At 45.4% G+C, this 288,358-nt stretch overlaps 3 protein-coding genes and 4 long non-coding RNA genes across 23 annotated transcripts in view; 3 read left to right on the plus strand and 4 right to left on the minus strand.

Annotated features, from left to right (window-relative positions):
- The first annotated feature begins 1,124 nt into the window (after positions 1-1,124).
- On the plus strand, positions 1,125-18,466 carry LOC102552530 (uncharacterized). Its single transcript, XR_354949.5, has 2 exons — positions 1,125-4,570; positions 17,493-18,466. It is a non-coding gene; the product is annotated as an uncharacterized LOC102552530 (long non-coding RNA).
- On the minus strand, positions 8,344-26,473 carry LOC134479223 (uncharacterized). Its single transcript, XR_010052275.1, has 2 exons — positions 22,545-26,473; positions 8,344-8,540 (listed from the first exon to the last, which is right to left on the minus strand). It is a non-coding gene; the product is annotated as an uncharacterized LOC134479223 (long non-coding RNA).
- A 10,917-nt stretch (positions 26,474-37,390) lies between these two features.
- Map3k9 (mitogen-activated protein kinase kinase kinase 9) lies at positions 37,391-102,687 on the minus strand. 5 transcript variants are annotated; one of them, XM_039112736.2, is made up of 12 exons: positions 102,026-102,687; positions 93,392-93,805; positions 63,427-63,607; positions 57,478-57,626; positions 56,530-56,705; positions 54,402-54,642; positions 52,961-53,083; positions 51,749-51,902; positions 48,388-48,516; positions 47,908-48,020; positions 46,193-47,005; positions 37,391-44,771 (listed from the first exon to the last, which is right to left on the minus strand). In XM_039112736.2, exons 1-12 carry the CDS (start codon positions 102,408-102,410, stop codon positions 44,287-44,289), a joined length of 3,363 nt encoding a protein of 1,120 aa, XP_038968664.1. In that variant the 5' UTR covers positions 102,411-102,687; the 3' UTR covers positions 37,391-44,286. The 5 variants fall into 5 exon arrangements, with proteins under 5 accessions (XP_038968664.1, XP_006240365.1, XP_038968663.1 ...); XM_006240303.5 differs by lacking the exon at positions 48,388-48,516 and adding an exon at positions 49,304-49,372; XM_039112735.2 differs by lacking the exon at positions 48,388-48,516 and adding an exon at positions 49,304-49,372 and having other exon boundaries at positions 93,332-93,805.
- Positions 102,688-115,907: 13,220 nt separating this feature from the next.
- Positions 115,908-164,614, minus strand: LOC102552601 (uncharacterized). Of its 2 annotated transcripts, none has more exons than XR_010052739.1 (2): positions 163,977-164,614; positions 115,908-117,289 (listed from the first exon to the last, which is right to left on the minus strand). It is a non-coding gene; the product is annotated as an uncharacterized LOC102552601 (long non-coding RNA). The 2 variants fall into 2 exon arrangements; XR_010052738.1 differs by lacking the exon at positions 163,977-164,614 and adding an exon at positions 123,630-130,335.
- On the plus strand, positions 140,884-143,489 carry LOC120103572 (60S ribosomal protein L21-like). The gene has a single exon (XM_039113301.2). It carries the CDS (start codon positions 140,899-140,901, stop codon positions 141,379-141,381), a length of 483 nt encoding a protein of 160 aa, XP_038969229.1. The 5' UTR covers positions 140,884-140,898; the 3' UTR covers positions 141,382-143,489.
- An 8,752-nt stretch (positions 164,615-173,366) lies between the features above and the next one.
- LOC102552673 (uncharacterized) lies at positions 173,367-179,975 on the minus strand. Its single transcript, XR_010052740.1, has 2 exons — positions 179,649-179,975; positions 173,367-174,020 (listed from the first exon to the last, which is right to left on the minus strand). It is a non-coding gene; the product is annotated as an uncharacterized LOC102552673 (long non-coding RNA).
- The window catches only part of Pcnx1 (pecanex 1), a 136,873-nt gene continuing 27,601 nt past the window's right edge, over positions 179,087-288,358 (plus strand). Inside the window, exons 1-20 of one of the 12 annotated variants that reach the window (XM_039112295.2) lie at positions 179,087-179,365; positions 210,655-210,863; positions 220,497-220,602; positions 226,464-226,509; positions 227,364-227,453; positions 233,310-235,022; positions 245,443-245,575; positions 250,743-250,927; positions 263,355-263,445; positions 264,725-264,782; positions 266,482-266,699; positions 268,984-269,137; positions 272,207-272,239; positions 274,976-275,147; positions 275,624-275,734; positions 278,289-278,380; positions 279,967-280,076; positions 280,360-280,465; positions 282,958-283,050; positions 286,703-286,853. In XM_039112295.2, the coding sequence (XP_038968223.1) occupies positions 179,213-179,365; positions 210,655-210,863; positions 220,497-220,602; positions 226,464-226,509; positions 227,364-227,453; positions 233,310-235,022; positions 245,443-245,575; positions 250,743-250,927; positions 263,355-263,445; positions 264,725-264,782; positions 266,482-266,699; positions 268,984-269,137; positions 272,207-272,239; positions 274,976-275,147; positions 275,624-275,734; positions 278,289-278,380; positions 279,967-280,076; positions 280,360-280,465; positions 282,958-283,050; positions 286,703-286,853 (4,024 nt within the window). In that variant the 5' untranslated portion in view covers positions 179,087-179,212. The other 11 variants (XM_006240299.5, XM_039112294.1, XM_063261934.1 and 8 more) reach the window with 11 other exon arrangements.

The raw sequence follows: 288,358 nt of genomic DNA on the forward strand, positions 1-288,358 counted from the left end.
TTTAATTAGGCACAAAAATCCCACAAAAATATGAGACTCTAGGAGAGCCAGATTGGAGTTTATATGGCATCCTGGGCCACAGAAAGGGATGGAAATTGGAGTTGTGGGGGCTTTAGAGACTTAGAGGATGCAGGGAAGAAAATTGCCTAACGTTGCCTTGTTAGGTAAATAAGAGTCTCTTGGGTGACTAATGTTATCTAGGGCTATCACCTTCATAATTCATAAATTTTTTTCTTTTTGAGGCAGTCTCTCTATGTTGAGCAGGCTGAGCTCAAACTCAGAATTCCACCTGCCTTTATTTCCCAAGTGCTGGGACTAAAGGCTTGTGACACCTCACACACACACACGTGTGTGTGTGTGTGTGTGTGTGTGTGTGTGTGTGTGTGTGTGTGTGTGTGTTTGTACACATGAGTACAGTGCCCATGGAGACCAGAAGAGAGCATCAGATCCCTTGGAGTTGAAGTTACAGACAGTCATGAGCTGCCGATTGTGGGCGCTGGGAACTGCACTCAGGTTCTCTAGAAGAGTAGCAAATGCTCTTGACCACTGCACCATCTCTCCACTCCCAACACACAGCTCTAACTATGGTAAAGTTAGATGCAAAAGTCTACTGTTTTTCTTTAGAAAAATTTATTTCATTGTGTGTGTCAGGGTAAGGAGCGAGGAGATGTTGGTCAGAAAACAACGTTTGGAAGTTAAGTTTTTCCTTCTGTCATATGGGTTTAGGGTCTAGGTGCTAAACCTTTTGGCAAAAGCTTTTACCTGCTGAGCTATCTTGCGAGCCCCAGAGGCAAAAATCTTTGAAGACAGCTTCTCGGAGATACTTGGGTCTTGTGGTTTCTCGGAATCACCATCTAATAACCACTTTGGCAGAGGTGTGTGTTCTGGGGTGACATAGCCTGCCTGCTCACTTACTTCAGGGTGCTCTCTCCCAAGAGGTGGCATATTGGAAGACGGAAGGAGGGACAAGACCCAGGCAGTGGGGTGTGTGCTGGGAGGGAACAGGGCTCAGGAGAAGGTCTGAGAGTCACAGCAATGAGAGACAGCTTTCTGTAGAAGATGGGAAAAGGTCCTGAGGGAGAGAAGCAGCAGGCCTGTCACCCACAGGGGAAGCCCCCCCACACACACACACACAGGTTCCGGAAGTTCCCTCCCTGAGGAATGCAAAGCTAAAGTTATTGTTTGGGTTTAATGTTACACTTTGTTTCATTTTGTTTGTTTTGCTAAGTCCTAAATCCAGTCTGGCAGCTTGTAAGGAAAAAGAATTTAGAAGCTGCTGGGACCATGAAATCTTGTAAAATACCTTGTTCCTTCCTGGTTCCACAGCAAAGCACTGAGGCTTAAGGTATGTGGGGGGCGGGGGGGAAGCTGCCTTATGGAAATGCTCCTTAAATGGTTAGTTTTTTTCGTTACGTGTATCCACAATACAGAAACGATTTCTTTGAAATGCAGACAGACCCAGGAAATGTAAACCTGGATCTGCTGTATTTGGCTTGAACTTTAAGCTTGTAGCAGGCTTCCTTTGTTTTTATTTCCTCTGAAGATGGGTAAAAAGTATCAATCTATGTATCAGAATTATCTAGTGAGCATTTAAAATCAAAATCCAGGCGAGGGGTGTTCTATTAAGTTTGGGTGGTACCTGGAACGGAAACAGGGTCCTCATATCTGCTAAGAAAGTGCTTTACCCTTAGTTAAATCCTCAACCCCAATATCTTCTGTAAAACTCAAAGTTTATACACAATTGCATGGACCTGCAGTATTTGTTCTTAGGGAGCTTACGTGGAAAAAGCTTGGACTATATAGTCCAGCAGTTCAAGACCAGCCTGGGCAACATTGCAAGCCCGTAGGCTCCCCTCCTAAGAGAAAAAGTTATGACTGGTTTGTGGGGTTACTGAAGGACTATAAGACATACATGGTGTTGCCATCTATCAATTCATAGTACAGTTTACCCACTAGGCACAGTTAGTCATTCCCAGGCTGTATGTCTATTTGCATTAATTAATATGCATAAGGACATTGGTTTGGTTCAAAGGTAAGAATAGAGTTTTCTTTCTTGGCAGAGAGATTTGGAGACCATGAAGGGATACTGATGAAGACAGTGGTGATGGACAGAGAATCTGAGGGTCAGGCGCAGTAACTTATATACTAAGGATGCAAAGAGACTCTAACCAGGATGCCAGTGACACGGAGCATGAGATAACGCTGGTCACTACAGTCCCCTCAGACTTGCTCTGACCGTGCAGAAGGACAGACTGACTGGGTTCTCTGGCTTCCTTCATCCTCCTTTACTCTTGGCAACCACATCAACCTTTCAAACCACTAAACCTGACTGTTCTAGACTTGGGCCAAGCCCTACCTCACGCAAGGACTCAAGCTTCAAAAGTAAGTAACCAAAGACTCTTTTGAAAGAAGAAGGGTAATTATGGAGGTGCAGCTCATTTACATAAGTGTACTGGGCCCTGGGTTCCTTCCCCAGCAGCATAGGAAAAGGAGGAGGGGGGAAGAAAAGGAAGAATAAAAACAGAAAGGAAGGGGATCCAAGCTCTTATGAGCTAAGACTCTACCTACTACCCACACTGCTCACTTTGCTGTGGAGAATCTGAGGCACAAAGTGGACTAAGGAAGAAACACTGGCCACAGACACAGCACGGTTTTCGCTCCCAGAGCTTCGAGGTTCACTGTACAGAAGCCTTAGGTCTCAGTCCAGAGATGCTGTGGGGTTGACTGAACTGGTTTACTGCATTCCTGGCAGATGGCTATAGAGACGTTTTTAATAAGACTATTAATAGAAGTTATGCATTAGGGAATGTCTAATGAATCAACTGATAGAGACATTGTCTGGTGATCACAACTTATGCTGACTATAGCTGATCTCTTCTCTCTCTCTTTCTCTCTCTCTCTCTCTCTCCCCACCCCCACACTGTGTGTGTGTGTGTATGTGTGTGTGTGTGTGTATGCCAACAGCGTTCGTTATGTTATGTTGGTGATATATCTTTCCGCAGCATCGTTCTGTAGTCAGAGTTTATTTGAAGATAAGCTCCTACAGTCATAGCCCTATCACCCCAGCACTCCAGAGTCCAGCCTGGGGTTCACATTGAGACTATGTCTCTAAACCTAAGGGGAGGATGGGAGAAAATAATAAGAGATAATAAGCCCACTGAAGTATAAACTTCATTTAAAATTATAATGCAATCAGATTTTGTTTTGTCTGAGACAGGGTATCATGCAACCCAGGACGGCCTGGGACTCACTGTCTAGTGAAGGACAACCTTGAACTCCTGATCCTCCTGCCTCTACCTTCCAAGTTCTGGAATGACAGGCATGTGCTGCCATGCCTGCCTCATAATCGGACTCTTAAGTTTGTTCATTTATTTTCCTCTCAATCTCTCTCAGTCTCTCTTACTGTGTGTGTGTATGTGTGTGTATGTGTGTATGTGTGTGTATGTGTGTATGTGTGTGTTTGTGTGTATGTGTGTGTATGTTTGTGTGTATGTGTGTGTTTGTGTATATGTGTGTGTATGTGTGTGTATGTGTGTGTATGTGTGTGTGTATGTGTGTGTATGTGTGTGTATGTGTGTGTTTGTGTGTATGTGTGTATGTTTGTGTGTATGTGTGTATATGTGTATGTGTGTATGTGTGTGTGTATGTGTGTATGTGTGTGTATGTGTGTGTGTGTGTGTGTGTGTGTGTGTGTGTGTGTGTGTGTGTGTGACGAGACAGCTAGCAGAGTTGGTTTGCCCACTCCTCCTGTCATGTGAGTCTGAGGAATTAGGAGGCAGGCCAGCAGGCTAGACAGTCAGTGTCTATGCCTCCAGCCCAGCGATCATATTCTTAGCAGCCCCTGATGGTGTTCTTTCCTGCTGGGAAGTGGTAACACTCCCGAAGCTCCCTGCCCACTCATCTCAACTTCTTTGTGCCATGAATCATTGGTAATGTTGTTAAAATGCAGACTTTGATTCAGTCAGTCTGGAGCGTGGCCCAGGGTTTCGCCTAACATAATCCCATCCCAGGTGATGCTTGGCGGCTGCTCTGCGGCCAGCACTGTAACGAGGCTGCCACCTGAACACAGGCAAACCCTGCAGTCAGCGAGTGTCCAGCCACACACCTAATCACTCCTTTGACAGAAGTATCCTTATCTGTCCCCCAGCCCTAAATAACCTATAGGATTCTTAGATGGCATGGAGACTTTGGGGTTTCCACCATTCTAAACCTCAACCCTCCTGATAGGTAGGTCCTTCCTTGTATAACCCCAACCCACCTCTTAAAATCCATACCCCCCAACCTATCATTTAGTTCTTCCTTTTCCTCCCTCCAGTGTAATCCAGTCCTAGCATAGGAAACAGCAGCAGCTGTCATGTGCCAGTCTGCGGTTTCCTCTTCTCAGTAGGCTTGTAAATGCCAGTTCGTGAAGTAGTTATTATTCTAACCTCCATGTTACTGACAAGGAATTGAGACCTGGTGGGGTAAATGCATTGCCCGAAGCCATGTGATTAAGTAAAGGAAGCCAAGAGCTGAAGGCCGGCTGTCCTACTCCAATGTCCAAGGTCCTGGCCTGCCCTGATACAAGAAGGTGAGTTCTGAAACGACCTTTTTATTTTCTCCGGGATAACAAGGACTCTCCCATGTTCTCCTTAACCTAAATTACAGCTGCTCCTGGCTCACTTTTGCCGCTTTCCCGTCTCCCTGGTGAGGACGAAAACTGCTTTAAGTCTCAGACATCCACAGAGAACGCATGGCTTTCACTTCAGTATCTTCAGCTCTTGAGGAAATGGCCAACCTGGTCTCTGAGATTCCCAGTCTCTCTTTCCCAAACTGACAGAACCTGTGTGCCAGCCTGAACCTCGTGTGACTGACTGCCTCGCCGCTGTCTCCCATCCACTGTCTTCCTTTGCTCTTTAAAACCCTCCCCTTCTGCATCAAAAGCCATTTTCAGAGAAAGCTATGAAATCATTTATTAGTGTCCTCACGTGTACAAAGGTTTTTAGGAAGCTGGCACTGTAAGCCTTATCTCAGGGAGCTGCAGTCTGAGAGATAAACGATTAAGGAAAGAAAGCAGGGATAAGGAGCAGGGCGGGGGGGGGGGGATTCCAGACAGGAAGAATATCAGAGTTACTCAGTAAATGCTGATGTGCCAATGAAGAGAAAGATACATACGTCCACTGGGGACCCAAGGAAGAGATCCCTGTGGAAGTTGAGCCTCTCTTACTGTCTTTTATGCAACTCTGAGAAATGACAGTCAATTTTTTAAAAAAATAAATGATTAACTTAGAGTGACTTCCTTCTTCTCTTAACCCAATGGGATTGATTTTTACCTTTGGTTAGATAGTCTTAAAGCCAAACACTCATTCAACTAGATGGCACTTAAAGGAGAAATCTGTGGGGTAGTGTTGGCTCGCATCTTTAATCCCAACACTCAGGAGGCAGAGGGAGATGGATCTTTGAGTTCAAGGCCAGCCTGGTCTACAAAGTGAGCTTCAGGATGGTCGGAGCTACACAAACAAAACCCTGTCTCAAAGGAGGAGGAGGAGAGGAGGAGGAAGAGGGAGAGGAAGAGGGAGAGGAGGAGGAAGAGGGAAAGGAGGAGGAAGAGGGAGAGAAGGAGGAGGAAGTCTATAATTTTGGCAGTGACAGGGCTAACTTCACAGAACTCATTCTCGGCAATGTTATCTCGTCCCCGAGGTCCAGACTCTGGTCCCTGGTGTGCAAACAGGAATGGGAACTAGGACCCAGATGATTTATTTTATTAGAGACAAAATCTCTCTGTTTATCCCTGGCTGTCCTCAGATGCTGGGATGGCAGGCATAAGCCACCATGCTCAGAAAGAAAACTAGAATAGAATAACTTTGTGTGTGCAGTAATACATCCATCACTGTCTGTGCAGCTCATTTTCCTGTCCCCACTCTCCTGACCTTTACTGGTCTGAGTTATGGGAACTATGGCTTGCTCTTCCAATAGTTAGCAAGCAAGACAATGGCAAAAGAGCTTTGGACTGAAGTTTATACCCCAGGGAAGCCTAAACATATCTAATGATTTTGCCATGAGGATGGCATAGCATAGTATAGCGTAGCATAGCGTAGCGTAGGATAGGATAGGATAGCATAGGATAGGATAGGATAGGATAGGATAGGATAGCATAGCATAGCATAGCATAGCATAGCATAGCATAGCATAGCATAGGATAGCATAGCATAGGATAGGATAGCATAGCATAGCATAGCATAGCATAGGATAGCATAGGATAGGATAGCATAGGATAGCATAGCATAGGATAGGATAGCATAGGATAGCATAGAATAGGATAGCATAGCATAGCATAGCATGGCATAGGATAGCATAGGATAGCATAGGATAGGATAGCATAGCATAGGATAGCATAGGATAGGATAGGATAGCATAGCATAGCACAGAATAATAGAGTATAGGAGAAGAAGTGTAGAGAGGGAGATGTCTCTGCAAGGCCAATGAGTAGGAGCCAAGTAGCTAATCCTTTCTCATTCACTTGAAACATCCCAGTAGCTCTTGGAGTCGGAACCAGAGCTCCTTGGCTGTATGAACTGATTACACACAGAAAGAGCAAGATAGAAGAGGCTAGCATAGTTGTCGAGCAATAAAATTTTAAGCTTTCAGACAGGAAAATATGGAATAAGAGTATGGTAAGTGTTTGAGCCAAGTCATTTAATAGCCACATCATTATAGCATCATGGGCTGGAGATGAGGCCTAGTTAGTATAGTCCCAGTATTGGGAGATAGAGGCAAGAGTACCAGGAGTTCAGGATCATCTGTGGCTTCATAGTGAGTCTGAGGTCAACCTGGGGCCTTTGCCTCAAACAAAAATAAACACATAAACAACAACAGTATAATATCCTGCTAGGAGTGAGAAACATGTTTTTATCCACAGAACATTCATTTAAAAAGTGACCTGGATAAAATCTAGGATTCTTAATGTTCTCCCCAGCTAGTCAATGACATGTGAGGTGTGCAGTGGTTAGCACATGATCTTATCCCCTCAAAGGCAAAGGGTACATGGGTCTTCCTTACTCTTGCACCGTCGATCAAAAGCCAGTAAAAATCCAATAGGGATGTCATCAGTTAGGAAAAAGCATTCAGTTTTTAGAGATTCATTTATGTTTAGGTGTATGGATGCTTCGATCGCATGTATGTCTGTGCACCATGTGTCTGTGGTACCCACAGAGGCCAGAAGAAGGTGCCCGAGTCCCTAAGACTGGAGTTACTGACAGTTGTGAGCTGCCATGAGAGTGTCGGGACTCGAACCTAGATCCTTTGGACAAGCAACCAGTGCTCGTAACTGCCGAGCCATCCCTCCAGCCCCAGCCATAAGCATTTGTAATAAAGATGAAGTGCAAGAGGAAGTTGAATAGCTAAAACTGTTCCTACAAATCCCCTGCCTGAAGCTTAAGCAGATGGTCTTGTGCAGTGTGGCCCTAATGAAAGCTCAGCCTTCACGGCCCCGCCGCTCTCTCTGCCTGTGTATTTTATCCATCTAATACTGTCTGAGCATTGTCGCTTTTGTACCCAAAAGCAAAAGTCCCCAAGCGTGTGCTAATCCTGGAGCTGTAAATCTGACATGGTTCGTTCCCTGAGTCTCAGTTGAGGAAAAGTAAAACAAAAACAGTGTAAAATATATGCTGCTTCCTTTGAAGAGCCCAGGAAGAGTAGCCAGAATATAATCGTCTGCCCGCCTGGCTCACTCAGAACCTCAAGAGCCATCCCTGGTTTCCATGGGAGCTGTCCTGTCTTTGACTTGCAGAGAGCATCCTGGTCTCTGTGTCTCCACAGAAAAGAGTCCACAGCTCAGAGAGCTCAAATTGTTTCTCAGCAGACCCTTCCTTCCACCTGGTTAATATCCCAAAATGTGCAAGTGAGGGGACCTGCCAATACCCCAAAACGGGCATGTTCCTTTGTTCCAAAAGTGTCGCCTTTCCCTCTGCCACACGTAGAGCCCTCCAGATGACAGAGAGTAAAGATGGTGGGAGAGACATAGGACTCAGCAGGTGTCGGCTCTTCAGCCTTCACTGCTGCTGACTCGCCCCACCCTGCTTCTGGAACAGTCTCTTTGCTCAAGCCCAGAAGGTAGGCCTGGGGACAGGAGAGAGATGGATTCTCAAGCCTTGTCTAGGAGTCTGTCAGCACACCATCTCGGTGAAATGCAAGTCACCTACCTCTCTGGACATCTAGGAGACTTGAGGAACCTGCGGAGGACTCTGGAGCCCAGACGAGCAGAGATCCCGGATAATAAAACCTGGACATGGGAAGGTTTCGAGGTGCTCATGAGCTGTGGAGACTGAACCACTGAGAGGAACCCAGACCTAGACTCAGTTCAAATTTAGATTACATGAATTAATTTTTTACTGTTGGCAGAAGGACAGCAGCCGTAGAGTCAGACAGCATGCCATGCAGAAGGGAGCAGGGTAAAAGGTGGGACAGGCGAATATTGAAAGGTGTGCATCACAGCAGTCCGTGGAGTCCACAGCTGGGCAGGGATATTGTTTGGCTTCATCCAGCTGTTTCTCTCTTTCCCGCTATAGAGTAAGAAAACGATGGATTCACTCTTTCCCCCAGAGACAGAGTTTTACAGAAGCAAAGGTGGCTGTCACACCTCACGGCCTATTTCTGTCCTGCTCTCAGCTCACCTGCAGGCCACTAGGATCTCCCAGGCAATCCAGAGCAAACGGTCAACAGCCCTGAAGGAATCCCTGGCTCCATGGAAAGTTTCTTTAGTCACCCCGTGATTCAGAGTATCACGTTCTGTGAACTCTAATGACTGGGATACGGCAGTTCGTTTCTGGGCAGGCAAAACCACAGTGATCTCAGGTTAGGGCTGGCTGTCACATCACCCACTGAGACCCCTGAGGGTAGGGCTGGGAATCCAAATTCAGTGCCTACCATGGGTCAGAACCTTACTTCTCAGCCTGGCAGCTCTATCCTGGGACCCCCGCGTTGGCCTCTGTCTTAGGATAGACACCATGACCAAGGTAGCGCTTATAAGGACAACAGTTACTTGGGGCTGCCTTACAGGTTCAAAAGTTCAGTCTAGTATCATCGAGGCGGGAACATGGCAGCATCCAGGCAGGCATGGTGCAGTAGGAGCTGAGAGTTCTACATTTTCATCTGAAGGCTGCTAGGAGAAGACTGGCTTCTGGATGAGTGACACACCTACTCCAAGGCCACGCCTCCTCCAATAAGGCCATACCTTCTAATAGTGCCACTCCTTGGGCCAAATATATACAAACCACCATAGCCTCTAAAGTAAGGATGGAAAGAGAGACTGGCTTTACTGTGTGAGCTCTGCCAGGGGACCTCGTACACGAACCTATAATGCTCTGACCTCATCAGCTATCCTGTCCATTTGCTCCAGAGAGTGCCAGACAGACTTCCACCCCAGGACCTTTGCACTGGCTGTTTCATTTACCTCCTCCTCATCCCTTCCCCTCCCACAGACAATGTGGCTAGCTCCATCATTTTGCTTGCAAGGCCCTGAATCAAACGTTCTCTTTTCAGTGACACGCTCCCTGGCTACTCTGGTTTAAATGTTTAAATTCACCCCCCCCCTCCTGCTGACATTTTGCATGCTTCCTATCTGCTTTATTTCTTCTCCTCACCATTTTCTGGAAACATATGTTTTACTTATTAATTTGCTCTCTTATTCTTCGTCTTTCCTACAAGAACACCAGCATTTCCATGTTTCTAGTGCTAGGACAGCATGTGGCCAGCAGATAGATATTCAGTGAACACATGTTCAAAGAAAGAATAAAAGAAAGACGGTTTAGGTCTCTAAGCTTGTAACACAGTAGCCCTGGCTTGCTCCTAGCTGGGAATTGGGGTTCAAGCCTCCTTGCCCCAGTCATTGACATCTGTCACCCCATATGGGCATTCCTGAACAGAGACATCCCTGGTACCCTTATCTTAGCCCCAGTGTCTGGCTGCAAGGTACCCCAGGCCAATGGTAAGAACCTCTCCAATTGCTATGATGACCAGAAGCATCACTTCATGATGCCAGAGAAGGTGACACAGTTGTGGTTCACAACAGCACCCTCACCCCAGAGCTTCTCCCTTAAGGCCCAAGAAGGGGTTTGATGTGGCCACCTCTGGTTCTTCCAGTGAGAGGCTCACTTCTGACTCTGATTCTCTTTTGCATACCTGGGATCAACCCCAAACCTTGTACCTGCTCCGTGTGAGCTTTTACCACTGAGCTACATCCCCAGCCCTCAACACTCCGTTTTGAATAAGATAAATCAAGTAGCTTTCCAATACTTATAACCAGGGGAGCTTGGTTCAGGGAAACAGACACTGACCTAAGACTCTGCATGAGAAGCATGAAGCTGGGGCTGGTTCATCCTGCTAGGATGTTTGTCCCTCGAGGCTGGTGGGGATGTGTGGGGATTCCCCCATCAGATCCTTTGCCCTACTTCCATTTTTTCCCACACAGGTCATTTTCTTAGAGAAAATGAGGTCGGGCTAACATTTAAAGCAGCTCGACAGTTAAGGCTAAGGATAGGAGGCACGAAGTGGGGTGTGCAGAGAGAGGTTAGCCCTGCTGGGACTGTCCAAATGAGGCACCATGGGGTGAGCGTAAATCTTTACTGAATGGAGGTTGGGGGCCGGGGAGGGGGAAGCTATCTCCATAGTGCCAAGGTAGACAGACAAATAAGGGGAAGGGGCCGGGGTAGAGGAATAGCTTAGCCTTTTAAATGGGAGCTTTATCCATAAGATTCCTGGATCCAAATCAAGACCCTCATCAAGATCACTGTACCTCTCGGGCTTGGCCCAACAATGCAATCCAGGCAGATGAGGCTAAAAGAAAAGTGGGTCGAAGGTTTCCCTGGGTAGATTCATCGGCAGCAGCTGCTCCCTGGGAAGCACTCACAGGCTGCAGTTCCTGAAGCTCTGTCTATTGACTCTGTTTATTTCTCCGATTTGTCAAGGACTGTCTGATACTCCAGCCTGGCCCCCTAAGTGCCTGGCTTCTGTTTCACCTCATTGGCTTCACCAATTCAATTAGCAGTCTCTCGACTCCACCTCTGCAGTCATTAACGAAAGTACTGCTGAACGCCCTGAGTGCCGGGCATAAGTCAGGTCCCTGGGGCCTCCCTCCACCCCTGCGTCCTCCAGCCTAGCTATCGGAACTCATTTCTGATCATCTTCGCCCACTGCTCAAGGACTCCCCCCCCCACTTCCCATTCACCCATTAATTCATTCATTCTAGTACATTTGTTCATGTGCTAGAATAGAGACTTCACTCGGGATAGAACACGGAAAAGGTTTAGCTGCAGCCAGCTATGACTATGGAGGGGTGTGGGGGAGCAAAGAAGTGCTAGACAGACTCCAGTGGCGCACAGCAATAAAAATGGAAGTAAGAATAGCTGCTGTTGCTTACAGAGTGCTCTCTGGGCACTCAGCTCACGCTGTACAGAGAGTACATGTCGAGCATGCTGGGCAGAAGTTGGTCAGCATCGCCCTCAATTCTGAAGCCAAACGTCTTCCTCTTCTGGATCTCTCACTCACTGGCTTCTTGGCCCTAAGCGGCCTTTGTAAAGTAAGGGTTCTCTTACCTCATCGCACTGTTGTGGGGGTTTAAATTATTCAATAAGATAATGGAGGAAAGATATCTGAAGTACTGCCCAGCACAAAATACGCATTCGATAAACGATGGTGATGATTATTTAATGTGGTACAGCCGTCCCGTGTTGGGCATTGCAATCTGCGTTTGGCCAGCAGGAAGGTTGATTCTCAGGCCGATCTCCCCAAAGTTCTACGGATGATGATGAAATAGTGGAGCCACTATACTGACTAAGACTGTTTGAGTCCACATCCCATTTTTTTATTATCGCAGCCCAGAAAACATTACTGTGCAAACATAAAACAATATTATGCAAGGAAACGTGCATACATAATGCTCTCAGGAGCTACAAAAGCAAAGGAGATTGTAAAGCCCAGGGTATTCTCATGGTAGAGCAGATGTTCAGGAGGTACCAGGAGGTGGTGATGATGAAAAGGAGGAGGAGGAGGACGGAACAGTCATGATGATGATGGGGGATGATGATGGTGGTGGTGGTGGTGATGATGATGAAGATGAAGAAAGCCTGTTATATTATAATTTAACAGCAGATCTTAGATGTTAGTGGCAGTGATGGAGGTGGCACACACCTTTAATCCCAGCACCTGGAGGAGGCAGAGCCAGGGAGATCTCTGTGAGTTCGAGACCAGCCTGGTCTGTAGAGTAAGCTCCAGGACAGCCAGGGCTCCACAGAGAAGCTCTGCCTGGAAAAAGCAAACAGGAAACAACAAAAGAGAAAAAGGAAAAGCCAGGATGCCGGAAGACAGAGGAATCACAAATTCATTTTGTGCATAGACAGGGGCTTAGTCTCCTGCTCTGGCTTTCGTAATTTCATATCAGACATGCTGGGGTTGCAGGTCTGTGCTAGAGGGACCTCATTTCTGAGCAGAGGGATAGGCGGGGACTTCCAGGGAGACAGCAGCATTTGGATAGACTCTAAAGAACAGACGGAGTTAGAGACAGCAAGAAAAGAGAGACACCCTATGGAGAGAAAAGAAATTTCACAGGCAGAGGTATGAGGATAGGGATGTTTGGGGTGTGTTTAGAAATTTCATTTTGGATCCAAGAAGATGGATGAGAGTAAATAACTGGGCCTGGGCTAGTAAAGGAGTCATTGCTCTATTAATAGATGAAGCCTCGGAAAAGACACTGGTCACGGCACAGGTATTTCTCCCAGTTAGTATCTCTTGCAACTTTCACCTTGGGAAGAACCACAGCAGGGAGAGGAAGAAAAGAGAATTCATCAGGCGAGGGCAAGGCCCAGAGTTCTGATGCAACTGGGTACTGACAATGGAGACTGAGCAAGACTATCACATATCCCTCTCCTGTATAAATGCAGATGGCGAAGATTACTGAAGGGTTCTCTTCCAAGCCTGTAAAGAGTGCTTCTTTGAGCCACCTGAGGCCTCTTAGTCTGGACTGCAGGACCTCCTTGACAGCCTGCTGTGAAATGACTAATGGTTGGCCGTGTTGACCAAAAGTATCTTTTGGCTAGGAACTGGATGGTACTTTTGCTACTATTTGACTCAAGATTGAAAAATGAATGAGGGTCAGGGAGGGGAGGGCAGATAGGGCCTCCCTGATAGAGTGTGGAAAAGTAAGCAGTGACCCAGTCAGCCGGTCCACCCCAGCCTTGCCTGTAGCTTGGCCAAGCTCCTTGCCAAGAACTCTCTTCCTGCTGGGTCACTGCAGTCCGCTTGACCACGTGACTGGCCTGTTGTGTGGGAGTCCGTGTCCTTTCGGAGCCAGTAGAGGAAACGAGCCCGTAGAGAAAGGGTCTTTCCCGGGACATGGACATTGCCACTACTTTAGGTAAACATCTGAGTGTTCTTTTGAGTTCCTAGTTTTTCTGTGGCTTCTAGCATCTGGTTGACCTGGAATTGTCATTTGACTGGTAACGATGTAGGAGGTGCCAAAACTCAATCCGTAAGAGTTACTACTGGGCAGCTTTTGCTCAGGAATACCTCTGGTGCCTCCTCTCTCGGACGAAGTGAGGGAGAGGAAGCTCTGTGCTTGGTTTAGCCTCAGCTCTAGGTGTCGTTTCCTGTTCCAAGCAACAGCCTCGATCACCCCTGCAGTTCAGTTTGATTGCTCCCGTTTCTGGGCGTTACCTCCTCTAGTTCACACTTCACAAAAGAGAGCCTAGAGGGTCCCCAAGGCAGAGCAGAGTCTCTGCGGAGAGCGGGATCCACAGCAGGTCCATACCTGTGTGAGTCTTGGGACCACAGACACAACTGACGCTCCGGGATGAACGGCGTTCACCAAACCTCAGGTCTACCTGGGTACCCTAGAGTATTCTCCCGATGGAGAGATGGCCCTGCTGTTGAGACAGGAACCCAGGAAGAAAGTCCTGGATCTGCAAATTGGCTTGCTTGCTGGGTGAAGATATTATTTCTCTTTCAAATTAGGTTTATTCATTTTACCTGATGCATGAGTGTTTTACCTGCGTGTATGACTGTGCACCATGCGTGTGCTTGGCACTCCGAAAGGCCAGATGAAGACATTGCATCCTCTCATATAGGTTCCAATTCCACCTACCCACCCAACACATTCCCAAGGGAACACATTTTCCCTTTCCCCTCTGGTCCTCTGACAGCAGCACAGGCCCAGCGCTGTCCTAGCCTGGTCTCCTCCTGCAGCTCGGCAGCAGTTCTACCCAGTAAGGACTCCCTTCCTCCCTCAACTGCACTGCTTTGCTGACAGTGCCCCTGAGTCCCAGCCACGTGCTAACTAGGTCATCTGGTTCAGCCTTTCCTGGTCACCACTTATCACAGTACAGTGGCTGTTGACTCAGTATGCCGCTACAGCCTTTTCTTCCCCAGAAAGGGTAGGTAGTCACTGTGGTGTCATGGAGAGTTCTGCCACCCTTCTGATTCAGGTATTCCCCTTCTTTTCTGCCTCTCTCAGTAGAACCCCTTCTAGAACTACAGCAGAACAACTCCTTTTCACGGAGGTAACAATTCCCACAACTCCTCAAGGGCTAGGCCTTGTCCAAACTATTTACCTCACTCCCATAATCTTCTCGGTGGCACTTAAGTGTTCAACCTTGTGAGGTAAGCGCTCCTCTTAGTGCCAATGAATAGGCTGAGGAAACTTGAGCATAAAGGAATTTAACAATGTAGCTAGAGCTTCGAGTAGGGAGGAAGGCCGGATTCCAACGCAGGCTGTTGAAGTCTGGAGTACTTTATCTCCCAGAACACTACATCACTAAGCTGCCCCGGCACACTGATGTCCAATCCTTTCCCAAGAACAGATTATATGACAGTTTGAAACTACCACGAATGTGCGTGCGTGCGTGCGTGTGTGTGCTTGTAAAACCAGATGCCTGAAAAGGGAAGAGAAGGCACACATGGGGCAGGGGTGGAAGGCAAGGAAGAGGCTGGCTTTTCTACATGCTCCCAGTTGGGGGGGGGGGCAGACTAGGAGAAATAAAAAGGGAGGCGGCAAGTTGTGGTAGCTGGAGGAAAGAAACATGGGAAGGATGAATGGAGAGAACATGAGGAGTAGCCTATGGGAGACATGGATGAGAAGGGCTGCAGAGCACACAGGGGGTTCAGGTGCACACCTCCCTCTGGATGGGTGTTCAGAGCCACCGTGACAGCTGCAGGCTAAACTGTTAATGACAATAGCAACTGGCCTGTGTTTATAACTTATTTTTTTTCCATAAGGGTCTCATGGATCCCAGACTGGCCTCAAACCCACTTTGTCGCCAAAAAAGACTTTGAACTGTGGGTCTTCCTGCCTTGGCCTCTGGAAGGCTGGAAGTACTGTTGTGTGCACCTGAATTCTGTGGTACTAGAGATTAGCCCAAGGCTTCACCTTCTTGCACACCAGGCAAGCACTGTACTAACTGAGCTACATCTGTAATCCCACAGACTTCTTACTGACCAAATTTTCCCAAAGGCTTAAGAGGCCACAAAGCTTGAGACGCCGGTGGCCTCTCAACAAGGCTATCAGGGACTAGAATTTGCAAAGAGACTGGAAAGCCAAGCTGGAGACCAAACACATGTTCCTATCAATGGGATTCAGGCACAACTAGAGAGCTGGTTCTCTGGCAGATGCCTGGACTGGCGCCCCCGAAGGGCCAGGAAAGAGGAGGGCCATCCACAAGGTCCCGAAGGCAATGTCCTTTGGAAACCACTCCAGAGAAAACAGACAAAGGGTTTCCTTCCTCCTCCCTCAGGTTAGAAATTCCCCTGAGGTTCTCTCAGGAGCCATGTGTCTGTCTTTAGAACGATCCTAGGCACTGGCTGAAGTTTTTAAACGACCCTATAAACAGGAAATGTAGAGGGAAGCAAGATTCAAAAGATGTGTGAACTCCCGTTGCTGCTGGGTGTGTGTGTGTGCACGCGCACAGGGGGAGCTGCTGGTTCTTGACACTGGGAACAAAACAAAGGAAACACAGATTTTTCCTCGTTACATTTGATGGATGTGGGAGCTTGGACCGAAAGCCTGAATGTGGAGCCCAGAGGGAGACAGGGTGAGTGGGAAGGGAAGGGAGGAGGAGGAGCTCGGAAAAATGGAGTCATCCTGACTTGTCCACTTCCTCTGCCTCTCCCTTCCTCAGCATGTTTGTAGTCATCAAGTTCTTCCCTTTGCTTTTATAGTCGCTGCTTCCTGAATCCCTGCCACCCATAGACTGAATGCTTCCTGCCTCTCCCCTGGACCGTGACTCAGGGTTAGAGTCGGGGTAAGGGTTAGAGAGTTAGGGGTAGGGTTAAGGTTAGGGTTAGAGAGTCATGGTTAGTGTTAGAGGGTCAGGGCAGGGTTAGGGTTAGAGCATTAGGGTTAGGGTTACAGAGTGAGGGTTAGGGTCAGGGTCAGAGTTAGGGATGAGGTTAGGGTCAAGGTCAAGGTCAGGTTTAGAGTTAAGGCTAGGATCAGGGTCAGGGTTAGGATCAGGGTTGGGTTGTCTACATAACTCCAGTCTCTCCTCCCACCTTTCTCACCACTTGTACTTTCCCTCCTAGAATACCTTCACAGCATTCTCATACTTCGTTACTTTTTCGTGACCCACTGCTCCAAACTATTGCTATTGATATCCCAGGAGGTTGTTCTCTACACTGTAAACCCTGTCTAGAATAACACACAGATTCCTTAGCATTGCCTCTATTCCTCAGGAACACGTCCCCTCCCCCGCCTTTCCCACTATCACAACCCCAAATGTCTCCAAACATTGTCAAACATCTCCTGGGGGCCCACATCGCCTCTGACTAAGGTCCACTGACCTAGATACAGATCGCAACTCTGTCACTTACTGGGGTCCTTTCGGTACATGATACAACATCTCTGAACTGCAACTTCCTTAATATTAACACAGAGTTAAATAACACCTACCTTAGGAGCCACTGTGAGAAGTAGATAAAGAATTCCCAGCCTATGGTAAATCATCAAACATGGAAAAAAAAAAGAATCTGTGTTCCTTCAGCCTGAGTACAGTGACTTAGTGCTGGCCAGTCTAGCACATACATGTTGCATGGATGGTGAACAAGCAAATGGATAGAAGAAATAACCCAATACCAAACCCAAGGGGAAAAAATGTCACATCTTGGTTCATTTTTATTCCTGACAAGGTCTTGTTCTATAGCCCAGGCTAGCCTTGAGCTCCCGATTTTGCCTCAGCCTCCTGAGTGCTGGGATCTCCGGCAGCACCTACCCCACCCAGAACTGTGCTTACAGCTCTTCTTGACCTGTTCTTTCATCCTGAGGGCCCTGGTTATTGTTACTCTGTCCAGTTCAAACCAGTCTGCACCGCAATTGAACCCCCGCCCCCGACGTATTCCTAAGAGCAACCACCTACCTGTTAGTATAGGAGATAAAAGATTTGAAAAACTAGGGTTTGCCAAAAGGAAACAGAGACATCCAGACAGAGGAAACTGGCCTGTACTCAATATTTTTCTTTTCTTGTTTTAATCAGGAACTCACTAACCACAGGAATGACCTGAATCTGTTGTGGAGGCTGGGACACTCCCTACCTTTGTCACCTGTCAACAGCTTACCTTGTAATCACAAGGACAATTAAACTTCAGCAGACACCTTGGAGTGGGACATTTAAACTGTAGAGGGCTCCACATGAGCTTCTGGATGTAAATGGGGCCTCCATAAAACACACTGTGGGGATGCTCAGAAAACAGGTCTTATGTAAGGACTAAAAGACACCTGAGAGAGCTAGACCAGCCACACTGAGCATCCTGCTGTCCGTGGGACCTCTCGGGAACACTTGACATGAAACTTCTCCTGCCCTTTTGAAGGCCCTTTGGCTTCTATGCCAGTTACTTTTCTGTCACTGCGATAAAATTCCACGACCAGAAGCAACTTCAGGAAGAAAGAGTTTCCGGATCCAGAGGGGCATATCCACCATGGCTGGAGAAGGCACAGAGAGGTGACAGGAGCAAGGAAGGTGGCTGAGCTTCAATCCTAAGGTTGAGTGAGAGACTACACACTCTCAAAGCCTGTTTCCATTGAACTTCCTCCAGCAAGACTTCCCCTTTTTCTACACTGCCCCAGTCCTGGAGAACAGTCTCTTAAATTAACACACGTCACTAATAAGCGTGCTTTTCCCTGACCGTGCCCTTCCTTCCCCAGCAGTCACCATGCAAGCTCTTTGAAGTCTTCCCACCTTTCCGAGTCTGCGTCTTCCTTTCTGTTTCTCTCCGATGCTAGCCAGAGCCTAATCACCCTTCCTCTGGGTTCCTGGGGCTTTTTCACCTCTCAGAAACACCTCCCAGTTGCCATGTGGCTGCTTGTTCATGCCCCTTTCTCTTTTCTCCATGTCCCTCCTCCAGGCAGCTGCCAAGATTTACAGTTTGCCGGCCCTACGGTGTGACTTTTCTTTTTAAATCCAGATATAAAATGTTCCTGAGCTTTAAAAATAAATACACTTCCCCTTGAGTTGTCAATTGCCAATTTAAATTGTCAACACCTAGCTAATTATGGTTGAGTCTGGCCAGACTGGTTGAACAGATGGATGGATGGATGGATGGATGGATGGATGGATGGATGGATGGATGGATGGAAGAAAATTATCCAAGCCTCTGGGTAGTTTGGTTTATCCAAGGAGGAACAAGATTTTCCAATTTAGAACTTGTAACTCTTACCTAGGAAGCGCAAGGCCCTGGGTTCGATCCCCAGCTCCGAAAAAAAGAACCAAAAAAAAAAAAAAAAAAAAAAAAAGAACTTGTAACTGAAGTGACATGACTTCAGGACCAACAAATCAGTGCATCTTTAGGTCCCTTGGCAGGAGGCTCATCTCAGGAACTGGAAGGGGGCTGGTGAGCACAGGCCCTTCTCACAGACTCCTGAGGTGTTTCTGGGGAGTACTAGGCCCCTCCTGGAAGGGTGGGAGGGGCTCTATACCATTTCACTCTCTGGGTGTCACCTTAGAGAAGGGATAAGACTCCCCTCCGTCATCCTCCCACTCAACTCCCCAGCCTGGAATTCAAGCTGCAGAGGTGTGGGAGGGGAAAGCCCACACCTGTCAAGGTCTGCCCCACTGGCATAGCTGCAGCCATTTTGTTCCATGCCCACCAGCTATTTCATATTGTTGCTGTAATGTGCCTGTCAGTCACTGACACAGAGAAATAACTTGACTCAGAGCAGGGTCATGCTGACTACCTACCCTGTTATGTTCTGTGTGTTCTGAAGTTTGTTAATTTTGAAATTTGACAACCATAGGCTCCACTTTGGACCAACGAGAATAAAGGTCAGTTAGAACTGTCTAGCTAGCTAGCCAGAGCCAACCACTAGGCAGCACTTCCTGCACCTGCATATGGACTCATTGTGGTTTTTGCCTGTATAAACCGGCCCTGAGAAATGTTCGGGGTCATAGCCTCAGCCCCCGAATTCTGACCTACAGCTCTATCAATCAGTCTTAGGGTGTGCAATCAATAAACCACCCCTGTATTACAAGATCAGTGTTTGTGTGGTTTGTGAATGACTCTGGGACCCCAACACTTCTGTCAGGGTAGACTGCATTGTAGAGCAGAGTGGTCCAAGCCACAACCTAGGTCCAGGGTCCTCTGTGAGGTGAGGCGTCCTGTGGCAGGGTATTGGAGCTTAGAGACAGGTCGGTTTTCAGTAGCACAGCAGACTGCAGGAGGGAGAACTGTTGTCCAGATAACAAGTAAATTAGGGGTAAGGAAAGCTTTTCTAACAATCTTCCTATCTCATTGCCACCACATCCTGCCTCTCCTGGTGAGGGACACTGCCAAGATGTTCTCAATGGAGGGTGGGCTCCCAGAAGAGGAGAGAAGGCAGACCCTGCAGATCTGTCACACGAGATGACTTAGGACAATTACTGAGGGTTAAACTGCAAGTTTTGAGAAGGAAATGTCCTGGATCTAGCCAGGTAGTGAAAGTCTTTAATCCCAGAACTAGGGAGGAGAGGAAGGTGATCTCTGTGAGTTTGAGGCCAGCCTGGGTCTACAGAGTGAGTTCCGGGACAGTCAGGGCTACACAGAGAAACCCTGTCTCAAAAACAAAAAACAAACAAAAGAGTCTGGATCTGAGCTTAGACCAAAATGGACCTGACTCCTTCCTGACCCTGAAAGGTGACTCCGTCTGGTTTTTTAAGCCTCAACTTCCTTGTTTGTGGAATGAAGATAAAAAGCTATTAAATAAGGAAATCCAAGCAAAGTGCCCGCTCTATTTCAAAGCAGACACTGAATAAGCCCTGGGCTTGTGTTAGTGATTGCTTTCATCCACAGCACCTTTCCTGTGTGATTTTCATCCCTCTCTTTAGAAGCAAGAGACAATGCAAACTAAGTTCTTTGCTCAAACCTAAGTCCATTCACATTTGATCATCTCCTTCCAAGGATCCCATCTCTGTTCTGAACTCCGGGATACCACGGCCAGTAAAACCACAAAGACCTCTGCTCTTAGGCCTGCAGAAATGGTTCAGAGGTTAACAGCATGTGCTGTTCCCATACAGGACCCGAGTTTATCTCCTAGCACCCATGTCTGGCAGCTCAGGATGTCTGCGCAGCTCCTGAGGATCTGGTGTCCTTCTCTAGACCCTGTGGATGCCACATGCACACATGACTAGAAGTAAAAATAAAAACTCAAGCAAAACAAAGCCCTTACACAGAATTTGGAGATGCCAGGCAACGAAAAGGAAGTATAAATGATTGTGAAATGCGAGAGAAAGAGTCAGGAGTGAGCCCTGAGTGAAGAAGATGCTTGACGGAAGATGGCTGCAGTCTTTTAAAAAGGTCAGGAAAAGACTGAGCCAAGGCCCAGGAAGGCTATGGTGCCAGCACACAAAACCATCCTTTCTCCAAAGAAAGAACATTCCAGAGAAAGAGACTTCCGAGTGCCAAGGCCATGCACCAGTGAGTCGCCATGTTGGTGGGCTCTACACTTTCCATCATGGATCCCAACAAGCTCAGATCAAGAACACATGAGGGGAACAACGTGACTGTACTGAACTTGAACAGAATTGTTTTCTCATGCAGCACAGGGCAAGTTACCCACACAGCATTTCCCCTGGGCTAAGTACTATAAAAAAAAAAAGGTGATTTGATATAAAAGACATTATAGGTTGTGTCCGAACACTACCCCGTTGTATGATGGGACTTGAGCATCTGTATATTTGGGAGTCTTCAAGACAGTCTCTTGACTACCTTGACAGAGGGACAATGGTACCGGGACAATTAGAGGTCACCACTGCTAGATGAAGAGTACAGGAAGGGGCCAAGGCAGTAAAGTCATACTGTACATCGTGGTGCTAAAAGCTGTCATCTAACTCCAGTTCTGCCTCATCACAGGCACAAAGCCCACAGGTGTCCATGACTGGGTAGATCATCCAGGAAAGGCTTCAAGTGATGCAAAGTTAGATACCAGGAGAGAAGCAAGAGTCCCACTTGTAAGTAATAGTGATGTAACTTTTTTCAGGCCTCAGATGAGAGTATAAGTTTGGAAAGTATGTGATAGATGATTTAGTGAGTGAAGGTGCCTGCCGCCATGCCTGACAACTTGAGTTCAAGCCACATGGTGGAAGGAGAGAGCAACACCTGCAAGCTATCTTCTGACCTACACACACACACACACACACACACACACACACACACACACACACATACACACACACACAGAGACACATACACACAGTACACTGCACACACACACACATACACACAGTACACTGCACACACACACATACACACAGTACACTGCACACACACACACACATACACACAGTACACTGCACACACACACATACACACACACACATACACACACACATACACACAGTACACTGCACACACACACACACATACACACAGTACACTGCACACACACACACATACACACAGTACACTGCACACACACACACACACATACACACAGTACACTGCACACACAGACATACACACAGTACACTGCACACACACACATACACACAGTACACTGCACACACACACAGACACACAGTACACTGCACACACACAGACAGACATACACACAGTACACTGCACACACACACATACACACACATACACACAGTACACTGCACACACACACACAGTACACTGCACACACACATGCATACACACACACACAGACACACACAGACATACACACAGTATACTGCACACACACACACAGACATACACACAGTACACTGCACACACAGACATACACACAGTACACTGCACACACACACATACACACACACGCGCGCGCGCACACACGCACATATAAGTAAGATGTAATTTATTTTAAATGTCAGTGCGTGATCAAATGAAGCCCACTGAGGCCAGATGTGGTAGTACGTGTGTATAATCACAGAACTGAGAAGGTGGAAGCTGGAGGACTGTTAAATTCTAGGCCAGCCTGGATTACATAACAAGATTAATTTCATACAAAAAAGAGAGGCGGTGTATTTGAGTACTGGAGTATTTGAATCCAAGGCGCCTGAGGTATCCAGGGTAAATACTTCTTGATTTCCCAAGCCAGAAAATATCTTTACCTGAGTCTGGCAAATCCCTTCGCTGGCCTTCATGTAAACTTCCCAACCTGCTAGGGCAGCAGCACAGCCCAAATTGACAGAACTCAGGGTCAGGAGATGGCCAGAAGGCTGCAGACACTTGATCTTCATTTTAGGTCAGTTTTGCCACCTGCTGTGTACCCCAAGGCTGTCTACCTTGGTTCCTGTACTCTGGGAAGAGGGCATCCATCTGTCCACCCACCTTTGAGAGTGTTCTAGGACTGGACCAAAGAACCTCTTGAAAGGGCTGGCTGCCACTCCAGGTAATTACAGATAAACGCACAGGGTCGTTATGACGTCATGGGCCTGTGAAGGCAGAGCTGAAGGAGGAAATTGCTCACTTTGGGGGAGAGGCAGAACCCTTCCAGGCCATTATAGTCCACTAAGTATATTTGCCAAGTTAAAATGCTTTCTCTATGACTCGAACAGTGAACAGTCACCTGCCCTTTCACAGAGCAGTTGGTTACCTGGGCTACAGGGCCCTCCTCCCAATCCATGAAACATGCATGGCCGAGTCACACGCCTGACAGAAAGGAAGTCCTGTTGAACTCTGTGTGTGTGTGGCAGGGGGTGGGGAGGGTAATACGTGTGGAGACAAGAAGCTGGGCTAGAGCCAAGTAAGAAGCCTAGGGGTTATTCCAGAAAGGACTATGGGCCTGGCACCTAGGGTTTCTTGTTTCCTAACACTACCCAGACGCTGAGTCTCCCGATCTTGTGTTTTCTTGTTTTAGTCAGGGTCTTGCTATGCAGGCCAGGCTGATCTCAAACCCACTGTGTAGCTCGAGCTGGCCTTGAGTTCTCTGTCCTGTCTCAGTTTCCTCAGTGCTGAGGTTACAAGTCTAAACCACCATTCCCAGGTTGTCCTCAGGCCTTTTACAGAGTGAAGAACACAGTTACTACATTCACACCTCCATCTACAGAAGAGACTTACAGGACGGATGGGGGTGGCTCCTGATGGAGCTGAGATGAAGGACCTGTGTTTGGCATCAAGAAAATGTCCTACCGAACCTCTCAGTTTCGAGCACCATCAAGCCTCAGACAGGGCTTTTCACACGGACAGCAGAAAAAGTACTCTGCGGGGGCTGGTTATTTATATTTGGGACTTAGAGGGCTAGCTAGAGGTAAAACATACAAATAGAGTGAGTGACGCAGATAGCTCAGAACCTGAATTTTAATATCAGAAGACCGTTCTCACAAGCTCCATCAACAACCTGGTGTCCCAGTCGGTCCAACTGGGCCTCTCACTTAATTACACCCTCACAGACCTACAATTTAAAATCCTGGCAGCCATGTTCTGTGCAATTAAAAACCAACAAACGGGCTTTACTCGTGCCTCTAATACTTGGTTAGAGGTTTTCATGGCTGTTCACACAGTTTCCTCTAACACTTAAGGCCCTTGCTACACCACGTCAGTCCCTGTCCCCAATGCCTGTTAGTTACTGTCAAACTTTGGTCACAGTCAGGATTCACTGGTCACCATGACCATGACCAGATGCTATTCAACTCAATAAGCCATCTTGTTCCTTTCCTGAGGTTGTAACTGTCCTTCCACCCCGCAATCTCTCCAGGGGCTGTGACTAGACTTTTTAGCTTCACTTTATGCTGTGTATGTATGTCTGGGCACCACGTGCTTGCAGTACCAGTGAAGGCCAAAGGAGGGCGTTGGATCCCCTAAGTCTAGAGTTATGGGAGTTAGGGACAGCTATAAACTGTCATTTGGGGGGTGGGGGAGAATTGAACCAGGATCCTCTGCAAGAGCAATTGGTGCAGTTGGAGCAATCCCGCCCAGAAATGTCCACGGGCCAATCCAATGTAGATAATTCCTTGTTGGGACTCTCTTCCCAGGTAATTCAAAGTTGTGTCAAGCTGACAATTGACATTAGTGACCACAACACCCCTAACCACGATGAGCGTGGACATTACTCCAGCCATGGCTCTGCAATCTGAATGATCTTTTCAAAACGCAAAGTAGATAATGTCACCCCTGCTTGAAAATATTTGACATCTACCTAAAGTGAAAACAAGTTACTGCGACCTACACAACTCGGTACGCTCTACTTGATGGGCTCCCCAGTGGTTTTCAGTTGGAAGTAACTTTGCCTTCCGAGGGATAGTTGGTAGCATCTGGAGCCAACCTTGATTGTCACAGCAGGTGTAGGGCTATTGCATTAGTGGGCAGAAGGCAGTGGCGCAGCTAAGGGTCCTTAGTGACCAGGATGGTCCCCAGCAACAAAGAATCATGTGTCCCAAAACATCCATCCTGCCGAGATTAAACATCCACAGTCTGAACTCACTTCCTGCAAATGCCCCTGTTGACCACTGTCTTAATCAGGGTTCTCTAGAGTCACAGAACGTGTGGATTATCTAATATATTGAGGGAATTTATTGTGATGACTTACAGCCCGCAGTTCAACTCACCCAACGATGGGCAGCTGTGAATGGGAAGTCCAAGAATCTAGCAGTTGCTCAGTCCCACGAGGCTGGTTGTTTCCGCTGGTCTTCCGTAGACGCTGGAATCCTGAAGGAGTAGGTTCCGGCAGGTTCCGGCAGGTTCCGGTAGGTTCCGGCTGGCAAGTGAGTGCAAGCAAAGTGAAGAATAAACACTTCCTTCTTCCATTGTCCTTTTGTAGCTTCCAGCAGAAGGTACGGATTAAAGGGGTGTTACACCATGTTTAGATGTGGAACTTTGCTCTGTCCCAGACCAGCCTTGAATTCGGAGATCTGCTTGCCTCTGTCTCCTGGGATCAGAGGCCCTTGCCTGGGCCTAAGTTTTTCATGTCCACTCTGCCTCAAGATCTGGTTCACAGATGTGCCCTCCACTTCTGGATTGTAGTTCATTCCAGATGCTGTCAGGTTGACAACCAGGAATAGCCATCACAACCATCTTGATCTAAAGTTGGTTCCCATCCTCTGCTGTCCTTCCCAGTGACAATTACAACCTGCTCTTCACGCAGGTATAGTCAGCTCAAGTCTTGTTACCCCAGCGCCTCTCACTTCACAGACGCCTAGTAAGCAGCAGGGGAGAGAAGACGGAGCAGAGGGGAAACAGAAAGAGCAACCATGGCTAAACAGCATCCCCGTCACTCTGTTCAGCTTTGCAAAGCCATAATTCCCACCGCTATTTCATGCCAAAGATCCAATCATGACATCTTAGAGAATGAACTGAGTGCAGTTTGCAAACGTTCAAAGCTGGGGTGGAGGCTTGGCATGAGATTGTCTATCAGGGCTGGCTTTTGTTTCTGCCAAACGAGGACTCAAGGCCGGGGAAAATGCCCGCTGCAATCACCTGCATCCTCGGCATGTTGCCTAGCAAGAGCGTCTATGAACGAGTGGATAAATATCAGAGAACACAACTAAAGCCCAGCCCTTGGGGGCAGGGGCACATGATGCCCACTTCTCTCAAACTCATTTATTGAGCCAACCCCCAGTTCCAGCTCTTGTTCATTACCCATGATCCCACTTGAAGTTCCTCACACAAACTTGAAGGTATTTACACTATTCCGTCACCTGGAGACCTAGTCAGCTCTCTCAAAGTAACCCAGTAGCTTCCACCCCGCTGACTTCCTAGTCCAGTTCCCAGCTGGCTTCCTGGGAGCTTTGAGCAGGAGATGCAGCTGCAAGGAGATGACTCTCTCATGTACTCCTTCCAACCAAGATGCCTCAGAGCTTTACCTTTAACCCCAGAGGTCCCTCAGCACACAGAGTGGAGAAGACTGGGCTCTTTCTAGAACCTTCTGCTTAATCCCCTTAGTGACTTAGCTTCTCTGTGGAATATGCATAGCTTCTGTCAGGAGGAATTACAGAGAGAGCCCAAAGGGCATACGCTATCCTCTTTAGGTTATGAAAACTCTATTGAGTAAGGCGTGGGTCAATCACTTTTCTTACTATAGTGTCTTCAAATACCATCGCTATTAAGAAATCTCATACTATAAATGTATCAGTCAAATCCCACCTCTCCCTCACTCCAGCCCCCACCCTCCTTCTCCCCCCAACACACACACACACACACACACACACACACACACACACACACACACACACACACACACACACAATCTGTTCTTTGCTCTCATCAGCCCCACCTAGTGGTACTTCACATATTTTAATTTTCCTAAACATTTTTGGAGTCCCCCTAAATGTAACCATTTATACTACTCATTTTTATCTAGCCTACTCTAAAATAAAACAGAAATGTTTTTAAATATTTGCCAGTTCGTTTCAATATGATAACAAGTCCATTAAATGTTTAACATATTTTAATTTAAAAAAAAAACCAGTATTTTCCCAAACAAAACAATTCAAAGCCTTATGAAGAGTTGCATCGTTAAACTTTGCCTTGTCTCTGAGGACTTGGCTTCACAAGACAATGCCTAAATCTTCATGCCTATTTCTATAATCAGTCTGTTTCAATGTCTCATTCTGGTTGAAACTTCTATTTGACCTCATGCAGATATGAAGTTGGAAAAGGCAGAAACGTTTTGTGCCTTCTCAGATAATTGTGTGCATTTTCTCTGTGGTGCTATAAACAGACTCATGAAGGTATGTTTTCACAGAGTTTAGCTGAAGTGCAGAATTTGAAACCAGATCTATGAACTTTTCATACTATGCTAAAAGCCACTAGACTATCTTAAACTGTGAGGGAATGCCCTCCCCATTCTCATGTGTGTGTATATGGGTGTGTATATGGGTTTTGCACATATGCCGTACCAGGATAAAGCTGTAAAAGGTACCTTGGCGGGCTGGAGTCAAGCAATGCCACAAAGTCACACCATGCAGAAGATCAAGCACAAGAGGTTTATTGAGGGAAGACAGAACAAAAGTCCATCTTGGACTGGGGGAGAGAGAGAGAGAGAGAGAGAGAGAGAGAGAGAGAGAGAGAGAGAGAGAGAGAGAGCAGGAAACAGAAAGAATGAGACAAAGACAGAGATGTTGGGTGGCCAAGGGGGTGCCTGTCACTATGCAACTCAAAACTACAGCAGAAATGAGCCTCAACTTGGGGGAGGGGATGTAAGTGGCTGCTGCCCAGTTGTTGAAACACAGGCTGTTTACAACACATGGGAGCACACAGCATCTGTGTGGACATCCACGTGAAGGTTGATGTTGGAACTCATCCTTGATTGGTCTTCGTCTTACTCACTGAGTCAGGGTCTCTCAATCAAACCCAGAGATTGCTGATATGGCTAGCCTAACTAGCTTTTTAAAATCTAATTTTCAATGAGAGTAGACCTGCTTTGAAAGGTTCTTCGGAGCAACTCCTGTCTGTCTGGAAATCAACAGTTAAGTTCACAGGTTAGCAGGTAGCAGCAGCTCAATCTGCTCACAAACACCTCACAGATGCACCAACAGTCCAGTTCGGTAGAGTCAAGTTAGCAACAGCAGTGACATGACCTAGCAGAGGCAGCCAGGCCTCAGCCTCTACTTGGGTCAAGAAGATAGACCAACAGGAACACCAGAAGTTCTCAGCTGTGCTTCTCTCAGGGAGGCAAAGATCAGCAAAGATGCAAGACCAACAAGCATTGCACAACAAGTTGTACCAGCAAGCCAAGCTCTGTCTCTGTCACTCCGTGGAGTCCTACTTAAACTCTCCAAACATCTTGTGCCCTCCATGTGTCTTGCCTCAGCACATGCATCCAGTCAGGCCAAGTCCGATGAATTGGCAACAGATTGCAGAAGTTGCTTTGGTGCCTTTCTCTATGGAGTCCCGACAAGTGCAGTGCAGAATGCACTGTAGGGCAGGCCAATATATATGTGTCCTTAGCAAAGAATCTTCCCTCACGTGTCCTTTCACATGCTTGCCTTAGCAGAACATCCTCTCTCCTGTGTCTGCTTCAGCAAAACGCCCCTTCATGAGTCTGCCTGAGCCTTACACCTGTGTCCTCTTTAATGAAATGTTCCTTCACGAGTTGACCCAGCAAAACACCATCCAATTGACGTTTCAAAGAACCCTTAAGTTTCCACTTCAGGCTAGTCTTATTAACTTGCTCTGTGGGGCCCCATGTTTCTGAGACAGGAATTATAGCCACATCCACTCAGCCTTTGTGTAGGTTTCTGGAGATCCAAACCCAGGTTTCTCACACTTGTGTGTGGCAAGCACCATTTCTGCCAAGAGACCTTTCCAGGTCCTTCTGTAAGGGAAGATTTAGGAGATGATTTTGTAACTTTATTTGCTGTCACTTGGACAATATTGGATCATTTAATCAGACAAATAAATAGCCTAATATTAAAACAGTTCATAACCTGACATCAAAAACTCATATACGCTGATGTGGCTATCAGTCTCATCCAAAAAAAAAAAAAAAAAGAAAAGAAAAACAAAACAAAACAAAGAGAAAAAAACAAACAAACCAAAACCTCATAAGGATTAAGAAACCTTAACTGTCAAGCTCATGACATTTTCCAAAATTCTTACTGTTATGTAAAATCCTAACTTCTTTTTTTTTCTTTTCTTTTTTTCAGAGCTGGGGACTGAACCCAGGGCCTTGCGCTTGCTAGGCAATCGCTCTACCACTGAGCTAAATCCCCAACCCCAAAATCCTAACTTCTATAGCTGTCAGTAAGTAGCTGGTTGACTAGAATTGGCAACCTTACTCCATTTTTTTTGTTTTGTTTTAAAAAATAGTTGTCAAATAATGGAGCCTGAAACCCCGCACTTTGATTGACAACCGTTCTTCTAAGTAAAAAGAGCGTCCCATAAAGGCAGCCTCCAGCTCCGTTTACAAGCCTGCTGGTATAAGAGCACACCTCATACTTCGCCGCACAGCTTGAGCGCTGACGTGAGCTTTCATTACACAGAACGTTTAAAAGATGTCCTTGGGGGTCTCGGGGTAACTTGGTAGTTTAAGACTCGATTCCTGCTTTGTCAAGGACATTGTCAGCTGGAGCTGACCCTCCTTTCCTGGTGAGCCTGTGGTGACGCCACAGGACTGCTGCCCAGTTTAGAGCTGTACCGTGTGCTAAGACCTCACCTACCATGCCAGCACATTGAAGAGGGTGACTGGCAAAATAGTTTTATGGGAAGAAGGGTGTCTAATACAGACAATTAGTCTAGTTATTCAGTCTAGGCTGGCTTGGAAATCAGTGTAGCCTAAGATAGTTATAAGTTATAAGGTAGCCCCAGAGTTATAGCAATCCCATCTCAGCCTCCTAAAGGCTATGCTTGCAAGCATGCACTGGTACACAAGGCTATGAACACAGTGTGAGCCCTATGAATCCCAGAGATTAGTAGTCCAGACTTGGAAAGTATCATTGTAAGGCAAAGGCCTAAGATGGCTTGTGGGAGTGATGGGGCAGAAGTGGGAGTTACGTTATGACTTCAAAATAACTTATGGTTATGATCAGGTAAAAGATCAATAAAACATCCACCGAGTCTGAGTTTGATTTCCTAAGTCCCTCACTGAGCACATTTTCCCATGATTCTCTCGTGGTAAAGGGAAGAAAGAACCTCGCTACACAAGGAATTCAAGATACCAGGAAGGCAGAGGTTTCTGCTGTTGGAGATTTTATTTATGTGTGTGGGCATGCCCTGTGGGTGTGCCCATGGGGTCCAGAAGAGGGTACTGGAGCCTCTGGAGCTGTAGTTACAGGAGTTGTGAACCACTCAGTGCTGGGAACCATACCCGGGTCTTCTATAAGAACAGTGCTTGTTCTTCAATGCTGAGCTCTCTCTCTCCCCAGCACCGCAGGCAGAGGAATCAAAACCAGTTTACAGCGCAAGACTGTCCCTAGTGCTTAGAGCCATCTTTGTCACCAGCATCTAGGGACTTAAATAGTCTTATTTATCTTTCAGGTATTAAATTAAAACCACTCTCCACCTGCTTATGACTCCTTCAATTTCTCCCTCTTCAGAGAAAAGGTAGAGACACAGACATAAATTTAAATATATGCAAATGTGGATATTTAGATTCAGATTCTCACTGTACCGTCATTTGCCTTACCTTACTTCCCCACTCGATGATGAGCTTATTTTCTGCCTACTTTATTCTCATGACTCTCCACAGTCTTTGAGCAGAGATGGCCTGTCTACAAACAGAGTTTTCAGGCAAATGCTTTTAGATGAGGGTATGCCTCTCCACTCAGCACTGACTTCACAGCATCTGTTTATCCTGTATGTCACGTTGCTAACCTACTTTATGTTTGGATATGGAATGCTCCCCACTCCTTGCAACGGACTTGTATATCAAATGCTTGGTTTTTAGACAGTGGTGCTATTTTGGCTTTGTGGTAGGAATGTCAGGAGATGAGGATTGGCTGAAGGAAATGGGTCACTAAGAGCCTGTGTACCTTTGAAAATGATGCTTGGTTCCTGGTCCATTTCCTTCTCTCTTCTTGCCTGCCTTGAGGTAAAGAGGATCCTGCACCACATCCTCCCACTGCCAACTGTGTGATCAAGAAGCCATAGAACAGACTCTCTGAAACTGTGAGCCAAAATAAATGTTTCCCCCTTAGACAGTTCAGTTAGGTGTTCACAGCGACAACAGCTGACAGAAAAAGGACAGAGAAGTGCAGTTGGTGTTGTGGCTCTACCCTTGGCCATGGGTTTGGATTTGGGGGATTTTGAAGAAAGAACGAGAGATAACAGAGTGCTATAAGCAAAGCCTAATGAGTGGTTCTGGTGGGCATTCCAAGAGTCCACAGTACAAACAGAAACGTGGACAGAGACCAAGCTCATGAGCTCTCAGGTGGGAACTGAATTCTATCAGAATTAGGGGCCAGGTATGTTACATTCTGACAAAATAATTAATCTGTGTTTTGCTTGTGCTCTGAGACTCTGAGTGAGGCTGAATTTTAGAACAATGCACCATTTAATGTGGCAGAGAGATGGTTAAGACAGGACAGCAATCAGGATTTGGCATGGTTATTGCTGGCTGCTTTTAGCCAGGTTTACAGTAAGAACTGGGATTGGATTGCAAGTATAAAAACTTGAAAATGTACAGTACAGCCAGAAAAGGAGCGTGTGTTTAAAGTTGCAGGCGAGAGCCTGGTTTTTAGATTAATATCTCCAAGAGGAAGTCAAGTACTTTAAATTGGAACACTAGTGGGGAAATGCCTTAATGGCATCTCAGAAATTGGCTAGGCTCAACCCATTAAAAGGTCAGGTAGGGCAGCACAGTAGAGCTGGCCTTGCTGATGTGGGTGTAGGTGAGCTGGCTCTTAGGGCATGAGAGCTGGAGAACTGTCCCTGCCCCTGGTCAACGACATCATTGGGTAAGCTAGTCAGGCCAGTGCTGAAGAGCTCACCGTGGTGAGGGTACAGGAGACTTGGCAGGCTACTGCCCAGGCCCAGATATAGGGCTTTGAGTTGGCCAACCCCCACATCTACTCTATCTATGAACTGCTTAAGCACATGAAGGGACTGGTCCTGCAGGTACACTGCTGCAGGATCTCCATGACACAGGGCAACAACAGGACAGCTGAGAGGAGTTCTGGTGAGGATCCAGTATCAAGAGTGTAGCAGAAGCCAGAGGCCTCTAACTACAGTGACTCATTGCAATGAACATTTGCAAGTAAAGATGTGTAGGCAAAAGGGTACACTGTGGGATCCACTGTGACACACTACAGCTTCCACAACAAGATTTTGTTGTGGTGGTGGTGGTGGTTTGGTTTCATTTGTTTTCGTGGGGGAGGTTGCAAGAGCAGGAGGTTGATATGAGGGGTGGGGAGATGAGTGGGATTGGAGTACATGATGTAAAATCTATAAAGAATTGATAAAAAGTTTTTAAAAAGAAAAAAGAAAGAGAAAAAAGGTCCAGGTAAAGTGTTAAGTCTCCTGAAGGACTTAACTTTGAGGAACAAGAACCAGGGTTCCCTGCTTGCACGAGGTCACCTGGGTAAGAGCTTCCCCAGATTCAGCCTCTCTGGTCCAAGTGGGCACAGCTGCCATCTGATCTGGTGATATTGGTTTTGGCAGACATAAAGGATTTAAGAGTTATGGGATCGTGACTGCTTCCACCAAGACTCCAAAGAAAATCCCGGCAGGGAGAACAATGTATATGGAAAGGTCAGGACCCTTGTGGGCAGCACCGAGAGAGGGTAAAGCCAGAATCTGTGATGGTGAAACCAAAGCTACAGTGAGGGATGCAGAGTATTGGAGATCCCAAACATGTGCAGGTCTATGGAATGGTGGTATCTTCCAGATTGAAACATTTCTCTCCTGGAGAGAGGAGTTAAGACACTGGAAGTTCCAAATTAAACATTCCACCCTGAAAGAAGTTTTAGAAAACGAACAACTTACAAGTCTCAGAATTATAAGACTCACAAAGCACCTTCCTTTCCAGTACACAAACTGTAAAGATGGCCGTTGAGCTGTCTGCAAAGATATAACATTTGTACCCACAAGTGCGCTCAGCCATTGGCTTTTCAGTGATGCAGCAGTGTTTGGGCCTTCCACGCTCTTGTACGTAACTGCAAGAAATTCACAGATTCACCAACATGGCCTTTGGAAGACTCATTTCTCTGGTCTGTCCTTGGCTTCCTATCTGTAATGAAAACTTTGTTCATATCTCTCCCAGAAAAGTCACAGAGCAAGAAACTCCAAGCAAAGCATAGAGCCAGCTCAAGAATGGACTACAATGAAAACCATAGAGCAGAGCTGCCTGATCCTTTTGGGGTTCCTATCATGATGCTATATACCCCGGATGCTGGAAATGGAGCTGTAGAATGTAATGTTTATGCCCTTGGTCTTTGGTCTTTCTCTGACTGGATGCTTTCATGTTTTCCTCCTATTCTCTTTGGGATGGAAATGTTGCTCTGTTCCACCATGTCTTAGAAATACGTAATTCCTTGAGTCTCAGAAGAGACCTTCACTTAGGACACTTGAACAGTGTTGGAATCGTCAAGACTGAGCACTCTTAGACACGGGCTACATTTATTTATTCCGCATCATGAGATAGGCATCACCCTGGGGGCAAACAGCAGAATGTGGTGGTTTGTGTAGGAAGGGTCCTCTAAAGGCTTAGGTTTCAGATGCTCTTCAGATAACGCCAGTGTTTTTGGAGATGGTGGAGACTTCGGGAGGCAGTAGAAGCAGAAGTAACTGTCACCATGGCATGTTGTTGGAGGTGAGCCTGCACCCCAGGCCCTTGCCCTCTCTTTCTTCTTGTACACCCCGAGGTGCAGCAGATCCTCAACGATATGCTCCTACCATATTCTACTCAAGTATACGGCAACACACAACTAAGGACTGAACCCATGAAACCATGAGTCACGATGACCCCTCCAGTTGTTTCGTCAGACAGTCTGTCACAGCATAAAGCAACCGATACAACCTATAGCAGAGTTCAGAGTTGGGACTTCCACACACGTGACATCCCAAACTGCAGTGAGTGTCAGTTCTTATTTATGAGAGGATCAGAGACTGAGTCTTTTCTTGGATAAGTGACATAGGATGAAATTACGAGTTTCTTATCTGTCCACCTGTCTCTAATCATGACCTGCAGGACCGTCCTCTGCTGTTTGGTAAACATCTTCATTGCACCTTGGGGAGACTCATCATCTGAAGAGCAGAGTTGTCTCTTTTCCATTCTTTCCCTTGTCTGTTGTACAACAATTCCTTGCCTCCTCTTCTACAAAAAAGGTCCCACTTAATTTCAGGACAGTTTAATTGGGCTGCCGTCTGCTCAGACGCCTGGGCAGATAGTAGGAAGTGGGAAGATGATACTCTTGGGTGTTGGGGAGCTGTATAAGTGAAGCTCATGCCTTGTAAGCATGAGGGCTGGAGTTTAACTCCCCACACTTCTGTACAAAATTGTCAAGCATGTGCAAAAGTAGAACATGCTTTGCAGTCCCAGTGTTGGGGAAATGGAGACAGGAGGCTTGTTGGTCAGTCAGTCTATCCTAATCGGTGACTCTAGGTTCACTGAGAGACACTGTCTCAAAGGAGGTAGACTGTAGGGTGTGAGAAATATGTATTGTGTATTGTTGACATGGCCATGACCATGACAAGGTTCCAATGCCTCAGACCTACAGGAATAGACAAACTTTACTCCCAGGGGAGGCTCAGAGGGACCAAAAAAATCTTTCTCTGGTCTGAGTGCAAATGTTGACAGTGTATGAAGAAAATGCCCACTATCCACCCCCACCCCCATGTTCATGACCTGAAGACTGATCCTCTAGAGACTAGATAAACCCTCCTCCTCCTTCTCCTCCTCCTCCTCTAGCTGTACACAGTAACCCCGCCTCCTGGTTTATCTATGTAATAGCCCTATTCCCTCTTAGCTATGTTTCCAGGGTGCTGGGGCTTCTCCATCTCAGGGCCCAGACCACCTAATCCTAGATTCCCTGTGCACATGGCTGTCCTTTCTTTCTTCTCGACCACCTCTAATCGGGGGTTTTCAGTATGGGTTGGTGCGAGGATGAGGCAGTAGATCTTCAAGGATGACGCCTGAACAAGGGACCCTGGATCCACACGCACCCAAACACACAAACGCACATCAGATATTCTCAAGCAAGAAAATCAAGTTATAAGGAACATAAGTAAGTTTTAGACATGGAGAAAGGACAAGGGACAGAGAGGTTGTGGTGGGAACTGAGGAAAGTGGGTTGGGAAAGCCCCACAGGTCATGAATACGCATCTACTCCTACAGACTTTGGGTGTTATGTCAGGAGATGTGACCTGTCCCATATTTCCTAGGGCTGATCTTACGGCCCACTCCTCTCTTCCAAAGGAGTGCCCAGTGCCTCCTACAACAGGTTGTCCTGATTGGGTGGCAGAGGAGGACTTGGGCAGAACCAATGACACCTACCCTGCATACCACCTCACGCCCCTGTGCGAAAACATGCTCCTAACTTCACTTCCCTGTGCCCAAAACGTGTTCTCCAACCTCAGCTGGTTGGACTAGATCGGGTGGGGACTGAGGGCTCATCGGATTAGGCATCACTCTTGAATGAAATACATTCCATAGTCAGGTAAACAGGTGTGGTAGAGGTGGGCCCAGCCAGCTGTGCTCTGGAGGGCTGTATGCCTAGGTCTGTTGTAAGAGCTCGATGCCAGCCCATCCAGGCCCTGACATTCCTACCCAGCTGAGGTCTCTAGATTCGCCCAGTACCTCCCCTCCCCTCCTAGAACTTTCTCTGCTCACATCTTCCCTAGTTTTTGCTTACAGTTTGCTGGTGACTTACGGTCTAGCCACCACTACTTTGGGAGGAAGAACGAAAGAAGGGCAGGAGGGACTTCCATCAGGCTGGGGGCACCCCTTGCCTCCCATGAGCTGGGCTTTTTCAGTAGTAGCTTACTACTCAGGACAAGACAAAGCCTTAAAGCAAGTGGCAGGGTTCTCTGGAATATCTGGGAAATTATCAGGAAAATTATCTCTGAGCTATTTTCTTTGTTATTGCTCTGTTGAATATAAAAATAGCCTATATTTATTGTAAAACAAAAAGTCTAGAAAATTCTAACAGCATTCTAAAATTATCCATGTTACCTTTCCACAAATACCATAATTGGTTCTCTCCAAATCTCTCTGGTATGCCTATAATAGTGTATTCTAAAAAGATCTGAATGGATATATTTACATGTATATAATTTTTTTAATGTTTTTGTTTCACTTGTTTGAGACAGAGTTTTGTCATGTAGCACAGATTGGCCTCCAACTAGCGCCCCTCCTGTCTAAGCCTCTCCACCTCATTTGCTGGGATTATAAACGTGCATTACTACACCTGGCTTATGCCTTGCCCTCTAACCTCTCACGAATATCCCCTATTTCCTCGATTAGTCTTGACTAATCTTAGTGGTGATAGCACAATCCAATCAATGGTAGCACTAGGCTTATGAGCCCGGATGAAGCAGAGCTTACTTTCAGAACAAAGGGGGTACAAGCATGGTACTTGTAATCTCATCACTTAAGAGGCTGGGGCAGGAGTCTGAGGCAGCCGTCGGCTACACAGGAGACTCAGTGTCAAAAACAAACAAACGAACAAACAAAAAAGAAAACAGATTAATATGAAAGGGGGCCACTTCATCATTCTCTCCCTCACTCCTTTCCCCCATCCTCACCTCCCACCCTTGTGTGTGCACATGCCTGTATGCATGTATGTGTGTGCCTGTTTATGCATGTATGCACACTCGCGTGCGTGTGTGTGACTGTGTGTCTGTATGTGTATTTGTGTGTATGTGTGTGTATATCTCTGTATGTGTGTGTGTATTTGTGTGTGTATATCTCTGTGTGTGTGTGTGTGTGTGTGTGTGTGTGTGTGTGCATGTGTGTGTGTGTATGTGTGTGGAGGCCAGAGGAGCCTGGGTATTATTTTTCAGGTGCCTGTGCCATTGCCCTTCCACCTTGTTTGGACAGGATCTCTCACTGACTTGGATCTGACTAACCTGACTGGCCACTGAGTCCTGCCTTTCCCTGCCTCCCCAGCACTGGTATTATAACAGACACCACCATGTTCACCTTTTCTTATGAGCTCCAGGGATCAAACTAAGGCCCTAGTGTTTACAAGGTACCAACTAAGCTTTTGTCAGCTTCCCTCCCATCCTTAAGTAAACAGATTTTTTGGGTTGGTGACTGCTTAGATAGTAAGAGTACTTACTGCCATGCCTGATGATCTAAGTTTGATTCCTCAGAACCTACCTGGCGCAAGGAGTGGAGACTGCAGGTTCCTGCGTCGCAACCTCTGCCCCTGCACACACAGAGCAAATGCCATTCCTCTACATCGTCCACCCTCAGAGGCCACTCAACCTTGGCTTTTTTTCTACAGAATCTTATCTCTCCATACTCTTTTCCTACAGGTAACACTTCCCTGGGTACAGCCTGGCTACTGGGATGACTGGTCTAGTTAACATGAGAATAGGTTAGAACAAGTTACACAGGACCACCACATAGAACCAGGAGTGACCATTATGACAGTTTTATTCAAGTCTCTGAGAGCTCTGGTGTTGGGATCAGGCTGAGATCAACATCACACCATAATACAGTGCGGGGCTTAGCCACTGAACCAAGCCCGCTTGGCATCCCATCAACGATATACAGTACCTTGAAACAAATGAAGAGAAAAGGCCAAAGAAAAGAACCTGATAATAAGCTTCCTTCAGGACTCTTCTATCTTTAAATACTTCTGACAACACACAATAATTTAAATTCCAAAGCAAACAGGGGCTCAAGGAGGGACTCACAAAGAAGACACTGGCGCAGAAAAGGAAGCTTGTAGTTAAATACTGAACGACAAAACAAACAACTTTCACCTTACCTTGTAGACTCGAGGGCCCTTACAGGAGAAAGCCCCAAAGACAGCTTTTCAGAAAAGTAGGGCCTATTCAATGCCTCTCCTTGAGACCTTGAACAGAGCCTCAGACCGCTCTCTGTGGCGGCCTTGCTGTGGACAAACGTGAGGAACAGGGGCCGGGGGAAGCAGAACATTAGTGAGTTCAACACTTCCCTGCTTTGCTAGCTGGGTACCAAGGCTCAAGGCGACAAAAGGACAACATCCTCAACTCCCTAGAAGACAGGAGCTGAAACAAGCTCCCAAGCTCCAAGAACTGGGAAGGAAGCAAGGTGGAGGAGCACTATGAGGAAGCTCCAAGTGGGACAGCAGAGACCCAGGAACTTCTTGGTGCTGGGAGGGAGGGGATCTACAGGGCAGACAGTCATCCCAGGGAGATCAAAATCCCTGCAGAACTGAGAAAGGTGAAGGAGAAAGCTACCACAGCAATAATGAGGCTTGCTGGGCTCGGGGAGATCACAGTTCAGTCAGAGAACACAACTCCTTGGGAAGGGTGATTTCAGAACCTACGTGGACCCAGGATGGGTTAATTTCACCTCAAATGCTCTTCAACCATGGTCTAGAAATGCGTTCACAGGCTAGAGCAGAGAGATCAGCAACTTGCTTTCCAGATCTGTGACTGTAGGTACGCAGTACAAACACCCCAAGTCTGTCCACACATTCTTGGATGCAGGTGATACCCACCAACTCTGGGGAGTGCTGTAAGGAGTCACAAAATACACACACATACAGTTCCGGACAGAAGCTCCTTAGGTGGAAGACTTAGTAGTCGTTTCTTAAAGTTTGTTGTTCAGTTCCCCCCCTGGGCCAGGATAAGCCCTCATCTCATTCTTAGAGTAATAAGGAAAGCTGTGTTATACACCTGTAATCTTAGCCTCTGGCAAGTGGAGGCAGGAGGACCCATGGTACAAGGTCATCCTTAGCTATATAGCAAGTTTGAGGCCTGTCTGGGTTACATGAGACCCCGTCCATAGTATTGATGATCATAAAAGAAATAATAAGCCACAGCAGACGTGGCCTTGGAGCTGGAGGTAGAAAAAGACGGCATGAGCAACAAGATCGTTAAGGTGGGAAATAATGGCAGTGAGCCTAACCTTAGTGCACGGTGTGAAGGTTTGCTCTGTGTGTGTGGCGGGGGGGCGGTCACAAGGCTTAACATACAGGAAGCAGGAGAGCTTCCATTCTTCCATTGACTCATTCCTCAGACCCAGGACAGATGAATGAGGTCTATTTACTTCTAGAATTCCCAGAGAAGTTTAAGTTGAGAACCTCTAGGCTTCTCTCTGCAGGACTCCTTTCCTTCTCCAGGAATGCTTCTGAGAGCCTAAAAGGCAGCCGGAGGACATGGAGGACACGAAGAAAGGAAGGACAAGTTACCCTGCCTACAGGGCCAATGATAGGAACAGTGCGTTTCCCCCTTGTGTTTGAATGCAAGGTCTCCCAGGGATGACAAGCAGCACTGAGAACTTGTGGTACGAGGTGGTAGTGAGAATAAAACACAAAGCCACAACTCCATCTGGAGCCCCAGCAGACAGGCAGGTAGGGCCTGTCTCATACCAGGGTGAGGCGAGTGAGGCACTTGCATTGGATACAAATTTCAAAGGGAGGTTAAAAAAAAAAAAAAGCAACCAAAGGCTAAACCATTCTTCAATGTAACGTTCTAAAATGCCAGATAAAAACATCCATGACATGTTGGTGCTCAGCCTTAAGGTTGTCTGTGCAGGTATGGAGGTGTGAAGAATCTGAAACGTGATCTTGAGTGAGTGCAAAGGACGCCATTTCACTTCCAAGGGGTCTCCACAGGTCAGGGTTTCCCTTACAGCCATTCTGACCAGAGGACTTGCTCCCCTCCTTCCCAGCAAGAAAGGCTGGCCTTTGAAATCTAGATGTGTTCTCATTCCCTATCCTGAGACACCATCTTGCTGCCACAATCACATCTGACAATCCAAGGGCTGGGCAGAGCAGTTAGAGGGTCAGTCAGGGCACGGCAAGGCAGGCCTGTTTCCAAAGGAGCTAACAGCTCAGGTTAGCGCCCACCATCCCCAGGATCTTCTCTTTTCCAACATGAGACTTAGAGAGGATGCAGGGACAAAGGCAGTAAGAAATCGAGGACCAGTCAGTGCCAGGGCAGAGCCGAGTACTCTGAAAAGTCAGTCCAGTGCCTCCCCGCAGCTTAGGGAGGCCCAGGTGCCTCCAGAAATGGACAAAGGCGGTGAATGGAAATACCTAGAAGTTCATGAAAAAAAATCTGGCTTGCAAACCTAACCATGAACCCAGCTCTGGGTGAGACTAGTTAGATGTGTATTAATTACCCATCCCAGCTCCTGATTCCTGCCCTCCAACTAGGCACCAGAGATGGTGAGCCTCCAGGCAGCTATGCCAGAGTCTGAGGTGAAGGGCCTTTTTCCTTCCATGTGTGGATTTTATTACAATTTTTGAACTAGGAAAATATTGTTTTGCCATCTGGAAATGAGTCTCCAACAACTAAATCATGACAGGAAGTCATTCTCAGGCCAAGCCAAGGACAATGAATGACAGGTGATATATGACTGAGCCATATAGAGTGGCCAACTGTAGCCTTTGACCTCCAGTCACACAGACATTCTCACTTTCTCCACCAAGGGAAGCAATGTTGCTGTGCTGGAGCCGGGGTTCTGGCATCACACGTTTAAGAAATAGGACTTTGCTGTGTTGCTCCAGACTGACATCACACCTGGGGCTGAATCAATTGCCCTGCCTCAGTCTCCTGAGGGGTTGGGCTTCCAGGAATGGATCCCTGAACCTAGCTAAGATGTAGGTTTTGAAGTTAGAAGGGCTTTAAGCAGAGGAGTATCATCTCCAGCTCACAGCCAGGCTTCTGAGGACCAGATTATTGGCAAACTTTGACTTGAAAATGGACAGCTTAAGTTGCCAGGTTCTAGCCACCCACAACTCCTTGGGAGCCACTCTTACCTCTACCCTAATTCCAGTCTATTAAGTCCTTAGAGGAAGTTCAGTACTTCGCCAACAGTAGGACCTGCCTCTTTCCCAGGCTTCTAGAGATGTGTGCTTCTGACCTATCGGAATGCACAACTCCTCACACACCCATCCAAAGGCACACGATCAAATAAACATGATAAAAGTCGGGGCTTCCATGGCGGAGCACCACTGGACACTTGCAGCCGCCCACCCAGCCTTCAGGGCCCACTGCTCTTTACTCTGTTAGGAGCTTGATCTTGGTGGGCCCTTGCTCATCAAATGGGAGATCCAGCTATGGGGGTGGGTGGGGTAGCAGAGGAAAGAAGATGAGCAGAAGACATGAGTTAAGAATGGCCCTTCTCATGGGGCAAAAGCGTGGAGCAAGGGTCGGGTCTAAACACCCCACAATGTCTGTGTTCCTGAGCAACAGCCTGAGGTGAAGGGAGGCGCATCATCATCCGACACATGATGTCCCATTGCTAGGGACCCTTTTCCCAAAGATTATTCCAGAACTGGCCTGATTTCAAATTCTTACCAAATACACTCTAGGGATGATCCTCAAAAAGCAAAGACAGCAAACTGCCATCCAGATGCTGCCACCCAGCTCCCGGCCCTCAGCAAGACACAAATGGTGAGCACACCCAGCTGGACAGATTAAGTAGGGAGAAGATTAGAAAATGATTACGTAGTCACCTGGGCTACATGATGTGGTGGAAGAGCATGTGCCTGGCCTGGGTGCCCATTCATCGTGTCAAACCAACTCCAAACCACTCACCTTCTAGAAGCCAAAGGACAAAACTAAGGCAAGATGCCCAGAGGCAAAGATGGTGAGAACAACGCTGCCAGCTCCAACATATTCATCCTGCAGGGGAAGAGACTGGCCCTCAAGCTGGCAGGGCGCTACAGTGTCTCAATGCCCTTGCAAGGGAAGTATATGATAAAGGCTTTTAGAAGGAAACCTGAGAGAGTTCAAGACACAGGACCAGAGTCATGCAAGAAAAGCAGAACAGAGGAGGCGGGCCAACTTGTACGGTGTCAGAGCCTGGTGGCCAGACCCAACCATCCAAACAGTGTCTGTCTGTCTTCCTGTTGAGACAAGTGTATCATATATGAAGAAAATAATGTCACTTTAAAAGGTCAGAAGGAAAAACATCCCCATTCTGAGTTGTCCAAATGTAGGCTATCCTAATGATGATGTCTACGAGGTCACAGAAATGTCAGAGAATACCAGGAGCATCCACAACAGCTTCCTAGAACTTGCTTCACTTGCCAGCGCTTATCCTTGTAGATCCAGGCTATCACCAGGAACTGAGGAGACTCACAGGAAAGAACAGTATCCAATCCTGTTAGCATCTTGAAGGTAGGGACATGCGTTCCAAGAAGACAGTCAAGTCTTTGAGGAAAGGGAAGTGAAAGGGAGAACCACTGCCACGTAAGTGGGTTTATTCACACCCACCAAGCCTGGTCCTAACCATGACCACAGACAAGGGAACCTATGTCACACAAATGGTAACGGCTTAGCATTCATCCCATCTCCAGGCTTGCACGGCAGTGTGGCAGGCAGCGGGCCAGCACTGCATAGGTTTGGAAGAGCTAAAGGAGACACACATCCCCCATGGTAACTCATGCTCCCAGCAGCAGATTATATAGTCCTGTGTTCACTTCTCCCGGGTACAATCATCTCCTCAGCAAAGCCTTCCCCTGTCTGAATGATGGGTGGAGAGGAACTAGATTCCACCTGTCACTCAATGGCATATAGTTGCCACTCAGTGTATACTGCATCTTTAACAATGTCTCTCCTGGAGATGGCTACAGGAAAAAGCTCTGCTTGGGGCTGGTGTACAGATGATTGTGGCTTGGAACAGGGGAGCATCATCGCTGGGTTGGCTGGGACTGAGGGGGCTCACGAGCTCCCCTCGCCTATCTGAGTATGGGGCAAAGCTAATCTCTTCATTCTCATTTCACAGAACCAAGAGGGAAGATCAGATATTATAGCAAAACTCTGGCTGACAGACACCATCAGTACTGATCCCCTGTCTGTAACTGGGGGTGCAGGGTTGAGACAAAGGGCGAAAGAGCTCATAAAGAACTTGTGGGAGCCAACATCATCGCATATGTGCTTCCCAGAGAAACAGCAACGATGAAATCTGTCACCTGCGCTATGTGTGCCGCTCTAACCCTCTGGGCATCCAGACGGCAGCAGAGAGAACTGCAGACAGACTCCAACACTACTGGGGGCTGTAACCTCAACCAAGCTGTCACTGCCACATAAGGGCCATGGTGCACATACAACACAAGGGGCTCGGGGGGAGTGGACAGTGACGAAAATAAGTGAAAACACTTTGAAGCTCAATATTCACATTTAAGAAACAAATACTAAACACATCAGCACTAGCCTTTCTTGTCTCTACTACCCAGCTCATGGTATAGGGCCCAGCACAAAAGCTCTCTGTGTAGAGACAGAGATGGCGTCAGCAGCCCACTGGGTGCCTTGGGAACTGTACCACACTGCTGCCTCCCTGCATCCAAACATTATTACCAAGTTTCCATTGACTTCAAGGACATCACAAAATGGACAGTCGGATGAAGGAATCCTCATAGTTCCATACCTCATGGTCCAGGACACTACCTCATATGATGTTGACATACTTCAGGTGTATCTGCGAATCGCACATGACCTAAAGCACACTGACTCCAGGAACTGGAGGAAAGAAGGGAAGCCCAACATGACAAACAAATGCAGGCATTGTTCCTGGCTTCAGGAACCCGGGGTCAGTGAGTGTGCCTCCCAAACGCCATTCCTGAGATGAATATGCTGACATTCAAACCTGGTGCAACCGTGATCTGAAGCAGGGGTGGATGGAGCCCTGCGGTGGGTGCTGATGTCTGCCTTTGTTTCCAAAACCCAAACCTAAACCAAACCAAAGCAAACCAAGGCATGGTTCTTCTATCAGCCTCCCCACCCAGCCTGACTGGATTGTTCCCGACTGCCTCCTCTCCTCCATCTCTGAATCCTCAGTCCTCACTGAGATTCGTGCAGGTGGTAGTACCAGGTCTGTCAACCCTTTGGCCTTCATAAGGCCAACCTAAACCCATCAGCTGGCACAAAAGGACTTGGAACACAAGACACTCGTCAAATACCAAAGGTGACACTGAGTCGTGGGAAGAAAGGACGATAAGTCAGATCAATCACAGAACATCAGTAGCGCTGTGTGAACAGGTAGGACTCAGGGCTGACAAAGGGAACCCGGGACAACTCTAGTTGGCTGAGAAGAGGCAGTTGTGTCACCCTAAAGGCGAGGAAGACCAGAGGGTGGGGACATATGCACACAGCTAGAGCTGACACAGCCCCTCTAGTGAACATGGAGGAAAGATACTGCAGGCCAGGAGACTCTCCGGTGGCCCTGCTGCTATCCCTTCCGTCTTCAAAGTGCATTTTCAGTGCAAGGAGGAGGTCTGGATCCCAGGGGGCCTAACTGAGACCGGGCTGTGCCAGCCAGCTCCCTCTGCCTCCTCCGACTTCTCCCTTGCCCACCCTGACCCTTTTTCACTAAGACCAGAACTCCTGTTGGATCTCATATGGAGAAGGCCCATGTGCATTCAGTTCAGCTCTGCACAGGGGCACAGTGCTATCCTGGCTCTGCCCCTCAGCGTCCAGGTCCAGAAGTGTCCGCTCAGCAGGGGGCAGTGGCCCTGCCTGTAAGGGGAGCAGGGCTGGGAGTCCAGGCCGCTCTTCCACAGTGCTGCTGCTGCTGGCAAAGCAGGAGTCCAGGTTGCTGGGTGTCTCTGTGCTGGAGCTATTAGCTGGGGAGGCGCTGCGGGCATGGCTGGGGGACACAAACCACCAAGGGTCCAGCCGCTGCCGGTTGGCAGAAGGACGTGGCCGAGGCAGAAACTCCAGCGTCTTGGGTCTCTCTAAGGTAGAGTCTCGCTGTGTGTTCCAGCGCCTCGGAGTTGGGGGAAAGACCACGTTGGGGTCAGGGAGACGGGGAAATTCGCCTGGGTCTCGGCTGGGACTGGGGGTTTTCAACATGCCTGGTCAGAGAGACAAAAGGAAAGACATCAGATGACAGTGCCATTATCTCCAGCTGAGGTACGGACCTTCCCCACACTTCCACACGCTTAGGCGCTGGGACAGGAATGAAACAAATGTTCACAGAACACACCATGTCAGGTCGAGTGCTGGGAGCTGCTGAAGGTTCAGAGGTGAAACAAAGTGGCCTTGGGTCAAGTAATGGTTAACATATTGGGGGGTCACATGCATAATAAACTAATTTAAGGCAGATGTTGGGAAAGGACCCACAAGGTGGTCCCTTATGTTTGTAAATAAAGTTTTACTGAGACGCATTTTTGATACACTCTGTAGTTGCTTTGTATCTTCAGCAGTACAGCTGACTAGTTACAAAAAGAAAAAATGAGAAAAAGAAGAAAGAAAAAGGAAAAGAAAAGAAAGAAAGAAAAAGAAAAAAGAAAAAGAAAAGGTTACTTAACTCACAAAACCCAAAACATTTACCATTCTGTCCTTTCCCAAAACAGTTTGCTGACCGATTTAAGGGAATGACTATGTTCAATGTCATCTACCTCACAGCCACATGGCAGGAAATGAGCTAGGCAGCAAAACGTAAAGATGATTCACGTGCCTCTACTCCATTAAAGGTCACACACCATGTAACAGAGAAACCTACAGGAGGCTCACACAAAGGCGTGACACACACACACACACACACACATGCACACACGCACGCACACGACAATATCATTCAAAGGGTGAGAGAACCTTTGCTCTCTCGATGGACTAAGTAGGGGGTGTTTCTTAGCCAGACTTGGGTCTTTTGGGGAGCAAGAATGGGGGCAGGGAAGTCCTAAGGTGAAAGTGCCCATTCACAAGAGTTTCTAAGGTCAACTGCTAAAGACAAGTTCATACATGTGGACAGCCACCTACCAGACATGTCTCCAGCTGTGAAGGGGCAGGAGTGACTCAGGAACTAGTGACAGGGATTGTGATGGATGGGTGGCAGCTGACCTTAGGTGTGTGTCTGAACTAATGCTATAATGGCAGGAGCCCAAGTATGTGGCAGAAAACACCCTTCCTAGGTGTGTGAAGACTCCTCCATTGTGGCTACAGCATCTATAGGGAACAAGAACCTCCGCCCTGCCCCAGAGCAGGGTTTCAGCACACCATTGAAGCCCTTGTCTGCCTCCTCTGTCTCTTCCTAAGCAGCCTGTCTCCTTTCAAGTCAGGAGAAGATGCCCATGGCACAGGGCAGAGAGAAGTCAGCCAGCTCTGAGCACCCTGACAATTCCATAGCACATTCCTTGCATGGTTGAGCAAGAGAAGAAGCAATGGGGCTTACTCGAATCCGGAAGTAAAAGGAGAGAAAATGAGCCACCTACAAACATCTTTACTCTGGGGCCACATAAGGAGCGAGGACAGAGGGGAAGTGACCAGAACTCACCTGCTCCAGGACCAGGGCTCACTCCATTGCTGGAGGGGCTTCTGCTGCCCAGGGCTGGGGGCACTGATGCTGGTTTAAGTGCCCCATCAGAAGGAGTCCGCCTGTGACCACTAGGCTGTGTGGGGGCTGTGAGGGTGACGTGGGTGGGAGTCAGGGACTGGTTGGGGTCTCTCTTGAAGCGCTCCACTCGGACATTAACCAGGGGGTTCTGGGTGCACTGGGTTAGGGGTGGAGCTTCAACTGGGCTGACTGGCATTTCATACACCACGATCTCATCACTGTCAGAGCGCAGTAGGGAGCGAGTAGAGTTGCATTCAGAGATGGAGGAGAGAGACAGCAGTGTCAAGGAGGCAGAGGGGTCTCCTAGCAACGTCATCGGCTCTTCCTTCTTAAAGAGCTTTCGGGAGGGCGGGCTGGTACTCCGACGAGGGCGACTGGCCCTTTGGAAAAGACCCTCTCGCCTCTTCTTTTCCTCCCGGGCTGGTGGCTCAGGTTCCTCTGGGGGAAGCAACTGGCACTTGCCAGCTTCCAGCAAGTCAAACCCCAGGCCTGTGGCTGCCAGAACAGCTCCACATCCGAGCAGAGCGACCTCGCAGCGCCGGTGGTGGGTCCCGCTGCGCTTGAGGCTGTTAGTTGGCGTCAGCTGAGGGGTACTGGTAGCTGAGTTGACTGGGGTGGGTTCCTCATGAATTCCATCACTGGAGGGGCCATCCCCATCCTCCCCACGAGGAAATGGGATACAGAGGTAGGACTGGTTGGGTGAATGCTGTAGATGATTCTCTCCGCTTCCTGGGCCTTCACTATCCTCATCCTCTGTGGAAAACAAGAGAAATGGCAGAGAAAAGGAGTGAAGGGGCTGGTCCTTCCCCAGCTCAGTGTCAGAGAAGCAGGACTTAAAGTGGACACTGAGCCAATGCGGACTGTTCTGTTACACGCAACTGAGACCAACATGGGAAATCCACCTGCATTCCAGAGCCCAGTTCTCTACTTGCAAAAAAAGAGTATCAGCTAATTCACAGCCTCCTTTAGGGACTCTGCCGAGTGTGTGTATAATGCTGTGCCGACCTCATGGCCGCTAGGCAAGTATGCTGCCACTGGGCAATACCTTTCGCCCACTCGGGATACTTACAAGAACATGCAGAATGAGTTCCTAGAACTAGAACTAGAACAAAAACATTTCTAATATTTTTGTAGTTTTATTTATTTTTTTCTTATAAAACTAGAAAGGCTTTGGATTTCTAGCATGATTCTTAGCAAAACGTCTGAAGGTTGGTCTTCACAAGAAATCAGAAAACTCCACATGTTTGGAGGCCAATCTGTTCTATTGATAGGCCTATTATGACTTGGAAATCTACAAAGAAAATCTTCTCGAGTGCTCGGCCACCATTCAGTAGCCATAGTAACATTTGAAGGACTAGGAAAGGGGAAATATGTCCGGTTCAAGTCCTCATCCTTGTACACTGCCCCAGGAGATTATTGCTGGAATCTCGAGGCCGAGGCAAAAGACAGATTCCACGGCCACAATACACAGTGACTGGGGTTTAGGGAAACCTGATAAAATGGAGAGGACAAAGGAGAGGACCACAGTTGAGAACAAAAATGAGACACACCCTATGGATAATAGTATTAGGAGTCCTTAAACAATTCTGGAAGTCTGGCCAAGAATTAACTGTCTAAGGAAAGCGGGAGAAGACCAAGATAAATGCTATACTTACCTATCTCCATAAGGCTGGTGAACCCGGGCAGGGCAGGGCTACTCCTCGGGCCCTTCCCCAGGTTGGGGGCACTGGATGACCACTGCTTGTATCCGTCTACCAGGGACTTGAGGCTGAAGGAAGGGGGAGGAGACTCGTCAGCACTGGCCATTTCCCGTACAGCCTCCGTAGGCATTCAGAAAGTGTTCATCGACTTAATCACACTGAAATCCTTGGGGGTCAGACAACTCTTCCTGAGCCCTTCTAGTTCACAGACAAGTGCACATGCTCTAGGAGATGAAAAGCGGTGGTTTAACCCAGCCCTCACATGCTATGGAATCATGGAAAGAGCGAGTGAGCGGGCGGGCGGGCAAGCAGACAGAAAGTAAGGACTGAGCCTGTGGAAGGTCTGGTCTGAGCCATTCTTAAGGGAAAGGCAATCGCCCCATAGGAACCAAACACAACACACTCGGAACATCACAAGTATTTCAATGCAGACACCTGCAGTGCAAGGCAAGCATGGGGCAGATGAACCAGCAGAAATGGCCCCGGCCACTCCACTCATAATGTCTCTCAGCTTCTCCTTCCAAGCTTCTATCTCGCATGCTTAAGCTTCCAAAGCCATTCACTCTTCAAAAGGAAAAAAATAAAAAAATCAAGCAAGAAAGCTGCACCCACAATTCACGTGGGGTAGCCCTCTATGGGAAACACTACACGGTGCTCAAGCCTCCGTTTGTCTGGACATGGAGACAAAGGACGGAGGCTTGATTTCAAATCCCCGCCATCAGCTCACTTGGCAGGCCTGATAGTAACTCTTCAGAGACAGAACAGGCCCCTTCGGCTCCCTTACAAGGGTCTGGACGCTCTGGTCTTTCCCCTAGAGGGCAGTAGAGGGAGCGCTGAAGAATCTGCATGATATGGTGGCATTGAAAACCTAGCACATCAGCCAGAGAGGACTCTTGATTTTTAATGCTAAAGACACATACACCTAAAGCCTACTCTCTCGAGGTCTGAAGCCACCAGAGGGAGAGAGAAGGCTCAAGTTTCTCCTAAGCCTCAGAACTGTGCGACAGAAACACTGGTGAACTGAAGCACAGGACACAGAGCTAGAGAGAAGTGGTCACCACCACAGCCTGGGGCTCCCCACTGCACTGTTCCCCGAGAGTACTGGGCCTGAGGAAGCCGAGATTAGCAAATCAAAGCCAGTGCTCGAGGATGAACAACACAGGGCCTTCTCTAGACACAATGTGCAAGGAGCAGCCCAGCAACTGGGGTGGGTCGACAGGGCAATTTTCCCAAGGTGCACTGCTCTTAAAAAAAATAACCAGCTCTCACTTGCAGCGATGAGGAATGAGGACAGGGAATGGAAGGGCAGTTGCTATCAGTACAGCTGTGGATGTGTGGAGAACAGACTCACCCCAAGTGGAAGTGTGGAGACTCTGATGGGGTACTTAAGCCATTAGCTTTTTCCCGTCTCTGAGGGGATCTTCAATGGATAAAGAGAATCAGCAATATGCAGCAGAGACCACAGCCAGCTCACCCTCTCCCATACTCAAACTGCCCAGGCTAGACCAGCGAGGTGGCCAGCTGTGCTCTGCCTGTCCAATCAGCAAACCCACCCCCAGAAAAGACTGCCATGTTGGAGCTGTTTGAGGCCCAGGCCCTTCCACTGTAAGGGCCAAAGGTAACGGCAAGGGGCCATGAGTCAGAAACACCCAAGCTGCCAGCAGTGAGCTGCTGTCCCTACAGACATGTGCTGTCAGATGGTGGGAGACAGGGATTCACTGTACTGAATTCAAGGGTTTGCCCTTATAAATTTTCTTCAGTCAACAGGCACTAGAATTAGTAATATTATTGCGGAGAGATCTCTAACATTCCTGACATCAAAGACACCTGGACTCAAGCTTGTTAGAATACACTTTGATTTCTTCAATGAGAATTGAGAATAATGAAACACCAAGCCATGTGCTTCTTAATTGTCTCAAAAGTCTGCAAGGACAGATCTATGTAAGAAGAAAGAAAAGTACAAAGTTAACATTCTGTAGTGTAAGAAGAAGGTTAATTTACTACCAGGACAAAAACAAAACAAACAAACAGAAACCTTTAAGTGAAGCAGAAGCAACAAAATCATTAGAATCCTCTTTGAGGAGAGGAAGGACCTGCAGAAAGAGGTCATGAGAGAAAAGTGGGGGAGGGAGGGAGGGGGGAAGGAGGGAGGAAGAGAGGAAGGAAGGAAGGAAGGAAGGAAGGAAGGAAGGAAGGAAGGAAGGAAGGAAAACTATAATGATCTATACTGTGAGAGCTGCAATGAAACCATCACTCTGTATATTCACTGAAAAAGTAGTTTAAAAAAATTAAGTACCAGAAGCCACAGCTAGCCTGGTTAACCTTAAAATGTATACGAATGTCAGAAGTAGCCAGCGACTGAGGGTGACTGGGTTCCTCAGAGTCATAAAGGGCAGACTGCAAGATTCTTATCCTTGCTCGATTCTCCTGAGTTCTGTAGGTTTGCTGATCCCGAAGGCTGTAAGAGCTGCTCACACAGAGCAGACAGCTTGTCCTACATTTACTATTTAAAGCAACTTGGTAATTTCGCCAGTTAGTATACATCCATTTTTTTTATAAATCTAACTGGTATTTTTCTCCGTTAAGCTCAGGCATGAAGAATAGAGAGTTTGAACATAAAACGTTAGTACTCAGAAGATTACCAAAGGCAGTTTGGCAGGTTGGAGGCCCCTCAGTGAGCAATGGAAGTCACTGAAAACAGTGCTGGAATTGCTATTTGCACAGTCAGAATAGCAGGAAGCACTCTAGAAGGAATACAAGCCATGATTGCACAGGTCGGGAATTAAGGAGATGGTGTGGCAGGGACCATCACCCAGCTGACAATGACGTGCGTCCACCGTGAGACAGCTAAGTGCTGCACTTCACAGGAGCGATTCAGCCAGCCCCTAAGCGAGGTACGAGTCTTACGCCCATTTTGTAGCTGAGAAAACATGAGCTAAATCCCTGTCCAAGACCCTGTGTGCGACATCAGGGGCCCAGCCTACGGAGAACGGAGATGCAGAGAATTTGCTCCTGGGCCTCCAGCCTACAAATGAGGACTCAGCACAGCTAAGTCACCAAGACCCTCTGCCCAGAAGGGCACTAACGTGTGGTTAGTGGGAGAGTAGCAAGGCAGGCCAGTGGGGCACAGTACATTCCAGGGCAGTGCCAGGGCTGAGGTACTGTGCCTGCCTCGGTTTCAGGGTAAAGCCCTTTCTGACCCTGCTCTTCCTCCCTTTCCTCTGAACAGATGTTTTATGAGGAAGACTCAGACCTTAGCTCACTTAGCCCAGCGTCCTCCATCCCCATCCTCTTTGGACCTTTGCAGCTTTGAGAACACCTGCAGGGGGCAGCAAAGCCAAAGACTGAATCCAATCCTGCCTGCAACCTGTGAGGTTTGAGTGGGACACAGACACATGAGCTCATTCACTTCTGTCACTTAGAGTCTGGGGCAGCTTTTCTATTTCTTGGTCACCATGAAGACCCAGAAACCTAAAATGTTATCTGGTCTTTCATAGAAAGAACTTGACAATTCCTGCCCTACACGGAAACCCAGGGTCCAGGAGACTGGACAAGTCTCTAGAAAGGTCAGGAAGCTTAGAGGCAGTAGTGCACATCCATGATTCCAGCACTCAGCAGGCAGAGGCAGGAGGATGGAGAGCTTGAACAGAGTTTGGGTAGCCTATCTTAAAAAATAAAACAGAACCCTTATACTTTTCCAAACATTAAATAAACGAGAGAAACAAAAGTATATCCTATCATATTTTAAAACAGTGTGCCAGTCTGTGAGAAGACATTCACATCATCTGCCTCTTACCCTTCATCTCCTGACGTGAGCTCCTTCTGTCCAAGCGTCCCTGGTCCCCACGTCCGGCCTTTCTTCTTTGGGGCCCTCTTCTCCTCTTCTTCCCCTTCCTCTTTTGGAACAACTGAGCTCCGGCCCCAGGTTTTACTACTTTCACCTGGTGTCACTGTGGATAGCAAAGGTTGAGTAAGATAAGCATCTCTAAAAATGGTAGACAGACCCCCTACACACACACACACACACACACACACACACACACAGACTATACACACATGCACACACAGACACACACACACATACACACATACATACACACAGACACACATACATACACACACATACACAGACATACACACACACAGACACACACACAAACACATACACACAAACACACACACATACACACACATACATACACACACATACATACACTCACACACACACAGACATATACACACATGCACACACAGATACACACATACATACACACACATACATAGACATACACACACAGAGAGACACACACACATGCACACACAGACACACACACAAACACATACACACAAACACACACACATACATACACTCACACACACACAGACACACACACTGACATACACATACATATACACACATACAGACATACACACACATGCTGCACACAACAGACACACACATACACACAAACATACATACATACACACAGACACACACATACACACACACAGAGAGACACACGCATGTTTATGTAAAGTAATTACTACAGTAAAAATAAAACAAGTCCGGGTTTGGCCTACACTAAAGCTTTGACAAGTTTCCTTAAGACCTCGGCTTTGGAAAGCCTCGGCTTCGGACGTACAGATGGAAGAAAAGCAGTGGTGCCCAGTAGGGCAGACAGTATGGTGGTCCTCAGGTGGACACCACGCTGTATCTCTTTCACTCCAGTTTCCAATTGCTTTGCAATTCCCTAAAGAGTTCCCCATACCCACAGCCCCTGTGCTGATGTCTGACTGCGTGTTAAAGGTGGCGGAAACAGCACAGAAGTGAACAACAGGACAAAGAGCAGGAAGGCTGAGGGTCTGCTGATGTGCCTGCGTGTGTGCACACTGTCAGGGAAGGTGGCAGAAGTTACAGCTGGAACAAGCCTGGATTAGTCAGTGGCTGAGCAGAGCAGGGGACCAGTGTCCCTAATATGTCTGGCCTCAGTTTTGGAAACTGTCTCACACTGAATGGCTCGAAGGCGAGGGATGATGGTGGGGCTTGCAGGAGGACTCGATCGGTTGCTGATCAAACTCTTCCTTTTATCCATGGTCGGGGAGGCCTGCACCGTGAACTTGTGCTGGAAATCTGCTTGGGGAGAGAAAAACGTGTGCATCAGGGTTACCACACAGTCAAATTCATTTAAGAACTCTGATGTCTCCTGGCAGGCCTGAGGGGTTGGCCTTCATCTCCTGAACAACTTTGTTTTCTCCAGAACTACCTCTTTTTCCCAACGGGACACGTGACAAGATGAATGCTGACAGCAGCCTTCATGATGCTCTCTATGTACTGGACACAGGTACACAGTTACACCCTGAAAGCTGCTTTCTAGTGCATGCCACTTGGTGGATTATTCTAGGAAACGCTACTTGAAATCATGTTTCAGATGATCTGTCGCAATGCGTGTACTTTTTAGGTACCAAATAAGAGTATTCAATGCTCCTCACAAATTGCAGGTGTATTAAGAATCAGGTCGTGACAGAAACATGAGGACTCAACAGAAATGGGGGAGCAACTCCACTTCTCGAACACCTTAAAGGTAGTTTGTATACAGCATGAAGAACATGAACCGCTCAGCTCTTGAGCTCTGCGTTTCAGTCTCCTCCTCATCTGTTGGAGGCACTGAGCTCTCCCCACTGCACTAACCTCTCCCGGCAATGGACGCAGAGCTTCACACCTGTTGCTAGTACATGCACAGAGGTGTCCTGGTGAAGCCTAGGTGCTCCACAAGTACCTAAAGGCACCACGCTACTTGCAAAAAACAAAACCACAACCAAACAACATCAATCAAATCAGATGTGACAAGGACAGCAGGGCTCACCCCCAGGAGCATATTCTCATGATTTGATGACTCAATTCCCTTGCCAGTGCCTAAGCCATCATCCCAAGGTTTAAAGGTCACCCACAGCCACTCTACTTCATTTCCTTACATTCTAATAAGCTTGCTTCCCAAGGCCTTACAGATTCAGAACACAGAGAACTTTGTTTTCTATAGACATACTCACCTGTGCCCTTGGGTACATCGCACTCCACCTGGGTTCTGATGCAGTTTCTTATTTCTTTACATTTCCCCCAGGTAACAGGACTGAAAATTTACCTTTATGGAGCCAATGTGCTCCTGAGAGGCTGTATGTGAATCTTATATAGGAATGTTTACTTATTAACCCAGTATTAGAACTGTGATAGAAACAAGACCGATCTCTCCTCAGGATTAAGACTTCTCACCTAGGAACACCTGAGAGTCCCCCACCCCAGTGACACACATCCTTCTCCAATGAACAGTGTCCCAGAAAGTCTGGCATCCACTGAGCAAGACGGCCCATCCCAACATGGCCTGTGTGTCCCAGCACAGTCTGACTCCCACCAACGCTGCCACAGCGGCCCATGCTCCTTCCCTGCTACTGACCCGAGGGAAGGCTGATGCGGTTGCCGTCCTTGAGCTTCAGTCGGCTCTTCCTGAACTTGCCCTTGCGTTTCTTCACCCGGGGCTTTTCCTGGCACAGCTGGTGGATGATGATGTTGAGCTCTCGTTCCAGGATGTCGATCTCCCGCTCAGCCAGCTCCTGCTCCCTACGCCGAAGCAGCTCCTCCTGATTCTTCTGCTGGAGCGCAGCCCGGGTCAGCTCTTCTTCCCAGGTTCGAAGCTCCTACATACAGGAGGCAGCAGAGAGAAGGGTGGGTCTCAGTGCAGAAAGGAGACAAACTGGAGAGCTCTCCTGTGGTGCCCAGGGGAGAGAGGATGTCCAGCACTGGGTGAAAGGAAAAAGTGTAACACAACCATACTGCAAATACAATTAGAGAGACAAATGCCACTGAGCAAACCTGGAGACGCAGGCGGACTCGTCCCACAAGAGCGGAGCCTCCTTATCCCTGGGGAGTACGTCCAAGACCAACAGGGAATGTTTGAAACCAGGATTCCTCTGAACTCTCTGTGTGTTATGTATCTTCCTCTAAAATACCTCAATCATAAAATTTAATCTACTTTTAGATATCATAAGAGATTAATATATAGTATGTTAATATATAGTATGATAATATACTACAGTAAAGACACCAGCATTACTACTCTTGTCCTTTGGAACACTTATTAGATAAAAATAAGGGTTACTTGAACAGAGCTGCCATATCACAACAGCCGAGGAGAAACCCAAGATCAATACTGTGTGGCTTGGGTACTGTGCAAGAATGAGGAGGATGGCTGTCCCCAGGAAGGGCAGAGCAAGACTGTCTCATGATGCTTAGAACAGAATGCACTTTAAAACAGGAAACTGTCCACTCCCTCAATGTTCCAGTTAATATTTTTGGACTGTGGTTGACAGTGGTTAAGTCAAGCCACAAAAAGCAAAACTATAAGGGGGGGGGTGGCTTACTATAACTACTTATTGACAAGATTCCATTTTCATTTTTCCTTGTGTAATTTATAAATTACATTATGACTGAAAGAAAGGTGGCCGGGAGTCAGTGACTTAGCAACCTTACAAAAGCCAGCCACAGTAGAGGTCTTCCTAGCTGGAAGAACAACAGTGATGCAATGCTGTCAATTGCTCTCCCAGAGGGAACCCTAGAGACCCACCATTAGCCTCCCACCTGCTACCCCAGCCACTACAGCACATCAATAACTTCCCAACAGCTTAGGATCAACCATGCTACAAAGGGGACTCATCTCTTTTAATTAGATTCAGAAATTAGTTTTAAACCATTAGTGTAGGGGCACTGCAGAAAGAGCTTAGAATTTGATGGCCCAGGCTCAAGATCCTGCTTCCACCCTTCCTAGCTCCATGAAAATGGACACCCTTGGCCCTCAGCTGTGAGATGGGAACAATCATACCGGCCCCACATGCTGTCATACTAGCAGGACCAAAGGCTTCATTACACTTTTCAAGTGGAAACAAAAAAGCAGCAATGGATCATATACAATTTTAGATTTTATTATTATGTCATTGCTATTTACTTATTCATTTAACCCTTTGAGGAAGGATTTCACACTGTAGCCCAGGCTAGTCTTGAAATCACTTTATAGCCCTGGCCTCAAACTTGCAACCCTCCTTCCTCAGTCTCCTGAGGGCTGAGATTATGGGTGTGTGCCACCACACCTGGCTATCACACTACTATTAATCCCCCAAATTTCTATAGTACAGAGTGAGAAGAGAAAAAAGAATTTAATCAAGACTACATGACCACCTCTCAGGCCCCCAGCTTTGGCCCTGCCCACTCAGGGCAGACAATTGTACATAATTGGTTTCATTGTGTGGACACTGACTGCTAGGGTCATAACACAGAAAAAGAGAGGGCCACTGGGGAATGACTACCAAGTCTAAAAGCCGACTCTAAAAAGCAAGAGGTGTTGAACTCCCCAGATGATTTGAGTTTAGAACACTTTCCATAAAATCATGAAAATGCCAGCTTCTGGCTCCTATCCTGTGGTGCAGACAATCAAGCAGACCACAAGGAGGTAATGGTGTCATGTTGGCACCCTAAATCCAGACACCCCAGTGAAGCATCTCTGCCAAGACCTGCCGTCCCCTCCTCTCTACCTTTTCTTTGGCCCTGAGTTGGTCAAACATCTCCTGAATCTCATGTTTCCAGTCATCCTGCAGGCAGTGGAAGGAGTCCTTGGGCATCTCAAAGAAACCAGACTCTTCTATAGTCGTTAGCTGGTCCAGGATACTAGAGAAAGATGGACGTGAGTGGGGGTCAGGATTCCAGCAGTCTGGATGGGAAACGAGAAGAAAGAGGAAGCGTGAGCAGGTTCAGGTGAACTGAAGCCTCGTGATGCTGCATGATCCCCTCAACCAGGAAATAGCCTCAATTTCTCCTTCTAGAAAACAGAGTCCTGAATTTAGGGAACCCCCAGCAGGAGAGCATACCACCTGCCATCATAACCACGAAGAGGGGAAACCGGAAGTCAAACACACTGTCCTGTACACTGTTGAGCATGCACAAGGAAAGCAAGAATGCAGCTTCCGGTGTTTGTCACTGCTGCCAGCTTACAACGTATGGTTCAAGTGGACCATGGGTGAGTGCCCCAAATTCCTACATTTAGGCAATGACATCAGGGCGAGTCAGCCTATCAGCCTCCACCACACAGTAGGCGCTTTCCATCTTCACTTTGCCTAACTTTGCATTTCTCACAAAATCCTGTTTTTGACTCAGTGACTTTAGAGTCCCTTTCTTCCCCCACAGCCTCAGCTCTGCACACGAGATTCTCAGGGGTGGGAAGAGTGGCCACGTGGCTTATTTGGTATTACACAATACGATTCTGGAATGCAAGGTAGCAGGTTTCAGTTACAAATTTCTGTAGTCACTGTGAAAAGGAACCTGCTTTAGCAGGGTGTGGCCGCTGTCTAGAAACAGCTCTCCCAACTCTTCCCCTAGGCGGCTAACACTTCATCTCCTTTCCCTGCAGCAGATCTCATGACACAGGCCAGGTGCTCTGTGAAGGTTAACAGCCACCAGCCTTCCTCAGGCCAGGAGTTACTTACCTTCCATGAGTTTGGCAAAAGGCTCTGGGCAGGTAGAAGGGATAGGAAGGGCGAGCTTGTTCATTGCCACACCGTAAGCCACTGCTAAGCCATCAATGCCCCGGAAGGGCACCTCGCCAGTCAACAGTTCCCAGAGCAGTACTCCATAGCTGGAAAGAGAAGCAGGACAGAAACTGTAAGAAACAACAGCGACTACCTCACCAAAGTAGCTCCCATCTTCAAACCATAGAAAAAAACTAATGAAATGGACACGTTGGTGTAGAGGGGAGCCACAACGCCTACTAGGCAAAAGCCAAGGCTCTGGAGCTGGGTACATCTGGCCTCACTCCTGTCCCAAATGGCCCTACCATGAATCCAGGGGCAAATCGCTACACTGCTCTGAGCCTCTAATCTCTCCTCTGTGGAGAGCAACACCATTAGTCTCACAAGTTATCCTGAAGTCCAATGAGCCTTTAGGAGAGGAAATAAGTACTCAGTAACCACTGCAATTTTCTTGTTTTAAAACAAGGTCTCACTCTGTAGCTTAGCCTTGGTTGGACCTCCTAATCCCCGTCCCAGCCTCCCTAGAGCTAGGGTGATAGGCGCACCATCATGGCTAATAGTGAATGAAATGAGTCCATAGAAGAGACTCTCTGAAACAGAATCTTTCTATTTTTAGAAAGATTTTGTCACAGATACATTTTATTTTTTGCTTTAGAAAAAAACAGTGAGCATCTACTCAACATTGGTTTTGCTCCTACAAAGGTTTTTCTCTAAGTGTCTGCTAGGTTAAATACATTTCTGACTCTAGATGGTACAAGTTGGACCTCCACGGAGGCCTTTGTCCAGCTGTGGGGGAAGTACCACAGGGTAGACTGGGTCAGCAGAGAAGAGCAGCGCATTTGCTCTGAGAACCTCTGTGTCTCCCCACCTAGCAAGTTCATAAAAACAATTCCTTATCTCCTACGAGTCAGGAAATATGAAGCACAAAGCTTAATGGAAGAATTCGTCTATGGATCTGCAATCAAAGCCAGGAAGAACCACATCCTTCCAGAAATAAGTTAGGCCAAGAAAACATAAAGCTCTGAACGCCCAGAAGGAAGGCACACAGATCTCAAATTTATTGTAACACCCTCAGCAGTATCCAGGCCATATTAATTAGATGGTGATGATGGAGACGGTGGTGGTGATGATGGAGGAAGGGGACCTGGAAGGATTTCTCAGTGGCTATGAGCATGTGTTACTCTTGCAGAGGACTCTGAAACTGTACCTCTGGTTCCAAGGGATCTGACACCCACTTCTCACCTCTGTGGGCACCAGGCATGCACATATACATATATGTGGTACACACATATACATATATCCAGACAAGCGTGCGCGCACACACACACACACACACACACACACACACACACACACTCTAAAATAATTAATCTTAATTTAAAATGTTTTTAAAGGCAAAATAATAGTAATGTATTTATCAGGATAGCTTGTTTGTTTAAAGGGCCTTGCTATGTTGCCCAGGCTGCTTCAAAGTCCCATCCTGCTGCAATCTTCTGGGTTATGGTTTGTGCCAGCACATATTTGTATTTTCACAATGCTTCAGACTAAAACCTAGGTTTCTGTACACGCTAGGCACCTACTCTGCCTCTGTGCTCCTCTGCCACCGTGCTCCTCTGCCAAACGCATTGCACTGTTATCTCGTGTTTCTTTGTTGTTGTTTCTATCTTTGTTTTTGAGACATGATTTCTCTGTATAGCCCTTGTTTTTCCTGGATCTTGCTCTGCAGATCAGGTTGGCCTCAAATTCAAGAATTTACCTGCCTCTGCTTCCTGAGTGCTGAGATTAAAGGCATTCGCCACCACCCTCAGACCCCTCAGGACACTTGGCATATGCAGGGAGTGCAACATTTTCATCATCATCCTGAACCCACACAAGGATATAGGCAGGTATGAGCAGTTCTTGGCAAGTACAGAGAGTGGAGACTTGGCTGGGTTTGGTGGTCTATATAAACCCCAAGCTCCAGACACTGGAAAACGGGGTAAAAGACGTAAATCCTCCACACAGAAATTAGTGAGAGGCGCAGAAAAGGCAAGACAGAATGAGCCATGACAGACATATTAAACCACAAAGAAGGAACCCTAAAGCAGACCAGAGGGGGAAGAGCCAGCGGCCTTTGAGCTAATTCCTGTCACAATGGGAAAGAGGAGTCAGAGCGCTGAGGCTAAGGGTCAGCACATAAAGACGTAGTCTGTCTCAAGTACACTCCCAACTACCCAGCTGACTCCAAACACTGCACCAGCCTGTGTGCAGGGCCTTGGGCTTGGGGGCCTACAAATGGCCCCTTGGGGGCAACCCAGCCATCCTGGCTTTAGTCTATTAAGGCGTCTAAATGCTGTCACTTTCTTTATGAATCTTGACAGGGCATGCCAGCTGTAGGACTTGTCTTGTCTCTCTAGGAGCTGGATTTTAGTTGGTAGCTGGTGAGAACATCTGATACTTGGTAACTCTGCCGTGCAGTCAAGTTGCTCGTTCCTAAAGAGAGTGATACAGCTTTTGGTCCTCACGTCCTCGGGGCCTCTCACTCGGGTTAGTGGGTGTCCATAGACGGATAACCGCAGTTCTCCACTGTCATCAAAGAATCTGTTTTCGCAATAGGTGGAGACTATTACAGAAATCTGGTCAAAATGAAGAGTAGTGACTGTGGAATGTCCAACCCCACGTGCACCCCAATAGAATCCTGCATCTAAGACTCATAGGAAACTGTGAAGAAGGAGGTAGGAAAATTCTAAGTCAAGGGACCAGGAACCCTGCTGCTAGTGTGTTCTAGACATGACAGGGAAGCCACACCTGTGACGTTCCAACAATATGGTTGTTTACAAGACCTGCATAGTGACACCAGTTGATGTGCCTGAGTAGATGGAGAGAGCCTCCTGGACCCCACTCCTAGATGAAGAACTGCAATCAATCAATGTCTGCCAAATGAGGGGAAACTGGTTTCCTTCAGGGATGAGACCCCAGATAGATTCACCTGGCCCAGTGGTCAGCCCTAAACACATGCACATATAAGCCACACTAATGAACTCAGCAGATGGTGTGCAAAAGCCAATAATAACTTTAATAAAGGTCATAAATTTGAGAGGGATGGGAGGGACATGGGAGGAGTTGAACAAGGAGAGGGAGGGATAGAAAGGATGTAACTAGAGCATTCATGTTTGAAACTCTCGGAGGAAAAAGGCACAAGTTGATGGGCTGCTGTGGGAGTGAGTGCATATGTGGTCAGTGCACACTTGGTTAGATGCTCCTATAGGCTACACTAAGCGTGCTACCATAATCCCTGAACGCTGCCAGAATGACACCATTAGAGTTGAGCATGTGGTTCCGAGATAAAGTATCTGCCTAGCATACACAGGCTGTGGCTGTGGCTGTGGCTTCCACGCCCAGCAGGGAGAGTGTGACTGAAGGAGGAAGAGGACAGGGTGGGAAATAAAGAGAAACTATGCTTCTACCAAACCTTGATTGTGATCTACCTAGACATCAGTCACACCTGGAAGTTTTTACCAAGCCACTCAAAGAGCCGTTGGCAATCGCAGCCAGACTCCTAGGTTAGAGCTACTCCATCCTCAGTTGACTGTGTTAAGTACAATGCCTGTTTCTACACAGATAACAAAACCTAGTGGTCCCACAGACCCTGTGCTCCTTCTAGGCAATGATGGTCAGTATCTCAGCCCTGGCATCCCTTCTCTGATGGTTTCCCACTAGGCCTGTGAAGATGTCTCAGGCCTCCTGCAAGAGGGAGAAGTCAGGGCTCTACCTCCAGAACATCAGTGAGGGAAGCTTGGCCACATTGGGCTTCTTGTGCCATCTGTGATCTGCTCCACCTAGAGGCTTAAGAGTTGAGGAGAAGGAAGAGGAGGAAGAAGATGAGGAAGAGGACTGAGGCCTGTGCATGCCTTACAGTAAAGCTTCAATAAATGGCGCTTACTGGAGTAAAGGAGTAACAAATCAGTCTAGGACCAGCTTTCTATAAGTTCCTAGTCGTGTGGCTACCCTCCCCGGAACCCCTGCTGGATCTGAGCCACAGTGAGCCAATCATTCTAAAAGAGGCTGTCTAAAGCACAGGAGCAGGGGTGCACGGCTGCCCATATGTCTCCAGTGTGTGAGCCTATAAACAGTGAGGAATGGGTGTTTTCCTCTGGTAAAGGGGAGAGATCTTTTGGAGCCAAAGTGTGCTTTAATGGAGATGTGTGAGGGCCCACATAAAAAAGTCAGTAAACCATGTCTTCAAGAAAATCTCACATCATAAGAACTAAGAATGCTAGGGAAAGGCAGGCACGTTATGTTTTCAAGCAGTCATCAACCAAATTGGGACAAGGGGCTTAAGTCCTAGGGACAATTTCATTATTTAAAAGAATTCCTACTTCATTTGTTGAATTACAGGGGAAGGTGCCTCCAGAGTGCAGGGCAGCATCAGACCCAGTTAGAGTTACTGGGCTGTAAGTTGTCCACTGTTGATGCTGCAAACTACAGTTGGATCTTCGGCAGGAGCAATGTGCACTCTTAACCACTGAGCATCTCTCTCCAGCCTCACCGGGAACAATGGGAGCTAGAGAGTCACTAATTGTGCTGGATGGTTTTGTGTCAACTTGACACAAGCTAGAGTCATCTGAAGGGAGGGAGCCTCAGTTGAGGAAAGGCCTCCATAGGATGCAGCTGTAAGTAAGCTGCAGAACATTTCTTAATTAGTGACTGACTGGGGAGGCCCCAGCCCATTGTGGGTGGTGCCATCCTGGAGTGGGTGGTCCTGGGTTCTTTAAGGAAGGGACTGAGCAAGCCAGGCCAGGAAGCAACACTCCTCCATGACCTCTGCCTCAGCTCCTGCCTCCAGGTTCCTGCCCTGTTTGAGTTCCTGCCCTGACTTCCTTCAGTGGTGAACAGTGATGTGGGAGCTTAAGCCAAGTAAACCCTTTCCTCCCAAGTTGCCTTGGTCATGGTGTTTCATCACCGCAGTAGTGACCCTCACTAAGACACTGGTAGACTGTGTAACAAGTGGTCCCTGTGAGGGAACGGAGTGATTTCATCAGCTGCCTCTCACCTCAGCTCCTACAACTGGTTTTTAACAGCTGTGATTTTAGAACAAAACACTAGACTTGTAACAGGGTATTCAGTAAAAGCTGGAAGAGTTTCATCTATTCCCCTGTTGAAGAAAAGCCCTGCAGCACCCTAAACTAGGTGTTCACACTCCCTTCCTACTAAGAACAGGCATGGATCCTGGTAAGATTCTATACACATCCTATCACCGGCACAAGCAAAGAACAGAACCTGCGAGAACCAAGACCTGAGGAGAGAGAGGTCAGGGAGCGGAGAGAGCGCCAGTGGCTGTGACTAAGGCATGGGGCAGGGATATCTCTCCCAGTTACTGTCTCCCTATTTTTTTTTTAGATCTATGTCCTTGTGACCTCGTGGATTGATCCTCCTAGTAGAGACGGCTGGCCATATCTGGTCTGTAACTTCACAGTTCATAGGGCCACCTGAGAACCCATCTATTCCCTCTCCTAGATAAATATCCAGCACACAGAGCCTGGTAACCAGGTAACTGGAAAGGAATATTTCCAAATAATCAAGAAAAAGACTGCACAGAGGGTACCCATTAGCTGGGGAGGACACTGGGTAAGTCCTCCCAGGGGGGTGGCAGCAGCAGCCCTTGAAACCCAGCCTCTGAGCCATCAAGCTGCTGCTTGAAGTAGGGTGATTCCCCACCCTGCAGGTCAGAGGTGGAAATAGCTTTCCTAAGGAACCATGAAGTGCCTGCAATTACCACAGCATCCCTAGCAATACGGAAGGAAATCAGGAGATTGCTCTGAGAGGTCACACAGACCTACTTGGAGTGCCGTGGGTCCTGTAACCTCAGTTCTAAGTCCTGAAATGTGCCGGGAAAACAGGCCTGGCAAGTTGGAGGCTGCACCTCACCTCCACACATCGCTGCCCTTGGAAAACATGGAAGCGCGGATGACTTCAGGCGCCATCCAAGCGTATGTCCCCGCCGCACTCATCTTGGTGGTCCGGTGCCATTCCCGTGCCAGCCCGAAGTCAGTGATCTTCAGAGTCTTGTTACTCAGGTCTCCATTCTCCACTTTCTGCAGGATCAGTACTGAGTGAAGGAAACCATACAGAGGAAACCAGATAAGCATTAGTCACAGGGCCTCGCATCCACCCGCCATCTCCTGCAGGATCTGCCACAGCGCACTGATGGCAGAAACACAATTTCACCTCACCACCACCACCACCATCTCCTCCACCACCACCACCATCTCCTCCACCACCACCACCATCTCCTCCACCACCATCTCCTCCACCACCACCTCCTCCACCACCACCACCATCTCCTCCACCACCACCACCATCTCCTCCACCACCATCTCCTCCACCACCATCTCCTCCACCACCACCTCCTCCACCACCACCACCATCTCCTCCACCACCACCACCATCTCCTCCACCACCATCTCCTCCACCACCACCACCACCACCTCCACCTCCTCCACCACCATCTCCATCTCCACCACCACCTCCTCCACCACCACCACCTCCTCCACCACCACCACCTCCACCACCACCATCTCCACCACCACCTCCACCACCACCACCTCCACCACCACCTCCTCCACCTCCACCACCACCATCTCCACCACCTCCACCTCCACCACCTCCACCACCACCACCATCTCCTCCACCTCCATCTCCTCCACCACCATCTCCTCCACCACCACCACCATCTCCTCCACCTCCACCACCACCACCATCTCCACCACCTCCACCACCACCACCATCTCCACCACCTCCACCTCCACCACCACCACCTCCACCACCACCACCTCCACCACCATCTCCTCCACCACCATCTCCTCCACCACCATCTCCTCCACCACCATCTCCTCCACCACCATCTCCTCCACCACCATCTCCTCCACCACCTCCACCTCCACCACCACCTCCACCACCTCCTCCACCTCCACCACCACCATCTCCTCCACCACCACCACCTCCACCTCCACCACCACCACCACCATCTCCTCCACCACCATCTCCACCACCTCCACCACCACCATCTCCTCCACCACCATCTCCTCCACCTCCACCACCACCATCTCCTCCACCACCATCTCCTCCACCTCCACCACCACCATCTCCTCCACCACCATCTCCTCCACCTCCACCACCACCATCTCCTCCACCACCACCACCACCACCACCTCCACCTCCACCTCCACCTCCACCACCACCACCACCACCGTATTTATTCTGCAGCACGTATCTTTGTTGGCATCATCTCAAGTCTCTGCAATGCCCCTAACAAGGTAGACATCCAGGCCCAACATCCCTATCCAGAAACTATTCAGAGGTCAAGTCTATAACGGTGAACTCTTCTGGTCCCACACATGTGGGATACAGGATACGCAGCTTGCACTGCCTCCTTGGTGTCACAATGCAGGGCTAGACTCCAGGCAGCTGATGTGAGCCTGCTTTTCTACTGCAGAGTGACAGAAACTGTGAGCCATGCTCGCCCTTCTGAGGAGCGGCCACCTGGGCTTCCTGCATCAAAGCACAGCAAGGTTTACCACCCCCCCCCAAGATCACAATGTTCACTGTCTGGCCAGCTCTGTGACCCTCTTATAGGTATATCCTACCCACCTTCTGACACCATGACACTGACATCTACAGAGTTCAGTTCAAGAACCATACAACTGAGCTTTCATATATAAATATATGTTGGAGATCATTCATGACCACCTAAGAGACACACAAGGCCCATATGCTGTGTGGGTTGGACACCACTGACATCCTTTTATTTTTGTTTTGTTTTTCCCAGATAGGGTTTCTCTGGCTGGACTCGACTCCTAGACCAGGGTGACCTGGAACTCACAGAGACCTGCCTCTGCCTCCCAAGTGCTGAGATTAAAGGTGTGTGCCACCACACCCAGAGCCACTAACATTCTTAAGAAAGCCTGTCTGTTGTGCTCTCAAGATTTTTATCATAATTCAGGCAAGTCCCCTAGCCAGTTCATAAATGGCTGACAAGCTGGGGAGGGGGGGAGATCAAAGACACACATGTGCACACACTCATGATATCCTCGGTGAGCATGGTCAAGGAAAAGCAGCTGGTGCAGAGAAGACTCCAAAGCACTGCCTCCCCTAGGATGGCAGCTGTGGTGGCCTCCACACCCATATGGTGGTCACAGCCATAAATGTAACCTAGTGGAAAATAATCTGGCTAAAAGTCACCTCCAAACCTTGCTGACTAAGATGCCATACTGTAAACCGCGGAACTTTGCTGAGTGGAGAAGCTGTCAGATAAATGCAGGACACCCATTATCCCAAGTGGGATGGTTCAAAGGCTTTGTGCTAGCCGGACACAGCCTTGCCTGAAGCTGTGTTAATGAGACTTCAGAGAAAGAAGGAAGGTTCCCTCTTAACCCCTTTAAGAAACCTGCTACGAACAGTGTAGCAATTAAATTGGAAAAGGGATTCAGCTAGGTCCAGGAAAACAGTAAAAATGATACAAGTTAACTCTTAGTCCTTTGTGCGAGGAAAACCTAGAGGCTTCCCACTATCCATGTACCTACCAGACATAGAATGTCTTACATTGCAAACCCTGACAGCAAAGACCCTTCTGCAGTGAAAGACCAGGAGCTTCACCACACAGCCACACCCCTTCTCTCCACTCATACTCCCATCCACTGAATTGTCACATGCTGAAGGGATGTGACCCAAGGAGCTCCAGGTCCTATGTGCTTCTTAGAAAAACAGCAGTGTGCCCCAGGATTATCAGTGGCTTCTGAGATGGAGTCTGGAAAGCAAACAACCCCACCATAGACCTAATGGGAGAACCCTCCCTCCTCCTCCACACTCTCTCTACTCTAGACACATCCCTCCCCATCCTAGCTTCCCCTACCCAGGTGCCTGAGCAGATACAAAACAAGAGAAGAAAAAAAAAAAAACCCTTCCTCTCTATCTAGTGACAAAAACAAACAAACAAACAAACAAACAACAACAAAAACCCTTCCAGAATCTTCAGAGGCAGAAACAACAGGACAGCATTCAAAGAGTCAGGCAAATAGCACTAAGGAAATTCCCCATCCCACTCCAGAGGCAGGGAGTGTCTCCCTAAATAGACACTGAGTGGGATCCATTCACCCAAAGGCCTAGGTGGCTAGGATAGGGTGCAACCAGGAGAGAGATGACATTTTGTATTAGTCAGTGGATACTTAAACCAGATGCAAGGCTGACAGGGTAAGAATCAGCCACGGACTGTCTGTCTGCAACTACAGCCAACTACAGGTCGGGCTCACCCGCTCACCACTGACCCACCCACCCCAGACTCATTCGCCCTTGCCCCTTGTGCACTCCACGACTAGAGACCAACCCCCACCAACAAAGAGGGACTATCACCTGAAACCAGCCACCACCCCAGTGGGCAGAAGCCGGCCATGGTGCCCTGAAGTCCTGGTCTACCCAGCACAGAACTTTCCTTTCCATTGCGGCTATGCTCGAGTTAGTTGAGACGAACTATGAAACGATCAAGTGTACAGCTAACATCCAGTAGACCACCTCTACCTGTTCCGGGCCATTTGCATTACCCCAAAGGAAGTCCTGTAACCACTAAGCAATATCCCCCCACTCTTCTCCCAGGCCCTAAGCCCAACCTGCTTTGACCCCATGGTTAATATGTCATAAAATAAAATGCTACAATATGAGATTTGATCCGCTTCCCTTCATGTTTCCAGGTTTGTCACGTTATAGCTTTTATTAGTACCACATTCCTTTTCATGGCTAATAATATTCCTGCTGTACACTACACAGAAGCACAGCGGCTCGGTTTGGATCAAATACTGTGTGACTGAACTTGGCTGCTAGCTGACGTCATCTTTTGGAGTCCTTTAGTTGTCTCTAAGAAGTAGGAGGATGACAGTCCCTGTTCTATCCATGTCAAAGAGATGTAAAGGGGACGGCCACAGAGTCCACATCTCTCAACACACAGTCTTGCTTTCCCTTTCGGTGCTAAGTTATCCAGACCCAGGAAGACATTCTGGCTTTCGGGCTCAACTCGGTTTCCTCAGTGCTGTAGCCCATTAGCTCGTCCTCTCTGCTGCCCCACTGCTAGTTCTTCCTCAGCAGCCAACCCCCTGCACACAATCCAACTGCTCACACATCTGCACACTTCCTGCTGGAGCACATACGTGTCTACCTTCTTCTCTAGGATGCCACAGAGTCCAACCCCTGGAAGGTAAAACCCTCACTCTCTTCTAGAATCTGTGACACCTGCTCCAGGAGCCATGCACAAGGCCAGGCTCTTGGCAAGAACTCCTTCCTGCCTCACTAGTTATTGACTGAGGTCGACCTGTGCACTGTCTCGGACTATGTTTTAAAAATGTTAATTTTAAAAAAATATTGGGAATGATTATGCAGAGGGGAGCAGAGCAAGAGAAAGTAACACCTCTGACTGGGTTCCCCAGTGACTGACATACATGGTGCTGTGGGCTACAGAAGGGATAATTTGGAGATTTGGCCTAGAATGTCTGCACCGGTTACTTTGGCACCCTGTGGCCATGATACCTGACAGAACCCACCTAAGGAAGAAAAACTTACTCGTGTTCTCTATTTCAGAGGATCCACCTCAGCCCACCACAGTGGGGAGGCCACAGTGCTTACTGCAGTGGACAGAGTGGACTGTAGTACATCCTCACGTCACAGCCCTGAAACTGAGCTACAACTTTTCAACTCCTGCTTTTAGCCCTACTTATGATAGTCAGGCCTCACACCCCAGAGATTACAACCTATTACTTTGTAATGGGCTTCATGGAGTAGCTTTCCCAGTTTTAAAAAAAATAAAAATTTGTATTTGTGTGTGTGCATGTGTGTGCGTGTGCGTAAGCGTGTGCAGATGTACTCTTGCTACAGCATGCAAGTGCAAGTTAAAGGTCAGCTGCAGGACTCAGCTCTCTCTTTCCATGTTGGTCCTAGGGCTCAAGCTCTGGCCATCAGTCTTCTTGGCAGGCCCCTTCCAGGTCTAAGTCCTCTCAACGGGGTCTCCAATTCCTTCTCTTCCCTCAGTTACTCTTTTCCTACTCTTTGCTCTTCCTTGATGAGCTCTGTGGCCTGTCTCCTGAGCCAATCAATGCTTGGTGTCTTCTGCCTGTCATGGTTTTCTAAGCTCTAAGCGCTCTTCCTCATTTTCTCCTTTGTTCTGAGGTGAGAAGTCCAAGCTCCTGGGCAGCTGCTCCTGCTCTTGTCTGTTCTCTGCCGCTTCCCTTTTCCTGAAGGACTTCTCAGCCTGTGCTGTGGCCTCTCTTGCTGAGTCGGGTGCATCAGCTGTGATTCAGCACAAAGCTGTGCTTGTGTTCAGATGTGCACTACTCGAGTTTAAAGGTATACACGGAAACACTTACACGTACACTGACAGGACGTTGGTGATTTCCTTCAAAATAATGAATGGTGGGAATGGCAGTGTTACAGAAGAAAGGAGAGCTGTGAGCTGGTACCTGAAGAGGCAGAAGAGGATCCACGATGCCATTTTCCTCATGTGGGCTCATGTCTGCCACAGGAAGAGGAGAAGGGAAGAGGGAGGGAGAGGGAGGGACAGGAAAGGAGAGGGAGAGACAGGGAGAGAGAGGAGGAAGGAGGACACTTCACAGCATCAATGCCCCTTCTACCTACAGGAGAACAGTCTCTGAGCCATAGCAAGGTAGAAAAAGAAAACAGTGACAGACATGAACCAGGATGTGGGTCCTAGTTCCCCCTGTGAAATTCTCTCCAAGACTCCATTTCTCTACCTGACATTCTCAAAGTCTAAATTCCCTAAAATTCCCTAAAAGCTTCATCAGTCTCCCAGGACTCAGTCAAGCTCTGCCAACTGTCTTGAGGTAAGAAAGATAAAATCCAAAACTCAAGGGTAAAGATGAGTTGGGGGTGGGCTGGGAGTATCAATGACTCTATGCCAGAGGAAAAGCAAAAAGCTCATGCCCTCACCTCTGCAGCCTTTAGGGCACCCAAGTTGACATCTGAGACATTTCATTCCTGCACCACAAAGTCTCCAAAGGAAGAAGAGGGGTAAGCTAGAGCCCCGGCCACACCCCAAAGCCGTGAGTACCCACAGAGCAGCTGCTAACATGGAGCGACCTGTCTGCACTGACTCAGCAAAAGCCCAACAAGAGAGCCTGGCCAGGGCCCACCACCAGGCACAACATTCAGCCAGAGCACATCCCCCAGCCTCTCCCGGTGCTGGCCCTCTGCCCACTCTATCCCTTTAGGCATGGCCAAGAGAGAGCAGACTTGCTTACTGGGCAAATGATTCACTGCCTAGACTCCCTGACTCCAGGCTCCAGCAGAGGTGTGGTCCTGCCTGAGCACAGCAGGGAGAGGCCAGCAGCGGCTGAGGCCCTAGTCCAGTTCATGTCAGCAGAGTCTCCTGGAGTCCCACCTGCACAGCCAGCAAAGCTAGGCTTCCCCACAAGCATCCAGACCTGGGGGCGGGGGTGGAGAAAATGGAGTCTCTGGGCACTAAGGGTCCACCCCTTCTTGGAACAGACAGACAAACAGATAAGAACAAAGCCAAGAGTGCTCGATGCAAAGACCTTTCCCTGGGTCTCAGATGGAGCAGAGTTGGTGTAATGGCCTCTCCAGCATGGGTCACAGACGGGGCACTGGATAAAAGTGTTCTTGACTGAGTCAACACAATCAGAGTATCATGAAATATTTCTTTCAAATCTCCTCAGGCACTGAAGAAGATATACTAATGGTTTCTAACTTTTTACATATGTCCTTTCTGTTTAGAAAAAATGTCTCTATGATGCTACTTAAACTTAGAGTTAGAAGAGAAAACAGCCCAGCTAAGGGTTATGGGGCCTCGGTGCCAGGTTCTGCACTAAGTGATTTACACCTATCATCATCTTTAATCCTCTCAATGAACAGGAAGGCAGGTGTATTACTAAGCCTACTTTCAAAAATGGAGCCTGGAATTCACACAGGCTGGTCCACAGGAAAAGCAGAAGCCAGATATAACAGAGTTCTCAGTCAAGGCTCCAGGTTACCATGGTAAAGTGTGCGGCCCTAATAGGACACTCTTTTGTTGTTGTTGTTGTTGTTGTTGTTGGTGGTGGTGGTGGTGGTGGTGGTTTTGGGTTTTGGAGACACGGTTTCTCTGTGTAGCCCTGGCCATCCTGGAACTCACAGATCTCTGCCTGCCTGTGTCCGAAGTGTTGGGATTAAACGTGTGTGCCGCTGCCATGCCCAGCCTGTAAGAGAACAGTTACAGGGAGCTCACAGTCCACTGATACACCACCAGCATGTGAAAACCAGGAGAAATGTCCACACTTTCTGTAGACACATACAGCCATTCAGTAGCATATCACAGCCCCTGAGGCAGCTACCTGCCTGTTGCCTTTCCTGTCCACAGGTGTCCCTATGCCTCCAACTCCAGCAGTGCTAACAACTGAGAGTGAGCTGAAAGTGAGGGTTAAAGCAGAAGGCTGGAGTCAGCACTGTCTGTGAGAGAAGCCAAACTGAGATCAAAGCAGAAACCACTGAGGCACTAGCAGTTTAGCAGCCTATGATGAAGGCCTGGATTAATGTCAAGAAGAGCCTAAACATCTGTGACCCACCGCTGGTCACCACAGTTGTTTTCTCTCCCTGCACAGTGACAGGAACCACTGATATACACCTCCAGAAGGGCATGGTGACTTACAGCATGATGCAGTCAGTCCAATGGAAGCCAGTTAACTATGGGTGTTAACCAGCAGTTAACTAGCCATGGCATGCAGCTGAGGGCCTTTGGCCCTTTGTCTTTACTCACCCCTACACTGTGTGGTCTGGGAGGGGAAAGTGACAGCAATCTAGGACCACTGGGCCAGGGCCACACCCCAGAGCCCGCAGAGTAGAACAGAGATGCTGCACCAGCCCGGTTAGGTTTCTACCGTGGTGACAAACGCCACAACCAAAGACAACTGGAAGAAGGGCTTACTTCACCTTACAGTTCACAGTCCCTCAGGAAGGACAAGTAGGGCAGGAGCTCAAGACAGGACCGTAGAGGCAAGAACTGAAACAGAGACCATGGAGGTGTGCTGCTTACTGGATTGCTTCTCGTGGCTTGCTCAACCTGCTTCCTTACACAATCCAGGACCACTTGCCCCTGGGTGACACCACCCACAGAGGACCAAGCCCTCTACCGGCTAATTTGATGGAGGCATTTTCTCAACTGACATTCCCTCTTCTCAGATAGCTCAAGCTTGTGCCAAGTTGACAAAAACACTAACCACAAAAGTAGTCTTTTCCCCCTCTAAAACATGGGACCAGCCTGCTGTCTGCATTTCTATATAAACTCTGCTCTTCAGAGCTTCCACCAGAACAGCCCGTTAAGCTCTGCTTACAGTGCTCTATGGCATCTGCACTGACAACTTCAAACTCTCCCACATTCCTCAGCAAGTCAGTTCTAGGGGGCTTGACCTAAACAGTGGTGAAATGACTTCATTTACGACTTCATTTCTCGAGACTAACGTTCTGGGTCATGGCTGTTCTCACTGCTGTGGCAGAACACTGGACAGAAACAACTTCATGGGGGAAGGTCTACTCTGGCTCATGGCTCAGGGGAAGCAGTCCATGACGGCAGGAGTACAAGGCATGGCGTCCACAGGATCAGCACTCAGGAAGAACAGAGCATAGGCAGGAACCGGGCCCAGGTTACATATCTCTAACCCCACCCTGTGGTCCAGTGCCTGCCATCTACACTCAGTGTCCGAAAGGCTTCAGACCGCAGCTGAGGCCTGACTGTTCGGACACATGAGCCTGCGAGGGACATTTCACATTCAAAGCACAGCATATGTGGATTAAAGTTCCACGTCTAAGCAAAAGCAACATCCTGGCAAACGAGATCTTAGAAGAGACGCGCAGAGCCCTCTGTGCTGCTGTGAAGTGAACCAACCTGAAACATATGCTTCAGTGTATATTTTTAAAGTATTATGTCACAATCTATAATAAGTTTTGGTATAAACCTTTTTGTATAAAAATGTCTGTATACTGAAAGTCCAAGTGAATCAGGCGCCATGCTATGCCCTGTGAGCTGAAAAGGAAGATGTTTCACTAGCCAGAGAGAGCCTGAGACCTTCGCTATCTCTTATAAGCCATGTACATGGTTTAGTTCTTTCTAACTTTCCTCGTTTGTTAGTGTGGTTTGGTTTTGGTTTTGGTGTAAAAAGAAACCCAATGTGTCCCTGGCTGGCTGTTACCTCACACTATGAGCCAAGGATGGTCTTGATCTCCTGATACTTCTGCTTCTGCCTCTTAAGTACTGGGACTACAGGCAGGAACCGATCTGCTCAGTCTCTGTCATGCTTTTTGGAGGCCATTTACTGTCAACCAGTGAACACTAGCTAGCCTTTAACTCCTCAGCTCTTGACATCCTCCTGCCTCAGACACCCAAGTAGCTGGGAATACAGTACATGCCACTGTGTCTAGCTACAGTTCTGTTTGGCCTTAAAGAGACATTGCAATATTAAACTTTACATTTAATTAATTATGCTATTAATGTGAAACAGATACCTAAGCAACAGTGACATGCTTTGTCTTTTTTCCATCGTTACCCGTGTGCTACTCAAAATTAGACACACATCTCAGTAGTACAGCACTTGTTAGTGTGCACGGGCCCTAAGTTCAACCCCAACTAAGCAGCAACAAAAATTATGTGCAAAAGATATAGGGGCTGGGGGAATGGCTCCGTGAGTGAATGTACTTGCCTTGAAAGTAAGAGTGTCTGAGTCTGAACCCCCAGAAGCCATGCCAAGGGAAGGCGCATAGAGCAAGCATGTGTAATCCCAGGGCTCCTAGGGGAAGATGGGAGGAGAGCCAGGAGGATCCCTAGGAGCTCACAGGCCAGCTAACAAGAGACTCTATCTCAAATACGGTGGAAGGGGAAGACTAACACCTGAGGTTAGCCTCTGACACACACGTGTGCACCGTGACATGCATGTGCACATACAAACCCAGAAAAGACACACACACACTCACACTCACACACACACTCACATATGCACTCACACTCACTCATTCTCACACACACACACACATGCACACACACACTCACACACACACACACACACTCACTCATTCACACAATAGTCAGCAATTTAATACTAATTATAACTACATTATAATAAAAGAGGAGTATGTAAAAATAAATAGTTCAATTTAAATTCTGACTATTCTGTCTGTCTTCTGTCGTGGATAAAGCATCTGAAAGACGTACTGTGAGATGCGTACCCTGGAGAGCTCTGTGTGATGGAGTCCACTATGTTTATCCACACAGTCTAACGCATCGCATTTCACATGTAGCTATACTAACGTCAAGCTTTAAGTCACTCGATGAGAGCAGTGGCTACTGTCTTGCACAGCTTCTGAATCCCGGGTACACTGGAAGCATTCCCGTACATGGTGCCTGACCCACACTTTCTGGTATCCCTGCAGGCTGCATAGCAGCCCACGAGAAAGCCGGGACTCAACGTGAAGTCTTTTTCACCTCTAAGAGCCAGGCCTGGTGTTACTCTGGCACCGAGGCTGTGCTTCCCTAGAGCCCTACAAAGCTCCTCATCGCAGGTCAGTCATTGAGCAGTTCCGCCTCTACAATACCCTCTGCTTATCTACAGCACTGGGACCCTCTTATTCTCCTGGGGCAGTCTCGGATTACATAAAACTGAGCAGAAACCTCCTCTAAACCTGAAGTTTGGGATTAAACAAACGAGTGCTCACAACCCTGCTGGACACACCATCCCTGCAGGTGGCTTTCTGCCAGGCACTGTCCAGGTGACAGGTGATTCTCATTGATGAGGTGAAGAAAGAAAACTTACGTTTAGAAAGGAAGAGAATTAACAGAGAAACAAAGTTATTACTGACCCTAATTCTGCTCCTGAGGGCAAAGACCCTTCTACCGGAACTCTGAGGGTGTGAGCCTAAAAGCAAAGTACTTGAATACCTAGGTTAAAAGCAAGTGTTTGTGAGTCTCATAAGTCTGCCCAGGTCTGGTGGAAAATGCTCGCTGGCAGACATTTCTCCATCCAGGCACAATTCAGGACAAGTATACGTTAATAGCACAACAGTGTTTATGGGCAGGACAAACAAGGTTCTCAACGCCAGGCGTGAAGCCATTGGAGAAGGTTTGAGTCTGCTGTGAGTAGTATGCCAGATCTAGAAAACCTACACAACAAGCTCTACCCGGCAAACTAGGCAAACCATCAACACACCAGTGTTGTACTGGCTGCCAGTCTAAGATGCTCGCAGATGCAAGCATAAGAAGGAACCATGCAGAAGGCCTGCTTCCCCACCCCCGCCCCCGAGAAGGCTACTCTCATGATGGGAATGTGCAACCTGCAGGCCCAACACAGCTAAGGATCAAAACATACACTGTCAATCCAGGACCTCCTCCATCTTGACTTCCACAATCTTCTCCCATCAGTTCTTCATACGACAGGCTACAAGACTGACCCATCTCTCATTCCCTACTGACCTCTAAGGTCCCGTGGCTTTGTCAATTCCTATCTCACTACCCTTTCCCACCAAGATCCACTGCCTTCCACCTGTGACAAATCACCATCAAATTACCTGTTCTCTTTTCTAAAATATTGTCTTACCCAGTGACTCTAGACTCTAGCCTCTAGAGAGTAGTGACAAATATTCATTCATATTCTTTCTTTCTCTCTCTCTTTCTCTCTCTCCCTCCCTCCCTCCCTCCCTCCCTCCCTGCCTCTCTCCTCTCTTTTTTTTTTTTTTTTGGTTCTTTTTTTTCGGAGCTGGGGACCGAACCCAGGGCCTTGCGCTTCCTAGGTAAGCGCTCTACCACTGAGCTAAATCCCCAGCCCCGCCTCTCTCCTCTCTTGTCTACAATAAAAACCTTCCCTTAGAGCCATGGAGCAGTCATGCCATCCATTCATACACTCACAAAAAACAGATTTCCTTACTCCATCCTTCCATCCTGTTAGAAACCTAGGACCAATGGCTCAGGTGCCTACTAATGTGTCAAAGCTGATGCTGCCCAGCTCTCCCAGCATCCCTCAGTATTTGTGGCTCCTCCCAGCACTTCTGATCCCACTCCCTCACCCCCTCCCACCCCTATCCTAAACCTCTCCCTCCCAGGAGCTGGGTTTCCACTTCCTTCCCCTAATCTGATCCCTGTGTAACTCAGCCATTTTAGCTATGCAGCCTTCTTGGCCTCATGGCCCCAGGTTGCCTCTCTTGGTTGGTGGCTCCTCTCTCTTCTCATGGTCTGGTTCAGTCTGCTGGCCACGTTCAGCCTAGACTCTTGTGTCTGTCTGCTTTCTCCCTGTGTCTACAATGCAAATCTCCTCCATACTTTAGGAGTAGCCATGTCCTTCCTCTTTTTTTTGCATTTTTTCATCCACAGCTCCCAACTCAGGTCTGGCATGTGCCATGGAGAGCATACACATGTGGACCAAGCATGAGAAATGAAGAAAGAGCGCACCTTCATCACGTGCCACACCTGGGCTTGCCGCCCGACTCAACAGCGTAGTGTGGATTTTCACAGCCTTACTGAGCTGGAGGGCAGGAGACAGCATGGGGAACTGATGTATTTATAGGTTGAAATTCATCAGCCCTGAAAAGTGGCTCTGGCCAGCCCCAGCTTCCCATGGGGACTTTACTTTCATCTCCTTAGCCACTGTAGCCCTTCCTGTGGCTCCCACCCTGCTGAGAAGAAGCTGCTTGTGATCCAAACAGAAAAGCAGTGCCAGATCCCCAGTCTCCCAGCTCAGTCAGCTCCCCAGCTCTGTCTCCCAGCGTGTATCTCCTCCCTCCCTCTCTCTCATCCTAAAATATAACTGCTCCAAAAGATGTCAGTTTAGACATCTACAATCATTGCTATTCTGTGTAAATTAAGTCCAGATAACACAGCTGAGGCTTGCACTGTGAGCCCAGCTAGACACAGACATCACTAGTGGGGAGAAGGAGCAGGGCTCCCAGCAGCCACTGTCTTAATGGAGGGGAAGAATCACCTCACACACCTTCCTGTCCTGCTTCCTTCTCCCACGCTCCTAGCTTGGACTGAGTAGGGGCAGCCCTACTCTTTCAGACCTGACACACCCAGCTATAAACAGGATAAGAATAACTATGAAAGAGGAAGCAAACCGGACCCCCAGTGGTTTTGTCAGCATGTTCCTCTTTCCTGGCACGATGACACACAGTGTGTGGCTGATGCACAGACTCCCCAAGATCTTGCAACTCCAAGCTCTGCTTCCTTGGTGAGCACAGAATGCACGTTCATGCTCACCCGAGTTCCCCATCGCCTGTGCTTCTCTCCAGTATGACTTCAGCACTTCTGCTGAGGGCTGGACTCTCCTCATAACCATGGAGTTCATAGAAATGGTTCTTACAGCTTCTAAGTTCTGTCCAGAGAAGACGGTGCAGACTCTACCTTGTCTGTGAGTACTTTTGCTTACAACCTTGAGCTGCCATAGAAGATGAAGGCCTTGAGAAGGCCACGGCCATGATCCTAGCCTTCAAAACCTCCTGGCCGAGGCCCCACACTGACAGGGAACAGTTTCTCTACCTGTGGCCTCACTCTAAGTCTTTGCAGCTAAAGCCAAGGACACCAAGAAGTAGGGACAAGACATCCTACTGAGCCTTACAAATCCCTGACCCAGGGCCCTGCAAACATAATAAACAGCTCTTACTCCGGCTAGCTGATATTGAAGCCATGGTAATGAAAACAGTAGATGACAAGTGAAAATTTAGTTCTATCTGCTGCTGCTAGAGAAGCAGCTACTCCTCGAAATAAAATCTGTGGTAAAGGAGCATTTGCTTGGTGTCAGGTATTACGTTAATAACTTACACCCACAACTTCACTTACTCTTCGTTACGATGCTGAGCTGACCAGCTAATGCTGGGCTGTCCTCATTACAGAAAAAATGGGTTCAGACATTGAGGACTTCGTCCAAGGCCAGACTACTTGATACAAAACCCACAGCACTGAAACGGGCTACATGAAGACAAGCTGTCTACATAAAAAACTTATCTATGTGGAAGTATATGTTCTCGTTCAATGTTTCATGTTTGGGAATGTCCTGTTTTGCAGCATAACATCAATCAACACCACGGTTGGGGCAAGCCCCTGTCCCTGTTACCCACCCTCCCTATTACCAATACCACCTAAATCTCATCCCAATTCCCCAACCAAGGCCTTGCTCTGAATTCTCCTCCTGCCGACTGTAAAGCTATACACCTTTAGAAAACTATTTTGTTCTGTGCCACACAGTTGTCTGGGTGTCTGGGTGTGTTGACCCAGTCTGCCTCCAGAGGACAGAAAGAGTGGGAGGAAGGAATACCTATGCAGATGACAGGTGACACACTGCATTTCCTACAATAGCAGCACAATAGCAAGCACACCCCTTGTTCATGAAGACTTGTCAGGTAACCAAACTGGTTAAGAACCATAGCTCACACACAAGGCAAATGCTCCAGGCTGTCACCTGCACATCACCCAGGAGATGGAGAAGGGAAAGGATCTGAAGGCTGTGGAAGCCGTGCCATATACCACAGATACCACAGACCTCAGGAGCAAGGAGGCCCAGATCCAAAGGTTCAAAACACTGGGAGGTACCATTCTGAACCACTGTGTGCCTTTAATGGCTGTGGAAGTTTGTAGCACACAGAGTAAGCTTTCCTATGAATCCTCCTTATCCTCTCTGTCCAAGAGCAGGGAGACCAGCCGCAAGCTTTCCTCACTCACTGTCCTTCACATTATGCTGTGGAATCTCCATGACATCTCCATGACAAGCCCTGTTTCCCAAGAGGCAGTCCCTGGGTGTGTTGGCTTAGCCCAGCTCCACAGGAGCAATCTGCTTCCTTATTGGAGCCCTACCATAAGTAACCAAAATGTCCAACTAGCATGTTAGGCAAACTCAAAATCATACTGATTCTTTAGGTAGAGTATCCAGGGCAGAAGAGGATAGTCTATGTTTTACTCCATGTGGGAATGCAGCTAGGCTTAACAAACAGACTCAAAACTGCTAAGGAAATGTTCTAATGTTCTTATTCCCTGTCCACAAACAAACTCTCAGGTGAAAAGAAGGATCTTAAAATATTTCTTTTAGGGGGTTGGGGATTTAGCTCAGTGGTAGAGCGCTTGCCTACCAAGTGCAAGGCCCTGGGTTCGGTCCCTAGCTCCGAAAAATAGAAAAGAAAAAAAAATATTTCTTTTAGTAGTAAGGAGATGAGTCATGGAGGAAAGTCAAAAAAACAAAAAAACAAAACAAAAAAAACAGAAAGAAAAGAAAGAAAGAGAGAGAAAGAAAGAGAGAGAGAGAGAGAGAAAGAAAGAAAGAAAGAAAGAAAGAAAGAAAGAAAGAAAGAAAGAAAGAGAGTATCTAAGGGGTACAGGGAACAATAACAGCATTAAGAGATTCCTAGGGTGCAGTAGTGGAACCCTTAACTTGTTAGTAACAGAAGTTAACTGGATTTAAAACCCACTCAATAAAAGGGAAATATGTCATGCCTGGTACTAAAAACCTGGTTTACTACCCGGGAGCTAGTGAGGTCATGGGTCTTTGAGGAGAACCTCCTGTTACCACTTTACTAACCCAGTATGATTTAGAACTGCAATCTGCATATCTATCCTACGCTCATGGGCAAGGAAAGCTCTCAACGAGTCATCAAGAAGGTTTTCTTGGGGCTGGGGATTTAGCTCAGTGGTAGAGCGCTTACCTAGGAAGCGCAAGGCCCTGGGTTCGGTCCCCAGCTCCAAAAAAAAAAAAAAAAAAAAAGAAGGTTTTCTTTACAGTTTATAGAGAGCATTTCAGGAACCCACAACTGCTCAGAGCATAAAGATCAAACTCACTGGCCATGGGGTGCCCGGACCTGGTGATACAACACAACGCCGTCACCTGGAGCTCAAGGATATCTAGGAAAAAGAGGTAGGAAGATTGTAAGAGACAGAGGACCAAGAAATCTGCTGTGAGTCTATGTCTCCTGGAAATAACAGGGAAGGCTCAGTGGTTAAGAGCACTGACTGCTCTTCCTGAGGTCTTGAGTTCAAATCCCAGCAAACACATAATGGCTCACAACCATCTGTAATGAGATCCGATGCCCTCTTCTGGTGTGTCAGAAGACAGCTACAGTGTACTCATATACATGAAAGAAAGAAAGAAAGAAAGAGAGAGAGAGAGAGAGAGAGAAAGAGAAAGAAAGAAAGAAAGAGAGAGAGAGAGAGAGAGAGAGAGAGAGAGAAAGAGAAAGAAAGAAAGAAAGAAAGAAAGAAAGAAAGAAAGAAAGAAAGAAAGAAAGAAAGGTGGGGGAGGGAAGGAGAGAGGGAGGGAGGCAGGCAGGCAGGCAGGCAAGCAGGCAGAACAGGGAAGCTGTACCTTTAATATCTAAACAATATGGCTGCCTAAACAAGACCCAAACAAAGACCACACCAATGGACATGCCAATGTGGAAAGAGGAAACCTCACAGACTTCCATTCTAAACAAAAGAACTATAGGCAACCAGTGACTGCTCTGTGTGTGTGTGTGTGTGTGTGTGTGTGTGTGTGTAAGGGGGAGGGGGGAGAGAGGGAGGAGAGAGAGAGAAAGAATGAATGAATGAATTAGTTTTTCCAAGGATGAGGCCCCTGGTTGGTTATCCAATACCAAGTGGTCATCCATGAAATACGCATGCAAGCAACACTAATCAGACTCAGCAGGCTTTATTTATATATTTATAGGTGTATGCATATGTGTGTGCATGTATGTATGAGGTCAAAAATTTGAGGTAGGGCATGGGAGAACCTGGAGGAAGAACAGGGAGAGGGGAATGATAAATATTTAATTTAGGGGTTGGGGATTTAGCTCAGCGGTAGAGCGCTTGCCTAGCGAGCGCAAGGCCCTGGGTTCGGTCCCCAGCTCCGAAAAAAAGAAAAAAGAAAAAAAATATTTAATTTAGCAAAATGTAATATCTTATAACCCAATTTCAAAAGATACACACACACACACACACACACACACACACACACACACACACATACACACAGAGAGATACCCTGAAAAGTTCTATTAATAATGGTGCTTCTATAAGCCATTGATAATTAAACAAAAATTTCAGTTCCAGGTATGGCTGAAGAAGTCTTAGAGACTCCTGCCACCCCTCTTGGTTACCCATCAAACTAGACAATTAGATCCTATTGCCTCAGACCTATACACCTCAATTATAAGGATAAAGAAGCCAAGCTAGAAGACACAGAAGCTTCTTCCTGCTGGCTGGCTGTCATAGTGGCAGAAGATATCAGCAGGTTGCTGAGAGAGAAAAGGTATCACCAGTCAGACCAGCTATGAACCTTACCAACGACAGCAGCAAACAGACAGCGAAGTGTACACAACTGAACAACTCTGGTAACCAGCATTCTTAGCATAATCATTCCCTCTCTGACTGGATTTAAGGCCCAGCTGTGGGTTGTAAACCCATGCTTAGATTTGTAAATGCAGTATAAAACAAACAAACAAGAACTGCCTACCAGCTATGTATGCTCCCAGACAAGAGTTACTCTCAGCCTTAAGCAGTAAACCCTTCTTTCCAAAAGATTTACAGTGACTGCAAAGACACAGCTGCTCAAGGAGCTCACCAGTCAATGGTGACTGCTCAGTCCTAAGCAAGACATTTATACCATCCCTTCTAAGGCTAGGGAACACTGCAGAAGAGACGGCAGACAAACAGAATCTAAAGAGCTAGAAGATATGAGAAGGGTAGTGAAACTCCATCTTCTGGGCAATTATGAACTGACACCATCTCTAGTTGTTTCATTGGGTCTGCACCAAACTGGGCTCACCGACAGTCAGGAGTGGGTCCAGGAGGAGCTCAAGAAGCTTATCCCCTTAAGGGTACACTATTGGCTAAGAACAGATTCTGGGATATGGGCATTTACTGTCTTCAGTTGTGTTCCTACCAGTGAGGCATAGTTCCAAATGGATTTTAACACAGTCCTGGTTAAAATCAATGGGTCACAAAATAAACAAAACAAAACAAAACAAAAACAAAAAAAAACAAGATATGAATCTAGATAGTGATGGGTGGGGGATAAATACATTGGGAAAGGACAGTAATCAGAACACTTTACATATGTGTATAAAACTATCAACAAATAAATGTAATTAACTGAAAAAGAAGGTGCATGGCAAAAAGGGAAGAGACCTGACACACGGAGAGGGTGTCAGTGGGAATCCTACTGCAGAGGCAAGTTTCCCCAGAGGTGTTTCTTTCAGATGTGACACTATGTCCATTTTCCTCAACTTACCATCACACAGACATCATTAAGCAGGATAGTCGGGAGATCAAGGTGAGGAATAAGCATATTCTGTATTTGTTCTTTGGGGTTTCACCTCATCAGTCAGGTGTGGTGGCACATGCATGAGATCTCAGTACTTGAGGCAGAGGCAGAGCCCAGGCCATCCTCAGCAGCCTAGTGAGTCCCAGATCAGCCTGGGCGACCCGGGGCCACATCGCAAAGCAACAGCAACAACAAAACATTCTGACGTGACACAGTATCTACCTGAGATACCCACACTGAGACTGATGGCAGTTTCCTCGTTTTAGATTAGAGAAAACTGAGCTCAGGGCTTTGAATGCTTTGCCTAAGAGCAGACAGCAAGACAATGGCAGAGCCTGAGTCCGGAGCTCTTTCGTGCCTGGATGGAGTTCATTATGCTCTGGGGTAAGGTGCAGTAGGAGGTTTTGTAGTTGCAGGACACCTCTTTGACCCAGAATCCAATATGATGTAGTTTGACCTGGAATTTAAACCTGTCTTGGGGGTCTCTAAACTACAGGAGTACCCCACCCACCCACCCAGGCACCTCTGCCACCTTCAGACCTCATGGTCCCCAGATACAACAGCAACAGCCCAAATGGAAGCATTAGGAATGAATGCTGAAGTCAAAGTTTTCTCTCACAGCATTAATCCACGAGTGGGCACTGCAGGGCATCGGCTGGCTCTCCTCCCTGAGGCACAGCCACACTGGTCTGAGAAGACACTGCTCCCATGACCCCAGTCTCTAAGAAAGGTGGCCAAACTCCATTCAGTGTTTACATTACTTTTCAGGTTTTTTTTTTAATTCCATAAACAATTATCTGAAACCTATCTATACCTTCTTGGACTAAATAAAAAACAAAACTACAACACAAACTCAAGTGAAAACAAAAGCCTAATAAAGTAAGGACAGAAGTAGCATGGTAACCAGAAACATTAGCCCAGCTTTTGGAGAGCCATATGTAAAAGCAACTTTGGTCCAGGAGAAATGGAAACTGAGATTCACGATTGTGCTTTTGGCCAGACCTGGGGCAAGGGGTCTGGGCAGAAGGGGATGTGAGGGTTTTATACAACTGAGCCAAAAGCTGAGACAATCACTCCTCTACCCCAGCACTCCTGTCCCTATGTACAGGAGCCAGGAGTCTACGGTCTGAACAATTAAAACCTTTTTTCATAAAAATCGTTCTACCCACAAGAGCAATGAGCATCTGACCCTTCCACAGAGCGCAGTAAAGAAGGCGCTGACCTCTGTGTTCCCAACCACGGACTCACACACTTTAGTCCCCACACTGACCTTGGCCGTATGAGGCTCACCCTTCCTGATTCCTCTTCCCACCGTTAGCAGCAACACTTTGGACCTAGCTGTGCTCTGGGCAACATAAGGACTGAAAGAGTGGGGCTGGGGAGAAGCCCAGCGGTGAAAAGCCCTGTTGCTCTTGCACAGGACTCAGGTTCCGTTTCCCAGAGGCTCACAAACATCTGCGACTCCAGTTCCTGAGACTCCAACACCTCTTCTGACCTCTGCAGGTAGTCATGTGTGCAGGAAAAATGAAAAATACACATGCACGCTCGCGCGCGCGCGCGCGCACACACACACACACACACACACACACACTCACACGAACAATTAATTAGAAGAATTTAAAGTGTCACCATGGGACTAAGAAACACCACCTGAATGACTGTGTTACTCAGCTTCTGATCACAGCTGAGAAGCTCTATAAACTACTCATATCAATAAACACAAGAATGACTGAAAACGAAGACTTATCACTATTTCCTACCCACAGTTCATTTCGTCTTCCTCCTACAATTAGCAGGATGCAGAAACCGACAACTGAATATTCAGGCAGCAAGTATACTGTGACTTGACAGGAGAAGAGGCATGCATACAGGAATAGGGGAACTGCGTGTAAAGAGGCAGACAGTAGGGTCTGCTCACTGGATTCCCATGGACACTTTCAGCTGTTCCGTTGCTTTGTGGCACATTCACTTGCAAACCATCACAAAGACCCACCGATGACGGTTATTGGGATTAGCCATTGAAGGTGCCCTGCTGCCCTGATGGCTCTGAGGGATGTGTGAACAATCCTGCCCTGTGGGCAAGACAAGAGGCAAACACTAAGGCTTGTGACTACGCAAGGCAATCCAAGAAACACCTTCCTCAGAGTCCCAGGCTCCCAAAAAGTTTATGGAAAGGAAACCAAAGGCAAAGGCAAGGCAGGCACAGTGTCAAGCTTTTAATCCCAGCACTCAGGAGGCTGAGGCTGGGAAATGTCTGAGTTCAAGGCCAGCCTGGTCTACATAGTAAGTTCCAGGCTAGCCAGGACTACAGAGACTATGGGGGGTGGGGGGAAAGGGACAGGGAAATGAAGTAAGGAAGAAAAAGGGGGAGAAAGGAAGGGAGCCAGACAGCAGACAGACAGGCAGGCAGGCAGACAGGCAGACAGACAGACATAGCTAGATAGAAAGGAACTACGGAAAGAGGTGGGAGTAAGATTTCTTAAGGATTAACGATGCTAATCACCAGGACGGCTGTGGGCCAGTTGCTACATAATATACACAATACTAGGGAAGAGGAAAGAATAAGAGGAAAGCCAGAAATGCATTTGTTGTCAAGAATTTGGATTAGAAAATTCTTAAAAGAAGAAAATAACAAAGATGATAAAAAATCCTATTGAAATTCTTACATTTTCATAGAAAAAAATATCAAAAAGAGAGAGAAATTTTTACTCCAATTTATTTCTTAGAAGTAAACTTGGGGTTTAGGCTGGATAGTGACTGATTTCTTTGCTTGTCAATTTTTGTGCTGTCTTGGAGAGAGCACACCAAAGCACAGAATAGAGTCCAAGTCCAAGACAAAATTCCAAAGGCACCAACACGAAGTGAGCTGGAAATGCTGTGAAGCAGAGGTCACAGCTGAGGTCACAACTGAAGGCAGGCTTAATGGTCCACAGGAGGAGAGCCAGAGCTCACGGGGTGTCAGGCACTGCCCTGAGCTCACCTAGGCAGTCCCTTCTAATGCTCACCCCATCCTGTGCAATTAGACAGGTGACATTATAATTATCCCTAGTTCACATTTGCAAAAACAAAGGCACACAGACTATGTCCTCCATACAAGGTCCTCAGCGAGCAGAGCCAGAGGGGACACAAAGTCAGACTCAGCTACAGCTCATGAGTCATCTCCACAGGAAAGGGGGGTTCACAGCCTAACACGGGGCTCTAAGAAAGACATCAGGTTTGAAGGATGTCCCTGTGTGGAGCACACATGGGAAAACAGAGGCCTGGACTCTATAGTGCTTAAAACCATGACCATTTCTGGGGCAGCTAGTAGCTACAGTGCACCACAGACCTGGGGAACACTGTATGACACAGAGCTGTTACACACAGGGAAGGAAACAGCCAAACACACTAGCCTCTCTTCTAGAATAAACCACAAAAACAGTGAAAGAAACAGAGCTTAGCCTGCCCTGGTGACTTCCAAGTCTTAAGGGACTATAGAACCACTGTACATGGGACTGCCAGATGTGACCTCACAGCAGACTGCAGCAGCCAAGGAGGGGGGGCAGGGGAGAGAGACCCCTGCCTTTGTCCTGGAGTGAAAGTACGTTAATCATCAGATGGGGTTCCAGCAGAGTCAGAAACTGGCCAGCCATCTCACTCCATCAGACCAACTACAGTCCTAACAGACAAGACCTGAGTGACCAAGAACTCAGGTTAAGGCTGAGTCCAGAAGAAACAAGAATCATAGGGCTCTTCCCCAAGAAGACCATCGCCGGGAAGTGGTGAGATCTAGCACTTCATGCAGCTTCTGAGGAAACAAACCTGCTTGTGCCTGTAAGACAGTGAAACTACACCCTGGGTCCAACTACAGCCTGGGTCAGCCTAAATGATCACCGATGTGGGTGAGTTTCTCCTACTTTTTTTTTGGGGGGGGGGAAATTTACTGAACATGATGTCTGTGCCTGGTTCAGTCACCTTGTTCCACATGGCTACTGTCTTCTATGTTGCCCACAGTTTATAGGTACAATCCCTGGACAGCATTAGTTCATATGTGAAAGCGTTTGTTCTGTCCTTATTTGTTTTATGTCGCTGTGATAAACATCAAAGCCAAAAGTAACTTGGGGAGAAAGGGGTTTGTTTGCTACGAATCCAGGCACAGTCCATCCTCAAGAGAACTTAGAGCAGGAACTCGAGCAGGGACCTGAAGGCAGGAGCTGAGGCTGAGACCACGGAGGAGCATACGCCTTGTTCATACTCAGTTCACTCAACCTGCTTTCTTAATAACCCAGGACCACCTGCCCAGGGTGGCACCACTCACAGTGGTTTGGGCCCTCCCACATCAGTCATTAATCAAGAAAATGCCCACACATGTGCCTAGAGCCCAATCTGTTGGAGGCATTTTCTAAATTGACGTCCCCTCTTCTCAGACAGCCCTGGCTTGTGTCAAGCTGACAAAAAAAAAAAAAAAAAAATCAATCAAGACAATTCCAAATCTATCTGACCCCAAAGCCGTTGTTCTTTCCATCAAACCTCCAACCTCCCACAAAGAGAGTAAAACCTGGGGAGGTAGGAAAAGGAAGGAAGCCACAAGTCAGCTTACAATACATCTAATTCCTGCTACTCACACGGTGCCCCGCACAGGGCCCCAGGTCCTCCGGAAATTACGGTGACGAGAACACGGGAAAGCACAAGTAAAGCATGCATATGGTCCTGAGTCCACTCGAGGAGGCTGGGCTGACTCAGAGTGCACGAGGCAAACGTAAATCAAAGCAAGGGCCAACCGGGCCACCGAAGGCCTTGCTTAGCTCCAAGGACAGAAGTGGCAGTGAACTAACTGTGCCCTGCTCAGGATGACAACTGTCCTTGGTCTGGTATAAATCCCATCATGATCCATGTGACCAGAGCATCTTCTGTCCCAGCAATGCCATCTGTCACAGCCTGAGAAGCAATGGGGACAGAGGAGCATTGCAGGCTCCTGTCAACTCTTTCTCCATTAACCATTCAGCAAAGGGTCTCTTTCAGGGGACCCAGACCCTGCTAGGAGCCCTGAAACAGGCGAATCTGGACACACTGCGTCTGCTGTGGATGCAGGTCACTACCTGCTCCCAACGACACTGACACTCACTCTACTCGGGGGAAGGACCTCAGCCCTGTCTTACCCAGACCTCTCATTTCACGGAGGAGGAGCTGGGGCCTCCAGGTGCACGGCAAGGAGCTCTCAACAGCACATACTAGCCTGTCAGCTCAAGGGTGCAACTGGCCCTCACACTCCTCCACCACCCCAGGCCACCTCTACAACAAATGCCCAGGTTAAGGTCGCTCTAATGATGAGCACTTGTGACCATCTCTGATACTTGTATTAATAAGACCTAAACCTTCTCGCCCTAAAACTGCACAGGTTCCAGAGTAGAGAGGCCCTATGTTAACAATCCTAACTGACTGAGAGGAACCGAGTGTAGTTCTACATGAAAACCACTTCCAGGGTCGCACTGGGGACTCCGTGTAAAGATCTCTGGGCCTATGGAAGTGGCTATATTTTTCTGATTGCACCAGACTGATGATCTCATGGCTTTGTGTCCACAAGCAACAGTGAACTACATCACAGAGAGAATAAGCTGAAGCACCAAGTTGAGGATTGAAAATTACCCAGGAGATGTGAAGGAAAGAGGAGAAAGGGTCAAGCAGGCTCTTTTCTTATAATCAATCTTGACCTTGAGCGATGACAAGCCCTAGGTCATCTGAAAATGGCGGTCACTGCTTGTTCTATCTATAGAGAATATAGGGATGGGACTGGAAATAGTATCTTTACCTCTCAGGGCAGTGGCAGCTTAAATTTGAAGACAGAGGGGCAAGGAAAAGGCTTTTAAGATTCACCTGACATCATAGTCTCCGACTGAAGCCCAGAAATCCTTCCCACCATCCTCCTTACAAGGCAACCTCCTGCCTCACCTCCAATGCAGGCTTTACTGGTGCCTAAATGATGCCCAACGACTAAAACTACCCCCTGCCCCACTGTGACACCTGCAAAGCCTCTGAAGGACGAAAGCAGAAAAGGAAAGCAAGTAGGGTTCTAGAGAAACAGAGGCGAGGGTCCCAAGAGTTCAATGTCCCCACTGAGGCCCCGTAGGTCCTCAGCTCTGTTGGTCACAGTTAAGAACTGAAGTAAAAGAATCCAAAGGGATTGCCAATGGCACTGATTGCCTTGCCAAGCTACAGTCTCACATGGGTGTGGAGGTCTCTCCTTCCAGAACCTTCTCACCCCACTTTCTAGGCACCAACTGCTTTCCTCCTCAGACCACTTTCCTGCAAAGGGCCCCAGAAAATCCCACAACGCTCCTCGTGAGGCCTCGACCTTGATCATCTTTCCCATTCTACTAATGTCCCCACCAACCTTCTTGTCCCCACTAGCTTTGACTTTAAACTTTTGTGTGAGTTTGGTTTAATCAAGGTCCTTCTCTCTGACCCCACATGAAATTCCTTAGGGCAGAGCCTAAGCCTATGTTCCGGCTTGCTGCCATACTCCTAACACAGAAGAAAGCCAGGGCCTATGGGTGTCGCTCAGTGGTAAAGTGCTACCCACGGCCCTGGGTTCAGTCAACAGAGCTACCAAAACAAAAGAGAGAGACAGGGAGGGAGGCTGGAGGGACTGTAAGCAGGTGAGCAGGTAAGCAGGCAGCTCTGTAGAAGAGAGCCAGGAAGGACTGGGAAAGGGAAAACCAGCACCTCTGCAAGGCAGGCCACTGGCCACACTGCTTTCTCCAGCAGTCACGGTCATCCGGCTTCTTGCCTGCCTCACTCAGCTTTACTCGAGTGCATACATATTTTGGCTGCAGCAAGTACCTCCCATCAACCAAACACAGTGCTCTGGAACATGCCTAGGAGCCACTAGCTAAACTTCAGTACAGCCTCCTGAGACCAAAAGATAAGCCTAAGTTTTGTTACTATTTGTATTATTTTTCCCAATAAAAATCTGGTATTTTCTGACTCCTTAAGAGGGGGTTCAGTGTAGCGATGAACCCCAGTTAGAAGGCCTGAGAGAGATCCACAGTGCTGTGGCACTGGGGCGTCTTAGTGCACGTGTGTTCTTTGGTTTTGTTTAAGACTTCATTATTATGTACTTTTATGTATTCGGTATGTGTATGTGTGGGTGCACACTCGTGTGCACATCACCTATGCATAGAGAGAGCAAAGGCAAAGCACACAGCGTCGCTTCTCATTTTCCACCTTCACATGGCAGAACTCAGGTTAGGTGTGGGTCACAAGAACATTTCATGCTGAGCTATCTTGCCTGCATGTATATCCATTCTGGAGGCAAACACCCTATACAAGGGGTGCCTGCCTACCTCCCGAGAAAGAGGAGGGGCTGGTTCTGCACATGATCCTTTGCTGAATCCCATATCCACTCTGCAAGGCTGTGTGGTTTCTTAGTTACTCTCCTACAGGAATTCTGCTTTGCTTGTTCGTTTTTGTTTGTTTGTTTCAAGACAGGGTTTCTCTGTGTAGCTTTGGCTGTCCTAGAACTCTCTCTAATAGAGCAGGTTAACCTTGAACTCAGAGATCCACCTGCTTCTGCCCACCAAGTGCTGGAAGCAAAGGCCTGTGCTACCATTACCAGGCATTTAAGGGTAGTCTTCATCTTCCAGGCAAGCGTGAGGCCACACTGACCCTGTCCAGGATGCCTGTGCCTTACCTGCTCCATCCACAGGCAGGAATGTTACCTATCAGAAGAACAGGAACAAAATGCTGGAGTCAGCTGTGGTGGGTGGGTCAGCAAACTGTCAGCCATGCAAAGTCCTACACAAATGCAGGCAGAGACTTTGGCCAGTGTCTAGCCCGGGTACACTCGGGTGTGAGGCCACGAAGAAGACAGCTGTTGAGGTCCCAAGCTGTAAGAAAACTCCTCAGCTCCCTTAACTTGTGAGCCTTAAGAGAAGTGGTACGAAACACACATGAACACAGGATGTGTGTGTGTGTGTGTGTGTGTGTGTGTGTGTGTGTGTGTGTGCATGGACTTTGAATTACTTACCAAACCCTTCGTACCATTAGCCCTGTTTGCATTGTGTAATTTGACTGGCTGCTTCTCTTGCAACTCAGGCCACACACACATCCTGTGTTCATGTGTGTCTCTGCCTTTGTCTCTGTGCCTCTGTGGGGTGTGTGTGTGTGTGTGTGTGTGTGTGTGTGTGTGTGTGTGTGTGTGTATCTGTCTGTCTGTCTGTCTCCTCTGGGAGTCAGTTCTCTCCTTTCACCACGTGGGTCCCAGGACTTGAACTCAGGTCATCAAGTTTTGTAGCAGGTGCCACTACCTGCTAGGTCACCTCACCAGCCACACCCTGACATTTTATGGAACTGGTCAACTGTGACTTTGTTCAACACCTTCATGCCAAACCACCTACCACACAAAATCTTCACATCCATCTACCCATAAAAGATAAGACTTCCTTCAACAGGTCATCATTCTCCAGTACCTCTGGTAACAAGTAGCTGGTCTCCTCTCCAGTGACACAGACCCACGTTTATAGGCAGTGACTTTTTACAAGTACAAGAAGCACAAGACATTAATTTTAAAAGATGTTTGTCTAACTAACTAAGTTGCCTGGCTAACTTCCTTGACTGTGATACTAAAATCTAAGATAAGGGTTTTTCTCTCTACAAAGCCTCCACAGAGAAGGCCGCTGGATGCTTCTTCTATAACCTATGCTCATCTGTGCTAACAGACCCTGATTATTAGTGGGCAATCTTTCTCTTTCCAAGCGCCTTCTTCAGCTAGCACATTCTGGCCAATTAATGTAAGAAAGTGGGTTTTAAAGGGGCCTCTGGGAAGCTACTGGGCATGGACTCAGCTGGGGAGGCAGATTTCTGTGCTTCCGCTTTTCCTCCTCCTTCAGGCTTGTGAATCAAATAATGGGTGCCCTTCATGGCCATCTTGGACCAGAAGCAGCCAGTGAGGATGGAAGCCAGGTGCTGGAATGATACCAACAAGAACTAGGAGCCTGGAGCTCTGGACGCACTGCGCAGCTGCCCTGAATCCTCTTTTCAAAGGCAGGTGAGGGTCTCTCTGAGTTGCTGCATTCAGAGTTCAACCTACACCCAATGGCAGTTGCATACTAACAAAGAATACTGTACCCCAGACACATCCCGCTACCGGGAACAGCAAATGACTGACGCAGGTGACCGAGATAATAAAACATCTAACCAGCCACCTTTTCCTAAGACTTCATAACAGTGTGGTTGATGGCTACCACAGACAGCCATGCTGCTCTTGAGTAGTTCAAACTCAACTAACATAGACTTTCTGGTATCCTGCCCTCATGTGACCATGCCAAAAATCTAATGCTCTGTAAACCCTAACAAAGAAAACAAAAGAGTGCCCCATGTCTACAAAACAAGAAGTCACGGCTCCCAAGATGGGGACAATGGGTGAAATGGTGGCATCCCATTTCTGCAAGGATGGCAACAGGGGACAAGGATGGTGTCATTGGCTGCATCCCAATCCCAGGCAAACACCACACACACGACCCCTGCTCACATGTAAGATCTGCAGCCTATTCCGACATTGGCACCAACAGGGAGATACCATGTTCTGTCTTGACAAAGTCCTTTAAAATACTCCTACAAGAAGCCCACACCTTCCCACAGGCTCTCTGCTTTCAAGAGCTGACAGAACTAGAACCCTGGCTTCTGGAAAGAGGCATGCAAACTCTGCCCTCTCCTACAAACAGCACGACTTAGCAAGGCAAGGTCTTCTTCACAAGAGGCTTGTTTTCACCTTATAGAAGGTAAAACCTTCTATGTCTAGCTTCAGATTGTGGTCAAAGTTTAAACTTGACCAAAGAAATTGTAAACTTCTACACTTCCATTATCCTGGCCCAGATTCCTCAGTGGGCCAAATTCCATAACATGACTGGGCCCTGCCTAGCTCTCTCTGAACGGTAAGGATGTAAGAAAGGCTAGAGAGAATTCAGTTTCTACCAGTGCATCTGCTGCCTCTTATCCCACCACACAAAGAAAGCTCTGGGCTGAACCCAGTCACCGAAAGTTTCAATTCAGTTAATGTATTTAAAGAACAAAATTTTGGTGACAAGATGATAAAAACCTAAAATCACAGCAAAGAGAAGGGGGGAAATGAGATTTTACCTCATAACTCAAATCTTCACACTCACTGTTGAAGTCTATACCTAGTTATTCATATCCTCAGAAAAAAAGTTTTCTATTATTAAGGGGGAAGAGAGTACAGACCAAAGGGATAAAGGAAATAAAGGCCATTTTAAAGCTATTGCAAAGTGTAATCTAGCCATCTATATCCACATAGAAATAGATTTATTTTTATATACACATACACACATGCACACACGCTTCTTAAATGTCTGGTAGGATAGGCCAAACGACACACCTGTCCTTAGCTGAGCAGTGGTGCACATCCTTTAATGCCAGCACTCTGAAGGAAAAGGCAGGTAGATCTTGAGATCAACCTGGTCTACAAAGCAAGTCCCAGGACAGTCAGGGCTACACAAAGAAGAGAAACCTGTCTCAAAACAAACAAACAGGGGTTGGGGATTTAGTTCAGTGGTAGAGCGCTTGCCTAGCAAGCGCAAGGCCCTGGGTTCGGTTCCCAACTCCAAAAAAAAAAAGGAAAAAAACAAAACAAAACAACAACAACAAAAAAAAAAAACCAAAGAAAAGAAATAAAGAAATACCCATTCTCACTAAGGAAAGAATAAAAAATGCTTGTGCCTCACTTCTTTTGCATTTTCTACAAATACAAATTGTAGACTCACAAAGGCAGCCACAGAAAAATAAGCCATGTTAGGAACAGCACGGATAAAATCAAAGTCTGAAGAACTTCTGGGCTCAAAGCAGAACTTCTGGGCTCATATACAGAGAGTAGACCCAAGGGCCTAAGTCACCACCACCCCAAAGTCCTTCACCTGAAATACCCTTCTCTCTGGGTCCTCAAAATATCTTAAGTACACACCACAGGTCACTTGGGTCCCCTCTGCAGTCAGTTTGGACAAGCCAGAGCACCAAGAAGCATATTCCTAGCTGTCCTGCCAGCCCATGTGCAAGACTGGAGTCTCTACCAACTTATCACTTAATTATACCTAACACCCACTTCACAGCCAAGTTTATGGATCCCATGTAGTTAATACACAGTTACTTCTCTGTTCCCTGCAATTACACACTAGTTACAGAATTCATTAATAGCACCCCTGGGCTAACAGGAGGCCTAAAACACTAGGCAGGTCACGCTCTCCACGGGGTCTCAGTTAAACACACAGTCCTTCTCCCGATCCTCCATTTCCAGTGAGCTGAGGTATGGGGTAAAACAAGAGGCCTGCCTTCTTGGCTGCTCCAGAAAGGCGGTATCTGCTTTTGGTGCTTACACGTAGGAAATAAATCTGAGACTCAAACACTGACAACTCTGCCTGCTGCTATCAGACCACAGTTACCCCAAACTGCCCAAGTATCTCATTCCTCTTTGTCCACATGGCCACTCAACAATGGTCAAATGCTTTGATGCAAGGCTCCAGGGAACCCAGGCCTACCCTCACAAAGCCTCAGACTGAGGCTATGCTGTTCTCCCCAGCCCAGCTCTCCACACTCACTGTTGCTGGACTTAAGGTCTCGGTGGATGACGGGCACGATCGCCTCATCATGTAGGTAGTTCATCCCTCTGGCGATCTGCACGGCCCAGTTCACCAGGATGTCCGGGGGAACCCTCTTCCCAGACAACACTCTGTTCAGAGGCCCTCCACGAGCGAACTCCATGACCAAGCAGAGGTTGGGTTCCTTCAGGCACACCCCTCTGAGGGCAATGATGTTCGGGTGTTTCAGCATGGCAAAGAGCTTGGCCTCTTGGCGAACATTCTCTATGGTCTGGCTGATGTCCTCATCAGGGTCGTGGCGAGCTGCTTTCACGGCCACCTCGTCACCTACCCAGAAAGCACGATAGACTTTCCCAAAGCCTCCAATGCCGATGATCTCCTCCAGGGTTAGCTCCGCAAAATCAATCTCCAACACTGAAAGAGGAAGACAGAGTCAGCCGTATACTTGGGACGCCATACGCCTAAGCACGCTTCTACTGGATGGGCAAATACAGCCGTGGTCGGTAAACGAGACCTCCCTGTCTCCCCACTACAAAAGTAAACTCCATAAGTGGTAGAGACGGTGGTTAACTTCATGTGCATTTACTCTTAGTGAGTGGCCAATAGCAGACGCCCGATGGGTCTATAAAGTGATCCTACTTGGATTATCGGTAGAATCTTGTACCAAGGCTACCCTACTTTAATTCAAGGGAATTCTGGGACAACCTTTTCTGAAAACTGCCTAGGTTCATTTGCTCTTGGTGGTGAGAGACAACAACCCAGGGTAAGCACACACAGTGGCTACAGTCTGGTTTGCAAACAGCTTCTGTAGAAATGTGTATGGTCAGCAGATAAATGAGGGTACTAACTCCCTCAATGGGATGGGGAGGGGTGAGTGGAAAATAGACACATGAGAAGGGTCCTAGAGAAGAGTAGAGAGGAATCTTATCTGACAATGAAAGGGATGTGGGAAAGGACAATCTAGGCAGAGAAGGAAGGGCACATGCTACGGGAAAGGCATCAACAAGTCCACAGCAGCTGGACTGCACGTACAGGATAAGAGGTAAGGCTCGAGCCTTGTTGGGAGGACCAAAGGGCAGTAAGTTTAGAGCAATTCTGAAGGGCTTAAAGTTACTCTAGAAGCAACAGGGGCCATTTATGCACCCTTTAGAAGGGGAGTTTTGTGAAAAGGACACCAACTCTAACAGCCATGCAGAATATGATGGAAAGAAAGTCCAGAGCACTGGTTCTCAGCCTTCCCAATGCTATGACGCTCTAATTCAGTTCTCCATGTTGGGCTAACCTTGAATCATAAAATTATTTTCATTGCTACTTCATAACTGTAATTTTGCTAGTTATGAATTGTAATGCAACTACCTGATATGCAGCATTTCTGATATGTAACCACTGTGAAAGGTCATTCAACCCCCAAGGGGTCAAGACGCATAGGTTGAGAACTGCTGGTCTGAAGCACAGAGCTACTAAGGAACTGGGAGGCAGCTCAGTCAGTAAAGCCTAGCATGCATGAAGCTCAGGGTTTAATCCATGGCACTTTATAAAACAGTATGGTGGTGTGTGCCAATAATCCTACACTAGAGAGATGGAGACAGGAGAATCATATCAAGATCAACCTAAGCTCCAAAACAAGTCTGAGGCCAGCCTGGTCTAAATGGAGACCCTGTCTCAAAAGAAAGAACCACTAAGAAGGCCCTTACAGTGATCCTGGTCTGCACGGGTTCAGAGGTATCTAACATGGGAAGAACTTTGTGAAAGACTTCCAGGACTTGGTTCTATCGGGATCTGGTTCCCGAGAAGTGAAGGAAAGGAGCCTTGTAGGAACATCTCACTCCAGTTTACCTCAGTGCCTCAGGTCAAGTCCTGACAGTCACCTCCGCCATTCACTCTGCTTCTGAGAGCTAGACTCGGAGCCTCAGGTAGCTGGTACAACTTCAGCAGCATTTGCAAAAAGCATTCCCAGATGACAATGGCTACCAGTGACTCTAACTCTCAGGCTAGCCAGGATGTTAAGAACTGAGCACAGTGCTGACTCCTGTGTCTCGCCCTGTTCTCTATTTTCTCTTCACTGATTAGACTTAAAGCCAATTTCATAGAGAAATTTCTCCTAACCTCAAGACCAAATGAGGGCAAGCTCCCATCGAATGCCTTTGCAGCTAACTCCAAGACTCATAAAGGTTATCACTTATTCACTGCCTATCACCTGTGACACCATGACAACCACAGGATGGAGAGTCTGTCTGTCACCATTGTGCTCACTGTGCCTAATATTTACTGGGTGACCAGCAAAAGGAAAATACCTCAGTAAGGCATAAACAAATTTAGGTCTGTTTAAAAGGAGTGGGCAGGACTTCCGGAAGAGAGAATAACACACTCTACCAGGAAAAGAAAGAGCAAAAAGAAGGAAGGAAGGAAGGAGGGAGGGAGGGAGGAAGGAAGGAAGGGAGGAAGGAAGGAAGGCAGGCAGGCAGGCAGGCAGGCAGGCAAGCAAATCTAAGAAAACAAAGATTTTGGCAAGAGCAAACTGGATGGCTGCCCCTCCTTCTGAGCCAGCCACATCCGCCCTATCTTCATTTAGATGCTGAGGCTGATGGGCATCACACATGTGTTCTTGCTTCACTATAGCACTTCCGGTCTTCTCCAGGTCTGGTCTTCATTTGTATTTCACAATGCAACTGTTGATCTGTTTCTGCCAAAGAAACTCTCAGGAAAACTCAGGTAAACTCTCTTCATATACGCAAGAAGCAGAGCCCACCTTGACCCCAGAGTCCCATGAGGCTGATTAACCCCTTGAGGATGTAGCGAAGCTCAAAGGACAGCAGGCAAAGCACACATTTAGTATCTGCAAAGTCCTGGCTTTTAGGCCCTGATATGATGAAATAAAGAAGGGGTAAAGCTATTGTCTCTTGGGGAGGGGGGTCCTCCTCAAGAACAAAGGGCATGGGAGAAGCTGGAGAATAGCAATCCGCGCCCATCCTAATAGCACCCACCCTTCTAGCACCTCACCTTTTGGTACCAGAGAGGCTTGAAAGCTAAGAAACCACAAATCCCAGGATCCCTTCTGGCAAAGGGTCACACAAGATTTGCAAAATAGAGATGGAAAATATTTTCTGGCTGCCTCTCCTGCAGCAGCACGCCAGTGTCCAGTCACAGCTCTGAGGCTGTGCAAATGAAAGCTCCACGGTGAAGTGGGTGCCTGTTCTCCAGGCTGCAGACAAAACAGGATGTTCCTGAAGCTGCCATCTTCAGCAGCAGCTCCAATGCTGAGCCTCCTCTGTGAAACAACGCCAACTTCTCGGTGGCTCGGCTCGGCATTGCCCAGAGCGCTCCCCATAAGAGCCTCTTCTCCAAGCCAACAATTCTGTAAGCAACCAATATCCTGTGCTGAATCCATTTCTTACTTAAAATAGCTTGAATGTTTCTGAGTCCTAAAAATGAATCCTGACTAATTACTAACTTTTGCCTGATGTCATCCACATGAATGAGGAAACATGCCTACAGTGAAGAGGATTTAGAAACCCCTTTGAAAAATACAGGTCTACTTGGTCTTTGGAAGCAATGAATGTTCTTATGTTTTCCTACCAGCCCTTAAGAGATGAAAAGCTCTGTGACTCTTCAATGAATTGTACTGATCACTCCACTTCTTCAACAATTATTTAACTATAATATTTCTCTTATACTCACTCTCTGTTTCTCAGCTCTGAAGCATAGTGGTCAACACATTGTAGGTGTCCAGCGTTTACCTAACTGCCTGAGTTTGTAGACTCTGGTCTCAGGTGCTGAAAAGAACAGCTCCTTCAGCAGCAGTTGTCCAGAGACAAATGCTTGGAACGCAAGGGAAAGTGGTGACTTGTCTTGGTGTAGAAGCTATGATCTCAGCTTTTCCCTGCTAAGTTAAGAAACAGAAGCTGGCCTACAAGAAAAGCATAGAACATAGCTTTACAACACAGAGAACAACTTGGAAGGGAGAGCAACGACTTCCTTTCTCTCTGCCTGCTAAGAAGTCCTTCAGATGGGCTTCCAGGAACTAGATGTTCAGCTGCAGAAAGCATACAGCTCTCCTGTCCTCCTCTGCTCCAAGACCTGGATTTAAGCAAGAATCAGGTCAACTTGCATGCATTTTTTGAAAATGTTTCTGTGGTAGACTATTTCCAGGAATATCAACAACAAAACCTTATGTTGGAGTCAAGATGTTATTTCCTCCAGAGTGTATGCTTGGAGCATACAACTATATACCAAGGCACATCCCGAGGGCTTGGAGGCAAGGGAATGATATACTTTGTCCATTTAAAGTGTTATATAAAGACCCGGATGTGTGATATGCTGCTACAATCCCAGCACTCAGGAGGTAGACACAGGAGGATTATCAGTTCAACAGCAGCTTGGGCTACACACTGAGTTCCTGTTCTAAAAAGAAAAGTCAATTAATGAAGCCCTAGGCTAGGGAGATGGTTCAGTGCAGAAGAGAGCTTGCCTTGCACACCTAAGGATCTGAGTTTAGATCCCCAGAACTCACAGGAAAAGTCTAACATGGCCAAAAGCCCTATAACCTCAGTGCTAGGGTTGGGGACAGAGATGGGAGGGTCACTAGGACCTTCCAGTCTTGCTGAAAATGCTCCAGGTTCAGTAAGACAGACCTTCTCAACGTAATAGGGCAGAGGACAGCCAGCATCCTCCATGCATGAATGCATGCATCTGCACAAACTATGTACACTATTCATACATATATGAATAAGTACAACACACACCATTCATATATATGAATATGCACAAACACATGTACACACACCATTCATGTATATATGAAGAAGCAAAAACATGTGTACACACACCATTCATGTATATATGAATATGCACAAACACATGTACACACACCATTCATGTATATATGAAGAATCATAAACACATGTACACACCATTCATGTATATATGAAGAAGCAAAAACACATGTACACACACCATTCATGTATATGTGAAGAAGCATAAACACATGTACACACACCATTCATGTATATATGAAGAAGCATAAACACATGTATACACACCATTCATGTATATATGAAGAAGCACAAACACATGTACACATACCATTCATGTATATGAATATGCACAAACATGTGTACATACACCATTCATGTATATATGAATATGCACAAACACATGTACACACCATTCATATATGTATGAATATGCACAAACATGTGTACACAGAAGCCTTAGGCATATCTAAAAATAATTCCTTACATTTGTAGGGAATTCAGGAAAAACAAATGTAAATTAAGTGACATTAATTCGTGTAGCACACAGACTAACACTAGAGTAGAAGAAACATGTTAAGAGTTATGTGCCTCCACGGGTGACTAACTGGGGTTTTACATTTTTCACCTTGTATTACAAAGATGAAACCAAGGATGAGAGAGTACCCAGGTTAGATTTGTCATCCATGGACAGCCAATTCCTGGTACCTACAGTGGGGGCTTTAAAGCAGAATGTAAAATGGCTTAGGTACCAAGAGTATATTTTTTTCTATTCACAGGAGGAAATACTGATACAAAGTTTGGAGCAAAGACTGAAGGAAAGGACATCCAACCTGGGGATACATCCCATATGCAACCATGAAACCCAATATTGCTGATGCCAAGAAGTGCATGCTGACAGGAGCCTGATATAGCTGTCTCCTGAGAGGCTCTGCCAGAGCCTGACAAATACAGAGGCGGATGCTCGCAGACAACCATTGAACTGAGAACGGGGTCCCCATTGGAGGAGTTAGAGAAAGGATTAAAGGAGCTAAAGGGGTTTGCAACCCGATAAGAACAACAATACCAACCAACCAGAGCTCCCAGAGACTAAACCACCATCCAAAGAGTACACATGGACAGACCCATGGCTCCAGCTGCATATGTAGCAGAGGATGGCCTTGTTGGGTATTAATGGGAGAAGAAGCCCTTGGTCCTGCCAAGGTTCGATGCCCCAGTGTAGGGGACTGTCAGGGCGGGGAGGTGGAAAGGGGTGAGTGGATGGGTGGGAGACACCCTCATAGAAGCAGGGGAAAGGGAGATGGGATATGGGGGCTATGGATAGGAAACTGGGAAAGGGAATAGCATTCTAAATGTAAATAAAAAGTATAAAATAAAAGAGTATTTTTCTTGGATAAAAGATTAGTTTTCCTTTCTGTTCTGAATAAAGCTTGATGCAAAAACTTCTGTAAACCCAAGCCTGAATCTCCCTGCTTGACTAGACTTAGGTATTCCATTCGCAGCTCTGAACCTATCAAGGTTGCAAGCCCCAGAGGGGAAGTTCAAAAGGGCAGCTCTGGGGAAGTGTTGTCAGTGGCCTTACTACTCCAAGTCCTGGGAGGCAAGGTTTGTCAATCATCTTTATTTTCTGAGTCACACAAACTCAAGCAGGTACAAGACTCCTGTCTTTCAGAGCGCTGGCTGAAATTCTGTGTTTACTTAACTAGTCTGAGCTCCTACCATCCTTTTAATCCCTTTATCCCTTGGTCCCTAGCAGTCACCGCTCACCAACTATTTCAAACTAGGAAACTACAGGAACGAGCTTTAGACCTGAGCTTTGTGAACTCAGTTACAAGGAAGCTGAAGTTAGAAACTCACCAGAGCTTTCAACGCCAAGCTCCTCCAGCGTGTTCTCCCCACAAGCACAAGGTCCCCCCATCTGGGATCCAGATTCAGGAGTCCACACTACCCAAGGTACTGACATCTAACAGGCAAGTCCTGGCCACATCATGGAGATTCAGCTCTGAATGAAACACACTGCTGACATGACTGGCACTCAGTGGAAAAGTTCTTTTAACTTAAGTCATGTTGGCTCCTGACTGCTATGACAGTCAGGAGCACAAGATGCTGAGGAAACTACAGAGGCTGCTCACGAACGTCCTGTAACTTGTAGCTGTCCCTAAGAACAGCATCGCAGAACTCCACCCACTCTCATCTGGAGGATGCTGTGGCCAGGTAGTGGTGCACAACTTTAACCCCAGCGCTTGGAAGTCAGAGGCAGGTACATCTCTCAGCTTGAGGCTAGCCTGGTCTACAGAGTGAGTTCCAGGTCAGCCAGCACTAAAATGGAGAAACCTTTTCTCAGAAAACCAAAACTAAGCAAACACACCATATTTCCTAATATATCAGATTATTCATGTCTTTCAACTCATGGTCAAATTTATCTCCAATGCCAATTCCAAACACCATGCCAGGGCCTTCCATTGCCCTCTGTCTCACCAGCATTGCCCAAAATATGTAGCACTCAAAAGCAATCTAAAGTGATTTGCCATTTCTGGGTATTATAAACATCAAAATGTATAAAAACAAGACACCTCAAATGAAAGGGAACATATCTAAGGGGAACTAAAGACCTGAATAACTTGGCAGTCAAAAGGCCAAAGGGCAAAGAAGAAAAAAAAGAAGCTGTCATTGTATTTCAAAATCATCTTAAAATAACTTAATTGTTCATGTAAAAGTAACAAATAACTATCACAGGCGAAAATTTAAAACTAAACACTCAAAGTCAGCCATTTGTAATGGCTTCTTATTTTAATCAAGTAGGATGCAAAGTACATAAGACGAGAAATAAACTATTACCGTATATAGTACGAGGGCCTTCTAACTGGAGTTACAGAAACACTTAAATGCTATCAACTGCACTTGGAGAGACTCCCATCTTCTACAACAACCAAGAATATACAAGCGATTAAGTAATTACAATGGCAATTTAACTCAAAAAAAAAAAAAAAGAGAGAGAGAGAGAGAGAGAGAGAGAGAGAAACATTTCTTTAGGAGCATGGAACAAAGGGTTCCTGGGAAATTGGTGAAAACCAGGACACAGGGAGAAAGAGCCTGGGAGGGAACCCTGGTTCTGGCCCCCCTGAGATTTGGCCAATGCCAAATATAGGCAAGGATCTAGGGTGAAAAAAAAATGTGTTGTGTGAACAGTATGACTGTAAGGGACAAGGACTTAGCCACTGTACCTGCTGATCCTGAACTCCCACGAGGGACAGACATACTTTCTCCCTCTAATCATTTCTCCACTCATAACTTTGCCCCCTCCCCCACCTACACACCTTTCCTAACATATTCTTCGGCGAGACTCCTCAGGTACAACTTTGAGATACAGTATGAGAACCCGAGAAATCAACACGAGATTTCAAAGGCACCTGACTCTTGAGTTCACACATGCTTCCGGGACTTGTGAACCTGCCCAGGCAAGCGGGAGACACCTCCACTTCTCTCTGGACACATACCTTTAAGAGGCGGAGACAAGCGACAGAAAAGGTCCGCCGGGTCCTTGATTAGGGAACTAAGGTTACTGATGACAGTAACCACCTGCTCTCCAAAACCCTTCTAGATCTGGAGGGGAACAGGAGGGAGAGGAAGGGGTTGGGACGTAAGGAGACTCGGGTTAGGGTTTCAAGAGTTGCTACTTGCGCGAGTCAGATGAAGGTGAAGAAGCCCAGTGTTCCAGGCAGGGCCTGCGACTCTAGAGCTTCTGGGTAGCACCAGCTAAAGTCCCTGTAGTCCCGGTGCCCACCCATGCCCGGGCCAGTCGCTCTCCCCCCGGGACTGCTCCTCGCCCACCCTTAGGCCTCACCCTCCCGTCCCCACCGGGTACCGGTGCCCGCCTTCTTACGCTGAATGGGCGGGTAGCAGCTGGGGTCCTCCGTGCCCGGCTGGCAGCGACTGGAGAAGGCGCTGCGCGGGGTCACGTAGTTGCTGGGGAAGATGCCCACCCGCTGGTTCAGCTGTCCGGTCCACCAGCCCTCATCGCCGGACACCTGAGAGTCCTTGGACAGCACCTCTACCACATCGCCCAGCCGCAGGGTCAGCTCGTCCTCTCCTGCCGCCTCGTACTCGAACACAGCCGTCCAGTAGGGCAGCGTGGCATGAGATCCCAGCTCGGCCGCCGCCTCCTCTTCGTCTTCCTCCTCTTCGGCCCCAGCACCGGTGGCATCCTCCCCCGGCGGGGCCGCAGCGGCGCTCGCCAGGCAGCCGAGAAGCGATCTGGAGGACTCCATGGAGCGGCCGGTCCATAGGGTGCGGGGCGGCCGCCCGCGGGAGCCGCCGCCGCCTATTGTTCATGCGGCTCGGCAGCGCTGGGGGCTCCGCGCCCCGGACGGCCGCCGCAGGTAGGGCCGGAGCAGGGTAGGCGCGCGAGAGTCGAGGACGCCCGGTGCGCACCGCGAGCGCGCACCGCGGACAGGGGCGCGGTGCAGTGCCCGCCGCCTGGCGCCCCCGCGGGCGGCCTCGCCCCTCGGCGGCTCCCACCTGCTCGTGCCGCCCGTGCCCGCCGCCCGCTGGCCGCTCCCTCCCCGCCCCGCCCCATGCGCCCCGCCTCCCGCACGCCCGGGACCACCTGACGCGAATCTGGCTCCGCCCCAGCCCTGCGGACCCGGGGGCAGGGCCTCCGGGATGGACCCGCCTCCACAGCCACTCCGTCCTCCCATTGGCCCGCAGCGGCTGTCCGTCTCCTGAGGATAGCTGAGGCCTCATTGGGTGGCTCCCGAAGGTGAGACCGAGTGTGGGTCCGAGAGGGCTGCAGAGCCCTGTCTTTGTCTGCGCCGGTTGGTCCTACGGGCTGCGCCAGTTCCTGGTTCAGATGACCAAGCTCTTGGATCTGCTGTTCCCCTGGTCAGCCCTGGGGACCAGCCTATGTACCCTGCCGCCGCAACGCACACTGACACTCCGGAACCTTATGGCTTGAAATGGAAGAACTCTTTCGATTGCTCTGCTGGCCTTAATGAAGACTGTGTTCATCTTTGTAAGAGGAGATTCCTGGCCATTGTTATTAGAATTACGAAAGGGGAGGTCACCTAGTGGTGCTTCCGCAGGCTAGGGGAGTCGTGCGGAACCAGCTAGTTTGCGCTTGCCTTGTGGAGCTGGCTGTATCTAGGACCCTGGTGACAGGCTACACAGATCCCATCAAGGACTAAAGCAGAGTAAAGGCGGGTGCTGCCTGCCACTCTTGGGCAAGGGCTGACCTACGCTATGTCCTTTTGTTATCTCCCCCACCCTCAACCCCACCCCCGCCAAGATTGAGGAAGAGCAAAAAGACCTTAACCTCTCTTACATGCTTTGAAGCCTGTCATAGCAATGGCTTCCATATTTCAAAACAGCCATGGTATCTACCAAACCTTTTCCAAGACAGGAATAGATGTGATTTGTTTAGCAAGAATTAGTGTTTCATTGTTTATTTGTTCATTTGTGGTTTTGAAGCAAGATCTTACTGGGTAGCCCAGGCTGGCCTCTCACAGTCTCTGGGGATGGAGACCCGGAAGTAAATTCCCTAACGTGTTCAAGTTTATAGGAGGATCTAACACGTTCAGTTCTCGGGAGGGTCAGTAAACTGGAAAAGATGTGCATACGATTCTCTGAGGTTAAGATGAAGCCACTCTACCTGCAAGAGGGTGAGAGAGGGGAAAATAGTGTTGTTTTTTTTTTTTCTTTTTTTTTGGAGCTGGGGACCGAACCCAGGGCCTTGTGCTTGCTAGGCAAGCGCTCTACCACTGAGCTAAATCCCCAACCCCAATAATTAGTGTTTTAACAAATATTTTACTTGGTAATATTTTCATGTGTGGAAAAGGGAATTTTACAAAGTAGATACACACACACACACACACACACACACACACACACACACACGGCTGTAGGGATAGCTCAGAAGTTGAACGTTGGCTGCTCCTTCAGAGGACCCAGGTTCTGTTCCCATCCCTCACTAAGGCACCTCCTGTAACTTCAGGGGAAATGGCATATTTGCCTGGTCTCTATGGGCACTTGGAATGCACATGGCACACACACACACACACACACACACACACACACACACACACACACAGGCAAAATACTCAAATCATCGAATATTTTTACAAAGAAGAAAGCTAAAAGGAAGGATGTTGCCAGGATCTTCGAGTCGTAGGATTATTGAGCAATTGAAACTTTTTGAATTGACATTTTTCTCCTCTACTCACACATGACCGTTTCCACACACCCCTCCCTACAATCCAGGCTCCCTAAGAATTAAAAAAAAAAAAACCTAACTAACTCCCTGCTCAATTTAAATATTTAATGCCTCAGCATGTGCTTAGAGCCTCATGAAGAGTTACTCACCAAACATTCCAAAAAGTCGCTCTGTAAATATTTGTTGAATGGATAAGTGCTAAGAATTCAAACTAGGGAAGATCCTTCAGACCACGGTTGCCCGGCAGGGCTTCATGGTAGAAGCTGAAACAGAACTGGTCCCAGAGAGGTGCGGGGTGGAGCAGAAAAGAGACAAGGAACAGAGAGAGGCGTGAGGTCATGGGACTGTGAACCCATGTTGCTGGCGTGAGAGGATAAGAAAGAATGCTGGAAACTTATTGAGACCGGATTGCAGGAGGCTTGGTAACAATTTGATTCACATTAATAATTATTTAATTGATCATTTGAAATTATTTAATGACAAAGGTGTTTGCCGCAAGGGCAGTAACCGGTCTGACGTATTCCTTACAGCTGTCCTGGCGTCTCAGAATGCCTGGCACACAGCTAGTCACCACTCCGGACACAGTCACACCTGACTTGGCTATAAGCCTAGGGCATCTGGGTTTTGCTTAGCAGACCAAGGTTATCACAAGGCCAAGGGAATGGGTCTGTGGGTAGGGGTGCTTGCTGCACAAACATGAGGACCTGAGTTCAAATCCCTAGCAGCGTGTAAAGAGCTGGCTGTGACTGTGTATGCCTGTAACCCCAGCATCGTAGAGCAGACGGGCAGATGCTGAGAGCTCCCTGTCTGGCATTCCTTGTTGAACCACTGGGAGGTACGAGCAGGGCTTTGGGGTCAAATGACTGAGATTTTGCCACCCTTGGGTTCCTCAGCTGGAGGTTGGTGAATGTCAGCCAGAAAAGCAACATTTCCACACCGGAAAGAATAGCATCAGGCAGGAAAAGACAGGTGTCCCTCAGTGAACAGTCGGCAGTCGATTTAGACCAGATCCTGACTGTATCTAGAAAAAAATCTGACCTGTACGAGACAAGGTTTTATAACTTTTTATTAGTTATACATCAATTATATTAAGTATATATGTTTTATTAGATAATTATATATTGTTTCATTAAATAATTATGTTTCCTTATGACACTTTCATACTTGTATATATTTTTATCATCAATTCCCATTACCCTCTCTTGTTCCCTTCCCACTCCCAACTAGTCTCCCTTCTATATTCATCTTTGTCTGTCTGTATGTATGTATGTATGTATGCATGTGTGTGTGTAAGTATGGTGTGTGTGTGTGTGGTATGTGTGTGTATGTGTGTGTGTATATATGTGTGGTGTGTGTGTGGTATGGGTATGTGTAGTGTGGGTGTGTGTGGTATGTGTGTGTGTGTATGTATGAGGTGTGTGTGTGTGTGGTGTGCACATGTGTATGGTATGTGTGTGGTATGTGTGGTGGTGTGTGTGTTTGTGTGGTATGTGTATGGTGTGTGGTGTGTATGTATGTGGTGTGCACATGTGTATGGTATGTGTCTATGATGTGTGTGGTGTGTGTGGTGTATGTGTGGTTTGTGATGTGTGTGTGTGGTGTGTGTGGTGTATGTGTGGTTTGTGATGTGTGTGTGTGGTGTGTGTGGTATATGTGTGTGTGGTATATGTGTGTGTGTGTGTGTGTGTGTGTGTGTAGTGTAGTGTGTGTGTGAGCGCGTGCACCTGTGTGCGGTGTATTAGAAGTCAGAGGACAATTTTGTGAAGCCCGTTCTCTCTTTCTGCCTTCCTGTGGGTTCCAGGAATCGAACTCAGGTTCAAATTTGCATAGCCGATTCCTTTACCTACTAAGCCATCTCACCGGCCTGAAAATGACCTAATTTTGTTTATGGTTAAATTGAACTCTGCTGTGTGCATATTCCACACTTTGTCTATCAGTCCCCCTGTTGGTGGACATGAGGGCTGATTGATAATTGGCTGTGGTGAATAAGGCCACACCAGACAGGATGTACAAGCTGCCTGCATCGCCAGCTCCACTCTCAGTTCTGTGAGGAGCCTCCATGCTGCCTTCCACAGGGTCTGGGCCAATATCACTCCTGCCAGCAGTGTGTGCGGGGGGAGCGTTCTGAATGAGCACCTTGATGCCTAAATCCCTCAGGCAGACACGAACCATTCCTAACACAGCCAATGACATATCCCTCACTCCCCATGTGTCCTCACCTCGGGGAAGGAGTTCCCAGCTCTGAATTCAGAAATGACTTGAAGCACATGTTTTGAGAGAGTTATGGCAGGGTAATGAACAGAAGTTTGGGGTCATCCAGGCACAGGCTCAGACTGGACAGGAGTCCTGTGAGGCACCTCCCCCACTGTTTTCACTGGCAGGTGTAGAACATAGGGTTTCTGTATCAATGGTCCTCAACCTTCTAATGCTGCGACCCTTGAATACATTTCCTCATGTGGTGGTGACCCGCAACTATAAAATTGTTTTTGTTGCTACTTCTTAACTGCAATATTGCTATCGTTGTGAATCATAATGTAAGTATCTATGTTTTCTGATGGCCTTAGGTGACCCTGTGAAAGGGTCGTTTGACCCCCAAAAGGGTTGAACACAGCTGCTGTAGACGGTCTCCACACAGTGCTGAGAAATCTCATTGTGGTTGAGCTGCTGTAGACGGTCTCCACACAGTGCTGAGAAATCTCATTGTGGCTGATAGCGTGTTCCATTTTCTTTGCTGAGAATTAATGCTGTTCGAATCATCAACGTGGTAACAAATCTCCCCTCTTTTCTTTTCCTTTCTCTCCCCTGAAGACCTTTGTTTAGAAGAGAGACAGATTACAAGAGCTGTCTCACTTGCCGCTTCTCCAGAGGGTCCTTTCTTAACAATGATCAGAGCCTTTAATCAAGGAGTGGGCGTCAAACAGAATGTGTGCTTCATCCAGACTCATGATGGAACCAGCCCCTGGGACAGCTCTCTATGAAATGAAATACAAGGCTTGGTAGGACTTCACGTAAGCCCTTCAGTCAAATAGGTCCAACCTAGTGGAGGGAGGGTCCGGGAGAAGGGGTCACCACATAATGAATCAGAAGGACGAGGTAGTACCTGGGGAAAGAATCCTGTAAAGGGAGAACAAGGTCACAGGCAGTCAAAAGTTTAAATTCAATAAATCTAGAGAAAATATATTCCTAATTTTGTGGAAAGTAGTGTTCATCAATATTATTGAAAGAAATATATCTGATTGTGGACTGTAGCTGCCTTCATAAGGGAGTTAGAAGTGACCGTTTTCCTCGGCCTGCCTTATTTAGTAGTGTCTATGTTAATACCTTCGGCTTTTCTAAGTAGAAAAGAATGTTAGACTCTGAAAAACGCATACCTACATGATCCCAGTTACATGTGGACTCAGTTCAGTTCCTGAAACAGTGTGGAGAACCAGGGAGAGTCTGGTCAGAGCACACACGGTTTCTGTTTAAAAAAAAAGAAAAGGAAAGGAAAAAAAAAGAGGCAGTCTACTTTGTAGCAGGGTGAATATTAGTTAGTCACACTTATACCTGAAATTGTTGAGTACGTGGTGTCCTCACCAGTGGCAAGAGCGTGCAGCAGAAAATATATTTGCTAATCTGATTTACCCTGTCTACAAATTCTACCAATGGCAGAATATGTTGTTCATCCTAAGTATAGAAGTTTTTGTCAATTGAATTTTTAAAAGAGGTGGGGGCTGAAGAGGGAATTCAGAGGTTAAGAGCTCCTGCTATTCTATTGTTGAAGAAAACCAGTCGGGTTCCCAGAACCTAAATCAGAAAGCTCCTGGGCTCACAACTGCCTGTAACGCTGACTCTTACGCCCTCACTGCACTCTTGCATACACCTTATCCCTGCCACCAAATAATTAAAAAAAAAACTAATAAAATTCAAAGATCCTGGGCATAAGTGGCACACACCTTTAACCTCGACACTCTCAAGGCAGAGGCAGCTGGATCTCTGAGTTTAAGGCCAGCTTAGTCTACATGGAGAGTTCTAGGACAGGAAGGGCTGCACGGAGACACCCAAATAAATAAATGTTTCCTTCCTTCCTTCCTTCCTTCCTTCCTTGAAAAGACAGGCTATCACCAAAAAGAATAATATGTTATTTATTATAAAACACTTAAAAGACACGGCAATGTGCACAATATGATCAATAAAGATTAGCTAAAAAATACTGTGTAAGGGGCTGGGGATTTAGCTCAGTGGTAGAGCGCTTGCCTAGGAAGCGCAAGGCCCTGGGTTCGGTCCCCAGCTCCGAACTGCAGGCTCACTGGGTGTCACAAACTTTGTTTGTTTGTTTTTTCAACTGATCAGAGATTTAAACTCTCACAGGTGAGCAAAAGGCCCTGGAATATTGATGCTCCATCCTTTACCTAAGCCTCCCGCCTCATGGAGGGAAAACACTCTTGGTTGGGCATACAGATGTGTGGGCTGATTTAGGATGGTGTAGCATTCATTGTTCATTTGATGCTGCAGTTTCCAGCTTTTCCTCCCTTGATTCTAAATCGCGGTGTTTTGAGGGATGTAGAGCAAGTTTTAGTTTAAACATCAACTTACTGTTTGGTTATGAGACTTACGGTTGCAACATTACTTTTAAACAATTTTTATTTGCTGTATAACAAACCAACGTAATCTGATGAATCAGGAAGTCTCACAGGTCTCTCTACGCATTTTAGGGTGGCCACAGCTGTTTCCTAAAGGACCTGGTACGGCAAAACCATGATACTCACAGGAGTGGACGACAGCGCCGCAGTGTGGCGCTGAGGGATATGGCACCTCTCTGGGGTTTTTGTCTTCTGGTTTTTCAATTTTAAGTTCTACCACTGACTTCAGCAGTCACTAGGTGGCACCCTTTCGGTTTGTTAGAAATCAAGTTCCAGACAGGCAATCAACGCTGCTGGAGCTTGAACCAAATGCCTTCACGGCAACTGCAGTTTATCTCCGGTATGCCTGGAGGAACCCTCAGAACCAGATACACAAGTTTTCACGCCCAGAAACCAGAGTCCAGGCAGAGTAAATGACTTCCTAATGTATCCACAGTTAGTTTGAGGTTCCTCATTTTTGTTTTGTTTGTAAGGGTCCATAGTTTGCTGAAGAATGGTACCTCAGACTCAAAGAGCATGTAAACGAAAAGAGTGTTTTATTCTGCAGAAGTCCAGCAGGCTGGGGTCTCCCATTGCCAAGATAGACACCCAAGTGAGCTTGCAGGCCTGATTACATTAGGGAATTCCAGGATAGGTGACCTCTGTGTTAATCTGTTGGGTCCATCTCTACCCATTTCATTTCTGGGGTATCAGGGTTGGAAACCTGCAAGGGAAGTCTGGAAACTGGTGCTGACCCATTGTCCTTGCCTCAGGCCAGGTGTCAGGGCAGCTTCTGGGGCCTGGACGTGCCCAATTCTTGGAAACAGATTTAGGCCTAGTCTCCTTAACTGCCAATCTGAAGCCTGTTATGGAACCAGCTTTGCCTTCTCAGCTTTGTTTCTATTTATCATTTATATGCTGCTGCACCCATGGGTGGAGGTCAGGGGGCATCCTGCATGAGTCAGCTCTCTCCTGAACTGTGTGAATCTCCTGGGATTCAGCTCAGGTCATCTGGCTTGGTGACAACTGCCTGTCACGCTGGGTCAGTTCTCTCATTTTTACTCATTCGTTTACTTACCAGATATTTATACACAGGAATACAGTGGATACAAAAGCACTTGGTTTTAACAATAATGAATAAAACAGTCACACCCATGTGTGTGTGCGTGCACGCACGCCACAAACAACTCATAAAGCTCATGCTCCAAAGGGAGCCATACAAGACTTAGAGTATGTGAAAAACTGTGGGGAAGGAGAGCATAAAATGTTACCTTTCAGGGTGGCCATAAAAGGCCTCTTGACAAAGCAACCTTAATACAGGCTCCAAAGAACTGAACATGTGGGATAGGTAGTTGATTTGGTAGGTCTGGAGTTCAGGCAAGGACTGTTGAGTCACAACCCTGCCGTCAGGGAAGACTCTGGCTTTGTAAAACTACCATGGGCTCAAGTGGTAAAATAGTTTGCATGCTAATGTGTGGTTTTCCATCCATCTACCCAATGAAGTGATTTTAAATGTCTCAGCCTCTCTTGGCTGAAACACTTAAAACACACACGTCTTAGTTACTTTTCCAGTGCGCTGATAAGACGCCATGACCAAGGCAAGAGGAAGCATTTATGTGTGGCTCCCAGTTTCAGGGGACTAGAGTCCATGCCGTCATGAAGGGGTGTGACAGCTGGTACACACAGCCCTGGAGCAGGAGCTGAGACTTTGTATCTACAAGCATGTGGCCGAGAGAGAGGGGGAATGGCCTGGGCTTTTAAGCCTCAAAGCTCTACCCCAGTGACACATCTGCTCCAATGAGGGCATGCATCCTTGTCCCTTCCCAAATAGTTCCACAACGTAGCGACCAAGCATTCAAACAGATGAGACTGTGGGGACCAGTCTCATCCAAACCATCCCAAAGCGAGTCTCCTAACACTGGCCAGCCTCTCAGGACATTATTCTGTCACCTGGACATCCGGATAGAGCCTGTGGCTTGGTTTCACTAAGGGTAGAGAATGTAAAGACCTGAAGACCCACGTTCCTTCTGTGTTTGCATTCTGTTGATGTCCAAGTCAGGTGCCATTGCTTCCAATTGTGTAATCTCTTCTCTCCTAGTGTATTACCCAGGGTAGCACAGTGACTTCCAGCTTACTGAGGACCAGGTAGCGGTTAATTGACATATATACCCTCCGTTAGTCTGAAAAGACAAAACCACTCTCAGCTACCACAGGTCTAATAACAACCAGCATTCTAGTAGTTCAGAAAACCCTTCATGGGGCTGGAGAGATGGCTTAGAGGTTAAAAGCACTGCCTGCCCTTCCAGAGGTCATGAGTTCAATTCCCAGCAACCACATGGTGGCTCACAACCATCTGTAATGGGATCTGATGCCCTCTTCTGGTCTGCACGTATACATGCTGTATACATAATAAATAAATCTTTAAAAAAAAAGAAAGAAAGAAAGAAAAGAAAACCCTTCATGAATAGTTGCTAAGCAGAAGCATGGTCTCTGGAACCCAGTTGCTGGACTTGACCTGCTCTTTCTAGGTCTTGCTTATGTGCCCTAGAAGGGGTACCCGCCCAGACTCAAGTGTTCCCCACAAAGAATGTGCCGTAGCTTCAACCCCACCCTCACCCCCTTCCAACAACTCACATGTTGGAGACTTAATCCCCAATCTGGAGATGAAGGACAAAATAGTTCACTCAGACATTAACGAGCCACCAAGGGGAGGGGCTTTTCTGTAAGAGCCAGCTCTCTCTGTGTCACATTTACTGTCTTCCCTGTGTGACTGCCTGAGACTCTGTACAGTCTCCACAAGTCAGAAAAGTCGCCAGATGTGACTCACTCACCAGGAGTTGCCCAATCTTCAGAAGCTTAAGCTGACTCAACCTTCAGTCTCTATAAATTACCCAGCTTGCAGTGTTTGGTTACAGCAGCAAAAACAAATTACAGGTGTATGCCCTTCAAGAGTGCTTATTTTGTCTTAAGCCAAGCTTTATCATGTGTCTACCACTACCTGCTGCCTTTGTCTTGGTGTAAAAATTTGCCGGGGTTGGTGGGGAATAATAGCAAAATCAACCTTCTAGAGTGCACCCAGTCTGTGTGTCAGGCCAGTACCAAACATGTCACATACTTTTCTGATCACCGATTAAAAGTGGTACACAGAGTGATGGTTTGTATATGCTTGGCCTAGGGAGTGGCACTATTTGGAGGTGTGGCCTTGTTGGAGTAGGTGTGGCCTTGTTGAAGGTAGTGTGTCACTGTGAGCGTGGGCTTTAATACCCTCAACCTAGCTGCCTGGAAGCCAGTCTTCTGATAAAGATGTAGAACTCTCAGCTCCTCCTGTACCATGCCTGCCTGGATGCTGCCATGTTCCTGTCTTGATGATAATGGACTGAACCTCTGAACCTGTAAGCCAGCCCCAATTAAGCGTTGTCCTTATAAGAGTTGCCTTGGTCATGGTGTCTGTTCACAGCAGTAAAACCCTAACTAAGACACAGAGCAACTCAGTAAAAGGAGTATGGGCAGGACCAGAATGGGAACTCAACAATTTCTGACCCATCCTAGGGTTTAGACAAAGGAAGCTTGATCTGCCATAGCTGAGCTCCATGCAAAGTCACCACTTACTCTGGAGGCTCCTTTCAGGACTCCATGTGAATGGGAAGCACTAGATTGTTCTGCAGCCTTTTAACCCAAACCCAGCTAGCCTGGAGGCCAACTGTGGCATCACACCTTCCAACCAGCCTTAACCCCAGAAACAACTGTTCCCTCCCCAACCCCAAACCTGCAAGACAGTTCACCCCAGTCCCAGCTCTCCCCTTCTACCTTAGAGTCCTCAGCAACTAAATTCTACCAGTGTGGGGACAAGCTGGGACTGGTCAGATCTTGCCTGCCCCTCACACCTTGTACTGACTCTTAGAAGGCAGACTAGAGTGTGTGTTTTATTGCCTTTGTGTTTCAAGACCCAAAGCTTCCAAGACCCAGGATGGAACAAGTAGAGTGTCACTTAAAGGGGACAGTTTGCTCCCCCATGAGGCTGGAGGGAGGCGGGAGAATGGAAACCACAGAGCCAGCTGGCTAAACTTAAGTTCAGCACCCTCCCCTCTTCCTGCTCTTGTCCCTCTTCTTCCTCTTCCCCTTCCCAGCTTCCTCCCTCCCCCAGAACAGCAGCACAGAGCCTGAGCAAACACCCCCCCCAAAATTCTTGCTTCTGCTGCCCAATGGCCTAATGGACTCTGGGTTGAGAATGCTCACTTTGCAAGCTTGGGGTGTCTTTTCTGTGGGTCCCAGATACATCTAGGTGACTGTCCTGCCCTTCATTTGGATCACTGATTGTAAATATATGTTCCCGTCCCTATTAATAGCCCACGCGGCACACACTTGCCTCCTGTCACTCCAACTAATTCCACGGCGGCTCTTCTCTTCCCTCCTCTCCTCCCCACAGCTCTTTCCACACAGAGTGAGGAGTTGTAGTAGCTCCTAGGCCCCAGTGGGTCTAGGTATTCTGTCCTGTTCTGCTAAGGTTTCCTCTCTCATTTTCCTGTCCCAGTCCCTGGGGCTGTGACAGCAGACAGTTGACTGGAGGTGGGGCCAGGGGGCACACAGGAAGTGAGAGACAAAGGAGAAGATAATACAGTAGCAGGTGTTCTCATGAGCCCTCAGCATTACTCACCCTGGTTCCTTCTATTTGTTCTGAGAACGCCAGTCCTGTTTCTCAGAGCTCCGCAAAAGTCTCTATAGTCTGCGTCGGGGTAGAATTACTCCCCATGAGGGGTCCACCACCAGTCTAGGCAGGGGATCTGCTTGGTTGTGAAGCCTGGGCCTCACTCTCACCTCTCCTCCATTCTGCTTGCATCTTCCCTGCCTCTGCTCCCTCTTTCTATAAGACACCGAAAGGGCTTGAAACTTCAGGGGCAAATACATTCTAACCCAAGTAGGACCTGAGGTGGGGACTCGACATCAGAAAGTGAGACTCAAAGAGAAGACTCTTGGTGGAAGTCAGAGCGCTGCAGAAGATGCCACCCAGACTCGGTCCCCATCGCAGGGAAAGCATCTCCTTCCTTCAGGTGGTTCCCCATAGCAGGGGAAGCTCTCTCTGTGGAGACTGGCACATCTGTAGCACAGGGACTCCCATCCACACCTGCGGTGCAGAGGATTGCACCAGATCTCCACTCGAGGTCTTGCCAAGCTCTGAAAGAGGGAATGTAGAGTGGAGCAAATGTTTCCGGCTACTAGGGAAGAGAAACCCAAGAGTCTGTGATTGCAAAGAGACTTTTTGCTGGGGCCCTGAGATAAGACTCCAAATGCTGCTACAACACCTTCGCCGGAAAACTTGTGTTTCCTCATTCCCTCACATCACCCACGTAGTATTTCCCTGCCTCCTGCAAACACACGGGATCTCACTGAGATGTCAGACACCTCCTGGGATGATGGTTCCTTAGCTGGGAACCTTGTGGACTCCACTATGTAGCCACCACATCTTATCTCTTTGGCCAGATACCCTGAAGCAAGGCACTTAGTGCCCAGACCTCACTGGATTCACCTGGAAAACAAGTTCAATGTAATCAATGCCTAACACAGGCAGAGACTGAAGCAGAGAGATCCAGAGGCAAAGGTAAGTCAGATATGGTCTCTTCCTTTGCCCCCACCAATTCAGGAGTGGGGGTAAAAGAAAAATGGAACCTAAGGGGTGGAATAAGGTTGACCTCGAAGGAAGACCTCTGCTAGCTGGACACAGCACAGATCCCTCCTAGTGTCTGGGGCTTGACTCTGCAATCTGAGGCCAGCCTAGGCAACATAGTGCCCAGTCACACACGTCAGTGAATATCCGCTTTTCCCACTCTTGGAGGTTACTCTAAGAATCAGGTGAAAGAAAGGGTAAGTACTTGTTGGTAAAGCTCTATACAAGTGTAAGCTAATACTATGGCTTCTTTGGGAGACACTGGCTGAGTTATTGGAGCAAAGCTCTTTACAAAAAGCAGCTCCCACAGCTGAATATACAAGGTAACAGAAGTACCTCCCATCCCTCGGGCGTCATCTTGGCCATTTGGTTAACTGAGCTGAGTGCATGGGGCTGAATCAGGCTGAGCCCCTGGGGGGTCCTTGTTCTGGATTTGGAACAGGATGAAGGGAATCCAATCTCAGTCTGGATGGGATGAAAATCAAAAAAAAAGAAAAAAAAAGCCAGGAGAAGAATAGAACACAGAGGTTCAGAGAGGAAGGAAACAAGAAGCACAGGTTTCCTGGATCTGCCTCATGTCTGCCCCTGCCTGCTACAAACCATACCCCCCCCCCAAAGAGGCTGTCTTTGGCTCAGGGTAGCTGTGGTGTGCTTCATGCAGTCCTAACAAAGGATGTGTAGTCAGTTTCTAAGCCAACACGTTGAAGCTTACGTGGAGCTCAAGAGCTGTGCCACTCAGCCACTCAAAGACTATCACTGGATGCCATCTGTGTCTAAGCCTTCCATGAAGAAGAAAAGATGGATTCACCCTCAATGGTATAAGCCAGCCCACTGGGTGTCGGCCTTCCAGCTAGCTTGTTCTCAAAACTCCCCCAAATCACCCAGTTTCGCCCTGAGGAACACTTGGCTGGCACTTGGAGCTCTAACTTGTTTGCATCTCTGAGAACGTCTGTAGCCTCGCATATCATGGTGCTGTTTTGTCCATCGGCGGGTAACAGCCACTCCCACTGTACACGCTTTTGGGGGCCCCCTCATCCTTTTCTGTGTGCTTCGGGCAATGCCCCTGCCCTAACCGCAGAGTCAATGCAAGACTCATACAGGAGAAGGAGCACTTGCTGATCTTCCACAGGACTCGGGTTCTATTCTGGGCACCCACATTGTGTCTCACAGCTGTCATTAGCTCTGACTCTAGGGCACCCGATTACAGGGGTCTCTGTGACCTTAATGGGATGCAGAGATATGAGCTGACAGAAGCAAGAAGGCAGCTTTGCTCAACGTGACTCCATAGCTGGTGTCGGTTTAAACCGGAGTTCCACTCCACGTGGTTTATTTAGACATATTTAAGCACAGCACATTTGGCAAAAAATATTCTCGTGATAATTAACTCAATCCTATATTCACAACAAACCACACACAAAAACCGAGCTAAATACAGATCAGATATGAAACTGATATAGATATGATATAGAATACAGGTTCTATAGATTGACTGAGACAAACAATTTTGCATTAAAGGTCTAGGGGAGGATCCAGTGCCAGAGAAGTTTCTAGCTACACAGATAGCACAAAGGTCACTAGGTCAGAAGGTCTTTCAGCCTTCTGGGCAGAGGACAGGTATTGCATTCCTTCCCTTGAAGGAACGACCCTGTGTGCTTAACGCCCCAGGTTTCTCTGGTGCTTATCTGTGAGCACAAAGATAGCTGTACTTCCTATATCTCCCTATATCTCCCCCTTTTCAGTTTTAAAAGAGATTTTGTGGCTGTAGTAGTATAAGCCAAGGTTGGCTGCATAGCCTGCATGGCTGGTCTAACGTTATATGCATGTGTAACAGAATTGTAGGAATACCAGCAGAGGACCAAGGAAAGGGGAAGCCATCTTAATCAAGATGGCCTTCAAAGGTTACTGGAGATGTTGTGTCTTTCTCTTTATGCAGATCATTGATTTGAATATGAGAGAAATATGACACATTAAAGCAGCACATGCCAGAAAATAAAGTATTTGGATTTTGCACAATCTGAGAATGAACGTATAATATAGTCAATAAGCATGACGTCACCATTTGGGGGGTCAGTAGTATTGGGTCCTTGTCTCCCCAAGGTCTCAGCTTGATGAATTAAAGTCTTGATGCCTTCCCCAAGTCATCAGCTTCTTCTTCCTCTTGGGATGCTTCCTCTTGGTGTGTTTATTATCTTTCTTCAGATGCTTCACTGTCCAGTGGTCTCTGGGATGGTGTCTTGGTCAGGTGCATGGGGCAGATATCATCTGGGACTTCTTTCATTTTCTGGAAAGACATGAGTGTAACCCTGCTCTGATGTTTGAAGAACATGAGGCCCTTCCGACTGATTGGTTCCTAGATCTTTCATTTAACATACACTGTGTCCATGTCTGTGTCTCCTTTAGGGAAAAAATGCTTTTGGGTAACAGAGGAAACATTATCCTTTAAAGTGAAAAAAAAATTAAAGTAACCATGGCTAAACACCCGAAGCGTTGAGCGTTTAAGTGAAAGCATAGTCCCCATTTTTACTTTTAAAATTTGTTTTTTTAAGTATTTGATGGTGGTGTTACACACTGTGAGTTGAAAGGGCTTCCAGCAACATGATTAGGATTTTATGAGTTGTAAAAGTTGTTTGCCAGTACAAGCAGGGCCATTACCAGTTTTTCGTTGCAATGGGCATCCTGGAAAGAGAAAGGCACATAATAAACGATGACAGCATCCAAGGTCGTTCTGCAAAAAAGCAACAATTGGGGTTGGGGATTTAGCTCAGTAGTAGAGCGCTTGCCTAGCAAGCGCAAGGCCCTGGGTTCGGTCCCCAGCTCCAAAAAGAAAAAAAAAGCAACAATCATTTTCTTAACTGATACAGGAGTATATTTTAAATGTCAAAATTCAGAGATTTGAGTAATATCTGTTTGCCCCAATAGCATTGGAATTTAACGCTCAAGGATTCCACCAGCAGGTGGCAGTGAGGGCAAGGAACACAAAGAGCAGGCAAGCTTGTTCCTGAGGTAGAGAATTATCCTTGTAATTTTGTCTTTTGATGAATAAGTTCATGAGATTTTTAAGTAGCGAGAAATGAACGTATTAGGGATGAGGAGGAGGCCAGGGTATCTTCTTGAGCAGTAGCGGATGTTAATGAGCCTGGCACATGGGAATGTGCTCAAATATGTGTTAGGAAAAGAATGTTGATGTCATTGTTGTACAGACCCCTGTAGGGACAGAAATAATTGTGAAATAGCATTGATAGTGGGGCTGTGTTTAAGTCTTGCAGCTAGCTCTCTCTCTCTCTCTCTCTCTCTCTCTCTCTCTCTCTCTCTCTCTCTCTCTCTCTTGTTTGTTTTTTCATTTTGGTTTTTCCAAACAGGGTTTCTCTGTGTAGCCCTGGCTGTCCCAGAACTGTCTCCAAAGAACAGGCTAGCCTCAAACTCATCGAGATCTGCCTGCCTCTGCCTCCCAAGTTCTAGGATTTAAGGCGTGCACCTCCACTGCCTGGCTTAGTCTTGCAGTTTCTAAAACAGTAACAGTTTGAGCACCAATGGAGAGTGTGCTAAAATATCCAACGGCTGAGAAACATGGAGCAAAAGCTGTTGGTTACAGCAAGTTCAGACTATTGAGCTGTTCAACCAGGACTGGGTGTATGTGGAGGGCATAGAATTTGTACATAAAGCATAAGCTCCTTCTGCTTTTGAAGAGCCATCTGTAACAGCACTAAAAGTGGCCTCTATAGGATGTTTAGATGTAATTTTAAGGAATACTCGTGGGGAATCTTAAAAAATTCTTAAAAGGGGAATCTTTAGGATGATGAATATCTATAGATCCCAAGTAACATGCAAATGCTACCTGCCAATTGTGGTCAACGTGGAACAAATACTCAGCCAGAGTTCTATTTAATGGCACAGTGATTTCTGTAGGCTCTCTACTAACAAGTGGCTCAGGACATCACCTTCCCATCATTATTAAGTCTATAATTTCTCATAAATAGGGAGTTACAGGTCTTTATGGAGAATTACAACATGCGTAAACTTCTATTATACACTGCTGGCTTATGACTCCAGTCGATGATGGGAAAGAGAGTCATCCTGTGAGCTACCTTTACGCAGCACCATTATTAAATAAGCCAAACACTCGGGGCTGGGGATTTAGCTCAGTGGTAGAGCGCTTACCTAGGAAGCGCAAGGCCCTGGGTTCGGTCCCCAGCTCCGAAAAAAAGAACCAAAAAAAAAAAAAAAAAAAAAAAGCCAAACACTCGCTCTGCTTTGGCTAGTGTGTTTCTTACAGAGTTTAACTGAGGCTCTCAAGAAAGTAAATTAAAAAGCAGAGCAAACGTTTTGGCAGTTGCAGGCAGCTAAGAACACATCCAATTGACGTGGCCAAAAATCTTTTCTAAGTATTTGAGGGTACGTTGCTTGGGAAGATTTAAACTGAGAGGGGATAATGGCAAATTTGTCATTGAATGAGAATATATTTTAAATAATTATAAGGGGACTGCTTCTGTCTTTTATCTGGAGTTGCATTTAAGTTTTCTTCTTTTAGTTTATTTACCATGAAAGTTAGGCATCCACTTAAGTATTGATTTGGGGAACATGAGAGGAGAGTGCCATTCATATAGTGAATGACTAATACCTCAGGAACTGTAATCAGCACCAGCTTAAGTGCCTCATATGCATAGCATTGACATATAGTGGGGCAATGTTTTTATCCCTTGTGGCAAAACGTTTGTTCCACTGGTATAGGGTCTTTGGCTGTTGATTGTTTAAAGTAGAAACAGAGAATGTAAAACTTTTCTTATCATCGGGATGTAAAGATAGAGAGAAAAATCCAGTCTTTTTCAAGTCAACTATAATAATGGAGTATCCTTGAGGAATCAATCACACTTCACATGGAGCCCTGGCTGGGGGTGGGATGGGGGGGGGCATTGTTTTCATAGTAGCATTTATGCCCCTGAGATCCTATAGCAGCTGACATTTTTTTGTCTTTTTATTTACAAAATTATTTAATGTAATTAATTACAAAAGTAGGAGAATTCCAAGGACTCATTGAAGGTTCTGTATGTCCAAGTTGCAATTGTTCCTGTAATAGAAGCTAGACCTGTCTTCCCCCCACCTCCCACCCCCCGCCCCATGAGGGGCCACTGATCAGTCCATACTGGATCAATTTTCCCCTTGATTCTGGGGCTATGGGTTACCCTATTGGGAGTTTAAAAGCTTGCCATCCCTGTCAAATTTGGATTCATATTCCTTAGCCCAGTGTTTTTCCCTTTTTACATCATGGACAAAGGCAAACAGCCTTGGGTGGGGGTGGGGATGGGAGTGCTGGGGGCAGCTCAGGGCACCTTTGGGAGCCACCTGGCCCCTTGGTACAACTCACCCTACCAAGATGTGACCAGAGGGTCCTTTTGGTCCTTCTAAAGAGGGTTCAAGAAATATATCACTGCAGTCCAGATTGCAAAATAACAGACAGGGGCTTTATGCCCCTTCTCATGTGGTCTTTTTACATTAGTTCCTATGTGACTCCAATTTTGGACATCAGTGGTTCCTTGATGGAACCCCAGGATTGAATGTTACCCTCCCTTGTACAAAGTTGCAGAACAGGTTTTTGTTTGGTTTTGTTTTTCTGGGGTTTTTTGTTTTTGTTTTTGTTTTTTGGTTTTTTTTTTAATGTTTGCTCCCCAAGATCTTAACAGATAGTTCAGATAACTGTATAAAAGGCTTCGCCTTATAGGACTGGGAAAAACCCGTGCTATTTCACTGCCTCACTTACAGTTGTGACCCCTTCGGTTAGAGGATTGAACTCCCACTCTCTGCTTCTACTTAAAGAAAACATTTTCGTGCCTTTTCCAAGGGTCAAGTCCCATGTCGAGCACCAGTCACAGGGGGCTCTGCAACCCTTATGGGCTACACAGAGATGAACTGTAAGAGGCAGAAAGTCGATTTGGTGCTACGTGACTCAGTAGCTGCGTTGGCTCAAACTTCTGAAGTTTGACTTTGCGTAGTTTGTTTTAAGCATGTTTAAGCACAGCACAATTTGGTGGAAATGATTCTGGTGACAATTAATTTAATCCAATATGCACAACAAACCACACATAGATCCCCTTGTGGAACAAAGTAAGCGAAATAAAGATCAGATGTGACTATATTGAAACTCTTTGTAAAGTCCATAAAGCTAGGTTCTATAGATTGAGAAAAACAAGTTACAAGAAGGATCTGAGGGAGGATCCAGTGCCAGAAAAGTCTCTGGCAACACGGATAGCACAAAGGTCACTAGGTCAGAAGGCATGTCCACTTTCAGCCTTCTGGGCAGAGAACAGGTATTGTATTCCTTCCCTTGAAGGAACGACCCTGTGCGCTTAACATCCCTGGTTTCCCTGGTGCTTACCTGTGAGAACAAAGACAGCCATGCCTTCTAAGCCCAGTACCTGCAAGGCTGGCCTCCAAGGGTATCAGGCGAGCACATGGCCATATATGCAGACCAAACACTCATCCACATGAAATGAAACCTCCCCCCCCCAAAAAAAAGACCCATACTGGTCAACCAAAATTTAGAGGGGATCTAAATCAAGCTGAGCTGAGGGGCAAATATGGAGACCTTTGGAATTGGGCCCCTAAGACAAAATAGCTCCCTTTTCTGGTCTCAGTTGTTTCTTTCTATCTATAGTCATCACTCAAAAAATAAACATCTTTTGACACAGATGAACCAATAAGCTATTTTTAACCTCTACGCATCAAATAAAAATTCTCCCTCATAAATGAAGAGAGAAGGGAAGGGTGGAAGAGCCACGCTGCATCGTATTCCCCTACCCAAGTTGCCGTCACAGCCAGGATCCTATTTTAAGACCCCTTAATGGATCTATATTTACCATGTTTTTTAAATTTTTATTCATGGGAATTTACACAAGTCATTTGGCTGAAGGCTGAAACTTATTTCGGGGCAGTGTGTCTGGTATTTGTACGAAGGCCCCCATCAGCCTTCTCTGCACCTGTTCTCTCTGCTGCCAGGCCACCTGTGCTCATCTCCAAAGGGGGAAAAATCAGAACCCAGATTGCAAAGCTGGACTTAAGCAGACTCAAGCCAGGTATGGTGGTGTACACCATAGTCCACCGTCCTGGAGGAGGTCAAGGTGGCCAAACCCAGAGATACACAGTCCGTCCGAGCATTGGAGACTTGGAGAGTGAAAGTAAAGGAGGGACAGAGAGAGAGAAAGGGGGAAGTGAGAGAGAGGGGGGGAGGGGTAGAGGGAGAAGGGGAGAGACTACTTCAAAACGGTATTGTTGTGTATGCTTGTGATCCATCACTTGGAGTAGATGCAGGAAGATTAGACGTTCAAGGTCATTGTAATAGTCATGGTTCTCTAAAGAAACAAATTGCAGGGGTTGGGGATTTAGCTCAGTGGTAGAGTGCTTGCCTAGCAAGCACAAGGCCCTGGGTTCGGTCCTCAGCTCCAAAAAAAAAAAAAAAAAAAAAAAAAGAAAGAAAGAAAGAAAGAGAGAGAGAAAGAAAGGAAGAAAGAAAGAAAGAAAGAAAGAAAGAAATTGCAGAATAGAATGAACATATGGAATTTACTAGAGTGGTTTCTGGCCTTTGGTCCAAGTAGCCCAACAGTGGCTGCTCGAAAGGATCCTGTAGTTATTCAGTGGACAAGACAGATGTCTCAGCAGTCCCAGTCTGGTGCTAGAGTCCAGGAAAGTCCTAGAGAGCTGTGGGTTTCAGTCTACATTTTAATATCTAAGAAGCAGGTTCTAACACCAGCGAAGGAGAGATGAACTTGACAGTGAGAGTGAAGGCAAGCAGGCAGAAACCAGAGGCTTCCTCCTTCCATGTCATCTATAAAGGCTGCCGCCAGAGGGTGTGTGATTTAGGGTGACTCTTCTAACCTCAAATGATACAACCAAGAAGAATCCTTCACAGGTGTGTCTAGCTGCTTGGGTTTTAGTTAATTCCAGACTTAGTCAAACAACCAAGATAAACCATTACAAATCATCCTCAAAGATAACGAAGACAGCCACCTTGAGGATGAAGGGCACCTGAAGTCCCTGTTTGATGCTTTTAAGATAGGCTGACAAAGACATAGTGTCACAGCACATACCTAGGCTAGAACATGCCCTGACACAGTATCCTAGGCAGTAGTACATACTGTGGGTGGGTGTCATGACAAAGCAAGGAGTCTTGGCTCATGGCCTACAACCTCAGAATTCCAGAAGCTGAAGTAGGAGAATTGCCACAAGTTCCAGGCCAGCCTGAACTTCAGCACGAGGGCCTGTCTCTAGGGCAAGCAAACATGGCATAACCATTGTTTATTGACCATTCACACGGTGCCAGCTGTTGTCCTAAGCAAGATACGCAGATGGCCCTTCCCATCAGGCCTTGTAAGATATAGATATGGGGGTAATTAGTGGAGCGTGGACTTAGACACTGAGCCTTCAGCTCCACACTCCACACTTTTCATCAGAGGGAAGAGCCACTGTGTATAGGTCAGTTTTCTGTTGCTGCAACAAATAACCTGAGGGGGGAAATAGCATAAAGGAGGAAAGGTTTACTTTGGCTCACAGCTACAAAGGTCTTGGTCTATGACTGGCTTGCTCCATTGGTGTGGGGCTCACGAGGACAGCAGGAAGGCCTGGTAGAGCAGAGCACCCACCTCACAGGAGCCAGGTGAAAGGGGAGGGAACTAAGGACAAGATACCCTGCCAACAGTGACCTCCCACCCCCACCCCGCTTCCATCCAGGTACCAGCTTCCACTGCCTAACATTAATGACATCAAATTCTGATTCCTGGGGCTGGGGATTTAGCTCAGTGGTAGAGCGCTTACCTAGGAAGCGCAAGGCCCTGGGTTCGGTCCCCAGCTCCGAAAAAAAAGAACCAAAAAAAAAAAAATTCTGATTCCTACTGTGGTCATAGCCTACATGACACAATCACCCCTCAGTGGGTGGATCTACCAACTAGCTAGCAAGCTTCAAACTGACCCTTTTGGAAGAAAGCATCATCTCCAAACCATAACAGGAATGAAGAAAAAGGCCACTCACCATGCCAGATTTCAGCTCCTGGCTGCTACCACGTGGGGCGGTCATTCCTCCAGACTCCTAGGCTCCTGAAATTCCAACTTGTATCACTTGTAAAGATGATTATTGCTCCCAAGTCCACTCCAGGGACGAGATGCTGGGTCAGGAGAGCTTCTAGCCTTCATTCTGACCATACTGGCCTTTCTGATAGGTGTATTGAGCCAAATTCACCTATTTCTTGCTATAGATTTAGCTTGCCTTTGGGGGAGTCTAGACACCCTTTTCTACCTGTTGGGACAAATCCAGGCATCAGAAAGGATGAATTCATGTTAAACCTCACGTAGGAAGTAATCTGGTTGTCACCAGTTCCACCTCACTCTCTCCCCAAGTTAATTTACATACCAGAGAAGAAGTCAATCTTAGCCATATAACTTAGCCTGCTTGCTGGACTCCTCCAGGGCAGCGGGCAGTCACTTGCTTTTACTCTACATAGCCTAAGAGCTGACAGTGGGCACTTCTTCAAAACAGGATCTGAGCCCATTCCAGACGGTAGCTCCCACAGAAAGCTCTGTGTAGTGAAATAATTAAATCTCTACCCTGTTTGAGGCCTTCTACTCCAGCTTGGTAGCCGAATGGTCTAATTCATTCAGCTCATGCACGCACACAGCCCCAGTACTGTGCAGCATCCTCCGAGGAGCCCAAGACAGAAAAGAGACACAGGCAAGTGAAGAGAACAAAGGGCAGCACAGACATCAATCACAGGATGCCCCCAAGATGTCAGGAAGGGCACAGGGAGGGGAAGGGGGAGAACCAGGCATGTGAGGAGAGAGGGGGCAGTCACAAGAAGTCTGGAAACTATCTGCGAGTCATACCCGGCACAGCCTGACAGTGAGTCTATTTAAGGATAGCCCCAACAAAGAAACCTTATTAGCCAAAGCTATCAAAATAGACACACTTACTAAATATGTAGCCAGACTTCTCACTCCCACTGAGCTCCATATAGAAACATCCTACAGAAATAATGTTTTTTTAATGTACTCTGAGACACACAGTGACATTCCGGTTTGAAAAGTAAACTAGGCAGGTATAGAGGCATACGGCTGTCACCTCAGCCTTCGGGAGGCTGAGGCAGGGGGATTGTCATAGTGAGGCCCTATCAAAACAAAAGAACAGGGGTGGAAAGTTCACTTAGTGTTTCAGAGCACTTGTTCTTGAAGAGGAACCTAGTTCAATTCCCAGATCTACATGGTGGCTCACAACCATCTGGGATGGGATCTGATGCCCTCTACTGGTGTGTCTGAAGATGCGCTACGGTGTACAGTGTCCTTGAAGAGGAACCTGGTTCAATTTCCAGATCTGCATAGTGGCTCACTGTGAAGTGCAGTCCCAGGGGGCGTCTTCTGACCTCTGTTGGCACAACCATACCTGTGGTGCACATACATGCATGCAGACAAAACACTCACGCACATAAAATAAAAATACATACATACATATAAATAAAATATAAATAAAATGAAGAATACATCTTCTTTTAAAAGCAAACTAACTGAGGTGCAGATGGCAAGCAATTTGCCCATTATTAGAGAGAGGCGATGAGAATAGAGACACAAGTTCTTAGGCGTCTTCCTGGGAACCTGTCAGCAATTCCACAAATGGCTGGCCCACTTGTTATGTTTCACTGCATACCAGCCTCTCCAAAACTCACTCACCACTTAGAACAATAACCATGCATTTGCTTAGGGCTCTGTACTCCAGGATCACCCGAGTCTTACCCAGCATCCCTCATGTGTCCGCTGTCTTCTAGCGCTACTGGGTCAGGGTTATCGAAGGCGCCCTCCCTGACTTGCTGGCCTGAGGGCTTGGTGCTCTCTGACGTCAGCTGTTCTGCTCAGCTGATGTCATTCTGTAGCCTGGTTCTGTCTCATGCGTTGCAGGAGTGAGCCCAGAGGAACTTTTCAGAAGCTACAAGGTCTCTGCCACTCTCCCAGAACATGCTCAGAGGGATAACCTTGTAAGGAAGCCATCCATGGGGCCACAAGGAGGCCTGGAACAAAGACTTTGTTAGACTCTTCAACCTTTTGGACTCTAAAACTGAGAACATTAATTTCTGGGTTTGTTTTTTGTTTCTTTGTTTGGCTTTGTTATTGTTTGAGACAGGGTCTCTCTGTGTAGCCCAGGTTGTCTTGCAGCTCACTCCGTAGACCAGGCTGGCTTTAAACTCACAGAGATCCACCTGCCTCTATCCGAAAGCGCTGGGATCAAAGATGTGTGCCACCACGTCCAGCTGCAGTTTCTCTTTTTTAAGCCACGTGACTGTGCTATTTTGTTATGGCAGCAACCTATTCAGGCCTGGGCTCTGAAGCTGCTAAAACATTTGTGAATGAGGTTTTGTGTGGAGATGGACTTCCATTTCTTCTGGGATACGTTTATAAAAAAGCGGGATGATCTAGCACATGTGCGTTTACCTTTCAGAGAAGTCGACCAATCCTTCCAACCTTCCGTAGCATCAGAGAATGAGCTTGCCAACCTTCCCTTTTCATTGTGACCGTGCTGGTGACTACATAGTGGGCTTAATTTGCACTTTCCTAACGACTCGTGGTGTCTGTCAGCTTTGCATGCACTTCTGTTTTTCGTCATCTTCCTACATCCTTTGGTGAACTCTCTGTTCAAATCCTTTGCCCTTTAGATATTGGTTCAGAGTTAATTAAATGTAAATTTGAATAAATGTTCGTGTGGAAATCAAATCCAGAATCTTACTGGCTCTCCGGGTTCAGCAGGCTCAGGAGACCAGAGCTTCTAGAAAGAGGCAGCAGGCATGGAAACCTTGGAGGGGATCTGAGGGTGAAGAGAGCATGCGGGTCTGAAGATAGCTTCCGGCACCTTCATGCTTTTCTCCAAGCTGACCCCTGAGGCTTTCCTAACCCCCCTGTCACCATGAGCACCAACTTCCTCCAGTTCCTCCAACAGCCCCATCCTTTTGACACTTGACAATTTCCTGAGCCAGGAGTACATCAGCCTTTGTCCCTCTTCCTGGAAACTCACCAAGCCAGAGCCACTGGTGAACAGAGCCTAGATGAGATTTGGCCCAGCATGTTGTCTGGGAGCACCAAGCAGTGTCTAGGGAGGACCTTGGAAGGGAGGAAGGGTGAGGAAGGAATGAGCAGAGATAGGAGCCAGCCTGCACCACAACACTGAGGGCTAAAATCAAGGACACTGTGTTCAACCGTGGAGAGCTCCAGGCTGGAGGGAGATAAGCGGGAAACCGCCGGCCAGAGCAGAAGAAGTGATTAAGGACCAGGCGGCTGAGTTATGAGGCTGATTTAATAGAATTCACTGAAGCTCATCCATTTAGCAAAATGTCGCTGGAGCTAATTTTCCATCAGAGCCTAAAAGGAAACACTGGTAAAAGATGAAAGCTAGGAGAACGGCATACATAAACGACAGCTTGCCTGGCAGAGATGAGTAAAAAGACCATGTTTTCCGCATTAAGAAGACAGACTTTGATCTGAACATGTCTCTCTGTGTTGTAACAAGCCTCTGGGTGACACTTTTCTATTCTCTTCCACAATCCTCTTTTTTTTTCTTCTTTTTTTTGTCCTCTCTCATACAGTCCTCCCTACCAGCAGCCACCCCTCCCTCCACTCCTCCCAGTTCCTCCCAGCTCCACCCCATGCCCCGCCCATCCGCTGCTCCTCTGTTTCCCTTCAGAAAAGAGCAGCTTTCTATCCATGTCAATCGAACACAGCATAAAACAAAAGATGCAGCACAAACCCTGAAGTCAAGGCTGGAGACGAGGCAACCCAGTAGGAGAAAGGAGAGGGGGTCCCAAAAGCAGGCAAAAGAGTCAGAGGTACCCCCATTCCTACTGTTATTGAGTCCCGCAAACACCCCAAGCTAAACGACCACAGCAGAGGACCCAGCGCGGACCCATGAAGGATCCACTGTTGCTGCTTTAGTCCCTGTGGGCCCCTGTGAGTCCTGCTAGTTGATTCTTCTGTTCCACGTCTCTCACCATTTTTTCCGTTTTAGGTTTGATAGATGCTAAGTTACAGGTGAAGCCTCAGATCTCCGAGTTCTTATCTCTGTACCTTTCAGAGAAATCTTTCTGCCTGAGCCCCGTGCTTGAGTCCTAACATACTCTTTCTGCTCCCCGCAGTTGTCAGCGTCTGAGGTGTATCACAATACCCATCCCCCACCCCCACTCCGTTCCTCCTCAAGCCAGGAGCTCAAGAAAGATAATAAACGATCCTAATTTCCCCTCTCAGAGCAATCTCCCAGAGCATCTGGGACATTTCCTCCTCCTTGTTGTTTTTTTAATTATTATTCGTTGGAACCACTCTGGGCCAATCACATTGCCTCGGTGAGCACACTTTGGAGATAACGATTTTGTCAATCTGCCAACTTGGACGAGCCAAGCTGGGCTTTTCTGTGAGGGTGTTTTTGGATCAGCTTTCCATTTAAATTGGTGGACTTTGAGTGGAGCAAATTAGTCTCCAGCCTGTAGTAAGCCTTGCCCCAATCTGTTGAAGGCTCAAGGAGGGCAAAAGTGGGTCCTCCGCCATACCGCCTCTGAACCTCGTCCAGGTTGCCTGCTCTGGGATCAAAGGCGTGCACCACCACGCCCAGCAGTCTCTCTATTTAATCATTTCTCTCACAGTTAAAAGATCTTATTTGAAAAGAAACCCCAGTGACAATTTCACATGTAATTATCAGCTTTGTCAAGAAGAGATATTTATAAGACAGTGTCCACCTCCTCAGCCGATTGCTTTATCACGTGTCTGTCCTTTTACATGTGATACTGGTTACATGTAGTACAAAGGGCTTTTCACCCTGGGACCTTGCCTAGGTTGTTGTTAATGACGTGCTACAGATGACATTTTTTTTTTCACTCAGGAAAGACCATGCAGTTAGAGAGCTGGAGCCTTGGACTTGGGCTGAGAGTCAACCATAGAGCTTGGGAGGAGGGCAGGAGTTGATCGCATGACTGGTGTCTGGTGCAACCATGAAGTGAGAAAGTCTAGCCAGTCATACCATCCTGCAGGTGCAGTCATGGAACGGAAGCTAGGCAATGTCACTCAGGCCTGGTTAGTGCTTGGGCAGCGGGGACTCAGACAGTGTCGCTCAGCTGGACTTCCTGTCTGAGAGTCAACTGCTGCAAACTGGAGGTTACATCCGTCTGGAATGGGTAGATTAGAGTCCGAATTCTCTGTATAGTGGTACTTAATACCACTGAATTGTATGCTTTAGAACTGTAAACACAATCGCATTCATATGTACCACATTTAAAACCCTACAATCTGCACACATGAATGAATCACAGATACACCCCACTGAGGGCAAGAGTTACAAGGCCACGCACTGTACGATGTCCTTGGCATGGCATGCTTACACAGGTATGTGTTGTGTGATGCTGGTACCTGGGCAAGGGCTGATTATCAAAACAGACTGGGGAGTTAGGAGGAGTACGACACTTGTCTGTAGCAAGTACGGTTGCTAAAGCTCAGAACTGGAGTGGGAGAGGCCACGCGTAGCCCTGCAGTGACTTGATGTGCTGAGGTGGGTGGGGAGTTACCTAGAGTGGGCTCCCCATTCTCAAAGGAGAAGGGGAGCGAGGAATGGGGGAGAGGTTCTGCCTAAGAGGGTACTGGGAGGAGAGAGGGAGCTGCTATTGAGATGTAAAGTGGATAGAAATTTTAAAAACCCTTCACAATTGTACGCGAAATAAAGTGACGTTTACTATGAATACATTTTACTGTAAATAGATCTGCGTTATCCATTTTCAATATCTATAACAGAAGAGCCGAGACACAGATCATTTATTTTATGAGCTTATTTTGACTCATAGTTCTGGAGGCTGGAAGTCAAAGAACATTATGTCATATCTGCTCGACTTCATGATGCTTCAGCTTACGGTGAGAAGAAATGAGACAACCAGAAGCTGTGGAGGAGGGGAAGGGTGGTGGCTAGCTCATCTGAGGGAGGAGAGTACTGGTCCACTCGTGAAGGCTCCATTTCCAGGACCCAAACATATTCCACAGACTCTCCCATTGAACACTGCTGCACCAAGAACACAGGCTGCAAATGCATACACTATCTGGCGGGGTGTGTGTGGGACCTCGAACCACCAGGGAAGAGAGCCTCAGTGAGGAATCCTCTATGTTGTCCACTGGAGGTGTGTCTGTGGGGAGCTGTCCCGATTAAGTTAGTTGATGTGGGAAGATCCAGCCCGCTCTGGGCGAGGGGAACCTAACTGTATGCCGGTGAGCAAGTTGAGCTGGACACAAGCCAGCAAGTGCATGCACGAGTGTGCATTCGTTCTCTCTGCTCTGCACCGTGGATATGCTGTGGCTTGTTTGAAGTCCCTTCTCTCAGTTCTCCACAATGATGACCTATAGCCTGGACTTGAAGCTGAAATAAACCCTATTCTCTCACAGGCTGCTTTTTGTTAAGGTCCCCCCTAACCCCCATCACAGCAATAGAAATAAAACTAGGACAGGAGGACTTTTCATTTCAATAGCAAAAATGACGCCTTAATAAAAAAAAAACTGTGTGTATGGTGAGTGTGTGTGTGTGTGTGCGCGCGTACGTGCGTGCATGCGTGCGTGTGTGTGTGTGTGTGTGTGTGTGTGTGTGTGTGTGTGTAGGGGATGGTTCAGTGACTTAAAGTGCTTGTTGCACAAGCCTGATGATCTGAGCTCAGTCCATGGATGCACAGTGGAAGGAAAGAACAAACCCCCCTCTTCCCTTGCACTCTGACACCACACATCCACTGTTGTCACACACACACACACACACACACACACACACACACATACATACTCACACATATATTCATACACATATATACATATCCACATACACTCATACACACACATACACTCATACACACATATGTTCATACACATACTCACACATACACACATATACACACTCATGCATACATTCACACACACTCACATATATACTCTCACACATATGCTCACACACACACACACACACACACACACACACACATGTTACTGGCCTCTGAAACACTACGCTTGTCCTCTACAGCAATATATATTAGCTAATATGAGGGAAGGGTAAAGTTAAGAGATATGAAGAATTGAAAAATCACAGTGTTTGATTAAATGTCATCATCATCATCACAACTACCACATCATTATCAACCTCAACCTGTCACTACAGTCTCATGATTTGTCCCTCCTGGTTGTCCTCTCCTGCCTTAGTCCCCACTTAGTCAAGCATGTTGAGCCTCTCATCTACACTGTCACTCACCCAGAGGCTGTCAAGGTTGGTGCTGTGGTAGCACCTGTGACGTTCTTCATGATGATGTCAGAGAAGAGCTGGCTCTGTGCAGAGGCTGCGTAAGGGGCCTCCCTCTTGAGCAGCTCTCTATGCTGGTCTTGGGCTGACTCCATTAGTAACGGTGATATTGCATAAGAACCTGTCATACTTTTAGGAACTCAGCAAATACTTTGAATTTCTTCTAAAAAGTGGAAGAAAGGCACCCACTTTTGAGAGCAAAAATAAAGTTTAGTAAGTACTATATTTCAGATATTGATATTAGGCTTCCCTAGGCCTAAGTGCTAAAGGTTTGCTCTCTACATTGAAGACGGAAAAGGGGTAAGACTTTGAGATGTAGGGTCTGATAGGAGGTCCTTAGGTCACTGGAATTTACCCTTGGAGAGGAGAGTGGGACCACAGCCTGCTCCATGGTTCATGACATGAATGGTTTTGCTTCACCACATACATACTCCCACCGCATTGGCTGACTTGATACAAACCAAGACATATCTGGGAAGAGGGAATCTTTTTTTTCTCCATCTTTATTAAATTGGGTATTTCTTATTTACATTTTGATTGTTATTCCCTTTCCTGGTTCCCAGGCCAACATCCCCCTAACCCCTTCCCCTCTCCTTCTATATGGGTGTTCCCCTCCCCATCCTGCCCCCATTACTGCCCTCCCCCCAACAATCACGTTAACTGGGGGTTCAGTCTTAGCAGGACCCAGGGCTTCCCCTTCCACTGGTGCTCTTACTTGGATATTCACTGCTACCTATGACATCAGAGTCCAGGGTCAGTCCATGTATAGTCTTTGGGTCATGGCTTAGTCCCTGGAAGCTCTGGTTGCTTGGCATTGTTGTACATATGGGGTCTCGAGCCCCTTCAAGCTCTTTCAGTCCTTTCTCTGATTCCTTCAACGGGGGTCCTATTCTCAGTTCAGTGGTTTGCTGCTGGCATTCGCCTAGGTATTTGCCATATTCTGGCTGTGTCTCTCAGGAGAGATCTACATCTGGTTCCTGTCAGCCTGCACTTCTTGGCTTCATCCATCTTATCTAGTTTGGTGGCTGTATATGTATGGGCCACATGTGGGGCAGGCTCTGAATGGGTGTTCCTTCAGCCTCTGTTCTAAACTTTGCCTCCCTATTCCCTCCCAAGGGTATTCTTGGGGAAGAGGGAATCTTAATTGAGAAAAATGCCCCCATAAAACTAGCCTGTAGGCAAGCCTGTAGACATCTTTTGATGGATGACTGATGTGTGAAGTCCCAGCCTGCTCTGGGCAGTACCACTGCAAGGGTGATATAAGAAAACAGGCTGAGTGAGGAGTTGTCAACAGTAAACAGCACCCCTCCGTGCCTCAGCTTCAGGTTTGGACTCCAAGGTTTCTGCCTTGGGCTCTTTGTGTGCACACAATTCCTTCCGTGGTGGGCTGTGATGTGCCTGGAAATGGAATGAACCCTTTCCTCTCCGGTTGGCTTAGGGTCGTGACCCCCGAGACACCATTATACCATGCTGTCTAATCTCAAGCTCAAAGATCATGGACTGGCATGCCCAAACTGTAAGCCCAAAGCGGACCTTTTATCTTTATAATCTGATGACTCTATGCACTTTGTTATAGTACCTGGAAGCTGACTCTGATAATATGTAATATAACTGTATTCACCTTTGTACAAATGTGGTTATAAAATGCATGTTTAAAACTATTTCATGTTGTAGTTCCATGTCCTCTGCTTTCGCCTTCTCTGGGTGTCCAGATGCTGAAGTACACTGGATGGGAAGGATGAAGCAGAGTCCAAAAAGGGCAGGATTCTAGTCTGACTGGGAGCAGGTGAAGGCGGGAAGAAGGCATCTTCCCCTTCTCCAATGATCTTCAATAAAACAGCTCTCAGAGGCATTCTTAGCTTGTGCGTATACCTCCGTTCGGCGTGGGCTTGTATGCGTACACTTTTTTCAGGGTGTCCCAAGGGTTATATGGTTTAGGGGGAGGAGGTGAGAATGTCCAGGGTGGATAAAGGTCACTGGCTAAAGTTTTAAGGTTACCGAGATGCCTCAAGAGTATGGGGAGGCATTCCAGAAATCTCCCCAGGTGCAGGACTACGTGACATTTTTCAGGTAGACAATGCGGAGGGTCTAGGACCCCTCAGAGAATAGGCAGCCCTGAGGACAAAGGGAGTCTGAAGCTTTGTACTCAGCTCAGGGCTGTCTGGTCATGTCAGGCTTCAACCTTAGCAGCAGGACTTCCCAACATTGTATATGTGGAAGAAGGGCTCCAAAGGACGAATGTACCCCAGGTTCTTTTAAAATCATAACACAGTTCTTCCTAAAGCAGCTCTCTGTGTGTCTGTAGCTTACAAAACCTCTCTGAAATAACTAGGTCAGCTTTTAGCTGTCTACCATTCAGCCAGAAGGGGCCAAACCTGATCAGACAGTGCTGCTCTGGCCTCTCCATAGCCTCCCACTCCCACCCCACGATTCCTCTAGACTTCTCAGATTATAAAGCGAAACTCAAGCCAGCAGACAAATGATTCTCTCCATGCACTCCTTGCTTTTAGCTGAGATGTTGCTATACCTACAGCCTTTCAGCTTGAAGTCTTATACCGAAATTAAATACAATTATTTAATTAAATTAGTGCAGTGTTTTCCTCTGATTCTCCTAATTCAGAAAACGATTCTATTAATGTTAATACCTACACCCTTTCTCTCCTAATTTAAATCCAAATACTAATCATTTCTCCAAGTGGCCTGACCTGGTCACTTGCTTGGGACCAGTATGCACAGAAGTCTAGGGGAGGTATGTAAGGCTTGGGGTTTCCTAACATCCATAGAGAAGGAAAGAAAGAAAAAAAGAAAAGAGAGAGGGGGAGGGAGAAAGGGAGAAAGAAAGAAAGAGAGGGAGGGAGAAAGAAAGAAAGGAAGAGAGGGAGAAAGAAATAAAGGAGGGAGGGAGAAGGAGAAAGGAAGGAAGGAAGGAAGAAGGAGGGAGAAAGGTAGAGGGAGGGAGGAAGGGAGGGAGAGGGAGAGAGAGGAAGAAAGGATTCTCCTGTGTCAGGTGGAGACCCCTGAGCTAATTGTGGAGAGACTCAAGGCAGGGTCAAAGTAGAGTCAGGTGTGAAGAGATGACCATAGGTAGCAGGTTGGGTCCTAGGAAAAGCTGATGGGAAACAGGACAAACAGACTGAGTTCTTTCCTGCTCAGGCTGGTAATTCTAAGGCTGTGAAGACTGTATCAGAGAGGCTCCCCCATCACACCCAACACGTCACATGACCTGATAGAGGAGCAACAGTGGGCAAGTGAGACACTAGTTTAATTAGTCTTCTTGTTGCTATGACAGAATACTAGGCAGAAGCGGTGTCGGATTCATTTTGACTCTTGGTGCAGGAGAGGGTTCGATGAAGATTGTGGCAGCAGGAGCCTGAGGCTGGGGCTTCTCACATCCTAACAGATCAGAAACAGTGTCGAGGATGCTGACAGCTGGCTTCCTCCTCCTCCTCCTCCCTTTTGATGTAGCCTGGGATCCCAGCATATGGGATGATGTCGCCCACATTCCGGGTGGAGTTTCCCCTCCCACTTAATCCTCCCCTGGAAAGAGACACCACCACATTCAAATACACTCAAAGGTGTTTTGACACTTTTGAGTTTAACACTAACACTCTAGGTGTGTCTTAATGCAGTCAGGTTAACAACTGCCATCGCAGGCAACTATTAGCTACCTTAGCTCCATGTTCACCAAAATGTCAGACTCTCCTAAGAGAAGGCACCCTGTTGGAGATGAAACGGTCCTTGGCCTTCTCGAGAAGTAGCCCCTGTGTTGCCCATCTTCGTATGTAAGGAATAACTTGGATACATAATCCCCTAAAACCTCACCGAGTTCTGGTGGCTCTTTGAACAATTAGTCACCAAACACAAGTCAATGCGTTTGCTCTGAAAGTTAGAGCACAGCACAGCAGGCTCCATCTGAAGAACACAACCTTGCTTTAAATGATTAAAATCTAGCAGGGGATTGTAGGCGACAAGGCAGGGGTAGCATTTCTCCACCGTTTTCACCCAACGATGGAAGTCTACTGAGATTAGTAAGACCAGCTACAGGCCAAGGGTAATCTGGGAGCTCAGAGTGCTGGTTCCAACTGGTTGTGACTGCGTGAGTGCTGTCGCTGTTTGAGCTTTGGTCTCTGCACTGGAGCCATTAGGACTGTGTTGGAGTCCGCCTACTCCATTGTGCTATCTTCCTGGGTCTGTTTCATGAAGTACTCATAAACTGCGTGGCTTAGCCAGCAGACAGTTTACTGTACCTTGTACTTCTGGAGATTACAAGTCTGAAACCAAGATGTGTTAGGGTTGCTCTCTCCCAAGGACCTTGAAAACCTGTTTCTTGCCCTTTGCTGGTCCCTAAAGCCTTGGAAATTCCTTAACTTGTAGAGATGAACATCTTTGCCTATGACTTCATGTTGCTGTCCCTCTGCATAAATCTTTGCTCTTTTTTTTTTTTGTAAAGACGCCATTTGTATAGGATTGATGGCAGCCCTGGTGATCTCATCATGACCTAATTATCTATAAAAATCCCATGTTCACTGTCTCATTCATTTTTATGGTATGTGTATGGGCGTTCTTGGCTGCATGTATGCCTGTGCACCATGTGTGTGCAGTCCCTGAAGAGGCCAAAAAGAGGTGTTAGATCCTTTGGCAAGTGTTTGTGAGCCACCATGTGGATGCTGGGAGGCAAACTTGGTTTCTCTGGAAGAGCAGCCAGTGCTCTTAGCCACTGAGCCATCTCTCCAGACCCAAAAATATAATTCTTAAATATGGAGACATTCATAGGTTCTGAGGATTAAGACTTCAACATCAAAAAAAAAAAAAAAAGACTTCAACATCTTCTTTTTTCCTTGAAACAAGGTTTTTCTGTGTAGACCTGGCTGTCCTGGAACTCAGAGATCCAACTGCCTCTGTTTCCCTAGTGCAGGGATTAAAGGCCTGGGCCACCACTGCCTGGTGAGACTTCAACATCTTTTAATAGGAACAACATTTAATTAATATATTAATTTTCAAGAGAGAGGGGAAGGGAGGAGAGAGAGAGAGAGAGAGAGAGAAGGCATGATCCCACATGTACCTTGAACCACCTATAAGAGGAAGGACCATGGGTGGGAACCCTAAGAGCTGTTCTTGTATGGCACATGTAGCCAGTAGAGCAGTGTTTCTCAACCTGAGGATCACAACCCCTTAAAGGATCTAACAACCCTTTCATGGGAGCTGCATATCAGAAATCCCGCATATGAAAGTATTTATATGCTCTCCTCCAGCTGAGCAAGATGCCCAAAGGAAAGGAGGCCAAGGGGAAGAAGGTGGCCCCGGCCCCTGCTGTTGTCAAGAAACAGGAGGCCAAAAAGGTGGTCAGTCCTTTGTTTGAGAAAAGGCCCAAGAACTTCGGCATTGGGCAGGGCATCCAGCCCAAAAGAGATCTCACATGCTTCGTCAAATGGCCCCGCTACATCAGGCTGCAGCGGCAAAGAGCCATCCTCTATAAGCGGCTCAAAGTACCTCCTGCCATCAACTAGTTCACCCAGGCCCTGGACAGGCAAACAGCAACTCCGCTGTGTAAGCTCACCCACAAGTACAGGCCAGAGACAAAGCAGGAAAGAAGCAATGGCCCAAGCTGAGAAGAAAGCTGCTGGCAAAGGGGACGTCCCAACTAAGAGACCACCTGTCCTCCGAGCAGGGGTCAATACAGTCACCACCTTGGAGAACAAGAAGGCTCAGCTGTCCATGATGTAGACTCCATTGGGCTGGTGGTTTTCCTGCCTGCCCAGTGTCAAGAGATGGGGGTGCCCTACTGCATCATCAAGGGAAGGGCCAGGCTGGGGCGCCTGGTCCACGGGAAGACATGCACCAATGTTGCCTTCACACAGGTTAACCCGGAAGACAAGGGAGCTCTGGCTAAGCTGGTGGACACTATTAGGACCAATTATAATGACAGGTCTGACGAGATCTGCCACTGGGGAGGTAACGTTCTGTGTCCTAAGTCTGTGGCTTGCATTGCCAACTGGAAAAGGCAAAGGCTAAAGAACTCGCCACTAAACTGGGTTAAATGTACAGTAAGTTTTCTGTACATAAATATAATTACAAAATTAAAAAAAGAAGAAAGTATTTATATTACGATTCATAACAGTAGCGAAATTACGGTTATGAAGTAGCAACAAAATAGTTTTATGGTTGGAGATCACCAGGACATGGCTGTATTGAGGGGTCACAGCCTTAGGAAGGTTGAGAGCCACTGTAGTAGAGGGAGACTGCTCCTGAGGACCCTTCACAATGCAAGGCATACGAATGCAGGAGCGCAGAGGCAGGCACACATGGGGCTGTTTGTCCTGTGCATGTAAACAGGCAGCGATACTCAAGCACTTAATCCCACACTTTCATACTAGAGAAGCCAAAGTTTTGTTCATTCATTAACAGGCTCCTTCTGTCTACAAAACCCATTTTGATTTTGCCCGGTGGGTGAAAATGGTAATCACATTGGCTTGCCCAATCCCACAGACCCCTTTTGTGAGCTGTTTGTTCAAACCAGCACCCAGAGAATGTTCTGGGTCCTGACCAAAGGTCAACTCCCTCTCTGCCTCTGCCTTTCCCCTGGGCTTTACCATTGCCTCCTTGGCTCAGTGCTGTGTGAGTTTGTCACGTCTCCCTGCCTTAACCATATGATCTCCGAGGAGAAAAGCAACGTCTTTGGTAGCAACCTGTATAACAATGAAAAAAAAAAAATCCTCCCAGGAAGACTTGGGACAGATGGGAGCCAAACCATTTCCTTCAGTCCCTGAGCACATTGTTTCTCCCCAGTGACTTCTGTGATCCAGAAAGAGCTTCAAATTCCAGGAAGACAGTGTTCTGATCCAATCCCTCCCCCACATTTACCCTTTTGTTTTGCTTTCTGGAGATAGGAAGGGAGTTGGGGGGAGATCCTTGAAACACTGCCAGATACAGTATTCCCAAGCGTGTGCGAACGGAGATGTGAGTCCTGCAATCTTTTTGTTGTTGCTGTTGTTGTTGCTGTTGTTGTTTTTGTTTGTTTTTATTGGAAGAAAGGAAAGAGGAAAACTAAGAGACCTTTAAGATGATGGAACTGGGTGTGGAGAAGAATCCAGGTCAGTGGAGTAAAGCTGCACAGAGGGAAGGAGGCAGAATGAAAGCATTGCTCGAGCAATGAAATATGCTGCTTCCCCCCTGCTTAGCTCACTGGTCGCTCACTTAGTGCAAGCCAGGCAGTCGGTCAAGTTCAATGTTTCATTGGACCATTCTCAGCTGACTCTGACCTAATTAAAGAAGATCGTGATGTATAAAAATGATACCGCATAGTGAGGATGCTACTAAAAAAAAATCATTTACTCTTGCAATTTGTGACCGCTAAAATATATCTAAACAGCGTGTCAATTTACAACACGGTCTTTCGATTGCCTTTTGAGAGACACTCTGGCTTTCTTCATTCCCTGCTGTGTCTGGCTAACTGGTTTTTATGGGTGGAATACCTTCTGCTTGGGGCTAACTGCAAGCATCCTCAAGAGATGAAAAAGTGCAAAGAATGTTAGTCTGTGTGACTATCCCTGATGGGTCACCATGGTTAGCTATTTCTCTATATCGAAGACCACAACTTCAGTAAGGGGAGGGGGAACATCTTCTTGCAGCCTCAACCTGGCCCTTCTGCTCACCCCATGTGCTTGGGTTTACACAGTTGCATGTTTCTTTTCTGGCCTTTCTGGCACTTTTATAAGATTAGCCTTTGAACAACTTAGTAAGTTGTCCAGTGTGAGTGTACTCTGTACTTCCAAGAGGTGCCCTGCCTATTATAACACATGTAGTGTCCTAAGTGTCACCCGACTGAATGGTCTGGCCTCCTTGAAGTCTTGTATTTGTAACTCATACTGTTGATGATTTGAGGGGAAACTCTTTTTCTTGGTCTGTCTCTTCTTTCCAAAGTCATACATCCTACATCCAGACCCACTTAGAGAATCACACAAGAGTCTACCCATTTATACAGAGCTTGAAGACTCATATATGGGGGTCTATCTGGTCACATATGAGATTATTTAACAATGGATGATCACTATTATTTCCCAGTACCTCCACTGAATGAAATTTTGCTGAGTACAGTGAGTGATGGGATGAAGTAGGTGGTTTAGAGCCTAACTGTCCCAGACATGCCTCTTGTCAATACAACTTGCTAGTTGAATCCCAAGAGGAAAGGTAAGGAAAATCCCAAGTACCAGTGAATAAACAATGCATTTAAGAGAGAAACATAAAAGGTGACCACAATTACTTCCACCCTTTGGCTGAGTGGTTCGTGGTAATTCCTAAGTTCCATAGATATTGAAATTTAACTTCCCAAGTCTGCCAATAAAGCAAGGATCATAATGCAGAACTCAGGGCTCAAGTTGCTTTGCTCTTTGTGTGTGTGTGTGTGTGTGTGTGTGTGTGTGTGTGCGTGTGTGTGTGTGTGTGTGTGTGTTCTAGATTAAGGCACTAGTTATCTTCGTGGAGCAGACGAAGAGGTCTCCAGCATCCCAGCAAAGCAGACTTGTATGGATTGAAAGACACTTCTAGGGAAGAAGAGAAGGGCGTCCTATTAGACACTGGGCTCAGAGTGTCTTTGTATTGTGACTCAGTGTGTTCAGGCAATGGGCCAAACCTATGTGCCTGCCTGGATGTTGCAAAGAATCACCACAGGATGGCTGGGATTCTGACACTCTCTTCAAAGGGTTGCCATGAATTACTCCAAAAAGAACACACAGACACACACACACACACACACACACACACACACACACAAACACACACACAGAACCTAGCATTCAGCATAGAGCTGGCACTGTGCGCATTTTCTTTTACTGGAATTTACAACCTGTGTACAATTGAGACTGTTTTTGTCTTTAATTTGTGGAATCATTATGGTTACCTTTCTGCTAGTTGTCATACCAACTGCGTCAATGGCTCCAAAAGGCTTGTTTTCTACCTCCCTCCCCTGCTGAGGCCTTGCATCCATGACAAATATGAAGGGGACCTGACAACAATCATTATACCACATGGTATAATAGAGTTACAGTACAGAAACATTTAAGTTGTTTCAACTCAACTATATGCTCAGCAAAAGAAAATCCAGATGAATATATACATGTAGCTGTAACCCCCCACCCCATTCCTACAATATGGCCCTTAAATTCAAGCCAATGACTTCATCTGGTTCTCAACCAAAGAAACAGCCTGGGCCATCTGTTAAAGTTTAGAGGGAGAGCTGGCTGTGCTGAATTTACTGAGATGGCACGGAATGCATAAATCGGTGTGATCTATGCCATGTGGGTGATACAAAGGGTTCCAGTGACTCTTTTTCTATACATAAGTATCACCATCCATGTTGACTTTAGAAGCCAAACTAAGCTTAGTTTCACATTGGTCCATGTACACTTTACTGTGTGTCTTTCAACTCGACGGACTCTGAGGGTCTATGAAGAATGACTTTTCAGTAAAATCCTATATGACACTAAGGCCAATGCAAGGGCTGTTTACACGGTGTTGTAACCATAAATCTGTGTGTAATCTTGCTCCTTTCCAATCAATTCCTTCTGCCAATGATTTCCAATTGTTTAGTTAAAAATACACCACTTCCTGATTCTCTGGGACCCACTGGGACCTTGGCTCAAATCTAGGAACACTAGAATGAATAAGGCTTGATATTCGGTCTTCTTGTGGAGCTCACGTAGGTAATCTGAAACATTGATCAGTTGGTCACAAGAATTCATATAGTCATCATTCAATAAATATTAATATTAAAAGCTAACCATGTGATAAGACATATTAGAGGTATTGGGGTAACATATTAAAAACTTCAAAAAACCATATTATAGAAGATTTATGAAAGACAGATGAATATGTAAACCACATTGTAGATACTCACAAATCCTGAGGGGAGAACACTAAATTAAAAAGGTTATTTTAGGCCGGGGCAGCCATCTTCCAGTAACTCGCCAAAATGACAAACACTAAAGGAAAGAGGAGAGGTACTCGGTATATGTTCTCTAGGCCTTTTAGGAAACATGGAGTAGTTCCTTTGGCCACATACATGCGAACCTACAAGAAGGGTGATATTGTAGACATCAAAGGAATGGGCACTGTTCAAAAAGGAATGCCCCATAAGTGTTACCATGGCAAAACCGGAAGAGTCTACAATGTCACCCAGCATGCCGTGGGCATCATTGTGAACAAGCAAGTTAAAGGCAAGATTCTGGCCAAGAGGATCAATGTGTGGATTGAGCACATCAAGCACTCAAAGAGCAGAGACAGCTTCCTGAAGCGGGTGAAGGAGAACGATCAGAACAAGAAGGAAGCCAAAGAGAAGGGCACCTGGGTTCAGTTGAAGCGCCAGTCTGCATCACCCAGAGAAGCCCAATTTGTGAGGACTAACGGGAAGGAGCCTGAGCTGCTGGAGCCCATGCCATACGAATTCATGGCCTAATGGACAAAAAGGAAATAAGGGACCTGGACTGCAAAAAAAAAAAAGTTATTCTAGGGACTGAAAAGAGGGCACAGCTGTTAAGAGCACCTGCTGCCCTTCCATGGGACCCAGGTTCAGTTCCCAGCACCCAACAGTGACTAACAACTGCCTCTACCTCTAGTTCCAGGGAACCTGACATCTTTTTCTGGCCTCCCCAGATACAAGGTACATGTTGTGAACATGTATGCATGCAGGCACTCACACATATGCACAAATAAAAGTAGAAATTAAAAGGAGATTGAAAATGGTACAAGGATGGTTTATTTTGGATAGGAAGGCCCGAAAGCCTCTCTCGAGATGGAGGGCTGGTTTTGTTGTTGCTATTGCTGCTTTGCTTGTTTTGTTGCTGTTCGTGTTTTTTCTTGTTGTAGCCTTTTTTGCTTTGCTGTTTTTATTTGCTTGTTAAGACAGGATCTTGCTGTGGAACCCAGGCAGGCCTGGATTCAGGGTCTTCCTGCTTCCTGCTCCCTAGTGCTGGGACTATAGGCAAGAACTCCTATCTCCCAGAAGCAGTTACTCTTACAAGTAAAAGCCTGAAGAAAGGGACTCCTTCAGCCCTGTGGCTATCAAAAACATCCAGGAAAAGAAGGCAGTCAGTGGAAACCCACCAGTACTCCCAGCATGGAGGGAATGTGTAACCAAGGTTGGATGATTCAGATTCAGATTCGGGGGGGGGGGAGGAAGGGTAAGGGGGAGAGAACTGGCTCTTCTGGGGCTGTAAAAGGAGAACACAGAGGGGCCTTAAGTAAGGAATCGAATAATCTGTCCCATGTATTCAACCCATCACACTCACTTCCAGAAATGAGGGGCAGAAGTCAAGTTTCAAGGAGAAGGCTGCCACAATAACTCAGGCAAAATGTGACGGTGGCGCAAGCAAATGGAGCGGTAAGAAGTGGGCGAATTATGGCTATGTTTTGAAAGTGGAGTGGACAGGCCTTGCCAATAAATTAAAAATGAACGAGGGGGGGAAGGATCATCACAGATGCCATCAAGATTTTATCTGAGCGATGGGGGAGATGTCACTGCCGTTGAAGAATAAAGGAGCCGGTTCCAGAGGCAGAATGAACTGGGCTGGGCCTGTAGTAGCCTGAACTAATACTGTGGACGGTCTATCAGACTGTGGCATAGGTGGGGTGGGGTTCAGAGGTGTGGACTGGAAAGCCACGAGAATAGAGGTGGTATTTCGAGGTCTGAACCCGAATGAGACCCCAAGAAACAGGGCACAGAGAGAAAAGTCCAAGATTGAAAAGGGGTGGGTAACACTTAGGGACCTAGAGGTAGGATGAGAAGCCAGTGAAATAATGCCGAGAAGCATAGCTGGGAAGGTAGAAATAAAACCACGAGACTCCCTCAAGGCTAAGAGTAAAGAGTCTATTAGAAAGGAGACATTGATTACTAGCCAAGTTTTCATTAGTTCTACTTGGAAAGGTCTATAGTTCCAAGAAAGTGTGTCACGGGTGACTCGATTTAGATGGAAGGCTCATGGAACTGACGTTTAAGTTGAAGGTTAAAGGATGAAGCCCAGTGCTGCTCACCCACCTGGTCTTCTTCCTCACTTCATGCCAGCAGTGTCTCTGGTCAGCTGTACATACAGTCTGCCTATGGATCTATAAGCGGCCATCTTCATCACATGTACCATCTCAGAGAGCAGAGCAAGGAAGAAGCTTGGAAGACAGCCCTAAACACGAATAGATGTTCAGCCTGGCATTTTCCAGTGGGACAAGAAAAACAGCCTTTGCCATCCTGGCATGTGGGCACTTACCTGGGAGATGACGCAAGGGAATCGCAACTCTGAGGTCAGCTGGAGCTGCAAAGTGGGACCATCTTAAAAATACAGGAAAGGAAAAAAGAAACACTCAACCCCTTTCAACCTGAGAGTCACTGAGATATGACTTCCGGCAGTATCCATTTGTCCCCTCAACCTCATTCAGGGGCTCCTCCTGCGGTTGGCTGACTAGCCAGCAGTGAGCAGACCTAGATGCTACCAGTAGTTGGGGTCACTATTTGGACTGAGTACATCCACATTCTCAATGTTGTATTCAATAGTGGAATAAAAGCCACTTAGACTGTGAAGTAACACGGAAAATATATATTGATGTGAGTGCGCGCGCGTGCACACACACACACACACACACACACACACACACACACACACGCCAGAATAAAGCTACAAGGGAGTAGTGAGCATGTGAATGGCATACACCAAGGCCCTCAGGTTCCTGTCTGGGCCTCTTTTTGAGGTCTAAGGATAGGAATAGTTTGGGTGGCTCTCTATTCTCTCTGATAGGCCATGCAATCATTTCTCTACATGTCCCTTCCTGTAACATGCATTTAGGTATAAGATGATACATAGGGACTTCTCCCTAAAAGTTCACTAAATAATAAAGTCTTGTCTTATTGCTCATGCATCCATCTCAAAGCAGTTCAAGGTAGCTATGCCTTTCCATCTTTCTACCCAGACGTGAAACAAGTAAGATTGTATAGGATCTGTCAGAGTTAAACTGTCACTGGGGAGGAAAAAATTCCTCCGTTATTTAGAGAGGAGTGTGTGTGTGTGTGTGTGTGTGTGTGTGTGTGTGTGTGTGTGTATTTAGAGAGGTGTGTGTGTGTCTATTTAAAGAGGAGTGTGTGTGTCTATTGAGAAAGGGGTGTGTGTGTGTGTGTCTTAGTGTGAGTATCTATGTGTGTCTTGTGTTACTGAGCACATTGTTTAAAGATGATATGTACACAACACACATAGGTAAGGGGTCTCTGCCAAGTGCATTATTACTAAAAGATGATTGTATAGACCCAAGCCAAGTAGGATCCAAAGTAGGATTTCAACTGTTACTTATGCTTGTCAGCTTCACAAGTGCTGCAAGCTGGACTCAGTTTTCTCTAGACAAGAGACCAAGAAGCTAAGAGAGGAAAGAATACTCGAAGGCAAGTTACACAAGATAAATGGATAGAGACACTCTCCAAGTCTGCACCCAGGGCTGCTAGTTTAAGGAAAGGATGCCTGGGTACCATTTCAACCCCCAGAAGAAATCAAAATCAATGGTGCTGACACGGGTGGTTGGTTTAAGGAAGGGCTCTATGTACCTTCTGTGGCCAGGACTACTAAGTTAGAAGGTGCCATGACACACTCTGCAAAAAGGAACATTCTAGATTAAAAAATGTCAACATGGCCATCAGTCCCTTTGGAAAAGCTTGCATATTACCAATGATCAAAGAGAAACGAGAAGTTTTCACAGCCATGCTCAAAGTAGTACAAATACCAAGAGGTTGAAGCAACCCAAATGAGGTCTATACATATAATGGAAAATTACTCTGATTTAAATGTAGGAAAAACCTATAGCATGCTCTACTAAGGCTAAACCTTGAAGACTGTATGCTAAGCAAAATGAGTCTGTGTGTGTGTGTGTGTGTGTGTGTGTGTGTGTGTGTGTGTGTGTACATTTGCTTGCTCCCATATATGGGTGTATAGACAGGTCTGAGGTTGAAGTTGGTTTTTTCCTCAACAACTTCTGCGTAGTTCTTTTCTTGTGACAGAGACTCACTGAACCTAGAGATTACAATTGTCTAGAGAGCTGTCCAGCAAGCCCCAGGGCTCTGCTTATCTCTGTCTCTCCAATGCTGTGTATTGCAGGCACGCATAGGCACAGCTGACTCTCCACAAAGATGCTGCAGATTGGAACTCAGTTCCTCCACTTGTTCTGAGCCATCGCCCCAGCCCCTGGTTTTGTTTTTGAGCTAAGATCTTAATGTAACCCAGGCTGGGTTTGACCAACTGTGAAGATGAAGCTGGCCTTAAACCCTTGATCCTCCTGCCTCTACCTCCCAAGTGCTGAGATTTCAGGCACATCCTACTATGCCTGACTTAGCTTATTTTTGAGGGTCATGAAGTCCCAAAAGATAAAGATTTTTTTGTACAAATCTGGAAAAGCTCACCTTGATCACTGAAGGCATTGGCTTGCTGTGAAATGCATATGTAAACCAATAGGACTCCCACATTATTCTATCCATATTCTTCTCGAGAGCATGTGGAGAATGTCTTCTTTCCATCTGTGTTAGAAATACGGCTTCCCTCCAATCTCAACCCTCTATTTTAGAATTTGAAAGACCAGGGTTGTGGTGTAACACAGTCAGTCTCTGATTCCCAATCACTGGCTACTTGATAGTTGCGTAGCTGCTAATTGCTATTAGAGAGAAGCTATGCTGGGAAGAGGAGAAACAGCAGGCATGAGGAAGTTCCTGTATGAAGCATTGCTGGCTATTGTTCTAATCCATGTAGATAGAGGACATTTTTCACCTGGACTCTAGGCAGAACTGAGACATGAAAGACAGGAACAGAGTTCAAGATGTAGCTCTGTGATAGAGTACTGGTCTACCACATACAAGGTTCTGCCCTTGAATCCCAATGGCCCCTATATACATACACAGGACAGAAAGTGTACCAATCTTTTGACAGTTTGTCAAGTGTTGTAGAGTCTATTATTTACCCACTGGTTTTCTTTAATTCTGCAATGGTGTGTAGTGAGAATTTTTGAGTTTTGGTTTCTTTGAAAAACACAGAAATATTATAAGAATACATTTTTATTTTAATCCCAGGTGTGGAATGTGGGGCTGCTTCAAATTGTCACAGCAGCTGGCTATGATTTGTCTCACGCTCTGGCAAGGCCACGGTTTTGCCAGCTGAGGTTCAGAGTTTATAAATGCTAGGCCCTGAGAGGCATGTGGGTTGTTGGTTGGTTGCTGTTGGTCATGGTTTGATAAGTAGTCATGGGTAAAGGAGAAAGAAGAAGAAATTAGATATCCTGAGAGTAAACATCAAACTCGTCCCAAGGAACAAGAGGCCCCAATCAACAGGAAATAGTCTAATGATAATGACCCTTTCCATTCTATCTTGTTTTTCTCTCCTATTTACTGTTAGGGGTTAGAAGGGTGGAAGAAAGAAGACTGGTTACTATACTGTCTTGGGCCTTTCCTCACTGAGTACATACCTAACAGAAGGAAACTTAAGGGAGTGAGAGGTTTCTGTGACTCCTCATTGAAAGGACTACAGTTCACTATGGCTAGGATGGCATGGCGGCCAGTGGCTTGGTCCTTGAGGCTAAGTGGAATGCAGAGAGTATGAATAATATCAGTGTTCATCTGACATCATCCCAACTGTCTGGGCCCCTAACTCCAAAGATGACATCACCTATTATCATAGTTAGGGGTTTTATTGTTGTGAAGCGACAGCATGACCAAGGCAACTCTTATAAAGGAAAACATTTAATTGGGGCTGACTTACAGGTTCAATCCACTATCATCAAGGCAGAAGCATGGTAGCATCCAGGCAGACATGGTTCTAGAGAAGGACCTGAGTGTTCTATGTCTTCTTCCAAAGGCAAACAGGAGAAAACTAATTTCCAGGCAGCTAGGAGAAAGCTCTCTCGAAGCCCACCCCCCCAGGGGTGCACTTCCTCCAATAAGGCCACACCTTCTAATAGAGCCATTCCTGGGGCCAAACATATTCAAACCACCACACCTATATTCAAGGTAAGTCTTTTCTTCTCAGGTAATCCTCCCAAAAATGTCCTCATAGATACATCAAGAGGTGAGTATCCTAGATAATTCCAAGTCCAATCAAGTTGATGAACATAGTTATCACCATAGGCTATGTGTTCTTCAAATCAAATAACATGGCTGACACTCATCCATAAAATAGCATATATTTCCTGTTGTGCTGTTCCCTCCAAAGGTGGTAGGTTTGGTCTGCTTCAAGTTCTTCTAGTTCATAACCTGAGGCACTTACAGGTGGCTGGCTAGGGTCAAGAGAGCAGCTCTAGCTCTACAATGAAAGCAGGGTTGCCACATTCTGGAACTGAAGCCATAGTCTTGATCTCACCAGAAACTACACTAACTAACTGAACACACCAGGCCAAGACGAAGTTAGAAATAGCTGAGAGTTTCTTTACCCAGAACAGAACATTCATTTTTCCTGCATATGTCCCACATATGTGTGCCTCTCAACTGGTTTTGTGCATTTCCATCTCTGCCTTAATTCTATTCATATAGCATCCTTTAAATACTTTAATTAAAACGAAGAGAAGCAGAGAAACTAAAATGGTTCTATTCCATTCCTCAGTAAAACGTTGAATCCACATACTTCCATTCCGCTTTTTCCCTAGCATCTCTAACTCTGGAATACGGCAGGACAGAGGAGGATGAAGGTGTGGTTCCATTAAAAGAGAATGAATAGAGAAGAAAACGTAGGACTGGGGAGATGGCTGTAGGTATAAAGTGCTTGCCCCATGAGCATGGACTTTGGATTCCCAGAACCCGCTTGAAAATCAGACAAACATGGCTGCTACTTGTAAAAGTTGCCAACCATCATTTTGGCAGGCAAAGATGGGATTCTCAGGACAGAATGGATATAGACTCTCTAAGAATCTGCAAGCTGTGAGTACAGCAAGAAACCCTGTCTTGATTGATGAGTGGAGAGCAATTGATAGAGACACCCCACACATAGTAGAATGTGCACACACACACACACACACACACACATTACACAGGCAGCTGTTATTGGTGTAGACCCACATTACTTTAAAACTCTCAGGAAAACAGACATTATGGTTCCTGTGATTGAGTGGTGAGAGATAGAAGCTTTTAGAAAAAAATGAAGCAATGGTTTAAAAGTCACCGCTGTGGCTCCAAGTAAGAATTCCCAGACAAGAAATCCAGTTCTAGATTCTACATTCTGCCGTGTTTTCTTATTTACGTATTCATGTATGTATGCACTTATTTGTTTGTTCATTTATTAGCACTTGGGGTTGAGTCTTAGGTATGCTAAGCACATGCTCTACCACAGAGCTTTGCCACAGTCCTCAGACACTACATACTTAATTTCTATTGCATGGCTTTCTTGAACTCAGAAAAGGGAAAGGAATAAGAAAGGAGAAAGGTAGCGATAAGGAAATTGAGAGTTGAGTAAGAGAACAAGAAGGAAGGAACTCAAGTTGGTTCTGCACCTCGGTATGATGAACACTGCCTTCAAAACAGGAGACCTGCTGAACACATGTTCCATTTGTTTGTTTGTTTGTTTACTTTTATCTCACTTCATTGATTGCCTTCTTTTATTTCTCTATCTTTGAAATACTACCTAACAGGCATGTGTTCAGTAAGCTCTACTGACCAAGCAGTAGATTGGCACAAGAGCCACTCAGGCCAACGGGGGATTGCAAGAGCTGTGGCACTGAGACTTTGGGATTTCATGCTTTCTACTGTTTACTGCTTGTCTCAAATGGTAAGGCATCAAAACCCAGTCCTGAGCAGACATTGACTCCATACACTGTTTCCTATGAGTCCAGACAGATCCACATAAAGGGGTTCTGCCACAAATCCAAGGTGGAGTCCCATTCCCATCCCAGCTGCCTGAATTAGGCAGCCCCAGGCTGACAGGACCAGTGAGTCACAAACATGGTGTTGTGGAACACTTGGCTGATGGTGGTTGAGAAGGTTCAAAAACTGCAGAAGCTGGCAGGCTCAATGGAGGAAGTGTGTCACTGGAGTTTGCCCTGGGGCTTTACAGCTCAGCCCTGCTTCTTGTTCTCTTGTTTTCCTGACTGCTGATGCAGCATGAACCGCTGGGTTTGTGCTCCCTTCACTACCTCATTCCTGCCATGGTGGATTGCATCCCTTTTGGAACTATCTGCCAGAATAAACCCTTTCTCCTCTAAGTTGCTTTGGTCACGTACTTTGTCATAGTAATATCTGAAATAACTAAACACATGGGTTATTCTAGACACTTCTGGTAAATATATGTTTACCCGCCTTTGAGAAAGGACTATGGGAGAGTTTTATTCAACTGTAAATAATTTTTTTTAAAAAATGTCATTTGCAGGGAAATATGTAGAACTAGAGATAAATCACGTTAAGCAAAATAAACCAGTCTTAAAAAGGCAAATAACACATTATCTTCCCTTGAGGTGGAACCCAGATTTAAAAACAAAAAAAAAAAAAACTGAGATGATGTAAAAGGGGGAAGATTTAGGAATAGAAAGGGGATCAGCAGGAGGCAGGGTAGAGTGGGGAAGGGTAATGAGAGGGTGAATACAATCAAAATATATACATGTGTAGAAATGTCATGATAAAAACAATTATTTTGCGCTGTTAATACATACAGACAAAAGGTAAATGGGAAAACAAAGAGAAAGCCACAGGGCTCCAGTAGAAGAAGAGAAAAAAGCAATCACCTTAATAACTGGCAGACGCCTTCCAAATCCAGGAGGCTTTCCCCAGGATGAGGGCAGCACTGGAGCTGACACAGCAGAGACCTGGAGAAGGCCATTGGCGCCAACGATTTGGGAGTATCCAATCACTTTCTAATAGGTTTTGAGCCCTGTGCCACAGAAGGAAGTTGCTACCCATTCCTGTAAGCTTGACCAAAACCAAGACCATAGATGTAGAGGTGACGCAGTACCATTGTTTTGCTGGATGGTCACGACGCTCTCTTAGTTAGGGTTTCTATCGCTGTGATAAAACACTATGCCCCAAAGCAACTTAGGGACGAAGGGGTTTATTTTATCTTAAAACTCCCAAGTCATGCTTGCTCACCAAGGGAAGCAACGGCAAGGAATCAAGGGAAGAACTCAGAGGCAGGAATTCAAACAGAAGCTGTGGGGTAACACTCGCATGGGTGGCTAAGCCTCCTTCCAGCTGCTCCTGAGTAGCACCAGCACCAGCAGACTGGCATCTCCCACATCAAATATTAGTTTACAATAAGTTTGGGGATTTAGCTCAGTGGTAGAGCGCTTGCCTAGCAAGCCCAAGGTCCTGGGTTCGGTCCCCAGCTCCGGAAAAAACAAAACAAAACAAAACAACAACAACAACAAAAAACGAAAAAAAATGTCCTATGAATTTGCATACAGGTAATATGATAGAGGCATTTTCTCAGTTAAAGTTCCTTCTCCCCAGACAACTCTAACTTGGGTCAAATTAACAAAGCAAGCAAGCAAAGAAACAATAACAACAATCAGAAAATGGCCAAAATGCCCTTAAATATTTATTTATTTATTTATTTATTTATTTATTTATTCTAAAAAAGTAGGGGTTTTTGTTTTTTTTTTTTAGAGTTTATTTATTTTATGCATGAGTACACTGTCGCTGCCTTCAGACTCACCAGAAGAGGGCGTCGAATCCCATTACAGACGGTTGTGAGCCACCATGCGATTGCTGGGAATTGAATTCAGGACCTCAGGAAGAGGTGCTCTTAATCGCTGAGCCGCTTCTTTGGCCCCTAAATATTTATTTTTAAGCCTACAGATTTGTGCTACTTACAATTTGAGCAGAGAAGCTTGATTTTTACAATCGGTAATAGTTAAGGCAGAGACCCATACATAATCAATGCTGAGAACAAGGGACTGAGGTCTCAGCTCTAAATAGGATATCTGTAACCAACCCTTCCCTAAAGCTGAGGGAATATCAAGGAAGACGGGTAGGAAAAAAATGTAAGAAAGAATTAGGAGATGGGGAGGAGGGCTATGAAGTGCTATCTTATGGGCTGGCATGACACTGAGGTCATGAACTCACAGCAGCCATGACTGTCTGCACGAGATCGGACTAGTCCTTACCCTAGCATGGATAGAGTAAGGCCTCATGGGGCCTGACCTGTAGCTGAAGAGCTATTAGCAGTTGATGCCTGCTGGGTCATTTTTCCTTGAGCATCCGGCCACTGGTAGGCTGTCCATGTTCCAGTGGATGACCACACACCCATGTATACGCAGGCACACATGAGGAACTAATTTGGACTCAGTGGTTTTTAAAAAAAGAGAAAGAAGAGGAGATGGAATTAGGAGGGGAAAGTGTTCCATTGTGTGCTTGCTAGGTTTTGGGTTGTTTTTTGTTTGGTTGTTGTTTGTTTGAGTTTTTTGTTGGTTGTTGTTGTTGTTGTGTTTGTCAGCTTAATCTGAGCTAGAGACATTTTGGAAGAGGGCACATTAACTGATGTGTTGTCTCCATCAGATAGCCTATAGGCAAGTCTGTGTGGCATTCAAATAAATAAAATACACAGGGAAAGAACACTGGAAATGCCAAACCCCGGCTTCCTGTACTTAAGCCAATGAGTGTATTTATGGTGGTAGCTAGTTTTGAGATTGTGTCAGATCATCTGCTACCTACGCTTTCCAGTATTCTACTGCTAAGGCTTGCGCACAAACAGCCTGCTGAGATCCCTAGTGTGGCTCACTCCTTCCAGTTATTCTTCCTCGCTGTGATTTCGACAGCTGTTCTCCGGAATGATTCGGCTCCCTCTCGCCATGGTTCCCGGGCTGTCAAACCCTACACAGGAACTCAGCGTCTATCAACTCCCATCCAGTCACCCAGCCAGCTGATGGATCAGTGGATTCCTATCAAGCCCTCGATGAGAGGAAGGCATTTTGTCAGGAACTATAAGATTATCAAAACGAGGGTGGGATGGGGGAGAAACCATCCAAATCCCAAAAGACATATAGCTCTGGAAGGAGAGAGAAATGTGCACCTCTTTGTCTGTGACGCAGTGCGTGGAGCGATCGTCCCTGGAGAAACAAGGATAAAGTACCACAGCAGCAGAACAACAAAGCACGAGGTCCACTTGGAAAGATTGAGGCCATTTCTGTAGAGAAGGTGCATTTTGAAACCCCTCTTGGATGATGTAGAACCATTGCAGAGAAATGGGAGAATTAGCATTCTTGGCAGAGCGGAACAGAAGCTAAGGCAGAGCAGAAAATCACCAAGAGCAGATGGGAGAGTTTTTGGCGGGAAAATAGAGCTGGAATTGGAAGGGTCATAGAAGCCAGATGGGGAGGGGGTGGTTATAATTGCAGGTCAAAGCATCATTCTGAGAGCAGTGGGATGGGTCTGGGCAATCAGAGTTTTGAGAGAAAGAGAAGCATAAAAAGAAAGCACAGAAGGAGCAGAGAGGCACCAAGATCAGGAGGTCTGCAATCATGAGCTAGGGCGGGAGATGTATATGACCCTCTTTGTGAGATGGGTAGGTCTAGAAAGAGAGCCAACACACACACACACACACACACACACACACACACACACACACACACACACACACATCACAGTGGGGAGGAGACAGACATCTCAGCTCATATGTTTGACACATAGTCTCCAACTGTTTGAGGTGACTCTAACAGTGGTTCCCAACCTGTGCATCCAGACCCTTCTGGCTGGTGAGATGGCCTAAGACCATCAGAAAACATGGATATTTGCATTACAATTCATAATAGTAGCAAAAACATAATTTTATGGTTGGGGGTCTCCACAACATGAGGGGACTGCATGAGGAAGGTTAGGAACCACTGCATACAGCCTTTAAGATTTGAGGGTTGGCGGGGTAGAAGGAGGTCACCAGGAATTCTGCTGCACTTCCCGACGGATCGTGTAGACCCTACTTTAAACCATGAGCCCAAATCACCTTTTACCACTTTAGCTGCCTCTGCCAACTATTTCATCATAGCAGCAAGCACAGCAATTGCTGGTGATGGTTAATTTTAGGTTCCGCATAACTAGGTTAAGAAATATCTGGAAGCCAGGAATCTCTCTGTTTAGACACAGAGGTGTCTCCAGAGGAGGTTAGCATGTGAGTTTGAATAGTCAAGGTGAGGAGGACGGACCTACAGTGTAGGTAGACACACGGAGAGCAAATACTAACGGTGAGCTGGTACCTTACCCGGATGCTCGAGACCTGCTCATCTCTGCCTTGGCCATCAGAACCCAAGCTTGGCAGGCATTGGGCGTATTCTTGAGAACCCTGTTGCAGGTACTTACACTTGAGGCTTCAAACCAAGAGTCACACTTTCCCTTTCCTTTCTTTGCATAGTTTTGGGCTTGAACTGAGCCATGCTTCCGCATCTCAGGGAGTGAGCCTGCAGGGGACCTCTCAGCCCCCCTTTACTGCACTAGGCAATTCCTTAATAATCTTCCTTTCAAAATATCGACCTGTGTAACCCTGACTAGAGCAGGCATTCTCAGACTCTGGGAGCTCCAGGTTATTATGCCTTATTGGTTAGACACAGATATTTTGTTGCTCTTTTGTTTTGTTTTGTTTTGTTTGAGACAGAATTTCTCTGTGTAGCCCTGGCTGTCCTGGAACTCACTCTGTAGACCAGGCTGGCCTCAAACTCAGAGAGATCAGCCCACCTCTGCTTCCCCAGTGCTGGAATTAAAGACATGCGGCCACCATCACTCAGGCGGCATGGATAGTCTTGTGGGCAGTGAGATTGGGAAATTTCTGCCTCAGAACAGGGTGAGTGATACATGTATCCAGGAGCAGACAGGTGGAGGTAGTGCAGTCCTGGGGGGGAAGGGCAGGAGACGATAAATCAAGGACTGACTGGGCAGTGGCCTCTGAGGCCTACTTCAAAACAAAACAAAACAAAACTATGAGGGAAGATGATGGGGATAACAAAGAGGAACACCGCCTCAGAGTTAAGGAGACTTGGGTTGAATCCAAGGCTATTTTATCTGTTGTGTAAGCTTGGGTGAACCACTTAACCTCTCTGGGCCCTCAGTTTTCCATGACTAAAAAGGAGAATAATGCCTATTTCCTGGAGTTGTTACAAGGACCGTAAATAATGCATAAGCAGTGCCTGGCACTTTGGGACAGTCTGTAAAAGAGAACTGCTGTCATTACCCACGTCATCTTTGTCATTTTTATTGAACCACAGAGATGGCACTGGTTGGGGGGGGGGGGGAGACAATGATGAAAAAGCCACAGGAACATTGCTGAGAACAGGAAAGCCAGGAGGGGGAGCTGAGCCTCCCCAGAAGGGATCATAGATGCCATTGCATAAGTCATTTGGAATTGTCAGCCTCGGGGCCTGTTCTCATCCTTGGTGACACAAAGACCCACGTCACTGCCTTCTCCATCATTAAAGCAAATCAAACAAGTGAGACAAAAATGGGATCTCAAGTTTCTGTGAAACCAGCCACATGGCTCCCCTTCCCCTAGCTTATCCCTTCATTTTTTTTTTTCTATGGTGAAGATGTCATTGGAGGTCAGGGACACATGCCACCCGCCCTAGCTTCACAGTCTTCTCTGTGGTCGAAGGACAGAACTCATTAGCTAAGTGGGGTCAAGCCCAGTAGAGTTAATGCTGACAGGGGACATGGGGTGTGAGGTACAGGTGCCTCTGACAGCAATTCGTGACTGACCCTGTCTGTTGTTAGAGATGGCTTCCGGGGGGTGGTACACTAAGTTCACAACCTTCTGTGGTCCTCGAGGAGTCAGTATCAGTGTGGGGACCCAGATGAAGAGGCTGACTAGAGCCTTCCGGCTCCCAACTGGTGTGGCTGACCTACTCCTTTGATGTTTAATTGACCTTGTTATTATCGCCCAATCCAATAATACCCACGTGTTCCAGAGTATTCATGGTAGTAATACCCACATGGTGTGAAGTCTTCACTCAGGGCTAGGCTAACGATAAGCTAACATGTTACTCTGCAGAGCCCCTCCCCCAATCCCGTGCGGTCTAGTGTTGCCTGCTGTGTTTTAGTAGAAGTTCGGCGAGGCCCAGGAATTTGTCTCGAGTCACACAGCTCATAGAACTCGGATGCCAGGCCAGAAACTTGGGTTCTGCTGAGCCGAGAGCTTCAGCTGTGACTTAGATACTGGTTTTTCTTCCCGAGCTTTACCATGAATGCGGGCCACCAGGAACTCTCTTGGAGTGCAGGCTTTGCTTCAGTACATCCAGATGCAGACTGAGGTCCACCATTTCTGATGACTTACTGTGCACGGTGGGTGCTGACGACCCATGGCCCGTCCTTTGAGTAGCAAGGGGCCTGTCTGGTAGGTTTGCTCCACAGCGATGGGCAGACTTCTCTTTAAAGAATGGTTTGGTCTTTTAGACAAAGGTTTAAAAAAAAAAAAAGAAAAGAAAACATTTATGGTGTGTAGGAATGTCATTTAGTGGTAGGGTACTTGCCTAAGGTGGTGAGGTATTGGACCCCAAGCACAGAGAAAGGAGGAAGAGACAGAGGAGGGAAAGGAGGAAGAGGAGGAGGAAGAAGAGGAAGAAGAGGAGGAGGAGGGGAGGAGGAGGAGAAGGGGGAGGAGGAGGAGAAGGGCAGGAGGGGGAGGAGGGGGAGGAGGAGGAGGAGAAGCCATTTAGAAATTGGGGGTTCTAGTTCCACGCTGAGTAACAAATTACCACGAATTTAGCACCTTCAATAACACCCATGTATTTTTCTCACAGTTTTTCCACAAAAACCATGGCAACCCGGAGACCCAGCACTCTGCTTCATGTTTTCAAAGGCTGAATGAAAGTGTGTCAGTCTCTCTCTCTCTCTCTCTCTCTCTCTCTCTCTCTCTCTCTCTCTCTCCTTCCCTTTCTGCTTGTCAGTCCCTCTGTCTCTCTATCTATCTGTCTCTCTGTGTCTCTGTCTCTGTCTCTGTCTCTGTCTGTCTCTCTCTCTCTCTCTCTCTCTCTCTCTGTGTGTGTGTGTGTGTGTGTGTGTGTGTGTGTTAGACAGTCTCAGACTGGCCTCAAACCCAGCAGCCTCCTGCCTCTGCCTCCCAAGTGATAGAAATGGAGGGATGTATGTCAACCTCTTTGGCTGTGTTCTCTCTGGAACCTTTGTCCAAATTTCTTCAGATTGTCCCAAATTCAGTTCCATGCTAGCATCAAGGTGTCCTTCCCGGCAAATGATCCACCACGGAGCATCCATTCTTAGCTCCTAGCCTGGCCCATTTCTTGTCACATTTCTTCTAGCTTTGATATGGAGAATCTTTCTTCTGTTGAATTCCTCTTGGTTAGGTCAAGTCCAAATCCATCCAGTCTCCCCATGTTAACAGATTTGAGAACTCATTTATATGTGTGTTTTCTCAACCAACGCCATGGTGGTATTTGACTGAATGCTTGCAAGAGGCTCTTGAGCTGCCAGGCGAGGCATCACAGCCTCTCCCAGAATCCTGTCTGCATCAAGCATTCTCAGCTGAGCTGTTACCTACTGATCGACATTGTTAGAGTTGTGGAAACGGAGACTACATGAGCTGACCCACTTCTGTTTTCATGTATACTCATTTGCTGGAAGCCAAGCCTTCGGTGTACAATTTGCCGATCGTGGTTTCAAAATAAAACCAGATTGCCAATTTCCAGCAAATCCAGCTGTGCCCCCTTTTTTCTTGCTTGTATAAATTGAAAGTGTAAAACGGCCACTGATCCATAGTTCACTTGGGGCTCTTCATGGAATTGTTAGCAAGGTTGGAAAAAGGTGCCCGGATGCAAGCATGTTCAAAAGAAGCCAGTTCTTCATACTCAGAGATGCTCACAGATGCTCACACATGACCACACACACACACACACGGAGGCTAAGTTCTGAAGAAAGAGCGCTTAGGATACCTTAATGTTAAGTACTGAACTAAGATGAGAAGAATGAAGTCCACCTCTTCTGACTTGTAGCCCTTTTTCTTCCGGTGCACACCCTATGGTTATGTGATTTTTAAAAGAGCCCAGCGTAACCCAGGTGGTGGTGGTCTATGCCTCTAATCGCAGCACTCGGGAGGATCTCTGTGAGAGGCCAGCCTGGTCTATAGAGCAAGTTCTAGGACAGCCAGGGCTGCACAGAGAAGCCCTGTCTCGAATAAGAAGAATAAATGATCAGTACCCGTAGTCCCCCCAGTCCCTGGGCTCCAAGAGCAGTAGGAGAATGGAAACCTGAGGCGGTGGAGGAGGGAGGCGTCCCCAGGGACTTTTATATTTGGGGAGAAATCTTTTCTGCCCAGTCAGAGCCAAGAGAGAATCAATACACCTCTCCCTGCTGGTGCTGGATTTCAGAAGGGAGGCAATGTTAGTCCACTCACACTGTAACAGAGCATTACGGACTGCACTATAAACAACAGAAATTTGTCTCCTTTGTTCTGGTGGCTGAGGCATCTAAGATCAAATCGCCAGTCAATACAGCATCTGGCAAGGGTCTAGCTCCTGGGAGAACAGGTGACTCTTTTCACATGCGCCAAGGGCAGTGGGATTTGCTAGGTCTTTTCAAGATGGGCATTAATCCCACGAAGGACAGCCTCAACTTTATGATCAACATCACTTCAGAAGGCCAAATTCTGAATATGGTCACATTTAGAATTTGATTTCAACATATGAATTTGGGGAGACTGGCATTTAGCCCGTGGCAGGTGCCCATCGGTTGGTAGAGCTAAGTATGACACAAGACTGGTCATAGTAGCTCAATGCCGTTTTCCTTTTCACTTGTATTCGCTTTGAAAACCACTACTTTTTATTCATTCTTCAATGGTTTCATACATATCATACACATGGTAGGGCGTATGAAAGAGAAATGCCCCCGATAGGCTTAGACATTTAAACACTTGGTCCCAAACCCAATCTGGGAGGTTTAGGTGGGACAGCTTCCACTTTGTTTTTTGTTTTTTGGTTTTTTGTTTTTTTTTTCTCTGCTTCCTGCTTGTGTTTAAGAGGTGAGCCACCACCATGCCTGCCACTTGCTACCAAGCCTCCCTGTGATGACAGAATCTTATCCCTCTGGAATTATGAGCCCGAGTAAATGTTTCCTTCTCTAAGATGCTTCTAATCATGGTGTTTCCTCATAGCAATGAAAAATAGCTAACACACACACACACACACACACACACACACACACACACACACCACTATATCTTGATAATATCCATTCATTCCCTCTCCAATGATTCTCAGACATCTCCCACCTTCACGGTCTTCTGAGACTCCCCATCCCCCAGTGGCCACCAATTGCCAATAGCTCTTCAGCTACCTCGTAAACCCCTCCAGCCCTGCTCCCATGCTGGATTTACTGAGTGGCTTGATTGTGTGCAGATCACTGCAGCTGCTGTGAGCTCACAAACATGGCAGCCATGTTACACACAGAAGTCAGCATTCTGTAGCACTTTACATGCCTTCTGGTTCTTACATTTCCCCATGTCTTCTGCAATGATCCCTAAACTCCATGGCATTGGTATAGATGCCACATTTAGAGCTGATCACTCCCAGCCACTTATCCTCAGCGCTTGACCGGTTATGAGTCTCTATACTAACTGTTGCCCACTGCAAAAAAGATGTTTCTCTGGTCAGGGTTGAGAATGACACAGATCTGTTGCAGGGTCGTTTATTACACTATGAACCCTGAGATTGTGTCATTTACTGAAACAAACAAAAACAACTGTTTCTAGTCGTGGTGTGGCTCAGCCCTTAGCACCCAACTTTAATCCCTCTGTCTGGAGTACAGACATGCCCTTAGGACACGCCTTTAGTCTCAAACAGTGGAGGTAAACTTAGTTTGTAGAAAGATGCACCCATGTTTGCAAGTGATGCCTAATTGAGTGGCAGTCAAAGTGATGAAACAGAGAAAGGTTTGACAGAATAGGATATGCCCAACTCTGACGAGAAGAGAGGGGAGGAAGAGGCTACATAAGAAGGGACAGTGTAGAGGGAGAGAAGGGGGCCATTTTACTGGTACAGTTATAGAGAGACGAGTTGCAGAGAGAGGACAAGCTAGACACAGGTGAAGACAGAATGAGCCAGCGAATGAGGAGCCGCCAGAAGATTAGAACAGATTGCCAAAGTTAGTATTAGGTCCATCAGAGCGAATCAGTCAGAGGCCGAGGGAGAAGACAGATTGAATCAGTCAGCTCGGAGAAGAGTTTGAGCCAGAATGGTGAGTTGAATCAGCCAGCCAGGGATCATCAGAAAGGACCAGAAAGGGATGAGCTCATTCAGCACCAAGTCTCAGAGGCTGAAAACATTCTAGGTCTAGATTAAATCATATGGAGGCTAAAAGCTTCTGGGACTAGGCCTGTGTTAGCAGACAGAAGCAGCAAATTGCAGAGACATCAGTTACATCGAGTGAATAAAAGTCGCTGTTACTCAGATCCACGAGGATAAACATAAACACTTAGAAGGTAATCTGACAACATGGCTCTGAGAGACCAGATGTCGGGTTCAGACTCCATCTTATGAGCACCAGACTTAAAGTTGAGTTGGAGTTAGCAAGCAAGCCGGCACGAGCACCAGTTTCCAGGTCGCTTCCCAACGAGCTGGTGCCTGGCACTAGTTTCCGGGTTCCAAGCCCGCCCCTGGCACTTCACTTCCTAACAACCACCAATCAGGAGGAAAGCAGAAGTTAAGTTTATGGTTTGGCTCCCAGCACCAGGCAATTATGTTAAAGGGCAACAAAATTCCGTAATGGCCCCCGAATCAGATGTGTGCCAGGCTAGAAACTCCCTCCCTTGCTGACCTTTTCCCATAAAACCTTGTCCTGCTGAGATCTCATCCTACTGTGTCAGAGACGGTGGTATGGCCCAAGCTGGGCCTGGCTCCTTGGTGGTCTTTTAGGGTTCACAAAACAGGCACAGCAGTTGCCCCTGGAGCCTGTGATCTATGGCTTTTGACCAGGTTTACATTAGACACGGATTCCGGCCATGTAACTGGCTTTAAACCCAACCAGAAAGCAGTGGTTCACTTCTGTGGCTGTCCACCTGCGGTACTGGACCTGTGACCTTACCTGGAAGGTCAGTATTGCAGCATGCAGGGGTCCACTTCTGGGTACAACTGGTGACTTTTCTCCCTGAGCAGCAGGAATTGTACCTTGAATTCAGCACTATAACCAGCAGTGGGGGGAGGTTCCATTTCACTTCTTACTGGATTTCTCTGTGTCCTACAACCAGTGTGGGCTGTGTCTTCAGCAAGGCGTCTTACTGCCTAGTTATGGTGGGCAAGCCACAGCAATGGCAACAGCTTGTGTTGTTTGAGGGACCTCTGGAGTCTCTGTAACCAGTGACTCAGAGGTTATCGTATACCCGGTACTAAGATTTTAGTTTAATTTCCCCATGCCTCCATACAATCTGAGAAAAGCATCTACCACCCGTGTAGAGTAAAAGAGGCTCAAATGCCTCCTTCTAAAAAAATATGCTTTTAAATCAGCTTACAGAGTAGTGGGCTTCCTTCCATAAGGCCGTCTCATATTTTCTTTTTTTTTTTGGTTCTTTTTTTCGGAGTTGGGGACCGAACCCAGGGCCTTGCGCTTCCTAGGCAAGCGCTCTACCACTGAGCTAAATCCCCAACCCTTCATATTTTCTTAATTGCAGTTAGCCACCCCACTCCTGTGGGGCAGTGAGAGACACCCTGGTTCCCGGTTGAGGACATTTGAAGCCCCGGTGAACCTGAAAGGGACGGTAGGTATTTTGCCTGACTCCCAAAAAACCAAGCTGGTCACTAGCCTGCAGCCCTCCATAGATTCGTTGTCATCAGTCACATAAGGGCAATGCCCCAAGTTCCTTTACAGAGGATGTGAGCCATGGTCATATAGGCTCAAGACAGATCTCCATTAGCTTAGCCAATGAATTTTCCTTCCCAGACACTCCTCCCTACAAAAGGTATTTAATCTGAGGCCCACTCTGAGAAGTGGGGTACAGTTTTACTCACCCACCTTCTGCCATGACAATAAATGCCTTGAAACCATGGACTGCCTCTTTTCTTCGTAATCTGCTATGGGGAGCTACAGAGAAGGCCTTCGTCTACAGAGGCAAGGTCTAATCTCCCGAAGAAAACCTCCCTGCGCTCCCAGAGGTGCCCATCACTAAACTTGACAGCGGTCAAGCCAAGGACTATCCCTGCGAGACCAGCCAGAGCATCCCCCTCCTTCCCTCGGCCAGGGCTACACACAGCCCCGCGGGCCCCCACCCCATTCTCAGCTCTTGTGCAGCATCCTAACGGCGCCTGGATACCCAAGAGTCTGAGAACCAGACTGGCCCGGCCTCCTTGCAGGCCCAGGGACCCCAAAGCCAGCTCTGGCTGTGTCCCACGCCTCAGACCGTGCTTCCCCACCCCTGGAGCAGTGTCCAGCAGCTTCCCACAGCCTGACACCTGCCTGGCGGCGGTGGCATGGGGTAAACGTGGTCAACTTCTTGCATCCTGCCTCCCCGAGAGGCCTGAACCTTGTGGCAGAGGGGACATTGGACCCCACTAAACTACACATCCCCCACCTGACCTCCTCATCTTTCCCATACTCTTGCCAGTATATGTGAGTTTGTTTGTATCTCTAAAGCACTATAGCAAGACTACGACACATGATCTTCTTAGCCCCTCATCACATAGAGTACCGTGAAATCACTGTGGTAGTAAAAGCCAGGTGTCCATTGCAACTTGGAATTGTGGGTATTGTAGTATGCAGGGGGACTGCTTGCAGTGCTGCCTCCTCCAGAGCTTGACAGGCACAGCTAAGGTGACTGCCCTTCATGACATTCTTTTTTGGCAACACAAACAGGTTCTGCGTTGCATTTTTAGTCCCATGCATCATTTTGGAAATATGAATCACAAGAAGCTGCACATGGCTGCTGTGCCTGAAGAGACTTGTCTTACCACCCCTCCTACTTCAGCATCGATAAAATGACGCTGTCATTTCAGCTCGGGGGCATTCTGATTGTCCCAGACAGAGCTCAGAGTTAGCTAATCACACTGTGCACCCTCCGTGTGTGTGTGTGTGTGTGTGTGTGTGTGTGTGTGTGTGTGTGTGTGTGTGTGTGTGCGCGCGCGCGCGCACGCGCGCGCATGTGTGTGTGTGTGGTGCGCTTGTTCAGTCTTTCTGGGTGTAGAAAGGGAATTGTCTCAGCTTTTCGACGGATAAGTGCATTTCGATGGCATCTGATTACTAAGCTGAAACTTCCTATAAAGACATCATGGCAATTTACTGACAGAGAATTCCTCACCAAAGGCATCATTAGCAAAATCCCAGAGCCAGGAAGTTCTAAATAGAAGCATGATTGTAGGGTAAGTAAAGTTGAGAGTAGGAACAAAATAAGATGGTTTGTGTGAATGACCTGTAGGAGCCTCTGTGATTTAAAAAAAAAAAAAAATTCCAAGCTTAGCTTTGGGAGTACTTGAAAATGATACTAAATGGCTGAAACAGAAGAACATTCATTCTAGAAGGAACGGATGAGCTCATTCGTGACTACGGGCATGTGTGCCTGCTGCTTCCTCTAACATCAAGAGGAGTTATTTTTCAAAACCTCAGAACGAAAGCTCAGGTGGACAGCAGAATGGAAAGGACTCAGAGAACTGCCAGAAACCCGGAGGAGCAAGGCAGGCATTCCCAGAAGGTCTTGGCAGACAGAGGAACCGGCCAGCTCCCAGTGCCAGCCAGAGTGAGAGATGAACTGTGCTGGGTGGAGCCCAGTTGGCCCAGTGCTGAGGTCTGGGAAGCACTGAAATCCATATGGGCGACTCTGGGGGTGATGGGAGCTGGGGGTGGGGTCCTCTCACCTGCAGGGTGAGGTGCAGAGCTGAATTGGTGTTGGTAAGATTAAATGGAACACCACAAGAGACTAGCATCGGGCTGTTAGGGAGTTGGTCTTCAAGGTATTAGGATGCCTTCGGGAACCAGGGCACAGGTTTATATAGGTCTAATAGCAAACAAGGCTGGCTTGATGCTGTGCTTTAAGAATTCTTAATTTATTTTAATTTAAATTTTAATTATTGCTTTATTTAAGTGTTTATTAGTAAATATTCTATTAGTCTATTTTCTTATAATTATATTATTTTAATAAGTAAATGATTTATTAATGAAATAATCTAATTATCTAAATTAAGGATCCTTAAATTCTCCCAGGCTATAGACATACTCCAGGGGCTACAAGGCACGCAGCTAGACTAATCACCAAATTCTAGAACTAGGCAACTGATTCTGAGCAGCTTTGAGTGTTGGTCGTGTCCTCAAGGAATTAATAACCTACCTGAGAAGGAAAGATCAGAACACGTGAAACAGAAAAGTATCTGTATAGCTCCATTGTATTAGTGTGTTACATAGAAGTTGCAGATGGAAAGAAAGAAAGAAAGAAAGAAAGAAAGAGAGAGAGAAAGAAAGAGAGAAAGAGGGACAGAGGGAGGGAGGGAGGGAGGGAGGGAGGGAGGGAGGGAGGGAGAGGCTGGAGAGAAAGGCCCTGAGAGAAGAAAGCAAGATTAGCCTGTACAAGGCTTTAAATTTAATTCCTAGCATTGAAGAGGGGCTGGGAGAGGGAAGCATGCGCTAGGAAAATCAAGGAAGGCCTCATGGAAGAGGAGGTCAGGACGATGGTTTGGATTCTTTACGCTAAGAGCATATTCTGAGTGTGTGTGGGAGATATTCGAGGAGAAAGAGTAAAGTTGCACTGAGTTCTTTTGTATTTTGCTATCTAAGCAGGATTGAGTGACTCGGAGGGTGGAGCAGCTAGTGAGCCCTTAGAAAGCAGAGGAAATGGAGTGGGCTTGATAAGAGTCGGGCGGTTAGGGCTTAGGGCGAGCGAGCGCAGAGGAAGTTCCCAGCCTTTCTCTGCGGTTAAGAGTAGCTTTCAGTCCCTGGGTAATCTGGTCTTGATTTAGAGGAAGGACAGTTTCAAGTACTCTCTTGGGGGCATTTTCTCTCTGTGCTCACTGCTGGTTCTTCCCACTCAGCACACCCATGTCTTTTTTTCCGTCCCACGTCCTCAGCGACTAGAATTGAATCGAACATTCCTCTTAATGAAAACCCTCCGGGTCTCCGAGCCTTAGTCGATCCCCTCCCCCACATGTGACATAACCCGAACTCACTCTGTGGCGGCAGCTCCAGAGCCCACCTCTTGACAGCACAGGTCATCTGTTTCGCCCAGTTAGGGTGCTTTTCACCATCACGGTGATTACTCTGTATCGAGGAGGATGAGCCAACTCAGCATATTTCTCTACCTCCCTGACTTTTACTGCGGAAAGGGGGTGGGGCGAGGGGGGGAGTTTGAACTTGCTTTATTAACCTTGACAGTCCCCTCTCCCAGTCTGCTGTTGCTTAAGGAACTCCTAATGGTTAATGTCAGATCGCAGGCTCCTCCTGGCCTGTAATGCTGGGGCAAGAAGTAGTGTCAGAGCCTTGGCTCCTAGCTGTGGTTTTATTCGGCAGGAGCTGAGAGAAATCCGAGCTGGGCTAAGCCCTTTCTTTCAGTGGCAGCTTAAGTAGACCTGACATTTGGGTCGGGGAAAAGTCTAGCATTGTCTCGGTTTCCAGAAAAGACAAGTTTGACCTTAAAAAAAAAAGTAGTGGATGTGTCGCGCACCTGAGGCCCTTTCCTCCCGCACCCTCTGGACCATCCCTGTAGACCTGGAAGTCCTGTAAGGTAATGATAATGGCAGAGACTGACAAGTGTCTGACAATTTATAGTCGGTGCTTCTGACAGCCTTAAATCCTCTCCCCCCACTCCCCTCCCTTCCCTTTCCTCCCACACCCACCCCACCCCTGAGATAAGAGATTACCTTATGCATCCGGAGGCGAAAGATGCCTCTCTGTAAACAATAGTCAAAGAATTGAACAGTGTCTGTGCACAGGCCACGACCCTTCTCAAGAAACTAGATTCTCGGGGCTGAGGATTTAGCTCAGTGGTAGAGCGCTTACCTAGGAAGCGCAAGGCCCTGGGTTCGGTCCCCAGCTCCGAAAAAAAGAACCAAAAAAAAAAAAAAAAAAAAAAAAGAAACTAGATTCTCTTACATTGTTTGCCACGCATTTGCAGGATGTTACATAATTGGGGATTACTAACAAACAGCTCAGATTTGACGGAGCAACACCTTAGAATCATAAACTGGGACAGGCAGTGTGTCTTTCCTGTTTCCATATTCATGCATATGTCTAGAGCAGGGGAGACTGAGTGAGATTGCAGTTAGCGCCTGGGGGAAATCCGTCTAGCAATATCGTCTGCACCATAGCACGAAGGGCCATGGATGGCAGAAGCAGTAATGGCTGTCCTGATCACAAGTTACCAGCACATAGTACTGAATGAGCGTTTGCTTGTAACACACAGTATATATATATGGTCAACTCTTACTGTTGTTCAAGCGGATCTGGAACAAGGAAACAGCCAACTCTTAAAACTGGACAAACGGGCTGGAGAGATGGCTCAGAGGTTAAGAGCACGGTTTGCTCTCCCAGAGGCCATGAGTTCAATTCCCAGCAACCACATGGTGGCTCAAAACCACCGATAATGAGATCTGGTGCCCTCTTACATGCAGGTGGAACTCTGTGTACATAATAAATAAATCTTAAAAAAAAATTAAAAAAAAAAAAAAAACTGGACAAACATCCCATACCCACTTCTCTAGGTTCCCTAAAGACACGTTGCCCCAAAGCAAGCAGGAAGTAGTGAGAGATCACAACGACCCTATTCCTGCTCCACCATCGCCTTTCTAATTTTTCTTTTTTTAATTAAACCAAACCGGGGAATGTTGGTATTCTGTCTAAGCTCCACCCCCCACGGCTACCTGCAGTAGCCAGGTATGCTCCGCCCCACAGTTGCCTGGCAACAGCCAGCTATGCCTGACTATAAAAGGGACTGCTTGCCCACTCCTTGCTCTCTTTGCTCTTTTCCACTCCCTTGCCCTCTTTCCCTTCTCCACATGCCCATGGTCGGCCTCCTTTACTTATCCTCCCCTTCTACTCTTCTCTCATTAAACCTCTCCACATGAAACCATGTTGGTTTGGTGTGTTCTGTCTGGACGTGGGCTGAGATTTAAACCCCAACACTGTGGGTCTCTCATTTCAGCATCCAAGTAGCTGAGACCATAGATTAACCCGAACCACTCCCCCCAGCTCCCCATTCTTATATGTACATCGTTTAAAACTGCAGTATGAGCTGGTCATGGTGGAGCATGTCTTTTATCCCAGCACTCAGGAGGCAGAGACAGGTGGATCTCTTCATTCGAGGCCAGTCTGGTCTACAGAGCTAGTTCTAGGACAGATAGGGTTACAGAGAGAAACCATGTCTCAAAAAACCAAAACCAAAGCAAAAAACTAAAACCAAACAAAGATTTCACTATACTTGGAAAATGATACTCTATCCCTTTCTCTCTCTCTCTCTCTCTCTCTCTCTCTCTCTCTCTCTCTCTCTCTCTCTCTCTCTCCCTGTCTCTCTCTCTCCTCTCTCTCTCTCTCTCTCTCTCTCTCTCTCTCTCTCTCTCTCTCTCTCTCTCTCTCTCCTATTTATCTATGCACTATTATTGCACAGATTCTGTAAAAACATTCTTAAACAACTCCTGGCTAGTCCCAGAAGTTTAGAGGTAGAATTAACATAGCAGAAACCCTGGAAATGTCGGGGTTGGGGATTTAGCTCAGTGGTAGAGCGCTTGCCTAGGAAGCGCAAGGCCCTGGGTTCGGTCCCCAGCTCCGGAAAAAAAAGAAAAAAAAAAAAAAAAAAAAAAAAGAAACCCTGGAAATACTTCAGCTAGGCCATTTAACAAAATCGCACCATTGCTTTTCTTTTAGGTTTAAAGGGCGCATTTCAAGGGCCACGGATATAGCTGAGGCAGAGCCCTTGCCCAGCATTCACAAGGTCCCAAGTCAGATCCCCGGCACAGCTAAGGGAGATTGGAAAAGAGTGCGTTTTATGTAAGAGCACGGGATGAGTACACACTGAGTAAAAGCGTTTATCTGCTCTAGAGATTCCTGTCTGGGAGGGAGAGGGAAGCACACTTTTGCCCCTGCCCTGTGAGGATGCTCAGAAATGACAAAACATATTAAAAAAATATTTGTGCATGCATGTGTGTGTGTGTCTGTGTATCTGTCTGTCTGTCTGTCTGTCTGACTTCTGGGTATCTGTATCAGTCTGTCTGTGTCTATCTGTGTGTTTGGCACATACATGTCTGTGGGTCTCTCAGAGGCTAGAGCCCTAAAGCTAAAATTACAGGTAATTCTGAGTCACCTGACTTGGGTGCTGGGAACCAAACTCCTTCTGCAAGAGCAACAAGGGCTCATAATGGCTGGGCCGTTTCTTCAACCCTCTGAAGGATAATTGATGACTGGGATGGGTTCAGCCACTGGGAGCACTCACTGGTCTTGCAGAGGACCTGAATTCAGTTTCCTTCTGTACCTGTCAGGTAGCTCACAACCATCTATGACTCAGGCCCCTGAGGACCTGACTCTCTCTTCTGCCCCCCTTGGGCATTCACCCACACACGGATACATGCATAGGAATAAAAATAGTTCTTTTTGAAAAATAAAATCTTTTATTTTAAAAGGTATTTGCTTTTCGCAAGCGGGTCTGGTGTGCCCTAGCGTCTTGTGGGCATCGGTGTGGCATCTTGTAGGAAGGGTCCAGAGGTGTTGCTAAACAACCCACGAGACAGTCTCCTTCCCCCTACACTGAGTCATTTGGCTCCCAATGACATTAGAGCTGAGGCTGAGAAACTGTTCTATGCTGACACTAAAGTCTGAAGATTTAATCACAGAAGAGAGGGGGCTGTTATTAAAACCCAGACAGCCCTAAGTCCTTTGGGAGCCAGTTCTGCTGGAGCCCACAGCCCTGGGTGGACAATTAGTGCCCGTGGTGGTGGCTTACAGCCACTTGCTTTAACGGTGGGCTAGATGTTCTGTTGGCCACATTGACTGCTCCTGTCTGCTCCCAGCTGTTGAGCTCAGGTCTGTACCTGTTCTGCCTTCCAGGACCACTCTGTTCCTAACTTGAGGACCAGTTCTCTTTCCTCCTCCTAGAAAACCATCTCCTTTTTGTGGGGGTGCATGGTTTGCACTTTCAGTCCGGTGTTATTTTCAAATTGATTCGGTCTTATTCACCATGGGAAGAATTTAGCTGTCCCTTTCAAGCTGCCAGATTCCCTCATTCCATTCTTTGTCAGATTCTTATAACCCTCACTTTGAACAGCCAGCTGAAACCTTGTTTCTCTTTGCTTGTTCTTGGTGGGATGAGAACAGGGTTACTCAAATAGGAACACCAAAGCGTTTTCAGGAAACAACTGCAATCACAATACAAAACAAAAGCCACATCCCATCAGGTGAAGTGTTTTCCCAAGGGCAGATGTGACCATCCCGGTTGATTTACATAGATTTTCTTTTCTTCTCAACACACTGGGAAGAAATAATATAGCTCTTTGGAGCTGTGGGGGTGGAGTTAGATGGCATGGGAAGTCAATTTTCCTTCTCCCTTCTCCATTATCCATAAAGACAGATGTATGGATTTAGAATGTCTCCAAAGGTCCACATGTAAAGCCAGGTCCCCAGGGCAGTGTGGCAAAGGAGGGTTATGGAATCTTTCAAAGGTGGGGCCCATGGGAGAGCTCTAGTTGTTGGTGTGCTTTGAGGGAGTAGGATCCTAGCCCTCTCCCGACTCTCTTTTGAGCTAAACAGTTTTTCTGTCTGCCATGTTCCCCACCCCCCTTTGTGTGGTGTGTGTGTGTGTGTGTGTGTGTGTGTGTGTGTGTGTGCGCGCGCGCGCGTGTGTGCTGATTTACTCTATAGTCAGTCTCAAAGTACCCAGGCCAATTAGATACTCTCAAACTGTGGCCAGAAAATGAAACAACAAAAACAAAACAACCCCCTTTTTCTCTTTGTAAGTTAGCTATTTCAGGTATTTGGCCAAGGTAAACAAACCTTTTTACCTTTTTACTCTTTATAAATCACTAACCTCAAGTCGTTGTTATAGTAAAGGAACCCTGACTAACCCAGCGCATGTCCTGAGGTGAGTTACTTGGTGCTTAGATGCTTTGCTAATACAGCAGGGAAATTAAGAACTCCCTTCACAGAGCTGTTGTGAGGAGTGAAGAACAGAAACACATGTGAGGGGCTTTAGTTCAGGGGCTGACACTGGCTGTTGCTCCACAAGCAGGATTAAAGGGTGGGACATACCGACCGAGAGACTGCTCACAGCAAAACATGCAATGGACCCGTTCCAATGGGAGGGGTGAGCATGTTCAGTTATAGGGATTCTAGGCGGACAAAGAGTTTCTGCCCTTAAAGAATTCTTGCCTTCTGGGAAAGGCAGAAAGTAAACAAATAATTGTAATGGAATGTGACAGTCCCACGGAAATCTGCTCATACTTGTCAAAAGGTTTTACTCGGCGGTGACTATGACATCCAGTTGCTGTGGATAAAGACCAGAGACGGATAATGCACATTATAATCTCATAGCGAACGGGAGTTACATAAGTGGCCCCTGGGGTTTGGATTTGCCTAGTCCCACTACCAGGGTTCACAGCTTACAGACTCAAAATGGGTCTCTGTCCTGGCTCTGTACAACTGGGTTCCTCTCTCTGGGAAGGTCTTAGAAACAGCTTTGCGTCCCTTGGTGGGATTAGAACAGTGTCTCGTCAACATGACTGACTGAACGTGAGCTGTACAATGGTCACTCAAACTGAACAGGGAAGAGTCCACGAGGCCTCAACCCTACAGGAGGAACTGCAGACCACTGAGGAGACCTGGGAGTGGGAGAGGCGGTGTCCCCAGAGAAAAGCACACTGATTAGTCGGCTAGGGTCAGACGGTCAGTCCTGAAAGCATACAGGTAACATTGTACAGAAGGCACGGGTTATACACGTGACAATTACTGAAGAAAGAGGCCGTGGATTTGAAGAGTGGGGAGGGGTACAGAGGAGGGTTGGAGGGGAGAAATGGGAAGGAGAAATGTACTTATACTAGAACCTCTAAAAGATCTGCTAGGGGCCGAGGATCGTATGTGTGTGTTGGGCGTGGTGGGGGACATGCTGGTGGATGGGTTCTGAGTTACAGTTAGACGTATCTGGTTCTGGTAGTGTATACGAGAGTGCCTATGATAACAATAAGTTACATGTTTCAAAACTATAAAAGAGGAATTTCACTATAAAGCACTGATGAATGTTTGAGATGGCCATGTTTAATCTGATTTAGACATTATGCAATATGCTTATAAACCAAAACGTCACAATATGCGGGACATGGTGGCAAACACCTTTGATCACAGCACATAGGGGGAAGTGGGGGAGGAGAGGCAGAAGAATCTCTGAGTTTGGAATCCCTGTGAGTTCAAGTCCAGCCTAGTCCTCATAGTGAGATGCTGTCTCAAAAAAATCACAGTACTACATTAGTGTGTATATATTTTTTGTGTTTTAATATATCAGTTAAATACATGAAAATACAAAAAAATCTTATTAAAATTAAGCTTAGAAAGAAATCTATGAACAGGGTCACAAGACAAACCATAAACTGGATGGATATTTGCAGCCCTCCTGCAGGCCAGAACCCAAAATATCAGAAAGCAAAAGTTTAATTCAGTAGAAGAGGAAGCAATGGCTCTGAACAGACAGGGCCTGAGGGTGAAGGGCAATGGCTTCTCGGCGCATGAGAACAGTTCGGCCTTGCTCACAAGAGGGAAAATTTGAATTAGAGATATCAGATTTTGATGATCAAATTATTGACGATCCAAAAATCTGACAAGCTTTGTTGACAACGGGTCTGAAATGAATATTTTCAAAGCCTGCCAATGGGAGCATACGCTGCTTCGGAAGCTGGAGAAAGCTGGCATGGACTGGGCTGTGAGGGATTTATACATCAGTGAGGTCTCCCTGTCCCCCACCCCCACAGGCTCGTGCTTTGTGCATGTAGCCTCCCAACTGGTGTCGCTTATGGAGCTTCTGATGCCTGAAGTGCAGCAATCACAGGTGGGCTGGCCTTTCTGTCTCCTGATCTGCTAACGGGAGGGGCCTTCCCAGCACCCTCCTGCCACACCTTCACTGCTGTGACAGACTGAAATCCTGAACCAGAATGACACAGCCTTGCTCCTTGTAGCTGTTTGCCGTGTATACATCAGAGCAACAAGGAAAGTAACTAATGTACCCAATGTTATCCATTACATCAGTGTGTGTGTGTGTGTGTGTGTGTGTGTGTGTGTGTGTGTGTGTGTGTGTGGTGTTATTTTTCCCTTTGTTTATTGATTCATTGCTTGGATGGCTAGGGTTAACGGTAAGGAGAAATTGTAGTCTACCCTTTTTATATTTTTATTGAGTCCTTAATTATGTAAAGCAATTACACATTAAAACTTTAAAAACTGACATTAAAAAGTAATAATAGACCAAATACTGTTAAGGGCATTATGTAGACATATATGTGTAGCATGTTTTTATGAAGTCCAGGTCTCTGAATCTCTGTGATTGGGTGTCTGTTCAACATCCATTCTTCCTCTCAGATTCCTAACATGATCCAATTTTCCTGTAGACATTTTCCCATCTCAACAGATTTTCTATGCCTAAATCCCCATCTGGAAAAGACAAGCCTAAGGGTGATTCCATGTTCCTGCCCAGTAATTGGTTTATGAACATAGGCCAAACTCAGAGTACATCAGTGCCCAGAAGAGAAGCTGGCTCAAAAATCATCACAAGACCAAAAGTATGGCAAGGACTTAAGAAATATCTTTGCTTATAAGTGAACTTCTGCTCAATGCACCTCTGGGTGAAACCGAGAATGGGAGCAACCATTTTGCTTCTATCAAGGTCACAGCCAACATGAAGACCTTCTCAGGGTTCTTCAGCCACCGTGGAGAGCTGCTTAACTAACCTGCCTCCAAAGCCTGAAGACCTCGTGGACGTCCTGCCAAGGACTGGATAGTCCGTTAGTTACAGCTGCAGGCTAGTACCCATGAAGCACAGAGAATGTTGCCAAGACTCTAAAAAACACACGGGCAAGTCAGAAGGAAAAAATGTCCCCTGAAGTTTTTCAGACTGAGCAAACTGCCAAAGCACATGGCATGTGTTGACATAAAAAAAATTTCCAAATCAGACACTGCATTCCACCAAGAATATGGTTCAGAGCAGAAGGGGAGAGGGCTGTTGCGATGGAGGACCAAGACATCACACATCGGCAGTAGTTGTAACTGGGTAGGGGACCTACTGGCTAAGTGATAACTTTTCTGTGTCTTTTTCATATAAAATATAAACATATAATGTTCAGGGTTAAAAAAAAAAAAAAGACCAATCAGACGCAAATCAGTAGAGAGCCTGGCCCAAGCACACACCCAGGAAGTTACTTCAGTTTTTCAAAAGACAGACCTGGGGCTGGGGTGTGTGTGGATGGGTGATGGACCTTTTGACAGGAATTCACAAGGCTCTGGGTTTATTCCAAGCGCTGGGAAAAAATAAACACATAAGTTAAATGTTGATTAAAAAGAAAATCTTCTAAAGGTTGGAAGTTTAGTAACTCCTTCCCATTCCTGAGGGGGAAAACAAAAACAAGCAAAGCCAACCCAACTGAAACAGACTATGGCTATGAAACAGGAAACACAGGTCACGTTTGTGTTCCTCAGACAATGATTTGGGGAATATTTTGAGGTGTCCTATTTCTAGTCATCTCTTGAGGGTTTGCTTTCACTGGCTGTTACAAGGCTGAGGGTCACTATCTGGGTCAGACTGGGAGGCCACAGTACCTCTTAGACCAGACAGGACCACAGAGATGAATGATGGAGATGCCCCCCGCCCGTTAACCCATCGATAAGCTTTGATGGGGAGAAAGCAAGCATCGGGTAGAGGAGACTGGAGACAGAGGTGCGCAGGCAGGACTGGAAACCTGACGACCAGTGATGTTCCCAAGGCTGAGGATAAACATGGTGGGGATTGGGCAGCACCTTCTGGATGTGGAGTCTAGAATATAACTGGTGATGTGGGCAACAGCGGGGACACACCAGTGGGGAAGGTCCTGGGTTCCATCACCAGCACAGTAAAAATCACATCCATGCACATGACTATGAAATAGGTCTCTATACCAATTCTCTAATTTGAGAACACCTAACATTGTCTTGGCATTTCTAATGCCCCACAGATAGATTGGAACTAGAGTTCTGTGGGCTTTTAAAAAAGATTTATATTCATTTTCATGTGTAAATGGCCTGCCTGTCTGCATGTATACATGTGTCCCATGTACATGACTGGTGTTGAGGGACCGGAGTTGCAGACCCAGCTGTAAACTGCAATAAAGATGCCGGGAACTGAACCTGGGTCACCTAGAAGGGCAGCACCCTTAACCACTGACCCAACCCCTTGGGCCCAGAAGTCTGTGTTTTTAGTGGAAGGTCTTGATTTGAGTGGTTTGTAGACTACAACACTGAGAAATACTTGCCACAGGGCTCAAGCCCATAATGAGTTTAAAGGATGTAATGCAGAGAAAAGGAGAAAACCAGAGGGCAGGACGTTTGTTTTTGTTTTGCTCTCCACATGATTTTGAGAGATTTTATTCCATACATATCACTCTCCTAGAACATATATCAAGAAGAGGCATGATTGGTACACAGAAGCTATGTTATCGTTGGTGAAATCTTAGTAACAAGGAAAATAATACCCCATCCAAATCTCGAAATTCAACCCAAATGACATGACTAATGAGAGATGCATTCCCACGAACTGCTAAGGGCGCCACTTAAAAAGCTGTAGAAGTATCTCCATGGCTATGCCTTTTTATTTTATCCTGGGAGATTTTCATTTTTCTTGTGTGTGTGGGGGGTGTAAACAAAAGTCCTGCCACCAAAACAATACACAATGAGTCTGCAGGACTTAATACCCCAAGACTCTTCAGCCCTGCGTGGTTTCACTCACTTGGGGCTAGGACTAATTTAGAATTCGGCAGAAGGTGGATGGAGCCCAGGTTCATCCGATTGCACACACTATGATCTTTCCACTATGAACACTATGGTCCCTCCAAGGAATGTTCCTGGCACTCCTTGACTTCCAAGATGACAACTCTCTTGCTTCTGCCAAACTCCTGAACAGGGCAGGTGATCCACACAGCACCGGTGGCTACTAGCAGGTGGCCGGGCTCTTTGGAGACCATCCTTGACACCACTTGGCTTAGTAAGTCCTGCTGGAATTATGCCTGAGACAGAAGGGTAAATAGCTCTTTAATGCGATATAGAACTAAACTACCAGAGGGATTTTTTTTTTTTTTTGGTTCTTTTTTTTGGAGCTGGGGTAAGCGCTCTACCACTGAGCTAAATCCCCAGCCCCTCAGAGGGATCTTTTAAAGATGAAAAACAAGTGCTCATATTGTTTCTAATTTAGGAATTCCCAATATTTGGGGAGTTTCACAACAGCCTACGTACTTCCCTTTTCCTGCTCTGGAAGTGTTGGATGTGAATTAAAGGAAAGTGAGGGTTATTTCCCCTCAATAACACAAAACCATAGTGAGAATTGCTGGGGTGGTTAGTCTCAAATAAAACGTGCCTTTTTCTTTCTTGTGACAGAGTCTCATTCTGTAGACCAAGCTGGCCTCAAACTTAGAGATCCACCTGCCTCTGCCTGAGTTTTGTGATAAGAGGTGTGCACCGCTGGGCCTGGCTAAAATTTGTCCTAAAGTACATATTCTGTGGGACTGAAGGTCTAAGACAGACTGAACTGTGATTTCCAAGAATGGTCATCTTCTGGGTAGTAAGAAAACTACTTCTTGGGGCTGTAGAGATGACTCAGTGGTTAAGAGCACAGGCTGCTCTTCCTGAGGTCCTGGGTTCAATTCCTAGCAACTACATGGTGGCTCAGTCATCTGTAATGAGATTAGATGCCCTCTTTTGGTGTGTCCTAGGAGAACAACAGTGTACTCAGATAAAATAAATAAATCTTAAAAATAAAAAACCCCACTTTTTGTTTACTGAACTCCATATCCAGACACTGGTGTTTCTCATTACATTATGTACAGTTTGGGGACTCTTCCCCTCCCCGCTTTTGACATTTATTTGCTATATAAATAAAGTGATATAAAGTGGCACATGGCAAATAGCTAAAAAGTGAACCAGGGTTATCTAGGGCACTTCTCTTCCAAATTCTCTTCAATCTCTATCTCATAGTTTTTCCTTTTTTGAACTGATCTCCTAAAACTGCTGGACTGTTTTTAAATACAGAAGAAGTACCAAATTAATGGCTTAAAAAATAGATCTACATACTTGATTGGGAAGTCGCCTGTCCTTGTGCTTTCTGCAGCCCGTCTACACTAAGTGCACTGATCTGTAACAGCTTTCTGATGGGCACTGGCACCTGGGCTCACTGGGAAGCACCTTGTCACCAAGACGTACGGTTGTTTGGAGGCATAGAAAGTAGCAGACAATTGCTAAGTGAGTAGGACTTATAAGCAGGTTGGCTAGGCTGTTCCAGAGAGAGAGAGAGAGAGAGAGAGAGAGAGAGAGAGAGAGAGAGAGAGAGAGAGAGAGAGAGAGAGAGTTTGAAACAGTCTTCACATGTTTTAGAAACGGATAAAGCCTAACAATTTCTAGCTATAGTGTCCATAAGAGCACATAGGCAGGTTGATAACTGTGTGGGGTGATAAACATACAAGTATATATGCTGGCATCTACCAATAAAAAGGCTTCCTGCTGGGGAGCAGAGGCAGTTAAATGGAAGAGACTATTCAGGTTAATAGGGGGCCTTGAAAACTCAGCTAAGGACCAGTGCCTTTACTCCCTAGGTTACTGGAGGGAATTAAAGGCTTTTAAGAAGAGTAGATTAGTGAAATTAATTTGCCAGTAGAAGGTACAAGGTTTTGAAGTGGGGAGACTGGTGGCAAGAGGCTATTAGGTAGGAGCTGCTGACAGCGTCCACCAGGAGGCTTGATTTGACAACAGAATGGGAGTGGGCAGGGGAGGGTCCAAGTCTGAGCAAGTAAGTAAACGTTGGTTTCGCTGAGAGAGAGAAGAGGATCTGGTCTCAGAAGAGACTTTTGGGTTGGGTAGTTGGCAAGACCCATGGGCCTTAGAGGGAATGCCACCTAACAGACAGGGCTGTGTCATGGATGTCTCTGTGGCAGGTGGGCTTGGATGGCGGCATTAGATGGTTTCCAATGTTCAGATTTTCTCCTTTTACGAACAAGAAAGCATCTGCTGTGGCTGTTCCCGGTCCTCAAGGGGTCTGTGAGCCAGTCAGGAAACATCTTTTTAATAGGATTAGCTGAAGAAGAGCCAATGTCAGGTGGTGGCTTGGCAGTATATCATGGCTGCTGACTCTGACATGTTAAGTATAACATTATTGATGACTTTTGTGCCTGGCTGAGAGTGTTAACATTTAGCAAATTAGATGCTTTCATTTTTTTGTCTTGCTCTTACGTTTTATGAGTATGACACAGTGTGTAACCTGGGCAAACCATTTAACCTCTCTGTGCCCCTGTGGACAGCATAGGATTGCGTGGGAGCACTTACAAACGTTTTGAAAGCTACAAGATGAAAAGCCTGTAAGATCCGCCCCTTCCTCCAGTGACTGAGTCTGTCATCTGGGAAGGTCAGCCTTTTCTAGGCCATCTTTCAACCGCTAGTTCTTTTGCATTTTTCTAAAATGCTTCTACCGGTTCAGGATGTAAGAGGCAGCTTCTTTTTGCCCTCTTTAACTTTCTGGCCCTGCCCATCGGGCTGGCCGCCTTTCACTTAGAGACTATCATTGTGTAACTCCCATCTTTTGGTTCTGGGATTAAGCCCAGGAGTATTGGAAGGGAATTAGGGTTTTACATTAACACCCAGGGGCCTCAACATAAGGCATCCACACTCAGTGTGAGGATTTGTCCCAGTTCTAGGCAGTAAGCTACTTTTCCTGTAAAAGTATCCATCAAATCTGGCCTCTGGATACTTGCTTTGTTCTCTTGGGTCACCAGAATTTTCCCGGTACGGAAACTTAAGGCCATGAATTTAGACCTGGAAAACCTTAGGCAAGGCGGGAGCCACGCAATAAGCAACACATTTTTCACATCCGTGCCATAAAATTCCCTCCTTCTTGCCTGTCCCTTGAGTTTTCCAGGCTACTTTGCAGCTGTCCATCAGCTTCTCACACCGTGGAGACCCTGCTGCCGGCTGTCGCAGCTTGCTGTGGCTTGGTTCTATACCCACCACATCGCACTCTTTTCTGGTCTAGCTAGGTCTGCTTCCCATCCCATGGATGCATCTAGTTCTCCACCCCATTTCTCCCAGTCAGCCTCACTGAATGACAGCCCATCTTTTCCTATGTATTAAACCACAGTGGACGTTTGCTGGCATGGAAACTGATGTACTAATGGAATTTTATCCTGGTTTACATCTCCCTTTGTGTTGGAAAGCTTGGGACCACTTCCAGTTTCTCAAGAGAGACTTCCTGTCTCCTTCAGGAGACACAAAAGAAAACTCTGACCGTGTGTCTTGTGCCTGTCAATCAAGCCGAGACCACTATTTTAATTGTAATATTGCATTATTTAAATCTTGAATTTGTTTTTAGGCATACATGGAAAATATATGTTGATGTGAATTTATTCACACACCCTTTAAAGTTCTTTGAACTCGGATTGCTTTGTGATTACATAACAGAGTGGTGTTCTTCCTACCTGGAAGGCTCTCACAATCTCTGGAGGGCTTGTTAAAACTTGCTGGGTTCTCCCACCCCACCACTCCCAGTTTCCCTAGAGAGTTAATGTGAGAATTTCCATTTCTAGGTCACTTTGAGGTGATGACCCCACCATCACCTTTGACAACAGCTGCCCATATCTTTAAGCCTGAAGGCCCCACCTGAGTTCTGAGTAGATATGAAAAGCTTGTTTATGCAGCTTGAAGTCAGCAGGATGAATGCTGACTTCAGAGTGTCCCACCACTTATTACTTATGAGAACCTAGGTAATCAGTTTGAGTGGCAGAGCCCTCATTGATAAAAAGAAGGACAACCCTGGCTGTGCCTCAAAGGAGTGTTGTGGAGGGTAAGTGGAACAGGTGTGAACATAACCAACTAACTATATAGTGGCATGACACCCGGAGGCATTGCAATGGGTCACTTTGCTTCCCTCATTAATTATAGCAACTTTAATCTGGGAAAATAGAGTATGTTTATTGCTACAATAAACTCAACCTTCAAACCCTTAAAAAAAGCCATCCAGTGAGATCAGACATACTTCAGAAACATTACACAGGGCCAAGAACGATTCCCAGTTTTCACAGCTATAAAAAGAGGAGTACAAGACCCCATTCAAAGTTTGGGTGGAGTCAGGAATCTTTCAACTTCGCTGAGATTGGCCCATTGATAAAAAATGGTTACTGGTTGCACCACATGAAAAAGAAAAGTTGCGGTGCATGAATAACTCGTTCGGGTCATACTTTTTTATCTCTTGTAACTTGTATTAATGTATGCCTATCTGGAAGCAGTAAATGCTCCAGTTCTTGATGTCACCTTTTTTCTCTCACCCAAACTGCCTCGGCCCAACCAAAGGGCTAACTAACACAGTTCCTGCTCAAATTGTGTACATTGTGACTTTTCAACTCTGCTTTAATTCTTCCAGTCCTGCAGTGTCAATCTCAGACAGTTTACCCCAAAATGTTTTTACTTGTTTTGTCTTGGCCAAATGCCACAAATGCCAGCCCCAGCAAGGTCTAGCAATTCGGAGTCTGGAAGAGTGTTCCCCTTTAATGAGCTTGCCCGGGTCGGTCATATCCGGTGCAGTGCCGTCCCCGTCGCATAGCCCCACTCCACCCCAGCCCACCCCACCCTACCCCACCCCACCCCACCCTACCCCACCCCACCCCACCCTACCCCACCCTACCCTACCCCTCACGCCCGCCAGAGGCGGCGTCTGTGCTTCTCCCGGGCGCCAACAGGAGGCGCTCGCAGGGCCGAGGTACTGCGCGTACCCGTGGGGACCGCTTCGCGGGCGGAGGGAGCGGGAGGAGGAGCCGGAGGGGGCGCGGCTTCCTGCGCGTCCTCCTGGGCGCCCGCTCGCCTGCTCCGCCGGGCCGGGGCCGGGGCTGGCGGCCGGCGGGGGTCGCGGCGGCGGAGGCGGCGGCGGGGGCGGCAGCGCTGGCGGGCCGGGCTCGGGCTCAGAGCTCGGAGACAAGATGGCGGCGGCGCTCCGGAGTCCGGCCTCCTCCTCCTCCTCGCCGCTCTCCGCCCCGCCGCTCGCCGCCTCCTCCTCCGCCGTCTCCTCCTCCTCCTCGTGCAGCAGCACCAGCGAGCGCCGCGGCGCCGGGCCGCTCTCCCGGAGCTCGGGAGGGGGCTAGACCGGTCCGCGGGCGCGCAGGCGACGAGGCCGAAGCTGGGGCCGGGGCGGGGACGGCGGCGGCGGCGGCGGCGACGCCGGGTGGGGATGGGGTCGCAGACGCTGCAGATCCTCCGGCAGGGGGTGTGGGCCGCGCTCAGTGGCGGCTGGTACTACGACCCACACCAGGCCACCTTCGTGAACGCGCTCCACCTCTACCTGTGGCTCTTTCTGCTCGGCCTGCCCTTCACGCTTTACATGGTGAGTGGGGGCGGGGACACTCTGAGGACGCTCGGCGGGTCCTCGGGGGTCCGGGGGTCGCGCCCCTGTCCTCCCCGCGTCCAGCGGTCCCGGAGGCGGGCGGACGCTCCCCTCCCCCGCCCGCTCCGCTCCCGGCCCGGGATTTCCAGTATTTTCAGCACCTCCCTTCTCACCGGTCCCCAGCTGGGTCCCGCTTCCTAGCGCCTCGCGTGCGGGTCTGCGTAACCGGCGCCCGAGGCCTTCCCTCGGGGTCCCCGGTCCTCTCCGGGCCTCGGCTACCTACCTCCCGCTCCCCGGGGGCATCCCCGCCCGCACCTCGGTCTCCGGCTGTGCGGAGCCCGGGGGAGGCCGTGCGTGCTCCGGTTGGAGCGGAGTCGCGGGGTGTCCCGGCTCGTACTCGCTTCCCGTGTTGGGGGAAACCCCGGGTGGCTCGTGCCTCTGCAAACCGTTGGTCGGTTGGGTGCGGGTTCCTTTCGGTTCAGCCCCGCGGCTAGGGGCCGTGGTGTTGTCAGGCTAGCGCTGTGCACAGGGAGCGGGGAGGTACGGGAACCTGGCTGGCATTTAACCCGTTTGTTTGCGTTGCTTCAAGGCCTTTGACTGGCAGGGAAAAGGAGAGTGCCGCCTGTTGCTTGGTGCACTAGGGCCAGTTTCTCTAAAGTGTTTTTAGTGTTCCCAGTTAGTTTCCTTCTATAGCCAAGGCTGGCCTGAGATTCACAGGCCTCAGGAGTGTTTTAGAGGATGTGTTCCTGAAAGATGTTTGCACATTTCTTAAAAAAATAAAATAAAAGCAAAGCACTATATTTTAGGGTAGGACATTTGGGAAAACTGAGCTTTCAGGGAGTTTCTGCTAACTTCGTGGTTCTTCAAGAGGCTAGAACAAAGGTGCTGGATTACTAAATCCCAGAATAGGAGTATGAGAAGTACCACAAGTTAGGAGCCAATTCGCCTCTTTTCTCAGTATCACTAATTGGCAGGAACATGCCTTGGGGGATGGTGTGTGTGCGCTAAATGTCACATTGTCAAGCAGGGTCTTATTTCTCATGGAAACGTGTTAGGAGGGACTTACACCAGCTTAAAGGAGCTTTTCTGCCTCTTTTTTTTTTTTTTTAATGCTGCTTTATTATGGGACTTGTTCTGTCTTGTCAGATTCTGAAAATCTATCATCAAATGTTATCATTTCAATCCATTGTGGCTGTTCCGGTTCACTTTGCACCGGCGTCCCTTTCCAGGAGTATGGTGTCCTTAACGAGCAGCTTCATGGCTTTGGTGGTGAGCGTCTTTAGGCTTACCAGCTTTCAGTCGCCTTCTGTGTGTTCAGGCAGGTTGTCCATTTAGGACTAAATGATTGTCGAGAGGTCGGGATTTGTTGCTGTGTGCCATATAAGGTTTGGGTCTAAGCCTCTTTGTGGAATTAACAACCACTGAAGACTTTAGAGGAAGGGGAAAGCCATGTATTGAATTACCTGGATTGAATAAACTTATTCAGTCAAACTCGATTCTCAGATATTTGAGTGTCCACTGTGCACTAGGTACTTTCTTTGCCAGGTTCTGGGAATATAAAAGTGCCTCACTTCATTCAACAAATGGCAACTCCACTCTTCCCGAAGCTCGTAGGTTTCCCTTTCTCTTCACTCCCAGTCCAAGTACAAAGCTGGTGCGTTCTGTCTTTAAAACCTGACAGCAGTCCATCATCCCCCAGAGTCAGTCCTGGTCCAAGCCTCCCTGTCCTGCTGGGTGTTTGTTGGGGAAGGAGGTGGGTGGGGTGGTGGTGGGGGAGGTGAGGATGGCAGTGGTGGTGGTGGTGTTTGTAGAGACTTGGTGTTTCAGAGGATTCTTTCAGATCTGTGACCCTTCTGCTTAGACCAGCCTCTGCCCTGCCCCTTCCCTGCCCCTTTCTATGCTCAGTTCGACTGCAGCAGTCTTCCAAGCAGCTGATATGTCATCACTGTGCCCTAGGCTGGTGTACTTGCCCTTCCTACTCTTGTCAGGGGGACTCTCCTCCCTTGTCAGATGATTGTGTAGCCAGCTTTGGCTAGGTTATTTCAAGTTTCTGGCATGCGAGACTTTCCCTGGTAAGTAATGAAGCAGCCTCTGAACTCTTGTGCCTGCTTTCTCAACCACAGTTTCTGCTGGCTGATCCACTCGCTTACTTGCTGTTTTTGTCGCCCTGTTGCACTGCGGAAAGCTAATAATAGACTTGAAGCTCTGACCAGGCAGGGGTTTCTTTCTGTTCATTGCTATAGTCTAAGGACTTGGAGCAGTGCCAGACACAGGGTACCGAGACGTTAGACAGATGACTAGAAATGGATAAGATTCACTTTCTCCTGTCAGGGAAGTTAGAGCTAGCCTGAGGGTAAGCAGCAGCTAGTTGAGAGCCATAGGGATGATGAATGACGGGGGTCATGTTGGGGGTTAGCCAAGGAGTGCAGCATTTCAGGAAAGAGCAGGCCAGTGCTGTAGTATCGATAGACAGTGTGACATCTATATCCAAAACGAAAGCAAAGGCTCTCCTTCTGCATCCAGACCTCACCCATGGTTATCATTCACGTGTTCTTCCAATGATAGCTGCAGGTGACGGCGACTTTACTGAGTACAGGCTCTTAGCCCAGCTAAGTACCCTCCTGTGGCTGAGCTGTTGTCACTTGTTTTATTACCTTAGGCAGATCTATGAACTGGGATTTATACACGACGTTTTGAAGCCAAAGTCACCATAGGCATGGGTGTACTCATGTACACACACACACACACATTTTGTTTCCCAGCTTTTATAGGTCTTCAAAGGTTTCTGCTATTAAAGTTCTAAATAGTCTAAACCAAGAAGAAAAGCTTCCCATTTAACTGATTATCTTTTATTTTCCTTGTTAACTCCATTTACATCATTCTAGTTGTTAATGCACGTGACTTACCATTTTTTGCGATAGATTAGCTTTTTCTTTCTTTTTTTTTTGATGAAAAGTTCACTGGGATGGGTGTTATCTTGGTTTTTGGATCTTGGCTTTGCTGTTATTTGTGTTCTTGGGGGCAAAATTACCTTCCTGAACCTTGATTTGCTCATGTGTAACATATTTCATGAGTATTTTGCAAGGAAATATTTATGAAATAGATTATTCACTTTCAGAGTACCCTTCAGTGAATGCCATTTTAAAGAATGTCTAATTAGAATTTTCTCTATAATGTTACATGCCGAGAAGAGATTAGATAGCCCTGAATTTATTGAGTGAAACTATTATTCTTTTTTTAAAAAAGATTTATTTATTTATTATATACAAGTACACTGTAGCTGTCTTCAGACACACCAGAAGAGGGCATCAGATCTCATTACAGATGGTTGTGAGCCACCATGTGGTTGCTGAGATTTGAACTCAGGACCTCTGGAAGAGCAGTCAGTGCTCTTAACCCCTAGCCATTGCTCTAGTCCAAAACCATTATTCTAACATATTGTTTAATATACAGTCTTTGTCTATAAAAAATTACAAGTCTAGATGATGAAATTTATTAAAATGTATTTACATTAAGATGGCTGAGGGCAAAATGTTTATTTAACATATATGAGGCTCTGGGTACAATTCTGGGCACCTGACTTTCTCCAGTTTGTATAAATAAGAGGTTCTCAGACTCTAATTGACATCAAAAATTACTTGACTGTGTTAAAAATGCATACATGTACAGACTTGTGGTTCAGAACATCTGTAGTATGGTTCATTCAGTGTATACTATGTGCTAGGTAAGTTCAAAGAACTTGATCAGTGTACCCAGAATTCCTAGCCTGGTCTTCTAAACTGGTACCTACATGTCTTCATGACTGTCTTGAGACATCTAAGAAAAATAATGTCTAAAACCATTCTGAAGGGCCTTAGAGATGGCTCAGTGGCTAAGAGCACTGGCTGTTCTTCCAGAGGGCCTGAGTTCAGTTTCTTACACCTTTGCAGCAGTTCACAACTGTCTGTAACTCCAATGCTAGGGCACCTGGTGCCCCTTCCTGGGTATCTAAGGGCACAAGCCACACAAGTGATGTACAGAAAAATGCTCAGGCAAGGCAGTCATGCACATAACATTAAGAAGAAAACTATTCTGAAGTATAAATGGATACCCCCATTCTAAAACAGGCAAGTGAACTGATGGGAGGAGGAGAAACCTTTCTGCATTGTTGTGTATTGGTTAATGGTGTGATAGACATTGACCATTCCCCTGCTCTTGCTATAGACGCACGCACACACACACACACACACACACACACACACACACACACACACACACCCTTAACCATGCCTGCTGTCAAGAGTAGCTCAGCTCTTCCTTTTACTTCCTGCCCCAGACCGTTTTGTCTGCACTGCTGTGTTAGCCACACTCCTAGTCTTTGGCATCTATTCTTACCTCTTTACAACTCTTAGTGCAAGCAGATTTACATCAGTTGGTGCCACCCACCTTTTGTATTTAATAGGTTTAAATTTTTTTCATACAATACAATATCCTCCTCCATTTTCTTACTCACCCAAGTAAATGTTCTTTCTCTCTCAAACAAAATACCCCTCCCCCACAAACCCAAACCAAGCAAACACCCTCCCTCAAAGACAAAAATACCAATGTAGGGGAATGGTTGTGATGCTTTGATTGGGAATCTGTCCATATGCTAAAGTCCTTTTCCCCCAGTTGGTTCTTGATCGATCAGTAAAGATGCCAGTGGCCAGTGGCTGGGCAGAAAGAGGTTCCCACAGGCTAGGAGAGAGGCAGGGAAGAGAATCGAGATAGTTGGGAGAGATGAACAGACTGAGAGCCGCCGAGCTGCATCTTCCAGAATGTAGGTGGGAAGGGGAAGTGGCCCATGGAAGGGCAGCCCAAACCGGGCATCTGAGCTGAGGGCAGATTTGGTGGTGTTGAGCTAGGAGTAAAGGTAAGGGGCAACAGGTGTTGAGCTTGGAGTCAAGGGAAGGGCACGCTAGCCTCAGAGGCTTAGAAGAGCCCAGCCACTGAGCCAGTAAGGCAGGTCAAAAGTGAGCTGACGTGTAGAGTGAGCTAATGTGTGTGTTTTTCATCTGTGGATCCAAGAGAATGGATAGATGGCTGGTAGCATGGCCTGCCCAGGAGCATTAAAGTGGGGTAGTAAAAACTACGGGGTTGGGGATTTAGCTCAGTGGTAGAGCACTTGCCTAGCAAGCGCAAGGCCCTGGGTTCGGTCCCCAGCTCCGAAAAAAAGAAAAAAAAAAAAACTACATGTTACATACCAAAACAAGGCAAGCATACACACAGAAAACATGGAGTCCATTTTGTGAGTTTGGGGCCTGCTGTGGAGTGTGGTTGATACACTCAGTGTCACTTCATTGATGAAAACTGATTTTTTTCTCTCTCAACAAGTATCAATAACAGATTGCTTCTTGGTTAGGGGTAGGACTTGGTGCCCTCTACTCCTTCTCAGTGCTCAGATTTTGTCTAGTTGAAACTTGTGCAGGTCTTTTGTGTGCTGTCATGGTCTCTGAGTTCATATGTACATCAGTTTGTTATGCCTGGAAGACTCTCCTTAGAGTTATCCATAACTTCTAGGTCTTACGGTCTTCCTGCCTCCACTTGGGCAAAGATCTCTGAAGGGAGGAGTTTGATAAAGACATCTCATTTAGGCTCTGCTCCAAAGATTCTCCTTCCCACGTTGCCCACTTGTGGGTCTCTAATAATTATCACTCACTGTAAGAGTTTTCTCCTGTGAGGGCTTAGCAGTGATGTGCTGGTCTGTTACAGCAGTACACCATTAGGAATCATTTTATTTCTATGTTCACTGAACAGAATAATAGTAGTAGGTTTTCTCCTAGGGCCTATGATCTATTTAGTTTCAGGATCTTGGCCACTTGTGCAGTATCAGGTATGAGTTCCATATTAAGGAATGGGCCTTAAATCCACTTTTCTTTAAAAAGTGGTTGGTTACTTCCATTACGGTTGTGCCACTATTGTGCCAGGACAGCTTGCAGACAGGCTGTTATTGTAGGACCCTGGGTTTGTACCTGGATGATACTGATGGTCACTTTTCTCCTCCTTCCGGCACTATGAAGTTAGTCAGTAGAAGGGAAACTACTAGTTGGGCACCAGCTCATTTTCTCCATGTTCTGTGGATAAGAAACAGGTTTCTTCAACAGTAGGGTCTTACCAGGTTGTGAAGGATACCAATAACATTGGTTCTGTGTGATCCCGTTGGCCAGTGACTTAAGATGTAACCCATTCCTGATTCTGACGGTTTTGCTTGGTAGTATAAGCTGTCTGGTTTTACTAGTAAGGGGGGATAATTGTCTCCCCCATTGTATGGTAACGTCTTTAAGATTCCTTTCATGTGTGCTTTAGGAAGTTTCTACAGTTTAGGCTTCCTGTAACTTTCCAAGGTTAGTGCTAGTTGTCTTTCCTCACACGCAGTTCTTTACCTTCTCCTTTATGTCCCCATTCAATCCTCCTGTTCTAGTGTATCTCTTTATAGTACTCTGTTCTATTTTCCTTCCTTGGAAGACCTTCTGCTTCCTGTTCCTTTCTACCTGCGTAACCTTGTTATTTGGATCAAAACACACCCATCTAAAGTTTAAAAGCTAGCACTCATGAGAAAACATGTGTGTCCGTACTTCTGGATCTGAGTCTCCATACCTAGTCTGTCTGTCTGTACAGCTACAGAGTGTGGAAACCAGTGTGGGGATCCACTACATCCAGTGCTTGGATCCACTACAAGATCAGCTTTACCACTGGGTAGACACCCAAGCAGGGACTCTGCCTTACTACAGAGATCCTTGTTCATCTGTGTTCTTTGCTGCTTTATTCATACCAACCAGGAATTGGAACCAGCCTAGCTGCCCATCTACTGATGAATGGATAATGAAAATGTGGTCTGTTCACACAATGGGATATTACCCAGCTGTTAAGAAAAATGTAGTCATGGATTCGCAGGTAAATGGGTGGAGCTAGAAGCAATCACTTCTCCCTTTTAATATCTTTGCATGTAAAGTTTAGGATAAAAATCAAGCACCTTTACCAAGGCTACATTAAAGCCATTTCTGCCTTTACTTCTGGGTTGTGTAGTTCACCGCTGTGCCAGAGCCATGCGGCCTCCTTTCTTTCAGTTCAGCCTGATAAACTGCGTCCTCTTGAAGGAGCTTTGCACCTGTTGTGTCTTCTCAAAGGAGACTGCCTTCCCTCCTGTTCTCAGGCTGATTGACCTAAGTGTCATCTCACAGAGGCCTAACCCCATAACTGCAAACAGCATCTGTCTTAGTGTCATCACTTCACCTTGTCAGCTTCTTTCATGGTGCTTCACAACCATGTCTTTGTCTCTTTCTTTGCATGCTCATTGTCTGTACTGCTGTACTGTCGTAGCGCTTACAAGCTCAGTGAGGGCAGGGTCGGGTGTGCTAGTACATTATTGTCTGCTCTGGATGAGTGTTTGTTGATTGAAAACTGTGTTACGTATAGGAACCTTCTTTAGGTTGAACACCAAAACTGACCTGGAATAGTTGAGTGCAGAGTGCTGTAGGAGGCTGCATTGTGAGCAGAGTCATGTGTAGAGTTGGTTTCAGTGGCTGCAAGTTAAGAATCAAATGCCATAATGACTCCAGAAAAGCTTGTAAGTCACCCAGTACAGCAACATGTGCAGGTCTTGTGTGTGCAGCCTTGTAAATGTATGTAGCAATATGTAAAGTAATGTATGCTAAGTACTCTGTGGAATAATTATCATAAATTAAATGTTCTTAGAAAATTTATGGCTTTGACTCTTTCCTAGTTGCCACCATTATTCATTTTTGTGGTTGATCCTTACCTGTAGAGTGAAAGTTTCCTTGAAACCCTCAAGCCCTGAGTCCAAAGATTCAGAAATTTTAAAGACTAGCAAAACCCATCCAGTAGTTTTCTTAAGATCGGTTCCTTTAGAACCTTAGCTAGCAGGGGCTGAGGATGTAACTCATTGAGCAGTCTTCTTATGGAATCCACATAAGCCAGACCTGGGGTTACAAGACTGTAATCTAACATTCAGGAGGTAGAGGCAGGAGGATCTCCTGTTTACGGTCATCCTCAACTACATAGAGCCTATACCACATGAGTCCCTGCCTCAAAATTAATTACAGCTTCAAAGGCTTAGTCCATTATTATCCTGGCAGGGGACATGCTGGCAGGCATGGCAGGCTTGGTCCTGGAGAAGGAGGTGAGGGTAATCTCTTGATCCAAGGCAAAGAGCAGTAAGACTGGGCCTGGTTTGGGCTTTTGAAGCCTCAAAGCCCACCCCCAGTGACACACCTCCAATATTGAGGCCACATCTCCAACCCTTTTAATCCTACCAGACAGCCCCACACTCTGGTGATTAGCATCTGAATACATGAGCATATGGAGGCCATTCTTCTTTTCTTTTCTTTTCTTTTTGTTGTTGTTTTTGTTTGGGTTTTGAGGCAGGGTTTCTCAGTGTAGCCCTTGCTGCCCTAGAACTCCCTTTTGAGACCAAGCTGGCCTCAAACATAGAGATCTGCCATCTCTGCCTTCCAAGTGCTGGGAACAAAGGCTTGGGTTACCACTGCCTGAGTAAAAGGGACAAAGTTTGAATGTCAAAACGTGACCAGAAAACAAGCCACTACACTTACTCTGTATGTCTTGACCAGGTACAGACACAGGGATGTACAGAGAAAGTCATGACACTGAAATCCACAGTCCAGATAGACGCGGTTAACTTCTTCTGTATAAATATCCTCATTAGTAAATGCCAGACATTTTAACTTTTAAGTCAGTGAAGCCACAGACTTCCTGGTTAAATCTGCGCTCATAGGCTGGAAAAGAAATAGAAACTCCACTAGTTTCCAACAGTGAAATGGTTTTATGACTTACAGAGGTTTCAGAAATGCTGGAAAGCATTTCATCCTTCACCAAACATAGTTGAACTAAGAGAACCACCTCCCTCTGACTCCCGAGTGCTGTGATCAAAGGCCTGTGACAACACCGCCCATCGAAATGACTCCTTAATAGTGCTGAGAGAAATTACAACATGATGTGTGGAGTGAGACAACCCTTTTCTTGATTATAGGCTACATACTTTATTTTCAATTTTTAGCTCTAAAATTTTTTTGAATTAAGGGGCTGGAGAGATGGCTCAGTGGTTAAGATCTCTTCCAGAGATCCTGAGTTCAAATCCCAGTAACCACATGGTGGCTCACAACCATCTGTAATTAGATCTGGTGCCCCCTTCTGGCTACAAGTGTACATTCAGGTAAAACATACATAATAAATAAATAAATCTTTAAAAAGAAAAAGGAAAAAAAAGAGCCAGGCAGTGGTGTGGTGGCTCACGGGCTCAGGAGGCAGAGATGGAACTCTGTGAGTTTGAGGTCAGCCTGGTCTACAGAGTTCAGGACAGCCAGGGTTATACAGAGTTATTTACTTTTTATTATTTTATTTATTCACTTTACATCACAGCTTCCTTCTCCTCCCAGTCCCACCCTCATAAACCCCTCCTCAAATTATCCCCTCTTCTTCTCAGAGAAGCCCCCCACCCCCAGTGTGTACCAACTTGCCCTGGCACATCAAGGCACAGCAGGCCTAAATGCATCCTCTCCCACTGAGGCCAGACAAGGCAGCCCAGCCAGGGGAAAGAGATCCAGAGGCAGGCAGCAGAGTCAGGGACAGTGTCTGCACCGGTTGTTAGGGGACCCACATGAAGACAAAGCTCCACATCTACTGCAAATGTGTAGGAGGTCACATGTTAGCTTTTTAAACCACTTTAGGGTGAATATTGTTGTAGTTGAATATTGGAGCCTTTTGGTCTAAATTCCTACAAATAGGTAAGGGCAAATGCTGGTGGAGGAGGGGCTAAAAGCTGAGGTTCACAAGGTAGGATCCCTCTCACAGTGAGTAAACCTGCCTGAAGGGCAGGGTGTTCCGTGGTGAGAGTGCGGGAGAAGGGGTGGAGGTGTCCAGGTCTTCGAGAGCTGCCTACGCAGTGCTTTCTCCCTTGAGTTGACGATGGATGTGGGATTGTGAACAGGGTTGAGAGCATCTTTGAGACTGGGGAACTTGAGTTCAGAATGTTGAACAGGAATTTTAAGGAGAGAAATGTAGGGTGAATATTTATTTAAAGTTATTCACATAGCTACTGTGTTGTAGGGAGATCCCAAAACTGATTAAGAAATAAATATCCTTGAACAGAGCTCCAAAACCCAGTAACATCTAAAAATGGGTGAGAAAGATAATAATTGCAGGAAATAAAGAGGAAGAGAGATAAAAGAAAGAATATCGAAAAGGAGAGAGTGATGGGAATTTGCCAAGTTGTGCTCCCAAAGGCTAATGGCTGACCTAGGTCTCTATCAGCTGTGTTGAGTGTGGCCTTGTATGCCCTTCTCGCCCCCACTCAGCTCTTTCCAGCACAGGCGGCATTCAATGAAATAGTAAACAAAATATTTCAGTAACATTTTTGTCTTTGATAATAGCAAGAGTTTTTTTTTAAAGCACTATTTAATTCAAATTTAGTCCTAATTAAAGCTTTGTGCTGCACTGATACGCAGCACACAGCAACTTTGATCTGGTTTTCTCCTAGTTTTGTACTCAGATGATTCTGGGACAAGACTCCCTCATTATATTATTTGGTTTTGTTAAGTCAGATGATTTTCCCTGACTCTTGAGTGTGGCTGGGGAAGGTGAGAAGGATAGATAGATAGATGTGCTTGACACCTGGGTACAGAGTAGCCAGGAAAGCCAAGAACTCAGCAAACATTCTGTAGACTTCCCATTGCCTTTATAAATCACATAGGTGAGCTTTGCTATAGCATAGTGGAGTGAGTGTTGGGATTCTGGTTCTCTCGGGTGCCTCTCTAAAGTTGGGGTGTGCCTGCGAGTTCTGTGGTAGAACGGGGAAGCTGTGGGCACTCCTCTTAGAACTCCTGTCTCTAAGAACTTGTACAGTTGATGCCAGACTCTAACTTTGTGTCAAGATAAGAAAGAAAAGAAAACCCAGGGAAAGAAGCCATTTCCTTTTTGAGGTTTTCTGGCAGGGTGAAAGAAAGTTCCATTCTGTAGAGCTTTGTGTACACCAGGTAGAACCCTGAGAGCCAGCTGATCTGCAAGCAGCCAGGAAACCTAGTCACAATTTGAGAAGCCTGAATTAGGAGCCACCTCACTTCCTTTTCCTCCCTCTCCCTCTTGTTACTGGGCTGTCTAGACACAAACTAAACAGGTCCAGCCACCTGCTGCTCCTCCTTAGAACTTCTTATTTTGGCATAGCTTAGGGTTACAGAAAAGTTACAGGACAGTGCACTCTCTATAGGGTCATAGAAAAGTTATGGGACAGCACACTCTCTATAGGGTCATAGAAAAGTTATGGGACAGCACACTCTCTATAGGGTCATAGAAAAGTTATAGGTCAGCGCACTCTCTGTGTACCTTTCCCAGCTAACTTTTTATCAAGTGCTTTATGACCACAGTGTACTTATCAAGAAAAGGCTTTAGCATTGGTTCTGGGTGTTAATGGACCACTCACTCTGTGTAGATTTTGCCAGTTGCCTTTTCTACTCCAGGAATTGTCCCAGACCTCTGTACTATATCATCTTTAACTTGGTTTTTCCCTCTCTTTCCTCACTGACAGGCTGGGGTTATAGTCTTTGAGGATTTGTACAATTTATAACACTTTTCCAAATGTATCTTTTTATAGATGTTTATGTCTGTGATGGGTACATTTCAAGTGGACATATAGAATACTCTGAACATTTTTGAATAGGGTACTACTATCCTGTAGTACTAGGCTACTTGAAACAGATATTTACCATATGCAGAAGACTCCAAAATGAACAGTCTTGACACCCTATTCCTGGCAGAATGGGCACCTGTGTCTTCGTATGTAAAGTCTGGCTTCTTAATTTATAAATTAAAGGTGATGAGCCTAGGGAATGTCCTAGTGTCCTGGAGGGTTCTCTTCTAGGCTGTTTCCTGCAGGCTTAGTCTCCATGCTAGGGTAATCCATACATGTAGGAGAGGCGCTGTGTGCCCTATGCTGGATCTTGTGCTTTGCTCTTTGTGCTGTTTGGTTTCCTAACCTTCCTACCAGGCAGATGGATCTGTTCTGAAGAAAAGATTGTTCATTAAACGAGTCTATGCGTTTGAGTATAATGTTTTACAGTTGTCCAGTATTTTATTGTTAAGTGTTCAGCAAGGCACTTTTTAAACCTGAGAAGATGATGGTGCTGTAAGGGTACCATCTTGGAAAATTGTCGGAGGCAGTGATGAGAGCAGACTGGGAAGTGCAGACGAGCCAGCTACCATGTGCACTCAGCCCTGGCTTTCCGTATGCTGGTTGTGCTGTGTTAGACAGCGTTTCCTTAAGCATCTCTGACCTCATGCTGAAGCAGGATGAGCTTGGCAGGTGGTAAATAGAGGTTTGAAAACCCGTTTTTCTTTTTGGCATTTTAGTAATGTGAAATCCTCAATTTGAAGATGCTTTGAGAAGACAAGAAAAAGTATAGCTAATCTGCAAAGATTATAGAAAGACATTTGAGTTTGTCCATTATGGGCACGGGGATATGGAAACACATGTGCTACCGAAAAATAAGCTTAGTCTTATGTTCCTACCATCTTAGAGATTTCAGATGAACAGGGAGTTACAGAATACTACAGGTTCACTTAGGTCTCCATCTAGATTCCATGTGGGCTTTGAAAAATCCTGGTTACTTGAACTGTACGACCAGTTTCCACACATGGCATCTCACAGGACTCACTGGAAAGTGTGCTGCCCCGATACTCACCCTTGAGCTCAGACCTGGAGCCATCTCTTTAGTCCTGTTTACAACTGACTTTTTTTTTTTAAAGATTTATTTATTATATTTATTATATAGAAGTACACTGTAGCTGTCTTCAGATACAAGAAGAGGGCATCAGATCTCATTACAGATGGTTATGAGCCACCATGTGGTTGCTGGGATTTGAACTCAGGACCTCTGGAAGAGCAGTCAATGCTCTTAACCACTGAGCCATCTCTCCAGCCCTACAACTGACATTTTAAAAGTCTAGGCCAGCTAAACTATTCTATTTCACAGGTTTGTTTAATTGTGCCTCTCCCCTCAGTCTCTAGAGTTCCTGTAAACTTCAGCCATATTTTATTGTCCAGAGTTGCAGTTGGAGAATTATCATTTGTAATGTAATTCTCATTTCATTGTAGATTTATCATCTGCCTTTGATTTAGTGATCTTTCTCTATCAGGGTCAAATGCTACAGTGTTTTGTGCATTATGCTTGTCAGCGTCACTCAAGATCCGAGTGTCCTTGCTTTCCTTCCTTAGATAGGTCCAGGTAAATTCCCACAGCCTAGCCACTCTGGTTGCATGCCCTGCCCTTCGTCCCTGTGAGAGTGTCACCTGTACCCAGCACAGCTAGAGTGGGGCCATCGCTGGCATAGGCAGACTGTTCTCCTTCTGGCTCCTTTCAGATGAGCCCACTCATCTGCCTTAGAAGAGTCTGGAGCTTTGTGGCTGTTGTTGTGACATTTAGTTTATCATGATCTACTTGAGCATTGCTGGCCTGTGACACAGGACACAGTCTCTGTACAGTTTCTCATAGCTTAGAGCCGTCAATAGTGTAAAACAAAATTGTAACTAGGAAATAACTTATCTGAGTGTTGTTTTTCTCTACCTCAGTGTATCAGTCTCTGGAGAACAATCCTGGGTGTATGTCTTTTGAAAAATGCCAAAACAAAACCCCTACGTACACACAGCAGCAAAGCCCTCGTGTGACCGTAGAGAATACTCGCCTACCCTGGGAGGTCTTAGTCCTTGTGAGTGCTTCCTGCTTAGTTCCAATTTAACTTTAATGCGTGTGTGTGCATATGACATAGTGCATGTGGAGGTCAGCAGACAACTTTGTGGAGTTCTTTTCCTTCTCTCTTCCGTTCTCCCTTTTTTCTGTTTGATAGAGGCTCACTCTCTGTAGCTCAGGCTGGCTTAGTATTTGCTCTGCAGACTTGGCTGGCTTCAGAGGTCTGCAGCCTCTGTCTCCCAGTGCTGTATTACAGGCCCAGCTTTTGCCTTTTGTGCTTACTTGATTCTAGAGGTTATTTTGCGTTCTCAGGCTTGGTGACATTCACCTGTTGAGCCATCTTGCTAACCCCAATTTTCACTTCTTTGGTTATCCTGTTTTTGTTTTTGTTTTTCCATTATTGCTACACATCTCTATTAAATAACATTGGAGATAGGGACACTTTTGTCTTGTTTCTTACCACAACAGGAAGTTTTGTATTTTAAAGGGAATTCTAACGTTTTGTTTGGACTATTCCTTCCTTACTGTGTTACAGAGTCATCAGTTTTCTACTCGCTTCGCAGTCTCAGGCTAATGTTGGGTTCTACCAGTCTTAGCTATGGAGTCTATTTTTAAGTTCCTGTTCAGTATCTCTAAACCACGTGTGGTAGAGGTCTGTTTGCTGGTCCTTGTCATGTCACTCTGAGTATAAACATTATTGAAAACATAAATCTTTATTATGCTGTTGTGTACCCATGCACTGTTCTTTCAGGTTTTCTAGTGTAAGCCTCAGCACAGCCTGCTAGGAGTTAGATGGCTGGTACAGGCTTTCAGAGCTCCTCTGCCATAGTAAGTCTTCTTTCTATGTCAGGACTCCCACCATGGCCACCTTGAGTCCTTCTGTTTTATATATAAAATCATGCGTGATGCTTCTTACTCATGTGCTCCTGCATGCCAGCCTGTGACTGGATTGGAATGATCGGAATGCCCCCTAGTTGTTTGCAGTATATGTTCTGAATCAAGAGCTCTCAGAGCTGTCGTTTCCATCACCATCTGTGTATCTATCCTTAATTCCAGCTTTGCTTCTTGACTAGCGTATTATGTGGATAGTGCGGGAGTCCATTTGTAGACTGCACTGCCCTCCCGGGCTTTAGTTATGGCCTCATACACTTACAGTGAGATCGTTCGTCTCAGTGATCATCTGGGATGGGGGTTAGCCGTGTTCTGTGACACTTTATAAATGGAGTTATTAAACTTTAATGTCCTTTCACTTACTGGTCTAATGTGGGTCTTTCCCTGCTGTGTTTAGACTAGTTATGAACTCCTCTGTCCACCGCTGCCACCATTGCGCCTGCTGCTTCATCCCAGCTACAGAGATGCAGCCTTGTGTATATCCTGTCCAGCTCAGTTTGATACACACAAGATCAGAATTGCCAGTGCTTACACGTAAGTGGCAACACCTAGCTATGTGTTTCCAGGATAGGAGCTTTTGGAAAAGATTTTAACATGATTTTGGTATGGGGAGTGTCACGGCTTCTGCTGGATACATGCTTAGGACAGTGTTCAGCATCCTGTAATACAGAGGACACCACCTCATACCAGAGGTCATGTGAATGAAAGTGTCAGCAGTGCTAGAGCATTGCCATATATGGCTATCAAGAGAGCAAAAATCAGTTCTTGGGTGTGTGTGTGTGTGCGCGTGCGTGTGTGTGTGTGTGTGTGTGTGTGTGTGTGTGTGTGACATAGATCTTAGTGTTTTTTAAGTATAAAGTTCAGAGAGATGTATGCACAGTACATACAGATATACAAGCATATATGTGGTACAGAGAGATATATGCACAGTACATACAGATATACAAGTATATATGTGGTACAGAGAGATGTATGCACAGTACATACAGATATACAAGCATATATGTGGTACAGAGAGATGTATGCACAGTACATACAGATATACAAGCATATATGTGGTACAGAGAGATGTATGCACAGTACATACAGATATACAAGCATATATATGGTACAGAGAGATGTATGCACAGTACATACAGATATACAAGCATATATGTGGTACAGAGAGATGTATGCACAGTACATACAGATATACAAGCATATATGTGGCATTAGACTTTCAAGGGGCCAACGTGATGGCAGAAGAAAATGTCTAAAAGGTTTGTTTGTTTGTTTGTTTGGTTGGTTGGTTGTTTGAGACAGGGTTTCTCTGTGCAACACAGCCCTGGCTTTACTGGAGCCTGTTCTGTAGACCAGGTTGGTCTTGAATTCACAGAAATCCACCTGCCTCTGACTCCTAAGTGCTGAAATTAAAGTCATGTGCTACCACCACCTGACTTTTTTATTATTATTTTGGTCTAAAAGGTTTTTTAGAAGAGCTTTACTAGGGGGAAAAAAAGGGTTTAAAAACCCTGTCTTGGTAGACCATCCAGTTGGTGGTTAAAAACTCAGGCTGCGATAGGTCACTGTGGTAGCTCAGTGGGTAAACACTGCCAACCAAGTCTAATGACCTGGGTTTGATTCCTGGGCCCATAAGGTAGAACAGGAGAACTGAGACTTGCAGGTTGTCCTGTAGCCTCCTATGTGAATTTACTGTAAGTAAATAAATATGATCAAAAAAAAAAATCTTGGGCTTTAGCGACAGACTGGATATAATCCTGTCCTTGTCTTTTTACTGGTTATGGGCAAATGATTTTATAGCCTGAGTTTGCTATCTGTAAAATTGGAGATAATAGCACTACTTTCTTCAAAGGATTATCCTGAAATAAAACACCAGATTAGTCATCATAAGGGCTCCAGGGTAGGACAGCTTGTGTTTATTACTGTGTAAGCAACCCTTAGAGAAGTGCCTGAGACTAACGTGTGCCCAGGGATAACGGGTGCACCAATCACAGGGTGAGGCATGGAGCATGCCCAGGTTTCTCTAATGGGAACTTGCGGCAGTGAGTATGCCACGCCATAGCTTCCTTCCTCCCACCCCCTGGGTAGGCACTTCACGTGTAACTCCCTTCAAATCTGGTATGTGATACCTTGTCCGTGTTAGTATTTCCTCTTAAAGTAGACCTGGAATATGGGGTAACATCATTCTACTGCAGACAGACTGAGTGAGTTTCAGACAGATGTGCTATAAAGAAGATAAATGGGTTCTGGTCATAGTCTTAGGAGTGCTAATGTACTTCTGATTTATGAATCTTACTGGCTTTCATTTTGTGTTAGAATTTTAGCTTACAGTCTACTTCACTGAATTTTAATGAAGCAAGAATATAATCAAATAACTCAATAATCCTTGTTAATATTTTAAATTTTTTCTACTCAATAGAGTTTGGATTTTTTAATGTAATTGTAAAAATTAATTTATCATAACTTGCAGTCCTCTGATGTCATTCGTGCATGATTGCATAGTATGTTTACAAGAACATACTTATACTTCTGTCTGAAAGCAGGCTCTCATTTTATATGCATAAAATAAGCCAGTTACAATGTAAATAATACAAATGGCATGTTTTGAGGGATAGGAACCAGAGGACCTGGCTGCCATCGATGTTATGTTGACAGAGTGTTAATGAATGCTTAATCTCTCTTACTCTAAGTCCTGAAAAATTGTTTCTGTTGAATACATCAGCAACTGGTGTGAAGTTGTTGAAGTCAGACTTTATGAAATAGCTTCTGGTCCTTTTATTTGCCATATGGAAATTCAGTCTTGATTTATCTAGGGATTTACTTAGACTGATGCTGCTGCTGCAGGAGTGATGACTGTGCCGTTATGTCGTCCTGATTTACAGAAGGAGGCAGTCATGAAGAAAAGTCTTAGTGTAGGACACCCCCACACTCTTTCCAGATGGTTAGGTTTGCTCAGAAACCCACCCGGATGTAAATCAGAACATTATTGAACCTCCTGAGTTGCTTCTCACAGAACAGTTCTCAGGCCTGAGTTCGGGATTGATGTGGTGTAGTCTCTGAATGTTACCCACTGAACGATAGCTACAAAGGGTCCTCGTTCTCAGGCTCTCTTGGATGCATGGATACCTTTACCTTACGGTTTTATTTGCTCAGTTGTAACTAACTCTCAGATGTGTCAGCTACTTGGAGTTACTCTAGGTTTGCTAAGGCTTCAGGACGGTCTCATCAGAAACCACTTCAGTTCAGAAAGGATTTTGAGTCACTGATCCCATTACTAAGTTTATGCTGTTGGGCTTGTGCACTTACAGGCTTCTTAGTGATAGTCGATCTTGAAAAAGGATCCCACAATGTGGTGCTGCAGCCTTTGACAAACCTTTTTAGATTGGAATTGTTTGGAGGCCTTTGGAAATACTCACAAGTTGTTTATTGTTCTTTGTTCTCTGTAATAATTTAAAGATAGTTTTGGAAACAGGAGAAGATGTGCTGTGAAAAAAGTGTTCCACTCTCCGCCCTCTAGCTATGATCTTGCAGAATTTCACTTCTCATCTGTCATGTTAACCACACAGTTGTCCCTTGGTATTCTCATCTGTCATATTAACCACACAGTTGTCCCTTGGTGTTCTTATGGGATTGATTCCAGGACCTTTCCGTGCCCAGCACCCTTTCCATATAATGTTTGTATACTGTAAGACTGCATCGCATACCATAACCTTGGGCTTTTTTATCTGCGCCCAAGTTTCCAGATAACAACTCAGGCTTATGAATAAATGCCCAGGCCTTAAGCTTGGGTGCCTGTAACTTATATAACCCATTTAAACTATTCTTTGCCACAAGGTACTTACCTCTCCTCAGTTTCATGTGTCCAGTTTCCTCAGAGTCCAGGGCAAATCTTTTCACCTGACTACTCACAGATTTCTGATCTCTCTGCCAAATGTCTCCCCTTCTAGCCCTGCCAGTCGCTAATAGACCATTAGATTTTTATTGGCAGGTGATGCTTCCTTCCACACAGTACACAAAAGATCCCTACATCTCCCCCTTTTGGTCCAATATCCATGTTGGAGGCTTTCTTTCTCCAGCATGAATAAACTGTACAATAACAATTATGAAAACTGTCAGGTGAGAAGACATTCACAGTATCCACCCATACGCATTTGGCAACTTTGGAGAAAGTGCTCCCTTATCTAGGTGAGTTCAGACATTTATCAACCTACTTTCAACTACTTTTGACCTAAGAACATTTTCCTAAATCCTAAACAACTCCAGCTTGTATGTGAGACTAACAGTATGTTAAAGATGTTTTATTAGTAAAGGCTCCTGACAGTAACCCCATTCTACTTCAAAGAAGATGAGATTTTTTCTGTCTCGTCCTCACTCCCATTGGAGACCTGAGCATGCAGGAGGCAGTACAGGCCAGCCGCTCCCAGGACTGTAGAAATGACAGGAAAGACTGGCTGCCTCCACAGGCCCTTCCCTCAGATCTCTTTGAGTTGTTGGGACATCATCTTCAGCCTTCTCGCCAAAACATTTGACAGACTTTTCTGTGAGGGAGAAATTATGAAAGTCTGCTTATTGACCTTGCAAAGCCCCACAGCCGACTTCTTCTGACTCCTGCTTGTCCACAGAGTGGACAGCGTGCTGTCATCAGTTGAAACAGCAGCAGTTCCTTGCCCAGTGGCTAGCTTGCCACTTTTGAAGCAAACTTCATATGGAGGTTCTTCGATGCTCATCTTTTATTATTACTTAATTTTTTTATTTACACCCCAAATGTTGGCCCTCCTCCCAGTCCCCGCTCGCAGGGTTCCTCCTCCTCCTTTCATCATGTCCTTTGAAGTGGAATGGGGTTGCTGTCAGCCGCTGATGTGTCTCACTGTCCAAAAAAACAGGCCTTTATAAAACATCTTTAAATGCCATAGTCTATAGATCTGTGAGGTTTTAAAGACCATCATCTATCTATAGTGTATCTGAATTGCTGTTTCTAGCTATTTACTATCTGTTCAACCTAGGAAGCATATTTTTGTAACTAAATTAGATTTGTAATTAAATTTAGATGACTATGGTCATCCAAAATGACCATAAGTTGGTTGACTAACTACTAACTTCAATTTCTTCATTATCCTTCACAGTTTGTAATAGCAGCTTTCAAAAGGACTAGAACTTAACATTGTATTTTTTAAGAATCACACAGGCACAATCCCTTAAAGAAGAGTAGAGAAGGCAAAAGAAATAAGATAGAGGTCCTCTTCGAATCTGAAGGCACCTCATGTGCATCTCATAATTTCCTTTCTACCAGAGCCAATTCATTATCAGCCTCAGCTGATAATTTTCGGTTTGAAATAAATTACTTAGCTCTTGAGTAGTTAATCCAGTTGTGGGTCTTAACCTCTCAAAGAGGCCAATTTGGAGGCCAAGATTTTGGTTAGATTATGGTTATATCTGCTCCAGTGTCTACTAAACCTTCATTTTCATTATCACTTATAAATAACTTTAGTTTTGGTCTCTGATCATCTATAGAAGTTTGCAAAAATACTTGTTTCTAGGTCCCTTCTGGGTTTTTTTGTTTTATCTATAGAAACTGCTCTTACTTTTGATAGCTGGTGTTTTAATGTCTGTTTTCAGGGCAGTATTGCTTAAGTGTTTTGCAGATGAGTTCCTCTGATGACCAAAGATGGCTGATCTGGATTTGATAGTGGGGGCTGAAAAAGGACCCCCTCCCCCTGGGTGTTTCCCAACAAGGGGTTATCCTTTCTCTTTCTTGTTGATCAACTTCCATTAACCCAGTGTTGGCCCAGGTTTCACCTTCTACATATTCCAGAAGGCATAGGCCTGCTCTCAAAACTACTTTGGTTCTTTCTATAATTCTTTGTTAAATGACCTTGTTCACCAGAGTTAAGACATTTGAGAGTTTGGGTTTTTCTCAAAACCTTTAGCTCTCATTTCTCTATTAAAGTCATATGATGAGATCTATTATCAGTCATATTTCTAATCCGTCCATCAGTTGTGCCCATCTTACCTTTAAGGCCCGATGATCCTCTTGCACTCAGCATTAGCATTTTTGTTAAGATTTATTTATTTCTTTTATGTATGTGAGTACACTGTCATGATGTCTTCACACACACCAGAAGAGGGCATAAGATCCCATTACAGATGGTTGTGAGCCACCATGTGGTTGCTGGGATTTGAACTCTGGACCCCTGGAAGAGCAGTCAGTGCTCTTAACCACTGAGCCATCTCTCCAGCCCTAGCATTTGCATTTTTAAAAGTTAAAGATTCAGTTACTGCTTTCATAGCTTCTGGATCTATAAATTCCTTCTATTTACACCTGCACTCAGTCTTGATAAAAAGTTAGTGAATGTTTCTTTTGAATAATCTGAGCAAATAGTTCATCTTTCTCCTATTTCTTCAGCCTTGTCCCAGTCATTAAAGCTGCCACATGCCGAGGTGGCTTCGTCACATATCACTTGCATCTGTACCTCAGCATGGAGACCCTCACCTAATAGCTGATCTTGAGAATTATTGATACCTCTAGCCCGTTTTCTGTTCCATTTCTCAGTCCTCTTCTCTCCACCGTGAACGCCATTGTGACTGCGGACCAGGTTAATGTTGCTGTTTTCATTGTTCCAGTCTGGGGGATTAGTCTACTTTGAATCACCCAAGAATTTAACATCTGCTTTTTGAATAGTTTTTTGAATCTGGCATGCATATCTACAGGATGCCATCCACATTCTTCATACTCTAGGTTTCCAGCATCTGCTGACATTCGTTGTACAGTAACCGGATAAGCTAAGATTAGTTTTCTAACAACCTTTGGCTGACTTTCCTGATTTTTATTAAATGGTGGTTCAAACGGCTCTGGCCTTGTTCCCTCTATCTCTAGTATCTTCCTCAATTTTATTTATAATTTTTCTAATTTTTCTTCTAAGGCCTGTCTTCGTCATTCATATTTCTCTTTTCCTTGTATCTCTACTATCTTAGTATCTTCTTCATTTTTATTTGTACTTTTTTTCTAACTTTTCTTCTTACGCTTGTTTCCATTTTTCACATTTCTCTTTTTCTTGTATCTCCAAAATCTTTCTTTGAGAAGATACAAGAAGCTATCATGGCTATCAAGATTGGAATAATTACTAGCATTCTCAATTTCAGTTAGGTAATTTATCTACTTCTCTTTTGTTTCTATCTTTAAGCCTTTGACTTTTCTCTCAGAGTGCCAATACATCTGCCAAATGTCCCACCTTCTAATCTGCAGCTAGAGGTATAAATATTTTATGGAGTAGCATAAGTATGGGGTACAAACATAAGATAGTAGCTGGTATTCCTAATAATTCATTTGAATTAGAGAAAAAATTGAGAATTAAAACTATCAATTTGTTGCCTTTATGGAAGATGTTTTCTAAGTTCTTTAGAATTTCCTAGCCAGATCTGTCTCTGATGTTAATCTGACCTATTGTGTGGTTGGACTTGGACCATTTTCCCTTATGGCAAAGTATGCTTGAACCTCAACATTGGGCCAGTGTTTGTCTTTTGCCTGTGTAGTGTCATGGTTGGAGGAAAACATCTAACTAGAATGCTTTACCCAACCCCCAGAAGAGAGGCTGGCAAGAGGGCCAGGTCCCCAGGGTCACACCTGATGCTCTCAGGACCTTTTCTAGGTCCCTTGGAGGCAGCATATGTGTGACAATTGGAAGGCCTATTGAAAACAGTCTTACCTCAGCTCCTTGTTTTCTAAGTTTGCAGGCGATATTTACTGAGCCTCCCTCCAACAGTCTTTCCTTTAATCAGGACCAGAGGTGGTCTAGCTGTGAACCTGAATTGCACACATTGCAGGATTCTCTTTTCTGCCCTTCTTGTGAGTAAGTCAAAAGTGACACAGTGGTGGCATACACTTCCCCCCCAGCTGCATAGCTCCAGGCACACAGTAGATGAAGCACAGTATTCTTTCCGCCCAGCACAGTTCTAGGTGCCCAGGAAAAAGTAGAAGACAGAGCTAAGTGCCCACTTGTTTGAGCATATGAGTTTGTGACAGTGCTGTTTCAGGGGACTGGCTGGACAAACACTACTAATACACTGCATTCCAGTTCTCTTGGCTTGAGAAAGGATCTCACTGGGTTGTTTGAGCTGGTCATGATCTCACAGTAGTCTAGACAGGTCTTGAGTTTGTGATCCTCTAGCTGGCCTTAACAGGCCAGGCATGGTGAATTTTTAACTTTTATTCCTCTTTCTACAAGAGGTTGGCAAAACTGACAGAACTTTAAAGCCAAGAAAAAAAGTTGAGTTTTCATTTTCAGATATTGTAGTGATGGTGTAGACAGCATCACAGACACAGTGGCCTTTGGCTGGTCATAGCCAGGGCTCTCACAAAAATGTATGGACTTAACAGGAATAATCTGGGTTGATCTAGTATTTTTGAATCTAGAGGCAACAGTATTCATTAACTTTTTATAGCAGATACTACATATAATGTGTCACAAGACAAAGTGCAGCCTAGGCTGTGCCCGTTTTATTTATCAGCTTGCAAGTTACAGCTAAACATGCCAAGAACAATATCTAGTTAAGGGAGAAGAGAAATGTGAACTTTGGAATATTTATTTTGAAAAGCTAACATTAATGTTCTTTTTTAACTTCATAATATAATTCTTATACTTTTTTTTTTAGGAGATAAAACTTGGTCTTCATGTTTTTATCTATTTTTTTCATTTTCTTTTGTTGTATTGTTTCTATCCCTTGCTCATTGTCTGTTTAAAAACGGCTAAGTCGTGATACAGGGCATGGGACCTTTTAGTGATTCTGGGGAGCTGGTCATACTCAAGAATACCAAGGCAGTGTTTTCTAGTATACATTGATAAATCTTCCCACTGAAGGAGAGGTATGTCTGTAATTACAGCTTTCTGTAGATATGCTGAGTACTTTTGCCAGGAAATGTTTTATAATTACCTCCCAAAATTACTCAAAGTCCTTCACCCAGAGACTAACCAAGATAAGCTCTACAGAGTTTTGCTGTCACGGGACAGGGTAAGCGTGCCTTCTCTTTAGGAGCACTCGTCCATCACAGAAGAGCAGTTCCCGGCAGCTGCTTTGCTATGCAGTTGGGTGGAACTGGTGTTATGGAAGCTCGGGGTTTATATTCAGCAGGTCAGGGAGACGTGCTGGTGTGCGCGCTGCTCGGGGTCTCTGTTGGTTAGAGAAGAGAAGACCATGCCACCCAGGTCTAACATGCCAAGCGATGCCACACATCTCCAGCTCTGTGTGGTTCAGGCAGGCTTTCTTCCTCTTCCTGCAGGTTGCCAGTCTTCCTCTTCCTAAACACCACTGTGCCCAGCTAGTTCTTAACCTTGTTGCATGGTTGAAAAGAATCCAAAGTGCTATTTTGTGACATGAAGCTCATATGAAATCCACATTTCATTGACTGTAGGAGGTTCACTGTAACACATTGTGCTTGAATACCAGCCTGCGGCCATTCTTGTTGATGACAGCAGAGTGAGCATTCTAGCAGGTCATCTGGAGATAGAAATTACTTCTTAACTTCTGGGGCTTTACACACACACACACACACACACACACACACGCACACGTCTGCTGATGGTCACAACTAGAAAGGAGTATGTGGAAGGGTTCTATATTCTGAGGCTGCCTGTATTGTACCATATGACAGAAATTAGCCAGAGGAGAGGATTTTGAATACTTTTACCACAAAGAAGTGGTGTTTGAGATAGTGAATAACTTAAATTTCTTGAGTTGATCAGTGCATAGTATGTAAATATATCTAAACATTGCACCGTGACCCACAAAAAATGGACAGTTACTGTCAGTAAGATGTTTTAAAAACATTTTTTTTAATGCTGACTCTTGACTCTAGAGCCAAATTACCTTTTAATGTCCTGAGACCAAGTAACTAACTTCTTTGTACCTCAGCTTTTCTGTCTGTAAAATAGGGGACTAATAGAGACAACCTCATGAACTGGCCAAGGGTTAATTGAGTTGCTGGTACATAAAGCACTTGGAAATGCACACCAGCAGCTTAGATGTTTGTTATCTCTCTGACGTAGGTCGACAGAGGGGCACTGAAGTCCTATCAGTGGGTGGAGAGTGGAGAGTGCCTGGAAATACACTGAGGAGAGGTGGACAGCCCGAATCAAACAAAACACGGGCAGTAAGCACACATCTCTGCTTTGGTTCAGAAGGAGCTGCCGCCTCTCATCCAGAAGCTGACTTCACCACGCAGTGCGCTGGGCCTGGGGGAGAGTCACTCGCTTGATGTTTGGAACTGGAATATAAGGGTATATCACAACTAGTAGTGCTACTCTGGACATTTCTGTGATGCCAACTGGCTTCTCCAAGTTTCCGAATGTCAGGAGTATCTTAGAAAGTGTGCATTGTATTGTGAGTGGCTCTGTCTCAGTTCCTGGTTCTAAGCATTTCTTTCTTTTCTTTGCTCATTGGAGAAAGGACAGAACAAAATATTCATCGGTTTACTTCCCTCCTGTCTGTCTGTCTCTCTTTGGCTTTGGGGTGTGTGTGTGTGTGTGTGTGTGTGTGTGTGTGTGTGTGTGTGTGAAGGAATATGTTGATGTCAGGTGTCCTCATTTTCTCCCTACCGAATATACCCAGACAGGGACTCGCATGTAAACCCAGAGCCTTCTCCCTGTCTTCCTTTCCTTTCCTAAGTTGCAGAATGTACCATACTTCTGTATATGCAGCACAGTTTAGTACATGAAGAAAAATACTCTATTACACTGATGATCAATGTCCCCTGGTTTCCACTTGGCATATAGTTGAAATTTTGGCAAATCATCTACCTATTAAAACAAATCAATAAAAAAACCCTACAGGAATCAGACTAACAGTTATCTCCAAACAGTGAAGTTTTTCTCTTCGGCAGTCAAATCAGCATCTGTGAATGATGGAACAAAATGCAAATCTGACAGCGATACTCATTTAGAAGAAGATAAGTTTGCTTCCAAGTATAAAGACTAACTTTGCATGCCCCAGACCTGACTTAATTGCTCACCGCTGCATACTGGATACCATGGAGGTCACATTCTTTTCTGTAGAACACCCACAGTCTGAATGAACATGATCTCTCAGGCCTGACTGCAGCCGTGACCCTCTTTTTGAAGATCCTTTTGTGAGGCCACTCCTTTGCCCCCACAATGGTGTTTTGGTGGGAGTTGGCAGACTCTTGGTTGTAATCTTCACAGTTCCAAACGTCTTGGCTGAACTGAAGTGTAACATCCTATCTAAAAAGATGTTCTCAGGTATGAAGACCTTCCTGCACATTGTATACTGCACCCATTGACTCTTGTGGGAGTGAAAACTTTTTCTCTTTCATGTATGGGAAACAAAACTTCCTTCCTGTCTTTGATGTGTGTCTACATTTACATAACAAGCAAACTGGCTATTACTGTATTTTTCCTGTTCTAGCCAAAAGAATGTAGACATTCTTCGAGTACATTAAGCAGTTCTAATGAGTTGTGTCCCTCAGTGTCATCCTTAGGACTAGAGAACTTAAACTACATGCCAGCAGTCAGTCTCTACCTTTATGATAGTCAGACAACCAGTGTGGAAGGAAATTGATACAATTTGCAATGACTTCCTTTGTGCCTCTCTGGATCAGGAGCGATAGAAGCATAGTTAAATTGGCAGAGAAGGGACATTACCCTTGACTTCACTCACCCTGCTCCTGTTTCTCTGGACAGGTGTCAGGGCAGTGACTGAAGCCAGGGTGACCTAGGCAGGCCTGTGGGTGTGGGGCTCTTGATCAAGGGTTGTGAGGACAGTGGTCCCCTAGGTACAGGGCCTGCCAGGCTCGGCTCTGACTCGTTCTCCAGCTTGCCTTCTTTTCATGAAGTAACTTGATTCTAACCAGAACAGCTCCTCCAGTGCAAATGTTAATGCACTGGTGTCCTTGCAGGGGCTCCTGGGGTGCTGCTGAGATGACCTGGGAGGAGCAGCAGCAGCAGCAGCCTGGCCCCTCCACATGGCCGCAGAGCCCAAGGCTCCTCATGGCCACCTTGCTACCTGGGTTCCCTGGAAGCTTGGATACCACCCAGAGTGTTGAAGACTTGGCCTAAGGAGACAAGGCCATTTCTTGTAAAAGAAATGGGAGCCATCTTTGAGTGTATAGTACCATAGATTCACTACCATTTCAGGTCTAGATGTCAACTGTCTGAAAATATTGAATGAGGAACTGCAGAACTAGCTTTCCAGTGAAGCACTGTTGTGAGTAGGTGCCATTGTGCCTGGGAAGGGCATCATCGTTTTGCACATGTATGTCACTGCATACTCTGCGCACCAGTCAGTCTGTGTTGGTCTTGGTTTCCACCCCACTGTGGTTAGAATGCCAAAGTGTGTTCAGTGCCTTCTGTTTTAACTAATAAGCCTGCCCTGTCTAGTTTTATGTTAACTTGACACACGCTGAGTCATCTGAAGGGAGGGAACCTCAATGGAGAAGATGCCACCATAAGATCCAGCTGTAGGGCATTCTCTTAATGAGTGACTGATGTGGGCGGGCCCAGCCTTTTGTGGGTGGTGCTGTCCCTGAGCTGGTGCTCCTGGGTGCTATAAGAAAGCAGGGTGAACAAGCCAGTAAGCAACACTCCTCCATGGCCTCTGCATCGGTGCCTGTCCTATCTCCAGGTTCCTGCCCTGTTTGGAGTTCCTGTCCTACCTTCCTGTCCTTCAATGGTGAACAGTATTGAGGAAGTATAAGTCAGATAAAGCCTTTTCTTCTCAACTTGCTTTTTGGTCATGGTGTCTTTTCACAGCACTAGTAATCCTAAGACAGGGCCCAGAGCTCCAGTGTAGTAGTGGTAGTGACTCAGATAAACTGGAGGGACGGTGGAAGTTGCTTTTTGAAGGTGAAAAGCTGAAAGTTCTTAAAATGCACATGCTGACTGTTAACCTCATCCTGTGCCTGGTTTATAAGGTAAATAAATCTCTCGTCTGTGTAGGAAAGCACATGTGCATATGGTTTGGGTTTGGTGCTGTTTACATCTGGGAGCTATGCAATGTGTTGTCTCCCCATGCATGAGTAGACTGCTATTCAGTGGTGTTAAAGATTGCACAATAGATGTCCAGCATTTCCTCATCTTCCAGGTATTAGGCAACACCTTTTTCCTCTACCACCCTTGTCGCCACCCTTACATAACTGCTATTCTACTTCTTGTTTGGTGAGTTTGGTTGTTTAGATACCTCATGTACGTGAATTCATAAAAATATCTTTATTTTGATATTGTCTTATTTCACTTAGCAGAATGTTCTCAAGGCTCACGAGTGTTGTGTATGACAGAATTTCTTTGCTTTTTGATGCAGAGTACCCTTTCACTGTGTGAATATACATGTTATCATCCATCCACTGATAGACATGTGGGTTGTTTGTACACAAATAAATGTAAATGATGTCGCTAAGTACACGTGTGTGGGATACCTCTTTGAGATCCTTTTTCAGTTCTTTTTTTTTTTTTTTTGGAGCTGGGGACCGAACCCAGGGCCTTGCGCTTCCTAGGTAAGCGCTCTACCACTGAGCTAAATCCCCAGCCCCCTTTCAGTTCTTTTGAGTGTATCAATTTTTAACTTCCTGAAAAGCATCATTTTATATAGGTGTGCATGTATATGATGCTTGCATGGGGTGCACATGCAAAAGTCAAGAGGACAGCATCTTTCATGGTTTCAGAGGTTGAACTCAAGTCACTGTGTTCACACAGCAAGCATCTTTTCCTCCTGAGCCATCTTGTCCCATTTTAACTCTGAGAAATTGACATAGTATTCTCATGGGCTGAAGCCTTCACTCTTTCCACCAGCCACGTCCACTGTCCGGCCGCGTTGTCAGGGCTGCCCTCAGACCCCTGATCCTCCTTTTGTCTCTCAGACATTGAGAATGGTTTTTTGTTTTTGTTTTGTAGAGTTGCCATTGTTTGGGTCAGATGGTGTTGAGTTGTGGTTTAGTACGTATTTCTGTCCCTTCAGCTTTTAAGAGGCATGCCAGTGATGTACCTGCTGTTCTGTTACCCTTAAACCACACACGCTGGTTATGCTAGCACTGCTTTGCATACCTGAGCAGTACTGTACAATAACAGATCTCAGGATCGCAAAACCAACTAATTAGCATGGCGGGGAAGGAACCCCCCCAGCTTGCCTTCTGTAACTCTCTTCCCTTGCAGGTTTGTACTGGGTGAAACAGACGGTCGTTAAGACCCACTGTCTGAGATGGCGCAGAGCTGCTTAGAGCTTTGATGGTACCTCAGACCTTTATCCTGGGCAGTCAGTCAGCTGTGACCTTTATGGGTATTGATGAGGACCTTGTCTGTTCACCAGTAGGCGCCAGCCGCTGCTACCTTTCACCTCTGCTGTCCACTGCTTATCGTTTCCTAAAGAGAAAGTCAGTTTTCTGTGCAGCCGTTTACACCTGTGGACCGGCTCCTACGACAGTAGGGCAGACTGAGCTTTACCACCCAGGAACAGCGCCTGTGCTCAATTTCAGTTACACCAGTGACTGTCGTTAGCTTAGGAAACACTCAAAATAAAATACTGTAACTCGAAGTTGAGGCTGTAGGGTAGAACTGTGGTGACCTCAGCAGTTACCTTCCACCAAGATGCAAATGGATAGAATCTGCTATGTCAGACAACACACAAACCATACTGTAAACACGAGAATAAGAAATTATAGCTTGCACATTACTTTTTCTTGCAGAGAGCCTAGTTTCCCTGGACTTGATGCTTATTGCTAATCAGACTTCTGAGGGATTCTTCCTGAAAACATAGTATGTATATCTATTATAATTCAGTCTTCAAACAGGGAGCTGAAGAGATAGCCAAGTCTATAACGTGCCTGCTGTGTGAGCCTGAGGAGTTGTGTTTGGACTCCCCAGTGCTCAAGCTGGGGGTGTTACCCCCACCAGGGGAGGACCAGCAGAGACACATGGGTCCCTGGAGCCTGTTGGTTAGCCAGTCTGTCACTGAGCTCCAGGTTCAGGGAGAGACCTTGTCCTGAAAAGTAAGGTAAAAAGTGACTTAGGAAGACCCCTCTGGCCTGCACATGCATGCACACATGTGCACTGGCACACACATGGATATTCAACATATGCACCACACACACACACATGCAAATACAGTTTCTCTTACCCTTTTACAGTATAATCCATAAAAACCTTTACAGTTGTTTTGTGTGTGCTTGGTTTAGGTGTTTGCCCTGTAAAACAGACAGCATTTGTAATTTTCTGGTAGTCTAGTGAGTCAAAATTGTAGACAAGATTGATGGTCCCTTAAGACTTCAGCTAATGTGGCCAGCTGTCCAGGAATCAGAGAGTTTCCCAGGCAGCAAAGTGAGTGGAAGAAAGGGAGGTTTAATGCTGTGCGCGTCAGTCCAGTATGTCTGCACTTCCACCCACTTTAGGAACTTAAGTGAAGCTTAGAAGGTGGCTGCCTCTGTTCCTGGAAGGCTTGGGACTGACACAGGTACGGCTTCAGGATGCAAAAATAAATGAGCAGTTTTGTAATTTGAGTAGAAAAAAACAGTTGTCACTGACCTAACACGACTTCCAGTGTGAAGGATCACTTTGAATTTCTTAATGCAAAACTCATGTCGGCCTTTCTGTGACTAGTGTGTTTTCTTTAGTCAGGCCCTCACCTTTAGCAGCTTTGTTTACACTGTTCTTAGCAGTATTTTGGGGTGTGAAGATTGGCATTTATTTAGATGAGTTTTGAGTGTCGCTAATCTTAACGATTCAAATTCCATTTGTTTGTGAGCATTTCTGTGGGATTTGTCTGACCTCAGTGCTGGCTAGTTCCCTTCTGTCCCCTGATGTAGTCAGCCACTTTAGCTTAATATGGACTGCCAGGTCAGGATGGGGCTGACCTATTCTGCAGTGACTGTTTGGAAGTGGAGCTAGTGTGTGCTCTATGTATGACATGCGGTGAGATAGCTATGTGACAGCCTTTAATGGTAAGAATTGTTAAGGTGGGCAATCTTGACTAAGTCTCTCAAATGAGTGTATTTCAGTATCCTATCAGGAATCGGACCTTTTGCAAATTCGCCCAATGTACAGCTAGTCTTTGTGTGTGTGTCTCTGTTTCTGAGTGTTTATTTCACTTTCTGTGTTTCTATCTCTGTGTGTATATTAGAGACTCTCCCCACTCACTCACTCACTCACTCACTCACTCTGTCTGTCTGTCTGTCTGTCTGTCTTCTATATGGAGTATAAACAGGGACTGTATTTGCGTCACAACCATGACTTGCTCATCGCTCACATCTCACAGAGATACAGAGTGATGTGATACCTTAGTTTAGTTTGGAACATAGGCCTTTTTTATTTTTATTTTTTTTATTTTTTGCTACAGGCTTTGCGTGCCCTACACAGTTGATTTTTTTAAATTTTGTAGTAGTCATAGTAGTGAAGTTATTTTCAATAATTTTTTAACCAGTCCAGTTCAATTGTTATTTCCAGCAGCAGTCAAAAGAAGAATTGACATATTACATATTCTTTTCATGCATAGTCTTAACTAAACCATATTTGAGGTGTGCAGCAGCCACATGTTTGGCCTCTGTTGTGGGTGGTGCAGCCTAGTATTGGTATAGTTGCTTCTTGCATAACTTAGTTAGGGACAGATTTCTAGAGTGGAGTAAAATGTAAACTATTCTAATATATATATGTATATATTTCCTTTCTCTTAAAGGCCCTTCCTTCTTCGATGATTATAGTAGCAGTTTATTGTCCTGTGGTAGCTGCTGTTTTCATTGTTCTGAAGATGGTCAACTATCGCCTACACAGAGCACTGGATGCTGGAGAAGTGGTGGATAGAAGTGCAAATGAGTTCACAGACCAGCGCGCCAAGGCTGAACAAGGCAACTGTTCAACAAGGAGGAAAGACAGCAATGGTCCTAGGTAAGAGACCTGTAGGTGTGGCTTGCCCTGTAGATGTACATGACAGTATCTATACTGTGTCTGAGGTGAGGAGATGAGTGTGGGATGTAGGTCACACTATGTGGGCAGGGATTTGTTTGCTGTCTTGACTGTTTCCTTGTTAAGGTTTGAGGCAGCGTTAGTCTGCCAGTGAATGCACATTACTAACTGCAGGCTGTAGTCTTAGAATAGCAGACGGTGACTAGCACGCTTGGAGACTGGATCAGTACTCACGACCTCATCCCTGAACAACTTAAGACAGCAGTGCTCTGTCATAGAGGTCCACAAAGACCGAGGCACAGAAAATCGTAACTGAGAAAAAGTTACCATGGCCTGTAAACCTCAGCATCAAAGCAGCTTACACATGCAGACGCCAGACAGGGTGGCATGTAGCCTGTCATCCTAGCAGATTAGAGCAGGAGGGTCACATGGTCCATGCTGCCCTAGTCTCATACGGAGATTCTCTCTGGAAAAAGAAAGAAAAGTGCACACAGCACTAACATATATATATAGCTTAAGCACATTTCATATTTGATATAATCTGCATTTTCTACTTAGTCTGTTGTAAATTTCTTTTGATTTTATATTTCAAGTATCCCTCTGTTGCTTAGTTACTCTGTAGCATGTTTCCTTGTCTCTACCAACTTTGTGTTTTTGACAGAAGGATGTAATTTATCTATAGAGCCAAATTTCTTGAGTTCTTACAAAGTGATGCACACCACTAATGTAAATCTCATAGACACTTCTTGTGTGGACAGGATGTGTGGAAGTTCATTTGGTCCTTAAAGAGATGCTGCCATCATCCATGGTATACAGCTGTGGGGCTGAGTAATAACCCAAGGCCTCAAGCTGGAGTCTGCGTCTAGCAAACTCAGCATGACATGGGTGATTTCAGATATAGTGAGGACAGACAGAACAGTAATAGACACCATGTCAGTGTACGCCTCAAACTTACTGAAAGCCTTAGTGTATATCTTTCTCCTCACCCGTTGTGCACATACCTCATTGGTTTGCTGAGCAAGCATTTTACTCTTGTAATAATTTTGCTCACTTTGGTAATCACAGACTGCCATTATTTTCTTTAAGTATTCATTTGCATCTGCAAGCTTCTTTGAATTGGGGCCCTTGATTTCCTGTAAACTGTTCTCAGCTCTTAGATTAGTGTTTGATACTGACAGTTACTCAGTAAATATTTGAAGTAGTAAAAGTATTTTACTGTGATATTTTTAATGACATAAACAGCATTGTATAAATGTAATGTAATTTAATTTCTGTTTTAAGAGGAATTATTTATTCACTTATTGTATACATATATGTCTGTGCACCCTGTGCCTGCATGGTGCCTTTGGAAGCCGGAAGGCATCATTTCTCTGGAACTGGAATTACACACAGTTGTGAGCTGCCATGTGGGTGCTGGGAACCAAATCGGGGTTCCCTGCAAGCTGTGCTCTTACCTCTAGTTGTCTCTCCAGCCTCCTATTTTTAGTTACATTATTATTTCAAATTTAAATTTTATTGTGAGAAAGATACCCATGGTACTTATTTTAAATTATTAGAGTTTTAATCTTATCAGAAGTATAATTACTGGAAAGGCTATGCTGGCTTGTGCACTGTGAGCCACAGAAACTCACTCTGTCTACAAAATGGAATGTCTCATCTGCATGTTGCTGCTACTTGCCTTCTTGTGCCTACTGTGAATCCCTAGGTCACTTCTGACACCGAGCACAGTGTTAGTGACATGCACAGGGTTATATATTGTTTAGGGAGTAAGAAGAAAAACATCTACACGTATTTAGTGCAGACATAAATTTTTTTCTCTTTCTAAACACTTTTGATCTACAGTTGGGTAAATCACTGGATTCAGAGCATGCAGCTGTGGAGACCAAGTGTATCCACATCGTGTTCTGTCCCTTATTTCCTGCACACTCTTTTACACGTGTGTGAGTCCTCCTCAGTGTCCTACCCTCGGTATCTATCACTTGGCTAACTCTGATTGTATACATTTTAGTGATGTGTACTTGATTATTCGCCAAGACATTTTCCATTGGAATTTTGATGACAATTATATTAAGTTTTAAGAAATTAAACCTTTGAAATAGAAAATCTTCAAGATTGTAGTCGAGATTTTTTTTCATCATGCAAAAGTACAAACCTCAGAGTCCTTCACATTCCTTCAGTTTGTTACTTTTGTAAAGCTTTTTCCTCTGATGACGTTTCGAGGGTCTTCTGGTGCACTTGTGTATAACTAGCATGCAAGCTGCTCCCTAGGGTATCTTGGAGCTCATTTTACTGGGTAATTCCAAGCTATTTGCAACAATGATTTTTACCAGTTAATTTTTAAAGTCCTTGTTGTTTAATGGTCATATGAACATTTAATACTGGTAAAAATTTAACTTTCAGCCAGACATAGTGGTACATACCTGTAATCCTAGCACCCCGGTAGGCTGGGGCAGGAGGATTTCTGTGAATTTGAGCTCAACCTGGCTGCAGAGTAAAACCATAATAAAAGGTGAACAGCACTTTGCCGTTCAGGAGTCTGACCTGAGCTTCGCTGTGCCTTGGGTTGAGGAGTCTGACCTGAGCTTCGCTGTTCCTTGGGTTGAGGAGTCTGACCTGAGCTTCGCTGTGCCTTGGGTTGCTTCCTCATTGCTGCTGGGTTGAGCGTTTCCTCACACAGGGGCGCCAGTCATCTTCTTTCTACTGCCCATTCCTGACATGTGAAGCTGTCTTTCTTGTTGACTAAGAGAAACTGTTCATTTATTTATGCCACTGTTTTATTACATATGGTAAGGCATCTTTGATTTTCCTATTTTTCTTTCCTTAAGATTTCCTTAGGATTGTTAAATTTTGTTGTTGTTTTGAGATGGGATCTTAAGTTACACAGGCTGTCCATGAAACATAGGTGAAGGTGACCTTGAACTCTTGATACTTCTGCCTCCAACACAGGGTGCTAGGCTTAGAGGCAAGTATATGACATTTGGCTTAATTATCATACTTCTTAAGATTTACGTGGTTTTGTTTTGTTGATTCTGGGGACCGAATCCAGGAACTTAGAAATGCCAGGAATGAATGTTGTCATCTGCTGAGCTGTATCTTTAACCCATTCTTGGATTTAATAAACTAAAATTGTAATTACTGCTGCTGCTGCTGTTATTGTTATTATTATTATTATTTAATTGACAGTTTTGTGTCTTCCAAAAGTATTCCCTGTACAGGCAGGCATCTGATACTCTTCTGTACTTTTTAACACTTTATTTTTGAGTTTTGGTTTTACCTCAATTATTTCAGTCCATAATTGACTCTTTTTGTTGGCAGCCACCATATTCCCTCTCTTAGAAATGGAATTCCATACACAGCAGCATGTTCCTGGATGTCCTTCCTGTGGTACTGATCCAGTTGCCTGTGCCTCATATTCTGCAATGCAGAAGATTATGTCTGGCTCCTGACAGCCTTGTTCACGTCAGGAGGACTGTAGGCATCTTGGCTGCTCTTTGTTCTTTGAATCAGACTTTTTTTTTTTTTTTTAATGGGAATTGCTTTGAAAATATAGATTCTTCTTCGGAGTCTATATTTCTTTATAGTACTTCAATTCTCATTTATTTTATCTTTCAAAATTCCTTTAGGTTTTATATTTCTCCATTTAAAAATAAATTTATTAAATTATTTCAGTTTTCTACTTCAAGCTTTAAATTTTTGCTCTCTTATTTCTCTCTTAAATGTAGCCATTTTCAACAATCGAAATGTAAATAAGAAATACCCAAGTTAATAAAGATGGGAAAAAAAAGAACACTCAGGTCAAGAAAAAAAAAGTAGCCATTTTCATTGTCTCCGGAAATCTATTAAACTTGCTTACCAATGGTGTACATTGTGTAATTTGTTTTCCTATGCGATAGCAGTTTTTTTCTTTCTTTCTACCCTACTTCTTGTTTAACTGGGTTTTATTGACTGTGGCTTTTAGCACCTGCTTAAATTGAAATAGAACTGGAGTGCATCTTCATCTTTTTGTTTTTTAAAAATATTTTTTAATTAAAATAGAAGTATATCACTTCCTATCCTTCCCTCCCTTTCCTTACTCTAGGTCCTCCCAGGTACCCACCTCCAACTCCTATGTTGTCCTCTCAAATTGCCCGCTCCCTTTTCTTTATTGTCTCATATATATCAGAATATGTATATCTATACAATACATAAATACAGCCTGAGTCAGTTTTGTTATTGGTATGTCTGAGTTTAGGGCTGGTCACTTAGAATCCAACAGTTAATCCCTGGGAAAAGCTAATGTTCTTTTTCCCAGCAGTCATTAATTGCTTGTAGTTCTTTCTCTATGGGTGGGTGGAACCCCATGATGTCCCCCCTTCCAAGTTAGCATGGTCATTGATACCACCATTGTTCAGGTCTTGTTCATGCAGCCATTTCAGTGTCTCATAGCTGACTTACTGGTATTCTGCCTATTACATTCTTTCTGCCCTCTTTTCCTTGCTGTTCCCTGCATCACAGATGTAGGGGCTGTGATGTTGAAGTATCCATTGAGGATGGGCTCCCCAGGATCAGTTGATCTCTGCATTGCATCCAGTTGTGGTTTTCTGTTGTGGTTTCCATTTCTCTATAAAGAGAAACTTCTTTGCTGAGGGGTGGTAGCTATACTCATGTGAAGATTTGGAACTAGGAACTGCAAGTGGAAGAGAATATGCAGTGTTTGCTTTCTGGGTCTAAGTTTTCTCATTCAGTACAATCTTTTCTAGGTTCATACATTTAGTTATATATTTCATGATTTCATTCTTTGTAACCGAATAATATTGTTTCTTCGTGTACCTCATTTTTATTACCCAGTCATTGGTTTTGGACATTGGTTGCCATTGTGAAGAGAACATAAGTGAACATGGATGAGGGAGAATCTGTGGCCTGGGATGTTGAGTGCTTTGGGCTATTCGAGTAGCTGCGTAGTTGGTCAGAGGGGAGATGTCCTTCTGGTTTGGGGCTTCTTCTTTGTTTGATGTTGCTGTTGAGATTTCTGCTTGAGGCTTTTGTTTGTGCGTCTCCTTTTTTCACTCTCCCACTGCTGAGTCTCACATTCCGCTCTGAGGGAAACAGTCAGGACTACAGAGTTTCTATCTAGAGCCAGCCGCTGTGTGTGGCACCGTGCGTAGGGCATCAGTTTACTGTGTGTGTCTCCTGGAGCCTTTGGCTTTTCAGTGCCCTCTTTTGTGTGACATAGCAATTCAAAACTATTTAAATTTTAAAGAGGTAGAATGTTTAATGCTTGTGTTGTATTTTTAAATTGTTATAAGAGGAAGTTGATAAGTTGAATTTAAGGATTTGGGTGATAATATTCTGGAGACAGACTACATTTTCTGTTTCTCCTAGCAGTAATACTTGTTAATACCATGAACCAAAGCACCATTTAATCTATATGGAGCTGGATTTCAGGCTAAGGTTTCTAAGAGGGATCTACTCTGCTTAGGGACATTAAAAAAAATCTATTCCTGTTTTTATTGGCACAATTATAATCTAGAGTACAGTTATAAACTTAGTATTATGAGAGTGTTAGAGTGTTTTGACCAAAGCCTGAGCCTCAGTAGTTGATATGATACTAATGATCCAACACCTAGTTTGTGATGCCTCCTCTAATCATATTAGACAACTTCTGCTTCTCTGTCTTTCTCTATACTCTGTTTCGTGTTTTGTTTTTTTAAACAGATGGGGAAACTAAGGCATAAAAGTAGAGGTTTCCAGAACTTGGTCATTGCTGACTGCAGTAAACCACTGTGCTTCAAGAACAGTTATAAATTGCTCTACCTGACAGGGTTTGTCCTGTGTTCTCCATTGCTAAACCTGGCCAGTCTCGGTAATAGGGCAAGCTCTTAATGTGTTACAGTGTACTTGCAGGGAGGGCAGACTGACAGACATTTTATTAGAGGACTTTTAAAATAAAGTGGTGTTGCTTCTCTCTCTCTTTCCTTTTTTTTCCTTTTTAGCATTGTCCATTTTTGTTTCTCGAATACTTCCTTTCTCATGCTTCTGTACTGATGAGGAACCAGTCAGTGTTCATTCTAGATCGTTGTTCCGCATCTGGGGTGACTATGGTCCCTGGGCATCTGGCAGTTGTGTGAGACTTCCGAGTTTTCACAACTGGGATGTACCGCTTGGTATTTGTGGAGAGATAAAGGACCAGACATGCTGCCAGCCATCGTGCACAGGCCCTGCAGTCATGAATTACAGAGCCCCAAGTGTAGACAGGGATGGAGTGAAGAAACCTGCGCTAAAAAGTGGTGAGGAGTTGGACCAGACAGTACGTGGATGTCCGTTGTTGAAAGACAGTGCGGTTTCTTAGAAAGAGCATGTGTGGCTTTAAGTTGTGCAGACCTGGCATTCAAACTTACCTGTGTCAAGGGTATAGCTAATAAAGGACAGATTCTCTCACTGTAGCTCCCCAGGGCACAGTCTCAGCTTGTTTACTTTGAGACCTCTTGCTAGAGTTTGCCTCTTGTAATAGTTCACTTTTTTACTTGTAAAACGAGAATAGTAGCACTTACAGATTTTAAGGTGGTTTTCTCAGAAACACAAATCAAGTACTCATAAGACTAGGTTATAATCGGGTTGGGGATTTAGCTCAGTGGTAGAGCGCTTGCCTAGGAAGCGCAAGGCCCTGGGTTCGGTCCCCAGCTCCGGAAAAAAAGAACCAAAAAAAAAAAAAAAAAAGACTAGGTTATAATCACTTAGATTATGACCACTTGGATTTTTTTTTAATCAGGAAAAGTATATGAAAGTGAACAAAATTGTCTTGCCTCTGACTGACTAAACATGTCTGTCCATATGGTGAGATACCTGGCCACAGGTATGAGTGAGGTGTTGCCTGCTACAATGTGGTTGGCTCTGGCTTGTGTTACATTGCAGGAAGGGAGCCATTTCAAGCCATTACGTGCTACATATGATCTGAAATACCCAAGGTGGGCACATCTGCAGAGACAGAAAGGAGGTTAGTCTTTCCCAGTGTAGGAGGATGAACAAAAAAGAGAAGTGCAACAGGTAAAGTGTTTGTATTTGAAGTAATAGAAGCATTCCAGAATTGAGTATCATGATGGCTTCATAACTTTATGAATATACAGAAACACTGAATTGCACAGTGTGAGTGGATATGATATGCTCCATGGTATATGAATAAAGTTAATGTGTATACACATACATGTACAGACATACAAAGCAAGATGAGGGTTTCCATCCTCCCTCTGGCATAGAGTTTTGTCCTTTATCGTCACTTTGCCCTGCGTCTTTTGGTGCCTGAGGGACTGACTGAGAGGGCCCATTCTAGTAACATTGCTGGGTGCTTCCCATACAGGCTCAGTGTGAAGATGCTACACATTACATACTCTTCTTGATGTAGCCGGTATTGCTGCTGTGAGTTAGTGCTGAACAGCTAACACACTGGAGCATATCTTTTCTCACGTGGGCACTAATAGACTTAACTGGCCATGAACTCAGTAACTAGTTTCTAGGATGCTGTATTTATGTAGATGCATAGAAAATTAGAAAGTTATTTCTTAGTGGCCTAACTTCATTAAGCTAACCAGAACTTTATAGTCTAAGACCTTTAATAATAGAAAGTGTCCTAGTTAGGGTTTTAATGCTGTGTAGAGACACCATGACCATGGCAGTTTTTATAAAGGACAACATTTAATTGAGGCTGGCTTACAGGTTCAGAGGTTCAGTCCATTGTCATCATGGCAGGAAGCATGGCAGCATCCAGGCAGGCATGGTGCAGGAGGAGCTGAGAGGTTTTTTTAAATTCACTTCACATCCCTATCACAGCCTCCTCCCCACTCTCTTCCAAGTCCTTACAGATCCGTGTCCCCATTGCCCCCTTCCCTTCTCCTGAGAGAAGGAGAACTCCCTTTGGGTACCACCCCACCTTGGGACATCTAGTCCCAGCAGGTCTAGGCACATCCTCCTCCACTGAAGGCCAAACAGGCTGTCCAAGTAGAGGGAAGGGATCCATTCACAGGGAACAGAGTCCGAGGCACCCCCTGTTCCACTTGTCGGGGAAACAAACTGCACATTTGCTACAAATGTGTAAGGGGGGTTCTAAGTCCAGTTCTCGCATGTTGGACCCAGACGGTGGCCACTATCATCTTGGTCTCAATGTCTGAAGCAGCTCTAAGCTTGGAGAGATGGCCCGCAGCTAAGACCACTGACTGTTCCTTCAGAGGATTCGGGGTTGGTTCCCAGCATGCACATGGCAGTTCACAACCACCTGTAACTCTAGTTCTGGGTGACATGATGCCTTCTGGTCTCTGCAGACACCAGGCACAGACCTGCTACACAGACATGTGCACAGGTACAACATTCACACCCACAAAATTAAGGTAAAAAAAAAAAAGATAAACAGATACAGAGAAAAATTTTTTTCAACTGTGGGACTCCTGGCCTAATCCATACTAGTCTGAACTGGGCTAATTCCCTTTCTCTAGAACTACTTACTCTCATTGGCCAGAATTGGGCTGTGTTGATGGTCTTTGGCAGGTACAGCCCTGTGTGTTGGAGTCAACATAATCTAAATCTTGTGAGAGTTTGGGGTGAGGTGATTAGATCACTGGAAAAATTTGGGCCTACTCTTCTTGTTAACTCAGGGATTGGTAAGATGGTGGGTGGCTCTAAATGAAAACAAGTAATCTCCTGGCCTTTGGTTTTCTAAGACTGTTGTTATTATGTACATCCCTTTATTATATACATTCCTTTATTATATACATACATCACTTTATAGTCAGGCTTCTACTTCACTAAACACAAATCTTTGTTTTTCATTTTGTTTTGGCTTATTTTTTCTTTTTTCTTTATTTACTTACTTATTTTTAATTTTTACTTATTTTTTGAGGCAGAGTCTCTACGTAGTCCTTGGTGTTCTGGGACTTAGTATGCAGACCAAACTGATCACTAATTCTCAGTGATCCACCTGCCTTTGCCTCTACCTCTGCCTTTGCACTGTTGAAGTAAAGGTGTGTACCACTATGCCTAGCAACAGACAAATCTAAAAGCACTGGTTTCTTATAAAACCGCAGCTGAGAAGTCTTCCTGGCATGTTTATCTCTGTCACACAATTAGTGCGCTGGATCCCCTGGAGACACCAGCTAGAGTGATGGCTGATGTTTTCAATTGACCTCTTCCACTTGCTCTTGGCAAACAAATGGTAGCCACTTCTTTGCAAGGGCGGTTTTATGGCATGGGCCATCAACTGTGACTTCCTGTAATTAAGGCCAGTTTCTCATTGGGTTTTATGTGGACAGTTTGAGATAGGAGTTTTGAGTTCCTCCAGACTGATGTGGTTATTAGACTGTTCCAACTCTCAGGTTTACAAACTAATCCTCAATCTGTTTATTTTACTCTTTGAAAAAACAGGAGCTCTGTTGCTGTCAGCAGAAGCAGGCGGATCTCTGTGAGTTTGAGGCCAGCCTGGTCTATGTAATTTCTAGAATAGACAGAGTTGTGTAGAGACACTGTCTCAAAGACAACAAAAAAGAAAAATCAGGACCTCTTGGTTTTATTGAAAACAAGATAGAACCAAACGAAGGAGATGTCAGTGACAGTCGATGACAGTTGCTCTCTTTTTCCCATTTTCCTGCACAGTGATCCTGGTGGAGGGATTGAGATGTCAGAATTCATTCGAGAGGCCACACCTCCGGTTGGCTGCAGTTCAAGAAATTCTTATGCTGGTCTAGACCCAAGCAACCAGGTAGGCGTGTACTATTGTGCTGTGCCTCATTCCCTCTTTCTGGTGCTGGTGCTACCCAGTCCCACACTCAGAGCTATCAGTCATGGCTCGCTCTCTGACGACATTGGTGATTGATGTATACCATCTGTATTTGTTATTCTTTTTTAATTTGATTTGTATGGGTATCTGTGTGCCATGTGTGTGCCTCCTACCTATAGAGCTGAGAAGAGGGCATCAGATCCTTTGAAACTGGAGATGGTTGTGTGCCACTGCGTAGTGCTGGGACTCGAACCCAGGTCCTCTGTGTAAGTGTTGCTGCTCTGAAGGGAAAGGCTTCCTCACAGACGAGTCACAGCTCTGCTCTGAGAGGTAACCTGGCAGTCAAGGAGTGCCACAAAGCCACATTATATAACAAACCTCACACGAGATATTTATTGTGGGAGTTGGGGAAGACCCAGGACAGTTTGGGCGAGAAGCAGCAGGAAACTGAATTGAAGGCAAGGTTTATATAGGGCTTTTTGAGGCTGGGGCCAGGGGTGTCCCTTTCCAGGGTGGAGCTTTTCAGGGTGAGGATTGTTGGGACTTCAAGTCTTGAACCTGGAACAAGCACAAGGATCAGTGGGATTCTGTTTTCTTGGACCCGGGGTTGGGATCAAGTCAGGTCAGGGTGTTCTTTCCCTGGCCCTTTTACCCTGTACTGTGGAAAGGCAGAGACCCTACCACAGGGTCTCTGATTCTTCTTATTCACATTGCTAATATGTGTTTGCTGAATGTTCACCACATGCTGTCCTCCTACCCTTTCCTAGCCCGTATTAGAAACAAGGTGTCTGCATGGATAAATAACAATAATGTACCCCAGGTCTCAGTGCTAGACATGGAAGGTAAACCTACGGCTAAGAGTTATAATGTATTTCTGTTGTATCACTTTTATTCTCAGAATGCAGCTCTGCAGGCTTTCGCACAGACAAGGCTGTGGCCTGCTGTATGTCCAACCCCAGCTCTGCCCTCTCCTCTGTCCTGAACATGCCTGCACTAGGTCCTTGGTGCACAGTTCTTTCCCCATTGCTCTCTCAGCGCTCCCCTGAGTGAAGTAAACTGCAAGGAACTTGGAACATAGCTAGGACTTTATGTGTAATTGTGGGGTTTTCTGGTCACTTTGTCAGTCCTTGCATTTTGAAGGAAAGAGCTGATTTTCAGCAGAGTCTAGTGGAGAGCTCACTTCCTAAATCTCATTCCCACATCCCTGCTGTCAGTGCCTATGGTCACGTTCATAGCCGTGGGTTGAGAACACTCCTCTTCCTCCACCTCTCCCATCCCAGGGGGAGACCTAGTTTTCATTCCTGCCCTACTTTAGCTCTTCTTGAAACTACCCCCAAATCCTCAGTGTTTTCAGATCCTATGGTGTTGGCCCTTTTTGCAGACAGTGCACTTCTATTTATTGCAGCTTAGTTTTTGGTGTATGACGTGTGGTGAGTTTTAAACCTCTAGCGTAGACTTTTCTCTCTCCACTCATATGCTGCCTGTGCGTGCCTGACTTTCAGTTTGCAGTTGCTAATACTTTTATGTGAATGGATAGTAAAGTTTTACAGATAGAATTGAACTCAACCCCTCACTTAACAGTAGCTGGCCTGGTTCTCTGGATGCTCTCTCTTACAATACTCATAGTATCATGGTATTGATAGCCAAACACTGAGAACAACAGTACCACAGTCTGTGAACCAGGGTCTTGTTCTGTAATACATGTTCATACATTTGCTCCAAGTTTAAGTAAATCTTTAGTAACAGTTTTTGTTGCAAAAATTGTTGTGCATTATAGAACACAGAGGGTGTTAAAGTTAAGCAGTTTCCATCCTCTGTGGAATGGGAAATTTGGTATAACAAAACAAACAAGAAATCCAGGACTAACCATTCAGGCAAGTCTGTGTTTCCGTGGTAATGAGAGTGAGTGGTACCTTAAAGTGTCAGGTTGTGCAGTATTGGTTTGCACCAATGCTCTGCTCCTCAGCTTCCTGTCCTTGGTTGTCTTCATGCATTCCATGGTTTCTTTTCATAGAACAACTGAGTCCTCAATCACAGTGACCATTGTAACATTCCTGCTTGACCCCAGCCTTCTTACTAATGCAGGCAACAGCAGGTTAGCCCTGGGAATTAATCCTACATTCCTACTAGTGTTTGGAAAGCCATACTTAATTTATTATGATTATTTTTAAGTTTTAAATTTAAAAAATTTAAATTCAGAAGGACAGACCAAGGGACATAGCAGGTACCAGTCACCTTTGGATGCCTGCCTTCAGTGTCATTTGGTTGATCTGTAATACCTGTAAACATTTGGTCTAGGATCATGACTTGGTCAAGGATGGTGTCTTAGTCTTACTGTTAAAGAGATTGTGACCCAAGTAACCATTGTCATTGTATTACAGAATATAATTAAAACATGCGTGCATATCATACCATGAACATACCATATACAATTACGTTTTTCTTAAGTGGTAGTTATAACATTAAAACAGGGAAATACTTTTTCCTCATTGGTGTTTTTACTGTTTGTAATGTTTGTGGTGTGTTATTTTTACCTTTTAGAGAAGCTAAAGTGAAAAGGGTGACTTAGGGCATTTGTATCTGCACTGAATATGTATGTATGCAACTGATATGTATGGATACACTCCTTGTTTGTTGTGTAGCCTTCGGACATGTCATGATTATTCCCATGACTGTCAAGGTGGAGTTACCATGCCTTCCCTTCAGCTCCTTCTAGCCCGCTCCTTCCCACCCTTGCTCCTTTATGCCTTAGTCATTTCTCCCACCCCCACCCCATCTGTACTCCTTCTGGCCTGCACTCCCCCCTTGCCTGCACTTCTGCCTGGCCTGTACTCCCTGCTGTCCTGCATTCCCCCCTGATTTTCATCCCCCCCACATTGGCTTTCATCCCCCTATCCTGGCCTGCACTTCCCCCTGGCCTGCACTCCCCCTTCTGTTTGTCTCTGGTCTTCTTCGAAATAATTTAGTGCTTGTAAATATTTGAGGTAAATATTTGGTCTAGCATGGTGACTTGGTCAGGGATGGTGACTTATTCTTACCCTCAAAGAGATTGTGACCCTAGTAACCATTGTCATGTGATCTGTTACTAAGGAACTAATACAAAATCTTTTCACAAAGTCATCGTTGACTTCAAAATGGCCCAGAAAAAAGGCTGACTTCAGAGGAAGAATAGTTAATCCCAGCTAGAGAGAAAGGCAGGGCTGCAATGTAGGACGTGGCTTTGCCTGACAGCCTCAGTTCTTGCTATGGGGCTTACCATAGGGAAAAACACAGGACTGTTTATGTAAGTCATTTAAAGGAAAAAACTTCACTTCTTTTTTTTTTTTTTTTTTTTTTTTTTTTTTTTGCTTCTTTTTTTCCGGAGCTGGGGACCGAACCCAGGGCCTTGTGCTTCCTAGGTAAGCGCTCTACCACTGAGCTAAATCCCCAGCCAAAAACTTCACTTCTAAGTGGAGGAGTTACCACCATTTTCCTTATTTTTTTTTCACTTTTACAAAATTTAATAAAAAAGAGTTAAAGAAGAAAATTAAACCTTTCGTGATGTTATACATAGTAAAAACTTTTAAAGATAGTGAAGTCACTATGTGTTCTCTTTTTGTTGGTCATGTCACAAATGTCATGAGCTCTTCTGTAGTGATAGTTCTGTGATTTATATTATTAATTATCTTGTATACAAGTAGTTATGATTCTTTGATTTTGGAAAGGGGTTTGATGGAAAAAAGCATTAAGAATCATTATCTGTGGTATCTCTTTTATTGGTAGACAATAGATTACTCATCCCAGAGAGATTTAGAGAAGTGGGATTGGTGTTTGCTGTGTGGGTCTGGAGGCAGCTGTGTGCTGGCTGGCATTCTCTGTCCTCTAGGCTTGTCTGTGAGGCCCTGGGGTGGGCAGAGAGCTTCGTTGTGATGCTGTGGGGGAGTTAGGACGTAAGTGGGGTGGGGCAAAGGCTTCTCTGTCTGGACCTGCAAGAGGCATTTCACTAACATCCAGTCATCAGAACTACTAGGTCCTGTAGCCCCCTCAAGATGGTGCTGGGGTCCACTTCTCATAGATCAAAAGACATGGAGCCACATCTGTACAAAGTGGGAAGCTTGGCCAAGAGGGAAAGGGAAACATTTGAGGATTGTGAGCAAATAACTCAAACTCATATTCAAATAGTTTGTTTTGTAAGTTTATATTCCCAGAAGAGTATCCATTAAGTGATGTTTGTATTTGCTTGTTTAAAAGTTTGATATAAGAAGTTACTATGTGTTTGTATTTCTAGTAGACAAATAATATTTTCCCCAGTAGCTTGCCTACCTGTTCAGTAGGTGTTTTAAGAATGGAATTTTGCCAGTAAAAAATTAGGGGCTTATTCATTTCTATTATTACTTATTTTTAATTTTGGAAATAGTTTCTCACTGTAAAGCCAGGCCGATCTCAAACTTGAAATCTTATCACCTCAGCCTCCCATATGCTAGAACTATGGGCTGGCAACACTATGCCTTGCAACCATTCCCTGTCAGGGGCAGTATGGTGAGTGCCTGATGGCTACTTAAAGCAGATGCTAAAAACCCTGAGAGAGTCAAGCTTCACAGTCAGCCCTAAGATATTACAAAGCTTAGTGTGCATGTGTTTTATGTGTTGTGAGCATGTGCATGAGTGCATGCATTTGTTGTGTGTGTGCATGCAAGTGGCTGCCCGATGAGTTCCAGGGATCTGCCTTTTCCACCCACTTAACGGTGGGCTTGCAGAAGCCACCACTGTTTTACTGGGTGCTAGAGATCCAGTCAGATCCTCCTATTGGCAAAGCAAGCTTTGACTGACAGTCTTCTCTCCAGCCCTAGAAGCTTAGTTTTTATTGGTAACATCGAGTTTATTACTTTTACCTGTGTGTATTTTTGTTTTCTTTTTCATTGACAAGTTCCTTATATATCACATTGCTTTTGCGGTAGCAGTTAATTAATGGCCTTCCGGATTAGTTTAGCCCTCCTGCTCTGCAAGTGGAACACTCGTACGTTCACCTGTCTTCTGAGCTTGTCCTTTGTACACTGTGGCTGCAGTGACTTTATGAAGGGGGAGGTTCAGTAAAATAAGTATCGTGTGATTTAAGTTTTATTTGCAATGCTGAGTGCAAGAAACTGTCTTCTTTGAGTCCATTGAGAAACTTCCTGGAAGAGTTTCTACAGCTTGCCTCTTTAGCTGGCAGACTCATGCTGGGTTTTGTTTTCTTACTGTATTTGTGGAATTTGTGGTATTTATTTATATGGTTGTGTAACTGATGTGTGTTAACATTTAGGAAAATGTTAGACCATCTTGAATATAAACTTTAAAGGCTCATCAGTTACAATTACAGTTTGTGCTAAGAATTCCTTTTTTTGATTTTTATTATTTTTAAATGTTCTAACCAGCAAAAAAAAGTTCTTCACATCTTAGAACTAAGAATAGTAAGACTTGACGTTGTACTCTGTGTCATGTTAGTATATCTTGTCCCCTCAAACTTTGTTGTTTTCTGCCCTACGAAGTCTTTGTTTATTTCCCACAGACTGGTGTGTGGCTTTGCTTATGGTTTATAGCACAAACATGCCATGATGTAATGTAAATGATGATAATAACTCCTCAGGGCGCTAGCGGCAGGTGGCAGGTGTTTGCCCAGGGGCTCCATCAGTCTTGAGCATCCTGAGGGCTTAGCACGTGCTCAGCAAACAGCTGTGTGCCTCTGGTGGCACGTGCTAACAGGTGCCTTTAATATTGATGGAAGGGACTGCTAGTGTGCCACAGAAGATGGTTTTGATAGTCCTGTGCTTTGGACTAGTGGTGACTTGAGGCTGGTGTGTTAATTCTTTTTTTTTTGCTTTCAGATTGGCTCTGGATCATCTCGACTTGGAACAGCAGCAACTATTAAAGGTAGCCTTACTGAGCACTGACTACCCATCCCTCTCTTAAAGACAGCATTCCACTAAATCCATTAGGGCATAACGTGATCTTATTAAATTGCCTCATTTAACTTGTGTTATCCATTTATCATTAAGTATTTCAGATACTTGAACATTTTGTATTTTTTATAAGTTTTGATTTATTGGAAAACTTTTGGCATATGGGAGATGTTTTCAGAGTATGGGTGCAGCTTGTGAAAAACTATTGCTGTGGAAGGTTTTTTTTTTTTTTTAATTCATTTATTATATATAAGTACACTGTAGCTGACTTCAGACACACCAGAAGAGGGCATCGGATCCCTTTACAGATGGTTGTGAGCCACCATGTGGTTGCTGGGAATTGAACTCAGGACCTCTGGAAGAGTAGTCGGGTGCTCTTAACCGCTGAGCCATCTCTCCAGCCCCCTGCTGTGGAAGTTTTAAAAGTGATCGTAATTTAGACATTGAAAGAGAACTTTCTCTTTCTGCTTATTCACCTACAGTAAGTGTACCGTTCTGCTGTGCAGCTCAGGGTGTCTAACCTTCCTCGGGGTGTTTCCCTCTGTTCAGTCTTGTTAAAATAATAGGCATTTCTTTTTAGAATCTGTCTTTTTTTTTTAAGCTAACACAAACTATCCCTTATTACGTGTGTTCTGTGCTCTGTTGTTATGTTACTGTTGTGTTTTCCCACGGTCCATCCTACTTAGTAAGGAGTTCAGTGCACTCTGCACACAGTGAGTAGTTGCTGGCGTGCTGACCTGCCTTAGGTGACAGACCCCTCACTCTCTGCCCCTCTGCCATGCCTTTGCTTCAGTGTCATGCCTCGTGTGTTTGTCTACATTGTAGGAGACACAGACACCGCTAAGACCTCTGATGACATAAGTTTGAGTCTGGGCCAGAGCTCTAGTCTTTGTAAAGAAGGAAGTGAAGAACAAGGTAAGCAGTGTGTTACAGTGACATTCTACCTTGTACTGTGTGGCCATTGGAGGAGTGCCTCACGCACACTTAACAGAAGTGTTTTCTTAGTAATTTTCTACACAGTCTGTTGCTCTGTAGCTCTGGCAGATCTGTAACTCACTGAGTAGCTCAGGCTGGCCTCTAAATCTTAGGTGGTCGGTCCTCTGGCCTCTGCTCCTAAGTGCTGGGTCACAGGCACCCAACACCATGCCTGGCTGTATGTGGTCACTTGCGGGAAACAGTGGTAATGCCGCATTTTCTGTACTTCTAACGTCCTGACTTGTTAGGCTCAGCAGGGAGAGACTTTATGAACGTGCGCTCCAGGGTGTGAGGTGGCAGGCGAGCGCCTTCTATGTCTTTAGTTGCCCGTTGACATTATGTTTCACCCTCTTCCATTTTTTTTCCTCCTCCTCCTCCTCTTTTTGAAGCAGATAGGTTCGATATATGTAGTGTTGGCTGGCCTGGAACTTGTGTGTAGACCAAGCTTGCCTCAAGCTCATAGCGATCACCTAACTCCTCCACCTCCTGAATGCTAGGATTAAAGGCAGGTGCCTTTCTCACAATCCCATCCCCAGCAGACTTCATTATTTCCTCCTCCTCTTCTTCCTCCTCTTCCTCCGCTTCTTTTAAAGATATATTTATTATATATGAGTACACTGTAGCTCTCCTCAGACACATCAGAAGAGGATATCAGATCCCATTACAGATGGTTGTGAGCCCCCATGTGGTTGCTGGGAATTGAACTCAGGACCTCCGGAAGAGTAGTCAGTGCCTCTAACCACTGAGCCATCTCTCCAGCCCCCATACCTTATTTCTTATAGGCATATTCTGTTTATTCTGTTGCTGGCACTTGACAGTTTATCATTATCTTGTCATTGTAAAATTGCTTCTGAGGACCCCCCCACCCCCAGGACTCTAAACAGACTGCATGGTGTGGATTTCATTTTCCTTCTTTTAAATTAAAGGTAAATCAGTTACTTTCCTATTGCAGTATTCATTTCTATAATCTGTACCACTGTGATGTCTTGACAGCTAGGACACAGTCTTAGAGTGCTGAGCCTGTTTGCATTCAGGAGTCATAATTTGTTATCTTACTGTGTATCTAAACACTAAGCAAGGCTTTTGTTTGTTTGTTTTATGATAATCTGATAGGTTGAGATTCACACACATACAGTACTACCATGGCAGGTATAGTTTAGATCATGTCTGGAATTCACTTAGCATAGACTGTTGTCTGGCTTAGGAGTCCATGTGCTTGTGTTTGCAAAGGCCTAGGTAGCTCTGCAGCTCATGTGTCCCCTCGGTACCCAGCTCTGTTGTTATGGAGGAGGGGAAAGTGGACACGGTTGTACTACACTGACATGAGTGTTTTATAAGAGTGGCCAGCCTGGATCCCACAGTTCTTGGCTTGTTGTCTTCATGTGCACTTACCCGGCTATCACATCAGGCTGCTGTTACTTCACAGGTGAGCCCCTTAGCACGTAAAAGGGAGAGGGCTGCAGGAAACTCACCCACAGTCACTCAAACTGCTATACTCCTTTAAGGTAGTGTTAAAAAATGCTTATTGTATGTGGATATTGATGTAGGTGCGCGGGTGTGGGAGAGAGAGAGAGAGAGAGAGAGAGAGAGAGAGAGAGAGAGAGAGAGAACACGAACTGAACTCAAGAGCAAGCACTGTTGATGCAGGAGCCATCTCTCTGGTCCCTTCAGTAGTTTTTTTAACTTGGATTTTATCTGTTGTCATTATATGCACGGCACTGTTTAAGTATTGGAAACTAATCAGTGAACACTTTGTACCCTCTTATGGCTTTCAGGGTCTCAATAAGGAGATGTATTACTGAACCAGTTATAAGAGTAAAGAGAGATGGAGACTAGGAAATGGTGGGGTTGGGGAAATAGTAATCTTAAATAGAGTGGTTTTTTACCTAGGGCAGAGCCCTAAAGAGAGCCCCTTCTCTGCAGGGGGAACAGCAGAGGCAAGAGCTGTAAAGTAGGAGCATAGCTGTCAGGGTTGAGAACCAGAATGTGTGGGTGGATAAACATCTCAGGTCATTTTTAAAGATACTTGCTCTAATTCTTAGGAAGATGGACTGAGTGGATGCTGAAGTCGAGAGGTCATTTAGAGGGCCATTGTCAACATCAGGGTCGTAAGACATGGTCTGTTCTCTCTCTCTCTCTCTCTCTCTCTCTCTCTCTCTCTCTCTCTCTCTCTCTGTGTGTGTGTGTGTGTGTGTGTGTGTGTGTGTGTGTGTCTGTACTAATAAGATGTTGTTAGTGGATTATAAGTTTTCAATAGTATTATTTTGGGATGGACACCAGGGAAGATGGGTGTCCTTTCTAAATTAGAGACAGGAGAGGATGGAGGCTTGGTGCAAAGTCCAGTCAGGGCCATTTGGGGTCTATGTAGTATGCGCTTCTTTGGGATCTCAAAGCAGCCATGAGAAGAGGGGAGTCAGGTTACATGTCTGGGTTAGACATTTAGGAATTGTCGGTGTGAATACCAACCAAGCAGCCAGCAGATCAAATGTGGGTCAGAGCTGTGCATGCAGGCTCATACCTAAAACTTTACGAATCCAAAGCCAACCTGGGGCAGCAAAATGGCAAAGTGAGTTCCAAGCCAGACTCCACTGTAGAGTGAGACCTTTCTCAAACAAAAACAAAAAAAACAAAACAAAAACCCCACCACCACCAAAAACCAGCAAAGCAAAACAAAGTGCCAAAGCACACACTGAGTTGAGTTCTTCAAATTGGTAAACTAATGGGGCAGTTCTGTAAGGTTAGCTAGCACAGGTTTTCCACGGTCCTGGCTGTGGTTTGTCACCACCTAGTGGCAAGTGTTTGCACTGCTGAAATACTGTTTAGGACCACCTTGGTCTCAGGTGCCTGGCTCACAGGTTGGTACTTGGTAAGAGTCTGGATGCTTAGTAGAACTAAGCATGTGGAATTCACTGTGATTCTTCACTTCAAGGAGGAGATTTTGCCAGTGTCTTTGCTCTGTCCCACTCATGTCTTCCTTGTCTAAAATCTGAATTCTAGCTCACCCCCATGCAAATACAGGCTTAAGGAATACTCGGACAACAGTCCAGGTGTTTGAGTGTTTTTCCTGGTGCCAGGAAGGTGAGAGAGATTTGAGGAAGTATAGGTGGGAAACTGAAACATCTCAGGCCTCGGCCCTGAAGTTTAGACTGAATAGAAGAAACAGCTGCTGTGTCAAGAGAAACTCTGAGCCTGCTAGATGCCAGCATGCTGGAGGAAGGCTCACATCTGTCAGTACTGCTGCTCGCAAAGGACTTGAGGATGCAGCTTGCCCATTGCTTGTAGCAGTGAAGATGCTGCTTACCCTGACATCGGTTTTTTTCTTTTCTTTCCTTTTCTTTTCTTTTCTTTCTTTTTTTTTTTTTTTTTTTTTTTGGAGCTGGGGACCGAACCCAGGGCCTTGGGCTTGCTAGGCAAGCGCTCTACCACTGAGCTAAATCCCCAACCCCCCCTGACATCGTTTTAATGGAGTGGTGTCAGAGCCTGTTAAGCTGGGGGTGTGTGGAGAGCGCCTGCCCAGAGTGTGCATGTGCTAAGGCCTTTAGTTCAGTCTCCAGCACCACTCAGCAAAACACAAACAAAAAGCCCCGAAGAATTGTTTGAGAGAAAAACAGACTCCTGATTATAAACTACACTTTTAATAAATTCTTGCAAAGGACAAGAGGACTAACATAGTAACTAGCAAAAGACATGAAAGATGGGGGAGGGGAGTCTATATTTTAAGAGAAATAATAGCATGTGTCTATCATTGGTAGAGACAATTTAAGACAGAAGCCCGGAACACACTTCTGTTTTATATGTAAGCCTGGTTGGCTGGTAGCTTAGGCAAGCGTCCGGTGTGAGGAATGAAGTGGTCACACTTCTGCCACTGAGAACTTCTGTGACTTTGCATCCTGTTATTTTTCATTATGACTCAGCTGTCATACTGTAAAACCCTCCCTTCTAGCTGAAGCACTTTTCGGCACACACAAGATTGTAGTCCTGTTTCAGATCTTTTCGTTACCACAGAGGAAACCTGCACCTGCTGCCATCCCCTCTTTGCGTCTTCAGCCTCACAGCCTCTGGTTGTTCTTGCTGTGGAAATAAGAAGGCCTGAGTTCATTCTCCGGTGTAAAACCATGGGATGTGGCAGTGCACACCTGTGGTCTTGGGGAAACAGAAAAAAACCAACTGCGAGAGCCTGCTTGGAGAGCAAGCAAGTCAGTGAGCTCCAGGTTCAGTGAGAGGCCCTGTCTCAGAAAGTGAGGGGGACACCTGCATCAGCTGTGCCTCCACATGTGCACACACCATGCCCCACCCTGCCCCACAGGTCTTTGAGGAAAGCTGGCTTTGTGTATTTATATTTTTAAAAATTCACTGTTTATAAATTATTTCTTCTTCATATGTATGGCTGCTTTTCTTGCATGCATGTCTGTGTATTACTTGCATGCTTGGTCAGAAGAAGGCATCAGACCCCTGAAACTGATTACAGATGTCAGGAGCCTCTATGTGAGTGCTGGGGGTTAAGTCTGGGTCACCTGAAAGAGCAGCCAGTGCTCTACTGCTGAGCCGTCTCTCTAGCCTGAGCATCAGCATTTAAAACTCCCATTTCTTAATAGATGTGTGAGTGTGCGCACACACGCATAGTCTGTCCAGTTGTGCTGTTCTAATATAATTGCAGGTGTCTGTCCATTCAATGGAGCACCCTCCTAGGGCACCCTAAACTGACTCTTCCTCCCTCAGACACATCACCATAAGGCACATCTCCGCAGAGTGGGGCATGTGAGCTGCTGTCACTATGTGACTGTCACAAACCATGAGATATCTTGCATCATTAAGTTGTATCTCGTTTGAGCATTGATTTAACACTTTGATTCTGTTGTTTGTTTCTTCCTACTCTAGGTTATAACTTTTTAATTTCTGTGACTGATGAGCGTGATGGTGCTTTGTGTGTGTGTGTGTGTGTGTGTGTGTGTGTGTGTGTGTGTGTGTGTGTGTAATGTGGACACACATGTGCTATGATGTCCGTGTGGAGGCTGTGTAGTGTTAGTCTCTTCCTCCCTCTTCATGCTCCTGGCGTGTACTCAGGTGGCCAGGCTTGTGCAGTAAGAACTTAGCCCACTACAGCATTTTGGAGGCCCCATTCTAGGTTTTTGTTTGTTTGTAAAGTAATCTTATTAGTGTTTCAAAAGAATTAAAGTATTTCCTTAGGCACAATAATGACAGTTACTACTAATTTTGTTTTTGAAATACATATATATGTAGATAAATTCAGTATTTCCTGCCTGCTACTTGATAAGTTTGGTCACACATCTTTTAGATGAAGAAACAAAGGCTCATTATTGTAACCCAAGGTTACCTATTTGTAAGTTAGAAATAGAACTTGCGGCAGGCTATGCTGGCACACACCTGAAATTGTAGACTTGGGGTGCTGAGACAGGAGGATCTGAAGTTCAAGGCTAGCCTAGGTTAAATACAGAGACCCTGTTCTAAAGTGAGGGAGGGAAGGAAGAGGGGAGAACAGACACACACAGAGAAAGAGAGGCACTCACACACGCATGCACGTACTCACACACGCACTCTGGAACTTTTTCTGAAGCCTTTGAAAGAACTCAAATGACTTGAAAATTCAGTTAGGATGGGTTCTTTGTGCAGTTTTGAAACAGAAACCAGCTCTCTGGGTTGACTAATCAGCTTGTCCAACGCTCTGCTTGAGGATTGCTTACACTTACCTCTATACACTGTGAGTTCTTCTCTGTCTTAACTCGTAGAGAAGCCGGTGTGTATCTGTATTAACATCTTTAACTGTGTTTGTCACAGATTTGGCAACTGATCGCAAGCTCTTCCGCCTGGTCTCCAATGACTCCTTCGTTTCTATTCAGCCATCCTTGTCCTCTTGTGGACAGGACTTACCAAGGGACTTCAGTGACAAAGTGAGCCTGCCAAGCCATAGCCAGCACCACCGTGTTGATCAGTCACTGTGCAGTGCCTGTGACACAGAAGTGGCTTCTCTTGTACCTTTACATTCACACTCTTATAGGAAGGAGCACCGGCCACGAGGAGTGCCACGCACTTCCAGCTCTGCCGTGGCTTTCCCTGACGCCTCACTGAGTGGCCTCCCTCTTTACCAACAGCAGCAGAGACGGGGGTTAGACCCAGTTACTGAGTTAGACTCATCTAAGCCTCACTCAGGCACCAGAGAGTCCTTAGTGGGGCAGTCCTGCCCTCTTGCACAATCTCAGCCTGCCGCTGACCGGAGAAAAAGTTACTCTCAACCACCCACCAAGTGTGGGAAGAGCAGGGCGTTGAATGCTGAAAAGAGTGTGGACAGCCTCAGGAGCCTGAGCACACGGAGTAGTGGGTCCACAGAGAGCTACTGCAGTGGGACCGACAGGGACACCAACAGTACTCTCAGCAGCTACAAAAGCGAGCAGACCAGCTCCACTCACATAGAGAGCATCTTGTCTGAGCACGATGAGTCTCCTAAAGTGGGAGACAAGAGTGCCCGGAAGGAGGGCTGTGCCGAGTCAGCGGAAGAGAGGTGCCACGGGGCCACTGACCGAAGGACTAGCAGTGACAAGACTGCCCTAGAGGGGAGCACACCTGCTGGGCCTCCCGAGGCCCCAGACGCTCAGGCATCTGAGGAGAAGCCTGACCAGGTTGCTCCCAGCAGCTCTGCATCAGAAGATGCCAATAAAAACCCCCATGCGAACGAGTTCACTGTCCCCGGGGACAGGCCGCCTGAGCAAAGTGCAGAGAGCAAAGAGGAGCAGGGCGAGAAGCCCAGCCTTTCCACAGACTCCAAAGTTTGTAAAGACGATGGTGGGAAGCAGAAGGAAGGAGACGTCCGACCCAAATCCTCCAGCTTAATCCACCGGACAACTTCTGCCCATAAACCAGGCAGGAGGCGCACAGGAAAGAAACGGGCCAGCAGTTTTGACTCCAGTCGCCATAGGGACTATGTTTCCTTTCGAGGAGTTTCTGGAACCAAGCCGCACAGTGCTATATTTTGTCATGACGAGGACTCTAGTGATCAAAGCGACTTGAGCAGAGCACCCAGTGTTCATTCTGCTCACCATTTCAGCAGTGATAGCTCTTCCAGTGCCACTTCTCATTCCTGCCAGTCTCCTGAGGGCAAATACAGTGCCCTCAAGACCAAACATGGCCATAAGGACCGGGGCACAGACTCAGACCACACGCACAGAGCTCATCCAGGCCCTGAGGGAACAGCCAAAAAGAGGGCATCTCGGAGGACTTCCAGCACACATAGCGCCAAGACACGGGCTCGGGTTTTGAGCTTGGATAGTGGCACTGTGGCCTGTTTGAATGACTCAAACAGGCTGCTGGCACCGGACAGTATAAAGCCCTTAACCACTTCAAAGTCAGATCTTGAGGCCAAAGAGGGAGAGGTGCTGGATGAGCTGTCTTTGCTGGGCCGGGCTTCCCAGTTAGAGACGGTCACACGGTCCAGGAATAGTTTGCCAAGCCAGGTTGCATTTCCTGAAGGGGAGGAGCAAGATGCAGCCACTGGAGGTGAGTAAGCTATGGGACGACTATGGATTGACACTGTTGCTCACAATAGTCTACTAGAACCTTCAGAGAGCACGGTTTCTCTGTACCAGGAAAGCACACTTCTTTCAGTGAACATGGTGGTCTCCAGTGGTCCAGCTGTCTTACTGGACACATCAGCTTATTCTTGACTGCCTCCCTTTTCTAAGCTAGTTGTGCTAGTGATCACCCAGTTATTTCTCATCCTCTGTACAATACCAACAGTCTCACAACTGTAGTAGGGTGGCCAGCCACTCACAGCCATGACTCACAGTGAGCTGCTGAGCTTCAGAGGCGGACGCTCACCCGTCACGAGACTTCCAAACGCTGCTGTAGCTCCAGCGTGGACTCAGATAGCCAGTTCTTATCTATTTCTCTGCTTTTCTCTCAGTTCAAGCTTTAGATATTAAGGAAAAAAATTCCTATAATTTCACACTGTCCTTTAAAGTTAAACTCACTAGAAGTTTATAGTTTATATTAATTAGCATTTTATCTTGTGTTTATTTGTTTTTTAGTTTTTGAGATAGGATCTCAATGTGTAGCCCTGGTTGGCCTGGGACTCATTACATAGACCAGATTGTCTTCAAACTCAGAGATCTGTCAGCCTCTGCCTCCCAAGTGCTGGGATTAAAGGAGTGCAGCATCCCATCTGGCCATATTAGCATTTTTAATCCATTAATAGTTGTCATGGTATCCCTGGTGATGGTGTTTGGGTAAAGTAATAACTTAGTGATTCCATGATTTGGGGGGAATTGTACTGAGTTGGATAGGTGGTGTAGTACTGTGTCAGTGTGTAATGGGCCATTTTTTGCAGGTGTTTTCCCATTTTCTACCCAGGCAGGTTGCCTGTTTTGCTAGAATGAGAATGAGGCCTCCTGATGTTGGCACACAGGTGTCTGTGATATAAAGGTTGTTGTCATTTGCTGTGATAAAGTTCTGTTTATGCAGACATTTTCAAACATGTCTACACTTATCTCAAAACAATTCCAGACTCATCAAGACTGTTTCCAAGGTCATATTGTGGAAATGTTCTTCCTGGTTTTGGTAAGGTTCTGACAAAAATTAACTTGTATTGAGAATGTAAAGAAATTATTTTTAGTGGTGAAGAAGCTGCCAAGGTAGTCTTCTAACCTATATGTTAGAGATGAGAGTTGTGGCCACTTGGTAGTTCTAGGAGTTTTTGACCTGGATATCATTCTCTATTTGTAACAGATCTGAAAGACTATAAAGGTTCCTCAGAGAAACCCTGTTGTGTGTTTCTGTTTATGGTGTCAAGGAATCCATTAGGTTTTAAAAGATAGCTTAATTCTTTAAGTTAGCCAAATACAATTCGAGACTGACTATGCTTAGGCATGTGCTCTAAGTATTGTTGTAATAAACGTTATTGCCAAAATGTGAGTGTTGTGTCTGTGCAGGATGTGCTGTGGTGAGTCTGTCTCCGCACATTTGGGTCATATCCTTCCACAGCAGATGTGGCTTTTCCTCTTTTGTTTTGTTTGGTGGTTTCACAAAGTGCACGGGAAGAAGTATTTGCTTTTTCATGCAGTTCTATGACCGTAGTCCTCATACTTCCAGAGTCCAGATGTTTTTGTTTATATCTTTTAAAATATCCTTTAAAGATTAATAATAAAACAGTGAACTAAATTTAAAAAATCTCAGTTTAGTTCAAGAAATTCCCTAGTATGTGGGAAGTTGAAAAGACTTTTGTCAACAGAGGGTCCTGCTATGTTTTCTTCTATTTGTTTTCATTGGCTTAGAGTGAAAATCAGAACAAAACAAATGACTTAGATGTGTTGGAGATTATGTCGTTTCCACTACACCTCAGTACGGAGGTTTGCTGTGCTTCGGTTGAACTGCCAGAAAGCTGGTAGCCGATTTAAAACGGACAGGATTTCAGCGCCTGTGATGTGGGCATCATTGTTACAGTCTCTTCTGGCAGTTCAAGAGTGATGTGTCTGGGCTGTCCATTCTGTCATGTCTGTTGTCCTCCAGAAACATGACAACACATACTGCTACTGCCACACCATATAAACACATGCGTGTGCGCGTGTGCATGCGCACACACACACACGCACACACACACACACACACACAGGCGCGCGCGCTCTCTCTCTCTCTCTCTCTCTCTCTCTCTCTCTCTCTCTCTCTCTCTCTCACCCTCTACTTGATTGGACATAAAACCATGAGTAAATTCTAATCCCAGTGGATTTGGTAGTATTGATAAGTTCTTTAAAAGCTTACTCCATTATTATGGTGAATGGTGTTAGTAGGTAATGGGATACAATTTTGAAAGTGTACTTGGAAGTTTTATAATAAAATGACCAACAGTAGAGCTGATGTAGCCCAGAACCCACATGCCTATTAGTCTACAGGTTTCACTGTAGTAGATGTTACCCTCAGAGATCCACTTATCTTCATTAGGCCTCTGCGCTATCATTTGAGGATGCGGTGGCCACAGTACCTGTGTTACAGTGAAAGACAAAGGGGTTCAAATGTGATGCCTCCGACATGCTTAGCATGTGGTAGATGTCTAATAGTGCTGCTGCATTTGGGAAGCAGGCCAGTTTGCTATGCTACAGAGATGTGTCCTGCCCTGTGTAACCCTGTTAGTACAGTTGAATACAAGGATGTAGGGATCTGTTGAAATAAATTAGAGATGTGAAACTTGACAATAGTAACAACACAAATGATACCCGTATCTTCAATTTCCTACTCAGTGCTAACAGAATAATGTGTTTAGTAGCCTATCTGTTAATGTAGTTTGGCCTTTTTGGCAGAGATGTGCCGTATAACTTACTTTATGGTATGCAGCCGTACCACGGTGGTTTGCTCACTGAAATCTATGGCCCGTGTGCTGTGGCACGGCATCACCAGCTTGCTGTGTTTGCTCTAAGACCTCCGACTGTTAATCGAGTTCTTTGTGCAATGTCAAGTCTTACTAATAATTGTCTGCAATTGCTTAGGTGAAAAATTTTAAGTTCATACCAAAATTTTTTTATTGGCATCTTGCTTTGTACTTAATTTTTATAATTATAAGGCATGTCTCTATTACTAATATTTTAAAAATAAAAACACATACATAAGAGTTTTTAAGTCCTGCATTTTATTTCATGTGTATGAACTTAGAGAAATCCCTGGAGCTGAGCTCTCAGAACTGAATTCTGGTCCCCTGCAGCAAGCACTCTGAACCGCTGAGCCACCCTCCACCCCGTCATCGAGTCTCGGCAGTGTTTCATCTATCCAGTTTTGTTTGCTTGGCTGCTGAGAGTATGGACAATAGCAGTGAGAACATGCAAACACTGCCGCTCAACACAGCCGCTGGTCTTGTTGTCCACTGTTTGTTGACTTATTGGAAGCAGAATGGCCACTTAGAATGTTGGCACAGATGGGACTGCTTTCATCAGAATTGAATTGTTCTGCGGACTCTGTGCACATGACGAGTGTAAGCTTTCATTTCTCAGAGCAGGATCTTCCCAGAAATACCATGGTTTGCAGTGTCCTTGGCTGATAGGTAAAGAAAAGAAAAGATGTTTGGATAAAGTGAGTTTCCATGTCTAGACCAAAATATTGTTTTGTTTTTAGAATTCATGTTTCAGAATTTCTTTTTGTCTTTCAGAATTTTTACACAATAATTTTATTGCCCATTTCATTTTTTTTAAAAAAAGATTTATTTATTTACTTAATGTATGTGAATGTACTCTTTCAGACACACCAGAAAATGTATCAGATCCCATTATGGATGGTTGTGAGCCACCATGTGGTTGCTGGGAATTGAACTCAGGACCTCTGGAAGAGCAGTCAGTGCTCTTAACCGCTGAGCTATCTCTCCAGCCCCCTATCCCCTGCCATTTCTTTATATGATAATTTTATCCTTAAGTAAAAGAGTTTGACCTTAAACTATCTTAGTATATTCTTGAGTGTTTGTACATGTCTTGGTTTTATAGATTATACTTACTTTGTACTTTAGTCATAGTTTTCATTTTCTCGTAGCATATTGTTGCCTGCATTTGAGGAATTTTATTTTCAGTGTTTCCCTTAGATATATTCATTTTTTCTAGAATGAAGTGAACTGTTTTCTTGAAGTTTCTAATCATCTCAGTGTTTACTTTTTTCAACAATTTATCAAGTTAAATTTTATTTTATTTATTATACATAAGTACACTGTAGCTGTCTTCAGACACACCAGAAGAGGGCATCAGATCCCATACAGATGGCTGTGAACCACCATGTGGTTGCTGGGAATTGAACTCAGGACCTCTGGAAGAGCAGTCAGTGCTCTTAACCGCTGAGCCATCTCTCCAGTACATGTTTTGACTTTTTAAGCAGTAACTGAGGTACTGCCAAGAAGCCAGCTACAACAGGACAACCAGAAGTAACTTTTTTTTTTTTTTTTTTTTGCAAGTTGAACAGGGACTGGGACAGGAACCCCTTAGTCTAAGCCAGTTTCAAACTTGCTATGCACCTGACAATAACCTTAACTTCTGACCCTTCTGCTCCCATTTCTTGACTTGCTTATGTGGTACTGGGGATCGAACATGGGCTTCATGCGTGCAGGGCCACACTCTGTCAACTGACCTGCAGTATCCTAGCCTGTGCATACGCTCAGAATCCACAAGCTGCATGAGTAAAACAGTCTGTAGAAAACCTCTTTACCTAGTTACACTCAGAACTTTCCAGCTTTTGAGATTGTTTTTGGATATCTTTTGCCTTCTCTCCTTCAGAATCTTCTGTTTGGATCGTTTGTTGTTGCCATCTTTAAATCCAGCTGATAGTGTTTAGTTCACTGGTAAAACATAAAGTGCTGTGCCAAACCGTTCCATATCAGATGTGACTCTCTAAGATAGATGAGAAGTAACCCTTTTGTCTGATTTTGTATTATTGAATGACTCTCCGTTATGAGACGACATCACAGTAGGGTGGCTCTCCACATGTCTTACTGTTATGGATCACATTTAGCATAGACCTCATCAAGAGACCACATTGCCCAAGCGCGATAGCATGCACTCGTATCCCTGTGCTTTGGAGATGGAAACGTAGGAATGTGAGTTTGAGGCCAGCTTCTGCTACCTGAGATACGTCTCAAACAAGGGGAGGGGCATACACGGGGGACAAAATTGAAGAGTTGTCTGAGATTATCATAAATTGTCCCTTCTAAAGACATTTTAATGTGAATAAGGAAGTCATTAGAAAATCAAGACTTGTGATAAAACATACTTAAATTAAAATATATCCCTAAAATTTTTATATGTCTTATAGTTTTAATTACTGGAATGATTCTGAATTTTTCTTTTTTTTTTCTTTTCTTTTTTTTTTTTTATTAACTTGAGTATTTCTTATATACATTTCGAGTGTTATTCCCTTTCCCGGTATCCGGGCAAACATCCCCCTCCCCCCTCCCCTTCCTTATGGGTGTTCCCCTCCCAACCCTCCCCCCATTGCCACCCTCCCCCCACCAGTCTAGTTCACTGGGGGTTCAGTCTTAGCAGGACCCAGGGCTTCCCCTTCCACTGGTGCTCTTACTAGGATATTCATTGCTACCTATGAGGTCAGAGTCCAGGGTCAGTCCATGTATAGTCTTTAGTTAGTGGCTTAGTCCCTGGAAGCTCTGGTTGCTTGGCATTGTTGTACATATGGGGTCTCGAGCCCCTTCAAGCTCTTCCAGTTCTTTCTCTGATTCCTTCAACGGGGGTTCTAGTCTCAGTTCAGTGGTATGCTGCTGGTATTCGCCTCTGTATTTGCTGTATTCTGGCTGTGTCTCTCAGGAGCGATCTACATCCAGCTCCTGTCGGTCTGCACTTCTTTGCTTCATCCATCTTGTCTAATTGGGTGGCTGTATATGTATGGGCCACATGTGGGGCAGGCTCAGAATGGGTGTTCCTTCAGTCTCTGTTTTAATCTTTGCCTCTCTCTTCCCTGCCAAGGGTATTCTTGTTCCCCTTTTAAAGAAGGAGTGAAGCATTCACGTTTTGATCATCCGTCTTGAGTTTCGTTTGTTCTAGGGATCTAGGGTAATTCAAGCATTTGGGCTAATAGCCACTTATCAATGAGTGCATACCATGTATGTCTTTCTGTGATTGGGTTAGCTCACTCAGGATGATGTTTTCCAGTTCCAACCATTTGCCTACGAATTTCATAAAGCCGTTGTTTTTGATAGCTGAGTAATATTCCATTGTGTAGATGTACCACATTTTCTGTATCCATTCCTCTGTTGAAGGGCATCTGGGTTCTTTCCAGCTTCTGGCTATTATAAATAAGGCTGCAATGAACATAGTGGAGCACGTGTCTTTTTTATATGTTGGGGAATCTTTTGGGTATATGCCCAAGAGAGGTATAGCTGGATCCTCAGGCAGTTCAATGTCCAATTTTCTGAGGATCCTCCAGACTGATTTCCAGAATGGTTGTACCAGTTTGCAACCCCACCAACAATGGAGGAGTGTTCCTCTTTCTCCGCATCCTCGCCAGCATCTGCTGTCCCCTGAGTTTTTGATCTTAGCCATTCTCACTGGTGTGAGGTGAAATCTCAGGGTTGTTTTGATTTGCATTTCCCTTATGACTAAAGATGTTGAACATTTCTTTAGGTGTTTCTCAGCCATTCGGCATTCCTCAGCTGTGAATTCTTTGTTTAGCTCTGAGCCCCATTTTTTAATAGGGTTATTTGTTTCCCTGCGGTCTAACTTCTTGAGTTCTTTGTATATTTTGGATATAAGGCCTCTATCTGTTGTAGGATTGGTAAAGACCTTTTCCCAATCTGTTGGTTGCCGTTTTGTCCTAACCACAGTGTCCTTTGCCTTACAGAAGCTTTGCAGTTTTATGAGATCCCATTTGTCGATTCTTGATCTTAGAGCGTAAGCCATTGGTGTTTTGTTCAGGAAATTTTTTCCAGTGCCCATGTGTTCCAGATGCTTCCCTAGTTTTTCTTCTATTAGTTTGAGTGTGTCTGGTTTGATGTGGAGGTCCTTGATCCACTTGGACTTAAGCTTTGTACTTTACCCACATATGCATACAAATTAGTTCTGCCTAGAGTGCTAAGTTTTTCACTGTTTACATTTCATAGACTTAAGATTCGAATAATTTACTTATTTATTTGCTAGAAGATAGTTTTATGCAATGCTAAAGTACAAACGTCCATAGATTTTTGTAACATTTTTTCCCTCCCCTCTGGTGTCCTAATTTTAAAAAGAAGAAACTTTTCCCCAAGGACTAGGATTTGATTCCCCAGAGGCTTCCTCCTGTTATTTTTAAAATGTTCTCTCTCTTGTAAACTTGAATGATTCAGAAATGGCTGGGGGACTACTTATTAGGTAAAGGGCTTGCAGAGAAAACACAAGGACCTAAGTTCAGATCCTCAGTGCCTGTGTAAGAGTGGAATGCTGTGGTGTACAGGGTTGTGGTGTTGGCTAGGTCTGGGGGTCTTCTGGCTGTCTGGCTAGTCAAGTCGTGAGCTCCCTGTTAAGTAAAAGGTCTTATCTCAGAAAGCAAGGCGGAGGAAGCATTTAACATTGGCCTCTTAACCTTCTGGACCTCTTGCCTCTAAGAATGCATGCTTGGGTGACTACACTTGACCATAGGTGTGCGCGTACACACACACACACACACACACACACACACACACACACGTACAGAGTATGCCTCAGTTGTCTTTAGTTTACCTTCAGTGTGGTTAAAGTGTGTGTAACTGTGCTTAGAAGAATCTACTTTAAGCTTTAAAGATGCCCTGACCACCTTTTGGCTCCCGTACAACTACTCACTTAAGCCTCGGTCTTAAGCACAGGCATTCTATACAAGAAGCACATTCCTTGGATGGCTTCGCTTAGTCGTATTTACTATGACCATAGATTAAAGCACCTTGCTTTTAGATGCATGTGTGGTCCTAGCTGTTGTTACGGCAGTTGTTACATAGAACATTCTGAAAATCCCTGTAACAATAGGTTGTGAAGCCCATTTCTGAGTAAAATATATGTAGAGAGTGTAACATTCGGTAAATGCCTAATCTCTCATCTTGATACGTTTTCAGGGAGGGGTTGGAGCAGTGGCTCTGAGAGGTTAGGAGCACACAGTACTCCTGCAGAGGACCAGAGTGTTTCTCAGCACTCCAGCTCACGGGAATCCAAAACTGACCTCTGGCCTCTATTGGGTACCTACACCAATGTGCACATTCCAACACAAACATACGCACGTACACATAATTAAAAGGAATAAGTGATTTATCTAAGTTTTACAGATTAAAATATGAATGTGTAAAATTAAAGGTGTCTATTTTTAAGAAGCCAAAGTATATTGTGATTATTATTTTATATGAAAGGTTTGCCTGAATCTGTGTGCTGTGCGTGTGCCTAGTATCTGCAGAGGCCAGATGAAGTCATCAGTTCCCCTGAAACTAGAGCTGTAGACATGGTTCTGAGTCGCTGTGGACGCTGGGAGTCAGACCCAGGTGCTCTGGAAGAGTAGCAGTGCTCTCGGACCCATCTCTCCAACACAGCCAACAGGTCTTTTTTTTTTTATTGACTGAAAATGGGCACTCCATATCTTTTTGTTTGAATGGTGTTCTGTTCTGTTCTGTTCTGTTCTGTTCTGTTCTGTTCTGTTCTGTTCTGTTCTGTTTCTTGTCTTTCTTCAAGTCTTAGCTTTTCTGTAAAAGTAATACCACTAAGTCTTCAATAGAAACAGATTAATAAAGAAAACCATTTCTCTTTTCCTGTTTTCGTAGTCAATGATCACATGCTGCTGTCCCAGAGTTAGCTCATAAATTTTGTCTGGGTTTAATTTTCTTTCTATTTGCAACAGAACAGAGCGCGTTTGAAGGTTCTATAATGAAGTTGCTTCAACCAGTAAAATTGATTATAATAGTTTGCTGTAAGTGATGGTCGGTTTTAAAAAAAATAGGATGTAGTTTAAACTGTTGAATAGAAATTTTTAGTATAGTAGTTTACAAGGTAGCTCTTGAGTTCCCAGCTAGTAATTGTACTGTAAGCTGGCTCACCTCCTCAGGTGTCACCTCATTGCGGGCCTGCCTTCCCGGCCTGGTTTGGTCTTAACCTGGTCCCTGTCCTGCTGCGTGTTTCTCTGATGATGCAGACTGGGTTTCCATTTCATGGAGGTTGTGTTGTCGGCAGTCAGAGTGCGCTCTGCAGCTCTGCATCTGCTGTCTGCCGTGTGGCAGTGCCCTGTGTTGGAGTTGGCTAGCAGTGGTCGCACTCACACCATGTTACTACTGAGTGTTTGGATGTGGCTCAGGAATGAATAGCCGAATTTTTGTTTCCATTAATATAAAATTAAATAGCCACTCCTGCCTGGTTAGTGACTACTGCATCAGCACAGACCAGATTCCATCAGCTTCATGGTTTTCATTGGACATTTTGATTTTTTCACATACAGCTTTAGCACATTAAAAGTCCTTTTATGTCTGGAAACAGTGTGAACTTCTTTTTTATGTAGTTTACTCATATGTAGCATGAAAACATCTTTCTCAAAGTCCAGAGAGTCCCGGAATACCTAGATTACTGGGGAGGATCAAGTGCTCCATGTTGAGGTCTGGAAATCACTTTGTGCATCTGCCTCCTGGGGCTGAGTGGAGTTAAGCATGGCCTTAAAGTCTGTAAATAGAGTTTTGGTGAAGCATTTTCCAGTTGAGATATGTCTGTTACCGTGAATGTTTGACACACTGGCTCTGCCACCTTGCCGTCAGTGACAGAACTGTAGCCTGGGCGCTGGAGGGGCAGTGCACTCACTACCCCCTCCTTGGCGTCGACAGTGGACGGTCAGTCTGCAGTCAGATTGTCAAACGCTTTTTACCCTCCTGGCGATAGATACAGAGGTGCTACTTCAGTAGAAACATACTTTGAGTTTTGGAGTTTGCTCTATCCTGGGTGAGCGACAGACAGTAGACTGCTGGTTCAGTCTTGGGCTGCAGCAGCCACAGGTCACAGCTCCCAGTCAGCTTTGAGGGGGACTGGAGCCCTCTGTGGTACACCGTGCTGAGCCCAGTGCTCTGTGTGTTAATGTACTTTTGACCCTTGGTGCTTTAAACTAATGATGGTTGATGGTTGGGCCCCGTCCATGTCAGGGGTTATCTGTGTGTTGGTGCTGCTTTTACTAGTCTCCCAAGGAAAGAAGCAAGTGTTCCATGCCGGTCGGGAAACCAGCAACTTTTAAAAGGCCGACTTAATTAAGGGGAAAATGGAGATATGCCAAAAATAAAGAGGCTTTTAGAAAACATTTAAAGCAGCAGTGGTCTCAGAATAGGAAGTTGGGGATCTGACTTAGAAGAAAGGGCACATACGTACTTGCGTACACACACCAGTGTGGCAGAAGACCTGCGAGGGTGGGCAGTGCAGAAGCAGACGGGCTCGGCTGCTTTTCATCTCTGACCTAGGCTCCTGTTTGACCTAAGTCTGTCTTGCTGCAGCAGCACAGGCCAGCGAGGAGGCAGTGGCCTTTCGCCGGGAACGCAGCACATTTAGGCGCCAGGCAGTACGGCGCCGGCACAATGCAGGGAGTAACCCTACCCCTCCTACCTTGCTCATCGGACCACCCCTAAGGTACGGTATTTTACAGTTCCACCAAGTTCGGCATGCATGCGGTGAACCTTCTGACCTGTCCTTTCTGACCTGGGAAAGCTTTGCAGGAAGCTTGCTTTTCTTTCTCTCTTTCTCTCTCTCCTGTGTATCTTCAGTTCTGTTAGGTTCCCTCTGCATGCGCCCGTGAGCCTTGCATTAGCATGCCTTATGTTGCACTGTTTAACAAAGCTGACAGACTGACTTTGCCCAGTTTGAAAGTTGCAAAAGCACATTAGCGACAATAGAAGTGAAAACATACCTGTTAAGTTAGATTTATTATGTTTCCTACTCTAACATAATTATATTAATGTAATGATTTTACAATGTTAAGTATGAACAGTTACAGAACAAGTGGTGACCTTATTAAGAAGTAGAAATCAGATCTCACTGTATGAAGTCAGTTTGAGTAGCCCATGTCACTAGAAGAGTACGTTTATTTATTTATTTATACTGTAAAATTGGAACCAAGTACTGGATACAAACAATTTTATTTATGTAAAGTATGGTCAGATATATACCTGTTTACATGTAGAGATGTGTGGAATTTCTCAACCTCTATCATGTACTTAAAGCATTTCATTTTCCAATATTCTCAACCTAGAGAACATGCATTTATGATCTTGAAGATAATCTCCATTGCATTTTTAAGTATTTAGAGTCCATGTTTTGATTTAGAACTATGAAGACCTTCTCAAAAGACTTGTGCTTTATTTAAAAGGACAAACATGAATATCACACCCTGTGTGTGCTTATGCAGTACGCACATCTTGCAGTGTGAAAGTTGTTTTCATGCCACGTTCTAATGCGAACTTCCCAGCCTTGTAAGGAAGCTTCTGGAAGACAAAAACATTCCCCCTTCCCTTCTCAAACCTGATTTTCAGAATAGCAAAATCCTATTTTAAAATTCCCTTTATACCCCCTGGGACTTAAAACGCTTTGTTTCCTTTGTTGTTGAGCTGTACAGTAGACCAGGAATTTCATGTTCATTTCCTAGTTTCTTAAATAATATACAACTTGATAAAACATATGTAGATAGTGCTAATAGTTAAAGCATAAAGGAATGTAGCCAATTTAAAGATACATTTGTTGGAGAAACTTTTGTGGGCCTTCCGCTGCTGTGTCCTCTCCCTCCTTTCCTGCCCGCAGGACTTTTCTTCCTGCTAGTGAATGTGGGGCACAGAGCCGTGTGCAGGGCCGAATGTGCATCGCCCACTTGGTTCTTTCTAACCTCCTCTGCTGCCCTTGCATAGCACCTGCTGGAGACAGTGCCTTTGCCTCCCTGCTCCCTCTGTTTTCCTTTCATAAACAGCTTTAGCTGTTTGCTCTTAAATTTTTCATTCTTTGCCATGAATATGCCTTCTGAGTCTCACTTGCCCAACAAATGTGGACAGGGTAGGCTTCGTCCTCGGCCTGGTGGAATGCTAGAGTCACCCTTCCAACTCCAGCCAGTCACGCAGGACTCTCCTGCCTCTCTAGAGTTTAATAGTTGAGAATTTACTTCTAAGGGCTTTCGTTTGGCTGCTTGAAAGTCACCTTCCAGTGGCTTTCAGTCACCTTCCAGTGACGTGCAGGTCTTGTTGAGACTCCAGAGTATTTCCAGTACAAAACTTGCATGTGTCTGTATAGATGGACCTTATTATGGGTGAGATAAAAGTAGAATGTAGCTGTAAAGAGTTAGGAGAAATACCAACTTAGTAAATGACCCTGGCAATTGGAAACTTCCTCAGTAAAGCTACTTTACAGTGTGCACAACTGAATAATAATGTTATCCTTAATAAGTAGAGACTAGAATGGCTATTGAAACTTTGGGAAAACCTTTTGTCAAAAACGACTAGAGCAGGTGTGGCACTGCCTTCACCACAGTTGCTTTGTAAATACCAGCCCAGTCTTCTGTAATCGCTCCCCTTATCCAGGGGTGGGGTGGAAGTGGTCTAAAAGTCCATACAACACCTTGAAACCATGGCTAAGACAGAACCGTGTGTGTAATACACTCCCCCAGCCATCCCCCCCAGCCTCCACCCCCTCCCCGCTTTGATTCCTTCTTATGGTGCAGTGTGAGCTATAAATTCAGCAAGAAATGAACAGTAACTACTAACAAAATGGAGAAATCAGCTATATTAAAGAATTAAACAGTATGAATGTTTATTTCTGAATTTTTCAACTTAATGTTTTTGGATTGCTGTTGACTGTAGGTAGACAGAATCAAAGAAAGCAAAAATTCAGAAAAAGAGACTATGCTAGGTCATTATAAACATTGGTAATCTAACCACTCCAAAAGTAATGCGATAAAATGTATATGTACAGGAATTAGGATTAAATGAGCAACGTTTTTACAAAGAGAGTTTGTATGCTTATTCAGGTCTTATTATAATAAGCTCCTTAAGAATTATTTAAAATTTTTTAATTAAAATAGCTTTATAGGTAGGTTTTATAGGCCCTAGTTAATTCTTCTTAGTGCCTAGAGCTAATAAAAAAAGACAAATGTTAAAAACTCTTTATAATATAAAGTTTGCTATTTATCACCCTACATGTCATATTTCCAAGGCCTTGGAAGGTGGAGTAGACGGAAGTCATCTTGGTGAAGAGCAACTGCTTTAGTGTATCTCTAGCTTCATCTAAAATGTGAGGTTAAACCATCTATAATAAAATGAGGTTACGCTCAGTTTTGAGAATACGTGGTTAGAAATCCATGGGGTCATTTTGTGTTCGGATGAATTTTTTCCTCTGGAACCTGCATATTCTTTGGCATAATGTAGTAATACTCTGAGAATTTACATTTTAGTTGGAGAGACACTAAGGTAACTGACAGTGTGAGGTAGAATTGCCAGGCACTTCCTTGGTGTATCGAGGAGGGGATGGCCAGGACCAGCTCTATGTCTGCATTTAAATCCGTATGCCTCCTTGCCAGCCCATATGACAGACTTAGATTTCCTTTTACTGTGTGATAAAGGATTTACTACCGTAAAAAAGAAATGAAGAGGAAGGAAGAAAAAAGTTGTGTTCACAGCATGGCCATGATAGCACCCCTTTGGGCATCTGACTCTTGGCCATGTGTGCTAAGAGCCAGCTTTCCCTGTTGCTCATGAGGGCTTTGACAGCAGGAAGTGAGGGTATAAATGCTTGTTAGCATCTTTTGGTGTTTAAAATGCCATAGTTACAACAATAGATTCTGACTAATTTATTTGGGAGTGGACTTTGATACATTGCTTTATTTTGAAAACATTGTATATTTGGTTGACATTGTGCATTGGTAGTTTGACGACTAGAACATCTTCAGATATGTTCACATTAAAGTGTGGCTAGTTTTCATGTGATCTTTCTTTCGACTTTAAGTGAAAAAAGACTGATAGAAAATTTAGAGTACAATTTTTTTGGTTGAGTTATAAGCTGAAAGTCCATAATATTTTAATGGGATTTTCTTCTTGTGTGAAACCTGTTCCTTTTGATGAGGTTCATGGATAAGTTTAGATGCTGCTGATGAAGAGGGACACATCAGCCATGTATAGAAAATGAAACTGTTTAATTAACAAGGTCGGCTTTTTTTCTTTTTTAAGTCTGTAGTGCTGGAGATGAGCCTATGGTTTGACACGTGTGGGCAAAGACTGTGCCACTGAGTTGCGTGACCAATCTCGTGACCTGTCTGATAGCTGCTGGGAAAATATTCTAAGGAAACTGCTAAGTGGCTAAGTGAGCCAGCGTGAACAACAACCGTGTGCAGGCTTGCTCCTTAGAACGTGGCTTCTCAGTGGCTGAGTCAGACCTGCAGCGAACATGCTAATGTAGGCCTTTTGTGACAGAACTGGTCAGCAGTACATGCTGTCCTGTTTGGCAAGCACTCACTATTAGCAGCTGACCACTTTGGTGGCTACTAACTGTGATGTGTGGTGATTGTACCTGAAACACAGTTGGCACGGGTGAAGAAGTAGAATTTAAAGATCCCAGGGATGATGGCTGTGTCAGTGTAGTTTACAGTATACGATTGCTGTAGACAGCCTTCACCTCAGTCAGCCAGCAGTGTCTAGGGCTTTGATTGCAGTGGATTCAAGGGTCAGAGCCTTAGGAAATGACATTGTTAGAAATGCTAAGCTAAGCAAGACCTCCCTGGGTAGCGTTCTTTTTGCTCTAGTGCCTAGTTATGTTAGGGACAGCCTCTGGAACTGCTCAGAGTACACTTACATTCACAGAGGGAAACACTGCTGGGGCATTGTGTGTAGAAAGATGTATGACAGTTAAAACATTTCAGGAATTTCATCAGCTTAAGTTAGAGTAAATCTTGTATTACTAATGTTAATAATGGCATTCATAGTATCTTAAGTAATCATAAAAGTAAATGAGTAAATAATATAGGAAAATTAGTTTTATAAATGATAAAATAAATTTATACTAACAAAATACTAACTTTTAAATTTTATAAAATTTATGAAACTACTAGAATATCTTTGAGAAATTAAGGTGTCCCAGTTGTTAAGATTTTCTAAAATAATGGATACTTGTTAATGAGATTACAATATGGTCTGGGAAAGAATGTAACAGTTGGTGATGAGAACATGGTTTTTATGTATGTTTTGTGTGTAACACATGTACCCTTATTCTAGAATATGGGAGCTATTATAAATAGTAATTTATAAAGCCGTGTTTCACTCAGCTGAGTCTTGTTTTTTGGTTCTTTTGTGTTAGTTTGTGGTATTCTTTGTTTACTGTTATATTTGGTTGATTTGATAGAGATTCTTTGGTTTTCACAATGTGTAGAAATTGTTTTATTGATCTGAATCTGAGATCTTAGAACGTTAGCGGGAAAGCTGCAAAGTTATTACAAGGTAAGGTGTAGGAGCCCAGCACCGAGCCACATGTCTTGCGTACACTCCAGGCTCCTTGCTCTCTCTTCTTCACTCTGGAATCTAGTCCGTTTGAGCTGGAACAAAGCTGAGCTTGACAGTTAACCTCTGTACTGAGTATTTACTGCTCTCCTCTGTGAATCAGATGGGTAAGGACAAAAACAACTGTAAACTGTAACTGTACAAAGCTTCTTGGCTCTTAGGTTATTTGAAAAGTGTCATTTTTGAAATCAGTGTTCTGTATTGCTTTCACTCTAGCTATTGTTTTCTCTTTTCTTCCCTGTAATGTCTCCCCAATCCATGTTCTCTCCTAGCCTTCAAGATGGTCAGCAAGGCCAGCAGTCCACAGCCCAGGTCAAAGTCCAGTCCCGCCCCCCATCCCAGGCTGCAGTGCTCAGTGCTAGTGCCTCCTTGCTGGTGAGAAAAGGGAGTGTCCACTTAGACGCCTCACATGACCATGCATCTGCTGTAGGCGGTAGCAGTTTGCACGATGAACTTGGTATGCAGGCCTGTTGTAATTTCGATTTGGAAACTTGTAATTGGCAGCAAGTGGGTAACAGTGATTGCATTCGTCTCTGAGATGGCTTTATTTTGGAGCTCTGCATCAGGGCACTGTTTTATTCCGTCTGTTTGCCCTGAGTTTACAAGAATGAATTGCTTTTTCTTGTTGTATTCTCTTTACTTTTATTATACTTTTTATTTTGAGCATATCTATCACTAATAGGCAGCTAATGTGCTAATAACTGTTCCTTGTAATTAATATTGTCTTATGATAATTTGAGTGTTTCTATTATTCCCAGGAATACCATGTGGGAAAATAAGAATTTTGGGGTGGTTTTTGAGACAACCTTAATTTTTGTTTTTCTTTTCTTTTTTTTTTTTTTTTTTTTTCGGAGCTGGGGACCGAACCCAGGGCCTTGCGCTTGCTAGGCAAGCGCTCTACCACTGAGCCAAATCCCCAACCCCGACAATCTTAATTTTTAAAAGTCATTTGAATATGTTATGCACAGGAATGTTCTCTAATAGGTTTAAAAGTATCCTGCATTTTACAATATGTCCATCTCTTGCCATAGGATTTATTATAATCCTAAACGTAATGTTCTTAGAACAGCATGGCTCTACTTGTGGCTGATAACTTTATAAAATATTTCATTATCTTCTAAGATAGCTATGAATTGTGCAAGTTAGTGTTTAGGAGTTCGGCATGTTTCAATGCACCCTCAGCAGTAGCAAATGCACCGGAAGACATGCCTTGCACACTGGCATATATTGGCTCCTTCAAAGCTTCTGCTCCTTTGTGCAGATGCGTGTGTGTGTGCATGCGTGTGCACTAGCATACCCACCCACCATGTGCACATGCACATATCTGCAGAAGCCACAGGAAGATACTAGGTGGCTTGTTTTTCAAGGCAGAATCTCTCACTGAACTCCTGCTGGGTGATTTGTCCATCTGGATGGCCAGGGAATTCCAGGGACCTGTGTGTTCCCTCCCTCCCCAGCTCCGAGGTTGTATGTGCAAACCTTTCCTGGCTTTTTTCTTGGGCACTGAGGATCCAGTGCCAAGTCCTCAGCTCGTGAAGTAAAACCCTCTACTGACTGAATCCATGTTCCCAGCTCACGCATTTGGATTCCTATTTCTCTGTAAGACACAAGTTTCCTGCGCTCAGATTCACAGTGGTTTAAGTTAATAAAGAAAATCTTGTTTAAATTAATCTAATAAAAATCTTGGTATTAAGACTCACTTGAAAGCCTTTACTTATTCTGATCTGATTGATCCCTGTTACGTGGGCTTTTCTCTTAGGAAGGGGACTGTCCAGTTTATGTGTTGGTTGGAGGAATATATGGCAATAAGGAACCAAAAATTAGGTTTACCAAAACTTGGTATGCTATTTATTCATTGACTTCCTTTCCATTTTGTAAAACTCGGGACTATAGAGTGGTGTTAATAAATAGGTAAATATGAACTGCAGCGTTTCAGAAACTGCAAAATGACCATCGGGGATAGTTAGAGCACTGGCACGTCTCCAGGCGGTTCCTCGATGCAGTGAGAAAACAGTATAGCACTAGGTGCAGAGGCTTTTCCTTCTGAGCTTGTAATTTGAGAGGTAAGAAAGTCTTATAAGGAAGGTGTTTGAGTAAAATAAAGTAGAATTCAGTTCTACTTAGAGTAAGTGCTTTCAAGTGAGTCTTTATAACAGTTTTTTATTAGATTAATTTAAACCACTGTGAATCTGAGCACAGGAAACCTGGGTCATACAGAGAAATAGGAATCTAAGTGTAAGGTTGGGAACATGGATTCAGTCGGCGCAGTGCAGTGCAAGGCTTCACTGCACGAGCGGAGGACCGGGCCTTGGATCCTTGGTGACCGAGAAAAAAGCCAGGCGAGGTTTGCACATAGAACCTCAGAGCTGCACATAGATCCTTAGCTACTTGATTGGCTTCAGTTGGTGGGTTTTAATGCAGATCCATGTTATAACAGTGATTCCAATACCGTGGAAGCCAAGATTCTGGTAAGAAAGGGTTGGTGACTCTGCAAGAATAGCGTACTGGCCACGCAGCAGCCTGTGGGTTGGCTCGAGTAGAGAGCTTCATTTCCAACAGTTCAATTTGAACTGTTTCAGTGTTAGACTAACAGACCAGACATAAAATTAAACTGTTGATAATTTTTTCGAATAAGAATTCATAGATACAATAGAAACCAAGTGGGGCTTGTGAGATGGCTCAGCTGGTAAAGGGGCCTCCTGTCACTGCTGGCAATCCTGGGACCCAAAAAGAGAACCGACTCTTTATACAAAACTTATGCGTGTGCACACACACATATACACTCATACATAAATAAAAATGTTAAAAAGAGGAAAGGTAAAAATGCTCCCTAAAAATATGACCTGTTTACAACGGTTTACTTTTTTTCAAATTTAGTTAGTTTTATTGAAAAAGTTTTCCCATACGATTTTTACATGCAATAATATATACATATGTATATATACTTATAAAACATACATGTAAATGTACATATACACATATCCATATATTCGCACACATTTATTTAACATGTGTAATTGTTAATAATTTTAGAAACTGAATCATAAGCAATATAACTTAAAGGAGAAATTTAGGATATTGCCTTTCTTATAGAATTCATTTCTGTGCAAGTTTAGTAAAGTGCTTAAGGGTTCAAATGATGTAATTATTGCTGGATACATTTTGAACATAACATCGTTTTAAAGATTCATTTCATTTTTAAGTATGTATATGTGTGTGGTTCTGTGTGTATGTATGTGCACTTCAGTGCAAGTGAGCTTTGAGGCCAGAGGTATTATCTTCCCAGCTGTGGGACTCTGGTGATCCTCTCCCTAGGTATCAGTTCCCTCATTTATCAAAGGCGACAACACTAATGCCTGTTCCCAGGCTTAGTGCAAGGATTGTGTTATTAAACATCACAGTGCATGGCATTAGGGTGTTTACTAGATAAATGACCATTGTTAGTACTGGTTAATAAAATAACACTAGGTTATAATTCATTTAATCTGTTGAATAAGCTCATTAAGATGTCTCCTCACACTTCTATTGGAATAAACCCTTTGCTGAAGTCTCTTTACATGAGCCTGTGTGTACAGCAGTTGTTAATTCTTCAGGATTAGAATTGGAGTAGAAATCAGTCCAGGACAGTGAACATCCCTATAACTTTGTGAGCATCTTTACCTCTTGCTCTTAATTACTCTAGTAAGGAGAGCTCAAACATTGTTTATATTTTATCTGGCAGGTTGGGGACAAGAAACTCATCTAACCTCCTTATTTCCTAGATAGAATTTAGAAGTTATCATTGTTACCATAGCAAAGCTACAGAATAATGTTTTACATAGTTTTGGGTACCTGAATTGCTCCATGAATTTCACAGAAGATCCAAGGGCTGTCTCTTAGGAACATGTCGTGAAGAAGCCATTAACCTGTAGGGCCAGATGATCTGCTCTCTAATTAAACATTCTTAAGACTGAAGTTGAGCGTGAGTTGAATTCTGAGCGACACCCCACAATCAGTGCCTAAAATGCTGATACTTGTGTTTTTCTCTGAGGGTGGCATGGGAGCCATTTCTTCCCACAGAGCCTGGCTCCTGTGTATTCCGCTTGAATCTTCCAGGTTGTTGAAATTTCCCATAAGACAGGGAAAGAGGGAGAATCCGAGTCAGACACTCCAGGCTTCATGTTCCCACTAGTGACTTGGAAATAATGTACCTTTCACTTTCTTCTGCCTCCCCACCATGGCCTAACCATGGTTGCTGAGTGACGCTGAGCTGAGGAGAGCTGCTTGGTTAGGGAGTGCAGCATCGTGAGAGGGTGGGTCCTGGAGCTCGCTCTTCTGCCTTTGGCACAGCAAGATGACATCGGCACCGATAGACAGAAGACCACTGACCCACTAGAAAAGCGTCTACGTGGGGATGGAAGTCAGGGAGTTGGGGGACAGGAAAGGGTGAGGGATGATGGTCACCCCAAACCAAATATCTATGAAAACGCAAATAAAGATACATTTTAAAAAGAAATATTAATGTCAAATCTGAAGCTCGCTCATGAATTAGGAATTAGAAACAAGTTTGAGAATTCCTTTCATCTGTTGAAAGTGTAGAGTTCATGGCAGAGCTCTGAGAAATGGATGACTAAATAGGAATTCATGTTTGGTAGGGCACGTTAGCATCACAGACCAAAGTGTCCGTGTATCTGTACCTCTAGATTTTATATACATAAATTTTAATGCACTTAGTCACTTAGTACTGTGCATAATTTTGAAAAATTGTAAAAAGACCTTTGAAGTACCCATTATGAGAGAACCACTTAGAGCTAATAGCTTACATAATCCAAGTCATAAATCATAAGAGTATCAAAGAGAGACTGGTGAGATGGCTTAGTCATTATGAGTGCTGGCTGCTCTTCCAGAGGACTCAGGTTCAATTCCCAGCACTCACTGTGGCTCTCAGCCAACCACTCATAACTTCAATTCTAAGGGATCCAATGCCTCTCCTGGCATCCTAGGGCATGAGGCATCATGCGTACATGTGAGCAAAACATGCATACACATAAAATTTTAAAGAGGCTGATGATATTCAGAACTCGGGCCCTCTGTACTGGCGGGCATGCGTGTATAGCTGCATATGCTTGTAGAGGCTCAAGACCAACATAGGCGTCTATTGTTTTCTACTGTAGCTTTGAGACAGGTTCTCTCATACTGAACCTGGAGGTCATAGTCTGACTAGACTGACTGGCCAGAGAGCCTCTGCTTGCATGCCATCCTCCTGTCTCTACCCCCTGGGATCACAGGGACATACCACCGTGTCCCAGTTTCACGTGGGTGCTGGGGACCTGACCTCAGGCCCACATGCTTGTTCAGCAAACCCTTTATCTCCTGCACTGTCTCCAGCCCACGGGTCTGCTCTGTGGACATCGAGAAGCTCGTTAAGGGAGGAGCAGTTTCAGACCAGTGCGTCAGAGGAGACTGGTCGCGTGTCTTGGGCCAAAGTGTATATAGCAAACCCGTCTGAAGGAACAGAAGATGCTCTTGGCACTGAGTGTCTTAGGGGCACTGGCAACAAGTCCTCACTCTGTGTACTCTGAATGTTCTGAGTTGTTTTGTTTTGTTTTTTTTAAATTAAGTAACAGCAAACCCCTGTGTCATTCCCCATTGTCTAGGTGGGATCCTGTGGGGGTTTCACTGAGAATACACTCCCACACTCATCCATCTACTCAGACTCACCTGCATAGTCTTGCTTTCTTAAAAACCTAAATTTCCCTCAGTTTTATGAATGTATCATGCAGTTATGGTAAATGTCATCCATGTAACATGTACAATCAACTCACTGAGTTTTATCAGGTGATGTTCTGCAGGTGAGAGAGAACTAGAGCATTTCTGTCCCCTTCAGAAGATGCCATGTGTGACCCAGTACAGTCCTTCCCTCTTCTGGTGTTGAGAATTTACCACTTTACATTCTTCTGACACAACTTCCCCTTCATAAAACAAATGTCTTATTTTACTATTGACAATTGAAAGGTTACAAATAAATTTCCAATGTGAACAAAAAACTTTCTAGTGCTGTGAGAATGGTTCTGAGGAAGTGTGAAGGCTGGGGACTGGGCAGCCAGCATCTACAGATCTTAGACATCAAAGGCCCTTGATGAAGTGTTATATCATCATCTGCAGGGACCACTGTGGAAGGTACTCTTCTTCACCTGTACAGTGCATGCTGTGATACATGCTTACACATACATCTGGCATGTGCCAGCTGCATGCAGTACCATGCTAGGTGCTCTGGAGGCATGACCAAGCCAACGCTTTAAAAGCGGCAATGCTTTAATCCTCACTTGTTCTAAGTAGCTTTGTAAAAAAAAGAATCAGTTAAAGTGCGTCCATTTTTCTTTTCTTTTTGACCTCTGGAAAAAAAACAGTTAGCATTAGGCTGTTTGAGCTTTAATAAAAAATGAAGTTCACAGGGGCATGCTGGTAGACGTCTGTAGTCTCAGTTACTTACAAGGCTAACATGGGAAGGTCACTTGAGCCCTTGAATTTGAGGATCAAAACATCTCAGGCTGAGGTCAGTCTAACGGACAGCATCTTTTGTCTTTGTCAGTATCGAGGCAAGAACTGGGGGATGTAGCTCCAGGCGAGTAGCCCCCGGGCTCTGCCTGAGCCGTTGTGTCCCATTGTCTTCTGGCAGTTTCCTGCTTGACATAAGTTACTGCATCCCAGACATCGCTCTGTTCTGTCCCTGAAGTCGCCCCTCTTCTGGAAGCAGATCCGATGGGCCATGTGTGTGTCCTCTTACGCTGAGGTCCCCAGGAAGCATCTATTAGTATTCATCTTGTTATGTTAGTTTGTTCTTGAAACTACTCATTGTAGTACTGAGAGCATATTGTGTATGGTGTATCTATGGGCACTTGGTAATTTCTAGTTTATGGACATTGTAAACAAATGTTTGATCGGGTTCTGTGTTTTGTGCTGTTAGCGGTTGAAATAAAGGTTTTGAGAATGACAGGCAAATCCTCCACTGCCGTTGGATCTGCCTCAGCCCTAATTATTATTTTAATTAGAGCTAGGGAGATGACTAGGTGGGTAAGAGTATTTGCTGTGTAAGCACAAGGACCCTGAGTTCAAATCCCCACCACCCATGTGAGAAGCTAAATGGGGCCACATGTAACCCCAGGACTGTGGGAGGCAGAGACAGGAGGGTCACTGGGGTTAGTTACTGGCCTAGTTCCAGGTTCAGTGAGGGGCCCTGTCTCAAAGGAATAGGGCAGAGAGTAATATAGCAGGACACCTGATGTCCTCCTGTAGCATACACCACACACAGCCCAGCAGCACCAATAGCAACAAAGCAGTTCTGTATCCTTGCCAGTGTCTTGCTGTTGTTGGCCTGTTTTTAACCTTGATGGCATCTTACTGTGGCTGAAGTGTGGGTATCCTGTGTGACTGTGGATGGCAGGCCTCTCCTGACTGTTTGGGGGCATGCATACACCATACATATCCCCGTATGTGCCTCAGTTTTCAAAACTAGGTTGGTGGCCCTCATGGTGGTTAGGGATGGATTTGACTCACTTGTCAAGTTGTAGGTGTCGTCTCCTGTCACGTAGCTTGCCCTTTAGTTTACTTGACCACTCTACGAGTCATAAATACCACCAGAGTGCTTGCCCCTCTGAACTAATACATGAGTTGGCAATGGCACAAGAGCAGTTTGAGCGCGTGTGTCCCTTGCGAGGTTCAGCTGACTTGGGGATGAAGGAGCATGATGAGACAAGCAGGTTTGGGGACGGTGGCTTTCAATAAACACATCAGTACTGTCCCTGTGCACTCTAGTGTCTTCCACAGGCCCCTTTAAACAGGCTTCTCACATCTGCCCTCTTTGTCACACTCCTAAAGCCCTGTCACAGGGTTGTGTGGAGGACAAGCTGGGTCTGAACAGTTAAACTTACAAAATGTCCTCTTCTGACTTCCATAAGCACTTCACTCAGGTGTCCAAGCCCACACTCAGCACATACACGTACACATCATCATTGAAAAGAAAACCTTTCTTAAAAGAATTAAGTTTAGGGGGTTTTAGTAGCCTGAGACTCTGGTGGAGCACAGGTTAGCAGACTACAGCTGTGGGCTGGGCCAGCTTGACACTTAATTTTATAAACAAATAAAGAAAATGTGTTTTGTGGTGGCTTTACGCTGCAATGACAGACCTGAACGTTGCATGGCAAGAGTGTTTATGGCTCTGGTTGGCATTGTGGCCTGGGAGAAGGGCCTGAGAATGAGGCAGACTAAATAAAGCCTCCTGCAGTAGCCAACCTTTTTCGAGCATTTGACAGTTTATCCTCCGAGGGTTAAGAGCACTCACGTGAATGCAGCTTACATGCACCAGGGCAAGCCACAGACGTGGCAGAAACATGCTTTTTTCTTAAAGGCATATAAACAAATGACTAACTAGTTGTAGTGAATAATCTGCAGTAAGCTCCTGTCTGCCACTCCTGGGAAGGCCAAGAAAGCACATCTCACGTCTTTGAAGAAACCGAGGTCACAAAACGTTTGTCTTGCTTTCCTGGAGTTTTCTCACAGGCATACAGAGTTCTCTTAGCGCACTCCATTCTTGGACCGTGTTCTGACAGTAACGTATCAGGACCACAAAGCTTGAGGTGTTTATTATCTGGTTCCTCAGAGAAAGTTTGCTGGCTCCTAGTGTGGGGAGAAAGAAGTCCATTAGCCTGAAATGCAGTGAGTCATTTCTGTCTGGATGAAAACTCAGGTTACCTCGGAGACTTAAGAGCCACCATTCATGGCAGTAAGGACATCTCTCCATTGAGTCAGAGCTGAGGATCATTAAGCCTTCGCTCGTAGACGTATAATACAGTCATGGTGAGATGGAGCAGGATACTTAACGGACCAGACGTAAACATTAGTACTTAAGAGTATGTGGTTTCTCTAAGTCTTCTGAAACTACTTACATAACCACCCTCCATGTATCTCAGCTCCTGGAGCCCTTCTCTACTCTTAAGAGTAATACTTCATAAGCAGGGAGCTCCAATAAGGCACCGTACCAGGCTCAGACTTGGAAGACCCAGAGGACAAGCAGGCTTAAAATCCAACAGGAAGGGTTCAGGAAAATAAAAGGTCTTTTGTTGGTGGTCACTGGAGGATTAAAGAGATCTGCCCTACTAGGCTCCTCCTTCCAGAACATGCAGGCAGGTAAAGGGAGCAGCAAGGGTATCCTAGGAGTTTAGAAGGTGAGAGTCTGTGCTGTGTACCGTGTGGTGAGCCCTGTCCAGATGGATGAAGTTGGAGCGCTCCCTGACTGCCCCACGTCCGGAAGTGTCATGTCTGCTCTTAGAACACCCACTCTGCACTTCCGGCTGCCCACTGTTGGCGGTTCACATTCTTCCCTAAGGCTGCTGTGAGACTTTCCTACTCAGGAAGATAGTACATGATTAACAGGTTGAGTTCTTGCTGGCAGTAGTATTAATTGTTAGATATTCATTGATGACAAATGCTAGCTGCGTTAACTTTTCTTTTGTTTTTAGTAATTGCCTTGCAGATGATAGTTTTATAAGTCAGAAATTCCAGTTGTCATGTTTGTTTGGTCGTAAGTTGTTTTTCTTTTTCTTTTCTTGACTCCTGACTGACCCTTTCAGACATGGCTAATTATGAACTGGCAGTAGAGTCCTGATTCGTTTACAGTTACAGTTCAAATGGGGCAGGCGTACTCATGGAAGATTTGTCTTCTCCCTGGCTTATGTCCATTCTGTAAGAAGGAATGTCAATTTGAGGGTTTTCACATGCTGTATATTAAATGGAAGCATAAGAACATTTTGAGTTTAGAGTGTGGATTTGAATATTCCGATTGTTATAAACACTGGTAGCGTAGAGTTGTTTTAGTTTAAGGGATAGATTTTCCTTTGCTAGATTATCAGATTGATGCAGTGCAGCGTTACTAAGGTTTTCACTGAGACCTAAAGCTCTGTGTCTTCGCCCCGGTGTGTTTATCTTGTGAAGGAAGTGAAGGACTGTGGCTGTCACTTGCTCTGTGCACAGAGTGAGTGCAGGGCGTGTGCTATGCGGTGAAGCAGGAAAGGCACCGTGCACGTGGGTTCCAGGACTTGCTGTGCTGTGTCCCACTTTCCTCTAAGAGCCTGAGCACACCTTCAACTTTGTGGAGGGGAGGCAGACACCGAGCTTCTCAGAATCACAGTACTGTTGGAGACACGCCCGTTCAGTGCTCTCATTTCTGAGACTTGTTTCGTTTTTGTTTAAATATCTAACTTTCGTTACTCTATTTTTAATTAAAATTGTTCTATCATTTTGTTCTTTCCATTCCCCTCCCAACCCCTCCCACATATCACCCCTCCCACCAAATTCACCTTTGGCCTCTTTTCCTTTAACTGTTGTTACATATATGTATATCCTCACCAAATGGTATTACTTTTTAAGTCATTGGTTTATATAGAGACATTCAGAGTTACAATTTTAAGTGCCAAAATGCTGAAATTTCCAAGTTCTAGAAAAGTTGATCTTACATTCTTTGGTTAAAATGAAGTCATTTTTATATTTTTAAAATTAAATACCTACACATAAAGGATGGCATACAAAATGAATTCATGTTCGTCACTGCTGCATTCAAAAGTTACAGACACAGCATCTTTCAGTTCCAGCCTGTGTAGAGATAGTGTTGTAAATGTATGGAGAAGACAACGTTACTGGAACTCGCTGTAAAGCCTGCAGTGATTTGAACTGTTAAGTACAAAATTAACAGAGATCCAAAATATGTGCACATTGTGCCTTGGGACAGTGTAGACGTTCCTCTCCTTTTGAACGTGACACCCAGTGTAGAAGTTCCTCTCCTGTTGAACGTGGCACACATCCAATAGCAATTTCTGCAGCCCACTCTACTATACTTGGGGGAATTTCCAGTAGGAAGTAAGCAGATTGACAGCTTTATTGTCCCAGTTGTGGCTGCTAGTTTGGTTTTTTAAATATTTGGGACTGACTGAAGCAAGAGATTGAGCAGTCTTTGAAAATCCACATACTTCACAGTTCACCCTTTAAAAGTAAGAAATAACACACAGGCAGAGAATGTTTCTCTTTTTATGTTTGCTCTAATAGTTAAAATACTGGGACTTGTCACTAGCTCCGTATTGCCCCTTCACTCAGAATGTAGGGAGTTAATTCCCTCTGTCTTTGTTGAAGTGACTATTTCATAAACCTGTTCATTTGACTTAACCTAGTATGTTATTCTGACAGACAATACAATGGTAAAGTAAAATTTTACATATTTTATCTTGTGGCCAGTAGAATGTAATAAAGCAATCTTATTTACTACTTGGGACGGGGTCCTGTTAAAAATTCAATTATAGTTAAAATGTTCTGGAAGTCTTTAAGAGTCTTGATATTGAGTGCCAGTAATCAGAACTCAGTGTATACTATGTGTATATGTGAAACTGTGAAAACAATTTTAGTTTACACTGTTTAAAGATTGTTCATGTTTAGGACTAGGATGTAGCAGAGTCCAGCATTTGTCTAGTGTGCACAAAGCCCTGGGTTGTAGCCCCAGCACTGTGAAAACTGGGTATAGAGGCACATGCCTGTGGACATTAGAGAAGAGCAAAATGGAAATTCCAGGTCATCTTTGACTAAATAGGGAGTTCAAGCCTAGCCTAGATAAGAGACCGTAGAATCTCAGTTATTCCAGCTTCTAAAACAAACCCTCATAAATTCTCAACTCCTTGACAAGACCATGTAGTTGCCAAGTTATATACCTTATCTTGTTGGCTTCATAAAAATGTATGTTGGTTTATTTATGTGCCCTCCATCATAGTTAGGCCTCCATACATCCTTAGGAAGGCATTTTTAGGAAGGCATTTCAAGTGGGGTCTGGGTTTTAAAATTTCATTAATAGGAACTGGCTTACATAGTAGAGTTTGTTTTAAGACAACGGGGCTTGGGGTTGGGGATTTAGCTCAGTGGTAGAGCGCTTGCCTAGCAACCGCAAGGCCCTGGGTTCGGTCCCCAGCTCCGAAAAAAAGAAAAAAAAAAAGACAGCTGGGCTTTTGTGCTATTATTTCCTTGTTGTATTCATTTTACTTATTTTCCTCGTACTTTTCAAATATAGAGAGGAACTATTCTAGACTGTGCCATCACAGTCAGGTGGCATTGAGTAGGGTACTGTGGCATAGGCCGTACTGTGCCATCATTGTGGGTAACAGCTTTGCAGCAGGGGCTGCTGGGAAGGGGCATGGGACTGAGCAGAACTTCTGAGAGCTAGGTTTTAGTTCTTGTGTGTTTAGCTAGTTTGATTTCTAATCCCTTTAGATTTTATAGAGCTATAAAATTGTCACTCCAAAATGTTTACACAACTCCTGTGGAAATATTGTATAACTAGTGATGCTAATAAGTGGTTTAATTAGCACCAATATTAACTTCCTTTGAGCCATTTTGACTTTTCATTTCTTCTGAGCAAAATAAAAATAATAATTTTGTTGTTGTAAAGTTTGAACTGTCTCAACCTTTAAGCAGTTTGGCATAGCACCACTCATGTCAAGGTGGATTTGAAACATTCAGTCCTTTGTCCTATGATTATCTCAGTTGAGGAGAAGAAGGGAGCCAACTCAAACCTCCTCCTCCTCTGAATACTGATCACGTACGCTGCCATTTTACCCCAGGTCCTCCTCAAGTGCATGGAGACTGTGGTTTTAAGATGGGTTAGAGGATGGGGCTGGGGATTTAGCTCAGTGGTAGAGCACTTACCTAGGAAGCGCAAGGCCCTGGGTTCGGTCCCCAGCTCCGAAAAAAAGAACCAAAAAAAAAAAAAAAAAAAAGATGGGTTAGAGGAGTTTTGTAAAACATTGGGAAATTTAGGAAATTAAGAAAACTGACTCTCCTAATGTACCTTTTAAAACTTGTTGATTTGCTAGGTAAGTTCTCATCTACGCTCTATGAGACGGGGGGCTGTGACATGTCACTTGTGAACTTTGAACCAGCAGCAAGAAGAGCGTCCAATATCTGGTAGGTGTAGAGATGTCAAACCATGTGACTCAGTGTTTAAGGTTTACCTTGTGAGATGTAGAAGCTTGTTTTAAAACTTATTTTTTTTCTAATGGATAAAAACACTATACACACCGCTATTGCATGCCCTGATATTTTTAGAAGATTATACATGCTGTGGAATGGCTACACTCACCCTGGTCAGATGAGTTGTCTTGTTGTAAGAACACTACTGTCCACTCTCGCTCATTTTCAGACATAAAGTGAATTGTTACTAACTGTAAGCTCACCTGTGAAATAGACGTTATTTTAGAAATGTTTATATCAAGTTTAATACTTATAATGCATTCATTTCTACACAATTAAGGATGGTTTTTGTTTGATTTTTCTGTTTTGTTGTGGGGAAAGTGTAAAAATTTTCATTAAACCTTATGGGATAGAGTTTGCCCAGTTCCAGATTAACTAGATATCCAATGTCCTCTTTATATTATATGATATAAAAAGAAATATATTAATATATTAGTAAGAAAAATAGCTACAGTGAAGTTTAGATTCACTAGTTAGTTTTCTTCCATTAAATAATTTTGTTAAAAATTCTAGGAAAAAACAAATAAATTAGATATTTAAATCGTATACTCTTTTATAGTATAAAGTATACTGATTTTTTCTTAAAGAAATAGCCTTATTAATTCAATTCCCACTGTTGCTTTGAAATCCATGATTAATTAGTTTACTTTGTCACAATAGCCATTTGATTCTTACTTTAGGACTCCCCCCATGGGCTGTACGTATCTGTTAACGTAACTTCGGCAGTTCACATATTTTCTCTAGTGCCTTTTAAACCAGTGGAACTTACAGTACCCAGGTTAACTGCTGATCTAGTCTTATCTCAGAATCTACCCTGGCAGTTAGTGATTCTGTGATGATAGAAAAGTGGGGTTGGGGGTTTCCCCCAAGGAACTCAGCAGGAGAGTGGTCCCTTGCACTGTGACTGTGATAGTCTCAAGTTCTGAAATCCAAGCAACCATATCGGTCCTTGTCAGTCTGTTTCGTATCGTAGATTAAGTTTATTTTGTCCGTACTGTTCCAGTCAGCTCAGTAGGCAGGCTGAACTTAGGCACTAACACAGAGCTCTGGGTCATAACTTAGGGAAATGAAGACCTGCTCTTTGGTATTTACATGGAAGTGAAGCTAGTCTAAACCCTGTCCAGTTGTTAATTGAATTTAAAAACCAACCAGACAAACAAAACACTGTTTGACCAGCTGTTTACTCCCTAAAGTCTTTTTCATTTTGTTTTAGTGACACGGATTCTCATGTATCAAGTTCTACCTCAGTTCGATTTTATCCACATGATATGGTAAGCTTTTTAATTTTTATAGAGTGATATATTTTTAGATTCAATCTGAATAGTTCATTTATATAGATGCCCATAAAATCACTCAAAGTAATGAAATCACAAAATGTTGCTTTTTTTGGAAACTGGGACAAAATTCCCTTTGCTTTGCCTCCATGGATCTTGTGCCCTCACAGACTTGAGTTAGCCCTGTATGTATGTGTGAGCCAAAGGTACATTGCTTTATATTAAGCAGGTTTGAAAAGGACCACTTACCATTGTCTGATTGTACCGTGCTCTTTCTTCTTGTCTGTCTCTCTGTTTTCTTAATTGTTCATTTTATGTGTTTATGAGAACGCGTGCACATGTGGAGGTCGGACACAACTCAAGGGAGTTGGTCCTGGAGATCACACTCAGGCTTGGCGGCAAGTACCGTAACCTGCCGAGCCATCTGCTGTGCTATTCGGCAGTCTCACATTGAACAACAGGATTTGATGTTGTTTAAAAACTATCTGTTGACTGTTCACTCACTTACTGACTACTGTGTGTGTTGAGAGAAAACTAAGTAACAACATGAGACTGTGCTGTACAAGCTGACAGAATGGGGATCTTAAAACACTGCTTTTGACATGACGATGCCTGTGATTTAAGTTGGAAAGCGTAAAGTAGAAGAACCCTTGTTGGTGATGTGGATGGCTTTTAGTGTGAGCCTTCTGTCTAGTGGCTGTCTAGTGGATTCTTGAAGATGAGTTGTGAGCAGGCTTTAAGACTGGGGTGTGAAGAGCGTGGAGCGGCGGTTTCCAGCCAGTGGATATTTGGCTGTATCTGGAAACGTGTGTCTTGACACAGCCGGAGGAATGCCACTGTAAACAGGAGACGGGGACAAGGGATGCTGAGAGTCATTCTGCAGTGTTTGGCACAGCCCCTATATGAACATTATCTTGCCAAAAACATCTATAGTGCTAGAATTGTGAAATGCTAGGAGAGTCGATAAGAAAATGTTTGGAGAAGTATCAATCAATATTTAAACATCAAGACCAGCAATTTTGTCCTGACTGTCCCATGTGGTTTGGGATAGTAAAGGCTTTGCCTGCCAGAAGCAGGAAAGACGACCGTACTATTGTCTCCACTCTCATTGGCTGAGGAACGGAGACTGCAGAATACTGAGTGCTGGCTTCCCCCTTTGCTGTGGCAAGGCCAGCACATTTGACAGAAGGAAGGGAGGGCAACTGCAGAACTGGTGAATAGAAAAATTAAAGTTACGAAATTAATAGTTTGTTCTGTGCTGTGTAGTTCAGGTGAGGAGCCTGCTAGCACAAAAGGGGCATTAAAAACAAATGCCCACCATGGGACTGACAGTGTGGGGGGTGAGAGGTAAGGGCTCAGATTTAAATTGGCAGTATGGTTCATACCTTAATGACAAAGGAACTTAAATATGACAGAAGAGGAGGCCCCAGTGACCCTCAGAAAGGGCAGTTGCTGACCTCACCAGCTTAACATCTTTTAACACCTTAAGGTCGGTTGACCAGATTTGATTTGATTTGATTTGATTTGTTGCCTGTTGTTACCTTCTGTCGATTGTAAGCATCAGGGAGTTTTCACAAGGAATGAACTCCTTGAGAAAAATAGAGAATTAGGAGCTTAAGTAATTTACTAGCTGAGAAACTTTGAGTCCTAATTTGATTAAGAGTATGTAACCCTTTCAGTTCCAGCAAGCTTTTAGCTTTCTCTCCCACAGATTCGGTTGAATAGACTGTTGACCATTGACACAGATCTGTTGGAGCAGCAGGACATTGACCTAAGCCCTGACTTGGCAGCCACTTATGGTCCCACTGAAGAAGCTGCCCAAAAAGTGAAGCACTATTACCGCTTTTGGATCCTACCCCAGCTCTGGATTGGCATTAACTTTGACAGACTCACTCTGTTGGCGCTGTTTGATAGGTAAGACCAGAGCATGGTTTTAAAGATGTGGAGAAAAGATTCTTAAACTGAATTCTTCCTAATTAGCTATTCATGTTTTCACCCGAGAATCATGTTGTAAAATGCTTTCTATTTTCGTCCTCTTGAGATCAGACTTACAGTAACTTTTAAACATTAATTCTCTCAAACCCATTAACCGCTCGCTCTTTCCATAACGATATGTGTTTATTATTAATGTGAGTTGATTCTTAGAAGAGTTTGTGGAGTGTTTTATGATCTTACGATTATAGGTGCTGTGATCCCAAATATACAGGTTGGTGGAGGAAGCCTGTCCCCTGTCCTTTACCAGTAGAGGCTTAGTGGTAGGCCTATTTGTTTATTACAGACTTGCTGACCAGCAACTGCTTCCAGTCAACAAGTAGGAACACTGCTGGATTTACCGTCACTATACACAAGCAGAGGCAAACAGAACCATGGAGAAAAGTCAGTAGAAGGCAGTGAGCCTAGGGGCGGATAGTGCACATCCTAAATCATAACTCTGTGTGTTTTGAGTTCCTAGTTTTGTGACTCAGGAAGGGAGAACGTAAAATTCAGTATATATCTTGGGATACAGTGGTGAAACTGAGGGTCCTGGAGTTCGTAGTCTAGAATACCATAGAAGGAAGCTGTTTGGGAGCAATGGAGATGTGTAGCGGGCTTTCCTATGCTCAGCTGACCAAGATTGGTTCCTGTATCTGAACAGCTATCTGCTTAGGAAGATCTTGCTTTAAAAGTGTAGCATCATTAGCCTCCTGTGCACTGCTTCAGACCTACTAAACAAATCATAAAAGCAAGACCCCAAGGATCAAAGTAGCATAACAGATTCAAGATTAATAGAAATCCAGAAATACGTCCCACCCAGCAAGTAGTGAGTGACAGCTGGCATCTGCTCAGCTTTGCAAAGTGAGAAAATAGAACACACGGGAAAAGGAATAAATTAAGACCAACCTATAATTTGTAGGGATGCTAACTATGAGCAGATATTACTTTAAAATAATTAGAACTGTATTCTATTTATTTGAAAAATTAAGTGGAGACATGAAAGATAGGAAAACACACTCCAAATCATACTTAGGGAGTTGACTATTGCGGTGTCACCATTGGAATCTGGACTAGGTTGGATACTGGTAGTCAGGCCTTAGGAGGAAAGATGAGTGAAGCCGTAGGCACGTCAGGAGGGCCACGCAGAGCGATGCAGTGGAAGAGCGTCAAACCAGTGGGTGTGCTGTAGAGCAACTTCAAGAGACAAAACGTGAAGAAATGGTGGTGGAAACTGTGTTTTATATGAAAGCTCTCAGTGCACAGTGAAGAAACCAGGGTAACGTGAGCAGACGCAGTGGGAGGAGCCTGCCTGCCCATGGCCTAGGCTTGCTCAAGGCCAGTGTTGAAGACCTCAGACCTCTGGCTTCACCTCTGCATCAGGAAGCTAAACACATCATCGCTTATCCTAACCAAGGACAGGCAAGCACACAACAAGGAAACAGAAACCAAGGGGACAAGAGACTGCATCTTGGGGAGCAGCAGTGATGAGGAGGAGACACCGGATGAACTGTGAGGCGTGATGTCACTACCAACCCCTCAGGAATTAAAGAGCGTAAAAACAACAGCTTTGTGACATTCAGTTGACAGTAGACAAATGGAAAAGACAACTTCCTTAAAAGACATAATTATCATAGATCCATCTAAATAAGTGGGAACCACCATTTGGAACTTTTCTAAGAGAATGCTCCAGGCCCAAGAGTTATTTAAATACTATGCAAATCACTGAAGCGGAGGCCTGCCACTGAAATAGCAGATTTCTGTATGCAAAAAATACATTTTGAATCTCTACCTTGGATTATATCACAAAAGCTAAATCGAAATCAGTCATAAGGGTAAACATGGAACACGAGACCGCAAAATACATGAAACAAAAGACTTGTCCCTGAGGTTATAGAAAACTTTCAGCTTTGACAGAAAACAGGAGGAATAAAAAGCTGATGATATTTGGATTCATCTACGTAGAAAATGTTGCAAAAGCTAAAGGCAAGCATGTGTTCACCTTACAGCAGGATGAGGGTGGGCAAGAGTCATGGTGTCACAGGGCAGCTGTGTAATCATGTCCATAGATGGTCGGTTTTTTTTTTTTCCATTACAATCTGAAATGTTGTTCAGACCAGGCATCCAAACTGAATCCTAGCAGGCTTCATAGAGATGCCTTCCATTTATCAGTCTGATGAATTTCTTGTATTCATGACAGACCTGCTTATTAATTTTCCATCTACAGAAACCGTGAGATCCTGGAGAATATATTAGCTGTTGTCCTGGCTATTCTTGTGGCTTTTTTGGGATCCATCCTTCTCATCCAAGGCTTCTTCAGAGATATCTGGGTGTTCCAGTTCTGCCTGGTGATAGCTAGCTGTCAGTACTCACTGCTCAAGGTACCACTGTCTCTGCCTTCTGTGCTGTGTTTAAGGCCACCAACTTGCCACAGGATGATAACTTTTGGTTTATTTTCCATGGAGGTTTACATTGGATGATGTAGGGTCCAAGGCAGGGTATAAACTTTAAAAAGTAATAGTATGTAAATTGAATTTACTAAAAACTAATTCTTTAAAAGTGATTGTTTAAATAAGAATTTGCAGAGCTGGAGAAATGGCTCAGGAGTTAAGAGCTTTGACTGCTCTTCCAGAGGTCATGAGTTCAATCCACAGCAACCACATGGTGGCTCACAGCCATCTGTAATGGGATCTGATGCCCTTTTCTGGTGTGTCTGAAGACAGCAACAGTGTAGTCATATACATGGGGGTAGAGGGGTGGGGGAGGAGATCTTTTTTAAAAAATAAGAATTTTTGTTCTTGAGATTTATTTTGGTTTAATTTATCAGCGTTAAGCTTTCTTTTCCCACCTTTGAGCCTTCTGTATTATGGATGAGATCTATTAAATTTTTCATTGGTGGATAACATATTGTCAAAAAGTAGAGATAGTTTTTATTCTTAGGGGACATCAAAAAGAGAATATTGATGTCCCTGTGGTACTGACTGAATTAAATTAATTAACAAATTAACTAATTAAATAGATTAGTGGTTCAGAAGTACCTGTGTTGTCAGTTTTAAGCATTTTAGGAAATGGGAGAATCCACTATGTCGTCTGATGTCTGACCGAACTGCCTAAAACCGGTGCAGGCTGTTAACAGGGTGCTCCCTTCTCTCAGCCAGCATGTCTGACTCTGCGTAGGTTATTTCCTTTAGCCTTGCTGCTCTGTGGAACCCTCCCCAGGCTGGGAGCCGCTGCTTCAGTTCTGTTGGTGCTCTCGGCTGGCTTGATTTTTCTGTCTGATTATAGCTAACATCTGAAGAAAACCATATAGGTTATCGCTGTTTCTGAATTGCCAGCCCCATTTTCTGTTGTCATTTAACATCTATTAATTCTGTCCTCCATTGCCACGTCCTCACTGCCACATCTCACTGTGACCATGCAGCCGTGGTGGCTGTTGCTTCTCACACGACGCATTTGTTGTTGCTTCTTTACTCCAGTGTGCTGACTTCGTGAGAACTCCCGTGGGCCTTGTCTGCCCTCCTCTGGGTTATATGATTGCCGGGGAAGCAGCTTTTTTTTGCTTTAGTTGACACTCCATTGTTTGAGTTATGTCCTGATTTGGTTGTGAAGGCTTCACATCCGTTGCAGGCTTTAGTCCTGTTAGATGCTGGCAGACATGGTTGAGATAGCGTATTACCACCCATGGTTGAAAGTGTTCTTTTCTGGTCTCTTTGCTTTCACAGTAGGAGACATTTCAAGTTCTTTCCTTCCTCCTCCAATAACAGTAGTTAAGTCTCTGATTAAATTGTGGACAAGTTAAAGTTGCTGCTCCTGAGACTTGACTTTTCTTCAGTTACTTTATCCCTGTCACCCTCATCTGTAGGAGCTCGTTTTCTGGCTCTAGCGTCCCTCACTCCATTAACTCCAGGCTTTTTTTTTTTTTTTTTTAAGTAGCTGACTAGAAAAATAGTAATGCCATAAACAGAAAAGGGAAGCAGGAGTTAGAGCTTCAGAAGACTTGTGGTTGACAACTGAAAAATCACCCAGGCTCATATGCAGCCAAGGGCCAGATGCCAGATGGCAGACTGAGCATGCTTGGTGCAGTGTGTGGTCGCGGCTGGTAATAGACCAGCCTGGAAGGGAGGAGCTAGCTTCTCTGATTTGAGAAGGAGCTATATGGTGACACTAGGACGTGTTCACAGGCTTTCACCACGTTCCCCTTGACTATTTTGGTGTGCCCGGCAGATAGTAAGTTCAGCCACCACACCTCACTAGGACTTAGAAGCTCACCCACGTTCCTCTGTGTCTCCTGAGTACCACATCCTACAAATGGTTTGCATGTAGTAAAGAGCCCGGCAGAAAGACTGACCCATCTACTGAACACCATCTCAAAGCACTAAGCTGGGTAGTTGCAAGTTATTAACTGGCCAAAATAAGTAAAAATGGAGGGCAGTGTGCACTGAGTTTACTGTTTTGGTGAGATACTTCCTAGAGGTGCTGCTTCATGTTTGGAATTAATGTTTATGATTTCTTGATTGGGAGACATTTACTAAACGCACTTAGAAAGCATTTTAAAAGTTGATAGTGACAAAAAAGAACTACAAGCAACTAAGAAATGCTGAGAGTGGGGAAAGACCCTCCCGGGGAAGAGCCTCTGACTAGTGATTGAATAACAAACGGTCAGCCCTGAAATCAAACACACATGTAAATTACACACACATGTGCATGTAACAGAAAATCTAAAAGGCCATGAATATGAAAGAGAGCAAGGAAGGGTATGTGGTAGGAGTTGGAGGAAGGAAAGGAAAGAGAGAAAGGTATAAACTCAAAAAGTAAAAGAATTTAGAACGAGCTAGATGCATGCACACATGTTTTTACTCATCCATGAGGAATGAATTGATGGTGGCAGGTCTTTTTTAAGTTTGAGGCCAGCCTGATTTACAGTGAGTTCTCGGACAGCCGGGGTTAGAAGAGACCCTGTCTCCAAAGAAAGAAAGAAATTAAATGTCATTTATTTTACAGAAAAATAGATGGAACTGGATCACCATGTTAATAAACCAAACTCAGATAAATATTACAGGTTTTATCTCGTATTCATAAAATATTTGTATATACACACATATAGTTAGACACATGTATGTATAGTTGGATAACACGTATAAATATAGACATGTAGTTAGACACACACATAATTGGATACATACATGTCTACAGTTAGGTACCCAAGACACACACGTAGAGCTGTGTATTTATTAGATGTGTAGGCAGGAAGGGCAGCACCAAGAAGGGAGCAGGGTACGGTGAGCTGGGAGAGGGTGAGTGTGAGGGATGAAGACCCTGGCAATGTGCTCTAATGAAACGAGTATCTGAAATGGAGCCCATAGTTTGTGCACTTAACTAAAAAATGAAAAGTTGCTTGTGAAATTCCTGGATACTTGAGTAAAATAATATATTTTTCTGTTCATTTCTAGAGTGTTCAGCCTGATTCTTCCTCTCCCAGACATGTAAGTCTCCTGAAAGGACTGTAAGTTTCAGCTCCTTGGCACCTAACCAAAGCCCATAGTTTCTCCTGGTGTGCACAGGTTGAATTGAATTGTGTTTGTATTTACTGTCTCATCTAAGCGTTGACACACTGTGTAGGTTATTTATGAGCACAAAAGGAAGCGACACTGTGCTGACAGACTTGGAACACAGGCTGGAATGAGCAGCGTAATTCATGTTTTGGCAGCCTGCTTCAAGAGCGTCCGGCAGACGTAATCCACATCAGCTGATTGTTTGTGTTTGCTAAGATTTGAAAACAGTGAATACGTGTCGAAAATAGAATTCTAAGACTTTTGTGCTAAGTAATGAGGTACAGTCCTTGCTAATGAGCCTCTGTCTGCTGAGCAGATAGCGTGATCCAGGTCTGGATTGGACGGCTCATTGTTTAATAGAGAGGTGAAAGGTGTTCTCTGTCCAGTAGAGCAGAGCAGTGTCCTGTGCTCACACCTGTTATCCCAGCATAGGAGGCTGAAGACAGAGGCTTCTGGGCGTTTACAGCCAGCCAGAGCTATGTAAGTTCCAGGCCAGTGTGGGCCAAAGTGGCATCCTGTTTTGTTTTTAATAAACAAACAAATAAACTAGTTTAAAACAATAAGCTTCAAGAATAACGTTTAGTGAAGTTTTCATCCCTGATTGTAATAATTTTATCCTTATACTGAAATAGTTAATGTGACCAGAACAGAAAGTAAATCACACAAGATGTTTGGCTGATATGAGGATAGATACTTTTGGAGGATGATGACATTTTGATGCATTGCTGTGTGACTGAACTCTTGATGTGGTTTCTGGCTTGCAGAAGAGTAATCAAGGCCAGTAGAAGAAAGAAACCCAGATTCCAGGGTTAAACCCTCACCTGCGAGTCAGGCACCCCTCACTCTGGTCTCTCGAGTGTCTCTATACCTAATGTCTTTGTGCCTCTAGTACTTCAGCCTGTTTCCTCAGAGCATTTGTGCATTCATGGACTATGACTGTCAAAGTTAGGACATCAGCCCTAGCATGATGCTCCTGTCCAGTCTAGAGGTGTTTCTCAGGTCAGCTCTGTTCACTTAGCTGACAGGAGAGCCTTCCTCTTAACAGGAGAGCCTTCCTCATCTGCTCTCTTAACTCTCTTTTAACCTGGAGTGGTTCCTGTGTATTTATTTTTCTTGATGGTCAAATTGTTTATGGGTCTAGGGCAGTTATGTCATAGACAATCTCCCAGTTCGTGTTGGATGTTTCTTAGTTGGGAGAGGTCAGTGTATTTGGGCAGTGGGAGTACCCTGCAGTCATCACACCCTGGTGGTGTGAACTCTGATCTTTTAGATGAGAGCGCAGCTTGAGTTTTCCTTGGATCTGCAGTGTTAACGTTTGGCTGGACAAGCTTGGGTGGAGGCTGGAGATGCCATGTGTATTGTGGGAGCTTCTGACTTTTCTCCCAGGCAGATGCTAGTGTCACTGCCACCTGGACGAATGTGTTTGCAACTGTCAGATGTCCTCGGGGAAGCAAAGCACCCCTTGTTCAGAACTTGTTTTCTACTCTAATGTCATTTTTCCTCTTGCAGTTTTAAGTCTCGGTTTGGAAAAACTTGACTTTGTATGCATATCTTAGTGTTTTACAGACTTCCACTAACTTTCGTGTCTACGGGTTACTTGCCTAAATCAGTGCATTGATTTTGTAGTTCCAGTATTCTGTTAACTAGTTTCTTACTGAAAGGAATAGTTTTCTCTTCTGTCTTAGCTGATTATTTGTGGTATTGATAATGAATTCAGGACTGTGCATGTGAGACAATTTTACCACTACTGGACTGTGCCCCAGCTCTTTCTCTGTCTCTGTGTTCACGTGTTTATGTACAGCTGTGTGCGCGTGCATGCGTGTGGTCTGTGCATCTGTGGACACGAGGGTTGTGGCACAGTGGACTATCATATGTACTTGCTTTGATACTTAGCCTTCACTTGGCCATTTGAAGCCTGTCAGATGCTTTTGTGTCCTTTAGATATAACCTCGTTAGCTTTCAATGCAGTGGTTCTCAATCTTCCTCAAGCTGAGACCCTTTAATACAGTTCCTTATGGTGTGGTGACCTTCAACCATAATTTTTTTTTGCCATTTCATAACTGTTAATTTTGCTACTGTTATGGATCATAATGTAAATATCTGTGGTTTTCGATGACCTGTGAAAAGGTCAGTCAACCCCCAACAGGGTAGTGACCCACAGGTTGAGAATGATTGCTTTAATGGCAGTATGATCCAGAGTGAATTCCTACCTTCCTACTGGCCTCCATTACCTTGTCTTTCCTGTGAAATCCCAGCTCTTTTTTTTTTTTTTTTTTTTTTTGTGAATAGTATTCATCAACCAAGATCAAGATGATCTAGTAACTTATACTAGAATTTTATGTGTCTAGGTTCTCTCAGTGGGTAAAGATGGGTAACTTGTACATGTACTTTCATATGTATGTATGCATTCACTTCTCTTGTATCTATTCATATCCCTATTAAAATACTGAATTCACGCTGATAGCTCTGATTCCGGCGGTATCCCAGGGTTCCTTGTATTATCCCCTTTTAGATGCTTGTCTCTGACATTTTCTGCAGTCCTCAGAAGAAACCTGCCTTTCATATGGAAATGATTCAGGTCATTAAAACATAAGCTAACAGTGAACTCAGGAGTTAGTTGTGGCTCTCAACGAGACTAACCTGACAGTGAAAATGTATTGTTTGCAGGGCCATAATCGTATCATTGCCTACAGCAGACCAGTTTACTTCTGTCTATGTTGTGGTCTCATTTGGCTTCTGGATTATGGCAGCAGAAACCTAAGTACAAGCAAGTTCAAGTTGTATGGAATAACCTTCACCAATCCGCTGGTGCTGCTGTCAGCCAGGGACTTGGTTATAGGTGAGTTTCCTGAAGGTATCGCTGATCTTAACAGTAGTGTGTTTGCTGGTCACTGGTCTAAAGAGATGCAGTCAGCTTATTCTGCTTACTGTAGTCTGTCTGAGAAATAGTTAGGGCAACTAAGAATAAAAGGTTAATGTTGAGTAGTATAGTAATTCTGTTCTTGAAGAGGATGTGGGGTAAAGTTTTTTTAATATACATTTTAGGTTCTTGTTATATAAAAAAAATGTTTGAAATGATTTTGTTTCTTCTGTGCTGGAAATTGAATGGGGCCACTTGTGGGGCAGGTGCTCTGTCACTGAGCTGTACTCCAGCCTCTTAAGGTGATTGCTAAGCGTATTCCTAATGGTTTGGGGGGAATTTAATATCCAGTCATACAGTGGGCAGTGTTAGGTTTGACTTCATTGCTTATGGGCTTTAACTAGGCCGGAGGATGGATGCAGTGGTTTTTAATAAACTTTTCTTTCCTTCCATAGTGTTTACACTCTGTTTCCCAATAGTATTTTTCATTGGTCTCCTGCCTCAGGTGAACACGTTTGTAATGTACCTTTGTGAACAGTTGGATATCCATATCTTTGGTGGGAACGGTGAGTAAATTACAGGTTGCTATAACATAGGCCGTGAAGTCATAAACTGAGCATTGCAGTACATCTCCACTTCCTATTTTAAAATTGAAATTGTCAAAGAAAGATGCTTATTTAATCATTGAAGGCAGAAAGGCAGTGAATTGTAGTTAAGAAAAAGTGAGGTCTGCCATTGTGGCAAAAAGTCCAGGCATTGCAGATTCGGTGTATAGGAAGTAACAAATAATTGGCAAAACGAAAGTTGTAGAATACCGGTGCCCCTGCCCTCCGTTGCTAGGGGATGTTCTGAGCCCTGGGGCAGAGGAACCTGTATGGACTGCATTTCCTGCTTTGCCCCTGCATCCCTGTGAGAGCAAAACCAGCAACAGGAATCATGGAGTGAACAGTTGCAGTTTATCCAGCCCGCCTAGCTGAAAGTGCAAGCCTCCGAGGCAGTGGGGAGCTCTGTCTTAAGACGGTAGAATGGCCTGCAGCACCCTCCTCTGGCCTGAGCATGTTGTACACATATGTGCATGCACCACACGTCCACCTGCTACACCCAAGTAAAAGTCATGATCCGCGGCACCTCCTCTGTTGGCTGGAGTTTTCTATGTAATGTTTTTGGACTGTAACCGACTATCGCTAATGGAGCCTGCAGGAAGGAAAACTGCAGAAATGAAGGGGCAGCTATGAAGCCTTTTTTGTTTTTTTATTTCACTTTACACCCCAGTGTGGGGTCTGTAAGCAGTCACCAGGTGTTCATAATGTCATCTGGGCTGAGCAGGCCGGGGTCTGATTGTCCTTGGAATCTGTACCCGAATGTGCATTCGGCATGTCCATGTACTTAAGGGAGAATTTCAAAGTCAAAGTCAAAAGTATCTTACTAAGTCAGCTTTTAGTAAGATACTTTTGATTTTACTCCCAGTTTTTAGAGTAGAATATGTATACGTTCTTTGACAACTTGGAAAATCTATTTTCTTACCACACATGTATTTTATCCTTAAGACAAGCCGCTGTTATCTGAAGACAGCGATTTGAAGAGCTTGGGGGCAGCGCTGTTGATGGCTGCTGCAGTTGAGTCCGCTCATCTTTTAGTATTGTGTGGCACCGAGAGTATGCAAACAGGAAATACTTGACAGGAAAGCATAGCTTTATATCTATAGTTCATTTTCTTCACACTTCGCAGTGCGAACCTCATTTACCTTCCCATACAGTTACTGAGTCATCTCTTGAAACAGCGTTGATGGCATGGCTCACTTTTCTGTGTTTTCAATTTGATGTGCATGGGGGAGAGTGTGTGGGTGTACCCTGTGTGCACCGATGCATGCTGAGCTGGAGGAGCGTGATAGCTGCTGCCCTCTCTACCCCCGCCCTGAGTCAGGGTCTCTCCTGAACTACAAGCTCACACTTTGAACCAGGTTGGCTGGCCAAGGAGCTCTCAGAGCCTGTTGCCTCTGTTGCCACCCCACAATGATAGAATAACAGGCACATGCAGTCAGCCCAGCTTTTTACATGGGTACTGGGGATTTAAACTCACATCCTCAAGCCTGCTGTGTTATCCCTCCAGTTGGGCTGGCATAAATTGTAATAGAAAGTAAAACTTTGCTGTGTTGCCGCATGTTATACTAGCTTTTTTTAATGTTTTGAATGTGTGTAATTTAAAATGGCTGGAGTGTTTTTGATCAGCTCAGCTTACTGAGTAGAAGACCGTGCAGTGTCAGTCACGACTGTTGCTGGGTATTAGGCTTTGTCATTGTGTGCAGAGGGTTAGGTCTTTGATAATTTCCTTAGGTCGCTGTGTAAAATTACATTAAGGAGCTCTCAGCCATAATTTTTAATAACAGATAAGTATCTTAACTACGCTTGCTCCTTATTACGAGTAATCCTGTTGGGTCAGTTGTTGGCAATTCTAGTAGTCAGAGTTACACACTTCTGTATGAATCAGCAAAGGGGAATACAGACTTACTGCTGTGAGTAAAGCAAGTTCTTTTCACATACAAAGATATTTTAAGTGGCTAATTGATACCTCCATTTCAGGCCTTTGCAAAAAGCTTTGTTCTCTGGTACATTTTATTAATGTAAAATAGCTTTTTAAAGGGTCATTTTAGTTTTAATTATGTGGGCTCAGTGCTGATGGAGGCTGGAGGCGCTGGGTCCCCGGGAGCTGGAGTTATAGCTGCCTGATCCAGGTGCTGGGAACCAGACTGTACATGAGCAGAACGTGCTCACACAACAGCCAGTGCTGTAGCCCCAGCGTAGAATTTGAAGCTTATTATAGGTTCACATATTTCTTCAGAGACTTAAAGCAAGACATGATAAGTGGATCCCTGTAGCCTGAGCACTTGGGAAGTTAAGACAGGAGGATTGCTGAGAGTGACTGAGCTTAAAGTGAGACCCTGTCTCAACAAAATGTTGGAGCTAGAAGTCTTGTCATGTCAAGTCTTGTGGAAAAGACGCAGTGGCTGCATTGTGAATCACATGACTAGATAAGTGCTGCGCTACTCACTGTGCTTTCCTGTGCATTTGAGTGTTATAGGTGTTTCTAAGATCCCGATTTTCTTCCTCCTCCACCATCTAGCCACCACCAGCCTGCTGGCAGCACTGTACAGTTTCCTGTGCAGCGTTGTGGCTGTCGCCTTGCTGTATGGGTTGTGCTACGGAGCTTTAAGGGTAAGCAACAGACTAGAGTGAGCTGTGTCTGTGTGACTGCTGACTCCCTCCTGCCCTCCCTGATCCACATTATCATTAGTACCCCTTGCCTTCTGATGCTGGTTAATACTCTGTTGTCTCTTACTTTGAGTTTTAAAGCAATTTAATGACCAATCATTATTAAAGGAAGCCTCCTTTCCATACACTAACCTCGAATTACTATTAAAAAGTTTTATTAGAACTGGACTTACTGGGAAGAGAGGTAAGCGTGGAGTTACAGAACATACGATTAAACATCTGTTTCTGGTGCAGAATATATGTAGTCATTCGTATCAAGGTTGATTTACATTTATAAGAACATGCTTTGATTGGGATGTAGCTTAGCGGAAGAGTGTTTTCTAGCATACCCAAGGCCCACGGCTTAGTCTCCAGCAATGCAAAACAAAACAAGTCTAAGGGCGACAGTTGATACATGCTGGTAGGATGGCCCTGGAGCACACTGTTGGTTTGATTGATGGAGATGTCCTCAAGCCAGGAGCCCAATCACTCAAGCTAGATCCCACCAGTATATTTGGAGAATATCTAGAAAAAAGAGAAGAGGTCTAGGAACAGGGTCTGGCTTAAACCACTGGCTACAACATGGCACCTACTAGACAATATTAGAAATCCTAGAGTTCAGGAACAAGGAATTTTTAATGTGAACACTTCATTTGTTCTTATTTGTGGGGTGCAGAGGCACATTGTAGTAGTCATAGAGAAAGATTTCTGTTGGAGCTTGGTGGTATAAAAGTCATCAACAGAAATGAGTCATAGAAGGAGGCTGCTACTGTGGTTGGTAAGAGAAGTGAGAGCAGGAACCCCGGAAATGGTGGTGGTCAAGTGTAGACGAAGTGGGGACCCACAGAGGGTAATCAGGCACATCAGAGTCTGAGAGGGCCTTTTAGACTGTCAGACTTGGCCAAAGTTCTTTCTTTGGCCTTTTGAGGAAGGAAAGTAAAATAACTTAATGTTCAAAAGGAACTGAGGGGATATGTTTTTTGCTGTCTGGAACGCAGCTGCAAGGCAGGCTGGCCTGATGCGGGGTGTTGTCTAACTCTGGTTTTAAAGACCTAAGGGTTGACGTACACAAGTGTGAAGAGGGAGGTAAAGTCAGTGCCAGCTGCACACTTAGCACTGCAGACCGTGCTACAGACGACGAGATGACGGCGCCAACCAGGAGGGGTCATTCCCAATATGAGTAAATGCCAGTACCAAAAGAGGCGCCGAGAGAAGGAAGCTGAAGCTTTCTTCAGACAAGAAAGTTAGGACCTGTCCCAGGTCTCCAGAGAAGAACTTTAATGTAGTGTGTGTGTACTTGAGAGGCAGAGGCAGGGTTAGGAGTTCAAACTCAGCTACAGCTACATAGCAAATTCGAGGTCAGCCTGAGCTACATGAGACCCTTTCTCAGATGAAGAAAAAAGGAAAAAAAGGAATCTAAATTCATTTGGAATAAAGTACAGTTCCTAATATAACTAAGACGTTATAAAATATTGATGTAAGAGGATTGATTATGTGTTAGGTTAATTAAAGGTTACAAGCGTCTTTTTCTCTGGATTTTTTTTCTTCAGGATTCCTGGGATGGCCAGCACATTCCGGTACTCTTCTCTGTTTTCTGTGGTTTGCTGGTGGCAGTATCGTATCACCTCAGCCGACAGAGCAGCGACCCATCTGTACTCTTGTAAGTGAAACCCGCTTCTGTTGAACATTTACGTTGGCGTTTCTAATGTCTAGACAGCTCCTCCCCTAGTGCCTGTCAAGTGTTTCAGCCTGCTCTGTCTGGGTTAAACATACATTAACTTTCAGTCATGCTGATTTGTTAGCTGAAAATGTATGTTGTTAAAGATTTCATTTTTACTTTTTTATTTTGTGTGTGTGTGTGTATGTGGTGTGTGTATGTGTATGCTGATTTATAGGCTTCATATATATTTTCTGCTAAAATACTTTATTTTTTCCAAACAAAGCTCTTTGATACAATCCAAGATTTTTCCAAAAACTGACGAGAAGAACCCAGAAGACCCTCTGTCTGAAGTGAAGGACCCACTGCCAGAGAAGCTTAGCAATTCCGTAGTAAGTGTAGCTTTCTAAACCATGACCGTACCTACGGCAGATGACTGTACTATATGACGGGTACTTTTGAAAGTTTTTAGTAATTGGGCAAAATAAGTGTTCTTAAATATAGTTCACATCTAGTTAAGTTTCCTTCATCCAAAAGTCCAGAATAATCTTGTCTAGACTGTAATACTTTCTGAGTCCTGATAACATCACACAGGGGAAGACTGCACACCTGGTCTCATGTGATCAGTCACAGTCAAAGCACAGGCTCCTTACAGTGCTGCCTCCTGTCACCTTCAGACTGTTAGCCACACATGGGAAATGAATATTGCTTTTTTATGCACACCTCATCTCCTCATAGTATGTCATGTTGTATATGGAAATAGTCTCACAGTCCCAAAGATCCACAGTCTCACATGCTCCTGGTCCCAAACAGTTTGGAAAGGAGATCATTAGCCTGCACGTGGGAAGTCCTGTCCTCACACGTGGTCTCAATATAGAAGAGTATGCCAAAGGGTTTCGTGTCCAGTAAAATTGTCATTCCGTTGGTCCTAGAAATGTGGGTCCTCCTCAGGGGAGGCAAAGCTCTGAACGGTGACTACAACAGTAGTCTCTCTCTAGCTTCACTTCACTCCCCATGCTTTCGGTTACTGGCAGTCAAATCCAGGCCAAAAGTATGAACTGGAAAATCCCAGAAATAAATAATCTGTAAGGTTTAAATCATACAGCACTCTGAGTAACAGGATGAAATGTTGCGTGTTCCACTCAGACGTAAAACATACCCTTGTTCAGGTTATCTGCTGTGTACGCCACTACCATGCACTGAATAACCCGCTCCATTATCTGTGTAGTCAAGTACCGCCTGTAGTTTTAGGTATCCACGGAAACCATAGAACTTTACCCACGGGTGAGGGCAGAGTACTGTTTAGACTATTTAACATAAGTTAGATTGTTATTACTCCTGTTGATTGAAAAACAAACAAACAAAGCCCTAAGTCATTTGCTTCATTTCTCAAGGGCAATTTAAAAAGTGTGTTTTGTGACCTGGAGAGATGGCTCAGCACTTAAGAGCACTACTGCTCTTGCAGACAACCAGTGTTCCGTTCTCAGAATCCATATGACAGCTTGCAGTTACCTGTAACTCCAGTTCCAGGAGATCCAACCCCTCCAGGTTTCTGCAGGCATTGCAGACAAGTTGTAGACAGACGTGTGTACAGGCAAAACACTTGACCGCTTAAGTATGTATGAAACCTTAAAAATGAGGTTTCCATTTCAAAGGAAAGAGCAGTCTTCTAACTTACTGTTCTTACACACATGGGAAATGTGAGAGTATTTATTCCCAGTTCAGTTTAGTGACTCACAGTGTCTCTTCAGTAACTTGGAAAGTGAGTTCTAGTTATTCACACCTGTTTCGTAGGACAAAACACACTTCATTTTCTATTTTATTTTAGATTATTTTGTTGTTGTTGTGCTGGGCATTGAACCCAGGGTCTTAATGCTTGCAAGGCAAACACTTTACAATTGAAACTATATCCCTAGTCCCTTCATTTTACATTATTTATATCTGAATGATGAACTTACCTAAATATTAATTGAACATAGTGTCTATTTTCAGTAAACATGACTTCACAAATTCTTCAGTAAAGTAGAAGGAACAAACTACCTCAAGATAAAATTGAAGGAACTTCTCTTTTGACTTTAGTTTCTGTGTTTGTGTTAAGCATAATGGGATATTAAAAGTGGCTTATATGTCGGCTGATTAATAGGTGGCCAGGGAGAGCAAGAAGATCCTACTTTTTACTACAGAGTTGAGTATGCTTCCAAAAATTCAAAACCTGAAATGCTCCCAAATCTTCATTCAAAAAAAAAAAAAAAAAAAAACCTTGGGTCTTTAGAGCATTTCTGTGTCTGGATTTTTACTTCAGGGATTCTCATCTAGCTGAGTTCACAAAAGTTCTCCAAAGGCTGAATGGTCTCCACAATTGGAAACGTTTTTGGTTCTCAGTTCAAATAAGTGATCCTTAACCCTGTGAAAACCATGCATATGAAGTGTGCACGCAGTTTCGATGCCTCAAGGTCGGCTCTTGTCTTTTTTGCCAATGAAAAAAGCAAAGTTTACTGACCAACGCGGGGAAATCTTCTAGCAACTTTGTTTACAGCAGGTTTACAGACAGGTTGTTTGGGTTCCTACCAGAGAAAGCCCAAGTGTGAGAGAACCGAGGAATAGGTTTATTCTACATAATTATTTTATATGAGAAGGCCCAAAAACTCGCTGAAGTGTATTGGTGCAAAATTATCTCTTAAACTTTACTGATTTGGAAAAGGGAGATTTTTTTAAATTGTATTTAAAGAAAAGCATGGTGGCATTTGGGAGGTGGAGGCAGGAGGATTGGGCAATAAGTGTGATCCTAACGATGTAACTGTTGGAGTCAGCCTGGACTACATGAGACCTTAGCTCAAAAACAAACAAGTGTGCCATTGTTTAATGATTGCCCTTTGTCCCACAGAGTGAGCGTTTACAGTCCGACCTGGTAGTGTGTGTCGTTATTGGTGTGCTGTATTTCGCCATCCATGTAAGCACAGTGTTCACAGCGTTGCAGGTAAGGAGTCCTCTGGTCTGGGTCAATAGAAAGTAATGTGTGACATTGTGAGACTGAAACATTTGGGTTTTGGTTTTGGTGTGTGTGTTTGTTTTTAGTAGTAAGTTTTATTCTTTCACAGTTTCATATGAATGTACTATGCATTCTTGTCATCCCTCCCCAACTTCCCTCCAGCCCTACCAGTCCTCCTGCAAACATCTTTTCCCTACTCATCATTGATTTTGTGTGTGATCAAACCAGAGCTAGGTTTGGAGCTAATTATAAGAGCCTGGTAGGTCTATCATGGGGTCACAGCTGAATACTGTGCCCCCTCCCTTCTGGAATCTTGGTTGCCACAGTTCAGTAGTGGTTGGGACCCGTGAGTCCTGTCCCCGACCCTAGCTGACTGTTAGGAGAGCCTGCCTTCTGTGGACTCACTGCTAGTGTACCCTGCTGCTGTGAGTCTGTGGTGCACCCTTCTTTGTCCTCTTGGTCACGTAGACTGACTGGTACAGCACGGGAAACAAATAGAAGTGCAGACACTAAGAAGTCAGGGCATGGGGACCGTAGATAGCTGTCTGTCCTCTGGCCCTCATGATTTTTGTCCATCCTGTATGCATGATGTGTTTTTTTTTCTACTGAAGTACTCCAAAGCCTTCCTTGAATGCTGCTGGAGAAGTTGAGTCTTGTCATCCAGGCAGGTTGAGGGATGGGTGATCACCTCTGCTCGTCACGGGCAGTTCCACATGGGAAGTTCTTCTGTCTGAGCACCGCCCAGTCCCCTTGCTTCACATGAAGTTCTTGTGACTACTCCAGTGTTTCCATATGGTGTCACTTCCTTTGGTCTCAAAGATACCTGAAAATGTTCCTTGTTCTACACATCTTTTCTTCTGCACTCTGGTCCCTGGTTCCTTTGGGGAGGTAATCCCGGGGTGTAACACTGCAGGATGACACTTTCACTCTTCAGCGTCTGAAAGGTCTCTCAAGGTCTTCTTGGTCCTTGTCTTCTGATGAGAAGTCCTGTGATTGTCCTGCCTGTCCTCTGGGCGTAGTGCTTCTTCCTCTGCGGCCCTCATCACCAGTAGAGGGTCATTTGATTAAAATGGACTGTATGTGCTTTTCCTTCATAGCTCAGGTTCACTTCTCTGATCCATACTTTACCCTAAGCTTGGAGACCCTGGGCTCTGAGTCTAGGATTTGTTTTGCTTTATCCTGTTCTCTCTGCTCCACCCACCTCAGTGACTCCAGTCACACGTGTCCTGTGGTTGCCTGATGCTGTTTATTTTGGTTCTTTTCCTCTGGGTTGATGTTGGGTCTGTTGTCTGTACATCACTAATCCTCTCTTCTGTACTGTCGTCTCTCATCAATCCCATTTAGAGTCCTTCTCATTTCATAATTTATGATTCTCATCTTTAGAAGTCTGTTGTGGCCATTTTTAAAATAGTGTATGCAGTGTTCTGGACATATGGATTTGGCTGTCACTTTGAAGAGCATCCTTATATCTTCAGATCCTAGCATCCGTATCCCTGTGGGTTGATTCTGATTGGCTGACTTTTTTGCCTTTACTTGGAGCTGTGCTGTCCTGATTCTCTGTACCTACAGATTTTTTTTCACAACTTCAGCTGCATATGCTTTGCTTCCCAACCCCTTACCTTCTAACTCCTCACCCCTCCACCCACCTCCTACCTCACAGATCTCTTGTGCATTCGTGTTTACTTGTTTTGCTTTGTGACCCACCAAGATTAACCAGGGCCATCAGTAGGACAGTGGGTTTGAAGCTACCCATTGGAGTGTAGTGGACTCAGCAGAATCTGTTGGCAGACGGCTGCTGAGAGGGACAGGGTAGACTAAATGTTGATAGGCTATGGCCCCTTGAGTTAACAGTCCTTCGGTTCTCTCATATTCATAGCCCTTCATCCGATTTTCCAATGCTTTCTTTCATTTTCCTTGCACACTGCTCCAAGTTTTAGATGGGTGGTGAAGTGACTTGTTTAGAGTTGGGCAAAATCTGTGGCTTGTTTTCTGCATTTTGGGCAGTCTCCAGTCTCTACATTCACACTGTTCATTGCAAAAGCAGACTTCCCTGATTCAGGCTCTTGTCTAAGGTATAAGCTGAGGTATTTAGAAGGCAGTTTGCTGCCATGTCAGCGTAGGTAACCACAGAAATACATTCCCTTCATGGGCCTGCTACCTCCTAGACTTGGGCTGCTAGTCAAGCCAACGGTACCAGACATTGGGTCAGCATAATCTCCCTGTGGTCTTGAGTGCATTCAGAGAGCCCTATGGAAAATTTTAAGTGGATGCCAACAATGGAAATTTGCCCTTTTAGATATTAAATTTTGTATTCCCAGAAGTACTTGAACATTGTCCTTAGATAGTCTTAATCCCTTAGCAGTTTGATCCCCTTGGGTCTTGGTTTTGGTTAAAGCAGTTGGTGGGACAGGGCCAAGTTTAGCAAGAGCACATGTGTGTCTCCTACAGGTAGGGAATGGCACCCTTAGGTGGGCCTCTGTTGGTGTGTATGAACCTTGAGCTTTCCCAGGTCAGCTTGTGGGGGTGCTCTCCCAGTCCTTTGAGAATCCTGTGTGCTTGGTTGTCCCTCCTATGGTTCTTCATAGTTCCTCGTGTGTGTGTGTGTGTGTGTGTGTGTGTGTGTGTGTGTGTGCTTCCCATTCCCATGATACTTGAACAACTGTCTACAGATCTCAAGGGTCTCCTCTGTAGTTTCCCTTAGGTTCACAGTCTTCTCTGATGAAGTCTGTCTGGCTGTCCTCCCAGTTCCTAGAGCACCCTCTCTTGGAACTGTGAGCAGGGCCAGCACAATCCCCTCCTTGGTTCCCTTACTTCTGGGCATAGGCTTATTTCTGTAAATCTTGCCTAATACAAACCACTGACTGGGTTGTGTGTTGTATTCAGTTTTGACTCTTTCCTATGGGAGGGTAAGTCACTGTTACGCCACTTAGCCAGAAGCTAAGGCTCACTTGATTATTTAATATTTTTATTAATGATATATTTTAATTAATAAATATTTAAATTAATTAATATTTTATTGTTTTTCTTCTTTTCAATTTGGACTTGAATTCTTGAACACTTAGAAATGAGATAAGGGCCAGTGTTCCTCAGGGAACAACTGGGCACTCGTTCATGTCTAAGGGGCCCCAGAGTTTTAGATATATGACTTTGGGTATTAATATTGGAAGAAATGGTGTTGCTTCCTCCTTCTGTGAATCTAATCATGAAGGACCTGCCTCTGGCAGCGCAGCATGCAAAGATAAAAGAGAAGAAGACCCTTCGTGCAGTTCCATTCGGCTCTTCCTCACGACTGGCCTAGCTCCTGTCTTTTATCTTCAGTCAGACACTTGCTCAGACAGTCGTGTAGAACATTCTTGGAGCAGGAAGCATTAGTTCTAGCCATTCTGATTGACTATAGTGTCAGACACCAAAGTAGTCACCATGTTTCAGATATGTGTAAGGGCAGTCAGGTAACATACGGTGGCTTAGACAGAAAAAAAAAAAACCCCTGCAAATACAGAGACAAACTGTTTGTTTTGGATTCTAAGATTAATTTTATTGTTCCTCATTATTGGGTGAAAAATGAAATCAAAAAAGTGGGAGCCCTGCATGAACCCGGTGGGGCTCCTCAGTTCCTCATACCCTGAACTCTTTGTTTCAGCCTGCTCTCAAGTACGTGCTGTACGCGCTGGTTGGCTTTGTGGGGCTCGTAACCCATTATGTGTTGCCTCAAGTAAGGAAGCAGCTTCCGTGGCACTGCTTCTCCCGTCCTCTGCTGAAGACAGCCGAGCACAACCAGTATGAAGTCCGAAGTAAGTCTGTCTGTGACACCTTGGTCTTAGGGCTCACTGTTGCATGCCAGCATGTGAGTTAGGCCGACGGCATTGACTCACACTTTAGCTCATGTTTCTTGCAGTGGATTTGAAGCTTCTGCTTAGGTGTCTCCTGTAGGGCACTGTCTTTGCTAGAAGACCAGCGGCTGGGCTCCCAGGCCATCTGCCTGCTCTAACTCTGGCAGACCTGTCGCTGGTGTGTGTGTCTGCAGGTGACTTCTCTGTCTAGCAGTCCCCAATCTATTTTCTCCCTAATCAATATCCAGGCAATTCAGTCCCCATCCCAGTCCTCCACTTGAAGGAAGGAAGAAAAGCCTTTGTCCCTTTTGCCACAGGAGACACTGTCCCACTATAGGAACAGTAGTGAAGGCCCTTTCTGTAATCTCTGCTCAGATTTGGGATAAGGAGTGAAATGACAGGAGAGGAGATGGAGACCCGCCCATTCAGCCAGCTTCTCCCTTCCACTGTAAACTGTGACTCACTCTTCCTTGTCTGTTGGTCTTGTGACGGGCAATGCTACACACAACTGACAGAATTAACCATGCTTTCCCCCTTGGACTTGAGTGAGCTTCTGTAAAGAGGGTGACTCACCCGTCATCTGAGTAGGAGTTGATATTTCTGAAGAACACTGAAGCCTTTAAAACTGCAGCAGAGTTGACTCTCAGTCCTCACAGTGGGTCTCTGTGAGACTGACTGAAGCAGTGCGGTCCCAGTGCTGACCACAGCCTGGACCCTGGACACACATGCTAATGAGCAAGTGCGGGACGATGCTGTGAGACCTTCCTCAAAAGAAAGGGAACCTAAATGCCACTGTAAGGCCTGCTGTTGACTGGTTCTCGACGTCAGAAAAGTAGCCCAGAGTGACAGGCTCCAGTTCGTTTTCTATGATGAATCATTTCTATTTCTATCACTTTTCTATATAAATAGTACCAAATATATCTATTGTGTTTTTAAAATCAATAGTTTTATTGGTTGTGCAGTGCTTTATTTCAATCATTCTAAATTTTTACAGATTTTGAATTGCTGTAACATTTTTGACTTATTGAAAGTACTGAACTGTAGAACTGAACTGGGTTTTGGGGGTTTTTGTTTTTAATTTATACTGATGTTAGAAATGTAAAGACTGCCTGGCAGCATGGTGCACTGTTTTTAGATAGCCGAAGAGCTTGTTGCCTTAGCCACTGTCTGTCACTAGTGAAGAAAATGCCTTATAACCCGGGTGACTTGAGGCTATGCGTGTGTCCATCTATAGCATGGGCATCCCTAGTGTAAAGCCAGATGCTTTCACAGCACTTACTTATCTAGGATTGAGGCACAGCCCAGAACCTTTAGTAACTTTTTCTATATACAAATATAGAAAATGAGAAAAATTATAGTGAAAAATAAGATCTCAAGACATGAAAATTTTCCTGGAGATGCAGGTCCACAGTGAACAATCGTCTCCTGTGTGTTAAGGCCCTAGCCTGGCACATGGCTTCACACAA

This window comes from Rattus norvegicus, chromosome 6 (genome assembly GCF_036323735.1).
Source record: "Rattus norvegicus strain BN/NHsdMcwi chromosome 6, GRCr8, whole genome shotgun sequence".
In the NCBI taxonomy this organism is placed as follows: Eukaryota; Metazoa; Chordata; class Mammalia; order Rodentia; family Muridae; genus Rattus; species Rattus norvegicus.

Excerpts from the sequence above, each read along its gene's own strand:
- Map3k9 (XM_039112736.2), bottom strand. The coding sequence starts at position 102,410 with ATGGAGTCCTCCAGATCGCTTCTCGGCTGCCTGGCGAGCGCCGCTGCG. Across the intron at positions 53,084-54,401 it reads CCGCATCAGCCTTCCCTCGG|ATTTCCAGCACAAGTTCACG; the intron begins GTCAGTAGCAGG and ends CTCCCCAAGCAG. Across the intron at positions 44,772-46,192 it reads GAGCCCTGGTCCTGGAGCAG|GCATGTTGAAAACCCCCAGT; the intron begins GTGAGTTCTGGT and ends CTCTCTGACCAG.
- LOC120103572 (XM_039113301.2), top strand. The coding sequence starts at position 140,899 with ATGACAAACACTAAAGGAAAGAGGAGAGGTACTCGGTATATGTTCTCT.